The sequence below is a fragment of the Falco cherrug genome, chromosome 1 (assembly GCF_023634085.1).
Source record: "Falco cherrug isolate bFalChe1 chromosome 1, bFalChe1.pri, whole genome shotgun sequence".
Classification (NCBI taxonomy): Eukaryota; Metazoa; Chordata; class Aves; order Falconiformes; family Falconidae; genus Falco; species Falco cherrug.
Window position 1 is genome coordinate 111,268,126 of NC_073697.1, and position 283,647 is coordinate 111,551,772.

The 283,647-nt window shown below is 45.6% G+C and overlaps 8 protein-coding genes across 19 annotated transcripts; 6 read left to right on the plus strand and 2 right to left on the minus strand.

Moving 5' to 3' along the window:
- Positions 1-1,211: 1,211 nt before the first annotated feature.
- On the minus strand, positions 1,212-21,177 carry CA4 (carbonic anhydrase 4). The gene is made up of 8 exons (XM_055720095.1): positions 20,594-21,177; positions 9,383-9,436; positions 8,391-8,561; positions 5,908-6,068; positions 5,031-5,127; positions 4,709-4,768; positions 4,056-4,219; positions 1,212-3,029 (listed from the first exon to the last, which is right to left on the minus strand). The coding sequence occupies exons 1-8, from the start codon at positions 20,649-20,651 to the stop codon at positions 2,841-2,843; spliced, it is 954 nt and encodes a 317-aa protein (XP_055576070.1). The 5' UTR covers positions 20,652-21,177; the 3' UTR covers positions 1,212-2,840.
- Positions 21,178-21,218: 41 nt separating this feature from the next.
- On the plus strand, positions 21,219-30,424 carry LOC102050804 (lysophosphatidic acid receptor 1-like). Its single transcript, XM_027806382.2, has one exon. It carries the CDS (start codon positions 28,902-28,904, stop codon positions 29,868-29,870), a length of 969 nt encoding a protein of 322 aa, XP_027662183.1. The 5' UTR covers positions 21,219-28,901; the 3' UTR covers positions 29,871-30,424.
- Positions 30,425-32,162: 1,738 nt separating this feature from the next.
- Positions 32,163-33,717, plus strand: ZNHIT3 (zinc finger HIT-type containing 3). Its single transcript, XM_055720105.1, has 5 exons — positions 32,163-32,336; positions 32,537-32,568; positions 32,655-32,741; positions 32,854-32,934; positions 33,209-33,717. The coding sequence occupies exons 1-5, from the start codon at positions 32,257-32,259 to the stop codon at positions 33,397-33,399; spliced, it is 471 nt and encodes a 156-aa protein (XP_055576080.1). The 5' UTR covers positions 32,163-32,256; the 3' UTR covers positions 33,400-33,717.
- A 48-nt stretch (positions 33,718-33,765) lies between these two features.
- On the minus strand, positions 33,766-60,861 carry MYO19 (myosin XIX). 8 transcript variants are annotated; one of them, XM_055720016.1, is made up of 28 exons: positions 60,705-60,860; positions 60,086-60,209; positions 59,212-59,298; positions 58,810-58,889; positions 53,283-53,358; positions 51,277-51,421; positions 50,341-50,489; positions 50,014-50,127; positions 49,164-49,296; positions 48,875-48,944; positions 48,414-48,516; positions 48,105-48,201; positions 47,542-47,618; positions 47,071-47,161; positions 45,844-46,012; positions 45,457-45,530; positions 45,241-45,362; positions 43,409-43,522; positions 42,875-43,051; positions 41,875-42,021; positions 41,220-41,327; positions 40,290-40,360; positions 39,219-39,328; positions 37,240-37,400; positions 36,452-36,581; positions 36,177-36,262; positions 35,524-35,829; positions 33,766-34,569 (listed from the first exon to the last, which is right to left on the minus strand). In XM_055720016.1, the coding sequence occupies exons 5-28, from the start codon at positions 53,292-53,294 to the stop codon at positions 34,441-34,443; spliced, it is 2,895 nt and encodes a 964-aa protein (XP_055575991.1). In that variant the 5' UTR covers positions 53,295-53,358; positions 58,810-58,889; positions 59,212-59,298; positions 60,086-60,209; positions 60,705-60,860; the 3' UTR covers positions 33,766-34,440. The 8 variants fall into 8 exon arrangements, with proteins under 8 accessions (XP_055575991.1, XP_055575985.1, XP_055575979.1 ...); XM_055720010.1 differs by lacking the exon at positions 59,212-59,298; XM_055720004.1 differs by lacking the exons at positions 58,810-58,889; positions 59,212-59,298.
- Positions 54,896-56,450, plus strand: PIGW (phosphatidylinositol glycan anchor biosynthesis class W). Its single transcript, XM_005439707.4, has one exon. It carries the CDS (start codon positions 54,914-54,916, stop codon positions 56,432-56,434), a length of 1,521 nt encoding a protein of 506 aa, XP_005439764.1. The 5' UTR covers positions 54,896-54,913; the 3' UTR covers positions 56,435-56,450.
- A 44-nt stretch (positions 60,862-60,905) lies between the features above and the next one.
- On the plus strand, positions 60,906-80,659 carry GGNBP2 (gametogenetin binding protein 2). Of its 2 annotated transcripts, none has more exons than XM_055720059.1 (14): positions 60,906-61,038; positions 61,778-61,906; positions 65,699-65,779; positions 67,866-68,119; positions 69,082-69,180; positions 72,344-72,457; positions 74,132-74,341; positions 75,349-75,523; positions 77,077-77,271; positions 77,943-78,093; positions 78,272-78,397; positions 78,479-78,630; positions 79,018-79,266; positions 80,004-80,659. In XM_055720059.1, the coding sequence occupies exons 2-14, from the start codon at positions 61,814-61,816 to the stop codon at positions 80,205-80,207; spliced, it is 2,103 nt and encodes a 700-aa protein (XP_055576034.1). In that variant the 5' UTR covers positions 60,906-61,038; positions 61,778-61,813; the 3' UTR covers positions 80,208-80,659. The 2 variants fall into 2 exon arrangements, with proteins under 2 accessions (XP_055576034.1, XP_055576039.1); XM_055720064.1 differs by having other exon boundaries at positions 60,907-61,038; positions 74,132-74,335.
- A 3,761-nt stretch (positions 80,660-84,420) lies between these two features.
- DHRS11 (dehydrogenase/reductase 11) lies at positions 84,421-112,031 on the plus strand. Of its 2 annotated transcripts, XM_055720118.1 has the most exons (7): positions 84,421-84,579; positions 99,637-99,846; positions 105,799-105,893; positions 106,335-106,464; positions 107,152-107,244; positions 107,889-107,954; positions 108,935-112,031. In XM_055720118.1, the coding sequence occupies exons 1-7, from the start codon at positions 84,448-84,450 to the stop codon at positions 108,974-108,976; spliced, it is 768 nt and encodes a 255-aa protein (XP_055576093.1). In that variant the 5' UTR covers positions 84,421-84,447; the 3' UTR covers positions 108,977-112,031. The 2 variants fall into 2 exon arrangements, 1 of the variants encoding a protein (XP_055576093.1); XR_008733816.1 differs by lacking the exon at positions 108,935-112,031 and having other exon boundaries at positions 107,130-107,244; positions 107,889-107,959.
- A 1,695-nt stretch (positions 112,032-113,726) lies between these two features.
- Positions 113,727-122,437, plus strand: MRM1 (mitochondrial rRNA methyltransferase 1). 3 transcript variants are annotated; one of them, XM_014280324.3, is made up of 5 exons: positions 113,729-114,788; positions 115,230-115,323; positions 117,248-117,368; positions 121,443-121,562; positions 121,699-122,437. In XM_014280324.3, exons 1-5 carry the CDS (start codon positions 113,998-114,000, stop codon positions 121,746-121,748), a joined length of 1,176 nt encoding a protein of 391 aa, XP_014135799.2. In that variant the 5' UTR covers positions 113,729-113,997; the 3' UTR covers positions 121,749-122,437. The 3 variants fall into 3 exon arrangements, with proteins under 3 accessions (XP_055584566.1, XP_055584557.1, XP_014135799.2); XM_055728591.1 differs by lacking the exon at positions 121,699-122,437 and having other exon boundaries at positions 113,727-114,788; positions 121,427-121,537; XM_055728582.1 differs by lacking the exons at positions 121,443-121,562; positions 121,699-122,437 and adding an exon at positions 118,495-121,418 and having other exon boundaries at positions 113,727-114,788.
- The last annotated feature ends 161,210 nt before the right edge of the window (positions 122,438-283,647 follow it).

Consider the following 283,647-nt stretch of genomic DNA (forward strand, 5'->3'; position numbering starts at 1 on the left):
TATTTATTCACTGCATTAATGCTAGTCCTGTAATTGTTACATCCTGCACCAGAACAGAATGCGTCTGCCTGGTTGCAAAGAGGTACCTCTGACAAAGAACAGATTGATCTTGATGGCTGACACAGATGCAGATTGTAGCAGTTCCCTGTTCCTCATTGGCATAAAATTCAGATTCACTCAGTAAAAATGGTCATACTTGTCTGTTCGGATTTGATTCATGCTGGGGTTTGTGCAGAAGAGTGCTTACAGAGGACTAACCATCTTTTCAGGAGATTTTTTTTCCCTTCCTCTTAGTTATGTTTTAATGTATTTCACCGCAAATAAGATTCCCCCACATCATATCTAACTGCTGTAAATGTTTATCTACATGATAAACTGAGGCACAGCCTAGTGAAAAGTTGCCTCCATAATTTATCATTGATCACTAGCAATAAATGATAGTTGACATGGATCATCCACAGTTTCTTCCAATCACTCTTAAGAGAGTGTCCTATGAAATGAAAATAATTTCATTAATTTAATAAATAATCTAAATGGAGAAAGGTGGTGGGTTGTTATCCCAACAGACACAGAGGGCTTTTTTAGTGCAAAAGGCATTGTCCTCAGTGGAGGCACCCTGAGAAGTATTCACATTACTGGTCTTTAAAACAGGAGCTCCCCGTCTTACATGACTTTTGTACGTGATTGTGCTGTTTACCACCTTGCTTGTAACTCTTGAAAGAGCAATAAAATGTGAGTCTTTCAGAATACTTCCATTTATTACATTTTGTACCACGGCATGAAAACAAAGATTCTTTCCTCTTAATTTTTTGAAGCATTCTCTACTTGTGGGATGTTGAGGGATGTAATGGAAATTGCTAACACAGAGATGTTCAACAGATGCGTAGGTATGCAACTGTTTATTCTGGTTAACGAACTAGCTGCGTGTTTGTACAGAGGTGAAGTTGCACTGGGTAAATCCATGGTACCCTTTCCTTCATTGTGCGAAATCTGCCTGTCCTCTACCTGATGGGCTGGGTGTCTGCACCAGTTCTGCTGAGCAAGGTGCCAAACTCAAACAATTTTGCTATGTGCAAATAATACCCGGGTGACTCATGTGAAGCAAAAGCTCCAGAAGCCTGCTGACATCAGAAATGTCCCAACATACTGCAAATCCCTCCCCCTGCCCACCCCCTCAAATGCAAACCCAGCTCTAAACCTTGTGAAGAAGTAGGGGGAAATGTCACATTCCTTTTCTGAATGAGTGTTGTGTGGATTCCCCTTTAGCAAGGACAAAAGAAAAAAACTCAAGGCAGCAAAAATATGGGTCTCTGTTCAACTTTAATCCTTTGTTTTTGTTTGCTTCTCAAAAGTTTTTTGTTAGCTAAAAATACAGTCAAAGTCTTAATCATTTCTCTAAACTTAAAAAGGTGAATTCGCTTTTCCATGTGTAATTTTTTAAGCTTATGTTATTGATTGTTAAATATGAAAATATTTTTCCCCCTGCTTTTTCTCTGTTGATGAGCTGTGGTTAGTCTCACTGCTATGGTTTTCCTGAAAATGGCCGTATAGCTGTAGTATAAAGTCATCTCTGCAAACATTGGCCTAAAGAGAAAACCACAAGTCAGATACTATGACATCCTATTTTGGTGTGGCCAAAATCTAAAATTTTAAAAGGAGATCTAACATGTTATATGGCATTAGCCAAACAAAACTTGTGTCTGTCTTCAGAGAGAGAACTGGAATAAATCAAGGAAACACTATTTTCCAATATATTGAGGTTTTCTGTAAGTAATTGAATAAGATCTGAAGAAATCAGTTCAAATCACAATCTTCTTGGAAAAAAGCTATGAATCTTAACCATATGCAAATATTGCAGGCATGTTTTCATGAAAAGAAAAAAAAGGGGGGGAGGGCGTTCAAACTGACATTTAGAAACAGAAATCATGATTCTGGAAAGAGCTGTTCTTTGAGCTATCCCATTTTATTAGGCAAACAAAAACTGAAAAGGATCATTTAAGTCTTATGCTTCAAATGCAACCCTCCAAAGAGAGAGAATTTCCACAGATGTGCAACTGGTACCTGTGGCTGACCTTCTCTTTTTCTTTCTAGCACATCATATTGGCAGAGAATGCTAGAGAAGGATGCTGTACTAGGCTGAATAAATAGGCTTAATAGAGACACCTGAAATCCAGAATCAGTAGATTAGGTGAAAAGAATCCAGTATCCTTATCTAAAAATTAACTTTAGATGTTCTGAAGGAAGAAGGGGGGAAATTGCATTAGTACAGATTAAATTTGTCACATGTCCTTCACTATGGATGACCCAGATGTTGCTGAACTGTGTGTGAGCATTTTTTCTTTGCTCTGTATTGTACCTTCATGTAGGACAAGATAGGGATTATAAGAATTACTCCACATGTTACTGTCTTCCTGATATGCAGTGTTGAATGTAAACATACTCCAAACAAAACCCTTCATAGGCACTTAAGAACAGATTCCTCTTGAAGATCCCCTGTATTGCTTGTAAAGTGTCCTTCCAGTGTTGTGTTCAAACTACAGGCTTGCAAATAATCCATCCCAATGTTTTAAGTGTTTTGGGCTTTTTAAAATCTGAATCTTCAAAGCTTTATCTTACAGTTCCTTTAAATTCTTGTGATTTAGTGCAATGGGTTTCATTTTATATAAGAGCAGCAACAGAAGTCCTCGGTTAGTGTCTGGAGGAGGGCAAGGTTAAATTCTGTATTGAGATATGATTCATGAGTTGGTAGTTAGAGAGATTACTTGATACAAAGAACCAACAACAGCAATAAAAACAACCACCTCCAAAAAGCCCAGAACCCTGAATGAGGTGCAAAGTGTTCATTGGCAAAGAGAACTCAGGATGTACGTAAGCATCAGGACCAACACTAAAACCTTAGCAGTAGGCACGAGGACGCTGGCACTGGACCAGTACACCTTTCGTTCGTTCAGAAGCTGAACAGGCCGGAAATTTTCAGCCATGTAAGTTGAGTTCTTCCCATCAAAGTGGACTGTTGAAAACTGAGAAATCTGCAAACATTGAGGAAAAAAAATAGATGGTTAAATCCTTTTTCCATAGAACACTGGAAATCATGATATTAAAAATCTGCAGTGCCTTGCTCTGTTTTTGAACTGTATGGATGCATTAAACCTTGCAGGAAATGATATGATGGAGGCTATTGCCAGAGGTCACCAACAGATGACTTCTTTTAGCCTTCGAAGTCATGAGGACTTCCTTTCTGTGTGAGCCAAATGCTTTGTCCAGCTCAAGGACCTGGTTACACCAGTCCTCTTGACGCACACAGTCCTGTCCTTGCCCATTACGTCACAGCGACTCGAAGAAAAAGAGCTAGGCTTTCTCTCTTTGCTTCCAATTTCTAACTGCTTGCCGCGTGATGCTGGCCCAGCGCAAGCAGATGCTCACTCTCGCACGCTGCGCTTTCCTGACTTGTGCGTGGCTGAGCATTGCCCTGTGACTGAAGTGATGATGAGTGCACTGCAGGGAAGGAAGAAAAATACAGATGCTGGCTCTCAGCCAGGCTGTGCTGGCTGGCGGTATTGCTGAGAGTCCACTCCAGAACATCTGAATTTTTTCATCATGTACTCTGTTAGCTGAACAATCTGTATTTTCAAGGCAGTGATGATTCAGTCTCCCATTCCTCTCTATAGGACAAAAATGCATGGCTTAAAGCTGATGCTTATAGACTTAAAGTTTGGATTTCAAAGTGTTCTGTTCTGGTATCCTGATACTTAAGGCAATAGGAGAAAAGCAGTGAAACTGGGGAGTGAGCAGATGATAGCAGTGGAAGTGCTGCTGCTGAAGCACTGAGCTGAGTGTTTACCTGTGGGTTTTTTTGGCTTTCTTTCCACATTGTCATTTCCCCTTCCTTCCCCTTTCCTGCTGTTTTCTGAGAGGTGATTTAATGGGGCCAAAAAAACGGCACTAGGGACTATGCTTGGGCTAATGTCAAGCAAGTGTGTGTGTGTGTCATAGGAGCAAAGCGAGCAGCTAATGAGTTTGTGTTCAATTCTCCAGGCTATCCCCTTGCGACTTACCTGAGAAATACTGAGTTCAACTGGCTTCTCAAATACTGTCCAGATGACACCCTCATGGCAGTCAGGAGTGGTGAGGGAGCCCTCGTACCGGTAGTACCTTCCAAGGTCTTCCTCAGGTGGGAGAAGAGAGCTTAGTGGCAAAGGCTCCATCTGTGCTGTTTGTCCTAGACAAACCAGGGGGAAACACCGCTTGTAACAAGCATGGCTGCAGGTGGTGGTCACATTTGTCTTCAAATGCGGCTGCTGCTCGTGGCTCTGGAAAGCTCATCCCCACGCACGCTTCCCACACTGACTGGGGCAGCCACACCGCGCTGCTTGTGAGATCCTGACTGCCAGCTGCAGGATCCCACTGAGGACAAGCTGCGCACTCCTCTTGTGTTAACGCTGCATGGGTTTCTTCTCATTCACTTCCTCCTACAGAAGCAGGAATACTCATTCTGGTTTAGGGGGGCTGTTCTTCTCTGCGAATACAGAGGACTAGATTTTCTCCCTCCTGTGATGCTCTGACTGCTTGGCAAACTAACTTTTATCTTTTGGCTTTGACTTTCAAGTCACAATACCATAATTAGAACAGGATTGGACCATGAACTACCTGGTAGTATATGTGCTTGAAGTAAATACGTGTTGCACTTTGACCGATGCAAGTGTCTTACCTTTGTATTTTATATTCTCTAGCTCATTTATTAGAGTTGCATAGTTTTTATTTTCTTCTTCTACCTGAAATGGAAATATTTTTATTCCAAATGATGCATTTCTCAACAACTGGTTGGTTTAAATTAATTATGAATAAAACAGAAAAGAACCACAAGGCTAAAAGATAACAACAGGCAGAGTATAGAAATGGGTAAAGGAGCGAAGTGCTGGCATTGAATGTCTGCAGAAGATGGGGAGGCTTAGGTCTTGGACTACTCTAACAATCGATCACTCGGCCAAATTGCTGGTAAATTGGCGATGGGCAATTAGAAATTTGGCTACCTACCTTTATAAAGAATGCTAACACAGCCACACCATCTGCATTTTTCTTTGCTTCTGTTATATCTGAAACATCTTCTCTTATGTGGACAACATGAAGCTGTAACACAAGAGTCAAGGCCAATTATTTTTCATTTTATTATTTAATTATATATTATATACATATATATATATATGATTCATTTTCCTCTGCAGTTTGTTGTTGTGAGTGCAGCCTGGCTACTTCTCTGCACCTGTGCTGCAGTGGGGCCAGAACTGCTTTGCTGCTCGCAGGCTGGGGACAAGCAGCTCGGGGTCCTTGACCCAAGGCAGGAGCCAATCAGTAAGTGTATTATAATTTGAAACATCATTTATCAGCAGCGGTATCATTTCAGACATCTCCTCAGAAAGGGACGTGCTCTCTGGACTGCTGCAGCCCTCAGTTTTCAGCCTGTGCAGCAGAAGAGGCAGATTTTTACATCATGGTCTGAAAGGGGGGGGTGGGTTCCTTCCACCAATCCATGTGTATCAGTGCTGGCAACTTCTCTTGCCTTGAAGAGAATATATTGGTTTTGGTTGCATAGGTCAGTTCACAGTTGTAGTTCCAGAAATGAATATATAATCTGAATAAGCAGTGTGAGAGTATAATTGGACTGTACAGGCTTTGAAATGTTTCTCCTCCCAAAAGGCTATCTAACTCCAGATTTATTGTCTGTTCTGTGCCTCTGCCATGCAACACTAGCGTGTTTTCCTGCGTGTTCTGGTTAGCGAGCAACGTGTCCTCCATTCTTTATTTCCACTGTTGGGGTTACATAGGAGAATTAGCCAATAGTTTTTGTGCAACAGTATCTTTAAAGGCCAGAGTTCTTGAGGAAAAGCTGTAATCCACAGTCTCACCTACCTCCATGGCTTGTTTCTCTCCATCAATGCTGTGCTCTGACCCAGGAAGGTATTGCTGCTGCCCACCTGGGACTCCCCAGTGCAAATGAAATTCTATTGCCTTGTATTTGCTTCCCAGACCTCCGCCTCCAATTTTAGGGAATGTGCTTAATGTTACTTTAACTGGGAAAGACAAATACATTGTTTACAACAAAATAAATATCAGATCAGACATGATAGTATGTGACAGTAGAGAGATGCATGTTCCTGAGATTCAAATTTATGCTAAAGATTTGGTCTGCGAAGTGGAATGACTTGTGTAGAGCCTCGCTTCCTGGAGGGCGGAGCTACCCAGTACTTCAGTTGAATAAATAATAATAAATAAAATCAATTCAATGATGCTTGTTTTCCTTTGTAAAATGGAGGAAAAGGACAGAGCCCTACTTTGGGTTGTCCTGGGGTAAGGGTTTTACAGATTTTGTGGCATCCGTTGATAAATCCTTTGGAGCATCATCAGTTAATTGTGTTTGGAAGAACACAGGGTAACAGCCTGTCTTTCCTTGATTGCACTGAGGGGATTTGTAGGGATTTGTTCACTGCCATTATAACCCCAGGAGTCAGAGCTACTTCTACCTTTCAGAAACCCCTGTATTCCTTCATCTTTTGTCTAGGAGAACCCGCTCTATCAGAGATCACAGGTTATTCAGGTTTTAAGCATTGTTTTTGACTCCTATCATCCATGCTGTAACATTTGTTTTAGGCAGGATTTAAAGATACTCTGTTCTAATTTAAAGTAGCTTTGCAACTTAAGCCTAAGCATCTAAGTCATTATATCTTTTTAATGTGATGCTTGATCTGTTGTTAACAACAAAACAAAATTTTCTTAGGAGATATTTTTCTATAAATCACCCTCACTTCCTGTGCTTGAAGCATTTGGGATATATTTTAAAAATTTACTTACTAAGACCTCTACATTAAGCACAGTACTTTTCTTTCCATAGGATTGTTTTCACCTGGATTGAAGCCCCAGAGATTTCATTTCTGTTCTGAATTTCAAATGAACTAGAAGCTTGTGTGAGTCATTTAGTTACTTTGCTTTTTTATCTGTAAATGGATGAGTAACGTTATCTTTGTCGGCTTGCTTTATTTAGATTGTAGGACTTTTGAGACACTGACCTTTGCTATCTGCACATCGTCAAACATAATGATAGTCTAATCTCACATAGAGCTTCTAATTGCAGCTGTAATTTAAGCAATAACCATTTTAGTGAATTGTACTCACTGTAGCACAGGAATTGGTTGCCCTCAGAAGGAAGAAATTTTGAAAGCCCAGATTAAAAACTTAATCCTTTTGCATGGCTGAGAAAGATGAGAGTTCTGACCAATCCTTATGAATATTAATTTTTGTGTCAAAGATATTTCTATGCGTAGCAACTGTAATATGGAGATTCCAGAATATCATTCTGTAACGGGACGGTCATTAACCCATACACTAGTGAAAAGTTAAAACATGGCTTTTTCTTACAGTCTTTCAAAATACTGATGTTTTAAACTAGAAACTCTGACTGTGAAAATCTACCCAGATGTCTACCTTCCTACCTTTTCATTTTAAGTTAGGAAAATATTTACCACTTGCAACTTTCCTCTTTAGGGATTTGGCAGTTAAAATAATCCATCTAGAATTTTAGCAACATCTACAGATAATTTAAAAAAAAGGACAACAGATTCTTTTTTAACCTTAAAGTAGTTTTGCATAATACTGTTGAAGCATCATCATTAGTATTGCTTTCAGTGAAAAAAAAAGTGGAGGAAGTGAAACAGTTCTAAACTACTATTCAATGTTTACTGAATTGCTGTTGACTGATTCACTGTTTACTGAATCAGTAAGTAGCTGATCAACAAGCTCACATGAGATGACTTCCACATGCAGAGAAAACAGGTTGAAATCTGAGATTGCAGCTCATTATTTAAAGAACAAGTAAAATACACACACTGCAAGCCACTGATTTGAATGGGTTTCCCAGAGCTTGTTCTCCAGTAGAATTCTCCTTTGTGCAGAAGCAAGGGTCAAAAAGGGCAATAATATACCCAGAAATGAAGGGTATAGGTGCATTCAGCAGAAATTGTATACTTCTGCCCAGACCGTTGTCCTAAACCCCTATACCTGTCTGCCTCCCAGTCCTAGAAGTTGTTTGATGTAGAGGTTCCCTAGACAGCTCAAGTTCTGTTTCTACACATGCACAGAACCAATTTCTGCGAAGACAAGCAAGGATCATGTCCCAAATCCAAAAACTAGGTAATTCCCCCAGAGTTCCCAGAAAACCTTGGTTCAGAAGGTGGCCTGAAAGTTTCACTTCTGAAATATTGGGGTGCTATCTTTTCTTCCTTGCTTTTAAGCAGCAGTAGTGAAATCTAACACCTTGCCCAGGGCACAGAAGAAGTGAATGGTTGGTTCCAAGTGAAGGCACAAACAAATCCCATAACAATATATTTGGCAGTACTTGCCTGTATGTCCGTTATTTCCTATGTTCCATTTTGAAGACCCCTTCACATTGTATCCTTCAAAATTCAGTGGCTTAAGGTTCTTGTCATAAATTACAGTTCTGGTGACAATATTGATAGGTGACTGTTTGTTTCCTTTGCAGGTGCTGTCTATTAGATGCCATTGTCGAGGATCTATTTAAGGATGAAAAAAAAAATGTTTTTCTGTATACTGCAAATTCTTGCTAAAGCCAAGCCACCCAAGAGTCAATATATTTTTGCTTGGAAAATTGGTGACATCTTTGAAGGAAAGGTCTTTGGATGTTGGAATTTAATACAAGAACTTTTTGAGCGTATCATTTTTTGTAGTTTTAAAAATATTGTGTCAAGCATGTTCTGCTAAGCTTTAGAGGAAAACATGCACATGTAAATGGCTGTAAAATAGAAAGTGAACTACCACTGAGGTTGCCTGAGCTTTAGAAACTAGAGAAACTTGGAAACTATAACAAAAACGACAACAACAAAAAAAAACCCAACCAAAAAGTGGTGGGTAGTGCTGGTGCTGGCAGCAAAATGCGGTTCCCAGCACAGTCAGTACCATGGGGGGCTGGGCAGGACACAGGGATGAACAAGGCAGCAAGCAGACTAGGTGGATGCTGCTGCTAAAACAAAAGGTGTAGTTTAGGTAGAACATAGGATTTTTCATAACTGTCCTGAAGAATTTAAATAGCTGTCTGTACCCATATTGCTGGGGTGATTAACCCCAGACACATTGAAGTTACTTTTATATTTGTAGGATTATCCTTGATTGAAACAAAATGAATAGTTAGCACAAGCAGTGGTGTCTTCAAAATACCCTTCTTTAGGCATCATGTTTAGCCCTTACATTTATGTATAACATGATCATGCAGCATTAAATGCTGAGTTGTGTGGATTTTTGCATCGTTTCTATCATGAGGCCCTTTGCAAAATAGAATTCAAATGCTACTGTGATAGGAAAAATAGTTTAGCAGTACCTTCACACTGTGGCTGTTCACACTTCTGTGACTGATAGCACCAATGGCCTCCAACTAAAAAAAAAGAAACACCACACCAAAAACATCAGATATTCTAAATTAGATGAATTAAAAGCTGCACAAATTGTCCCCCAAAAAGCAGAAGTGAACCATTCGCAACTTGTGATCCTCCAAGAGTGATGACTGGGCACACAGACTTTTGGCAACTTCTTGGTTTTGTCTGCCCAGTTTTATTAGAACAAGATGTTTCATTTCTTAAATATATAAACAACAATGACTGGTAAGAGGTGAGTGCTTCAGCTGTGAAGACATCTTGAGTTGCTAAAGATTTCTTAGCAGTATGGAGCACACCATCCAGCAAGTCTAGCTGGGCTTTAATATCAAATTATTGAGAAGCATAAAAATCCTGCAGTGGGCAGTTCTGTCCTCTCTCTAGATCTCCTCCTGGTCTTAAAAGAATCAGTTTACACCTGTTAATATTCCCTCAAAACTGTGCTAGCAGGAAATACTAGAACTCTGGATGGGTTGCAGTTCTAAATCAATTTTGAAACCTTGGCTTCAGCAACTTCTTGAGGCAAAAGTTCCACATCTGAGTATATGTAGTGTTAAAATAAATCTCCTTTTATCAGTTCTGTACTTGCCATCCTTTCATACACTTGTAAATTCACTTATGCAAGATGACTTATCTCACTCCGTTCCAGGAACTATTTTAAAGATTACTTGGTGCAATAAGGAATTGTAAGAAATGAGGGATCCCATTTCTCAAAAGACATGAGGAATCTTCATTCAAATGCAGCTGTGATCCCACACAGATGGTTGCAAATTTTTTCCATAGAATGTCTTAATCTTACTTTGTCAGAAGAAATATGAAATTCAGAGGAAGACAGCTGATTTAACTGAAGTATGTGTTGACCTAGTCAGGGAAGTAAGAAATATTTTGTTTATCACAGCATGCTTCAATGGCTGTTTATGACAGTTTTAAAGTTTAAATGGACTTTAACAGGAATAATTCTCTTGGCTACTTTAATCAATAACAATTCAAAACCTCTTATAATCAAGATTAATAGTATGGTTTCTGTTTGCCTATGATTAGTAAATTGTAGACATTTTAATCACTAAAATTGATTAGCCATTTATTATTAGGGAAGAGTGCTGTCATTAGAGTACCAATTACCATAATTTGTGATCTTTTATAACACATCTGTTGGAAAGCTCATAACTGCTTTTAACACCTTTATTTTCATATCAGTAGCATAGCAATACCGTCCATCTATTAAGTACTACGTTAGAAATAGAACCCTGATAAAAATTGTGGCTAGCTGTAACAACAGAGGGAGGCTTGAATGAGCTTGTGGCAATTAATATAATCTTGAAAAAAATTATGCTGTTTCAGTTTGTCTCTCACAGAAATTAAATTTATGCTTATGCTGAACACTATAAATAATTGTTTATATTGTTCAAATATTGTTCAAACAAATAGAAAGTTGACTCACTTTCTAGTTTAGTAGTCTAGTAATATTGAGAAGAAAAGTGACCAACATTGCTTTGTGTTTGTATAATGCATTTGTATTGGAAGAATGGTAGTGATTTCTACTTGTTGTTCCATAAATATTTTGCAATTATCAAAAAATTGGTTTTGACAAAGTTTGGGTTTTTTAACACACTTCCAAACATACTCAAAACAGCGTTAGGACCTGCCATTTTTAAAACTGATTGTTGCGGGTTTTTTCCAGGCCTGTGTACACAAGACAGCAGCCAGATCTCCAGCAGCGCTGAGCGATTTCTCATCTCCCCTGGGAAACAGCCAAACCAGAAGTCCCAAGCCCAGAATGTCACCAAGTGCCTTAATATTTTAATCAATAAATGCCTAGCAAATACCAGGTAAGCTAATCTTCACAATGCTTGGTTATGTTTTGTATGTGTTAGTGTTTGCACAAATGAGTGACTGCAGACATATTTTTGGCAACTGCTTTAGCCCAGAGGTCAGTATATGCTGTAGCAATTGTAGCGCCAGCACCCCGTGATTGGGCACAGTCTTTCCTTGGAAGGTATATGTGCATAAACCTTCAGGAGAAACCATGTTGCACTGCAGGAACAACCTGGACACAAATATTTAAAGACAGTAGCACCTATGCAGCATGAGAGGACAGTTATCTGCAAAGATTTGATCTCAGACTCTTTGGGATGTGAGTTAAATCAAAGAGGGAACTTGTCAGGTGAGAAATCAAGGTTGGGTGAAGTATTCCAGTCTGTTTACCGTAAATTCTTGGAACGGTCTACTGTTCTGGGTTTGTATAGTGCCTTGCACAATGGGAGTGTGATCATGACTTAGATATCAAAGCATTACTGTAATGCAAATCAAATTTTACAGTCAATATGATTCACAATTACAAGTAAGTGCAGTAAGTTTATTGGGTACAAGGTTGGGTTGTGGAGCTTTTAGACCTTGACCGTAGATCCACGAAAATCAAAGACAACCACAGGAAACACTGAGGGAAGGTAAATACCACCAAATCATATTGTCAGTGGTCCTGATACATAGTGTATCCAGACCAGAGGAGAGAAATGGATTATGGAGCCTTTCATTTCTGAGTTTGAGTCCAATCCTTCTCCAACGCCACCACTGATTTTTCACTAACTGATAAGTGTTCAGCAGGTTGTCTCAAATAAGCTTGTGCGTTTCAGTCACGTCTTAGTGATTGACACATGAGCACACTAAAAATCTTCCAGCCTGCATGTCAAGATGACAGGGAGAAAAAGTTTAAAAAAATATAAAAAAAATCCAGCCCTCAGGTGGCTACTGCTGCCTTACATCCAGCACTCATGAGTATTCTTCCCTTCTTCTGTGGAATGCAACGTACACCAAATAATCAGCATTTAATTTTTGCAAGTTTTCTGCAAAATTCCTAATGTCTACAAGCTAACAAAGAACTAGTGTTTTCTTATCAAGGTCTTATCACAGTTGTGGTTTAGGAAGTTGGATGGTATCAGTGAAGTAGAACAGGATATAAATTCAGAAGTTTGTAAGAAAAAAGGTCCTTAAAGCTGTTAAACCTTAAACAATGAGGTAATTAAACATTGCAGAATGCCTGAGCAAACAATGAATTAATGTTTATTGTGAATTAGATATTATTTTTTTTAGTTGGTGGTAATGTAACATTAGAGAACAGGATCTTTTGTGTAGATACTGCTCAGGAGGAACCAAACTGCTGTACTCTGTGTCACTTACAAGGAAAAATTGCATTTGGATTTTATTTGGGTCGGGTGTGATTCCTCCCTACATATAGGAACCTTGCATTTACAATGGTCCTTTTTTCCCCCTGGGCTTTATGGCTTTATTTCTGAAGCAAGAAAGAAAGATACTTGTCACATCCAGTCAGTTGTCTGTGGTTTTAGCATGATTGTACCCTAAGGTATGTTGTCTAGTCTAGTTTTAATTGTCTGAGCAGATCCTGTCACTTCCCTTAGGATACTTTTCCACAGTCTATTAGCCTTCACTGTCAGGAAATGTTTCCCGTTTAATAGCTTACATTTTCCACTTGCTTATCTGCATCCCATCACTCCTAGAAATATCACTGAACCACCCTAAACAATCCTTTTCCCTTCCTGGTGTTTACAGTGTTCAAATAGTTCTTTCATAATCTCCAATTCCTGTTCTTGCTTCATCCATTCTTTGTCCCATCTTTTGACAACGTGTCCTTCACCTTTCTGCCAATTCCGCTTCAAAGCCTTTTGTCTCTCTTTCTGTGAAGCCCCTTTCTTACAGGGACTTAGTACATATCTGATCCCATCCTGCAGTTCTCTCACCTGACTGCTCTTTCAAACAAACCTCAGCTCCTCCATTCTCTTTCCTGTAATTTGTTTTATTGCCCAGAAAAATGCAGCAGAAAGTGGGTTTTTTGGTGTTCTGGGGTTTTTATTTGTTTTTGTAGCTGATGTGCTGAAACCATTGGTGTGATATGAGCTGCCCTGGAGGGCTGCATAGCTACTCCCCTACCTTGCTGGTACAAGTGAGTTGAGCCGTGAGCGTTCACACCTCACTCAGGATGGTGTTAGATGCCAGCCAGGATTCCCAAAAGCTCCTCGCCTAGTTGGCATTAAAGAGAGACATCTGCATTCCTGTCACAACTGGAAGCAATATAATTCAGTATACATATGCATTCAGTACACATATACACCTGGATTTACAATTGCTGTATCATCAACTATATCTGGCTCTTACGTTGTATTATGGATTCTTGATTTAAGTGGCGATGCACCATATTATAGTGTCACCTTGACTTTACTGGGTTTGAATTTAGAGTAGCCTGAACCAGGCTGAAGGCCTCCTCTTCCTTCACAAAGTTCACGACAGTTCGGTTTAGGGAGTCTCTCTTGGCAAGTGAGCAGTCCCACTTATCTCTGTTTCTTCCTTGTCAAATTTACAACTGGTTTCCTGACCAAAGCTGTTTCTTGGCACCAGAATAGCTGGAAAACAATACAATTACGTATTGTTTTCATTTTATTGTAAATGTTTTCAATTGTTTTAGCTATCAAGCCTAACTTGGAAACTTGAGGCAAAAAATTCCTTCGGTTGAGAACTCACTCTCCTGTTCACTTACGCAGCCAGACGGAGGACAGTGCTTCTGGCTGGAAGCCAGGGCGTTAGCAGTTTGCCAGTGTGCTATTGTGTGATCTAGGAAAAGACCCTTAAGCTCTTTGGACCATGGTCAGATTGCCTGAATTCCATAAAGATTCCTAAATCTACTTTGTCCTACTTGTTCCCTGCTTACTGCCCTACTTGGACCTGCTGAGTTGCTGCTTGGAAGCCCGCATCTCCTCTGACTCAGTGCCGTGAGACAACTGGTATCCAGGCTAGCTGAAAATTGCTCTTCTAATTTGCCCATCTGCACAAAAGAGTTACTAAAACAGGTTTTGTCCTGGATAAAGTGGCTGGAATTAATTCTATCTGTTGACGGTTAGCTATTTTTATTAACTATATTTAATCTTTTGAAGTGTGAATGACCTTTATGCCACTGACAGCCTGAAGTACTGAGACAGTAAGAATATCCTCTGTTGCTTTTTAGTTAAAATCCCTTCTCTCTCTTTCACTGACTGACTCCTTTGTTTGTCCCTGTAGATCTCTTGTCACCCTCTTTCAGCCATGTCCTCACTGACAATTCGTTGTTTTCTGAGACACGTAGCTGATAGCGCTCCCACTGCACTGGTGCTTTTCAGAAAGCCCAGGCTGCCCTGAATGTCAGAGTTCTCATCACTGCTCTATTGTACACTAGTTTCAAATCCATCCCTAAAATCTGTTGTAACCGCTGGCTTTGCAGCGGGGTGAAGGCAAAAAATAGTTTTGCATGTGGTATATTTTTAGCTTTGGTTAGTGTTGGGCTTGTTCTATTTTTAACTTGCTTTGTGAACCTTATTATCTTTAGTACAAAAGACAAAGCAACTTAAAAGTAAGTGGAATCTAAGTCTGTCTTTCTAATTAATGAGATTGCTGAACACAAACTGAGCAGATATATGTAAGTCTATTTATACATTCTTAAGTATTACACATCCTCAGGAAGTTCTGATCAACTACTTTGACAGGCAAAATCAGTTCCAAATGTTTACTTTTAGATTTGTGTATCACTAACCATGTAAAAACAAATGTTTGCCATCATTCATCTCTTTGCTATTCACTTTTACCTGGAAATTTTATTTTTCATAATTGCACACATCTGTATGGATGTACATTCCAAGATACTATGGTGAGCTAGCCTTGAAAATAAGTTTTCCTATAGTAGTGAAGCATTACAAGTAACCACATCTGATTTGAGCACAGTGTTTATAATTTGCACATGTATACATAAATCATATGCTCAATGAGGTCTTTGTTTGTAACACATATAAACTAAAGAAAAAATCCAAAGTGATTGGAAGATCCTAGATATGCCTTATAGACACTTGCAAGATACTTCCTCTGTGTCAGAGAGTGAGGAAAAATGTTTTTAGCTGTGACCTGTGACACTGTTACAGCCTCTGTCATATATATGTGTCCTCATAAATTTGCTGTATCAAAGAAGGAAGCTGGCCTTTAACAAAAAATGAGTATCCAGGGCTAAGGTGATTTGTGTGGGGTATTTTGTTTTGCTTTGTTTACAACAGAGGCAGCATCAAATAAAATTCAGAAATCCTTGGTTTAGCATTTTTTAAATTTAATTCAAACAAACTACTTTGTGGCTTTACTGTCATTTTTTAGTCTTTTGTGCTGGGTTTATGGCAATTAATCCTATGGCTACAAACATGACTAAAAAGCTAATAACAGGCCATTAGATAAATCCTGCAACATAACAGAGCATCTCCTGCAATGCCACAAACAGGGGAAAAAAACCTGTTCACATGGAGACAGATACCCAGCTGAAGAACTGGACCTTGCAGCATGTCTTCAAAACCGAAAGGTCTGTGCTGATTATTTAGGCAGCTAAGAGAAAGGTATTTCACAGCAGCACCTGTCTCTGAAAGTGCTTTTCAGCTTCCAGTCTTCAAAATCTAAATGTGAGTGCTAGGAGAAACCACAACTCCAGTTTTCTTAAGTATCACAGTGCCCAACTTGCAGGGTTATTCCCTGCAATATATAAAGGATATTCCAATTCTTATGCTGATACCTTTTGCTATAGGAGAAAGGAAAGCAATTCTTAGGCTGAATTAATGTCACTTGTTACCTGCATATGGCTCCTATGTATGGCTTATACCATATTCCTTTCCTTCCCCCACAGCTGAAGCGAAGAGCAGCAGGAAAGGCACCCTGACTTGGATGCTGGAGGAGAGCTAGGTGATGCAGCACATTGCAGTTCTGCACGGAGTCAGCTAAACAGTGAGTTAATACAAATTGATGACAATGTGGTGTACTCACGCTAGTCAGGCTGATCCTTAAATGGAGCATTAATAATGTGATTGGGTCCACTGTGTGCATGGAAAATTGCCCACTCATTGCATGTCACCAGAAACAGGCTGCAAACTAGTGAGCAATGATTTTTGAACTTGCATCTGTGATGCCCTTGGATGCATCAGCCTAGTAAAAAAATTGCCTGCCCAAGAACCTCGATGCCTACATCACATGGATGTACGCTGCCCTAGGCACTGCATAGATAAAACAAATGCCTAAAAAAATTAAAGCATGCTATATGCAATCACTCTTCAGCAGTTCAGAAGTCATGCATGGGGATGAGGGGCAGTTGTTGGGTTGATATATGATGGAGACAGCAAAGGTGATCTTATAATGCTTACAAGTGTAACTCTTTAAGAGGAAGTCAGGATTTGCAGAGGGATGTGCCTGCACAGTACATGTTCTTGAATAACCTTGGCACATAGACTAATGTGAAGAGAACCAAAACATTCCTGGTCTGACACAAATTTGTCCTTTTATGCAACACAGATATACCTGAATGCCACACCTGGCAGGCTATAGAAATGTAGGAAGTGAAAAACATTTCAAAGTTCATTCCATATATGACTAATACCGTCTTGTCGCTGCTTTTCAAGAGTGTTCCAATGATACACGATTTTGTTTCTTTGCCCAGTGGGCTTGGTTCTCTGTCCCCCAGAATGAAATAGATTGTTAGAGCTAAGTGAAGAGCTGCTCTCTGGCTCTACTGTGTCACCTGCTGCTCTGCCACAAGCACTTTTCTGTCTTTTACTGAATTTTGGTGTCAAAGTGAGAATAAAATCGTTACAACGCCTTACCACTTTGTGCCTTTATCATAAACTATGGAAGGAAATAAGTGTACTCTGAGATTACAGGATCTGCATCCTTAGATATCCTGGCCAAGCAGTCTGTGTCCATTCTTCTCTCGGCCATAAACCTCCTCCAATTGCAAGCCAAGTATGACAGTGAATATGACAATGGCTAATCTTCTGTTCGCCATGACAGTCCCTCTTATAGGGTTCATTTGCTAAAATTTAATTGCAGGATCCACATTTAATGGGAAAGTTTATTAGTAAAAAATTTTCAGAGTTTCAAAGCTATTAAGTGCTAAATGCTGCTACTGGTTCAGCACAGATGATAAAGCTAGAAAATTCTCTGCTGCTGAAGCAGTTTATGTCGCTGTATGGAGAGGAGAGAGCACAGAGCAGTATCAGCGGGTATCGCTTGCTCTCAGTGCACACTCAGCAACCTGACAAATGTGAGCTCTTGTTTCTTCTTGCATACGGTGGATCTGGCACTGATGCCATACGCTGATATGTATGGATGATGGTAGGCAGAACCAGAGAAGCCTTTAAATTTATTTTGGCTGCTTGAATGATTACAAGGAAGAAAGAGAAGGAAGCCCTAAGCAATGTATCCTGCATAAAGATCATAACTTGAGATCAAGACTCTGTCTGCACTGAGATTGTCGTGGTAATTACTTTCAGATAATGTCAGTGATAGCTTGTCAACTATATTTAATCATGTGTTGGATTAGGTGGGTGGAGAGGGAGAAATTCAGGCAATCCATACCTCCTAAAACACCTATGGATTACTGCCTAAAGCAGGTGTGGCTTATTGCCTTTTCTGTGTTACAGGTCTTACGTTGCAGTTACTCTTCTTTCTTAAACAACTGAAAATGAAAATTTTCATCCCAGAGTGCATCTAAATGCATCAGCATCCCAATTTTGCCAACCCTAAAATGGATTTGAAATACAATTATAAATATGTATGCAATCTATACCATTAGAACTGGAAATGGAAAAAGTTACAGCACCTTTTTTAATGCTGCTTATAGAGATACCATTTTTACTTTGTATTTGAATGGCCCAGAGGAAACATCAGACTGAGAATTAATGCTGACGTCAATGTCAGCATGGTTATGTAAATTTTATGTGTGTGAAAGTTAAAAGTATGTAAGTAGAAATATAGAAAATTAGAGGAATCATGTTCTATCATGCATCAATCTTTTGGAGCACTAGAGCGTGGACTGTGGAAGAATGTCCTCTCATGGCTGAGTCCTGGTCTGTGATAAAGAAAAAGGTTAAAACATGCTGAGGTTCATTCCATTCCTGTTAAAATTATTTTTCAGTAACACTTGGAGCTTACTGTAACTCCACCATGAAGCTTCTAGATGGATGTGTGTTACTGTCCTCTGCAACTGTTCTCTGACCGGCACTAGACTGATTACCTCTCTTCCCAGAGGTCTGGAATATTCCTGTTGGAACATTGCAGACATTTTGCCTCTCTTCTGCCTGTCTAATAGAAGTACCAGAGGGTTACTGATCTCCCAAAGGAATCAAGCAAGCCATCAGAGGTGCCTAAGTGCAGCTATTAATGGAATATGCTAACTGAGCTCCATGTAAGTTAGTGGATGAGATGCTGGACAGAGATTCAAGCTCTTCCTGGTGCTGGTTGATGTTTGGGCAGGTGGCTGCACCAATGTGTCTCTGTTCCCCTTTTGTAGAATGGGGATAATGAAGTTTGCTTCTTTATAAAGCCTTGTGAGGACTATTAGCAATAATTTCTAAAAATAGGTGTTATTGAGACAAGTGAAGGCTGAAAGCAATTTGAAAGGCTAGCAATCAGTTATATTGACTGTTTAACTGTGGTGAATTATGACACTGCCTAGAGTAGAAAAACAGCCCTGGTGGAGGTATGTTAAATGAATTGATCAGTGGATATCACTCAAGCTACTTCTGAAAAGTGGTAAGATCAAAATGAAATGCTTATTTTTTTTAAAAAAATATACTTTCCAAATATAACAAAATATAATTTAGGCTGATTCTCAAAAGCTGAAGTTTCTTGGAATGTTTAGCTTTTAGCATAGCATAATGTATCCTGTGAAGTTTCTACTTCAGGAAAAGGTTTAGAAAAGAAGGTAGGGGAGAGAGCAAGCTTCTTGTGCATTAATGACTATGTAGTTTGCCTCTACACTCAGGGAAGAAACTGGAGATAATCACAGCTGGGAAAAAACCTCAATAAAAGACAGTATATGTGTTCCCTATCTTATTTCCATCCACTAAAGCACTAATTATTAATGCTAATCTAATAAAGCCCATAAGGGTTTTCTAAGTAGTCTTTCAAGATCCTGTAGTAACTCCCTTAAAAGAGCAGTAAATTTAGCAAAGAGTTAGTTAGTAATCAATATCAAGCAAACACTAGCTGTAGACTTTGGAAGAGCAAAGGTTCTTTGTGTTTCTATTTACCTGTACCACATGTGGGAAGCCTCTGGAGAGAGAATATCTCTAAAGTACGGACTAAAGAAGAGGGAAGGTATTTGAACTGTCAGGTAAGAATCTGGAAAAGGCAAGCTACTGAGTCATTGATATGGAGAATTAATCAAGAGCAGAGAAATAAAATGTGGGAAACCCACCCCCCCAACCCCTCATTTCCCCAGTGCTCAGGCTGCGCTCCTGAGGCACTTTCTGAGCACCTCAGACCTCTGTTACTTTAAGCCTGGCAACTGAATCTTGATCTACTTTAAAAGTGTGTCTCTTTAATAGGTTCTCGGTGCAGTGCTTCCCTCTGATACCTCTGATAATATTGTATCTCTTCTTTTCCCTCAGTGCAGTCTAGTTATTTTAGTGCAAACAATAGACCCTTCATTACTTTTAAGAACTGCAGTGTTTATCTTTAATTTTGAGGCTGCGTGCTGATATTTACATAGAAAAGGTGATTTAATCAATGTTATAGCATCGCTGATCTAATAGAAGCATAAAAATACCTTCTGCATTTTTCAATACTAATTATAGATCGCTATTTAATCTAGTCATTGTAAGTGCATAGTGTACTTACATGCATAGTGCCCAGAGTGCAAAAATAGATGGATCTGCTGGGCTAATGCAGCAAAGACATATTGTTCTTTCTTTCTCAGTAGGCAACCGTGAAAATTTCATCTTATATCACAAAAAGCAAAGCAATACGAGTAGGAAACTAAAACAAGCTATTTGAAGTTTAAAGAAGTTTACAGATAAAGAATCTATCTTTTACATTTCCATATATAATTAACTATAAAGATCAAGTCAAACATCATTGATTTTTCTTGGAGCAGGAGGACAACTAGAATATCTATAGGTAAAAAAAACCCAAACCACTCGTTCATTCATTAGAAAAGTCTATACTTGATATTTTACCATAAATAATAAAAGGCATAGAAATAAACAAAGCATTCTCCATTTGTCATATAGAAGAATTAAGAGAGTCTATACTGTATGTATATAAATAAAAGTAACCTTGGTACATGGGGTTAGAAAGAGCAGGCAAGGACTTACCTACTGCCTCTGTCTTGACAATGTGCAGGGAGAAGAGAGCAAGGAACAGCAATTCCATTATCTATTTTAAATAGGCTCAGTGTTGAAACCAGAATTGATTAGACTTCTTAGTATGTGATCATATTTCTGCTCTCAGTTTTATACCAGAGTAAGTAGTCCTGGACAGACCTGAAAGCCATAACCAGGAAGGTGAACTCCTCCCCTTTGTAATTTCTCCAGATTTACCCTGCTCCTGATTTGCCTAAATTTATTCATTTCTCAAAAATGAATGACAAAAGGAATCAGGATTTCTAGCACTGAGCCTGTAGTGAGTAACTAATACTTTGCAACCTATGCAGGTTTAGTGACCTATTACTAAAACGCTACAATTTTATTTACTGGTAGCTTTTTTTCCTGACAGCCCACATGATTCGATCCATGTGTGTCTTAAGGTTAGTGGTTTGTTTCAAAAAAACCCAATGAAACAAACAAAACCCCAACTCCCTCACCCCCCTACCCCTACCCCTCCAACCAGCTGCTCAGGATTGGAGTAGATTTGTGAGACTGGAAAGTGGGACTGCTGCGTGCAGTAACAGGAAATGTTTATTAGGTGGCACGCCAACACCTTACTTATATATGCTTTTGCACTTAGTGAATTAACTGAGAGCACACCTTTTCTTTTTGTTTGTTTGTTTGGGGGGGGAGATGTTGTACTTTTTTAAAAATAGTATTTTGTCTTAACTTTCCTGCTTCTAGTACTACAGTATAATAGATGCAAATTATTTTTTCTGCTCCCTTTGCTTTCCTATCTGAATGCTTTAATTCCATGTGTCTGATTCAGTGGCAATTCAGGCTTTGTGTTCGACAAACAAAGGTGTATACAGAAAAGTAGCACTATTACTTTTTGCTCTATAGTGTCTATTATAGATTTCATCTTTTTATTTGGGGTCAGAATTTGATACTGCTGAGGAAAACAAAAGGGGGAGTGCAACTTTTTCTTCCCCTTCCCCAAATGCTTCTCTGTCTGTAGGGGTACAACCCACATGCTGGGTTGGGTGCAAGAAGAAGAGCAGGATGCTTGACCCAGTGCTCCTCCATGAAGGGGTGGGCAGAGTGAAGTGGCATTATGCTGGCAGCACTGAGCAAGCCTAGTCATCCAGCAAGGGCTGAATTAAAAAGAGGAGCCAAAAAGGACTTCTTGCCCTTACCAAGAGCTGCGAGCTCCTCGGTGAGGAGTATGGCCATTCTGCTGTGAGTAGTAGGGGCACACAGGATCAGGACCTGTAATAACAATGGGAAATCTGACAGCTGACTTATGAGCAGGTCTTTTATTCATAAAAAGGATGGCTATAAATAACAGTCCAACAATGAAGATTTGCCGGGTAGTGTTTTTCCATCCTGGATTAGGTAGATTAAAGCACGAACAGATGATGATTTGCCTAGCACATGGTGCTAAGATAAATAGTTACTGCAGTGACAAGAACAATAAGGGAATTTGTTGCATTTTTTTTAACTTCCTAGTTTGTCTCAGTGGAGCTATCTAAGCAAGGTGCATGCTGAGCACGTAGAGAGAATGGGGGTCGTGAATGTGGCAGTGTCAGGTAGTGTCAGCCTCCCATGGCCTCTACGAGACATTTTACTCTTAGGCTTTTCTCTCTTTCTTTTCTGGGGATGGTCTTCAGTAGAGGAGCTGAGCTAAAGCTCTTTGATGAATTCTTTTTGCTCTATTTGTGTTCAGTTCTCTGAAAGCTAAGAGCCTGATAGAAACCTTCTGTTTGAGACCAAAAAATCTGAGGGTTAGAAATTTTGATCTTGAAATTCAGGATTCTTGGGTTTGGGGATTTTTTTCCTTTTTATTTTCTCCACTTTTTAAACCTTCCAACTTGTCATTATTAAAGTGGTAATAAATTCCACTGCAGTCATGTTAAGTAACTCTTTATTTGTGCTAGAAAGCAAAGGCAGACTCAGGGAAAGACATTCCCTTTCCTTATAAAGTTTGTAACCTAAATGAACAGGGCAGACATCATGTGATCTCCATTTTTTTTCTAAAAAAACTTACCTGACAGGTGTTTGATTATCAGGTCTTGATGGCATCTTTGCACCTAGGGACATTTTTGAAAGGAATTGCACTGTGGGTGGGTTCTATATAAAGGCCTTTGGACATTAAACCCTAAATACATAGGAGGATCATGGCCAGAGGAGATAAGAGATGAAGTTAAGGAGGGAGTCTCTTGCAGATCACTGAACTCAAGGCTTTTTCTGACATAATGATTGCAGTTGTGTCCATAGCTACAGAATAGGTAAGAACAGGAGGGAATATCAAAACCAGTGAAAACTGCACTTATTTGGTGGCCTTGAGAGCCACAGCAGCAAACATTTTGGAGGTGTTCCCCCCAGCCTGGTTTCTGAAATGCGTGAGATCTGACATTAGCCTGCTGCTACTGAAAGGGCTTCATGGGAAGCTTGGAGGGGCTGACGTGACAGCTAATGAAGCTTGCCTGTGCCTGAGCCAAATGATCCTACCATGTGCTGATGGGAGGAAGTCCAGAGCTGTTCCTAACCTTCCAGCTGACCGGCTGCAGGCTCCCTGCGTCCCAGCAGTGCAGGCAGGAGGGGATGACAGCCCGCTGGGCCTGATTCTGTGGCACAAATGCACGAGTCCCAGTCGAAGTCAAGGCAGTGACACAGCCTTTTGTGCTGGGAGGCTGAGTTGCTCCTAGAAGGAAGATCTAAGGTTTGTTGAGGATGAGACTCACTTGAGTCCAAATCATGTTCATAGATCAGCTGACCTGGGAGGAGTTGTCCCTACAGGGGGAGAGGGAAGCACTTCCAAGGAACTTAACACACAGATGAATTTCATGATTAGTGACTGGGTGACTGGGAGACCTACCCTTCAGAGTAAGAGAACACACTTTCTTCATTTAGTTGTGTATGTAATTTTCTCCATTAGAGTTCCCTCACCACTGAACAGGAAATCCGGAATTTCATAGCTGTTGGTGAATCAGTCTTCATCTTTCCCATTAAAAAGGGAGCTGGCTATGATTCTTCCTGTGTCTGCTCTACTGGGAACCTTATTCTAACACAAGGTCAGTTCCATGGAATAGTTAGAAGCATTTGCAATGGCCCTCGATTTGGCCTTCTGCTCAGCTCTGGTGCATTAACCGCTAGCTATTTTAGGCTGTATCTGAGGAGTAGACCCTGTATTATGCGATGTCATCATTAGTAAAGCTGAACTTCCCTCCTTTTCCCAGAATTTATGTAAAACGCTATTCTTTGTGTGCATAAATAGTCTTTATTTGGTGAGTGATGAAACACTAGCAGTGTGCGACTTAACATTTCCTAGAATTACAAAGACGTATTCTGAAGGACGCGTGCCTCTAAGCTGTAAATTTAGCTCTGCGCGTTTACAGCCTGCCTAGTTGCTTTGCCTGGTTTTGACACACACATGTTCCTGACCATTGCTTTTTTGTAACAAGAGCCCTCACTGTGCCTCTGTAGTAGTTTAGAAGGAAGATGCCCTTTATGCGGACCGTTTCATGTCTAAAGGGATAAGATGCATTCTGGCTTCTTCACGTATAAATTATCAGTGGAAGGCTTCATTTACCATTCAGCCTTGGTTTCAGGTATTTAGCAATGTTTGTCTCCCTTTAAAGAGCATAATACAAGTCCCTCAGAGGTGAAAATAACAGTTCTGGCATCTCAGAGAAGCGTTTAGGCTCTGCATAGATGGGGAGAGGGCCTGGTTTGTGGGGGTGTTCTTGCAACAAGCTGTCCTTGCCGTTATTTTTTGGCTTGTAGCCAAGGTAATGCTAAATAGCAGTCGGAGAGATTCAAGCCTGATGATTGTCTTTGCTTTATGGCCCTGGTGAGGACCATGAAAGCATAGCTGGGACGTCAGATAATTCAAAACTGTGAGGTAAAAATTCCTCAAAGAGATTGGGTGGAGGAGGAGCAGAGCACTCTCTGTTTTGAAAACATCTCAGAAAAATCTTGGAAGGAGATCATACATCCCATTTGTGTCTTCCTCTCCAAAGAGGAAGACTTTAATCTGCATAAATTAAAGCATAAATTGGATAAATAGGCTCCTTATCTGTATTACTCCCTTTCCTGAATGTTCTGTATTTGCAGGCTTCATGATGCCCATTGAAAAACTGAGATGATGGATATTCTTGTCTCAAGGCATTGCTGAAAGTCATGGCAAGCAGGAATTAGTCTTCCTCCAGACTCAGCCAAGCTGCACTTCGCTTGCCATTTTTTGGCTCAGGTTGCATGTTGCCCACAGCTTGGTACAGCATATAGCTGGAGAGCAGGGGCAGCCGAGGAGAAAGCTGAACCACTGCATTTCACAGCAAACAAGGTCTGGTGTTTCAAGAATGGGAGTAGGAATTGGATGTGAGTTCAAGGAGAGTGTGACAGGGAAGAAGCCAGAACAGTAAAATCCCTTATAATTTCAGTGCCTTGTTTTTTCTCCTGTGTGTAGTGTACATACATGACTTTGAAAGTTAACACCAAATCATCTGTAGCTTAACTGAACTATAGGGTTCTTATCTTCATGACAGCTTCAGCTCCTGTAGTTTCAGACATAATTCAGTTTCTTGGTGTATTACTAGCATAAAGGACATAGAGAATTGCTGTTGCATCACCCTAAGGTAAAAGTGTATGTTGTCCAAGGGTTACTGCACAGAACTAAGACTCTCAGCTCCTGAACTTAATTTCCTGTTTTGGAATCAACTTTGGCATGTTAGAGCTGGGGCCTGTTGTGCTGCTGAGCACTTGAGATCCCTGTTGAAGCCTGAGAGCTGCAGGTTATGAGAATTTCTGAAACTGCAGGCTCAGTTGTGTGAGGTTAGGTTTTCCACAACAGCCACTTGAAATGAATGGTCATGAAAAACCCAGCCCAAAGCTTCTCACGTCTCTTTCTCAGTATCTCCAACATGTTCAGTGATTATTGTCTCCTCCACAGGCATAATCGTCGGATAATTAGTATTGAACTTTGAGATTCTATACAAAATAATGCCATTTCTTATGCAGGGCAAACATCAGAACAAATTGGACATTCAGATAAAGAAACATATAAAAAAAATATAGCACTAGAAAGTGTTGCAGAAGGTGAAATCTAGATAGATATCAGTCAAAGGCTTGCCAACAGCAAGGTACAGCCAATGTTTAAAGTGTTAGCCTGAGATATAGGAGATTAGATTCAGTTCCCCCTGTACTGGACTTCTGTGCAATCTTAAGCAAATAATGTGATTGTTCTTTTCCCATATGTAAAATGTAGATAACACTCTTTCTTCACTGGTGTGTTGTGACTGTAAGTACAGGAAAGATTGCAAAGTTCCCAGAATATGGGAGTATAAGAATGCCCTTGAGTTGAAATTGTTATATATAGAGATCTGGCTATGTAGCAGCCTTCTGTCTCACACAGTGTTTTGAATTCAAACTACTTGTCTTCTGGTTTTGAGAGCTCAGACTTTATTACAGAGGGTTGGAATATAGAGATCTGGGGTTTTCTGTATATTAAAGCCCATAAAAAAAGCAGTTTCCACAAGAAAATTGTCTCCTTTAATCTAGCAACATTATGTTAATTTTTATGCAATTATATTAGGGAAATAAGATTACAAAGCTTTTGTGAAAAGCTATTTATACTACGTGATATTATTTTTAATTACATTCTGATCTCATATTGTTCAGTGTTTCATGCTTGAACATCAGATTTTCAAATTAGAGGAATTTTAGTAGCATTTTCAGGAAGATGTAGGGCACTTCACAATCCAAGTTTATGGATATACTCTTCTTAGTAACTAGGATATTTTTAAAGATGTTTTACTTTGTGGGTAGCCTGTTGTTCATCATAGCCCTCAGCCCCTCTCCCTCAGCTCACAAAGCTGTGGAAAAGACAATCAGAAGAGATCAGGAGTGCTGGTGGCTTGGCCTGGTGTCCTCTGCCGTTCCTGGCCGACGGTAACCTGTGCTGCATGTTACCTGCCAACACACTTGCTGCTATTAAAAGGGCTTGGTGCCATGCGGTGCTGATGTCACCACACGGGCGAGGTGACAGGAATAGCGGAGGCCTTGTTCAGCAGCTGCCTCACACCAAAGGTGGGGTTCACAGCTCTGTATGAGGTGGGTTATAGAGTGCACAAAGAATGGTTTATCCATGACACTTTGAGAAGAATATGTTATAGGATAGTAATACATCAGCAGATTTGAATAATCAATTCTCAGCCCTTATTTCTAGATAATCATTCTTTGCACTTCCTTGTGACCAGCTGAAATACCTATTACTTATTTGCATAAAGTATTTCTAGTATATAATAATTGTGTACTACTAATTGCACACTGACCTGAATATACTTTCATACACTTCAACTTTAATAGACAAAAAGAAGCTATGGAATTTTCCTTTTTAAGCTCAACACTTTAGCACAGATTTCTTACGTTGTAAATGCTGGCAGAGCTGTCACATAGTTCACAGATTTACAGTTCTAGAGCCAGAGCTGCTGCTATAGTGATCAGATGTCAGCACTGAACGTGAAAGGCCCATAAACTTAGCTGAGCTGCTTTGCAATATCATGGTATAAAATTGTTTCTAATGCAAATTAATCCTTTGTTAGGCTAACAGTGAAAAAGAAATTAAATCAGAATAAATTCATAAGCAACATGGCTTTACCTGGACAATTTTGCTAAAGGCAAGCCGCTCGGTTGTGGATAGATGGCAGGTAGCAGCCAGGTAGCACATTGGAGATTTTTCTTGTATGTGGGCATTTTGAATGAAACGTGAGGTGATGCACAGGCAACCCACACTCAGCATTGGCAAACAAATGCAGCCACTTCTGGGCAGAAAAAATATTCACGGTGCTGTGCATACTGGTACGCTGGTGTACTGCTCACCTAAACGGCTCTGCTCAGAACCCCCATCCGCCTCACTGTGCTACGCGGCGTTTTGTTTGTTCCGGCAGTGCCCTCTGCCGACAGCACTGAAGGGGTGGCCAAAGAGCTTTTCTCCTCCGTCTCAAGTATTTTCAATCCAGTTCTCAAAAATCATTTACCTTTAAAAAGAGAAAGAAAAGATATAATGATATTGTGTTGCTTTGTTAATGTGCAAATTAACTTTAAATAAGCAAGCACAAAATATCCCCTAACAAAGGTATGAGTAGAGGGTCTGCCATTTTCTAACTGCATTCTCATCCAAGAGTTAATTAAGGTGGGAAAAATGGCATTTTCAGAACTGCTTAGGCATCTCAAGTCTCCGATACAACTAATCTACTGAAGGTGCTTCATTCTGTGCTTCCTTGTGTGCAAACTAAGTTAATTCAACAACTCATTAATGTTTTGGGGGTTGTTTTTTGTTGTGTTTTGTTTGTTTGTTTGTTTGTGTGGGTTTTTTTAGCTTGTAAAGCATCAGTACCTGTGATTTACACAAGAGAAAGAAAGGCCGTACAATTTCAGGTCCATTCTGACAACTTCTGAGTACTCCAGCACAGAGATATTTCTGTAAGCCCAAGCACAAAAGCATCTGTGGAGACAAATACTCTCACCTTTTTGGATCCCCTTTTAAGTGCTGCGGTTCATCATATGGTTTTGCTTACAAGTTTGGGGTTTGTAGATAATGATCTAACTGCACTTAGAAAAACAGCCACTGTTGGCTGCATCAGTTTGTAGTTGTAAGCAAGAGACTGAACAATTAGGTTCTGCTGCATCTTGCTCAATCTCGAGCACTTTAGAAGTTTTGTGTTGTCACTAGAGCTGATCTGAAATTAGGACTTACATCCTCACTGAACGGGGGCCCAGGTTGGTGGCATAACAGTTGTGCGCTTCTTTAAGTTCCACCAGTCACATCCGACCCCCTCCAAAACCAAAAAATTACTGCTTTTCATTTTCTGGCTCTCTAATCCTTTATCCATCTAATTTCTTTGTGTATTAAAGTTGAATTCACATTCATTCCATTTCAGAATATCCTTAAAGAATTTTAAACTACTGACGTGAGCATTCACCTTCATAAGGACTGGCCAGATTTTACTCTTGATAAATGTTACTTTAAGCAGATCATCTCTCTTGTGGTAAATATGTTTTCCAGTTTTGGCTGTCCTAGCAACTTAAAGGTAATTGGCTATGCCCTGAGCTGGTAACCCAAATATTTAAAACCACAAGTGGTTAATGTTTAATCCACTGTCATGATGATGATGATGTGGCAATAGAAGCTGTGCGTCAGGATTCGTTCTTCGCCTGGAGAACAAAGTGGCAGTAACACTCCTGGCGTACGGTCTCCTTTGGAACATGGGATGAGTAAAGCAGACCTTGTTAACAGTTGAAAGTAGGATTTTCCACCATGAATGGCTACCCAAACTGTTCTGCTAACCACACTAAAATTTGGAGCCATTATTTAGTACTTGCATTGGGCATTCCTCAATTGACCATTAACGTCGCATCTGTGATCTTCAACTGCACAGTCATCTTCACCAGAATGGCGACGAAGGACCTGCACAAGCCTATCTCTATACTCTTCTGCAATCTGGCTTTTTCTGATCTCTTCACCAGCTTTTCTGGCTTTTGGATTTCGATGCTGTTCATCAGCAACCCTGACATTACAATCTTTGGATCCGAGGATATGCTGGCACCTTATGCTTTATATACGGTGTCTATTTTATCCACCATCTATAACTTGGTAAGCATTGGAATTGAACGCTATCTGGCTGTGGCTGAAAGCATGAGGACAAGATTCAGGGTTGCTAGAAAGCATTCCATAGCTGCAGTTTTAATTAACTGGGTCCTCGCTTTCTTTTTGGGCTGCTTGCCATTGATGGGGTGGAACTGCTTGCATACGGAAAAAAATCTCTCTGTCCTCTACAGTCCGTTTTGTGTCAACTACCTTATCTTCATTGCCATTCCCAATGTTGTGGTGGCTTTTGTGATACCTCTGTTCACTTACCTTAGAATCATTATCATCCTGAGGAAAAGAAAGCTGAGAATGAAGGCATGTGGACAAGCTACTGGCACCTACAAATCGGCTGAAATCCAGGTTGCCAGAACCAGTATTTTTATCTGGCTCCTGACGCTGATCTCCTATGCTCCTTTTTTCGCAGGAGTCATATTCGATGCAACTAACCATCAGTGCCCCCTTGATCTTTACCCAGGCATCTATATCTTCCGAAACTGCACGGCTATGCTGATAACCATGAACTGTTTGGGAAACCCCATAATATATACCCTGAAAGCCAAAACTCTGGGGGCGAAGCTCAAGGCTCTGCAATGCCTCTCCACCAACCGTGTCCGAGCCTGCACCATTGCGAACATCTAGCCGGGCCTGCCCTTGGTCCAGGACTGCTGCTGTGCCTGGCCCAGTCACAGAATGGCAGAGCGGAAGGGGTGGGAAGGGACCTCTGGAGACCCCCCTGCTCATGCAGGGTCACCTAGAGCAGGGTGCAGAGTGTCCTGTCCGGGTGGGTTCCCAATGTCTCCAGAGAAGGAGACCCCGCAGCCTCTCCGTGCAGCCCGTGCCAGCGCTCTGCCACCCTCAAAGGAAAGTTTTCCCTCGTGTTCGTGTGGAACTCCCTGCGCGGCGGTTTGTGCCCGGTGCCCCCTGTCCTGTGGCTGGGCGCCGCTGAGAAGAGTCCTCCTGCCACCTGCCCTGGAGGTTCTTGTACGCGTTGATGGCTCCCCTCTGCAGGCGGCACGGCCCCGGCTCTCAGCCTCGCCTCGTCGGGGGATGTCCCAGCCCCTCACCACCTCCGCAGCCCCCCCGGACCCTCCCCAGCCGCTCCCCCTCTCGCTGCAACTGGGGAGCCCAGAACGGGGCGATGGAGTCGGAGCGGGGTGGGAAAAGCGCCGGCGCTTCAGCACCCAGCCGGGGGACAGCGCGGGGGCGGGGGGCGCAGCGGGGCGGGGGGCGGGGGGCAGCTTTCCCTGGCGGCTCCGGCCAGCCCGGCGCTGGGAACGCGAGGCTGTTTGGCTCGGCGACCGAAGCGAGTCCGTCAGCCGTGCTGGCTCCGAGTTGTGCAGCAGGCTTCTGTGGGGCGCGCCGCCCTGCCAAGGCTCCCACCGCTCTGCTGTCATTTGTGCGGGCTTGAAGGCAGCTGGGTGGCTAGGAAATTTTCAGTAGTCTGGGGGGAAATGTAGTTTTACTTTCTCATTTAATCAGTGAAAGCGTATCTGTGAATATCTCTTTATTAATGGCGGCGCTCAGCACTGTTTTGCTGATGTAATTTTACCTGCAGTATGTAGCTGGATTACATGGTTTTATGAGACATTTGTGACTACGCTTCTCATATTTCTGCTTATTAATAGAGGCACGCTTGAGTCCATGGCTTCTGATATTTGCGCTGTTCTAGGAGAAAATCTCACTGGAATTCTTCAGTGTCAGAATTGCGGTCAAGTTGCCTGTACAAAACAAAACAAAATAAAAATGTTGAGACCAAGTATTTTGTAAAAGGAAAAGTCCTTACCCCCTTCCCCCCGAAAAAAGAAATCAGCTACTGAATAGTTGATCTGTTGGATCCTAGTGGAGATGAATGTGTATCCTTAGTCACAGAGGGATAATGTCTGGAAGAATCTCAATGCTTCAGTGTCTTCTCTCTTGCACGGTTACCAGTCTAGGAGCCTTGACCGAACAGATCCTGGTGACATTTCATCTTTCTGGTTTTAAAGTATGCTCAGATGCTACTCAGTGGTACATCACCGTGATAACCCCTGCTGTGATAACGTTCTTGCATTCATCAAACACACACAACCCAACCCAGATCGGCCCTTGCAGCACAGGTTGGCATTTTCAGGGTTTTTTTCCCTGGTTTGTTTGCTCTATTGTCATTGTTTCAGCATTTCAAAGGCGTAAGAGAACCAAGAAGAAAACTCCATCCATCTGTTCCTGAGCAGGTATGAGAAAATAGTGGGGGTTTGTGTAAGAAATGGGTTCACCTCCTAATGTAAGCGATGGGCAAGTGCCATTACATTAACAAACCCGATACTTAGTGCTTTACGTTTATGGCTATAAAACCCCTTTTCTGAGCTACTTTACGTTGAAGAACTATGGGAGAATTTCCTTTGTCTGAATTAAAATTCAGACATTTAAGGAAATGGATGGCACGAAATGATACATAATTAAAATTAATTATTTAAATGGATAATGTAACTCAGGCAAGATAAATCTGGCTCAAATATTTTTTCTTCTGAACGCTACCGTAAGTGTTTCCATTAACTCCGGTGCCACCAGCCTCGGGAAGTGCTGGGCTGGAACCTGACCAGCTCTCTCCTGCTGGGTGGATTCCAGCCTACGCTTGTACAGGAGATTCAGCCAAAGCTCACCACGGGGCAGATGGCAAAGATCAGCCCGAGGGGGTGTTGTTATGTGCTATTTATTAGATTATTTGGGTTCTATTAATCTCCATACCGCCGCGGGCAAAGTGATGTGTGATGATCAGAATACAGTATGCAGCGCTGTCTATCGCAGATTGCCATTTCAAAAGCAAGGTGACAGCTGGAATCCAGCCAGACCCCCATCAAGAGGCGATATATAGGGGTATATGCGTGTGTGTGTAATAGCCCCGGGCGGCGGGGCCCGCTCTCGGCGGTGGATTAGCTCCGCCTGCGTGGAGGCGCTCGGCGGGGCCCCGCTCTCGGCGGTGGATTAGCCAGCCTGGGTGGAGGCGCTCGGCGCTCCGCTGGCTGGACCTGGCGCGGTGGCGGGCGCCATGCGGGCACCGCGGCCCTGCACCGTCTGCGGAGCGGCCGGCGCCGCCAAGTACCGCTGCCCGCGCTGCGCCGCCGCCTAGTGAGAGCTGGGCCGGGCAGGGGGCGGGGGGGGGTCGGGCAGGCGGGAGGGGCGGCGTGGCCTTGCTCGGTGCGGGGGGCGGAGGGGGGGCCGGGCAGGCAGCGGGGGGGCGGCGTGGCCTTGCTTGGTGAGGGGAGCGGCCCCCCCGTGAGGGGTGCGGGAAGCGGCCCCCGCCCTTACCGGCGACTCTCGCCCCACAGCTGCTCCGTGCCGTGCTGCAGGAACCACAAGGGTGAGTGCCCGTCGGGCGGGGGGCGGGAATGGAGGGGCGGGGGGGGTCGGGGGGCCCATTCCGCTGCTAACGCGGTTCTCCCGCAGAGCGATGCCGGCCGGAGCCCAAGCGGGAGCGGCCGGCGGCCGGACAGGCCTTCCCCGGCGGGCCCAGCCGCGCCGAGCAGCGCGCAGGTAGGTGGGACAGGCGGGGGGCGGCCACGGCCCCCCCAGGAGCCCGGCCGTCCCCAGCACCCCCCCCCCTTAGCCCGGGTTCCCCCCTCAGCCTTGCTCTCCCCGCCCGCAGGCAGCCCCTGGTCGGTGGAGGACATCCTGGCAGAAGATGATGAGCAGGACCGTGTCCCGCTGCACAAACTCAAGCTTTTAGGTAACCTGGAGAGGTCTGAAGCCAGCTGGGGGGGTTGGGGTGGTTGCGGGGGGTGAGGCGGAGGGGCAGGCCCTCAGCCCCGGGAATCTCACGGAGCGCTGCGCTCTGGCCCCGTCGTGCACCTCATTGCAAGGCCGTAGAGCTTTACGTGTCAGATACCTGGCCTTTTGCTATGGCTCTGAAAGTTTCTTTGCAAAATAAGGGCAGCGTCAACCACTCTGTAACTCTGCAAGATTAGTACTGATTATCTTTTTCCTTCTTATTTTTTTTAAAGGGGAATCAGAAGAGCTGAGAGGCTTGCTTCTGAATCCACATCTCAGACAGCTGCTACTGACAGTTGATCAAGCAGAAGATAAAAGCTCCCTCATGAAGAAGTACATGCAGGAGCCAATATTTGTTGAGTTTGCTGACTGCTGTTTGAGAATTGTTGAGCCTTCAGAGAAGGAGAATATTCTTCCTGAGTGAGCTACTTTGGGAATGGTTTTCTTTCCTTGAGACTTTTTCCCCCTGATGGAAGACACCTGGCAGCCCCCCGTGCTGCCGCAGTGCACCGTTCTGTGTATTTCCGCTAGCTTTGGTCACACTTTCTCATGGGCGTCAGCGCTCCAGTTTTCAATTTAGAATTGATAAACAGTGACGTAGTTGTGTTGGACAGATTTCTAGATACTAGAAATTAAACTTGATGTTCTGTGGACTTGCTTTCTGTTGGTATAGAAACACTGTGGGAAATGTTGCTTCCCAATGACAATGTTAAATATATTTGCATTTATTTTAATCCGTAAACTACTCTGGAATGTTTTTGTTAACTAAACCTTGTTGGAGGTGGTCAGATACCTTTACAAGGTATTTAGCAGTTTATTTCAAAGTGGCACACACAGAATTGCTGAACATTTTCAAGACCCATTTCAACGACAAAAAGATGGACGGAGCATCTGACGAGAACCTCTGCAGGGGTAACGCTGTTGACGAGGGAGTGCTAGAAACGCATGGCGGTTGTGGCAGAACATACAGATAAAAAGTAAGAGTCTGGTTTTGCTTTTTCCCGAGATACCTGCCTTTAGTGTTACAGCCGACTGCCACGCACTTCCTCAGTCGCAGTCTGCTGCGGTGTTCCCCAGCACTCGCGGTCAGGCACAACGCTGTGCCTCCCAGGGAGAATCCAGCGTGCACCAGAAACATTTGCCTTATTTGCTCTCCCATTACCAGCCTCTTACTTCTCCCAGGTAATGCCACAAGTGTTCAGTTCAAGTATATATTGCTCAAAGCACTTGATCTGTTTTAATTGAGTGTTCTCCTAGTGCTGGTATTTCCTCTAATATGTGCGTGTGTCAGAGGAGGAGTTCCCCCCTATGCATTCTGATTTTGAAGTATATTATATGTACAAGGCATCAATATGGAAAGCTCTTGAGGTAGCAGCAGATACAGACGTCGAGTAATTTGAAAGCAGCAGCTTGCAGACAGCCCTTCCCTGAAGGAAAACGTACAGTATATGCAGATGGCCAGAACCTATGTCGGAAGGAGATTTTTCCTCTCCAGTAAGATCTGGTTAAGTCCAGTGATGGAACAGGCATCTGTGTGGGGGCTGATGTTTGCGTAATGCAGGGGAGACTTCTTACAGTGAAACTTGATGGAGCCCTACAAGAAGAGGCAGAGAGGTCAGCTGATGTTTTTGCCAGATTTTGAGCTAATTTTGCTATTCAAACCAAGTAGTGCTTTAGTACATAACTGACTAGTGAATGAGTAAGGATAGAGGGCAAACTTCCAAAGGAGTCCTAGCCAAATGGATTTAAGATAAATGATTACAACAACGAGTATCAATACTGTAATTTGAACTGAAATTGGCTGAAACACTGAAGGTTTGAGTATTTAGTACTTAATTTGGTACTGCTGCTTCCTACTCATAGTAACTGTAACCAGGCACAGGCTCATTCCTGCACACATCATTTTGTGCAACCTCGTTCTCACCAAAAAAGCCAAGCAGAGGCACCAGGTGGTTTGTAACTGGAGCACAATTTCTGAGAGAAGCCAGCGTAGGCTGTGGCTTGTCTGTAGTAAGTGGTATCCAAGACTGTTCTGCATGTGCGTAGGAGATTAAGTACTTCAAGGTTGTGCCCTGCTTTCTGCCCTGAAAACCCTCTACGCAGACTGGTCCGTGCATGTCTGCACAGTGAAGTTACTGCCAGAATTACTGCGATATTAATGCACCCAGAGGTTTTTCCCCAGGTGGATGCTTTTTCATGTGTTCACCTGTTGTGCAGCTTGAATCCCCTAAGCAGAAAAAGTACACGGTACGGAGGAGCAGAGCCCGTGTCGGGATCCCTGCTCTCCATTCCTGAAGCAGAGCTCTGATCAGTTTGTGCCTATGGCAGCGATCACGAGAAGTTTCCCAGCTTGGCCGAGAGTCGCAGCTCAGCCCTGTGCCTAACCTGACCTGCTGCTGTCGGTGTCCTTCAGTACCTAAGCCCGTGGGAAAAGGAAGACGGTAGCGTGAGAGCAGACTTCACAGTCGCTCCGCTCAACAGAAGAGTTCAGGTTCCTGCACGGAAGAGCTTAATTGTGCTGCTGCCTCGAGTGCATGAGGTTGGTTACCTGTGGGAGAGCTCTAACAGAAGTGATGCCGCAGCCAAAGAAACAGCTTTCCACCTTGCAGCTGCCGCTCTCCTGCAGCACCTTGAGACACGCCAGCAGGGACAGGTCTCTCCGAAGTCCCGTTACAGTAACAGGTGCAGCAGCCAGGGCAAGGCCAAGAGGCCAGAACTGAATTATTGCCTGCAGAGGCCAAGTTGTTTCCAAAGAGAAAGGTGGTTTGGCTGAGGTCACCGTAGCTCCAGGAACTGAGAACGCCTTTTCTTCACCCTCATCCAATTCTGCTGCTGCTAACGCAGCCATTTTTGCCTGAAGAGATGCAGAACAATATTCTTGAACAAAATTCTCAAACATCTTGAACAGAAGTTAAAACTGCAAAACTCGGAGTCTAAAAAAGGGGGCATCTTAAAGGAGAGGGAGCCCTTTGGGACATTTTCCCCCGTCATGAAGGAAGTTTACTGTGCTGTCTGCGCTGCCACCCTGTAGCAGCAGCTCTACAAGATTGGCATCCACCTTGTACTCTTCAGCTTGAGAAGAGTTTTCTGGAGAAGTGGCAGTATTGGGTTTGTACAGTTACCTGACAGGCATATTCCCTCTCAAACACTAAAAAGCCCCAGTCACTCGGTTTCAGTGCTTTCCTGTAGCAGGGTACTTACTTTCCATTTCCTCCAGCCATGCTTAATAACATTAGCAGCCCCGCGCATCCTTTGGAAGCGATTCTTGGCTAACCAGGAACGAATAGCTGAAGATTTAATTAGAAGAAATATGAGTTCAAAGCATCTCGGAAGCTCTTGCACACAATGTAAGAGAGATGGCACTTAAGCCTTCTCCGTGTTCAATTAATGTAACCACTCCTGCCACTTTTAAACACCCAGTGTAACTGGAAATGTTACTTGTGATATTATAGTCAGCCACACCCTTATCAAATTACCTGCTTGGATGACAGTCGCGGACCATCTCTCCTTAGCTAGCTTCTTCTGCTTGAATCTCCTCCAGCAACACTGAATGCAAAACGCTTTCTCATTTAACACCTCTGCTCTTCTAGCTTCAAGTTGCTCCAGCTGCATTGGGGACACGAGCCTGCAGTTAACGCTCAGGCACGGAGTTGTGTTCACAACTCTCCCCCTTCTACAGCCTCTTGGTGTTTGCCAGAAAACCACACGCACACTTTGGTGTGCCAAGACTGCTGGATTGGGTTTTAGAAGTGAGAGCACTTCATTAGTGCTTATTAGGTAACACATCAAATGGAAATGTAAGACCTGAGGGAGAAAAGACTGTTGTGGGGAGAAAAAGCGGGCACTCCCACACTCACAGTGGCAGCTGGCTTAAAACTAGCTGCACTGAAGGGGGTTCCCAGCACGCAGGCTTTGCACAAGTGCCCTTGGCCCCTTACCGCGCCCCCAGAGCAGCAGCTCAGGCCTGTCGGAGTCCCAGGCCCACCAGCTGAAGCCTTCACTGGAACCGGGAGGACACCGACAATGCTAGACGCAAGCGCAGCTCCTTGTCCGTTAGCAACAAGGATGCCATTAAACTAAGTGCTTCTCATAGTTGGATTCTGCTGGATGTTTGATTTAGTTTAATAAACTGAAGGAAAATGCCAGACGCTGGTCGCACTGGCATTAGCAGCAGTATCGCCTAAACCACGAGGATAATCTGTGCCAGAATCCCCGTGATGCAGGTACGCTCCAGGACTCTTAGCCAAGGAAACAGTGCTCTTACCACAGAATTAGCCATAAATACTTTGGTTTTGCCGCAGTACACTGAAGTGTTTTCTGCTCTGTCCCCTGTTTGCTCAGCGGCAGTTTGTCCCATAACATTCTGAAGGATCTCAAGAACAACAGAACGTGGTGCTATGTCATCATCCACCACTGGCGTCTCGCCTGTGAATGAAGCGTTGAAGAGAAGGTGTCACAAAATTTGGAAATCAGGACCAAGGAACTGTCTTTACACTGAGACCTCCTGGCCATTTGGGGAGGGGGGGGAGGGGTGACAGCTGAGAGACATCACTAGGTCTAGCTGTGTTTAAGGGGAAAATGTGACCGCATAGGTTGCGCCATGTGCTAGCAGCCAGAAAAACAGCGTGTGTGGTGGTGTGCTTTACCTAGGGTGGAGTCTGGGTGCTGCCCTACCACCCCTGTTATAACCTGCCCGTGGGTTATGTCATGATGGGTAGATGGAGGCAATGAAACACACATACGGAGGGCTCAGCTGTTCTCACTTAGAAAGCAAAAGCAATCCAATTAAGAAGATATTTGAGCAGCTCAGTCCTAAGAAAATCTCATGAAATACCCAAAACTCAAAGCTGTGGGGAACAAAGACCAAACAGCACCTAATCAGGCTCACAGCATTAATGTACTGAAAGATGCGGCAACAGAAAAATCGTACACAATGCTGCAGCTTTCACAGGGCATCAGAAGCAGCTACAGGGACACATACTAAGCAAGAGTTTATTGCAGCAATAAGTGGCTATTAAAACCATTTCTGGGATGTAGTACACAGGTTTTTTGCATTATGAGACAAACATGTTAGCCAGATTAATCTATTTGGAAAAAGAGGTAATTCAGACCTGTCCTTGAAAGAGATTGTGTTGTTCAAGGCAATGCTGCATGAGATTCTGCATGCCCAATGCCGGAACTTGATGGCCTTTGTATCTTTCCATCCTGGATACTGTTTGCTTTTCTGCTATAAATATTTCTAAGGAGATGAGAGCATTTTAAGGTACTGAAAACAAATACAAGCAATTCTTGCTTACAGGAAGACATCTGGTGACTATGATGGTGTTCATGGGGCTGGGCTGTTAAGGCAACCAAAAGCTTATTTTCATGTTTAGGAAATTGTTTTGCTTTGTTTGCAGCTTATTACACGCTAAAGATAAAAAGGACTAGTAACCTATCGCAGTGAGGCATTTCAGCTAATGGGTTTATAACTGAGGGAGAAAGATACGGTGTGTAAGTAATTTTCCAGCCTATGCTTCCTTAGTTCATTTCATTTCCATAAAGTGAATAGATTTCCAGCCGTTTTACTTATCTGACAGGCTGGTACTTACTGGTCCTGCTTCCCATGTTTACTGGTTACTGAACAGACCCACTGGGTGAAGATGGGATTAATGTGGGAGAGAAAATGGGGTTGCAGTAACTTTCAGTATTACATGTCACCTGCCTCATCAAGGAGTTCATACCAGAGATGTTACCTTGTAGACTGGATTGTGTTTTTTAAATTCCATCCATGTTCTTGCTTAGAAAAAACAATCACATACAGAAGTTTGCAAAAGGTAGAAGAAGCAGCAGAATCCAGGTAAGCTAGAAGGTCAGTGTGTTTGGCAAGAAAACAAGGTGGGGAAGAAAAAGGAAGGAGAAGGAATATAAGCAAAAAGGTAAGTGGTTTTCAAGTCTATTCAAGAACCAACTCTAAATCAAATTATATCAGGGGAGGACCTTGAACACCATTGTACCGTAATTGCTTTAACAAAGAGGAACACAGAAAAATGGCAGTAAGATGAAAGATTTACATTTTAAAAGAGAGCCTGCTGTAAGCGTTAGGCAAATTAGAAACTCAAGTTGGCGACAGATTAGAAAAATATTTTGAGAATACTGGTGTCCCTAGTGCTAAATACAGTAATTTTATCTGATTTATTTGATACCAGATCGATGCAGTGATAATTCTACTTGGTAGCAGAGGAATTATCTAAAGAAACATACCTTTTTTCTCGGCAGTGCGACAGTTGCTTTTATCACACGCTCTGTTTTTGTTGGATCCACATGATTTCCTCAGTAGGTCATAGCGCTCAGTGAAACTTTGGAAAGGGATCCTGACAGACAAACGTACAGTTAATTGTAAGCAAGTATCATTTACTATATGGTAAATAACCTATCCTTTGGGGGGTGGAAATTGCAGAATGGCTTCAAAGATCCAGTGCAGAGAATGCAAACAGAGTGATGCCTACGTAGTCAGCAACAAGCAACAAAGCACAGAGCTTTTGAGGAAATGTAGGAGACCACGTATTGCCCCGTAACAGCAGTGACTGCCTGGAGCAGAGACTGAGCGGGACTTGTGCTTGTTGGTGATAATGGTGAGCTTCAGCCCATCGACACCAAGCTGTCAAAACCGTGACCAGCTCAGGCCTTGTTCTCTCCATCCTCTAAAGGTGGGCAAGAAAGCCCAGCAAGGAGCCTGGCTGCCATGAGATGCTCCACTTCAAGGTGACGGTGCTTAGATGAATGCCATTTATAATTTAATTTTAATTGCTGAAAATGTTACTGTGAAGGCACATTCAATTAGAAAGTTCTAGTACGTGACAGTCTACATCAAAACACCTCTTCCCCAGCTTCTCAGACTGGAAAGGAACAGTGAGCTCTCCGACCAGGGGTGTGTTATACATACATCTGGACTTTGATAGTATTTGGTGTATTTTTAAGAACCCCATTGTCTTCAATGCAGGTTGCGCTAGCACTGCTTGTTGTGCTGTTACTGCACTTCTGGACTTGCTGAACAAGCAGAGTGTCACTAGCCAAAATGCAGAACAACAGTCCAGATTGTGACAGGTATTTTTTTGTCCCCAAAACATGAAAGAGAGGTGCTCAAATAAGCTTAAAAGCAAGTAGTGAGCAGAACTCTTCAGACAGCTTTGAAAGAATTAGTAGTTTTGTGGTCTGAAACGGACTGTAAAATATTTGCATTTCCTGCTTACAAGCTCTTCTGAATAACTAATAATGCCATAATTGCTGTAGAAATGGATTATGGAAGATGCTGCTCAAGATGTTTGGACCTACCTAACAGGGAAGCCTGCCGCACTGATGGTGATGGCTTCGACTATTCCACACGCCTGGAGCTGGATGAGAACCTGAGGCATAAATTGAGATGGTTTAGGTGACCTCTGTCTGTGGAAACTGCTGCTACGGTCTGCGCAGGGGGTGCTGCACTGGTGGCCAGGGAATGACTGGAGAGGGCAGGGAAGGGGGTTACACAGCCTTGGAGCTACTGCTTTGAGTAACACCCAGAGGAGGGTCACGGCAGCGCTAACGCAGGGGGACAGCCCTCCGTGCCCCCTTTCGCGGTATCCACACCCCCTGCACTGACCAAATGCAGCAGAATATGAAAAGCCAGTGTTGGCATTTTAATAGTACTCGCATGCAATCAGCAAATTCTCTGAGTGTTTAAAATTAAGGCAGCACTACAGCTGCTTGTTTTTACGTCAGATAAGGTTCTCTAGTTACAGCTTTAGCATCTGCTGCTCTGTTCCCAAAGACATGCTTGTTGGCTGATCTCATCTCACTTGTCCTACACTAGACTCCAGGAGCAAGCAAAGTTTCGTTGTGAGCATTCACCGTCCAGGTATCTGTGTGACCAGGACTGCTGAGCAGTCAGATCACCGTTATCTGTTTTGAGGGCTGGGACGGCAGCACCCCAAATCACCCAGGAGCGCTCTGGTAACAGAGCTTCTCATACAGCAATGTGTAAGTTGCATCTGGAAGGGCTGCTGTGCTGACTCGCTCTGTTTTAGACAAGCATCATCAGTGATTCTGAAAGGACATTTATCCATTTATCTGGGAAGCTCCAAAGGAGAAAAAGCTCTTTCAAAGCATGCTGTGAAGAGGGCTTTTTGCAAGTGACTCAGGATCGTAAAAGACCCAACACAAAGCCCTGCACAATATCTCCAGGAAGCTTCTCGACTCGGTGGGGAAAGGCTTTTGCAAAGTTACCTCTTCTCTTCTAAAAGTCATCGCCTTGCACTCAGCATTAGGCTTGATGCACCGGATGTAATGTGCTGTGGTACTATTCAAAATCTGCATGAGATGTTCAAGTGAACTCTGTAGAAAACAAATACAGGTTTAATTAGGGACGCCTCCTCCACAGGTGGTTAGAGGCTTAATTAGGGACTCCTCCTCTGCAGGTAGTTACAGGCTTAATTAGGGACTCCTCTGCAGGTAGTTTAGCTAATCAGTGGTCTTCTATAAAAACAGTGAAGCCGTTTTTAGCAAGCATGGGTTTACAGAGTCAGTGTTAGCAGGGCCCTTCTATGAGGACAGCTTGAGCAACAAAAATCCACTCTGTGGATGCTTTTGTGAGATTGTTGATGGCAAATTCAGGAAGTTTCCAAAATTACAGCAGGACCATCAGTTGAAGCTAACCCCTCAAGAAGAACAGGTAGGAAGAATCCTCAAAGAGGCAGATGCCTGAGTGTTAAAGGAAAAGGTAAAATGGGACAGAGTTAAAACCCAGAGTATCGGGAGCCTGAGGTTATTTCTGTTTTACAGCTGCTTCATTTTACCAACACTTGATCTTGGCCCAGCTATACTGTTTCCTCACCTAGTTATGACGATAACAGTAGAAAGCAGAAACTTGAATAGGATGTACCTTAAACTTTGACACCACTGTAACAATAGCCGCTCTGTTCTGTGTTTTGATGTTATTTTGATTCCTTTCTGTCACAGGAAATAATTTTTGAAGCAAGGGGTCCTTAGAATTCTGCAAAACATGGACCAGCTCTAGCGGAATGGGGTCCTGCGAACACAAACATGACTCATTAGCATTTGGACTTTGCCAGAAACCTGTTACCTTTGAAAATGACTAAAAATTCCACATATATAGATGGAATAGTATTTTTGATGCCAGCTTTGATTTAACCACAGCTGTAGTTTCAATTCTGACTACACACGTTCATTCACAGTTGGATTCAGGTAGTCACATGTACGACTGCTCCTAATGTTGTTCTCATTACACCACTGACGCGAGCTAGAAGTCTCAGGACTAGTTTAATCCCGTAGGACAGTCTACAGCAGATATTAGGAAGTCTTCCTTTTAATTAAGAGATGGTATCTTATTGTATCACCCAATACCACTTGTCATAATTGGTAGCGATGTCAGAACTAACAAGGGACCCTTATATCTGCAGGTGATTTCCCTGATGGCACAATGAGGCCAAAACTTGAGTTTCCTGGTACTTCCATGAGTTATCAGTGAAGTCCATGCTCTTGCTTCTCATAAACTTATCTGAATTTGGGGGAAAAACAAACCGCTGTATTTATGATTATAGAAATGTCCTGATGCCATTAACACTTCTGCGTTGTCTCAGGAATGGAAGAAGCCCTGATTTGGTGATACATGGTCCGCTGGTCCCTCAGCTGGAAGGTCTGCTAACAGAGCATTTGCTTGTGCCAGCGATGGTTGACTGAGAATCAGACCAAAGACATCGCCCGCCTTTACACAGCCTGAAGGATCTACTCAGAGCAAGGAATGTATATCCAGTAAGCATCACTGAGTGTGCTTGTTAGTGGTGCCTTGATTTAATTGTGTTTGATCTGTAGGATGGTTTGGTTTGGGTTTTTTTTACACAGTTCTTTCTGAAAGCACCTACCTTATTTTTCTCCACCATTGCTGCCAGCTGATAGCAGACTTTGCCAGCATAATGTGAAATAATGAAGTTAGGCTTCTTACTGAACTTGTTTCGACTTAAACATTGATTATTAGACAAGGCTTTCTCAATCCGAGTTTGGAACAGGTCAGTGTTAGAGGATCTATTCAGACGGCACTCCTGCAGAGCAAACGAGACAAAGTTGCAGCATCTCTTATTTGTCATGAAGAACTATCTTTAAAAGCTAAGACACTTTAAAATCATAGCCATTTTACTTTTAGAGTTGCTTTGAGTATGCAAGCCCTGAAATACTGGGGGGAAAAAAACCCAAAATAATGTAATTGAGGCTTCATATTTGAGTCAGAACATCCAGGATCAGAGGGAAAAAACACAACCCGGAATAGGAGAGGCAGTGTCATGATTGTTCTGAAAATGAGCTTGGCAGAAATGTTATGGCTGACAAGTTTCCTACTAATTCAGCGTTCACGTCTTCCTTGGTGGCACAGGCGGAAGGCAGACAACTAGATCCACACTTACCTCATTCAGCAAAGAAAAAATGCTGAGCGGATTGCCCTCGATCAGATCAAGGCAGTTCTGGTTATCCCGGTAGTTTATGAAAGACCATTGCAGGCCTTCAGCTGCATATTCTTCCTGAAGTAAGAGAGAACCTGGTTATTCTGCAGCAGAGGGCACTACAGCTCAAATAACCACTGTCTTGTGCAGTTTGCTGCGGTTACTGTTTAACAAATTAATCCCAGGCTCAGTCTGCTAATCTAAAGTTCAGCTCGTGTTCAACGGCAACCTTGAGGAAAAAAAACAATGGAGGATATTCTACCCCAGGTAGCTTTTGAATATATAGCAGCAAATCCTGCTGGAATGATTTGTGTAAGCATTTGGGAACCTCACAGGTTTATCAGTGCGCTGCAAGGCTGCTTTACAGAGTACACCCACGGAGGCTACCGTTGCACTAAGCCTCTCCCGGCTGTGCTGAGTTTTGCCCTGAAGGGCAAGGAACACGCAGAACTCCTTCCTTAGATGGGACACAGCCCTAAACCAACCACTCTGCACTAGACTTTACTAACTTGGCACCATTTAAATCAAAGCCTGATCCAAAAGGAAATAGAGAAAGATACTGGTTGAAATAATTTGTACAATATGCCGTATTACAGATCAAACTGTCAGGAGTGTTTAACAAGCACAAGCTCTGGCCAGTTATTTAAAAAGTCTCCTGCCAAACGCTTGCTCAGCACAGCCGCTAATGGCGTTTAAGTGGGCTGGGACACAGCCAGATCAAGAGAGGTAAGAGGGCAGGCAGTAATTGGGAGGGTTACTATAAACAGAGGTCATGAATCAGTTTCAAGGAAAGTAATTGTGTGCTTGAACTTGGTTTCCATCTCCACTGACCATTAACCCCTGGCATACTAATGAGGGCAGGCAGAAAAAAAAAAAAGGCTGGGCGTATGAAAGCACAGGTTATGGTCAAAGAGATACTTATCTCCTGAATAAATTGACAAAACTATGCTGTGAGGCAGAAGGTGCCATCAAGAAAATAATTTCCCAGATTCCAGTTAATGGCAAAGAGCATTGTGGTAACAAATCTGTAATGTGGAGGAATTTAGCGAGGACTGAAGTACATCTATTAGAGCAGCAGTCCCGGCAGGGACTCTGTAGCTTTCAGGGCACTCAGATGAGAACTGGGATTAGCAGTGTGTGACCAGTTAGGCAAGTGGCCACAATGCATTTAGCATGGTGCAAATAATTTCTCTGCTGTGAAACGACACAACTCGTGTACCTCCTCGTTCCAAAAGAAGAGCCGATGCGCAGTGGGTTTTGGTCTTTAAAGGTACCAGCATGACAGCGAGCTTTATGAAGCTGTTCTGCGGCAGGAGGCCTCCACCCGGTGCTACGTGCTGCTGGCGTTCTGGTTACAAGGTTCTGCTGCGCGCTCTGCCTTTGCACCAAGTTCAGGTCTAGGAGCTCCTCACCCATTTAGGTACTTTGTACTTAACAGAATCAACCAGCAGCTTCCAAGAGAGTCTCAATTTAGGCTACACTTGCCTCAAGAATTTAGTTTTTAAGTGCTCAGCTCTTTCAGGGAAAGCAAACAGTTTAACAGGCCACAGAGCCACTGGAGCTGTATAATGGGAAACAGTTTTCCAGTACTCAAGAGAGAAACCTGTCTCATTTCACCAACAGCCCCACATGCTCCTCTTTAAAAAGGCAACTGTTACTGACATCCTACTGTTCTGTTGCATTGCTTACTCAACTGAAGGTTGCAATCTGACCAGAGGCACAGAAATGCAATTAAAGAGACAAAAGATGCTAGTTTAAAATTAGTTATTTCACATTTGATCTTAGTGAGGTATTACCTGTTGTGCCTTCAGATAGTGTGCTACAAAGTGCTGCTGCAGTTTCTCATTGGCATAGTTAATACAAAGCTGTTCCAAGTTGTTTTCAGGGAAGGCTTCAAAACCGTAAACATCCAACAAACCTAGAAGGAATATGGGAAGACAGTGCATTTTGCTCTAGGAGTAGCTTGAAGGACTTAACCATTCCTCAGATAAGCCAGGGGTGAATAACCATACCTATGAAGCTGGTCCACACCGATGGATCTGCATAGATACTTTCATTTATGACCAAAACGAGCCATTCAAACAACCTGCAGACAACGACAGCTGGGTTAGTTGGAAAGTGCTTGGTTACAACAATCTTTTACTGCTGTTTATACCAGTATCATGTGGAAGAAACAAAAAAATTATGGCATGCTGCCTGCTGACATGAAACGGCAGTTCTCTGCAGATCTCTCTGTGTCCCTATCTACAACTGAATCAGGGATGTGGCGAGAGGGGAAGGGAGGGTTACGATGTTACTGAGTCAAGCAGAAAGTGAGGGAAAGTAAATCTCTCCAGCCTCCCTGTTCCCTCACAAAAGTTATACGGATTAGCACAGCAGCCTGGCCTGCATGTCCTTACTTAGCGTAAATCACTTTGGCGAGGCAGTCCCTCCTAGTGTCACATTCGGCTCTGGAGCATGGCTTCTTGAAGACTTGTTGTTTTCCAGCGGTTATTGTTCGAATTCTTAATGATTCCAGTAGTTCCTCGACAGGTATCTTCAGCAAATCTGCAGCAGTCATCACAAAACCTTGTTCAGAAAAAAAACCATCGCAAGGTTATCTGGAGTGTCACATGGATGCGGCCCCTTCAAAGGTATGGAAGGTCTAGAGATAATACAGAAAACTGACACTTCCATGAACTCAGCAACTTAAATGTGGATTTTGGATCTTTATACCCAAACTTGGGAGAAAGTTTTGCAAGACCAGACTTTTAATTGGGATGTATAGTACCCCTAAAAGTTTAGGTACTCCATTTAAAATGAAACAACCGAAATGTTGTTCAATGTTCAATTTTAAAATGAAATACTGAAAAGTCTGAAGTTTGCCACACTGAAGCAGGCATTCTAGAGAGTACTCTCTAGGTATATCTTTTGTTACTTTTTTGAACAGACACCTCTAAATGCAGCTAGACAAATCAAACAGTCACAACCAGAAGAAAAGGGGATTTGGGGGATACTAAGGAAATGTAGAAGAATGAGTATTTGCTAGCAAAGCATTTAAGGTCTTGTTAACCTGAGCTGGGTGCAAAACTATTTGAATATTAAGTAGTGTGAATTCAGCACGTGGGAAATAATAGTAGGGAACTTCACTATTCAGAACAGTATTTTAGTTCTGAAGGAAAACTAGATCCACAAGCCTCCTAAAGACACACAGAACAACCTATATTCTGTGCCACAATTTAACAGATTTGTTGTGACTAAGTTTTAGTCTTTATCATGAAAACTTCAAAGCTTTCATTTTAAAAGCCCAGGTCTCCACTTCGGGTCAGATTTCTGGAAGTCTTGTGATGTCAACCTAAGATTACAATCAAGGGCAAGAGTTCGGCCAATAATCCTTCTGAAATGACTGTCTAATGTTGCAGTTGTCTTGACCTGTAACGGAAGGCTATTATCTCTCAGAGCAATGAGGCATTAGGTTTTTGTTTGTTCAGTACTTTGAAATTGTGAAATAAAGAACAAAAACATGCTTAAATTTTGGGTTGCCCGTGACCTTGATAGTCTCCTATCAAGCAGAAGAGCATAGTAATCCTTTCCATTAGGCACCTGCACTAAGATAACGCTGGAGCACAGCACGCTTGTTGCCTCACCTTTGGTTTTGTCTTCTAGTTCACAAGGCTGAGATTCATCCACTGGATTAGAGAACTGAACGTTCCCAAGATGGAGAAGGCCTGACAACACCTGAAATACAGTCAATCATTGAGTTTTCTGAAACAGAGCTGCCCTCCAAGGCAGTGCCCTCTTAGCCTTCCTTTCGCCACACACACAGGACAAGCCAAAACATTTCTGCACAAAACAAAACAAGTAGACTCCAGGCTTCTATGTTAATTCCTAGTGCTGCAATTGCTGAAGGAAAACTAAAGTTCACAGGTGCAGGTTTTTAGTTAAGATCTACTATTTGGCTATGCAACCTCATGTGTAGCTGCAGGCCCTCCAGTCAGGAATACTAAACAACCCGTGCTCTGTACGTTGATACAGATTTACTTCTGCAGAAAGCCCACACTTAAAAGACATTCCAACCATCACTAGCAGCCTTGTGGTGACCGTGCTTTGTACCTGACCTTGAAAATATTGTTCTGGGTGGAGCGGTCAATGCCCAAGTGAAACATTGCATCTCTGGTCACCTCGAAGCAGTCCTCTGAAAAGCCAAACAAGTTCTATTTAAACGAAAGCCACGCACGCAAACACAGGCAAGCAGAACACTCTATACCGTGTCCAGTTTAGCTGGAATTGGCAGAGGACACCAAGGGAGCCTGATGCTCTTTTGGTAAATCCCAGAGTACAAGCTGGAGAACCAAGTCATTGGCTTAACACTGACTCTGTGGGGCCCTGAAGTTAAGCAGCAGGTTGCTGAAGCACATCCAAAGACAAGACAGTTTCTAAACATAGCCACAGAGAGATGCAAATTCGTTAGGCCAGAAACCGCTGCTTTAAGACAGATGACAACACTTAACAGGGCAATGAAACTTAAAAAGATTCACATTAATGCAAGCGGCTTTGCAAAACGTCTGCTGCTGGCTGACCAACCTGGGTCATGGGATTTAATAGGACAGACACATTTTTGCCTGCCTGCCTTGAAAGTTACAGCCATTATTAACGGACAGTCTGTGAAACTAATCTTTACCATCTAAGTTTCTTTCAGAATTTGGCAGCCAGCGGTAGTGAGCCCCTTCTGGAAGGTTCCATTCCAGCCTCTCCTCTGCAGTAGCACCTTTTGTGATCTGGAGACAGAAAATAAGGTAACAACTGATTTCTGCCTTTGGTATTTACAGCTCACAAACAATGAAGAATAATGTACTAGGAGCATGATTTAATTTGGAAGCATGGCAGACAGGAAAGCTGTTAAATATTTAAAGCTGCAACCATGCTAAAGCTGGTGATTACATCCCCACTGTTTGTCAGAAATAGCTAGCAAAATTAACTGAAGGCAAACCTGATAAAAAATATGAAAGTTTCTTTCATTGGGGGCCTGATAGGCAACTCTGGTCTTCTCCAAAAGGAAAGTCTGAATGGAAGCACTACTCAGATGGTGGAATCTAGAGGGGGGAAAAAAAGCAAAAATTTCAACAAAACTTCCTCATAGAATCCAATAGGTGTCGTGTTGTTATGATACCGACTGACAATGAATGCTTTGCAGTTCACCTTCAGTTATGTGCAAGCTTAATGTAATGTTTTATTCAGAGTTCTTAACTGCATCTCTGTTTTTCCATTGCTCTCTTCTAGAGATCAGGGTGAGAGCTTGCAGGAGGAAAAAAAAAAAAAAAAGTAAGCTGCCAGCAAACCAAAATATGTTCTAAAGACAGATAAAATATTCTGTGGCAGACTTCAGAAACAGGCTTGCAAAGATTTAAAGGAACAAGACAATAGATAAGGTTTTTACACAGTAATTATTACCTGTCTAACTGAAGCTGGATGTATTTTCCAAAACGGCTACTGTTGTTATTCCGCAGGGTACATGCATTTCCTGTGAAATTGCCAGTGACAGATACAGAATGATCAGAGTGGTTCCACTCTTCTATGTGGGAGATACAGATACTAAGGGTGCTTGTTCATAGCTCCAGTATTTGAAGAGTTTGTCTTTTAAGACAAGGACCAAGAGCTAGCTTAGACTTGTGTGTTAACAAAGACACACAGTGACACAGTGGCCACTACTTCTTTTTGTGGTTAAAAAAGTCTTGTTTACCAAATGCTTCCATGACAGGGTTGGAATCCAACACTCGCTTCTCTATCCTTTCCACAGTTTCATTGCCTTTTCGGGAGATAACTGGAGCAGCAACAGAAGCATAGAATTTCATAAGGCAGCGAGAGGTCCAGGTCTGCAAGACAGAGGCTTGACAAAAGGTCTTTGTTTTCACCATGTTATTAGTTATGTCGGTTAGTGAAGCAGTGCTAGCTTCTGAAAACACAGTGTGCAGCTGGCGATGATGCTAAAGATAATAACTGTGTCAGGTTTATAGCTCTAGTTTGGTGGAAACCTTTTGTGCATATGCTTACATGCAACAGACACACATTTAAATGCTGGTGGAGTTGGAGTGCTTTGCTGAATGGCAGTTTTATCAAGATGTAACCATGTGGAAGCTCAGCTAGAATTAACAGCTAGTATCTTAAGATGAATTGAATATAAATGGACTTTGAGTCATTAACACTCAGCAAATCATTTTGTTCTCAGGCTTAAAAATATCCTCAATATCTTCCTGAATAGGGATGGACCATTACAGAAGGGCCTAGGATAGGATCTGAACTTTCCACTTCTTCCAGGTCTCTGCGGAGGGCTTGCTGAGACCCACACTAGCTCCCTGACAGACTGGGGTGAGAACTCAGGTGCAATTCTGGTTGGAACGATTCAAATCCAGCCCTCCCAGAAATTACAGATGTCACCTAAAGAGCAGCTATATTAAGTAGAGTCTGTGTAACTGCAGCCATCACTTAATGCTTTATGCATATTTCAAGAGTTGTGCTAGAGCAGACTGGCTACGTGCTCTAGCAAATCTCAAAACTTAAGAGCAATGTCAGAAAAAAAGAATCTCCTTTACCTTCCCAGCACCGCTTTCTCCACTCACAATTATTGACTGGTTTACAGGGTCTATCTGGCTTTGGACGTTTCTGTAGGTTTGCTCAGCCACTGCAAAGATGTGAGGTTTTAAATCCTGGCAGTAAAAAAGAATATTCATATTTAAGAGAACGGTAAGTACACAGTTCAACAGCAAATGTCTTCTCACGTTTCTCTGAAAACAGTACTGCTCTTTTAATGGTTCACTAGAAATGGGTTTTATCCTTTAGGATTATTTTGCTTACATGGATTTGAAGAACTTGACATCTGGGTTCTGCAGAAGGACAGTTATTTCAAATCTAAGGATTACCTGAGGACGAAGTGCAACATGGTACTCTCTCATAAGCTCAGGTGAGTAGAGGCAGGAGACAGGCTGAAATGGATTCAAAGCCACCAGGCTGCAGCCAGCATTTGTGTAAAACAAGTTCACTCTGTATCTTGCTTGAAGACATTTCAGAACTGAAAGACACACCTTCTGTTAGCATCATATGTATTTGTGTATTTGACTCTTCCTGTGCCTGTTTGTAACAAAAGCCTTCAGATACCTCACCTATTAGGTTTAATAGAGAATGAAGTGATCAAGAGAGGGATACAGGTCTAATATACATAACGATGTCTTAAAGAATTGCCCTTATTTTTAAAAATCCTAAGGGATCTGCTAACTATTCCATCCAATAAATCCTGTGCTTTTATGAGGTTTCACACAATCAGTCCTAGAAAGCAAATCTGTTCACTTGCAGAACAGACAGAGGCAAGAATTCCCTGTCTGCACTAGGAACAGGCCTTGGCTTTTCTTCATCTTCAAAAGGTTATCTTCAAAAGACAAGTGAGGAATTTACTTTTCAAAACCAATTTCATGGATATATTTTGAATCTCAGTTAGAGACTCGTTTTCTGATATGTTCCTATACCACCAAACTGCAATCACAAGGTCATGCTGGAATCCTTCAGTAGCATTAACTCTCAGTCATACCCTGGCTACCTGAACCAACACCACAAACGTGGCCTCTGCATGCAGAGCTTGGTAACAGATCAGCATGGCTAAATCTACAATAAAAGTATCTTGAAAAAAATTCAACCAAGCCAAATGTGACTTTCTAAGGCTCTGAATAGGCTTTAGTAAGCTTTGAATTTTTAACTACTGTGTTAATGACAGTATTAATCCAAGGAGAACAGCAACTACCATATATTAGTAGCCACCAGGGAATGTGACTCCTCAGGAGATGCTCTGCTGGCTGGCAGCTTACCTGTTGTAGTTGTCACCGGATTAACTTTCGTGAGGTCATCAAAAAGATGCAGTTTCTCTTCATCACCGAGGAACGCTCTAACTTCTTCTTCAAGTGATTCACTGAGGTCATTCTGGGTGATAGAATCTTCATTTTGGCCTTTTTCCTGGAAAGGATGTCAGATCAGCGCCAGTCAAAGGCTGAATATAGCTGGACTTGCACCTCACCAGCTATAGTTTATAGCTCTTCTATTGCTTCCATGTAACAGAAGTTTGGTCTTGGCAAGAGTCATAACTTGGTATGTTAGAGCTACTCTTCCTCGCCTGCCTTCCCTCTGCATCAATGGTTCCCATGGGGCGCTCTGTTTTTAGAAAGTTATTATTATCTAGCACATGAGAGATAGCAGCTGACAACACTGTCTGTAAACTGAATTCATCGCGGGTAATTCTGGCTGTAAGCAAAGGCACTTGGAAAGAATGTGTCCTTCCACTCGCACTACCTGGCGCCTGCTATTTTGCAGGTTGTTCAGCACACCCTTAACGATGCTCTTAACTGGCATGTTTCTAAGCCTGTGAGTGTCATGCATTCAATGCAAAGGCTGCCTTGGGCAGCAGGAAGGCCTGGTTGCAGAGGCTAAGGTAGAGATGAATGCTACTGTGGTCCAACACAAATGCAGTTTTCCTAAAAAAAGACTTATTTTTAGAGCAGAGATTGAGGGCCCCAAGGGTGACGTTGCAGAGCACACGCGTGGCAGCCAGGGGAAAGAAATGGCGGTGTTACAGGAGCTGGCCTGCATTAGGTGAAGATTTGTCCCCTTCGAATCACTTAAAGTATTTAAATCCTAGCCTCTGGGCTCCCATGTCCTTGACACCATTAGTTGGAAGGACACTTCTGTTGTACAAACGTAATGGAAAGCTTGGCCAGAAGGGAGATTTCAGGTTCTGTTTGTCATTTCTGGGGGGGAAGAAGAGAGTGGCTAGAAGAGAGAACGAAGAAGGGAAAAGATCCCAGTCCTGATTTTTGCATTCCAGGTATTCCTTTTCTGTTCTCCTTCTCCTTGACAGAAAGTTTTCCAAAGTAACCCCTCATTTACATTTAGTAGCATAAATCTGCAATTCTTTACAAGTTAACCAAGTCAATGAACAGCATCACCTTGTTTATACAGAAAAAGTGCTATATTTAGTTAGCAGCATTCCCACTACATGAGCTAAGCCCATTAATACAGCGGAAAATATACTGCAAAACCCCCATTAATGCATTTCTAAAAAAAAAATATAAAGCTACAATAATATACTCATTTAGGAGCATTATTATCTTTTTCAGACAGCATAAGTAGTTCATTTCCAGTAATGCAAAATTTTACACAGCAAAGGGACAGACAAAAAGCTTAGCGAAGGAGTTAAGCATTGCCATCCAAGTGACTTCTGGTTTTCTCCTCTGAATGAACATTGAGAAGCTTGAGCTTTCACAGAGAGCAGGCGCACACAATTATGAAGTACTTCATGGACAAGATGAGATTCTGCCAACTGCCCATTCTTCTGTACCCTCCCATGTGTTCGCTGCGTTATGCTGGCACCAGCCAACTGAAGTCCATTGTGCAGCTGACACTGCAAGACCTGAGAAAGGGCTCATTTTTTATTTTTGCTCCCCTGTACCCTCCTACTCAACGTTGCTTCTTTGAGAAGAGATGGCAATCACTTAGCCAAAAGAAAAAAAGGATTTGAAAATACAATCATTTCTGATGCCTACACTGCATTGCTCACGTGTCCATGAATTTTACTGGAAAAATACCCTTAAGGATGTGCTTGCTACATGCATCAACACCTGCCCCGTTAAAGCCAATGGCATAACAAAAGTTGCTAGCTGGCGTTAGTAACACAGCTCAAAACCACAGTTAATAGGTCCAGTCAAGTCCGGGTGAATATCCATTAGCAGTTACCAAATCTTGACTACATGGTAACAAGCCAAGAATTCTTTCCTGGCAGTAAAATTTAATTAGCATGCACAACTCCTGGTTTTCTTTTTACCTGCTTTGGCATCTTGTCCCAGCCCTATGGATGAGAACGCTGGAGGGGGCCTTTACGATAGCTTGTTCAAATCAGACTGAAATAAAAAAATAAAAATTAAAAAAGGCATTTACAACAAAATAAATCTGGAGATGTCATTCTCTGGCAGGTTCCACAAGCAGAGCCTGAAGGCTTCAGACAGAATTACCGATTCCGGTGGGGCGCAAGTGACGCTGGAGCTAGGAAGCCTACCCGCGCTGTCAGAGTAATAGTCATACATTAAGCAAATAAAGCTCATTTGGAGGGAATAGTATATCTTTCCTTACATCAGGAATAAAATGTTTTGTTTCTCTTGAATTAATAAAGCAAGGTTTCTTGGCAAGAAACTGCAACTTTGTTAAATTCCTCCTGTTGGGACAAATGGGAAAGATGTGTGGGTCTGACAGTGTCAGAGACGCTAGTGCTCCTGGAAGAGGAGTGACGCGGGGAACTGTGTTGCAGGAGAAACCAGATGCGCTTGCTGTCCTCCTCCTGTGTCCTCTGCTGGCCCTCGGTGGCAAACGGGGGCTGCAGTCACATCGCCAGGGAGAATTTGGCTGCCTTCCAGCAGCTGAGACTGCCAGTACTTTTATTTTTCTTTTCTTTTTCCAGTCTAGTCTGTTTGTATTCCATTTCTATTCTATTCTATTTTTACTGTAATTTTACTCCTATTCTATTCTCATTCGATGCTATTTTCCATGCTATTATTCCTGTTCCGCTCTCGCCTGGCACGCAACCCCCCTTCGGGACCACTCTGCCGGCGGTGCCCAGGAGCAGCGCCCCGGCCCGCCGCAGTGCCACGCGTGCCGCCCGCCCGTCGTGCCAGCCCCGCCGCCCCCCGGCTCCCGCCGCCCCCCGGGGCCCTCCCCGCGGGCACCCCACCCCCCCCACCCACCCCCCGCGGCCGCCCCAGCCCCACGCGTGTTCCCGCGGCGGGCCCGGCGGGCAGCGCGCACTCACGGCGGGCGGCAGCGGGCGGCGGCGGCGGCCGGAGGAGGCGGGGCCGGGGCGGGCGGGGCCGGGGCGGGCCCAGCGCGGCGGAAGAGCAGGCCGCTGCCCACCGCACAAAGCGCGGCCGGCCCGGGGGCTCCGGCTCCGCACCGGTAAGCTCCCCCAGCGAAGCCCGTGCGGGCGAAGCGGACAGACCGGCAGCCCCGCATTCCCGATTCCTGCTTTTAACGCCTGGCGTGCCCCGGCTTGCGGCGGCACCGCGGTGGGACCGGGCCCCTCTAGCAAGGCCGTCAGCCGCCGGTTCCGCTGCGCTGCCCGTGGCACGGGCCTCGTCTGGGTCGCGGGTTTCTGTGTCCGTTTCGTTAACGCTCCGGAGAACGCGGCGGGGCTACCCACGGTGCGAACGTTCAGCCCCGCACTGGGCGTTTCGCCATCTTCCGCAGGAGCCCGTGCGGGCTCCCGGAGCAGCGCAGGCGGCGATGGGAGCTCGGTGAGGGCCGGCGGCGGGGGCAGCGCCCTGTGCTCCTCCCGCCGGGTGACCGGGAAGCTCCCGAGATCCCTGCGTGTCCGTCAGCCCGTCCGGCAGATTCAGTCTGGTGAAGTTCTACCACCCCGTCTTACAAAACTAAGGCAAGCGCCCGTTTGTGCTTTTCAGAGGAAGGATGTCGCCAAGGCACCTGAAGGAAGCCTTTATCAGCAACTTAAACGGGACGAGTTTGCTGGAAATCTCCGTGGGCTTGTCCCTGCCTCCGCTCTGCCTGCTCTGCAGGGGACTCCTCTTGATTTTGTATTACCTCAACTATGGCAAACCTTTGAGTTCAAGGAAACAGAGCCTGCTGCTAGACTTCCTTGTGCTAGTATCTCCCCTCCTCTTCTCCTGTACAGTCTTGTCTCCCATCATCTTTTTCATGCCAGCTATCATTGCGGCCTTCTGTGCTGGAGTATTTTCTAAAATATACAGCCAAAGGAAACGCAAGACCAGAGTGTCTTTTAGGCAAATTGTAAAAGACTTCCAAAAGATGTACTTGGATCCGGAATACATTCCAGCAGTAACTGTGTTTCGTGTTTACATCAATGTGTTGACATCAATCAGCATTTTAGCAGTGGATTTCCCGCAGTATCCAAGGCGCTACGCCAAAGCCGAGACCTATGGAACAGGAGTTATGGATTTGGGGGTTGGAGCTTTTATTTTTGGCAACGCTCTTGTTTGTCCTGAAGTTAGACAAAAGTCTCCTGTGACGCAACCAAGATTTTCCAGTCTGGCCAGGCAGTTCTCCTCCGTTTGGCCACTGATTTTTCTTGGCATTGGACGACTGCTTAGTGTTAAATCTATAGAGTACCATGAACATACTTCAGAGTATGGAGTGCACTGGAATTTTTTCTTTACCCTAGCATTTGTGAGGCTTGCAGCTTCACTACTTTTAGCCATATTTCCAAAAAAGAACTCTTGGATTGTGGCTATAAATCTTGCTGTGCTTTATCAGCTTATTCTTAATGCTACCTCTCTGAAGATGTTTATCTTGCATGGGAGCAATGGCAGAAATACTAGGGTTGGCTTTTTAAATGCCAACAGGGAAGGACTGCTCTCTCTGTTTGGCTACCTAGCCATATATATGGCGAGTGTCCAAGTGGGACTCTGCCTGCGGAAGTGCAGAAACTCAGTCAAAGGCTGGATTGAAGCAGTGTGTTTCTCACTGCTCACAGTTCTCGTGCTCTTCGTATTTCTTCATGTGTCGCAAGTGTACGCGGAGCCCGTGTCCCGCCGGATGGCTAATCTGTCTTTTTGCATATGGGTGGTTGCTCACTGCCTGACTTTATTTACCTGGTTTGTAGTGACTGATCTCATGCTGGTGTTCACAAAGCTTCTTGTGAAGGGGTCCAGCGTGCCCTGTTGCTGGAATGTTGTAAGGTCCCCTAATACTGGTAGAAAGCATGAACCGGAGGCCATGCCTATCGGAAGGGAAGGCAAGCTGTCACACCTTTGCCTGATTAGCGCTATTAATAAAAACCAATTACTGTTTTTCTTGCTAGCAAACGTTATGACTGGTACTGTGAATATACTGATAGACACGCTCCACAGCAAGACTGCATTTACATTATGTATACTACACTTCTATATGTTTTTTAACTGTTTAGTTATGTATATATTACATGCCAGAAATATAGTATTAAAGTTCTGGTGATTCCGCTCTGTCTTAAGTGGACTAATTTGTTTGCTGTAGCTGAATGATGGTATTTTAATGCAAAAAATAGTATTTTTCCTGTGTGTATTGCAGTAATTTATGACTTAGTACAGCTTTTTATGCTTGACTGTTGATTATCTTCTAATGGTTTGTTTTACCAGATATACAGTTGCTGCTGTTACATGTTTTCCTGAAAGCTTGCTTTTTGAGATTGTTTGCCAAATACTGCTGCTGCTGCTATAAACACACATGCAGAAGCATTATGTGGTATTTAGTTAGTGAACTGTATTTGTACCCGAGCTCTAGAATTAGATAACAGTGTATAGCGTAGAAGCTAGATGAAAAGTAAGAAAATGAATAATTATATCTAGAGAGAGACTTAGCTGTGTCAAGATTTACCTAGTTAAGGCCCGTGTAAGAATAATCCTTTATATAAAACTTATTAAATGGACACTTAAAAATGTTTCGGCCGTAGTCCTGCAAAGATTTATGCTCATGCTTGACTTTGATGTGTGTTTGTGTGTGTGTGAAATGTTAACCATATACTGAAATCTAAATTAGCCTTTGAATTAAAGCTAAATTTTATTTTCATCCTCGCTGATGAATATAAATGAAGACCCTAGATAAAGTGTGATGCTCCAAAGGACAAAGCTCAACTGTAGATGCATTCGTAAAGCAGTTGTTGGCATTTGTGGTGCACATAGTAAGAGCAGCACAGCCTTTTGTAAGAAAATACAAAGACCCAAAACTAATTCACCCCCAACCTGCATATCAACATGTTGTGACAGCTCCTCCTTAGGAGCGCTGCAATATATGGTCTTCAGCTCTACTTTGAAAGTACTCGAGGCCCACCTACTTGTCTATAAAACTCTTTTAAACAGCAGCTCATTTAGTGTTGTATTTTGACAGCTGAGATGTCTTCAAGTGGGAACGTTCTGTATTAAATTTTATTAGCAAACAAACAGCGTGCAAATGAAAAGAAGCATGATGCAGTGGGCCAGGGTGCCCAGCACAGTGCTGACATGAGGTGTTCTCAGTTTCTCTATCACAGTCTTCCTGCAAGCCCAGAGCAGCACATGCTCTTTGTTCAGTCTTCTGACTGTGACAGTTCTTCCTGACCTCATTAAGTTGTTGAGGAGAGAAATATATTTAAAGATTGTGAGGAATTCAATAATGGGAGATATAAATACTTAAGAAGTAGAATACAAATGGTAGTTGATGATAGATGTCTAATGTCAGTGGAGTTACAGCAGTGCACATGGGCCATATTTCATAGTTCTCCTGTCTATCAAATGTGATGAATCATAAAACCTATGGAGATTAAGCCTCTAAATCAGATTCCTTAAGGCAGACACGCTGTGGAATATTCTTAAATTTACAAGGTTCTCTTAGCCGCTGGCCAATGAAAAGGTGAAGTCTGAGGATTATAGGCTGTGGCCATGCTGGTTTCATGCTTGTTTACTTCCAAGTTATGGCCATATAGTCTTCAGGATTAAAGGAAAACCAGCCTGTGTTATCCTGGGGACAAATGCCATTAATTGGCAACAATGTCTTATAAACAGTTGTCACAGTTCATAGCAGAGTTTTCTGGTAACTGGTGTATGCATTTATTTTAAAACGTTTCCTATCCTTGCCTAGGAGAGAAAGGCCTCCATCACAAACTGAATGGCACTACTCATTTATGCGGAATTACTCATGGATATTAATTTTGGAAATACTTTAGTGCAGTGAGTTCTTGTGCTTAAGTTCTGCCTGTGAGCACAAGTCTATCAGTGTGATTCAGAATTAAGGCATTAATTGGGTGTGACAAAGCAAGAGTTGTGCCTGGACAAGTAGCAAACTATCCAGATGCCAACTCCATTTCGTGAAGCAAAGATTACGTGGGAGGTCTGCTGTGTCTGTGCAGAGCCCTGCGCGCAGGCAGCAGGGTGGTGGGTACCAGCTCCAGGATGTAGCTGTGGTTTGCGAAAGCAAAGCTGGCAAACCGAGGGGACTGTGGTGCACATGGAACAAGAGCGAGAACAACCCGCTTCTCTCGACAGTGGCACAGTACCGCATCGCGAGGCCATCTCCCGCTTTTAAAGCCGTATGAAGTTGTTCACCACTGAATTAATGAGAGATGATTAATTCTCATTGCTTATTGTTGATAACAAATGTGGCAAGCTCTGCCCTGAAGCAACCGGCACAGTTACTGACGCTTAATGTTTAGACTGTGAATACAGATAATTAACCATGCCTCTGAAAGAACCAAGAAATGCAAGCAAGCATTCTTTGATCACAGAGTCTGTACAAGCAAACAGCAGCGTAATGAGTTTGAAAAGATGCGAGAGGAGTTAACGCTACGCTACTGCTGTAGACACTTTCTCTGCACCCACCTCAGTAGCTGTTAGCTCAGTGGCTGGTAGGCGCAAGAACTCCATTTCATTTCACTTCGGGGTGTGTTTAGAAGTGTAAGCTTGTACAGATCAAAAGATACATTTTAAAAAATCATAAACTTTGCTTTAGCTGTTACATAATTAGTAAAAGTGTTAAGATATTTCAACTAGTAAGACTAAAATGGTAGCGTGCCACCGACTTCAATAATAATAGTAAAGCAGAGGGCTGAGAAAACATAAATTGTTCTGTCTTTGCTGCCATAATTCCACCAAACAACCTTTTTGTACGGGCTGCAGGACAAAAAAAATATGGTGGTAGACTGATTACATTTATCCTTAAATTTGTTACACGTTAAACTTTAGTAGCTCCTTACCAAATTTCATTTTTAAGGATTAACTTACCAGAATGCCTTCCTTTCCAACCCAGTAGCCTCTCTTTTGAAGTCAAATGTTACAATAAAGACTTCAGGCAGTATCCTACTTCAAAGCCTAAAGAACAGGCAAAAGAGGGGCATGCAAATGAACGGCATGAAGGGGCTGTCTGTCTTTTCACTGTTTGTAGATAATGAGCAAGCTGCACGTTCTAGCAACTTAATAAAAAAACACAAACCACACCCTCTTCTGTGGATAAAAATTACATTAAATGTAACAGTGATTTTCATATCAAGTTGTTTATCAATGTGCACCCTGAGAATACAAAATCTGGGGCACTGCTGTTCTGTCAATGTGATCCAACCATGCTCTGGGAGTGGCAGGGCAGAAGTGACCCAGCAGCCCGCACACTGAACGGAGCCTGCGAAGACAACATACGCTCGCCACAGTTCGGTATGCTCACAATACTCTAACCTGAGAAACTATCCCTTGTTACAAAATCCCATCTTTCTTTTTTCCTGAAGAAGAAAACCGTGAAAATATGCAAACTGGGCAGCAATGTGGCTCTGCACAGTGTTTCTGTTAGAGGTAGAGATGTTGCATGATGAGCTCAATTACCTCCTCCACTAAAGATGGGGTTTTTTGTAGAAACAAGGAAAAAAATATATTCCTGCTCCCTAGTTGCCTACCCTGTGTTTTCTTGTGAGGAGTTTAGTATCTATATACATAAATAACAAGAATGAACAGATCAACTGTGTTATTTAATAGTCCGAGAAAGGCTGTGGAGGTTTTTTTGGCTGCCTAAGTTAAGCAGCCACAGGATTTCTCACTGGCTGCACAAGGATGCTGCAGAAGCCAACAGCCTTAAGTCAGAGACCGTAAGTCAAATTAAAGCCTGCCTTACCTGGCACGTAATCAAGGCAGGGAGGTCTGAGGCTGCACTTGGATGCTCGGGCTGAGTCTGAAGTGCAGGTGTTGGATGCATTTTTGTTTGCTTACGCTCCCCATTGGTCTGCACTGGGCTGCATCTAACAGCAAAACCTACATCAGGGCTGCTTCCACGCGTGGGCCCACAACACACTCCGGCCTTGTCCCACCCGAGTCAGCGATGAGTTTTCATCCCACCGACGCTCTGGGCCCCTCACTCCCACCGACTGCACCTCACAGGGAGCACGGGAGCCGCGCTGGGGCCTGCTCCTCACATCCTGCCGTGGACACGGCGAGGGCCCAGCCACAGGGCCCCGCGGCCCCTGTGTCCCGCCGGCTCCTCGGCCCCTGTGTCCCGCCGGCTCCTCGGCCCCTGTGTCCCGCCGGCTCTTCGGCCCCGCGGCCCCTGTCCCGCCGGCTCCTCGGCCCCGCGGCCCCTCTCCGAGGCAAGGCGCGGGCCCCGGGGCGGGAAGGCGACGGCAGCGGCCGCCTCACGGGAGGGAAGGCCCGAGGCGCCCCCGCTGCCCCCGCCCCCGGGGCCAGGCCTATATCGTGCCCCCGCCCTCAGGCCCCGGGCCCGCGGCGGCCGCCCCTACCTCAGCCTCCCACTCGCGGTGGAAACGCGCCGCCTGTGACGGGCGCCCCTCCAGCCGCTCCGCTGGCGGCCGGGCCGGGCCGGCGGTGCCGGCGGCTCCCGGGGCGGGAGGTAACGGGCGAGCGGGCGCCTCCTGCGGGCAGGCCCGGGGGCGGCCGGGCGGCGCCGCGGAGCTGCGGTCTCTCGCGAGAGAAAGGCGGGGCCGCCCGGGGCCGGGGCCGCCGCCTGTGGGGAGGGCCCGGGGAGGGGGAGAGGAAGGAGGCAGCTCTGTGGCGGAGCCCAGGGTGTCCGCCCGCCTGTCACAGCGCCCGGGCCGGCGACTCGCGGAGGAGCCGGTAAAGGCCCGGGGAGGGCGAGGCGGCCGGTGGGGCCGCGGGGAGGCGGGGGAAGGCCGGGAGCCGGCCCCGCCGGCTGCCTCCGTTCGGGGCTGCTACCCCGCCATCGCCGCGCCGGAGGCTTGGGCGAGGACCGGGAGCCGCGGGGTGGGTCTGCCCGCAGCCTCGCCTGGGCTGCGACCGCCCGGCCCGCCGGAGGGAGGGGGGAGTGGGGGACGGCGGGCCCCCTCCCGCAGCTGCGGGTCGCCCGGGGCGGGGCGGGGTGGGGGGGAGCGGCGGCCCCGTTCGGCAGGTGGAGCCGCCGCCTCGCCCCGCTCCCTGTCCAGCCGCCGCCGGGCGGACCGGGGCCGCGGGCAGCCGCAGCCGCGCTCCGGGCTGGGCGGGCCCCGCCGGCCTGTCTGGGGCGGGGGGGGGCGGGTAGCGGCGGGCTCCATCCCCGGGCTGTGCCCGGCGGAGGCCGGGTGCGCTCCTCCCCGCCGTCCCCTCCCTTTCTTCCATGTTATGTCGCATTTCCCAGCTTGCCCACCTCTCCCGTTCCCGGCCCCTAGTCCCTTTTTTTAAAAAAAAAATTTAATTTTATTTCTGGAGCCCCCGGCGGGGCCGAGCGGCGGGCGGGCGTGGGCCGGGGCTCGGCGTGGTGAATCAGGCGATGGGGTAAAGCAGGCTCGGCGCCGGGCTGGTGAAAGTGTGCCGGGGAAGCGCGGCGGGGATTTACCTCCCCGGCTTGGGCTGCTCGCAGGCTGCAGCTGGGAGGAAGCCGCCGGGGCGAGCGGAGATGGCGCGGCTGGTGGCCGTTTGCAGAGACGGGGAGGAGGAGTTCCCGTTCGAGAAGAGGCAGATCCCCCTGTACATCGATGACACCCTGACGGTGAGTGCCCAAGCCCCCCGCAGCCCCTGCTCCCCGCGGCGGGCCGGGTGCTGCGGTTCCCGGCGAGGCCTTTTCTCCAGGCAGGCCTGCCAGGCTCCTCCTTTGCTCCTGCGGCCGTAATCTTGGGGACTTTGCAACACTTCGGGTCAACAGCGCTTCGTGTGGCAACTTTTTTATCTGATTCCCGGCTCTAGGAACGCGCAGACCGCCTCGTAAGAAAGTTGGTGCTGTGCTGGAGCTCGCGTGCAACTTGTTTTCCAGGGACGAGCGTGCCCGGTGCCCGAGCCTGCATGCGGAGCAGAGGCGTTTTGCAGGGGATAAGGCAGGGAGCCATGTTAAGGCCAAACCCCAGGGTTACCACGAGGCAGTCATGCTCTTAAAGAGGCAAGAAAAGGCTAAAGCTTGTTTCTGGAAAGCTTTGACCAAAAGTAAGGGTCATCGAGCTGCTAGTGACATGCTGCTGTGTCTACAGTAACAAACCCCGAGAGGGAGGGGGTCTGTTTTGGTGTGGTGTTCTGAACTGAAAAACCGTGTGTGTGTGTGTGTGTGTGTGCCATTTCCAGAAGGTTCAGTGGAAAAATGAACTACATGTAGCTTGGAGGCTCCCTGGTCTCTCTTTTCCTCAGGTGTTTAGAGGAAAGCTCAGAAATTGCGTTGTAGGTGAGCACAGAGCAAACAGAAAAATGTTCTCTAACCAGCTAGTTGTCATTTGGTTTCATTCTTCAGGTGTGAAAATGTTGGGTTCAAAACAAAATTGGGCTTGGACAGCATGATTTGGCATCTTAATTATTCATATTTGACTTCTGTTGCTGTCAGTGGCGTGACAGTAACTGCTCTTGCTTTAAAGGGTGTAAAAATGTGTGATCTAGTATGGGAGAATGCCTCACTTGCATCAGCTACCTTGATGAACTTTGTAATATAATTTCTTCTGTCTTCTAGAACAATCGAGTATCTTCAGACAGTCTCTTAGCCCTCCATCCCACTGTTAAAGATAATGTATCTCAAGCTCATTGGCTTTTGCTACATTTGAAGAAAGGCTCTTTGCTGTATTTTAGTTCTGGTTGTTCTAAATGATGGCGTATTATTAATTTACCAAATACCACCATTGTTTTTTGGCTTTTTACATAGTCTGTCTTCCCTGGTTAGTGGTGCTTATATATTAGGCAGGGTTCCCTCCTTAAGCTGTCCCAAGCGGTATCTAGCTCTCCTGGAGCGCTTGATTACCTGCACTGCGTAGCAGTCGTGTAAGTTTGGGGTTTTTTGATGTCTTGGCCATGCCTTGAAATTTATTTTGTCCCTCCATTCCCCATGTAGTTTTAAGATCTTGGATTTCTTTCTCCTTCTTCCCACCTCCCGGACTCCCGAGTGAAAATTACTTATTAGATTGTGTCGGGTAGAAGACTTGTACTTATTACCTTTGTTGTGTGCAGTAGGTTGAGAGAGAGAAAATTTGGCTATACCGGGTGTCAGGTAGATGACTTCAACTGACCTAAAATTCCATTTGTAGTTTAGTTCCAGAAACTAATGCCAGACCCAAACTTTGTGCAATTGCGCTATGTTGTCGCTGTCCTTTTTACACCAGAGGCAAGTCCTGCTCATGATTGAAGAGGTTCCCATAGCTTTAAATAAGTTTTGTATCCTTCTGGGTGAAAGGCATTTATGCAAGTGCAAGTCATCCTCACCATGAAGGAAATCTTATCTCAGGTCCATAATTATTTTTTTTCCCATTCTGTTAACTGTTGCAAAGTACTCTGATTTCTAGGTGGTTTCTGGAGGCTTTTACTAAGTAAATCTGCAGAAGCAAGTGAATGAACTTGGCTTCCTTGTCTAGGTTGTCTGTAATTTACATTTTAAATTCTTAATGAGAGATATTGCAAGACATGCAGTTGTCTTTGAAACATAATTTTACATCTGCAGCATTAATGTTAAATAACCGTGGTGTTTGTTGACAGCAGCTGGCTTCTATTGACCTCTTTTAAAACTCAAATTTTAAAAATAATGGGGCTACTTCTGTTAGTCAGCTGGAAGACTTAATCTATGTCTTAAATCTAGAAATAGTGAATCACTGATTGCAAATTAGTGAATGAATGGCCTGTAATGCTCTTACACTTGTAACGTTTGCTTTGTAGTAGCATAAGAAGCTGTTTAGGTGCAATGTGATACTGCTCCTCCAAATGAATTGTTCACTACCACACTTTTCTGTTTCTTATGGCTCAACTAGAAATGAAAGGAGGTTTAAATATTTAACCCTTTTCATTTCTTAAGCAGCTTTTATGATTTCTCGAAGGCATTCCATTTGATGTGGTATTACGGGATTTTTTTTTCCTTCCAGTTCAGGGTGTGATGGTGGTTGATGTTTAACCACTTAATAAAATCTCATCAGACACATGAATTAATTTAGTCTTTGATAATTTCACTCTGTTGTACAAAATACCTAAGGGTGTTGTCTGATAGTGGGAGATGAAGGTGAAGGAGGAATAAAAAAATGCGGATTTACCTCTTCCCTCTGCTATGAGCAGATAGAGCTTTTACTTTTGCATGTAGCTCATTGCCCACAGAAATATCAAATGTAGGAAGCCTGTAATTCTGCAGCAAAAGCTTGTGCTGCTGCTTAGTGTGTATAGGTCAGGGGCAAGGGAGGCTGGAAGAGAAAGACATGGGAGATTAGAATTAGCACGGACTGTGGCACTGTTCTGCACACAGATAAGGCAGCTGTGCTAATGTTCCAATTCTAGCACATGTGAGATCAAAATATTGCCTTGCTTTCTGGCCTTGGAGAATAGATGTTTATTTTGGAGCAATGTTGGAGTGCCTGTAAAAGTAAATATATGCGTTCTCTGGAGGTAGTGTCAGCAATTATGAAGGCAGCTGGGAATTCTGTCTTTACTAGACAAGTGAGGGAAGGTGGAGGATGGAAAAAAAAATCAGACAATTTCGTTTGGCGTTGATTGGTATTAGAGTTATTAACCAAAGTTATTTCGTCTTTCAGATTTTAGAGAGAACTTCCAGTATTCCTATTGATAGTCTGTATTTCTCAGTTTGGACAAAGAAGACTAACTAAGGCAGTTTTTACAAGTTTTTCTAGTTGGTTTAATTTTTCTCCATGGTTGTAAAGTTGGGGTTTTGACTGAAAATTATTTTACTGATTTCTGCCCTCGGCCCCCCCAAGAAATTGCCTTCTTTATTGCAAGAAATATTTAAAAGAAATATTATTACTTACGAGTAATCACATTGTTCTGTAGGCTTAACATTTTACTTTGAGCCTCTTAAGAGTTGCAGCTGCAGTCACACAGAACAAGGTATACCTTGGAGTACCTTCTTGGTTTAATATGGTTTTATATTAGCCTTTGAAGGAGTCCATGAGTCTGTCATTAAACAGTTGCAACTGTTTCTTCATAGCTTTATAAATTGATTTAGGCCGTCGGATCAATTTGGATCTTCATGTGTTGAAGTACAATTATTTTAAACTGAAACAGGGTTTCAAGTCATGTAGATAGTGTGATATAAATACTGATGTTGCATTTAGCAACTTTTGATTTCTCTGTAAGGGCTACTTAAGAGCTGCCATTTATAAAATGCCTCTAAACATTATATTACTGACACAGGTACTTTGCTGAAAGAGTCACTCTCTTGAACTGTTACTTTTATCCTTTCCCAAACTTCCAGGAGTTACGTGGAAAGAATGAGAATTTAATGTAATTTCTATCTTAATTCCACGGGAAAGTAAAATAAGCTAACTCTTTTTGTTTGACTTTTTCTCTGAAAGCTATTTTTTTTCACTCTCTTGTATAGATGGTGATGGAGTTTCCTGATAACGTGCTAAACCTTGATGGACATCAGAATAATGGTGCACAGTTAAAGCAGTTCATTCAGGTAAATACAGCTTTCTGGTTTTTAAGAAGGCCACATGTCAGATCTTGCATTCCTTAGGTTTGTGCTTTCTCTTCTCTAAGAGGTTGTCACTCCTGGAATGACTTAAAAGACATGTCAGCACCTATATGCGATTACATATTGGTACCAAAGTACACTGGGTGCATTTGTTTTCTGTATTTCACAGTATCTATATATACACTGTTGACTTGTCAGGAGGCAATTGCTGCGTACCTAGTTAGAATTGAAAACTTGTAAAAACGATAACATCTTATGGTCACTGCCAGTTTATGCATAATGGAAACTACAGTTTCTAAATAGATTTTATTTCTTTTCTTTTCTTTTTTTTTCTGAAAACTTCTGAACTGCTTTTTCAAGTGGAAGTGTGCATTGCTTAAGATGGAGTTCTTATGATTAGGACCATACCGAGATAGAATTGATGTGCTGCTTTATAGATTATGTATAGTTGAATAGTGAGAGGTGGATTTGTGGTACCCCTGAAGCTTTAATAATAGTAAATTACTCTGCTAATGCTCTGGCAAGTAACTGTAGCCCTATAACACCTGTAGCAACTAAAACATTGTGCCACTTGATGTCCAAAGGTACGGGGCAGTTTGCTGCTATGCAGCTTGCTCTTCTTTACTTGTGGGTTGACAGCCACAGTTCAGGCATATGTTGCATATGAAGCATAGCTGTGTTGTGAAAATAGCTCATTCCTGCTGTTGCTGTGACTCGTACTATTAATTACAGGAAAGAGGATTATGGCAGAGTGATATCACTTGTCAGATTATTTAGTGTGCCTGCCTTTAAGAGCACAGACTAAATGTTACCTCATAATAGCTTTACTTTTCATAACATGCATTACATAAAATGAGCTGAAAATATTTTTTCAATTGATCTGTTTACACATTCCATGAGATCGATTAGTTTTACTATATTGTGTGGTCTTTTCTTTCTCCAGAAGTTGTGACTTGTCATTTCTGCATTAGGCATGTTTAAGTGGTGTGATATGACAAGAATACAGAAAATATTATTGTGACAAAAAGCTCCCTGTATAGATACAACTATGCTTACAAAGCTGTACTTGTGAGCTTCGTTTTCCCCTGGTTATAGCAATTAATGCACTGACAGGACTGCGCTTTTACAATGTTGGAAAGTGCCAGTAGCACTGATGTTCTAAGCGTAGATGTGTGTGTTGGTGCGTGAGGAGGGGACTCTGTCTTCTGCATAGCTGTGCTAGTGGCAGTTCAGTGTTGATGAAGTCCACACCGCTAATTTAGCAGTTAGAAGAAATAGAAGGGTATGTGCTTTTTGTGTCTATGCGTGCCTGGATGTGTTTGACAGAGGAACCAGGAGAAGCTCCTAGAATTGTTTATTGATGTAAGAAATATTAGAAGGTGTTCCCTTTAAGGTTCTATTATTAGCACGCATTGAATGTTCAGTACTGAACATTCAGATGTTTCACCCTGAATAGTAATATGTGCTTTTTTTTTTTTTCAGGTATTAGAATTGTAACAGGAAATAGCATTTAACCTTCCAGGAAAAATATTGCTAAATTGTCTTGGTCTGAACAGACCAAGTTTGTTGTAAATGAGATTCCCGTATATGCCAATGAGCATCCAGAAATTTCCTTTCTCTGTGCCAAAGACAAAATGAGTGTGAGGGGAAGATGAAAACTTGCAGAGCTGTATGTGAGGCCCTTTACTAAAACATCTGTGCTGAGGAGGAGGAAACAAAAGGGCTTCCTGATAAGGACAGGGAGGTATGCCATTTGTCTGGGAGCAGCATTTGCTGATTTGAGTGGTAAGAGGAGGGAACAGGAGGAGAAAAACACTAGCTTCCTTCCAGAGGATAGACTTGATGCAGAATTGTTCCTATGATATTAGCAAGTGTGGTTTTGTTCATACAGTATTTTAAGTGATCTACAATAAGACGGCAACCTGAAACTCTTGAGCACTGAGTACATTTTCCACAGGTGTATTTTGAAAAAGAAATGCCGTTGAAGGCAAAGAAGTCTTGAACAGTTTAAGATGTTGCTTGTTTGGTTGTGGTTTTTTTTTAATTACTTCATTTCTTTCTCTTTTTTTAGAGGCATAGCATGCTTAAACAGCAGGATTTAAATATTGCCATGATGGTGACATCACGTGAAGTTTTGAGTGCGCTTTCTCAGCTGGTCCCCTGTGTTGGCTGTCGTCGTAGTGTGGAACGTCTCTTTTCTCAGCTCGTAGAGTCTGGAAATCCAGCACTTGAGCCCCTAACAGTAGGGCCAAAGGGGGTTCTTTCTGTAACTCGAAGCTGTATGACTGATGCAAAGAAGCTTTATACACTGTTCTATGTGCATGGGTAAGTGTCTTTGAACTGCACAGATTATCCTTACCTGGCAAAAAGGAAAGCTAGCTTCTGTGCATTTGACTTTGCAACTTTCTTGGTGATGCTAAATTGTTGCAAGTTTGAATCCTGTCTTTTACAGTCACGTTAAACCAGTCATTGCCTAAACTGGGGGGAAAAAAATCCCCAAAAGACCTCATCTTTCGTATCATCAGTTGCAATGTCATGATTGCGATTGAAAGCTACCAGTATTAAAATGTCAAGTCATTAATCTGAAAAAGGCATTGTGGGTTTTTTGTGATCTCTCATGAAGAAGAGTGTTTCTTCACCCCATTACTCTGCATGTAAAAAAAAATTAAATAATAATTAACCTCTCCCTCCCAGAAAATTTCTACTCTTGAGTAGAAAGGTAACACTGAGAAAGCGAAACCTTCTGGGTTTGGCTAGCACAATAAATGGCCTCAGTGCCATTTGTTTCTCAGCTGTCAGCAGACCAAACAGACACTGCTCACCACAATGGGCCTTTGCCTTCCAGTTGGTTTCAGCTTGTTCTTCTTGCTCCAGTTAGCAGGCCAGTGGGAAGTAAGGAAGGGTCAGTGCAGAGCAGGGGATACTGAGATCTGGAGGGTGAGGTAGTGTAACTTGATAACTTGATAAAGTGGTCACAGTGGTTCCCTCTGCTTCTGAAGTAAGTGTTATTGCTCGAGGTCTGTTACGAAGTTATGCAATAGCTTTTTAGATATGGCTTATCTTTTTTTTTTTTTTTTTCTTAGTAGAATTTGTCTGGAAAATCTGTACTGTGTTTTTCTTTGGTACTGCAGGATTGTACGACATAAGTGAAAATGAGGGACTGGAAGACTATTTTAGGTCTAATGTTCGTTATCATACCTGTTTTTGATGCATGAGCTGAATAAATCCCTTTCAAACTTCTCTGCATAACAATGTTTTCAGAATACTGAGTTACATTTTTTCCATAGGTCCAAACTGAATGATATGATTGATGCAATTCCCAAAAGTAAGAAGAATAAGAGATGTCAATTACACTCCTTGGACACACACAAACCGAAACCTTTGGGGTAAGTTTGTGTTTAATGTGCACAATTCAATCTAAAATGTTCTGAGGATCCAAACTATTGATACTAATTTATATGTAAGCATAGAAACAAATTATTATGCTGTTACCTGTTTGCCAGTGTAGTAATCTCTGAGCTGTTTGGATTTATAGTAGACCCGAATAGTTGTAGGGGTGGAAAAGAGGCAGCCAGGGGTTTTGGGCAGCGTGTGTTGTAGGGCATGCACGAGGTTTTCTCTGTAGGTTTTTGTAAGAAGGTAGTTAACCCTTTGTTGTGCAGTAAGAGTGATAGTCTTACCAGTAGGATGTGTAATACTTTTCCTACTGCCCTTGCTCACACTATTGACTGGACAAAGCTAGTGCCATAAGGTGTTCCAGCCTCCCAACGTAAGATCTGTGCTCCTTCCTTGGTGTGAGTTGTCCCTCTGCTCTGTCAGAGCTCTGTAAGGTAACTGGTGATGCTTTCATAGGAAGTTTAGGGCTACCATATGAAATCCGTTGTTTCTCCAAACTTGCTTGTTAGTACTAGCTGTTCAATTTTAGCCCCTTGTCTTTAGGGTCTTCTACTTGGTGGTGGAGTGTTTTGTTTGGGGGTGTTTATTGTTTAACAATATCCATGTTTAATTTCAAAACTAGCTGCCAAAACACAACTTGGCCATTACAAACCAGTGCTCTCTGTGCTTTTCGTGTCTCGTCTGACGTAACTTGGAATATAGTCTGCTCGGGGCACGGATAGCTTCTGCATTGTGGTATAGACAGCGCTCTGGAAAGACAAACTGGTTTTGGTGCTCTACACCAAAATGATTGATCAGCAATTTTTCCTCACATTGAGGGGAAAGGGTATATGTTAAACAAGTATACATCGTTTTGCTTGGGATTATTAAAAATGCCTTGCACGACTGTTAATAAAGGGCTTTATTGTGGTTGGGCTGCAGGGTTAAAACTCTGTAGACTGTATTTTCTCTAAATGTGGTGCCGTGTTTCGAATACACCAGTGAAGAAGATGCATGTGTGCCTCCATGTCTTGAAATTGAAATGGTTTATTCCAGCTGGTTAACTGAGAAAACACTCCCTGTAAATCTGTTGCAGATTTTGGGTGGTTTTCTTGTTTGTAGGGTGTGTTTTATATTTTGGGGTTTTTAGATGACTAATGAATTAGACTACTATGCTTAGCTGGAGTGTCCAGGACCTTCTTTAGTATAGTTGTGTTCTACTTCTGGTTAAGCATACAACCTGTGAAAGCTTGATCATGGTTTCCAGTTACAGGACATGTATTTTTCTATGCAGACTGGAGTCTCTTTGGGTTGAGATAAGTCCCGGGAGATGGTAGGCTTGTGGAATTTGACACTTGATTTTTACTTGTGCTGCTTGAGGATGGTGGCAGCTAATCATCATCTCCTATTATATTTTTGTTACAGGCCTTTCATATGATTAGTTTAAAGTTTATGTTACATAAGCAAAAGATTGTAAGCGTATAGGGGCATATATTTTTTTAAAATAAAGCAAATTCAAAGCATTATGAAAGTGTTAAACTCTCTGCTTTGTTTTTAGGAAGATTAATCTTTTCTGTGTAAGAACATATATCATGGAACTTGCACTTACCATCTTGGCAAGGCAGAACAATTCTGAAACTTGGTGAATAGAGAGGAAAATGCTGCCTTTATTTCCTCAGTTTATGCCGGAATAAATCCCCTTAGTATTTTCAATGCTGGCAGGTTAATAGGGAATATGTGGAAGAGCAGTATTTTAATACACTGCAAGTAAAGCTTTCAGCTTTATCTGATAACATGGCTTGTGGACAATCATTGTAGTTTGGTAAAGAAGCACAGCTTGCTCTCTGCTTGCTCAGTCGATACTGGTTTGTTGTGCTGTGGAACTGATCAGGGTGTATCAGTACTGATACTTCTCCAAATAAATCTGCTGGTCTGAATGGAAGCGAATGCACCAACAGCCTAGACATGGAGGTGTTGGACACAATAGTCTTACAGAACAAATTCTATTTATCAACGTAGAGCTTTCTGCTTCACTTCATTACAAGAAACTTCTTCAGATTAGTTTCATCTGTTAGGCATTTTATACACACAAAAAGGCTTTGAATTGTAATTGTGTGTTTAATTATACAAGTTACGTAACTAGCTAGTGCCACTTGAGAGTTCCTTGATGGCCTTAGTTTCAGTGTGCCTGGTTTATGGCTACTCTGTTCCATTTGGGGCTAAGGAGCATTTTAACCTCTCATAAATGCAAGCCATGTGATCTAGCAAACTAGATAGTAGCATGCATAAATACTCTTGAGGGCTAATTATTAAATAGGAGTGCTTCTTCCCCGGTTTTCCTGCTCTGTTGTATCCATCCATGAGCTTAAACAGAAATGGCCGTTCTGATAAAATGTCGAGTGTAGACAAGGCTGTAAGTAAACATGACTTGCTATTTAAAGTTTGTTCTTTGCTCTGTAAGTGTACTTTTAGCATATCCAAATGTGTGTTGTAAAGTTGGTTGGTTTGGGTTTTTTTAAAACAAATTTTGGAAATTTAATGTAGGGGGTGCTTTATGCTTTCTTATGGTGATAGATGTGTGCAAGTGTGGGGGTTTTGATTTGCTTTTTTCTTTGGGGGTTTGGTTTGGTTTTTTACTAAGTTAGACATTAAATCTGCCAGAAGTATTTAAACTTGTATGTGTTTATGCTAAAGGTAATATTCTGAAAAATTACTACTGGCTTTCAGCTGTAACTTTAAAGAGTCATTATGAATCTGGGTTTATAAACACAGACAGCAAAATTTGTATCTCATGTCTGACTGTAACTTCACTGAAAGTTAAGGCTTAGCCTATAAAGGATTAAAAGTAAATGAAGGAACATGGTAGCATTTTCATAGCATTTGTTTAGGAAATATATATATATATATGGTATAGGTTTAAAAAATGTTTTTTAATACTATGTGACAGTGGAGGGAGCAGTAGCACACTCAGTACATAGAAATTAAGTGCAAATAAGAAAAACAGTGAAGACAGCAGGAAGGAGGAGAGTAAGTATAGCATCACTTTCTGCTGTGGACCTTTCCAGCAAGCAGTCAGGTAAACGAATGATGCTTTATGTTGTTTCTTTTCTAAACTCCTAACAAGATAATATATAGTCTTTTGTTTCTTATGTTTTGTTTTGTTTTTTTTTGCAGGGGTTGTTGGATGGATGTGTGGGAGCTCATGTCCCAGGAATGCAGGGATGAAGTAGTTTTAATTGACTCTAGTTGTCTTTTAGAAACATTAGAAACCTATCTACGAAAACACAGGTATGTTAAAAGAATGAAGGCGCACCTTCGTTTTGAGGAATAGCTGCTGCATTTTTTTTGTGAATTAAAATGTATGTAGACTTCACACTGTGTTTAAAAATGTAGAGGACTCGAGTACCTTGCCAGATGGCATTGTGGCAACTGCTGAGACACAGGCGGTGAAACATTCTTTGTGTTTTACCTGTTGTTTTGGGTCATGGTAGGGGAAACGCGGTATTGAAGTAATAGCTGCCTATCTTAACTTCTTTTGGTTAGGATTATGTTATGATTTACAATTTGATGTATTAAAACTGTGTATATTATTTCACTCTTTCACAAGTAGCTTACTCTGTCTGGAACTATGCCTTCTTTTTAGGCCTGTGGGGTGTATATGCAATTTCCAAATAATGTGAGCTAAACTAATAGAAGCAGATTGTAGGCCTGGTGTTGCTTGTAAATCACTGTTTTAAAACAGTTGTTTATGACTTAGTAGTGCTAGTGCTGTTGGGTCTCTCTTGCAGGGGAAAAAAAAAAAAAAGGCTACTAATTTATTGTTGCACATGTACGGTAGCTACCATACTGATTTGAAAGTTTTAATTTCCAGTAGTCTGAAGGTTCTGATACAAGCTGTGGGGGCACAGACGGTTGTGGGTGGTGGTGGTGGTGTGGAAAAAACACTTTGGAAACAAAACAACTTTAATCTCCTGTGACATTAAACATGGCGTTGGCAGTGTTCCTGATGCTAACCTGCAATAATATTACTGTTTTCTTTCCTTTCACTACAGAAACTAGCCAGTTATCATAGTTCTGTCAAACATCAAAATATGTTTGACTTAGTGTTGTCAAGTGACTGGACAAACTAGGAAAGGGAAAAACCCCATCCAGAGATGGCGTGAAGAGCCAGCTTTTCAAGCTGAAAGCTGAAATGTGAGCAGCTTGTCTGACTTGCATTTTTAGAATAATACAGCAAGAGGTTTTGTAGCTCCTCGAAGATTACTCCTCTTATAAAACAGAATGAGCTTAATTTTGGTTTAATATATATATAGATTATAATTATAACAGACTTCATAATTATACGGTTCTCATTGGTTATCTGAGCTAGCACATGTTTAAATTGAGTATGTTGTGTTATAAGAAAACCTTGTTTGGCTATCTGTGCAGTAATCTAATAATTCAAAATGTGTTTAAAGGTGCTTGTAGTGGAAACATTGCTCTTATACAGCAGGCAACGGAGGAAGCTTTTTTTCTTATTGCTTATCACTCGTTTGAGTGTACCTTTAAATAATTGGTATAAAGTAACTCGGAGTGTGTTACTTGAGAGGAATTTTGTCCTGGCTTGTACTAATGATTTGGTTTGTTTGCTATTAGACTTCTGATCTTTGAACAAATGTGGAATTGCATCTCTGTATAGGAATTCCTTCATATTAACAATTAGCCTGACTTATGCCTTGGAGCATGAAAGTTGATATCCAGACTGGTAATATATGATAGGTAGTATAATACATACAGTAAACTTACGTGGCTTGCAGCCAAAGTCTTACTATTTTGCCTTTTGAAGTAACATAAACCTTATGTGACCTAGTTTAAATATAGCATGTGCTATTAAATAGCTCAGTATATTACAACTTAGACTAAGTGGGTGTACATTTCTGCTTGAATAAGAATTCAGTTCTGTTATGTTCTGTTTTAACACAGGTTTTGCACTGACTGCAAAAATAAAGTACTTCGGGCATACAATATTCTTATCGGTGAGCTAGACTGCAGCAAAGAAAAGGGCTACTGCGCCGCGCTTTACGAGGGTTTGCGATGTTGTCCCCATGAACGTCATATACATGTATGCTGTGAAACAGATTTCATCGCACACCTATTGGGTCGAGCTGAACCAGAGTTCGCAGGAGGGTATGAGTATGTAATTTGCTAGAGTGGGCTATCTAGCGCTTTGCTTCTTTATTTTATTGTTGAATGTATTTTGCAAATGATTTTTGCCTCCTTGCTGGATAATAAACTTCTGAATGTCAATATTCATGTCGAAGTAGACTTTCAAGATAGTGCTTCAAAGTAGTGAAGATTTCTCAGTGTGCTTTTGACTTTAAGGTGCATTTAACTCTGAAGGCAAGACTGAAAGAAATCGCCAAATGCCTTCTAGTTTATTTGTTCACTCCCTAGGCTGCCTGCTTTTCCATTGAGATGTTCAAAATATGCGAAATAGAAAGAGAACCTTGGTTGACACTTTTACCAAATGCCAAGTATTCAATTTAGTTTTCTAGTCGCCATTTGTATATTATAGTAATTCCTGAACCCAGCATCTTAAAATCTTCCAATGAAAAATACAATTCTGACCTCAATATCTGTAAAGCTCAACCATACTGTTTCATTAGGAGGGTAAATCCTTTTATAATGATTTTTCCTTAGTAGATGATAGATGCAGATTAATACTGAAATATTTTGACTTTGTACGGTAAGTAATGTATAACCTTCTGTGTGTCTTTATTCAGTTTCAGTTAACTGATGCATAAATGTCTAGGAAAATGGAATATTTGCTAGAAACCAAACACAAATTTTAGGAAACAAAAGACTGGCTGCGTCTCTTTGGCTTTAAAACTCTGCTGATCCCTCCTAGTAGGAGCAGGCAGAGGCTGATGGGGTTACACCTTCAGCAGTCACAGGTGGGAAGGCATAGCGCAGCTTAACAGCGCTGTGCACGTATTAATCTGTCAGGAATGTACTGGTGGTTTTGACCTGGTCCTTTCTATTTTGCATCTGCATGCAGCACAGCAGAACTCTATTTAAAAAGCTGTTCATGCAAACATATCTTCAGTTGTACATAAAGTACGTCATTGAACTGCTTTGATCTCTTGGTAGACTTCCAGCTACTTTAACAATACTATACTTTGGTTCAACTCTTCCTTTAGACGAAGAGAAAGGCATGCTAAGACAATAGACATAGCCCAAGAAGAAGTTTTGACCTGCCTGGGTATTCATCTTTATGAAAGATTACACCGAATCTGGCAGAAATTGCGTGCTGAGGAACAGACGTGGCAGATGCTTTTTTACCTAGGTGTTGATGCTTTACGCAAAAGCTTTGAGGTAAAATTCAATTTTTTGTATTTGAATTGCTGTAGTAACTGTGTACGTTTTCACTAAAATAATTTTTCCTGCTTTCTACTAACGTTGGGCTGGAAGGAGCTTCAGGGGTGTTGGATTCAATCCCTTGTTCACTGCGGGGCAACAGTTGTGTAATGTCCATGCATAGCACAACTGGGTTGCGCTCTGATGTAAAGTCTGCTGGAACATAAAAGATTGAGGCTGGCAAATTTATCTTCCAAGCTACGTGATATAGTACGCTGGATCTTCTATGTTTTTAATTCACAGTGAAGGTATTCCTACCTGATAGCGTTTCATGTAGCTCTGGCTACAGTAGTTTTTATTTGGCTTATTAGTAAAAACGAAGGATGTGCTTTTGAATTACAAACACAACTGCTAACTCTTGGATTCAGTGAGTTCCATGTGCACTCTAATGCCATGGGATTTTGAACTTCAGGTAGAACTCTGCAGTTCCTTTAACGTATGTCAATAGTATACTTGCCCTTTGGTATGACGGATATTTTTGGCTATGTTTATCTTCTGTTCATAATGACTGTTCTCTCTTAAAAGCTTCTGAAACATCAGAGGAGGAGGAAGAAAATCAGTTTGGGAAAGATCTTAGTGGAACCCTAATCTAGTTAGTTCTTGGGAGTTTTTACATGTAACTTCTTTTGAGAGACAATGCTGTAGAAGTGGCATTGACTGGGTACACTGTGGCATTTTTGTCAGGTTTTGTCTTGGTTGGTTTTTTAATCTAGTAAAGCATGGTGTTGGAAATTCATTGACACTGTGAAACTTGGGTAATTGTACTGGTGTGTAAGGTTGGCTATGAACTGGAAATACGGAACTGACGTGTCTTTATATGGGGTCCTTTTCTAAGGTGAGTGGGGAATGATGTCTCATTCTGGCTGAAGGAGTTCCCGGAGTGATCTGGGAGGGGGGAAAAAAAAAAAAAAGAGAGAAACACCTGTGAATTTAAATTTATCTCTGCAGGAGCACTGATCCAGAATAGTTTACTAGTTCAACTATATTCTTGCAACTTAATATGTAGGTGTGCCATTATGGTACATGTTCTAAATTTAATATTAAGGGACATATTTAGATACATGCTATATTCTGAGATATGTCTACGCTTCAAAATTGGACTGCCTAGAAAAATCAGTTAGGCTTCTCGCTGATTATTCTAGACAAAGAGCTGCAGGAATTCTGTAGCAGTAGTTCTGATGTAGTTTTTTTGTGCTGCTGTGTTAAATAACCAGAGTATCCACTGTGTAAAACAGATCCAAAAACGTGTTCAGGTCCACAGCCTTTCACTGAAAATTGCAACTCTGGGCCACAAATTAAGTGCAGTGCTCCCCCATACATGTATCTTCTCCAGCAATCTAAATTTAGTGACTAAACCTGGATAGACATTTTTCTTCTATAGTCAATAGTTGTGTTGCTGTGACTTTATGATAAAAAGTACTTACCAGCTATTTACCACCTCCTTTTTTTAATAAATGTAAAAACCTGAGTTGTGTTAATACCTATAAATAGATCTAACCTCTTACAAACAGATGGCTGTGGAAAAAGTGCAGGGTATTAGTCGATTGGAACAGCTCTGTGAAGAATTTTCAGAAGAAGAAAGAGTCCGAGAGCTTAAACAAGAAAAGAAGCGCCAAAAACGAAAGAACAGACGGAAAAATAAGTGCGTGTGTGAGATCCCTACTCCTTTGCAAGCAACAGAAGAGAAGGAAATAAATCAAGCAAAGGTAAACATTGATAGCTGTGGCTTTTTGCAGGTGTGAAGTAACTAGATCTCTGATTTGGTGCTTCAGTCATCAGCTCACTGCTGCATGTGAGAATTCTTGAGAGGTTTGGGGTTTTTCTGCCGTACTTCAGTTCTGGGAACTAGTTTTTGATCGCTAGTGGAATTTAATACTTTAACAGATTAGTATAGTCTTTTTGTAAAGTAGTTGCCTGGAACTCCTTAGCTTTTGGGGGTTTGGGTTTGGTGGGTGGTTTTGTTTTGTTTTGTTTTAAGTAAAACCTCCTAAATCTATGGGTCAGGTTATGCTAGAACACTTTCCAACTATCCTTTTGTAAAGATCACTTAGAATATGGGAATTCAAATGCTAGTTGCAGACAATTACCACTGAATTTTTGGGGAACGGAAAGCTTTAATTGAGTAAGTGCAATTATTATTCTGGATCTCTTGGCTGAACTTAACAGGCTAACTATAGGTCATATTATTCTGGGGAAAGCAGTTGGTTTGGCGTTTTTCTTTTTTGGTTGTCTTGTGCTTCTGAAGAAGCACAAGCAGTGCTGTGGCTGTTGTCAATCATTGTCAGCTGTTTTTTCTTAGTGAAAGAGTATCCCTTATAAAGTTGCCGACAGAGCTACTTTCAGTACTTGCAAGTACTTTTTTTTGCTTTGTTTTAAGGAAAACTCAAACTTCACGGAAAGTAGTTGCAAAGCCTGTGGTAGCACCGAAGAAGCCAACAATTGTGTAGAAGTAATTGTTACTAATGAAAGCACTTCTTGCACCTGTCCTAGCAGTGGTACCCTATTAGGTTCACCTAAAATTAAGAAAGGTATGTCAAATGTTGTTTATTTTTCATTTTTAAAAGCATTTACTGTTTATGGAGTAAACAGTGCTCAGCTATTTTTAAAAATTACTTTTTTTTTTAAGAATTCTTTCTTGTTAGAGGCCTAACTGAAAGAATCTGCAACGGCTGCTGTAGATGACTGTAACTTTTTGCTTCCTCTCAGGTTTATCTCCGCATTGTAATGGTAGCGATTGCGGCTATTCATCTAGCATGGAGGGCAGTGAAACAGGATCTCGAGAGGGATCAGATGTGGCCTGCACTGAAGGCATTTGCAACCATGATGAAAATGGTAGGTTTGGTCAGAACAGAATATCGGGTTAGTATCAGCAAAACTTAAGTGGCTGAGAAGAAAATCTCTTGTCTTTTGCAGGAGATGATTCATGTGTCCATCGCTGTGATGACAAAGAGGAGGATGGAGATAGCTGTGTGGAATGTTGGGCTAATTCAGAAGAGAGTACCACAAAAGGCAAAAACAAAAAGAAGAAAAAGAAAAGTAAAACTTTGAAGTGTGAGAATGAGCATGTAAGGAACATAGCTATTTCAGAATGCTTATTTTAAAGTTGTTAACAAAAGTGTTGCGAATTTCGATTGTGATTAACTCTGTAAATGGGGTAACAAGGCTCTTGGGTTACCTCTCCATCCAGGTTTTGAAAGGGAGGCCCTTCCTAGAACAGGCTGTGGCAGAAGGAGTCTCTTTTCTCCTGTGTTCCTAAGCATGTGCACTTTTGCACACTCAGTGAATTAACGTATTGTTCCCCCCTCCTCCCAGGCACACATTTTAAAAATACATACCCTTGCTCTCTTTGTGACCTTCCTTCCTTTCCTCTTTCCGTCTGCTTCCATCTGAAACTCGAATGTTTCGGATTTAACACTGCTAGTAGTTCATTACAGGCTGTTTTCAATTTGTAGATTCAGAAACTGGGAAGCTGTATGGCAGATCCAGGTAACAGAGAGACCTCAGGAAATATCACGCACACAGAATGTCATCGCGACAAGACCAAAGACACACACGCTGAAAGCTGCTGTAGCTCAGAAAAAAGTGGGCAGCAGTTGCCTTGGTTTGAGCATATGAAAAATGTGTCACAGTTTGCAGAACCTACAGAAATGTCACTTGTTCCTGATAGTGGAAAAGGTGCCAAGAGCTTAGTGGAACTCCTTGTAAGTAACCGCTTGCTTTGAATTTTAGGTTGTAGCATACTGCTTTAAGTCCTCGGGGCTGAGGATGGGGTTTAGAACTCAAATCCCGCTGAAGAACTGTTACAAGGGAGAACACAACGGAACTTGAGATTCATTGCTTACACTCCTAGGGTTTAGTTTGTTTGCTTTTGCGTGTTCTCTGTAAAGTGTGTAACTCGGATGCTTTGCAGAGGAGGGGAGATTGCCCGTCACTGGAATGCAAGTGACAGAACTTGTGTTATAAGTATTCATTACCAAGGATTGCATTATTCCATAAAACGAAGCATGTGCTATTGCTGCCTTCATGCCTCAAATATTAACTCCCACTACGGGCTCCTTGGACAGCTTTCTTCTCTCTCCCTTCCCTTCTCCTTCCCCTTGCTTTACATCCTTTTCCTTATTTTTTGTTTTTAAAAAGAATAATATTTATATGTAATAACATATAATAAAAGCCATCCTCTTTCAATGGAAATGCGCTAAGAATCTGAGGCTTATTCTGGTAGCTTTCAGGACTGTATAGGCTGCCTTTTACCCAAAAAATAGTGGAGCACCTATCTGTGAATCGGGTGACTGCATTAGCCAGCTACCGCGTGCGGTGTCGTGCCGTGAAGGCTACAGCCTTCTTCAGATACCTGTAGGCAGCGCGTACCGTTGCAGGAGAGGTGTGCGGCACGGGGGGGGCCATGCTCGAGTTCTTAAATGCCTGTTTCCATTTGTAGGATGAGTCTGAATGCACTTCTGATGAGGAAATCTTTATCTCACAAGATGAAATACAGTCCTTTATGGCAAACAACAAGTCTTTTTACAGCAATAGAGAACAATACCGACAGCACCTGAAGGAGAAATTTAATAAATACTGCCGCTTAAATGATCACAAGGGGCCCATTTGTAACAGCTGGTTGACAACGGCTGGAGCGAACTAAATACAATAAAATAGCTCTGTCTTTCACTGAAATTCTCAAGATGACTACTGCGCCTTCTCTTTCAAAAACTTAATTTAGTGACTTATGGCAAAATTTTATCTTAAATTAATGTGATTCTTTCTTTTTTTCTTGTTTTTTGGGGAGGCTGGTGGAGGTGATTTCATTAATTTTGTTCTTTCTTCAGGCTTGTATCTTTAGTTGAGTAGCTGTGCAAGCCTCTCTTATAATTTAAGCCATCTCTTTTCATTAAATGTTTCTCTTACTGTGAGACTTAAAAAAAGCAAACTAGTGGCAAAGTAATGTTGTACCTATAATTCTGTACAGAATGACAATGAGCTGAATATAAGATTTTACAAAGTAGACATCCATTTGCAAAATGTTTTGGATGTAATATGTTAAAGCGCAATGTGCAAAATTTAAATAAAGAATATTTATTAATATGCATAGTAAAAGTTGGTGTACGTGTTTCTACTTCTCCTTCCCAGCGGTCTGAATTCTTGTTGTGCAGATGGGCGGCTGTCGCTTCAGCCTGCGTGGCTTCGCGGAGGTGGGTGTCAGGTGAGTCAGCTTGGCCTGGGAAGAGCACAGGTCCTTCAGCGGCACTCGTGGCAGCCAGCCTGCCGGGCTGTGTGGGTCCCCGTTCCATGTGCTTTAGAGATCTTCGAGCTACCGCCAAGCAAGCGGGGTCCATGGCAGCTCAGTCGTGTCCGTGTGGTGCTGCACCCAACCTGGCTGGCGCCATGTGGCATCGAGTGCCTTTTCTGCTTCCAGGCTCGCGGACAATATATCGGCGTGGTGCGGAGCTGGCTGAGGGGTCTCCAGCAGCCTTGTGCTGTGCGGGTGTGCTCTGTAACTCTTGACATGGCTGCTGTGCCCAAGGGCAGCATACTTGGTTTGATGATGGTTCTGAGTTTGGAGTGTGCAGCCTGTACCATTTTTGGGGCTTAATTTAGTTTTTCATCAAGACAATTACTGATGCCGGTGAGTTAGGAGACTACTGCGCTCGTTTTCCTTCTCCCCTGACAACGCAGACTCGAAGCTGCTGCCTGAGCCCGTCAGAATGTAATCGAACAAAAAGCAGCTTTTCACCACACCTTGACATTTTCTTAATGGAATAACAAGCTCTGTTGTGAAGACTGAACAGGAGTGCTTTTGCATAAATATCCGTTCAACCATGTCTTGTTCTACTGAATACGGTCTCTAATGTCACGGCCTCTTTGTAAGAGGGTGATCTGACAAGCGGCGAAGATGCAGGGTGTGGGAGATTAAGAAAAAAGCAGTTTAATACCTGGTGCTAAATCAACAAGATGAGGCAGTGGTACGGTTCTGCACAGTGAACATCCAAGTTCAGCTGACATGAGGTGAATTCTGTGGCACCCGCACCTGGGAGCGGCTATATATCTGTGTTTATCTAGAGATGATGGCTATGTGTTGTACAAGTGCAGTTGAAAAAATGTAGGAATTAAAACTTATGTCTGAAGTTGAAATCAAGATACAAGCATATTCATAATGAAACAAAAACCCCCAGGTAGCCTTCATACTGAAAGGAGATCATGCTCTGCTAATGCACATCCCTCTTGGTGATTTGGTAGCCACTTTGCAAAATCAGATGTGAAAATACGTTCTTGAATAAGCTTTACCTTCGTAATTTTTTCCAAGTTAGATAAATAGTCCAGTTGGGTAATGGTTAAAATATATTCACAGATTATTTCACTTAATTACAAAACAAAACTATAAAGGTATGAATGCTTTTTTTTAATATGATGATTATGGTGGCAGCTGTCACTAAAAAGAAAATTCTGGTTTTGGGGGGGGGTATAAGGAGAATTACAGAATATAACTTCTAACATCCTCATTTTCTGTGCTGTGCTCCCTTAGTCTTTCTGAGAAAGAAACAAACCTGTTTTCTTGGCTTTGCTTCATGCCTCAGCCACGTTATAAAGCGGCACTGTGCCTGGCGATGCTTAATTTGCCCAGGGTTCTCACAAAGAACCCGAGAATTAATTCATGGAGAGTGACAGCAAACACGTACGGATGCTTTTCCTAGTCCTGATTTGAACTCTGAAATTCGCCTTTGTGAAAGCCACCCTTCAGCTTCCTCCGAGGCCACAAGGACCTGGCCTCTGCGATGGCAAAAGGCTGCTTCTGCAAACGGGAGGAGTTTCATCTTGAACGCGAGGAAGGGGAGTCCTTGTTGTGGCGGTTCTCTTTAATCAAATACTCTGCTCGCCAGCTACAGGAAAAACGCAGTGAAGTTCAAAGAGCGGGGCTGCTGGCCGTGCTGCTCGTACATCGCGAGGAGCTGGCTCCAAGGGGTGTCTGCCCTTGGGAATTGGTGCAACCCCAGTTTTCAAGTGGAGTGTTCGTCGTTCTGTGCTTCACCGCAGCTGGAATGATGGGGATCGCTTTGTTCTTAACGTGGTGGGATTGCAGCCTGCTCGGGGTCGCAGCTTGGAGGAAAGTGGCCAGCTCCAGAGCCCCTTCGGCACGTGGCCAGCTTGGGTGCTGTGTGCAGTGGGTGCTGCGTGTCGGGGGGCAGCATGCCCCAGTCTCCCCGCGGATTTATTATGGCCAAGGGGCCCTTTTCACTGCAACAGCTCCTGCATCCCACCGCCCGGGCAGGAGCCCTGTGCTGTCCCCAGGCCTTGCACCAAGCTGAGTTCAGACGCCTCCTGGAAAAACCTCCTGCACCCCTTGCCCTGTCGAGTGAAGTACACCAGTGCTGCTTCATTTTTTACGCATCCTAAAGAACCTGAATACCTGTGTAGCTTTTTCCTTCTAGTGTGGTGTTTTTTGGGGTTTTTTTGGGGGGTTTTTTTGGTGGCTTTTTTTTTAATTTATTTTTTAAAAAACTTTCAGTGACAGGCTGTGCAATCAGCTCTAGGGGTGGTACTTAGCAATCAGACTTTATATAATAAAGTTCCCCATTGTTGTGTGGCAGTTGAAAGTAGGTTTAAATTAAGCTGCCCAGCAATGCATGGCTGGCGGGAGGAAGAACCTTCCAAACCAGTTTTCCCAGTAAGTTCTTGCAGCAAGCCATTGGCCCCAGCAGAGGATAGACCTCAGAGGAACGCGGTTCTACTCCAGGTCTGACCAACTTCAGAGCAAACGGGCAAGTCCCTTAAATTCCCCCCAGTTAAACTGGGCAGCTGGTTGTCCCAGCATGGTGAGCGTGGCAGCTGGACATACACATGGAAACATTGGGCTTGAAGCTGCAGACTCCAGCCGAGGACTGGAAGCGCGTTGCATTCTCCTCTCCCACTTATGCTCATTTTCTAAATGAGAGGCAGGGATTCCATGGATGGACCATCCGGTGGATGAGGAATTAGCTGGGTGGTTGCACTCAGTTGCGGTCAATGGCTGGGTGTCCAAGTGGAGACTGGTGACCAGTGGCATTCCTCAGGGGTCCGTACTGGGACTGGCACTGTTCAACATCCTTGTTGGCAGCAGGGACAGCGGGATGGAGGTCACCCTCAGCAAGCTTGCCGATGACACCGAGCTGTGTGGTGTGGTTGATGTGCTGGAGGGACGGGATGCCCTCTGGAGAGACCCTGACAGGCTGCGCAAACCGCACGAGATTCACCAAGGCCGAGCGTAAGGTCCTGCACCTGGCTCAGGGCAGCCCCCAGTACCAGTGCTGGCTGGGCGGAGAGTGGGTTGGGAGCGGGACTGGGAGGGACTGGGGGACAAAAAGCTCTCCGTGGCCCGACAGTGCACTCACAGCTCAGAAAGCAGCCACCGGCAGCGTGGCCAGCTGGTCGAGGGAGGGGATTCTGCCCCTCTGCTCCGCTCCGGTGAGACCCCCCCAGCTGAAAGGGGCGATTCAGATCAGACATTAGGGAAAATTCTGTACCGCGAGGGCGGCGAGGCGCCGGGCCAGGCCGCCCAGAGCGGCGGTGGGTGCCGGTCCCTGGCAGGGCTCAGGGCCGGGTGGACGGGGCTGGGAGCCACCCGGGCTGGCGGGAGGTGGCCCTGTCCCCGCGGGGGGGACACTGGATGACCTTTAAGGTCCCTCCCGCCGCGGTGCCTCACCCTTCTCGCAGGGGCCATCTCGGGCAGGAAGCCCCCAGCCCCAGCGCCACCCCCGCCGCCGGCTGAGCCCTCGCACGCTCGGTGCACGCAAGGCGGGGGGGCGCGGCCTGACACGCCGGGGGCGTGGTCGGGGGGCGTGGCCGGGGGCGTGGCGGGCGGCGCGGGCGGGCGGCGCATTGTGCGCGGCGGCGGCGGCGGGGCCGGGGCCATGGAGCGCTGGACCGGGCGCGTCGCGCTGGTCACCGGCGCTTCCGTGGGCATCGGCGCGGCCGTGGCGCGGGCGCTGGTGCAGCACGGCATGAAGGTGGTGGGCTGCGCCCGCAGCGTCGACAAGATCGAGGTAGCGGGGCCGGGGGCCGAGGGTGGGCGGCCCCCGGTCGGGCCGCGGGCAGCCCTACGGCGGGGGCGTCCCACGGCGGGGAGGGGCTCGGCCGCCGCCCCGGGAGGCCTCGCCGCGGGGTGGGAGCGCTGCCGGGGCCGGGTCGGCGGGAGGCGGGGGCTGGGGCCGGCGGGGCCGCTCGCCCTGCTGCGGGCCCGGTGCGGGTGGGCTCCCCCCGCGGGTGGGCTCCGCCGCCGTTCCCGGCCCGGCGGGAGCAGCTGTGCCGCTGCGGCGCGGGGGTTCCCGTGGCCGGGCGGGCCCGGAGGGGCTCGCCACCCCGCAGCAGCAGGGCCGGGGGTGGGAGTTGCCCCGGGAGCAGGTTCGGTTGGGGTTGTTTTTTTCTGAACTGCCTTTTATCGAGGTTAAAAATGGGTTGTGAGGAGCGGGGCTGGGTGCGGGGGGGTGCGGTGCATACCGGCCCACGGCGGGTGCTCGGGCGATACGGATGTTTCTACGAGTTCGTGTTAAAATCGGGCTCCAGACCTTCCCACGTTGCTCACCCCTACAATGAGCATCTCAAGAGCTAAGCCTTCACCCACCTCTAGAGCCAGTACCTCGCCGCTGCCTTAAAGATGCTCAGTGTAGTTTCTGTGGGGTCCTTCTTGTCCTTGGATGTGTCTGTAGGCTTTACCGCGCAACGGCGCAGGCTGAAGCCTATTCATTTCATAAGAAGTTTCCTTCTTAAAGGAAAAAAGAAAAAAGAGAAGAAAAAAGTTACAGTCAGACAGCCCAAATATTGTCATCTTGGTTGCTCGGTGGCAGCCGAGCCCGACGAGGTCCATACGAACACCCAGGGTTTGTATTTCCTTAGTAAAGGTGATAAGGACTTGCTATGCACAGTTGGCCACACCAAGAATAAACTGTCCAAAAAATCATGGGAAACGAGGCTTGACATGGTGGGTGTTGCTGAGATATGGGGTTAAATAAAGAAACGCTCAGAGGAATCAAAACTTTTTCCATTCTTCATCATGAATCAGAAAGACTGCTTGCAGAGAGGAGAAAATACCCCAATGTGACTTGTTTAAATGTCCTCTGGGGCTTGCTTCTAATTTTGGACTTCCCAGTGTTTTGATACTGTGGTTTGCAGGGAAAGCCGAGTTCTCCGAAGGCTTTCCCATGTGCGGCCAGCGGTATTTAAGGATGTACTTCCGTAGCCTGGCTTCTTGTAGCCTTGTGGTACCTGGTGAAGGATGTGGTAAAGGATGCTGTTGTTTCCCACTCCGCTCCAGAAAGGACAGAAAAGCCATTTCCAGTATTGCTGTTTCCAATATTGCACTTTCTTTGGATTTGCTTTTGAAACCTTTTGATTTTCTTTGGTAAAGAAAATAAATGAAACTTGTATTTTCCTTCACTACTGCAGAGGAGTTTCCTTCCTTTCTGCAGCCTGAAATCCCTCCTTTCTGAAACTTTCTGGCAAAAATGTGGTATAGATTTAAGAAAGAGCAGTCTTTTAAAGGCTTTGTCTTTTTATTTGAATCTGCACAAAATGCAATCGCATTTTATGTAGGTGATTTGTCTGGGCTGTGTGGTATGTGCCTGTACCGAGCAATGCTGACTGCTCGGCCCCTTCCGAGTCCCTTGTCGCTGTTGCGTTTCCAAGCCTTGTGTCTAACACTGCAGCTGATGTTTGTCCCGGCTTCGTTCTTTCGAGGACTGAATTGTGTTTGCAGCACACGGTTGTTTGTTTAGTTAGATGTTTGGGCTGTGTTTTGCTCCGCTGCTATTCTGGTTTCTATTTGCCGCAAAGCATGTTTCCTTAAAGAACCAAATCCCAGAGGTGCTGCTTGCTCAGGGAAGGGAAGGTGGTGAAGCATGAGGTGGCCCAGGTTCACTCTGGGAACAGGTCTGTCACCTTGGAGTGGCTGCCTGGGACACCTGTGTTGGCACAGGTGAGGCTTCTTGCTGGCTCCTGCTGTGCCTTCGGAGCAGAGTTGTTTGCGGTAATGAAGCTTTCCTCCAGGAGCTTCACCTAATGTGTTTTTGAAAAAAAAAAAAAAAAAAAAAAAAAAAAAGAGGAAGATATTCAGGCTTCAGACTCATGCTGGGGCTTGGGACTTTGGACGTGGCTGTAAGAAGCCATCTCGAGAAGCAGGAGGTGGCGTTGTGTGCGGGGATGACTGTGCAGCCAGACCTTGCCTAGGGGCTCCTGCCCGCTGGAGGGGCTTTGGCTGTGGGGACAGTAGGAAGGAAACAGGAGGGTCTGGGCCACCAGCACTCTGTAAGCATGTCGTTACCTTAATTAGTTACTGTATAACCAGATCTATCCACAAAATATGCTCATCTGTTATGTCCGGCTGCTGATCTTCCAAGTCAGGGTTGGCTGGGAGCTGGAGGACCATCCCCTGGCAGGAAGCCTCGGTGGGGATTTGAAGGATGCGCTAATTCGAGGAGAGCGGCTCCAGCCGGAGGGGCAGGATGGGGGAAGCGGCACTGATGTTCAGGCTGGGGCGCAGTGACGAAGGGACAAGAGGATAGAAATAGGAAGGAGCTGAGGGCTTGGTGTTGCCAGATGCGAATAAAGGAGAGGTTGGGGCATTGCAGCCACAGTTCCTGCAGGACAGATCTTGTTGCTCTATTAAAATTGAATAATTTGCTAAATGCCATTGTGGATAACGGTGTACTAGAGGAGCAAACCCCCAAAATAAATCCAGGCAGCTTGAAATGGAAAGAGTGCAACTGGTACAGTTAAAAACCAGGAATGTGGTGTTCATTTGGTAGCAGAAAAGCGTATGTTTTCATTAATGTTATGCACTAGTCATCCATTTTAAGGTAAGGTGGCTGAAACCACTCTACATGGTGGTTTTACAACCTACTGTAAACTGGTGACTGAAAGAGTATCTTGTTCTGTGGGGAGTTTAACTAGGGCAATAAATGCTATGTCAAGATTTCTTAATCTCTTGGAAAATCAGATAAGGGCTTGAGGCAAGCTAATGAAGGAGTTGCAAAGTTGTGGTTTTGGTATAAAACCTGTGTCACGACTCCAGTGCTCATTATTTGACTTTTGAAATAAAAATGTTAATGGCTTACAAAAACGGCAAAATTCTCTCTCTCTCTTTTTTTTTTTTTTTTTTTTTCTTCCAGTGGCTCGGTAGAAGAGCCACATGCTCAACGTGTCTTGAGTTAGTGCTCCAGCTGACTTCAGCAGTATTATTTCAAAACTGGATTTGATTTTTTTTTTTGTCACATCTTTCTACATGCAGCCATGGCAAGCGTGGCCTCCGGCGACTGGGCTTCCCCTGAGAAGCTGTCTCTGGCCGTGAGCCTTTACACCATGGGTTTGCCCATCCTGCAGCCCCGGCTCACGAGCAGCCTCGTGTTCCCCAGTTGTGCAACTTCTGTGAGCGGAGAGTCATCGTGTGGGTCATCCGACAGTAACTGTAATAGTCAGACATCGAGGAATAATTTAAATGGCTTTATTTTACTTTTGAATGCCAGGAGATAATTTAGGTTGAAAGCTTGTTTTAAATGAGAAGCCTGGAGGTACTAACAGCTGTCATAGACTTTTTGGCATGTGCTCTTGCTGAGTGTTTTCTGCTCTTCAGATACCTATGTGTGTTCCAAGTCAGGAGCGAGCATTGTGCTTTTATGAATTAGCCAAGAATTTTCAGAGCCCGTAAGACCAAGCGTTGGTGAAAACTGTGCCCTGTCCAATGATCACCTGCACAGGGACCCCCTGGCTGATCCCTTGAGTCTCCAGCACCCGAGGAAAGTTGCTGTGATTTAATGACTTGCCACAGCTTAGCTGGTGCACGATAGCAGGTTATGCAGTAGTCACACCATCCCGCAGACAAAAAGCAGAGCATCACTTTTGATGGGTTCGCTCCGAGGCTGTTCAACTTGCTTCTTCCTGATGTTTCCCAGAAATTTGTGTTTAGTGTCTGACTTCTTGCAGCAGCACAAAAAAAGGAGGGAGCTTCCCTGCGCATGGGACAAAACATTTCCCCCACGGCTGACAAACCACTCTCTGGTCTTTTATTCAGTGTGATGCAGAAGTTTTATTTCGCAGCGTTCTTCCCCTGGGGTGGGGGAAGACTTGGGAGAGTTTGTGGTAAATGTAGGGTCTGGCTCAGTCGTGGTGATGGCATCGAGGTACTCTGGTGCTTTTGGAGCACAGGAAGGTGTGAGACAGGGAGCTGCTTCCAGAGAGTTTGCAGCTGATGCTTGGTATTACACTCTTCTATAATAAAATTTAATTTAATGTATTTTTATATTTATTTTTATGTTTTTAGAGAATGGCAAAAGTGCTGGCAGGAGTTCCCCCTCCGACTGCGGTGTCGGCTGCTCTGGAACAGGCAACACCTGATGCTGTTGCACTCGGTTTTGTTTTCTAATCCTCCAGCAGCTCGTTCATTCCTTTGATACCTTGCTGTAGGGTGGCTGGGGCATCAGTCACTTGCTTTATGCTATTTTATTTTATTTTATTTTTTTTGTTTTATTTTTCTTCAATGCCTTCCAAGTGTGGTTAATTCATCACTTAGAAGAGACTCCTCTGAAGAGGTGCGGGAAATCAGCTGGCTTCTGCAGTCCTTCACTTCGCTGCTGGAAATAGCTGAGCTGCCGGGTTGTGGCATCAGGTTGGAGTGTCCAGAGCTGGTGGCTGTAGGGTGCTGGTGGGTTTATCTTGTATGGCTCACCCTGGGCTCCCAGTCTGCGATGGGAGCGCCTTGGGTCCGCTGCAAGCCACGTAACAAAGCGTGCGGCTGCTCCCGGGGGACTGGTGAGCATCCCCTGAAGCGGCGGTACCTGGCTGCTCTCTGGGATGTTGGTGGGGGAACCTGCTGCCCTCTCCGTGCGGCGAGGCTGCGTCGGGGGGATTGGGGCCCTCAGGCGATGGCCTGCCGTAAGGCGTTGAAGAAATCTAATCATAGATGCTGTGTTCTAAAAAAAATTTTTTTTTTTTCTTTGTTAGGGTGTGGAGAGTGAGCTTTGCAGGAAGCAGTAAACGTGGCTTAGCATACAAGGTTTAACCAATTAATTCTAATGCATTTGTGACAGTTATTGATCAAAGGTAACATTTATAACCAGGGACTGCATTGTCAAGGTTAGATCTTGCTCAAGAAACAGCCTTTGATAAGCTGAGCTATTGATTGCAGATTCGAGCAGTCCAATCTCTGAAGAGGTTTGCGCTCTCTTCGTTAAGCAATGCTGTGGCGGTGTGGGAGGAGGAAGAAGCCGAGCCTTCCTCGTGGGAGCTGCGCATCCCAAATATCCGTGTGCAGGCTGGCCCGTCCCCACCACCCATCACTGCCCAGGCTATAAGGTGCAAGGGAGGCTCTTGACCCCTTCAGTCCTCCAAGGCGATTAATTAATGGCTAAATAGTTTCATAGTACCCGAATGTGGAATTTAATTGCACTGGGTACAAATCATGTTGATGGTGTAGAGGTCAACTGGTTAAAATTTTGGCATCCCCCCTTTGGGTGTCTTGTCCGTGGGGTCGAGCTGTGGGTGTCCCTGCAGTGCTGGGTGTCTGGGGGGCTCTGTCCGTCTGCCCTGCGGCTGGGGCTGCGTTTTGGAGGGCATTCCTGAACGCACAGCTTTCACCTCTGGGCCTGTGTTGTCTTAATTGTGCGACTTAAAGCAACGTGCTCGTGGCTGAAACCTGAATTTTGGTGCTTGGCTCCCACCCACCGGGCAGCCTGGCTGTGCCCACAGGCTCTGCAGCTCCTGGCCTCCCCGTGCCAAAGGTGGGTGAGCCGCTGTCCCCAAAAGCTCGTTGAGGACCTCATGGCTCCCCAGCCCCTCTTACCCAGACCTGTCGCTCTCGTGGCGTGCAGGCTGCAGAGCTGTTAGGCTGTCTGGTAGCCCAGTGAATTATTTTCTAAGGCAGGAGGAGCAGCTTCAGGCAGGATAATCCCAAGGCACAGTCCCCTGTAAATGAATGACCTTCAGAATCTCCTTGGCCTCTGGAAGGGCTTGTTTTGTGTTTGGTGAAGGCCTTGCCTCGGGGATGGTGGGTACTCAAGGCCTCTGAGGTGCTTTTATTGCCGCTTGTCCCTGACCAGGTCCTTTCCTGATGAATAGGAAAGAGATCCCATAATTGCTGTCCTGAGTAGTGGGAACAAATGCTTCGCTGTCCCAATGGTTTTGCACAGCCTTGAAGCTCAGGCGGCATGTGGGGGAGGGGTTGCTTTTAAACCAGGTTGGATTTATCCGCTTTCCCCCAAAATGTGCTTTTAAAATGTCTTATTTCAGCCGCCCTCCCTTCCCTGCTTCTCTTCTGTTCCCTTTGGCTTTGCGATAGAGCCGTGATAGCGGGGTATGTCATGGTCGCAGCCCTAAAAATAAGTAATAACTGAGCCTTCCCTGGGATTTTGGAGATGCAGTGGGGTGCGTGGTCTGCCTCTGCCGTGCTGTGTAACAGGGCAGACCGGGTGGCTGTCCCGTGCCTCAGTTTCCCCGTGTAAAACCCTGGAATGGTCAGAGGGCTGTATGGGAGCAGCGTTCAGACACAGGGCGGGTTTTCTGGCCTGTGGTTCGGCTTTGTGGAGGGTGTCCCAGGGCAGGGAGGTCCAGGCACAGCTGGCACAGTGTTAACGGTAGTTTCCTGACTGAACATGGTTATTTTGCCTTTGCTGGTCCTGGGAGGGTTTGTGCCCACCCCGCTTCTGTCGGGTGAAGCGGGAGCAGAGGGCCTGCGGTCTCGCTCCTGCAGCCGGACTTTACTCCCTGTTGGGCTCATGCAGATCAGCTGCGGCTCTGCTCAGCTTAACTGGGGATTAGCATCAGCGTAGATGTGAGCAGCGCTGAGCCCGCTGCGGCCGGTGGCATTGGCATCAGTACAGATGTTTGATCGCGGCGCCCGCGCTGTGCGGCGATGGAAGTGTTAATCCCTGTTGGCACCGTCCCTGCTCCGACTGCGGCTGGGCTGGGGTGTGTGGGAGCCTCTGTCCTGCATGTCGGTGGGTCATGAATCTGGGGTGTATTAAAATTCAGGACCTGTCATCTCTGTTTTGGTACCGGGGAGCGTTGGGAGCTGGTGGGGAAAGGCCTGCTCCTCGCCCAGCGCGTGTTAATCTGCCTTTTCAGAAGAGGATTCGTTGAGGATTACACAGGCGCAGGATGGGAGCCGATGAGACGGAGAAATGCATGGGGACATGGGGACGAGGACCGCAGGTCTGGCCGTGCCCTGGCAGCAGGAATGCTTGCTGCTGTGTGGGTGGTGCTGGGGGGCAGCGGGGAAAACACCCAGCTCCTGCGAGCTGTGGGGACGAGCCAGGGCTGTGCTGTGGGGTGTTGAGAGGAGAAAAGGCCAGTCTCGTGGTCTGGTGGCAGCTTTTTTGGTGACAGTGGTGGGTGCTTTGCTCATGGCCACGCTGACAGGCGTGTTGTGTCGCAGCAAGGTGCAGAGCTTGGCCAAGCTCTGGGAGCCCGGTGGCTGCAGTCGATGCTCAGGTTTTCCTGGGTCCCTAAGCGAGAAGATTATCACCTGCTGCTGTTTTGTCTCACAGGCGGGGATGCTGGGGCTGGGAAGGGGAAAAGCCCCCCAGTGAGGTCGTGACAGAGCTGGGATCATGTCCTGGCTGTCCTCGAGAGTGCTCCTGAGTCTTACCCACAAGGTACGGCGATACATTCAATTATAATGTATGTTATTCAGGGCAGGCGTGTCCTGATGGTTTCCATGGACCTCTGATCACACCCTGGATCTTCAGGGTACCGTGAGGCATCTCAGACCTTCATTATTGCAGGATTTGCTGTCTGATTTAACTAAAATAAACAGATAATCTTTTTCTGACTCCCTGAGCGCAGTGGAGGTGTGCTCGCCTGCGGTGGGGATGACACAGAAGGCATGTGCCGTGATCTGAGGGTGTCAGGCTGAAGCTCAGGCTCGGCTCTGCCCTCCGAGTGGTGTGTTTGCAGGTTGCCTTGGAAATCTGTTGCTGGAATGGGCAATGATCCAGCTTGTGATGCGTGGACTGTTAGGTCTGCTGCGTGCAGGCATTTGGGTGTGTTGGAGCAACGCGGTCTTTGAACCCTGTTTATGAAGGCAGCCAAGGGCTGGTGGGGGACCACGGGTGGCTGCAAGACAGCAGCTTCGGTCTTAATGAGTATTGGGTCCTTTGAGGAAGGAAAGCATCTACGTGCCTGGCTGCGTGGGAACCTGCTTTATGCATCTTGGAGCTGAAGAGCAGGCAGGCACCTATGATGCTTGTTTTAGGATAGTCATACCTCAGAATAAGCAAGAGATATTGCTTTAATGAGCTGTCATCGTAGGAGCAAGCGTATTTCCTCCTCCCCCATGCCAGCCCGTAGCAACGTGATCTGAGCAAGCAGTAAAAAAATAAAAAAGAAAAAAAGTGCCTTCAGCCTTGACGTAAGGAGCGATTGTTTGAATGTCTTAAGGTAGCAGGGACGTTCAGGGCAGCGTAAATGGGACGATTTGGCTTGCGTGTATAACGCTGGGAATTTAAAATTAAGTGAGCTAGGAAAAAAATAAACTTGGATGTTTAACTACTGAGAAAGTGCAGGAAGCAGAGAGAGCTTGGAAAAAACCAACGTGAATCTGGAGCAGTCTGGGGGGACGTTTATCAGTACCAGGAAGATGTGACTGCTCAGGCAGGCTCCTGGTTAGCAGGGAGGCTGGCTTCAGTGCCTGGGGTGAGGCCAGCCGAGGGGCTTCCCTGGGCAACGCTGCGCCCACGGGCAGTGGGTGGACAGGAGATGCCGCTTGGCCCCTCCGGAGCCTGCGGGATGGGTTTGCAGTGTGAAGGGCATGCACCATGCTGATGTTCTGTGTCCAGAGCCTGGGTAGCATCCAGGAGATGTCCTGGACAGCTGATGCTGGGGATATGCCAAGATGTAGTTTTGTGCTGTCTCCAGTGGGTATCGTAAGTTGTGGCAGCACCGTGGGGGTGAGGAGCCTGGCAGGAGGGAGGGCTGCCATGCCGTGCTCTGCAGCCCTGGTGAGGACCATGGTCATGACTACCTGGCTGGGACTGTTACTCCTTAGATGCCTCTCCACGGTCTGCTTCTTGCTGCTGGAAGCTGATAAACAGCAGATAGGTCCCAGAGGTTCCCTGGGGTTTTGTTCCTTTCTCTTTCAGAAAATGAGATCTGATTTTTCTGGGTTATTTATTATATGAGTGCTGATTTTGTGTGCCACCTGTGAGTCTTTGCGAGGACTATGAAGTCAGTCCATTTAGGATGATACAAGGTGAAAAGAAATACATACAGGGACTTAAATTTTGTTTGGGTTTTGATTGCTTTTTTTCCTTTGCCTGTGCCAAGAGGTGGTGGGTTTCTGAAGCGGTGTGAAAAATTTAGTCTCCCTGGTCAGGCAGCCTGTACTTGAGATGTACTTCAGGTAAACGGTCTGAAACTGGTGCTAGTCCTTCTTTGGCTGTACTCTGCTTTGGTATCTCCAGCAGAGTACTGCACATTTGCTTTTCCATTTAAGCTCCCCATCCCCACCGTTCTTCCTTCTGTCCTGGAGCAGACACCGATCTAAGCTGAGGAGCGACGACTGGCAAAAGCCATCAGTGAAAAGCATCAATTTAAAGCTTAGGGGAGGGAAGAGGGGTCGCTTTACTGTTATATTCATTTGAAAACTCCTTTTAGACTCCCATGGAAGCCCTGTCTGGGCACCTGGAGCCAGGCAAAACGAACTTGAAGAAATATGAAGTAATACTCATTATTGAATCACATGCGGGCAAAAAGCCCCAGGTACCTGGCAGCTCTAGGAAGGGGCTCAATGTAATTATCTCCTTTTTAGAGATGGGGAAATGGCTCTGCATCTTGCCCATGGTCACAGAGCACACCATGGAAATCAACCACAGTCTCGTGCTTTATTCACTGTGTATCTCTTCCTGTATTATGCTGTTGCAGTGGCATTAAATCTTAATTAAAAGAAGCTTCAAACTTGCCAGTCAGTAAAATGAAAGGATTTGTAAGCCCCCTGTTTTCTTTCACAACTGTGATGCTGTTCGTTAGGATTTTTCTCCTTCATTTCCTTTAGATAGCAAAAGTAATTGGGGTGTCTTCGGTTTCTTTCCAGTTGGTTTCTTGGTACAGCTGTGTATTTAAGCATAAGCTAAATCAGTAGGATGCAAGCACCTGTGATGAATAGCAGGTTAGATTAAAAATTACCTAATGGTTTCTTCTAGCTTTAATCTCTCTGAACTAAATGTGTCTGGAGTTAATGGGATGGTTTGCCAAATAAAGCCCTACGTGACTCTTTTTTTTCCTCCCCTTAAGAGTCCCTTTAAATTTTTATATCAGTTAGTTTTCTAAAACCATTTTACCAAGACTGAATCTAAATGCATGGCACTGTGCCCTTTCCAAGTGTTGTATGCACAAAGAGCATTAACCCGTTCTTGGGAGAACTGACCTATTCTTAACATAATGTGAGGCATCCTTTTAGAACCTTTAAAAGCAGACAACTAAATAGTATATAGGAAGCAGCATGACCAGATAGTCTCATCTTACTTACATGCAGGTAGGTGCTTAACGTTTTTGGTTTTTTCATTTGCTTATTCATTCATCCAACACCGCTGGAAGCAGAGGTAAATCACTGTGATGTCAATGGAAAAATTGGTGTCTAAGCAAGAGGCACACGGCAGCCCACGTGTCTAGTGCGTGCTGCCGTACTGACTCGCTGTATCCCACGAGCAGTTTAGGTGCCCTCTGTGGAAAGCTGGCCTTTCATGGGAGTTGCCGCGTGCTGTGTTCATGCGAGGTAGCAGGTCAGAATTACAGGGACCAGGGCTTGCATCCATGGCAGTGGATGGCTCTAGGTTAAACATATTAACACGTAGGGTATCTATTTCTTATGTTGTGTTATCCCAGTTTATACCAGTAGCTACAGCACCCGGCTGTCTGTTGCCAAGCATCTAGTGATAATGGTGTGGAACAGAGATGCTCAGGTCTTGTTTCAAATCTTCACCTCCAGCTGCTGGAGGCGCACCGACCCTCATCTGTATTGGTGTTGCATTACATGGTCACTCTCAACTTGCTTATGAAATCTGGAAAACCAGCTTTTTTTCTTTTTTTCCTTCCCTTCTTGTGTGTGTGGTGTGCTTAAAGTGGAATGAGCATTAATTGAGTGACTTAACGGATGCTCTGAAAAAATATTGCAAGCTTCCTAATTCAGAGAGTTGCTTTACATAAGTCTTCTCTTGCAAACTTGCCCGCAGTTGATGTTTCTTTGAAGAGCCTGTGATGACTCTTTATCTACAGAGGGTTGAAGCATGTTCAGTTCCGCCTGAGTGTCAGTGGTGTTCGGCACTTCATTTTCAAAGAGAATTTCTTAACACAAGTGTAGCCTGAAAGATGAAAGGATCCACGTTGAGGCTTGTTTCAGGCGGCGAGACACCAGACAGAAGAAGTATCTTGAGAGATACTTAATTTCTCTGGTCAGTTGTAGCAGAGGAGCCTTTCTCAGAAAGGGCTTTCTCTTCGGTACATCTAAGACATAAGCTAAGGAAATTGACTGGGGCAGCAGGATGGGCAGCTCCACCACGACAGCCACTGCTGTCCGGAGCATCCCTTGTTTCATCTGCTCCTTCATCGGTTGCTGTGCTGCAGCCCGTGGTATTTAGACCCTGTCTGCCCCCATCGAGAGCTGTACTGAACAGTGAAAGGTTTCACTGAATAGTGAGAAATGACAGCTGAACATGGAGACAGAGATATTAAACATGGCGTTTCCCTCTGGGCTGTAGATAAGCTTGTCTGTCCTTTCCTGTCCATGCTGACGGGCCCTTCATCCTTCCAGCCAGCTCTCCTGGAACGAGTCCTCTTTTGGGAGATACATCCCAATCCCTCGTGCTTGTATTTCTCATCTTTTAAAATCATTGGTGTCGCTTGATTCAAGTTCAGCAGGGTTGAGTTTGGCTGGACCGGTTCCTGCCATCAGCTCTAAGCTTTCCTCCCAGCAGCTCTGGGACGCACTGTGATGCTCAGCCTCGGGACGCGATGGGGGCCCTGCTTTTGCTTTCTGTGTATGAGTACGCTGGCTTCAGAAGACAGCACCCCACCTTACCTGTGACGAGCATTGACATCAGCAGCAAAAATTGGAGGCACCACTGGAAAGATAACTCAGCCCAGCCCTTGTTCAAGCAACCTAAACGCAGCCTGGCAATTGCAGGAGGTGCCAGGGCACCAGCCCTCTTCCAGGAGCAAATTAAGACCGTACTCCTGGCCATGACCTGGTGAACTAGGAAGAAAAAGTGCCAGGCATGAGCCTTGGTACTTTACCAGGAAATACTGAGTGGGGTGGATCCCATAAGTGGGGTGCTTGAGTTTGGGTAGTGGGACGGAGAGCACTTCCAAGCTGTCACCTTGGTGCCAGGTTGTGAAGAATTTGGCTGAAGGCCCCTTGCCCATTTTTTCCTCCTTTATCTTTGCAGACACAAGGCCCTATCCCCAGAGTGGTTTAGCACCTTCCAACAGCCCTTCATACTGCTTTTAATTTTCTAGATGCTACTCTTGCAGAATTTTTCCCCCGACTGTTTTCTCAAGTGTGTACACTAGTCTTGAAAAAACTATATATTTTTCTACTATGATCAGCACATAATCAACAAGATTGCATATATAGCAAAGTGAAACCAGCCCCAGGAGGGTACAGAGAGGTACGATTCAGTCCCAGGGGGACCTTTGTTCTCTGTTGGGCAGAAATACTGTCTAGCTCAGCCCAAGCAGAGCTCTCCAGAGAGCGTGATGCTGTTGGGATGTATCGATCTCTGGGCTGAACTCAGCATGTCTGTCCCCTTCTTGCCTGGTGCTGTGAGAGCAATAATAATAATTCTTGTGTTACTGCAGTGCCTTCACTGAAGTGGTACCCAGAAAGGAGAGTGGCTTCTGGACCAGACCCTTGGACCTGCGCTGGATTCAGCTTGTGGGCTCTGAAAGCAGTGGCTTGCTGTGAAAGGCAAATCAAGAAAAGCTTAAATGCTCTGTTCAGGGACTTGACCCAGCTCAGCAGTGGTGTTAGGTATTGAGAAAGGCTGAAAAACATTTACCAAACAGAGCACTTGCCCCAGGGTAATTAAAATGAATGTGCTTGGGGCACAGAGAGGGGTTTGGAGGTCCTGGCTTGGCTGTTCCTCTTGCAGTGAGGATGCTGAGCCCTGCTCTGTGTAAAACTTGGCTAAGAGAAAGTTGGTCGTTGAAAAAGCCACTGATGAAGAGCACACTTTATGATTTGGAGTTGGAAGCCAATTCACATCTTCAGGTGGATTTTAATTTTTTTCCCCTTTTTGGATTTTGCGGATCTAAACAAGTTGCCAGCCTTCCTCCTTACCCTTAGGCATACGGCCACCCTGCATTGTGCTGACTGGGGGACAAGAGAGCCGATTCTAACAAAACTTCAGGGGTCAGAACCAGCAGGTTTCCTGGGCATGCTGGCATCTAATCTGCAGGATGGAATGCGTTGGAGGCCAGCTGGATGGGAGCCGGGCCCAGGCTTTGGTTTGGCGTTTGCCCGGTCCCGTGGTGATGAACTGGTGCAGCCCCACAAGCTCTCCTGACAGCCTGCGCTGGGGGAGCAGGTGCCGTGCTGTCTCTGATTTTTTTGTTGTTGTTGTTGTTTTCCTTCTCTTTCCACTTTCCCTTATGTTCCATGGTTGTTTTTTTTTTGTTGTTTTCTCCTCTGTCTGATGTTTATTTTCTGGCAAACACACGCTGCGAGTGTCACCGATGCTGGGTGTTGTGTGGGGCAGGTCTGCCCCTGCTGCAGCTGCTGGAAGATCAGCTCTCCTGAGCGGAGGGGACAGGGGCCCGGGGGCTTGCGAGCTTCCCCGGGGAGAAGGACACCTTCCATGCTCTGGTGTGTCACTCCCGCTTCTATGAGAGCGAGCTGTGTCTGAGGCCAGCATGGCTCTCCAGGCTCCTCCCGATGTCGGTACAGATGGCGGGGCTGGTTTTAGCATCTGCCTTCTCCAGAATGTGCGAATTTCTCCCATGTGTCCTCCTGGAGGGCCAGGAGGGGCTGGGCCAGTCCGGGAGGTGATATGATACAGCAGGGATGAGATGCTACACCTGACAGCAAGCAAAAAAAGTCAGATCCCTCTGGTGTGAGCTTCCCAGCGGTGTTTCGGGTGCTCCCAGGTGCTGTGGTGGGTGCACTGGCTTCCCTGCACCCTTGTTGCTGGCTAAGGCAGGTGGGCTTGGCTGTTCAGAGCCACCGGCATGTGCAATCACCGTCCCAGGTCCTCTGCTTCCAGCCAGGTGACTCCTGTGCTGGGCCTCGCTCCTCCTTTTATAAACGCTGTGAGCTGCAGTCCTTGGTATGCAGGGAGGAGCTGGGAGGAGTGGGAAAGCTGCCCCTGGCAGGAGAGCTTTATTGCACCCGCTGAAATGTCACGTTGGTGAAAGCGCCCTGGGCGATGGCGTTCAAGTGATTTGGTGGACGTTTGTAGCCAGAGTCCGTCTCTCTGCAGAAACCAGACATCATGTGGCTCTCGCTTCACACTGGAAGCTGTCACTGTCGCTAATATGACACATCAGAGATGAGATGCTGCTTCTCATTAGCATCAGGGGGTAAAGGGCATCCTCCAGAGGATTTGGTGTGGTGGCTGCCACATCATTAACACGGGCAACCAGCAGCAGCTCTTGGCCTTTCATTTGCTTTATATCATCTAGTCTGATAAAAGATCTGAATGCCTGGAATAATTGTTGATAACGGCTAACGAGGAATTGTCGGGTATGCGATTGCCACGTCCTTTATCCGCGCAGCAGTGTGGCAGACTTGCCGCCTGGTGCCATGGCAGTGTTTGTTTGTATTTTGCCAGCACTTGCTTGCCTCGACCTGTATTGCCAGAGTGATGGATGAGCACAGAGCGTCTCCTCAAGTTTAATAACTTAAAGGCTGAAGCACTCAGACTCTCATGTATATCGATATTTCTTCTTTCTTAATTAGCATTTTCAGTGATTCTTCCCTAGTGTCTACTTTAAAGGCAGGCTCGCTGGGAAGCCTGCCATGTTTTCTTAGCCCTGGGGTGTGTTTTTAAGCAAGTGGCTGGATAAGCTACTCCAGGAGGAGAGGAGGCTGATGGCTGTTTACTTCCTTCCTTTCTCTTCCTTAGAAATTGGCAGCAGAATGCCAGAGTGCCGGCTACCCGGGGACCCTCATCCCGTACAAGTGCGATCTCTCCAACGAAGAGGAGATCCTGTCGATGTTCTCCGCCATCAAGACGCTTCATCAAGGAGTTGATGTTTGCATCAACAACGCGGGGCTGGCTCGCCCGGAGCCCCTGCTCTCAGGGAAGACGGAGGGCTGGCGGACGATGATAGATGTGAGTACTGCCACTGATAGAGTGGGAACTGGGCTAGATTTTAATTTTTTCTGGCCACCGGCACCATAGTCCCATCTACTTATTCCATGTGTGCAGAGCTGAGGACCTGCTTCCCCTCTGGCTCTGACATGGCCTGGGCTTGCCGACTGGGAAGTGGAAAGACATCATGCACTGCTGAGCCACATGCCTTCACCTTGGAGTATGAAAACGCTCGATACCTTCAGTAGCATTTTTTCCTTTAGCTCAATGGCTTTATAAAGGGTGATGAGCCTTGCTGCTTTTTTTTGTTTCTTCAGTAAAATAGGAAATTGAATGCCAAGCACTGGCTTTTGTAGCTAATCCTGTTAGTTGTAGCAGTGGGTTGTAAAACGGGCAGATTCTTTTTGGCTTAAAAAACTGTAATGTTTTTTGTCTTTTTAGCTTAATTTTCTGCTCGTAATCTGGTTAGAGCTGGATGTGATCGAGACAATTTCATATGCCGAACTGGGAGTTTGTGCAAATGGTCCATGCTGTTACTAGCAGCGCTTCTCCCTGGGTCTTGCTGTCCTGAGGTGCTGCTGTGCATCTTTTGGGGACTTCACCATCTTTTGTCGTTATGGGATGGCCCTTTTCTGCACATAGCAGTGGCAGCCACAGCAGTGGGACCCCAGGCCACTTACTGTGCCCTTGCAACAGCCCTTTTGTACTGACCTTCCTGCACCTCTGGCTGGTGAGAGGCTGAAACAGGAGCTTTCCCCTCCTGTACTACCTACTTTTGTGCATGAAAGCCTTGTCCTCATAGAAACTGGAGTCAAACTCATGGCTTTGAGTAAGCCTTGCAGCACCTCCAGCAGCTGTGAGAGCTTGTCCCAGTGAAGTAAAAGACACGTCTATTTGAAAAGCTGCTCCAAGCTGTAAGCTCGGGGCCGCTGTGTCTGACAGCGGGTTCAGCCAGGATCTGTCGGCTCCTGCGGCAGCTGGTGGCTGTTCATCCAGAAGTAGTTTCAGGGGCTGTGTAAAGCAAAACAGAGAGGCGCATTGAGGCCTCAGACTCCTGCTGCCAGGGCAAGAGCTGCCGTATCCTGGCTAATTAAGTTCTTGTTAGGATTTTGGCTGGTCTGCTAGCTGCTGTGACTGCAGCCAAAGCAAGCTCAGCTCAGCTTTGTTTGCCCAGCCAGGCTTTTGTGGGTTGCCCAGCCTGGGTCACTGCACAGCTACATCTCCCCATCCCTGGTTGCCATGGAGTCTTTAAAGAAAATTAAGTGAAGTGTAGCTGAGGCTGAGCTGGTGTAAAGCAGGGCACTTCCCAGCGTTGTCTCGCTGCAAGCCTGGCCCTGTGGGTCACCTGTGCCTTGTAAACTCATCCTGGTCACTGTGATCATGTCTTGTGTGAATGCCTCTGTGGATGCTGCGCATCCTTTACGCTTCTTCATTTTTGTTCTTCTGACCTTTTGTTTGTTGTAAGGCAGTCAGGCTGGGGGAGACACGTGGCTTTTGCCAGCTGAAGGCCTTTCTCTTCGTGCTCTCTTCCTGGGCTGCTCAGGTGGGAGCGCTCCTGTTACCTCACTTTCCACCACCTTTAGGAAGAAAGATTTGGGAATGAGGGTTGTCCTGTGTGACACTCCAGTGTTGGTATTTATGATGGCTCAAAGTTTGGGAGCCTGTGGGATCTCCTGTCCTTGTGGGTGCTGCTGTGTTCACCCCTTGGAGTTGCTTGGGGGTGATGGGTGGGGTGGGAGGAGAGGCAGGGTGATGCCTCCACAAGGGCAGCATTATGAAACCAGGCTGGGAGCATGTTTTATTGCCAGAGGTGATCTGTATGGCTGTATGTGCTGTCACTGCTTGGCAAAAATGCTGGTGTAGCTCTGGGAACAGACTGAGTTACCCAAACTTTCTTCCTGTACTGGTAGATGTTTTCCTCTTGCCAGCTTCCCAGAAGCTGGTGGGTTTGCTCTTGACTTGTGTGTAGTTGAACAACAACTTGCACCCTTAATGCAAGGGTGATGCCCACAGCCAGTCCAGAGCCAAGTGCTTCGCCCACCTCAGCCTAGGCAGCCTGACAAGCCTGGGCTTTGCTTTTTAGCCTGCTGGTAAGTGGTAGTAATAGCTCAGGGTTTTTTGTTTTGCTGTGTGCCGCTGTTTTGTGGCTGTAACCTTCCTGCTTGAAAATCTCGCTCTCCAAACGCGGCCGTGGCTGTGCAGGCACTGGCGTCGCAGTGGGCTTTGGGGAGGAATCTGCAGTGACAGCTCTCCCCGATGTGGCACACCAGCCCCAGGGAAACACGCACCAGGCCCGTTCCTCCTACATGCTCTGAAGCTCTTGGAGGGTCAGGACGAGGGAAGGTTGCCAGCACCTTTCATGGGCCACTGGGCTTTGCAGAACTGAGCGGGAGCAGGGAGGCTTCTTCCAAAGGTCCCTTGGAGAAAGGTCTTAAAGAGCAGCGCAGTTTGAGATGCTGTTGGAGAGTTTCAGCATGCTACTGGGCTGCCAGACAGGGAAAGTTTCTAAACAGCCATCGATCTATTGATTTAGGAGGCATTAGGGCCTTAAATTAAAGGCATTTTTTCTTTTTGGTAAATCGATTTTTGTTTCCATGCATTTTTTATGAGCTTTGAGGCTCTGTCTCCTTCCAGTTTCCCCTTCCGTAAGATTCCTTGCTATACAAAAATCATGTTATTTACTTATTCCTCCTCTCTTTTTTTTTTTTTTTTGTATGTTTTGGTTCCTTATTGTCTGGTATTTATTCCCAAGGGAGGAGCTGCTTTTCCCTGGGCTGCAGGAATCTCATGTTAGGAATCGTGTCTCTGTTGCTTTACAGCAGCACAGAGCCCAGCGTTGCCAGCCAGCAAATTTGGTGTGTGTGTAGGAGGGAGCGTGCTATCACAGGCAGGTTCTGAGCCCGTCATCTTTTGGTTTGCAGCTTCCCCCTTTTCCTCTTTATATGTTTGTGAGGTTGTGAGGTTGACATGAGGCTGGAGCAAAGTCCTCCAGCTGTCCTCGATCCGCACAGGAGTAGCCAGGGCTGGGTGCTATGTACACACTGACTGCAGGCTCTGGGATTTGAACAGCTCCTTCACGTTTTACCTACTGACCTTTACAGTCAGGAAATCAAGCTGAACTTTCCATTTGCACTGTTCAGGGCACAAAAGACTGCAGCACACATCCTCTCGCTCTTCGAGATGCTAAATGGGTTTGATTCTTCTTGGCATTATTCATTGACCAATGAGGCTCTGTTCTTCTTGGTTTTATATACCATCTGTGCAGAGATATGTTTTCTGTAACCTGCGTTTTTATGTGTGCTTTAGGAGCTGGGGTACTCATTCTGATGCGTTAGAAAAGGCTGATTCTGGGAAGTGAAATGCTCAGCGCTTCCAGGAACAGGATCTTTTATGTTTTCCCAACCTGCAATTGGAACTCATTAATTACTAGAAAATGCGCCTTCATTGTTTCTGTTGTATTAGCACAGACACGCGGCAGCCCCGGACCCGCTGCCTTGTGCAGCGTGCTGTGCAAAGGCGGAGCACGGATGTGCTGGCTGTCTTTGCGAAGGGATCTTTGAACCTTCCCTTCTGACAACAGGAACGAGGCTGGAAAATGTGTTGTTGTGGATATTTGTAACAACAGCCTTTGGATTGTTTCTCACAGTGATACAGCCCTAAGACTTGCACGTTTTCCAGGTGTGTTTTTCAGTTCCTGAGTGCCTGTTCCACATTTTGAAATGGGATTTCACCCAAAAACCTTGTGGGTGCTATCAGGAAAAGGCGGCGAGGCAATCCCAGCTCAGCTGCCTTCCAGCCAGTTGTTTTGTTGTACCAAGATGCTTATCTTACAGGCTCTGGACTTTCCCATGTGGCTGTTGATTAGTATCTTGCTTTGCCAGTAGTTGTCAAAATGTTGTGAGTCTACCCACGCAAGGAAGCATTGCTCAGTGTGACTCACGGCGTTGGAGCTGGGTCTCAGGCTTCAGGCTGATGTTACCCTCTAGTGGCCTAAGGAGAAGGAGTGGAATCGGGGAGCTACCGCACCAAAGATGCGGTGCCTGGTGGGTTCAGGGTCTCCTGGGGCAGGGAGGAAAGCAGGCGTGTTGCTTATCATGAAGGCTTCTTATACTACCAGGTGCCCAGATCTGTATGGGAAAGGACTGGCTCCTCACTTGGTTGGTACATCAGACTGGAGCAGGTTACTCCTGCTTTCCTTGCCCACCTTACTGTGAAATCCAAAAGCCTTCAGATGCCCTGCCTGCTCTGGGCTTCGCTCCAGTGCTGAGGTGCCACTTCTGCTGACATGTCTGCTAACTTTCTTCCTTGTGCAGCCAAGGTAAATCTTCAACCTGGCGCCAGGGAATTTATCTCTGTAGTTCCAGGTATGATGACTGAGATACCTGGCAGTGACTGTGTGCTTAACCAAAGTGCACTTGGATGAGGATGAGGACTCTACTTTGTTGTGTTGCCTGGGTACTCCCAAGATCAGATAAGCATGCTATTTATCTGTTGCCAAGACAAAAACTCACAAGCACAGCCTCTAGTAATGAATAGGAAATAAGGACCAAGACAAAAGCAGTGACCAGAAGATCCTTCAGCTGACCCCGCTTATCTTTTGTGTGCTGCACGGTAATTGCATCTCTCAAATCCATCCTTCTCTGCCTCTTAACTTTCTGGTCTCCAAATTAATGTTCCTGTCTTGCATGTCCTTCTGTGCTAGCAAGTCCTAGTTAGCCTGCCCCGTTCTTGTTTATAAGTTTCACAGCGATGATACATCCCTTGCTCGCTGCCCACATGGCCTTGTTCCTGCTTCTCCTCCCGTTTATTGCACCTGACTTCTGATTCATCAGAAATTTCGTTCTTCCTGGATATTTAGTTCACAGGGGTGCTTTTAGACCTGTCTGGCCTGCTCATTTCGTTAGCAAAGTGACATGCCATTAGGTAGGACCTGCCAGTGTGTCCTGCCTTGGAATGGCTGCAGCCTTTCTAGAGGGCTTTAGCAAACGCTTTCTACCTTTCAGCCACCTTTCTAAATCTAAACCACCATAAACTTCAGCAATTAACACTGCTGCTGAGCTGGCTTGCTCATCAATCTTGCACGTACCTCTGGGTGCTGTGTATTCCAGCTGGGGGAACTTCCATGTCTCTGTCTTCCTGGAAACTTTGGCTCTGTGCTTTATGGTCAGCAAACGCTGAAGGCATCTGTGCGTTAATGGTGGCACATTGCAGGGGCGATATGACCGAGTTTAACCAAGCCACGGTGTGCTGGGGAGCGCTGGTCCAAAGAGCAAGAGCCTGGAAAGCTCTGCATCCTGTGCTATAGGACTGGATAAATCGCGGTGTCCTTTCTTCCTTGCCTTACCTGCTTAGAGCTGAGGGAGATGCCAGCAGGCAGTGTGACAGGTCGGTGGCTTTCATATCTGCAGGGTTACTTGCCCACTCTGGCCTTCCCCGTGGCACGATGTGATCTTTGGCTTTGTTTGTGCGGAGGAAGCTCTTTGCTGGCTGTGTGGTTTGCAGTGCCGCTGAGCACCTGGCGCTCTGACAGGCAATATCTGGGGATTTCCTTGTTAACTAGCTGACCTAATTACCTGCTGTTAGTGTCCTATCAGCTGCCCAAACACCAGTGTGCTCAGTGCTGTACAAAATAAACAACGCTGTCTGCTGGAGGCAGTGCTGGCTGTGGGGCGGTGGGTTTCTTCTCCCTTATTTCACACTCCAGCCTCACGTTTGCCCCTGGAACAATTCAGCCCATTTTTTCTGGCGGAGGCCAGGGCTGTCTCACAGAGCTGGGTATGTGTGGCTCCCCTGCCAACCTCTGGGGCCTGCAGCCCCAGCTGGGTGGCAGGCGTGTGGCAGGCGTGTATGTGCATTTCCCTCTCTTGGCCTGCGTGGGAATTGCCGTGGGTCACAGGCTGGAGGCAGAAGCTGCCAGGCAGGGTTGCTGGTCTTAAAGACCAGGTCTCCTGGTCTTCTTTGCTCATCCCTCAGGTCAATGTGATGGCTGTAAGCATCTGCACCCGAGAGGCCTACCAGTCCATGAAAGAGAGGAACATCGATGACGGGCATATTATTAACATTAACAGGTATGTGAGGGGGGAATGTGGGATCAGCTACGTGGGCTTGCTCCTCCCTGCCTCCTAGAGAGGACTTAAGCAGTGGGCTGGTGGTGTCCAAGGAGAGATTTTCCAAGGATTGTGATGGTTGATTTTTTTCAAACCGCTTTTTTTAACCTCTGCTGGTCTAAATGCAAGAAAGACCTAACCACAGAGAAAAGGATAATGCCAACCACTTGCGATGGTGCAAGTTTGAAGACTGAAGCTTCTTGACCAGCTCCAGAAGACAGCCGGGTCCAAGGAGCCTCTGGTGGTGTGAGTTTCCTGCAGGAGAGGGGAATTCCTCACGTAGCCACCCTGTCAGCCTCTCCTTCTGTGTTTGTAATGCTGGTTTGAATATCCTGTTGGTTTCTTCTCAGGACCCGGCTTGCCGCCCACCTCTCAGCGCTTTCCTTTCTGCTCTCTCCTCAGCATGAATGGCCACAGCGTTGTGCCACAGTCAGTGGTGCATTTTTATAGTGCCACCAAGTACGCGGTTACGGCTCTCACGGAGGGGCTGAGGCAGGAGCTCAGAGAAGCAAAGACTCATATACGAGCTACAGTGAGTACCGTGGGCTTCTTCCTCTCTCCTGCTTTGTGGATGGTAGAGAGCTGGCCGGCTTTATGGGGCAGAGGTTTTCCCTTTGGGAAACAGGCAAGGAATTGCAAAAATAGTACTCAGCACCCTGGGGAACATTCGGGTCCTGTGCCCAGCTGCCCCTGGCCACCTCCCTTTCCCAGGCAGAGGGAGACCTGGGGTACAGAAGGCATGGCAGCAGTGAGCTGCGTCAGGAAATAAACTTTTTGGGTACACAAAGTGGGGAGCTGCCGGTCAGGGAGCGAGGGGGGCTCATGGCAGCAGAGGGGGGCGGTCAGTGGGGCTGTTTGCTCTCATCCAGAGCTTGCATCTCTGGAGTGATGTATCCAGAAGTTAATTTGCATTACAAGCTTTTCTGTCATTTTCTCTGCTTCTCTGCCCCTTTGGAGCGTGAAGAGGGAAGTACCCGTCAGCAGTCCCCCAGAGGTTCCTGCCACAATAATCATTAAGGCAAAGCCTGCTCACTTAAACTGTTCCCCTAGAAAAAGAGTGGGGAAGGAGGACAATAGAATGGGGGCTGTGGTTTTGGGGGCTTTTTCAGCACTAAAAAGTTTCTTTCTCCTTTTTTTTTTTCTTGCTTTTTTTTTTTCTTTTCATTCTTTTAGAAGGGGAATTACAAATCCTATTAGGATGTGCTCTGCTTTTTTCCAGTGTATATCTCCAGGACTGGTGGAAACGGGATTTGCTTTTAAACTTCATGATAATGACCCCGAGAGAGCTGCTGCAACCTATGAGAGCATTCGGGTAGGACAAAGAGAAATGGAAACGGAGGGAAGTGGCTCTGATTGTAGTTCACGTCTCTTTCCTGGCGAACGGCACAAGGAACTAGTTCTGCAGAGTGGCCCGGTGCCTTCCAGGATAAAATCAGCATCTCCCAAAGTCTCAGCACTCAAACCTCACATTTTGCACTGATATTTACGCACAATACAGATTTTCATTTGGGTTCAGTTTCTGACTGCCTATATTTTTCCTTTTGTTTTGATGTTCCTGTAAATAAATCAGTCAGCTTTGACATTTTGCAGGCTATGACTTGAAGATATAATAAGCAAACATGCCTGCACAAGAAGAAATGCGAGAGCATGTTGTCTTGCAGGTGGCTAGCGCAGGATTTCTTGTGCTTCTCTGGGAATTTTTGATAAGGATGGCAATGCCTGACCTGGCAGAATTACTGTGCCAGTAGTAAGATTATTCACAGCAAATGGTGAATTATCAGCACCAGACACGTCCTTTGTTAAATTTTCAATGGATTATTTTTTTCCTGCTTGCTTGCATCTTTTTGACATGCCCCAGTGACACTGTCGAAACTCATTATTGATGGTTAGGAAAGGAGTGATCTTGTGGTTAACTTTGAGGTGCCCTTTGACTGAGTCTCTTTCCTGTCTTTCCAGTGTCTCAAAGCTGAAGATATGGCTAACGCTGTCATATATGTCCTCAGTGCCCCACCTCATGTACAGGTAGGCTGTGGCTGGGCTGGAGGACTCTGCTGGGGCGGGGCTGAAGGCGGAGAGGGTAACTGCTGCCCTGACATTTGCTAATCAGGGTTGCAGCCACCATATCAGCTGTGTGCTTCGAGGAGCCTGGGCTGGGGATTAGCAGTGAGCACCTTTGTTTACACTTCCCTTATGGTAGCTATGGGATGGCACTGCTTGGGCTGCTCACAGCCCTGCGGATCCAGCAAGGGCTGCTTGGACCCCAGAGAAGGGCTGCGCAAGGCAGGGGGAACAGGAGGGATATGGGCATGTTCTGCCCCTTTGGATGGATTTGCTGATAGTTTTGCAGCTGGGTTGGGTTCTGCCAGTTACTAAATGATGTGTTGGGCCTGATCCTGCCGAGTGTTGTGCACCTCCCCAAGGGTGGCGTGAGATGCTCGCAGTGCCGGGAGGGACTTCCCTCCTGTGAAACATGAAATAAGTGACCAGCTTTGAGCTGGAGCCAGGAGGAGGCAGGAGCAGTGTTGTAGTTTAATATGTGCAATGTAAAAGTTCCTGTTGCAAAAGCAAACTTTGATCGTGAGAGGTTTAGCAGCCCCTGGCGTGAACTCTGCTCCTTGGAGCAAGACGTGGCCATCTTGACACTGGATCACTGACCTTCTTGTCCTAAGAAGATAAAAAGTCTTGCCTGTGGCTGGTCAAGCAGTGCTTCTGCTTGACCCTTTGTGAGCGGGACCAAAGACTTGAACCACGGGAGTTTGTAATCAGTGTCATCTTGTACCTTTTCTGTGCATATTTGTGCTTATATTCCTTGCGCTAAAGGCAGAGCAGCCGCATTCACTTGTATTTCTTTCTAGTATCTCAGTTAAGCAGGCTCATTTCTAGTCACGGGAGCTTTCTTCGTGTGCAGCTTGCCACTGTAACGGTGCAGCATGGAAGTGCCCAGTGCAGGATTTAAAACGGACTTCAGCACTCCAGTAAAATCCTGTGTTGGTCTCTTCTAGATTGGAGATATACAGATGAGGCCCACGGAGCAGATATCATAGCAAATGAAGAGGACCGTGAGCAGCGCAGCGTATCCACTCCACTTCGAACCCTCTGGCAATCTAGGGTTTCGTCGGCTGGCTAGCAACGTTTTAATCAAGTACCAAGGATTGTGTTTGAAGAATTATTTTTCTCTCCCTCTCTCTGAGCTGGTGCTGGTGCTGAGCCAGTTTTAAAAAAAACATGGTAGTGGGTCTCTTTCTCCCCCACTCCTTTCTGAAACTGCTTAAAAGAGTAAAATGTATTTGAAACTAATGCAGGGAAGTGGTTTGTGGAAGATTGTTGTCTCCAGGCTGGTTTATTCTTCCTTTTGCTTTCTTTTCAAGGTTTGTTTGATCTTATTTGCTGATGCTGTGTCTGGACATAGGTGAAGTGGCACAAGACGTTTGCCAGCTGCAGTGTGCTTAGGGTTTGAGATTTACAGTGGATCTCATACATGAATCCATCTAATTTTGGGGTTTATTTTCATCAGATTGATTACTGATGGTAATGATGCATGTGATATTTTCTGCTTCTTTCATACTCCACTGCTCTAAACTCGGTGTAGAATCTCGCCCACCTCCCCACACCCTCCTTTCCCATTCACATGAATCACACCTGCCAAGTTTGAGGAAGTATAAATGTGTGTGCTTGCTATTTCTCTTTCTTTCTAGGTAGGTAGGTAAGTAGTTGGAGGAAAAGAACCTGCACTTCTGCAGGTTAGAATGATCATCTAAGTGGCATAGTTACAGTAAGAGTGAGTTGTTTGGTATTTTTAATAAAAACTAAATGTGTGCTGTCTTGTGATCACCTCTATCCTTGGTATCATCTCCCAGCACTCTTGATGTTTTTGTATGTGGTATTTGCATGCATTGACACTTTTTCTGGAAATAGTGGTTGGTCTTAGAAAGATGTATGGTGCTGTTTAAATGCTTGGTGCTGACCAGTTGGAAATGTTGAAAGTTTGTTTATATGCAGAGATACAAACTTGGAGAGAGAGAGAGAGAGAAAGAGAGAGATTGAAGTGAACCATGCCGAAGCTATCCAAAATGAAAAGATGTTAGTAGGGGTGTTTGCCTACAAAGCAGCAGGTAAAAGGTCTGGTTCAGATCTCATATTAGTTCTGCGCTGGTGCTGCCCCATTGTTTTGCTCTGGATTTATTCTAACTTGAGGGAGAAGAGAATCAGCCGCAAAGCTGATACGTGCAGCACTGGAGACCGCTTGAGTTGTCTCACAGTGTGGCAGAAAGACGTCTGTGTGTCGACCAACTTGCTGCAGAGCTATGGAGCTGTTAATGTACATGTTGCCTTAAGGTTGCAGACTCGCTCCTGCTGTGCTCTGGACTTTCTGTAGCATTTCAGAAGGCAAACATTGGTTTAGGTGGAGCAGGTATGGTCAGTTCGTCAGGGTGGAGGATTGGGAGCCAGAGAAACTAGGGTTGGATTGTTTTGCTTACACCATTTTATGCCTCTGTGGGAGGTCATCTGTGTTACACCACCGTAAGGGAGACCAGATTTGGGCCACTATGTCAAGAGTTTCAACTCCCTGTATAGCCTTGGGCACATCACTTTACCTCTCTGTCTCAGTTTCCCCATCTGTAAAATGGGAATAATAATACTTGCCTACCTCACAGGGGTGTTGTGAGGACTCACAAACTTTTGTAAAGCACTTTGGATATGAGAAGCGCTGTGTAAGTGCTGAGTGTTGATATGAAGTATTATTATTACTTAAATCTTGTGATACATAGAATTCCTTGTGCCAAAGGTAAGCGACTGTAGAAGGATACAAGGAGAAAACTGGTAAAAAGTTCCTTCGTAATGGAAAAACAAAGGCAATTTGCCCCTTTTTTTCCTCTTTATAAATACATGCTCACGGTGTGTTCTGTCCATTCCTCATCTGTCACCAGTTTCTACTGGCAAGTACACATAGCCTCATCTCTGGATTTGGCCTTTTAATTTACTCTGAGTGAAATTCATGCCCTTTAGGTGAAGGCTTGCATGACGGTAACGCCATGCCCTCCTCCACCTTGCTGAGGTGGTGACTTTGGGTGGGCTCTTTGCCCAGAGCTGGGTTTCACCCCCAGCATTGGGTTGGGTTAGATCATGTCCTGCAAGGAGCAGCCAGTCCAGGTCTGCATGCAGCCAGCCATCCTCCCTGCAGCAGAGAAAGAGCCTGCGCCAGCTGGAAAAGTTCTTTGGTCTCTGTGCCACCATGATCCTCAATTCAGAGGCACTTGGCTAAGGAAGTTTCAAGCACTACTGTGCTTTTTTATCACGCCCCTATGATGTTCAGCTAGACTTGTTATGAAAACTGGTGTTTTCCATAGGGCGTCTTCTGCAGGAGCTTGCTGAAATTCAGCAGATGCGCTGTTGTTGTGCGGTGTGTGCCATCTTTTTAAGATGGTTGAACTAGGAGTTGGAGGCCAAAAAAAGCGTTGAGAAATTAGGAACTTTTGAGCAGAAAAACAAATGAGCAGGGATGTGGGTAGCACTGGTGAAATATATGAATAGGTGGCCGCAACTGTGTACAAAGTTAAGTAGATGTTGAAATGCACAGCTGAGGAGGGGCTTAACTTACCTTTCTGCTCTGTAAAAGGAGGCTTCGGAGAGAATTGCTTAAGATGTAGGGCCTTGAAAAAGGGCCAGTCTGGGTAAATTGCTCCCTGCAAATACAACCCGGCTGACCTGCAGCCCTGGAAGTTTGTGTTGGTTCTCCACCCCATGCCCCCCCCCCCCCCCCCCCCCAACATTTGTAACCTTTGCAAGTCTATAAAATAACCTTGAAATGATATCCAGTATATTTTTCCATTTCAAATGTGTTTTTAGAGGATAATTCCTGCTGCCTGTTAACTTCCCATGTGAAACGCAGCCTGCGGAGGGGTTTGTTACGAGTTGTTTGGCTGCTCTGCCTTGTGTAACCTGGTGGCACCTTGAGCCACCTTCCTGGGATGAGATAGGATTGGCAGCACAATTCTGAGGCATTTAAAAACCCCAAATAAGAGGGTGAATTGTGTAATTTATCAGTAGGTTTCTAATTGTGAACTGTAAAATAAAGAATAAAAAGAGAGGCACACTGTGGTTCTTTTGTTGTGTATATTGTAGTTTTTGTGTAAAAACATAACATCCTTTTTACTGTTCACAGCTAAACCTTTCTTTTATGAAGAGTTCAAACAGAAACGTGATTTTGGTTCTTCATAAGAAAAACTGTAATTACTTTCTAGAGCAGAATAGTGCCCAGTTGTCTCACAGATGACCTGTGGAGGCTGGACTTGCTGGTCCTTGTTGGAAGGATGCTGCGTTCTACAGGGGTTCGCGGCAATCCCCAGGCAGGCTGCTGGGCATGGCTGGGTTTGACTAAGCTGTGCAAGGGATGAGCTGCTGTTGCTATTCGGACTTGGATATTGAACTCTTTTCTCGTGCTTGCCTGGAAGCAAGGCAGCTTATTGTTGGCATAACTGAAGGCGGTTTTGTTTCCTAGTCCCCTTTCAGCTTGTCCAAGCACAGAGGCACATTGCTGAGCCCAAGTCTGTAGTCAGTGACAACGAAGTTTTTGCAAATGCGTGTTGAATGGCTGAACTGGCTGCCATTGCTGGATTTGAGGCAGATATTTTGGATGCCTTGTAAATAGGTAGAGAGCATTTATAGGATTAAAACAATATTTGGGGTTTTTTTTCCTATTCTTGTGCTTTTTTTTCTGTTTGTCATACACGTTGTACCTATCATCCGTTGTGTTAAAACTGCTGTACCTGCAGCGTATTTTCTGGCAGATTATGGGATCTTGGGTGAGTAGTCTCAGCTCTGATCTTTTTTGGGGAGGAACCACGGGCACAGTTGGCTCTGGCAAGCAGCAGGAAGGACATGGTTTTACTTAAAATCTCTCAATCTGTACAAGCAATTTTGTGGTATTTTTGAGTCCAGATGTAACAATGCTTCAGATTAACCGTATAGAAAAGGAATTGAAAAATTTCTGCTTCTCTCTGTAAAATCCTTTTGAAAGAGTACCACTGTGGTTTGTCCCCTATGGCCCACACAGAGGGATAAACGCCTGGCAGCCCTAACACTATTGCTGTGAACGGCCCGGTTCCCTGCCTGCCCCTTGTCTACCCATTTATGAAATTAAAAGATGGAAATGGAGTATCAGGTAAGGAGAAGAGCAGTTTTGGTGTAAGGTGACAGGCTGGTGGCGAGGTGGGCCCAGGGCCTGCCCACTGCCCTGGGAGCCCTTTCTGCCCGTGTGTGGGGCAGCATGTCGCCTGGGTGGTGAAGAGGCTGGAATGGCTTTTTTTTTCTTTTTAAATATTAAGAATATCAGGGCTAGGCCAAGGCCAGGACTCTGCAGAACGCTGGTGCTCCTGTTGCTGGGCTGGGTGGTGCCGGTTGTTTGGCCTGGGGCCTGTGGGATGCTGCCCCTCACCTCACCAAGGCTGGGATGCCCTAATGAAGCGGTTCCGATTTTCTGGTTAATTAAGGCCCTGTCAGTGCAGGCCACGGGGGTCGGCTCCCCTCAGGCTCGGGGGCAGCACCAGCCCTGCCCTCGCCCCACGGGGTGACCCGGCTGGGCCTAAGGGTGAGGGGACTGCGCTGCCCTCCTGCCTCACGGCTGCGGGTCTGGCTGGGAGCTGGGGCCGGTGAGGGGCCGCGCTCTGTCAGGGGCCGGAGGGAGCGGCCGGGGCCCGGCTGCGCCCCCGCCCACCGCCAGGCGGCGCTGCCGGGCGGGGCGGAACATCCCCCGGCTGCTGCGGCCGCGTGCCCACCCGGAAGTGGTGCGGCGCGCGCGGGCGGTAGGGGCGGGGGCCGGGCTGACGCGTGTCCGCCGCCACAGGCAGCCGCCGTGCAGAGGCGCCCCTCCGCCCGCCCCCTCGCGTGCCCGCCCCCTGCCGTCGCCCCCGTTTTGCGGCCGGGCTGCCGGTGGGGCCGAGCTCTGTGTCTTCCCCCCGGGCAGGGCCCCGTGCCCGCGGTGCGGTGCGGCGCCGCCTCCTGTCGGCTCCGCCGCGGCCTGAGGCCGCGCAGGCCCTGCCCCGCTGGAAAGGCCTTCGGGGCTCCGATGGAGCAGGTGCTGAAGCACAGCGCCCGGTGGGCCGCGGGGCTGCCCCTCGCCGTCTGCCGGCCGCGGTGGGCAGCGCTGAGGTGTTGCTCCACGCGGGAGCAGCCGTCGCCCCGGGCAGCGCCAGCCGCGGGTGGGCCTGAGGAGGGGCCGCCCCCCGGCGGGACAGGCCGGCCGCCCCCGCCAGCCCTCCCGGCGGTCTCCGGAGCGGCGGCTGGCTCCGGGGCCCCCCGCGTGGGCCGCCCGTGGCACAAGGCCGAGGAGCGAAGGGGCAGGCCCGCGGCAGCCAGCCGGGAGCGGTGGGGCTGGTCGGGGGGTGACTTCTCCAAGGCGAGGAGGAGGCTGAAGCAACAGCCTCTGTCCGTCGAGAGGACTAAAGGCTCAGAGATCTTATTCGGGATCGCGCCGTGTTCCCTGGCCCTCTCCCAGTCGAGGAGGGATCTGTTCAGGTTGTTCCTCAAGCAGAGCAGCGGCTCTCGGCGGCTCGTTATGAGCGAGTTTGTCCTTCAGGCCACGGCCCGGGGAGTCCCTGTGCACCACGTCACCAGGCGAGAGCTGGATGCTCTTTGCAGAGGTCGGGTCCACCAGGGCGTCTGTTTGGAGGCCACCCCTCTCCATTTCAAGAGTTTGGAGGAAGTTGAGAAGCCTGATTTGGGGGATGAAGAGAGTCCGAACCGACAGCTGATTTGGCTGGTGTTGGAGCAGATCAAGGATCCCATGAACCTGGGGGCACTGCTGCGCTCTGCGTACTTCTTGGGGGTGGACAGAGTGGTGGCAAGCCAGAAGAACAGGTACGAGGTTGGTTATCTGCGCCTTAAGCTTTTTGCTTGCTTTTCCTGCTGGCTCCCAAAGAGGTTTCTAGCCTGCATTGCTCGGTAGCTTCTTCAGAGGGCTGAACTTGGGCAGCTGCTGCTTTGCGTTGCGCTCCGCAGGGAGGCTGCAGGGATGTGGTGTTCCAGGCTAGTAAGGAGCCTCCCTGGGTACTTTCTGGTTTAACACATTTTGTGTTTCAGTTACCCATCTGTGCACAAAACTGCTGTAACCTATTTCCTGCGCTAATTTCTCAGCCCTCCTATTCTCCATAGGAAAATGTATCTGTGTAGCAGCGAGATCTTTAGTGGACTAGTTGGAATTGTGTTGCAGAGGCAGGAGAAGGAAACACAGAAATAAAAGTCTCCCGGATTTCTTTTTTTGCTCTCACATGACACTTTTCCTTTCTTTTTTCCTTGCAGCTGCCCTTTGACTCCGACAGTGAGCAAAGCTAGCTCTGGAACTATGGAAGTCTTCGACGTCTACAGCACAGATGATCTCCGGAGCTTTTTGAAGGTAGAATGTTCCACGGTTTTTTTCCCCTTTCCTTTCAAGAAACCTCAATTATTGCATGTATTGAACAGAGAGGAGGTACAGGAAGAGGACTCGAGTTATTTCCAGTGTCCTGTGCTCCCTCTCTGCAGTCCTGTTTGCTGCCGGTGGTCTGTGCTGTTGGACCACCGCTGACAGGCATGCACCCCCAGTCCCATTCCATCGGGTGGGGGAACAGGTCTGAGTTGTGGGTCATTTTCTGGAAGGTGGCAGTAGCTGGGCAATGCTTTATCTATCTCCCGTACTCAGGATGCGAGCTCGCTAACATGCTCAGGATGCGAGCTCGCTAACATGGGGACCCGTGGGGACCCGAGGTAGCGCTGCTGCCTGCGGCAGCTCTTGCCTGGCGTGTGGCGGAGGCAGCGTCCTGGGACCCAAGCACATGATGGCAGTATTGGGCAGCCTTTGGAGCAGGGGAGAGAGGCGAAACCGGGGCTGGTGCGAGCTGCAGGGAATATTTTTACACTGTACTTGTGTGGTGAGGTGAGATAGGGCCCTTTGAAGAAACACGCTGCAAAAGGAAGGGGAATGCACGTGGGAAAACGTGATTTAAACTGAAACAAACCCATGGGTGTTGCTTTGAATCGGCAGAGTGTGTCAGCCCTGTGATAGCACCGTGTGATTGCCCTGACTCCTCATGGAGGTCCCCTGTGCCCTGGCTGGGCTAAGGACCATCTGAATATCGTGTGTGTGCAGAGCGGGGAGCTGCACGTTCTCATCTGCCCTCCCCTGTTCATGTGGGATCCCCCAGACTGGGGGGAGCAGTGGAGTTGGAGGGTTCAGCCCAGGGAGGGCAGAGGCTGCAGATCCTCAGGGAAGCAGAGGCACCCAGCCTGCGCTCCCAGGGTCACTGTGTGCCAGTGTCCCGTTTAGGAAGAGCTCGTCACAGTCTGGTGTGACCGCAAGAGGCCTCATGAGCAGAGGTAAGCCTGGACTCTTCACTTGGTGCTAGAAAACCCTTGCCCATCTGTACAGTAGGTCTGTGGCAGGTGGAGCTCTGGATGATGGTGAAATGAAAGATACATAAAATACATTGATATCTAATTGAAACAGCTGGATGAATCACTTTGTTACTGTAAAGCTTGAATTATTAACATTTTCAGCCATTGCAGCAGTTCATTTAATTGGACCCAGATTCACTGGCCTAACCCTTGGCATTGCCTGGCTGGTGTAAATTTGATATAACATAATGTAAAAAGTGCCAGTTTCACAGGAAATGAAGCTGGCAAGAAGCAGCGGCTCTTTTATTGTTAAAATGGCTTTCCAAGACAAATAATTAAGGCTCTTTTTACTAGGGTGTGGAAGGGAAGGCTGGTTCTTTGATTATGTGAGGCACTGAGTGCTGAGTGCCCTGCCTTTTATATGAGCTGATTTTTGGCATCTGAGTTTGAAAATGTGCACTTGTGTTTGAAAACGTTACTGTGGGCTTCTGATGGCTGAGCCTGCACTTGAGAACTTCCACTGCGTTGCTCCATGGATTATCCTTATGCTAATTTGTTTAACGCTACTCTTTTTGTATGCTTTCCTGGCAAAAACCTTCCTAGAACTGTTGTATGGGCAAAAAAAAAGGCTTTTCAGTTGCTGTTTGTTTGCTTGCTGAACTAGAATAAAAAGCAGAAGGGAAATTACTTTTTTTTTCCTTTTTTTTTTTTTTTCCCCCCTTAAATCAAGCTTTGTGTGCTGGTACAGGGAGGACTTTGGTGGTAAAAATTCAAGGGATGCCAAAAAACTAGAAAAGCCAGTTAACCTAACTGAAAATGTAAAAAACCCCCCACAAAACAAAACAAAAAACCAAATAAAAAAATGGGTGTTTGCATACATGACTTAATTTCTTTTTAAGCTTGAAAAGTAGGCAAGTTTTTAACGCTTGTTCCCTTTCCCTTTCTAGGCTAAAACTGCAGAAGGCTGGGAAGTTGTGGGAACGGTCAGCAAGCCTGAGGAGGTGGAAAACGTTCCTGTCATCAGCTGCTTGGAATTCCGGTGGAATAAACCCATTATTATAGTAATAGGTATTTCAATTTAAAGAGCTTTGGGCTTGGTGGAGGTGCACGTATGAGGGACTGATCAGGGGGATGTTTCACTCCAAAGCTAATTGCAGGCCTGCTACATTACATCACAGTTTGGTCTGGACAGGACAAACTGAGCAAGAAGTATTAGAATGAGCTGGCTGCAAATAGAACCAGGAGCTGACAAGCCTCCCAGTAGGAACTGCAAGGACAGGCCAGTTTGTGTAGGTGAACAGGGAGTTTAGTAGCTGCAGAGGGTCTAGGTGACAGTTTCCAGTGGCAGGACAGATCTGGGTCAGGGTAGCCAACAGTGTGTTGTTCTGTGTTGTGTTCTGGGGCGCTTTTAATCCTGTCCTGAAGAGCCCTGAACCTGGATTTTTTGTGTTGGCAAACCACAAACCTGAGTGAGACACCTAGAAGGAACGGGTTTGCGCTTGCTTGGCTGAGGCTGTAATGGTGAGCTGTGCCATGTCTTTGCTCTGTTGTGTTTCCTCTTAAAAAAACAGGAATATATCGCTGTGCTCAGGTCTGGAAAGAAGCATGAGGAGCTGTTGCTGGGATGGTCTGAACTCAAAGTTGGGCTTCGTGGCACAGAAACCACCATGGAGACCAGGCAGTGGCTGCTTTTGTATGCCTAGGAGAAGGCAGGAGCTGTTGGCTCCTGCAGTACCAGCTGGAGGAGTGAGTGTAACCTGCTCCCTGCCAGAGCTGTGCGCTGTCTGAGCAATGGGTGCCACTTTCCTGAGCACCTAGACTGGGCAATTCCTGCACAGCCCTCTGCTTCTGCCCCCTTTGTGCAGAGGATACTGGCAAAGAATGCTGTCTTTCGTAGGTAGAGTATGGGGCTGTGCAGCCTCCCAGAAGTGTGAAGTGAAGGGAGCAGTGGCATCGTGACAGCTAGAGAAAGAAATTCATCCAGGAGTGCTGCTCTAGGCACCCTTGTGTGGCCATGGTGTCGCCCCCCCCACTTTGTGTCACCTGGCAGACACGAGAGCTGGTTTGAGCTTTTACACTTGGAAGTAGTGTCATGCTGGCGATGAGCCATCAAGGGGCTGTAATCCTGCCCCGTGCTGCGGTTTTCTTGGCTCAGAAGACATTCCTTTAATTAAAATGTTTATTGAACTCCTAGAAATACTGACAAGACAACACCGCAAATCTGGCATCTCTACAAGATGTGTGGAGCTATATTATAAAGGGAGTAGGGAGGCTGGCAGTGCTGCTGATGGACCACAAAGAAATGCATCGCAGAAACAACGACAACACCAGGAGAAAGGAAGGGGGTGAAAGTGGCAGTAGTGTCGTTACCTTGAATTATGAGAGATTTCTCCAGGAAAAAGTCCAAATATCCTTTTGTCAAGGGAGATTGGAGGCTGATTGGTAGATGCATGAGGAGAGCTCCCGGACCTTGCAGCAGTAATGATTTCAACTCTCTGCTGAGCACTAACTCTTTGCTGAAAAGAAAATTGAACATTACAGTCGTCTGATGCTGAGGTTGTTTGAAGAAACATCCTAGATCTGAATATGTAGTGTACCTGCAGCTACAGCGAGCAGCAGAGATAATTTAGCATGGTAGTGAGTTTCCTAGCATTGCACAGATTGTCTTGTAAGTTAAGCATTTGCAGACTTGAATTCACCCTCCTGGCATCTTCGCTGCCTTGGCAGGGAGTGATTTGGACAGTCCAGTTTAATGTTGTCTGCACTGGAGTCATTGCCAAAGGTGACAGGCAGGCTGGCTGCCCTGAAGACTGGGAGCCTTTGCGAACAGGAACAGATTGGGAGCACTTAGATGGCTGAGTAAGAAGAGTTTCTGGGTAATTTGTTCTTTTTACTCCTTCGGTCTTTAGCTTGGGGTTTAAGGCTGTTCACGGAATTGTTGGTTTTATGGAGATGCTCGTTTTGCATATTTCTCTTGAACTGCCAGCGTGGATGCTTCTGCCTGGATTTGAATTTCTTGCACTGGAGCCTGCAGTTGTTAAGGTGCTGTAAATTGTAAATGGGACAGGAAACCTGTTCTGTCATTTCAGCCAAGCTCTAACTCTGGTCTTTGAGGCCTGTCAGTGAGGGACAAAGCTAAGAGATGGAAGTCAGAAATCTGAAGTGGGAAATGTTTGGTTCACCAGTATAAACTAGGATTTAATCTGATTCAGTCAGTGCTCCCTCCCTCTTGTCACAGTGTGCAAGTCTTTCTGCCCTGAATTTATGGTTCCTAATTATTTTAAGCAGCCAGAGCCATAAAAAGCTTTGTAAAAGCTGGAAGCAAAATTGCTGCCTTTATTAGGAATCGTAAGACCCTTATCAGGGAGAGGAAAGGATTGCTCCAGGAGCTGTCACGCCTCTGGCAATAGCTGCTGTCCCAGTTGGAGAGTCCCATGAGAACGTGGTTTGAGAGGCTCAGGAGGCAAATATGACTGTAAGTTGTAAAACTTTTCTGTGTTGAATCAGGAAAAAGTAGGATTTTAAATATATATATAATAATTTTTATTTTTAATTATTTCTTGAAGCATCCTTAGAGAGCCACAGTCTAGCGATGAAGAGGCAGGCTGGGCTGTGGGAGGCCTGGCTTCAATTCCTTGTGTCACTCGGGCTTCCCCCATGACCTTGGACAACTCACCCAGGCCTCGTCTGCACTGCTGGCTTACAGAAGAAGGAAAATAATGGTTAGGATGTGATTTTGGTTTTCTGAAGGTTCATTTACCCCAGCCAAAGGATATTTTTGCCTGTATGGCTTATTTCATGTGGGAAGGTGATGCAAGATGCATTACCCAAGGCATTATTTTCCTTACCCGAAATGCATCTTGCCAGTTAGATCAGAGCAGCAAAATATGAGACTGGGCTTCAGCTTCCAGCCTGTGAAATGGGATAAGAACACTTTGCTACCCTGTGCGGGCAGAGGGGTGTCATGCAGATCAGTGCTGAGGGACCTGCTGGGGAGGTGCTATACGTAGACAGTGGGGGAAGAATTTTGTGGCAACTCAACCCAGCAAGGAGCTCCTTATAGAGGAGTGAGTCTCCAGTGGCATAGGAAGTGCCTAAAAGCATCCTTTAAACTTCATGTTTCTAAATCTACGTGAGCTGAGCGAGGCCTTGGTGACAGCGCTGGTTAGGCAGACAGAGGCACAGAAGCCCTGGCAGGCAGCGTGTGCCCCGGCAGTGCCGTCCCAGGATGAGTCTGGTGTTCAGCTGGGGTTGGGCTATGGCTGTGGGAGGGGATCGTGTGGCTTCCAGCGTGCTCAGCCTGTTTTGTCAGAGGGTGAGCACGTCTTCAAAATGAGCTGACTGTTCCTGCAGCCATGTAGCTGTCTGTGTAGCTCTAAATAATGAATGTGGAAGAATTCATTGGGGAGCCGAGTGGGCTGGGAGGTCTGTGGTCTTCTGCATTTTCACTTGTCTGCGCACAGGATTGTTTAAAGCCTCTCCCTTTCCATTTCCCTTTGTGACAGTGTGAGTCAAACAACTACTAATGACCTGGGATAGATTTCAACTCTGTTTCACCAGTGTATCAGCCCAAACATATCAGGGCTGTTGGATGGTTTAACAACTAATCAATTGAAGCCTCTGGTTAAACTGTCTGCATTCACAAGTTGCACCCAGATGGTGGTACTGTGCGCTGAAAAGGCTGAACCCGTCACTATCGATAGGGATGTGGGGTTTGCTGGACCAGATCAGGCCTGTGGCCTCTCGTCTGCCTTGTCCCTCTGGCAGCAACCCGTGTACGTGGTCAGCCATCTGCAGGCACGGTGGCTGCGTGCAGAGGGGAGCTTTGCAGTCACATTACCAGGCTCTGTGCTTTACGCTGTGCGTGCAGGCATGTTGCACAGGTATTTCTCAAAACCACTTCAGATACTTAAGAACAGGTCCAGGGAGGCTGGAGTGGGCCAGGAAGGGAAGGCAGGTAAGGTGCCCATCTTGCCTCTGGTAGTTCTTGGCTGTTGCTGATGGGAGCTGGTGAAGTTTCTGGTGGACTTAGGGGCAAAGGTGTAGTTGCGATAGAGCATTAGCAGGAACTGTACTCGGGAGGGGGGAAAAGGGATGTGGCAGCAGCTGTGAGCTGACCTGAGTAGTGCCTTTCTTCTGCAGGTAGTGAAGGTGATGGGCTTTCCCTAGAGACGCAGCTCTTGTGCCATCGGATGCTGGCCATACCCCCTGGCAGAGTGCTTCACCCTGGGATCGAGTCACTGAATGTCTCTGTTGCTACTGGTAAGAACAGTTCTGAGCACGGAGGCATCATTGTCCAAATTTCTGTATTTAAAAATCAAATATCCAGGCCCGCAGAATGATTTTCTTGTGGTTTAAAAAAGATTTTCTTTAGTTAGTTAGTTTTACTTTCCTACAGGTATTCTCCTGCACTCCATCTGCAGCCAAAAGCTGAGGCATAGTGATTGAAAATGTTTTTTGTTTGGCGGGGGACGCTGCTCGGTGTTCCGTGGCTGTGCTCTGTTGGTGCGGATATGGAAGTGCTCTTTCCAGGGTCTTCGCCGTCACTGCAAGTTACGGGGGGGTGTCCCGTTGATGCGAGCTGTGTCTTGGCTGCTGCACCATACCACCAGAACCCTCCTGGCTTAATGCTGAAGTCAGACACCTGCACGTACTGAGTGACACCTGCCACTGGCACCTGGGAGGAGCGGCTGTAAGGAAGGCAGACAAAGCTGGGTTTTCAAAGCAGCCAGCCGTGTACTTCGTTCTTGCCGTTCCGTACTCACTGTGATGGCTGCGAGCTTCGTGCTTGTTGCACAGGGGACTTTGTATGTCACCTGTGCTGTGGAGAGAATGTGGGCTGAGAGCAGCTGTGCCCACCCTGTGCCCCCTGCCTGAGCCCACCGCCCCCCTAGCAGCTGAGAGGGTGCAGGCGAGAGCCAGGTGTGATTTGGGACAACTTGGTAGCAATTTCTTCATGATGAGGCGGTTTCTCTGTTCGATATTGCTGCTTGAATGTCTGTAAACACACCAAGTTGTACTTGGTTGTAAAGCAGATCTGCAGCGCTGCCGAAAGATGGACACGAGCTGTTAGGAAACAGCTGTAGTGGGGATAAATGCAGCCCATTGAAATAAAGCCTCTGTAAAGATTGGTAGTAGACTTGAATCAATCCTTTTTGTGTCATATATAAATCCGGGGTGTGATTAGTGGAACAGAGCACTTCTTTCAGGTAGTAAGAGGAATCAGGAGCTTGTTCTCTTCTGGAGAAGTTTCCTTTCCTTGGTGGGCCTGATCCTACTGGATGCTGAGCTGCCCCAGCTGCACGGTTCCGCTGATGGCATGGGGCTAGGGTGAGGGTGGCTTCGTTTGCAAATACCCTGGTTGAAAACCAGGCTGGCTAAATTATTGAGAACCAAATGAATGTTATCACTTAGCACCTTAATTATTTTATTTAGCTACTGTGGCCCTTTGCACAGGATTCCTCATTAACACTTAATTTACAGTGCCCTTTAGGGATAATTTCAAACAATTCAGCTTAGTCTCCCCCCTCCCCCCCCTTCCAAATGAACAAGTAAATCACTCAGAGTGACTAATTAGGACTTTCCTTTGAGCTAAATGAAGTCTGTAAACTGGTCTGTGGATGTGGAGGATTTTCCCATGCATCCCTGGGAGGACCTGGCCGGTGGGTGCTGCAGCCGTGGGTGGCTATGGGGCTGGGGACACCCCAGGTGCCAGGGATGGGGGACAGGATGGGACACAGAGCTCTTGAAAGGTGTCATGTGCTCACTTCTGTGGCTGCGGTGGAGAAGGGTGCCTGGCACGGTGGCGTGCATCTTGGGCTGTGTCTGCCCCTTCACCCACTCCGGTGGAAAAGGACAAACCCCAGATCCCTCCGAAACGACAGCCGTCGTGCGAGCTGGTCGCAGAGTGACGGTGAGCGGGTGCATGACAGGGGCGACAGCTCTTGCGTTGTGTGGGCTGCATGTGGGTTTGGTCTGGTGGTTTGCTTGGTTGTTTTTTTTTTAAATGATGAAATAAAAGGGCTCCGGGCCAGGGAGGCTGTAGGCCAGCCCTGTGCTGCAGCAGCTGTGGGTGCCCCAGCAGAGGGTGCCCGTGGCTCAGATTTCCTCATTTTTCTGAGGAAAGATTCATCACTTGGGGCTAACTGAATCCTTCCTTCCAAGCAGCAGGGATGAGGCTAAAACCATTTCTTTATTCTTGACCTGTAGGTAAGTATATATATTTCTGATATCATAGGAAGTGCACTTTCTCCTTTTTGCTTTTATTTGTTTATTTATTTAAGCAGTACCTTAACAGAGGAGATGCTTCACTGGCTTTGTGTGTGTTTGGGAAAGCCGGGCACCATCAGACTGTGCTTGACCATGCTGGCTCACCCCCTCTAATGAGGACGCAAGTGAGTAACGACAGAACAGCTACTTTACTCCTGGAAGGCACCCAAAAAGCTTTGAAACCTCAGTGCCTGCAGCAGCGCTGCCGACAGGTTGGGTGAAGTAGGTCAAAGTTCCCGCAGTTACTTGTCCATTGCTCCAGCAGCCATTGCAACTCCCCTACAGATTTCCCCTTGCAGCTGCTGCATCCCCAGAGCACCTTGATTTGGCACTGAAGTATCAGACAAGGCTTACTGGGAGTTGCGTGAGGCTTGAGTTTTAAGAGACAGGAGTTTGAGCGCTTAACTAGGGCTGCAGCTCAGATTTTTGTGCTTGAGAGCTGCAACACAGTCTTCTGTGAGCACAGTAGATCCCACTCCAGACAGCTCTGCTGTTCACGTTCAGCCTGTTTCCCTTGGTGGAAGTTTTGGCCCAGATTTGTTTCACTGGGATTCTGCTCCGCTATCAGCCAGATGTATCTGCCATGGCCAATGTATCTGCCGTGGCCAATGCTTTTTCCTTTGCCCCAGCTCCATCCTGCTCTGGGCTGAGACCCGCAAGGAACATGGGGACCTCTGCACACTTGCACCTTTGGAGATGGAGCTTTGTGCTGTGCTATTTGCCCCGGATCTAATAAATGAGTTCCATTAATTGGATCATTGCCTGCTTCTCCAGTTAATTTCCTGGATATTTTTAAATGTTAAAATGTAGTTTTTATAGTCTTTCATTATTTTTAGCCTTAAGCTTGACTATAATCGTCCCTGTAATGTAACTGTAAGAAAACTCCCAGCTTTAAATCATAAAGGAGGACATTAATTGTCATTTTTTTGTGTTCATCAGCAAGATCAAAACATGCTTCCTGATTACTTCTGTTTGTACATACAGTCTCTTTGATGTTTAGATATGAATAAAGTGTGTGTGTGTGTGTAGTTTGAAAGTCAATTCTTCCCTCCCTGCTGCTTGTCATGGATTCCTTTTGGAGGCTTATTTACCAAATTGATTTTAAAATTTACTAATTGCCCTTCCAAAATGATTTCTCAATAATCAAAGTGTCTCTAAGCACAGTGACAAAATATTTGTCTTCCTTGGTTCAGAAGACACGCTTCGTGCCTTGGCTTTTTTATCCTCAAAACCGGGGCGAACACAAATTTTTTCACCTCCGAGAATCAACTCCAGGGAGAACTGGTTGCAAGAGAAGCTCAGCGCATGCCCCAGGTTTCACTTTTGTGCACAGATCATCAAGACGACCGAAAAAATCGTAATCCATCAAATCCATCACTGGGTCCCAGGGAGGTTTCCTGAAGCTGGAAAGGCTTTGGGACAGAGAACACCTTTGTCTTTGCAAAGCTCGAGGTGGTACCATGGCTGAAGGGGACAGCGGGGGGGGGGGATGCTGGGCTGGGGCGGGAGTAGCCGGTGCTGGAAATGCCACCCAAGAGGCACCTTCCTCGCCCGTGGTGGGGAATCCTCCACCGCGCCACAGCCACAATCTGAGTTTGTAAATGTAATCAACCTTGAGGTCTTGTTACTTCCACAGGTGCAATTAACAGTACCATCTGCTAATCCGTGATTAACGATGTTTACAAATATGCTACAACATGTTAAAATGTGCTGGCACTTTTTTTTTTCCTTTTTTTTTTTTTTTTTTTTTTTTTTTCTCTCTCTCTCTCCCTGTTCCGGCACAGGAGCTGTGCCGCCGGCAGCAGTGCAGGAGGGCTTTCCCGGTGGAGGGCTCCCCATACCCCACCATTAATTCACAGACATTTTGTTTTCATTATTTAAAAGTGCTGTTAAACTCCAAACCAGCTGTAGGAATGACAAGTTCAAATCAGAAGGTCAGTGCTGCTAAATGGGATTTAATTGCATGGGGGTTGAGGTACAAACTGATGAATCTGAATAATAAAACTTTGTGGGGAGCGACATATGGTGCAGTTTAAAGTAAATTTTTATTGATCATCCCACAACTGATGTGTTAATGGGATGGCAGTCTTTGCTTTGGGTTTGATATTGATGTGGAGTTTTAATAATGTCACACAGGAATATTGTGGAGGGGTTTATAATTTAAAAAAAAGAGTTTTCTATTAACTGTCGCCTTCTTTTTAACAGAGAGAGGAATACATTATATCACTGCTGTATGTCCTCCAGATCTAGGTTACATGTAATTGCTCGGTAATTGGTAGAACCATGTAAAAGCCATGGTATTTGCCAGTAAACCCCCCTAAGTTGCCATGAAATTGAAGTGTGATATTTATTCTCTACAAAACTTGCCACCCAAATATCGTGTATGATCAGGTTTGGTCACTGCCGAGACGTTTCTGCAGCGGCTGTGCTGTGCGTAACGCCTGCACGCGCGGGTTCTGCACCGATACCGTGCTCGGGGGCTGGGGGGGGTCTCACCGGGGGGGTAAGGGGTGATTTTGCTTCAAGGGAAGATGCTTTAACCTCCCTTGGGCTTCAGTCTCAGGATTATTGCAGCTATTTCAAGGCCCAACTCAAAATGATGGAGGTTTGGAGGAAGCTGGAGAAGTTCTTGTGTTTTCAGTGGGACTGGGACTTGTCACTGCACTTCTGATGGGTTTTGAAGCTGGTGGAGGTGAAATAGGTGTCAGTACACGGGGGCGCGGGCTGGTCGCCTGTATTTTACTTTCTCTTTAAGTAGGGCCTCCAAAACTCTTCCCATCTTGGCGATTTCCATCATTTAACCACGACTCTGGTTTAGAGACCTCAGCCCCGTGGCCGTGTGAGGGCTCACGTGCCAGGAGCTCTGCTTGGGGGTTTTGCCCTCTGACGGCGTTTTCTGCCCCCTCCCGCGAAATGCCTGGGGGGGCTCAGCGAGGACTCCTTACCGCCTGCTGCATGGCGTTAAATATGGGCGGCAGTAATTGCCTTGCTTATGATCAATAGTTTTATATACTTTAAAAATGTAACAATCCACTGTGGATTGATGCAAAGTTAAACCTGCCAATTTTTATTTTTTTTTCTTCCCGCTGGCCTGTTTTAGAAGCTGCCAGCTCAGCAGTGTTTCCCCTGTGCTGGGGAAGCGGTAGCTCAGCTGTTTTCTCTGAAGATCCGAACATCGCATCCTGTGCGTCCCACGGATGCGGCCCCGACTCTGCCAGCTCCCTTTCGACGGCCACTTGCACAGGACGGACGCTGTAGTGTCTGCAGTTGGGTGTAAATGTCCTTCCGTAATATTTGTAAAGCTGCCTTTGAAAGGTTTGTACAGAAGATAAAAAGTCCGCCCAACCCTGGGGGTTCAGGGTCCTGGCGAGGTGTCTGAGCACCAAAGTGCCCGCAGGAGAGCGGGCAGAGGGGCCAGGCTCAGCCCCGTGGGGCAGCTCGGGGTGACCAGCACTGCTAAGGGCTCGGGGGTCTCGGCTCGGAAGCCTCCATGTCTGTATAAATCATTAGTGCAACTCTGATGTTTAATTAATTGGAGCAGTTGCTGCCTGCTTCTCCTGCAGGAACCGATGAATAGTAAAATGATGCTTTCCCTCCTCTCCTCTTCCCACGTCCCCAAACCGCAATCCCTTTTCCCATTTTTGAGAGCTGTGGATGTGCTTTTTCCTTCATCCTGCCGAGGCTCCCTGGGGTGGGGGTGCTGCAGGCTGACCCCCCCTGTTTGCAGACTTGGCTGGGCACACCAGTGCAGCCCCCGTCCCGCAGAACCCCTCGCTGCCACCCACCTTCCCTCAGGTGCTGGAGCTGCAGCACATGTCCCCTTCCCTGCTGTGCCGCATGGGCTCGGGGACGGGAGCGATGGGGGGGATCGGAGCGAGGGGGTCCCGGGGTGAGATGAAGTAGCGGATGGTGGAGCGATGCTGCAGCAGTGCAGGATGGAGGTTGTCCCGCCGGTGCTGCAGCCAGGTGTCCTTGTGCATGCCGATACCAGGGTATGGGATAGCATTGTACGTTAGAGATGCGTGACAGGGAGTTCCAGCACGGGGAGGTAGCCCTTTTCCATGTGGGATTGTTCCTGGCACACACGCTCCATCCCGCGAGCAGCAGCTGGGGGGAATTGGGCAGTTTTGCAACCCCAGCCCAAGCTGCTGGTGCAGGCCCTATCCCTGTTGGCTGAGGATGGAGCAAGTTGGTGCCATCAAACCCCCCCGAGCCGAGCCCAGGCAAGCCCCCCGCTCCCCAGCGGCACTGCAGGGGGGTCGGCAAGCGGGAGAGAAAAGGGAGGGGGACGCAGGAGCGATGCGCCGGGCTCGCATTCCCCGGCAGAATAAATGAGGTGGTGGTGTCTGGCGGTGCCTTCGCAGCTTTGCCAACCCTCATTAGCACCTTTCAGCAAAGCGGAGCTTATTCAAACTGTATCACAAGTCTTTTGCTGGAGATTGCATCTGTGCCTAATATGCATTTTTATATAAACAAGGGTACTAAATGGCCTTTCAGTTCCCTCTGTAATGTCTTTTTTAATGGAAGGTCCTGAATTAAGAACATATATATATGACTCTAAGAATTTTCTAAGTGATATTGAAAACCTATTGTAAAGTAGGATTTCTCCTTGCAAAATTATTTTAATGAGGTTCCAGTTTATTTTCTGGCTATATTTTACTTATTTAATCCTCCAGAGGGGCTTTTCAGAGGCAGCATCTCATTTTCAATGCAACTATTCTTAACATTAGAGAAAACTACCTTTCTGAAATGCATGAAGGAAAAAAAAACCAACAACCCAACCAGAGGAAGATGTACGAGATAAGAATAAACTTGAAAAGCTTTGAGGTGGTTTATGGCTTCTCTTGAAAGAATAACAGTTCATGTATTTTTGTTATGGTGTGGTTTAATGATGCTTGCAGAAAAAAGATAAGGTAGAAATGGAAATATAAAATTAAACCAGCAAAGTGAATGTGATTATTTTAGTTACTAGTATTACCTGGGGAAAACGCTCTCGGGGTTTTTTATCTAGACTAAATATTTGCTTTTCTAAAAGGGAAGGCCCTCTGCATCTCCTGGCACGAGGCTGGAAAGTGAAATTTTCCCGTGGTCCAGCAATCGCGGGAGGATGGAGGTGTCTGCTGGAGCCCTGGCTGCCCCCGCAGCAGGTCCGTCGCAGCCCACCGTGGGTCCTGCGGGGATGCGCTTTGCACGGGCTGGCTTTGCCACCATGGGAGGTGGCCCTGAGGGGTTCCACAGCCTCACCCTTGTGGCTGTGCTGCAGGTGGGGGGAGCGAGGAGGAGGCATGGGGGGGGCCTGGCCCCCAGTGTCTGTGTGTGATCGGGGCTTTGTGCCTCTTCTGGAGGACCTTCCTTCACCAGGATCTGGGCACAGCACATCCCCAGGGTGGCATGGGCTTGTCCCATCCCACCTGTGCCATGCAGCAGCATGTGCACATCCCTCCCCTCTCATTTCACCCACCCATCCCCAGCTGTGGGTGCAAACCTGGGACCCCCGCAGCGGTGCATTCAAAGACTGTCCTGATCCAAGAACTCTTGCCTTCCCTGGGCAGCTCTGCAGGTTTCCAGTCCAAGGCGAGCTGCTGTGGGGTCACCTGGCCGTGCAGTTTGATGGGGACCCGACAGGATCAGCCAGATCTCCAGTCAACTCGGACACCCAAGTTGGGTTGGCTGCTTGGCCCCTCGGCATCCCACCCCAGCTGCCGCCGGGTCACAAGAGGTAAACTTGCCGATGAATTAAGTCTGACATGTGGCCTTGAGCCTCCCCGGGTAGTTAATTTTTCAATTTCTTTCATGGATCTGGAATAGCAAAGAGTTTGTTTATAATTAAAGTACTTGAAGATTTATACTTTAATTCAAATAGCTGAAAATAAGCAGTTTCTGTGTAGGTTTCTTCACTATCAGAATCTAAAACAGATTATTATGTAAATTTTTTCGATCCTAAATTCATTATAATATTCAATTTCAGGAAATGCTCTTGACCATCTGCTGCTGCTCTAAGAAATGAGTCTTGGAGATTGTTTACTACCAGAAATATTGTAGGAATTTAGGGTAGATCACAGTGGAGTGTAAGGGCAATGTACTGGTTTCTGAGGCTGGTTACATAAACCCGCAGTGCTGATGCCAGGAGCCAAGTGAGTCGGGAAGCGCATCTGGGGTGGTGGCAGCTCCTGCACCACCAGCATCCTGGCTTGTCCTGGCTCGCAGCACCGGTGCCACCCCCCGTCCCCATCCTCAGGGATGTCCCGTCTGTGAGTGCAGGGTACTGGTCCCTCTGTACTGTAGGGAGGCAGTATGGATTAATTCCTGGTCTTAATAACTGTGGTTTGCGATCCCTGGGATGAACAGCACTGTGAAAGTATCATTTGTTATTTATTGTCACCTTCAGACTTGCCAAGAGGAGAAGTGTGTTGATCCCCAGCGAGCTCGTGCTCTCGATGATTAGAGCAAGAGGGGGCGAAGCCCTCGTCACCTGCACACACGCAGGACCGGGAGCCCAGCAGTAGCACCGAGACGTGCTGAACTTTAATCTATTTTTTCCAGTGTATTTTCCTACCAAAGCTTGTGTGTCATTAGCGGTGTCAGGTGCAACAGATGAAGCCCAGGAGCAGCGATACAGCCCCGCTGCAGGTCAGACTCACGTCCCCAGGCGCTGCTCCTCCCCGGCTCCCAGCATTTGCTTTTGCTGCCATTATTCACCCTCTGCAAGACACTAAAGGATGTTGCTGCCTCCCTGCTTGCTCCTACACGTTTGGGTTTGGCTTTGGCTTTGTATGAGGAGCAGTGTATTACATGGGGTTTCTTTTCCTTCCACCGCAGCCTTGCTCAACAAGTGCAGCACCCACGGGGCCAGCGGCTGCTGCCGATCGATGGGGCTGGGGCCGGAGCCCTGCCCGCCCTTCCCGGCGACTGCACCCAGTATTGACGGATCGAAGCGGCGAGCAGGGCCGAGGGTGGGAAGCAACGGCTGCTGGCGGGGAGCGGGAGGGAGCCACAGCAGGGGTGTCCCCAGGGCTCGTGCTCCCGCTGGACCGGCAGCCGAGCATCACCCGGGCATCCTCCTGGCACGGGGGATGCGGCTGCCCCGTCTGCTGTGGGGTCGAGCTGGGGGTGATGCTGCACGGGGAATATTTGTTCATATTGAATTATGTTCAGTATTTGGAAAGATGAGCTATTAATGTAGGGGAATAGACTTCAGAAGGGCACTCGTGTCCATCTGGATGTGCGGCGTAGGAGTGCCTGCGCACAGGGGATGCCTACGAGGGGTGGCTGTAAGCGTGTAGTGTAGGGCTAGCAGTTTCTATAGGGGTGGGCACAAAGGGCTCGCAGCACTACTCCTTGTGCAGCACTGCACCTGCCAGTGTAGTAACTTCAGAGCATTGTCTGAGGTCGTTTTTTTAGCCACTGGTTTCGCTACAAGGCTTGTCTGTACTACCCGTGGTGTGTAGGAAGGTGGTGACGTCAGTGTGGGTCTGCAGGACAGGGGCTGTTCAGCCGCCCTTGGATAAACCTCAGCGTGGAGTGTGACGGAGAGGGGTTTTGTTCCTGTCGGTCTTTATTCCCATCCGAATTCTGACACGAGTGTTTTCTTATCTGCCGCTGTCCCAGGCTCCAGTATGCAAACCCCAGCAATCGCTAATCGCCTTATTTCCCCTCCTTCAGGGAAATTTTAACTCTTGTCCTCTGCGCTGAGTAGATCTTTAAGCCGGTAATAATGTGAGACAGAGGGAAATTAACGGCCTTGTCCTGCCCCTTCCCTGGTTGAAAACTACTAAAGAATTAAAGTAAAGAATTAAAAAAGGTCTAATTTTGCACCGAAATGCTTTTCCTGCCAATGAGGGGTTTGGTTTTTAGAGGGTCTGAGGGAAGGTGGAGACACCCTGTGCCCTCGCCATTGCTGTCCCCCCTCCGTGGGTGCCGGTGGCTGCCGTGCCTGTGGGGCCGTGAGGATGGGGTGCTGGGGTGCCCCCCCCCCGCCCCGGTCCATGCCACTGCCTGAGACTGGACCTCTGCAGCCCACAGCCGCCCCGGTGGCTCGCTCCCGTTTCGGTGTGCTCATCCCCATCGGTGACACCTACGGAGGGGATGAGGAAGGCGGGTGGCCTTCCTCCGCTGGCCGGGGGCGCGGTGTGGGTGCTGCACCCTGCGTGCTTCACTGGGGTGTAGGTCTGGGGGGGCCAGGGCCACGGTGGCCTTTGTCTGCCTGTGCCAAACAGATGTGAACAAACCCGAGTTCGATTTCCAAGACCGCCTGGGGAATATTGCTAACTAATTATAGAAAACAGAAGATGTGCTCCCCTCCTCTTGCATTTTTTGATAAACATTGTCTCCTCTCAACAGCTGAGTATTTAATTAGTGTTGATTGTTGTTCGCATGTTCAATAACCACTCATCAGGAGGGGGGTGTCCGCTGGGGCAGCGTGGCCTGGAGCACGGAGGAGCGGAGGGTGTTCATAATTAAGGATGCAATTTATTTGAGTAAGTCATGTGTACAGAGCCCTGTGTTTTAGGTTAATTTTCAAGGTTAAAGGGTAAAAAAAAATAGCTCGCAACTTTGGAGGACGAGGAGCGATGGTTGGCAGCTCAACACTGAAAACTGTGCAGGAGTTATATGTCTATAATGTCTGTGTAGATTGCACCTAAGCCTCTGTGTGTGTATGTATGTATGTGGCTCATGCTTGCTCCCACAGGGCCACGCAGGCCATTGAGCAGTTCCCATCCTCTTTTCCGTGCTCATTTCCCAAGTTTTGGCTGGAAAAAATGCTGCTGTGTGGAGTCACGCTCTCCAGCTATGGAAAGGTTCCGTAGGAAGTAAAGCGAAGGCAGCTTGTTCTGGGTGCTGCTGCTTGGGGAGGGCCAAGGTCCACCCTCCGTCCGGGTTTGCCGCATGTTTCCCAGTGTTTTCCTGAGGGATAACGCTGTGCTGCAGCCCCTGCGGCGGCTTGGCTTGCCTTTCCAAGCTCCGTAGGGATTGCTTCAGTTCAGAGGAGAGCGAAACCCTCAAACCGCACCAGCTGGGGTTTTATGGGTGGGTAGCACCGCTGCCCGGAGGTGCGGGATGACCCAGCACGGGTGGGCTCCCTTCTCTTTTCCTAGTGAGTGCACACCCGCGCCGGGCTTGCACCGATGGCCGGAGCGGGCTGGCGAAGCTCGGGGGGGGGGGGTAGGAGCATTCCTGCTGGCAGGAACACACCGGGAGTCCCTGCTCATGGTTTTAGGGACATCCCTGTCACTGTGTGTGACCCAGGACTCATCTGGGTCCCTCATGGCATCGGGGGGGCTTTAGCCCGGGGTCCAAGCAGGGCCAGGCAGTGGGCTGGCGTCGGGCTCTGGTCCCCACACGGCCCCTTTCCTGCTGACAGGGGGGTTGTTGTGCTCAGGTAGGGGGAGCAGCAGCTAAAACAGTAAATAAGCAAATGCCCATCTCCTCCCTGAATGGTTTTCCCTTTATTTATTTATATGTTTATTTTGCTGTGCCTCCTGACAGCAGTGATGGAGCTGTCATGCTTTGGTGGCCACCGGCTCGTGAGCCGGCACCTGTTCCCTGTGCTTTAATCTCTCTGCTCCGCTATATGGGGAGTCTATACATAACCCTCAGCCAAACAAAACGTGAAGAAAAATCAAATCTAATTACATGCCATTGATTTCTTTCCAAATTTGCTTCTAATACACTTTTTGACTACTCCTTGATTTCATGGGTTTTTTTAAAATTTTTTTCCCACTTTTCCTTTCTCCTCTCCTTCCCCCGTCCACTCATGCAGCAGCAGCCTCCTCCCGGGGAAGCGAGTGGCTGCCGTCCCTGCGCTGGACACGCCGAGCCCCGGAGCAGTTAGGAAATGCGTGTTTTTTCCCTGCACTTCATAGGCAGTAGGGATGATCTGTGTGCTGAGCCTCTTCCTAAGGGAACAGGTAGGACCGTACAGCTTCCTTCATTGCTTTTTCCCTTCCCCTCCTCTTTGGAAGCCTGACTTGTTTCCAGAGCCAGCATCGCTGTGGCAGGGACTGTGGGCAGAGCTGCTGGCCACCAGTATCTCCTCCAGTTCTCTGTGTCCGGCTGCCCCCGCAGGCATGGGGGGCTGGGGGGGGCAGGGGGGGTTGTGCTGGTCGCCTCCTCTGCCGCGGATCCAGTGAGTGGAGGATGGCTGCGGAGCTGCTCCCTGTGCCTGTACGCGGCGGGTGGCTGTGTCCCAGTATGCCAACATCCCTCAGGGGAGCCCGGCCAGTGCGAGACCCCGCGGGACGTGGTGGCCAGCACGCTTGCGGTGCAGGGCAGCCCCCCATCCCGGCTTGTCCCATCGCCCCTCGCCCCACAGCTCCTGGTGCGTTGGGCCATCGCGCTGGGCTGGCTCCCTGGCAGTGCTGGCTTGGTGTGGGTCTGGCCCCGTCTGGGCAGGGGGCTCAGGGTGGGGATGTGGCAGGGCCCCCCTGGGGCTGGGGTATGGTGGTTATGGCAGGAGAGAGGCTTCATGCTCACATGGGGCTTTGAATCCTGTGGGGAACAGCTGATGATCAGCCGTTCCCTGGGTCTTGCTCCCTTCGAGCTGCCATGGTGCTGGTACACTGGGTGAGCAAACGGGCACACAGCCAGGCGCAGGGGGCAACGTGGTTGGGCGTCCCCACCCCCGGTGACAACTCTGCTGGGTGGCAGGGGAGGCTGGAGGTACAAAGCCCTGCCAGAGAGCTCTGGGCAGCAGCTGAAGGGTTAAAGGCAGCAGGATGCAGAGGCGCAGGTCACTGGGCTGGAGCTTTGTGTACATCAATATATTGAATATCCTCTGATCCGGGTCTGCGGGAACTGGGTGCAACCTGGTGGAGCAACAGACGTGTCTTGTCCTAAGGGTGATGCGGGATGGGGGCTGAGCGGGGCTGCCTGTCCCCACGCTGCCCGGGGCAGCTCTGGCAGCAGGTGACGCCGTCTCCTCACCTTCACCATCTGCCTGGGTATAATCGGACCCACCGTTTGCAAATCAGACTCCTCAAAATGTTATTGGCTGTGAAAAATAAGAAAAAAATCCTAAAGAGAGGAAAAACCCAAAGACTGGCCCATCTCTTCCTTCTGTGGGGGTCCCTGAGGCCACGTCCTGACCACGGCCACCGGTGTCACCAGTGCCAGGGGGATGCAAACCCACATCTGCGGTGCCCCTGGAAATACCCGCTTCCAGGAGAGCGGCCAGATTTATAGCATAAGGAGATGTATTTAGGCTGAAGACAGTTCAGTTGTGTTAATTATGAAAATCTAAAGATAATCTATATTTAATGTCAAATTTTTCTCAAATTTACTAAAGAACGAGGAGAATATATGCACATGATGACATTTAAATGAAGAACAAGGTGCAATTAAACTCCAAAATGTACAGTAGACTAATTGGGAGAGGATGACAAATATAGTTATCATCAGTAACTAATTAGGGACCTGCTTTAGCTTTCCCTGCTTGATTAATCTTGACTAGGTGTTAATAAGTTATGCGGGCCTGGCCGTAAGTTGTGAGCAGGCTGTTTGTTGCTCCGTCTGGCGTGGCAGGGAGGTGCTTTATGTTTGCAACCTCGCGGGAGGATGCTCTGTGCATGAGGGATGCTCCTGTTAAGGGGGTTTGTTTTATCGGGGGGAACCGAGAGCTCGCCCATCCCGCTGCGGGGTGCTGCGGTGGGTGCAGTGATGGGAATGTCCCCACCGTGGTCACTGGGCTGGACATGGTCCCCCGGTGAACCCAGGCTCAGTGCACGGAGGGAGGCGGACGAGCACCCACGCCTGGGAGCACTGGCTCAGCTGTTGACACATCCCTTGTCTCCCAGATTTACACTCTTATCTTTTTGCATTGAAAGGTAAGAATAATAGTAAAATGTTAATGCCATACTCTACATATAATACTGTACATAAACGGATGACATGACATGGGAGACAGATAAATCACCGCTGTGTTCAGACAATAATCTGTGGGAGACAGAATAACACATGAGTTCTCTGAGCGTAGGAATGTGCTTGGGAAAATGGGGTTTTACAGCCCAAACCCTCTCTGCCTTTTACTAGCACGTTTATTACAGTTCGATTTTATGAAATTAGATATATTTTTAAATATGCTCTTCCCTGCTCGTAATGAACACTCAGTGCCGTAGAAGCCTGGAAGTGCTCGCAGGTAAATGACTTGCTGCGACTTGGTGCCCATTAGGACGCCAAACGCATTTGCTAGAGCTGCACTAAAATGAGAAGGAAAATGTTTCTTGCTGGAAAACATCCGGGGGCACGTCCCTGGCACGGCTTTCCTGGTGGATCTGCAGTTTGTGGCAGTTCCTCAGGGAAGCTGCAGCCTCCGTAAAGCCCTCGCTCCCCTGCAGGAAGGTGATGGGGGAAAATTCCCGTGGCTCGGCCGCGCAGGGCTGGGATGGACGCGGTCCTACAAGTGTCCCAGGCTACACGTGAGCTAGAAAATATGAAAAAAAATATTGTCTGCTGGTCCTGCTTGTTGAATGCCATTCCCATGCGGAGAATACCTGGTGGGCGCTGTGCTGTGGGCCTTGGTGCCGAGCGGCTGGTGGGGACGGTGCCGCCACCCTTTGAACGTGGGACTTCTGCAAAATGGACCTCAGAAGGCCGTGGGGGTTCTCCCGTGCGGTCCCCAGCCGGGTGCAGCAAGGAGATGCTGCTGACAGATCGAAGGCTGTTTTTTCCCAGGAAACAATCCTGAGTGGTGGTGGGAGAGCAAAGCCATTACCGCGGAGGATGAACTTGGCTCAGTCGCCATGGAAACGCTGGCCGGGACCCGGCGCCGCTCGCGTGTGCGCGAGTCCCGTTGACCTCACTTAGAATTATTACCTTTAGCCAAATAAAATAATTTGTGTTAATAAAGAGACCATTTTCTCTCGGCTTCCAAGCGAGCCTTCCCCAGAAGGCAGAGTGACTCCTTAATTACACTTTTACTGCAAGGTGATTAATGTTCAATATGTGATACTCTGTTTAAATAAGTCGCTTATTAACACCTTTAATATGTTTTAATTTTTTTCCCCCTTTTTTTTTCCCCTCCCCCCCTTGCCTCTCGCCGGGCTGGCGGCGGGAGGGGCTGTGCAGCACTAGGTGGAGCTCTGATATTAGGCATGGGTGCGCCTGCCTGGCACCCATGGGTGAGCCCTGCGGCCCTGCCGTCTCCCAGACGGACCAAATGATGGGGAGCAGGAGGGGGAACCCCCAGCGCGGAGGCTCAGCAGCAACAGAAGTGAACGGGGGAGAATGCTGGGAAACCCGCGTTGCTTTTTCCTGTGCAAGGTGGTGGTGGTGGGGCGATGGGTGCTGGGTGGGTGAGGGCTCCGTGCCCCTGGGGAGGGGCTGCAGCAGCTGAGGGATGCTGGGTGAGAGCTGCTGGCTGCAGCCACACCGGGTTTGGAAGCTCCCATCGTGGTCCAGCTCCGTCTGTCCCCTCTGTGGCCACTGGAGATGGCCCATCCCTCCCGTGAGAGACGCAGATGGAACCCCAAGAAATGTGCTGGGGCACAGCAGAGCGCTGAGCAAATGGCGAAAAAACATTTTTTGGTCATTCTGTTAGTTATGAAGGGGCTGATCTGCGGAGGGGTGACAGGTGCTGCTGCTGCGGTCCCTCCACCTGCCCAGACCAGCGCCCGAATGGAGGTGGGTGAGAAAACCATCTCAAAGATCCATTTTTTGCCTTTGCATACTTGGAGGGGGCTAAACGGGACCCAGGCACTTGCTGCCAGTGGCACCGTTTGGGCAGGTCCGTGGGATGGTGGCACCAGCTCCGTCCCCAGGCACGTGGCACAGGGCGGCTGTGGCAGAGGCTGGGCTGGGTGTCCCCATCGGCTGGGTGCAGATGGGGCCCTCTGGGTGCCCAGCGCCACACACAGCACCGTGCTGGGGCTGGGAAACCTGATGTATAGATTGTGTATTGCAGCCGAGGCCATCGGGAACGCTGCAGCCGTGTTTGGTGTAGCAGCATCATTTAGCTGGCCTGGAGGAGTAGAACAGGGACCCCAGTTATAGGAATTTGTTTTGCTACTTGAAGCAATATATATGAGAAGAAGACGTGTGTATACACAGAAGCTGGGCTTTCAGAAATACAGGGGATTCTCCTCTTTTTTCTCTTTCTTAAAGCAGCTGGGTTGGAAACACGTAGCTTCTGGTTTCCTAAAGAAAACACCAGAGGTGGGAATGGTGCCTGGATCAGGATCAGTGTACCTCCAGCTCCACTGTCTGCTCCCCGCTGCTCAGCTCTCAAGAGAGAAGAGAGGAACCTTGAGCTCCCCCCTCCCCTCCCACGTGTCATGTTAAAGATCTTTTTTGCTCCTGCTCATTGTTTGGTCGGGCGCTTGGCTGGTACTCAAAAAAAAAAGAAATTTCTGTTACTGTCTGAAATGGATTGTGTCTCATGATTGCAACTGAATTTCTAAAGTTAAAAAGTCATTTTATTTTATATTGGATTTCTTTTTTTTTTGGAACTATTTTTGCTTGTGCAGTAACAGATGTTTATAAACACACGTTATTATTTGTCATATAAAAGAATGTATTAATGGTAGTAGTATATCCCAGATTGCTTTCCCTGAACATGTGCGATTTTACAAGATGCACTTTAAACAAATCTCAACACAATTTGACAAAATCTGTTCTGTTCCACGGCCAAGTCTCCGGTGCGATAATTTCCTTATGAGGCAGCTGGGTGAAGCGTGAGGACACTGGGCAGGCCAGGCGCCCCAGCGCACCCGCAGCCTCCCCCTGCTGCAAACCAGCAAGTCCGTGTTTGTTCCCAACACGGGAACTCACTTAAGGAAATAAACAGCCAGCGTTATCATAGAGTTTGGAAATAATGTTGGTGGTTTCTCCTTTGCAGCGCCAACAGTGAAGGTGAAGCATCCCCTGCACTGGAGGGAGAGGTCTGGGTGGTCCAGCCATGCGAGGGATGCTGCGAGGGATGCCACAAGGGATGCCGCGAGGGATGCTGGCTGCCAGCACTGCCCCGCTCCTGCTGCAGGTGCAGGTTTGCTGCTCAGCGTTAGTTCCTTCCTCCCGCACTCGTGTGCGTCGGGACAGGGTGCACCAAGCAGGCTGATGCCGTTGTCCCCGGCAGAGGTGCCCCCTGGACCAAGTCCCAGTCCCGCCTCGTGGCATGCTTTTCCTCATTCGTTTCTTCTGAGCGCCAGTCGCTGCTTGGCCTCGAGTCTTGTGTTGTGGGACTGGAACCCAGACAGCGGAGGGAAGCTGGAGGGAGGGCAGAGCTGCGCTGGGCAGCGTCCCCTCACCCAGGCACGTTTCCAGCCATCGCTCTGTTTTGTTTCACGGCTGCTGCTGGGCTTCTCCGAGCTCTGGGCTCCGGTGGCCAGTCTGGCTGTGGTGCTGGTGCCGACAGCATGTCCCTGCCCATGCCTCTGCATTTGCCCTCGGGATGTGCCGGAGGAGCAGGGTCTTGCCTTCAGCTCCTGGGTATATCCAGGGGATGAGCCAACAGCAGCAATGACAGGAGAGCGGCAAAGGGGTGATGGAGAGCAGGGGCTGGGGTGGGGGGCTGGCTGGGGAGGTGCATGCGTAGCAGAGGTGAGCTAATGCTGTGGGATGGAGAAAAGCCCCTGCACCTCTACTGCAACTGGCTCTGCCCCTGGGACTTTGCACAACTCATTTTTGCACAGCCAAGGGGCCGAGGAAGCAAATGCATCTTGGATTATCCATCTCTGAGTTCAGGCCCTGCAACCCTGTCTCCTCTGGGGCAGCCGCGCTGTGCACAGAGCTCCACCTGCCCAGCAAAATGCCAGATAAAAAACTTCCAGACCCTTCTGCTGGGGGAAATGCCTGCGCTGCTGCTGCAGGGGAGGTGTGCCCCATGGCCCAGCTCTTGGCTGGCCGGCTGCAGCATCCTCCCCCTCCTGCAGTCCCCCACATCCCTAAATTGCGATGACAGTCTCTTGGTAAATATAATTTTTTTCCAGTGTATCTCACTTACTTGCAGCGCATCTCACGGCCACCCGCTGCCGTATGTAACACCAGAGCTACGCGTTGTCTACCAGCAGTGTTTAAAGCTGCGAGTTGCTCCAAGGAGCTGTGCGCCTTGCGGGGATGCTCGTTGTGTCTGAGCAGGTGTCGTTTCTCCTGGGCTGGGGGCCTGATCCTGCCCACGGCTGCCCTCTCCATGGAGCTCAGGGGGAGACGGTGCCCGCTCCGGCAGCTGACCCACCAACCTGTCCGCCCCACCGCTGTCCCATGCAGAATCACCGAGTTTCTTGTAAATGGCCATGGGAACCTGTGACAGGAAAAAAACCCACTGAAATCCCAGCAAAGCAGGCAGGACTGCGCCAGGGCCTGGTACCCATGGTGGCCGGGGGATGCTGCCACACATTGGGAATTGAGGACCAGGCTGATCGGTCGGAAAAGCTGGTGCCAAAGCATACAGGGATGCTGCTGGTGCAGGAGCTGGGGCTGGCTCTGGGCACCGCAGCTCCCCGAGACTCAGGGTGGCTTCACCCCCCCATTTGGGTCATGGGTTCCCAGGGCTTTCCGCATCCCTGCGGGCACAGGATCAGGCCCTGCATCCTCACTGCATTGTGTTACCGCGTGATCTATGGTGTCCGTCAGTGTCGCAACCGTAATACTGAGAGCTCCCGTACACCTTTTTAAAGAACTCCATTTACTGCTACAATGAACACAGGCTGCTCGGCAGAAAAAAAATGGAGACGAGGGGGAGCCTTTTTATTTATATAGACAGCTAAAAAGGACAGCCTCACGAGATATGGCATTTACCCGGCAGACAGGAGCTGCCTTCCTGGGTTGGGTTCCTTCTACTTTATGTCACCTGTTTCGGATCTCTGAATTCCTGCTTGGCATCCCAGTGCAGAGCCGGGGTGGGAAGGGGTGCTCCCGGCAGCCCCGGGGCCAAGCACGCCCTTCTGGGCCAAACTGCCCAAAAGTGCAGCTCCAGGTGTGGGGGGCCTAACTCCCTTTCCCCCTCCTTTTACCTGCCTTCTGCTGCAAGTGGGGTTAATTATTCCTCTTGTATGGAGAAATATTCAAGGGAACTTGTTAAAAGAGCTGCTCTGGTTGCAGCTGGGGTGTGTGTGCTAAGAACCACTGCAGAGCTGAATAAAATTGCAGAGAAACAAGCGATTTCTAAATGATCTTCTCCCTTAATTCATCAGTGTGAGCTTCGGAGGAAGCACTCAGGTGCTCTCAGTTATCAGTCCGGTGGGGCTTTTCCTCGGGACCCTCAGTTCCCCCGCCCAGGTTTCACGTAAGGGTCACTGAAGGTTATAAATGCCTGAAATGCAGATTATCTCCTTGGGTCATTTTATTTTCTACCCTCAGCTTGGAGCCTTCCAAAGGGAAATGAGGTTTGTTGTTGTCTTTGCAGGAGTAGGGGCTGGTGCCCTAGCTACTGGTTTTGTTTTACTGATTTTTCCTCATCTTTTTCTCCTTTCTTCTTGCAAAAAGGTGCTTTAACAGGGATGTGAGGCGTACCCCTGAGACCCCAGCTCCAGCTGCTCTCCTCTTTTTGCCCTGAATCCCTTTACTTTATTAAATAGTTGCCAAGAATTGGGAAGAAACAAATTGGAAAACAGTCGATGTCATTTCTTAAAATTAGCAGTAGCTCCTCTTGATTGAGGCTGGAGGGGACTCTGGGAATAATCTCCCACTAAATGATGCTAACAATTCTATTAATAGAAAATTCCTTGTAAAACCCTGTAAGTGAGGTGATACCTGTGGTTTTCTCTTGCTCTGTGTTTTTTCTGGGCTGGGGGATGTTTGTCAGTTTGGGTTTAGTTTCTCATCTCCTTTGAGTAGTTTGGAGGAACTTTGCTTCAGCTCAGTCTGTGACAATGCCAAAGCTCTGATAGAGGACTAGCTGCTTAGCTGGGATAAATTGAGATCTCCGTTAATTTCAGTGCTAAATTAGACATTTTCTTAATTGTTTGTCCCATTTTCCACCTCTCTGACAAAAAGGCATCAAACACCCTGGCAGCCCCCTCCCCTGCGCCTCGGTATTTGGGAGCTCATTAGTTCAGAGGGCTGAGCTATACATCATCCAGCATTTCCTAATAGTCTTCTATTTCAGGACTAATTCCCATCAAAAAAGAGCTTTTATTGCATTAAATAAAACTTCAGGTAGTTCTGAGAATAATATTTCTCTAACGTTCAAGACCCAGGAAAAGTCTCCAGCCAAGTTGACGCTGTGGAATCATCGTGCAACTACAGACAAGGCAGCGGTGGTGGCTGCAGGTTTCTCTCCCTCACGCTTTTTTTATTTCCAGCTTTGCACCTTTAGTATCATTTTTGCTCTGTAGTTTGAAAGTTTGCTCTGTAATTTCTTCCTGACCAACGGCACTTGCTTTTATCGGGTGTTCAAGCTGACCCAGGCACGCAGCAAGTGAAGTGTTTGTCTTGGTCGCGTGATGGCACCAAGCTGGCGGTGCCCAGCAGGCAGTGGGGACAAGCTCCGACTGCAGCTGGCACTGCTGCCCTCCTGCCAGGGATGTTCAGCACAGGGTGGCAGAAAGGAACGGGGAGCCCTGGTGTTTGCGTTTTTGTTGTGGGACCATCCCCTGTCAGTGGGCTTGGGGCACCGCAGTGGCATCCCCAGGCTGCTGGTGCTGGGTGAGCTTTTGCTGTGAGCAGAGAGGAAAGGGTTAACCAGGCCAGCGCGCCCTTTCCAAAAGCAGAGAACAAACTTCGGGGTTGCTGAGCTGGGACTTGCAGGAAGCTGTGAGCAAAGGAAGGTCGGCGGGGGGACCCCATCCTGTGCCAACACCAGCAGTGACGAGGCCATCGGGGAGCAAGTCCCCGCTGGGGGTCAGTGACGGCCCCGCTGTGTCCCCTGCCCTGTGCCTGCAGCAAACCCACCCTGTCCCCAAAACCCACCTCTCCTCCTCGCCGAGCTGTGCCCATGGGACACGGGATGGGCAGCGCCTCCCCACCGCCTTACAAAACTCCTTTAAAACTTAACAGTGGACAGTAATGAACCAGCAAAGGTTTATTGCCTATAAAGGATAAAATTAATGTAAGTTATCCTCATAAACTCTCCTGATTTGTGCTGGTCCTTTCTAGTCTGGCTGCGTGTCTCTGACAGCCTGTTCTAAATGGCTAATAGGGAGCTCTTAGGTCTTTACTGGAGTAGGTTAATTAGCAAGTACCAGCCTTGGTGTGGGTGGCATCTTCCGAGGGAGCCCAGGGCGCTGCCGCGGCCGATTCGTCCCATGGCAAAGCAGAGGCACCAATTACCATTTTAAGAGGCTTCCTCGCTTGGATACAATCTTTGGTAAATCTTTTTTTCTAATGACTGCTGGATCATAACAGGGTTTTTTTCCACTGTCAGTCCAGGCTGTGCTCCTGTTCCACCCACCTCTTCCGTGACCGACCAGCGGCGCTGAACTCCCCATCACAGGAATAATTCTTAGGGGGAGAGAAAAAACCCAAATCACACCTCATTTTTTCTCTAGTACGTTAGCTAAAACCAAAATGAGAAATTCAGCAAAAAAAGCACAGAAGACAAATATATAGAGGCATGTACCTCTGACTTATAGTCTGCAGCATGTTTTTACGGTGGTTACTTATTTTCAGTAAATTGATGAGGCTTAAAGGGGAAGCTAAACTTTTAGCCGATATATAGGTGAAATAATATTAAATTCCCATATTAAAGATCATCATTAACCTGTTTGTTTTTTATTGGGCCAACAGTAAACACAACAAGCTGTGAACAGTGTGTTCAATTATTACAATGAATATTCATAACACGCAGGACCTTTTGAGTAAATAAAGAGAAGAAATTGTTCTACGGTGATTGGGAGGTTGATAAGCAAAGCCTGGTCTTTAAATTGAGTGAGCAAAAATGAATTACACCTGCACTGTAAACCCTTGGTTTTGCAGTTGAGTTTTATATATATGTATATATTTAGGAAATGAATACACCTCTTACTAAGCACCTTATTAGAGTAATTTGTTTTCAGTGCTGGTACGTTTGGGATAACTTTGGTTTTAAATAGGAAGGGTGTTTGGCGCCTGATGCTGCGGCAGCGTGACTCGTGGTGCAGGCGGCATCACTGATGTGGGGCTGCGGGCTGAAGGGGTGCCTGGAGCCCCTCTTTCTCCCTGCTCCCCAAACCCCCACCTGGGGCAGCAGCTCCAAAGATGTTTTCTGCACTTGCTAGATATTTGGGGAGTTGGTTAAATAAGACGCCACGTAGGGACAGAGTGGAAATCTGCCCAGCTCCCTCCTGGGGGGCAGTGAGAGGTACCGCAGCGGTGCCTGAAGTCCTTTGTCCTCCATTGTGTGTAAGGGCACGTGTATGTTTAACCGGTACAGGAAGATATATGTTATAAAGCTCTCGATACAGACAATAGGATTGGATGCCATAAAGGGACGTGTGACTTGTGAATTAAGAGACTTGGTAACTTGTAGAATGATGGTTTAAAATGACTTTATTTTATAGCTAGTTTCTGCCATCTGAGTGATGTTGCATGTATTGGTTGTATTTATAACTTAATAGCTTTTCTCAATTTTATTATACTTTTTATGATACTTGTGGCTTTATGGTACTTCATAATTTTTCTCAGATTCATTAAATCCGCTTGAGGGTGGAGCTAATGGCAGAGCAGGTAGTGCGTTCCCAGCACCACGGAGCAGCCCGTAATCCCCCTGCAAAGCGCCGGAGCCAGCTTCAGGCTGAGCTCGGGATGCACGAGGTGCGCCCGGGGCTGCGGGTGGCAGAGGGAAGGGATGCAGCAGGTGACGTGGGTGACACTGGCACCCAGCCGCTGCTGGAGGCAGATCGTGGCAGGGCTGGGAGCTGCTGCCTGCCCATGGTCATCCTGCTGGTGAAGGTGACTCCATCCTGGCGGAGAACCACGCAGAGCATGTGGCGATGCTGAAATGCTGACGCCTCTAGACACCCATTCCCTTTGCAAACACGGGGTGGTGCGTTTGCACCCGGGCTTGGGCTGGGCTGGGAGCTCAGCCTGTGACAGCAGGAAAGAAACGGCATCTTTAAGGAGTTTAGGTTTTACGTTGTCCCGAAGCAGCAGGTCACAAAATCCCTGGGGCCAGGTATGGGGGGGGGGCAGCCCATCACAGCCGCACTGGGGGTCCCGCCTGGGGACTGGGAGGGGTGGATGCACCTGGCAGGCAAGGAGGCAGCCGGACAGTATTTCTTGTGCTCCTCAGTGTCTTCATGTCACAGGTGACCCCTGTCCGTGGTGGGATTTCTCTTCTGAACCAGTTAAACCAGTCATTGGCTCCCATAAGCCTGGGGCAGGGGGGAGGGAAGCGTTACACTTAAGCCAAGGGTGTATTTTGGCAGCTTGGGCTTTGCTGTTGACAAAATTCTGTATAAATCCTCTGATTCCTGCATTAACCTCCAGCTCTGCTGCTGTTTGTTGTAACCTTTCTGGCTTGGGAGATGCCATGTACCAAAAGTGACATTTCTAAGTTTGAGGGCTCTGAATGGTTTTGGTGTTCAGCCCACACCCTGTGGTTTGGCTGATGCCAGCCCTTCCTGGCGGGCGACGGCATCTCACTGCGCTCACTGTGACTGTTGGTACGGAAAAAATATCTCTGCAGCTTGTCAGCTCCGGCGTTTCCTTCTGCGCTTGAAACTTGCCCCAGATGATGCTCAATTTAAGAAAACTTGGGTGTGACTCCGCGCGGGCGAAGCAGCAGGAGCCCTGTTGGCACAGCCTGGGCTGGCCGTGGTTTCCCACCGGTGTGACAAGAGGGAGGTGACACTGGGGGCACCCGTCACCAGCCAGACACAGGCACCTGGCACCCACGGGAACGGCCAGACAGCTTCTTGGGGTGTTCGCAGCTCTCCTGCAATGGGGCTTTCAGTCCTAAAATAGTAGTTTTGGGGACAAAAATAGCAGCGTCTTGTCATTCTGTGGGTTTTTTCCCCTTTCTTTTTTAAAAAAAAAAAGGCAACCAACCTCGGGAGCCCTCAGATATCACCACTGCTAAACAAAAATACCATTTTTGTTAGTGCTGAAATAGAGGGCAAGCTGCAGAAAAGCTGCGGGCCCCCGAGGGCAAGCACCATGAATTTGCGGTGCCCACCGAGCCCGGGCGGTGACTGGACCTGGAATCGCCCTCGTGGAGGAGAGACCCTTCCCCCGAGAGGCAAATCACATCGCTTTGATGTATTCCCCATGGATTTGGATTCTTTTGTATAGTTTAAAACAATTTAATTCCAAATCCCACTTTCCGGAAAATGGGAAAAGATGGAGTTGACTTCTCGAAGAAGGTCTGTGTCCCCATGGGAGGCTGGTGGCAGTTTGGGAGGGGAGGGGGACATCGGACCCCCTCACCTTGCCTTCCTCTACCTATTTATGATCCCAAGAGATAACGTGCTACCCAGCTCCGCTGCAGCCTTCATTACAAGCTGTTGGTCTGCGGGACCGCAATGCATTTATAATTTTTATTGTTATATCTTTTAATTTTATTTTGCTTTCCTTGCTGTCTCGGAGAAGGGAAGATAGGAGTCCATATTTATTACAGAGCAAACGATCTACCTCTGCGAATGTATGTATCAGTTAATTTAATCTCACCAGTTTTATTTAAACTGTTTTTCCTTCCTTTCTTTACTTCCCTCCTCCTATCCCCCCCCTCTTCCTCCTCCTCTTGGTGCAAGGTGATCAGTTTGTTTAAAAAAAAAAAAAAAAGGGGGGGAAAAAAAAAAGGAAAAAAGGCTGGAAAGTAAAACTATCCCGTGCCTTTTATAATCTGTATTGAAAAGGCTTTTTCTGGTTGCTACGGAATCGCTCTGCCTTTCACTGCTTACGCCTGTGTGCCTCCCGTGGCCCCCGTCTGATTGACATTTACAAATTACCAAGCTGAGAGTGTTCAATCTTTGACCCGTGTGTTTCTATTCAGCAATGAGTGAGATTTGCAAGCATTTTGTCATATAATTACTGCAAATCCCTTGAAAATTTCCACAACAACGCCTAGATGAATGGTAATTTGTGCAGACAGCCGCTGGTGCCTTTACAATACACTAAGATGCAAAACAGTCTAATTTTTTTTTTTCCCTAAGATTTCTGGGGGAAAAATGTTCTGCATGTGAGTGTGTTGTAAAATATTTGGATTGTTAGATTTATTTGCTTACACAGCCTATACTTGTGCTGATTTTATTGTATTGACTGTATGCATTTTTTTCCTCCCATTCTACAGTTTTATTGTGCATTGGTCATATGCATACATCACCCGCATTGTTCTCCAGGAAATTTATTCCACCTTTCAGTGTGCTCTTGATAGGACTTATTGCATTACTAGTTAAGTGCTGAGATTTGCTACTACAAAGATTTGAAACAGCCCCTTGTAATGTTTATTTGCCAGACATGGCTGAGATCATATGTTTTCATAACACTCGGAGTACACCTGCATTTCAGCAGCTGGCAGGGTTGGTCCGTGCAGGGTTTGGTCTGTGGGATGGCCTGGGTCCATCTCCAAACTGGGGAGCTGAGGGGGAGAGCATCAAAGACCCAGAAGGAGGTGGATGTCCAACACCTGTTGAAATAATCATATTTATTGATTTATGGCTTACTTATATATATATATATATCACAGTATGGCTGCACGTGCGTCGATGCACACCTGCACGTGTTGGGCAAGCACATCCAGCCATCGACGTTTCACAAATAGTGGCAAAACCACATGAAGCGCGGTGCTTCCCAGGGCTGCGACCTTCCCTGCCCATGGGACACCGTGAGTCCCTGGGAAGAGGTACCAGGAAAACCGGGGCCAGCGATGGCTGCGGCACCAGCACCTGCGGGCTTCCCCCCCGTGCCAACGCTGTGCCTCGGGGTGCCAGCCAGGGCTGTGCTGGCAAGCCCTCGCCAGGGCACGGGAGTTGTGTCTAACCTGGAATGAAGGATTTAGATCTTGGCTGTGGGAATTCCGGATTTCGATCTCTATTTTACAAGAAGCTATTTTTGCCAATGATGTTTTTATGGAGTTTAGTAAGAGTTTGCCTTTGAGCAACACTCTCAATTCATTCAAATCACTGTTTCAGAATTCCCCTACACTGATGCATGTATATGTTTATATTTGTGTGTGTATAGATGTATATATACGCACGCTGCTGGGGCTGTGGCAGTGGGAGTCTTCGCAGGCTTTGGCTCTTAGAGGGGCCTATGCTCACTGCCTGGCATGAGAGTAATGATATAGATTTTGTTGTTCCTTAAAAAGAAAATAGCTTTGCAAGAATCATTTGCATGGTGGGTTTTTTGTGTTTTGGTATTGCTTTTGTTTCCTGTCTTCTAATGCTGGCTGGGTCTCTGACCCAGGTGTCACTGGGCAGGGGCAGATGCCTCTGCTTTTCAGTTTATTTAACGTGAGGGCCCTGTGCCCATTGCTGGTGCCATCACCTGGAGAGTTATTCCGGAGGGTACAAAACTAGACGTGTTTACCGAGGTGAGCAGAAATAGGGAAAGGGCTGATGGGGGGTGTGAACCGAGCCAGGGGCTCAGGTGGGTCTCAAGAACCATTCCTGGAGCAGGTTTCCGAGCTGTGCCCGCAGGCAGGAGCCCCCTGGCAGAAGGGTGCTGGTGGTGGGGCTGGCTCGGGCGCTGGAGCCAGGCTGGCACGTGGCCGCACAGCGTGGGGTGGCTCGTCCCCCCGCAGCCAGCGCTCGTGCAGAGCGTTTCGATACCTGGAATGAAAAACACATCTAAGTCCCACGTATTATTATTTATTACTACTGTAGTGTTCTCGCCGAGTCAGCCTTGACTGCACTGCAGTATTTTCCTTTTGCTGAGGAATTTCCTCTCTTGTCTTTCCGAGTGATTATCCCAAACCACAGCGAGCAGCAGTAAACCGCGGATTTCAAGCTCTGGGAGCCGTAAATGGTAAATGCACGTCTGCTTGTTCAAAGCCAGGTTTGCACGTGTGACTTGGGTTTGAGGTATTTTCTTTGGCCACTTTCAAATGCTGCATCCCAGCAAACCGTGGGTTCTGGGAACCCAGCAGTGGGGAAAAAAGGGGTGGGAATGGGAAGAGACTTGTGTGACATAACGTGCGCAGGATCGTCCGTCTTGAGCTGCTTCGCAAGAGCGCGGGCGAGCGACGTGCGCCGGGTCACCGTGACGGATCGCAGGAAGAGTTCAGGGACTGCAGCATCTGAACAAACCGCTCTTGTCATTAGGTTGGAAATGTAATCTCTGCAAAAGAAGAGGCTATGGTAGACTTAGCAAGATCTGTTCACGTTATGGGAATTTAATGCACCTGGTAGAAACTAACTGCAGGTCATCAGTTTTTATTGGCATAGTGCAGACATGCAGTGTGATGAACTGATCTGGCAAAACATTAACAAAGATAAAAAAAAATAATCCTAGGTCGGGTTTTGTAGCGGGCATCATTGAAATCCGAGCAAATACTACTCTTCAGATACTTGTCTGTTCATCCCCGGTAATTTCTGCTGCTGTGCTGCTGATGTAGATGGTCTTTTATATAGAGTTCGCAGATAAATTTTTGTCTGACACATATCTAGAACTTATATAGTCACCTACTAATTTAAACCAATTTGCCCTAGGTGATGGGTGAATACACTTGAAAATTAAATGGGTCTGATTTAAGCATCCCTTCTCTGAAGCCAAAGATTATATAATTAAATTAAAAGAAAATGTGTTTTATAATAAACTGTATTTCCTCTTGGCAAAATCCAATTTTGAAACAAGATTGTAATATCATATCTAAAAATGTTTTCCCATGGGTATTACCAGTCTATTTCATTTAATTGTTTTCACCCATCATATTATGAGCTTTCAAAGTAGTGGAATGAGTGTGGTTTTTACAAAGAACAAGGGAGGAAATGGCAGGGAGAGGGAAGGCTGGCTCCTTTCCCAGGAGGGTCTCCTGCAGGACCTGGGGGGGACACCCCCCACCTGCCCCTGGCTGTCGGCTCCTCACCCAGGGTGGTGGTCGGTGATGCTGGGGCCGGCGCAGACAGACTCTTAGCTCAGGTCAGAGCCCGATGGCCATGAGGCCCTTTGGATAAACCTGGATTTTGGGGACCTGTGACTGGCCCTTGGCATCCCGGGTTTTCCTTCTGTGGTGAAGCTCTGGGGTAAGAGGAAGCTCAATGAGCCGTACTGTAAAGATTTTGCACTTAAGGAGAAAATATTTAACACTGGGTTTGAGCTGCTGGGAGCGCTCCTTCACCAGCACGCCCGTTTGTGTCAAGGCACAGCGGTTTGGTAATGCCGCGGATTTCCCTGGGTGTTCCCCAGCACATGGATGAGCGGGATCAGGCCCCCAGGGTGAGAGGGACCTGTTGTAGGGCCGGCAGCTCCTTGGGAGGGATCCCCATGGGTACCACAGCCATCCTGCGTCCCACCAACTGCTCCAGCCTTGGGGGAGGGCAAATGCCACATAAATGCAGGGTATGTTTCAAGTGAAATATGAGCCAATTCCACCCTTAATTAATATACTCGTTTTCTTCTATATACTTTTATCTGTTCATCTATTGTTCCAGCACAGTGACAGCACTGCACAGGGAGATAGGTATCACTTTCAGTCTTGCACATCTAATCGATGCAGCTGACGATAATTTTGAGCCAAGATGATGGCGGCTTAGATGCTTCCAATTTGGTGTGGATTTCACAAAGTTTGGCAAAATGCTTCAACAAAACAGTAAGAAAAGCTGGAGGTGTGCGGGCAACCTTCGCTGCCCTGCTCCCAGCAAACTCCACCATCGCTGCCGGCTTTGCTCTGCCGAGGGGCTGGGAGGTACCGAGAGATGGGGCCAGAGAGCGGCATCTCTGTGTCTCCGCTCCTCGTGGGTCCCCACTGGACCCATTTATTTCCTAGATGGGAATGGGCCTATTTATTATAACCAGTGATACGTTAATCATGGGCAGAGGAGTTGGAAACAGGCCCAGCAACAATAAGCAAAAGTGTCTGCGTGAGAGCTCAGCGTGAATCCTGCCCTGCTCTCACTGTGAAAGCAAACACCCTTCTGCTGCGAGAGCGGGTCACAGGTGCCCTCACCTCCCTCATCTCACCTCTCGTCTTTTTTTCTTTTTAAAACCTTGATTCTGTTCTTAATTTTTTTTTTTTTTTTTTTTTTTTGCCCAGGGGTGGATGCCCCAACAGCGTAGGGCTTTCCTCCGGGAGGGGCATCCCTGGTGCCCTGGTTCCGCAGCCGCTATGGGGTTTCCTTGGCAGCTTTGAGCATCCTCACCATGGCAGGCAGGACCAGGGCAGCAGGGCACAACCGCCTTGCTCTTCTGTACCTTACCCCCATCAAAGCAAACTAATCTGCTCTTCTGCTGGAAAAACTTCCCAGGACTTGTAGACTTTTTAATGTGGGGGGTTACAGGGGTGCCCCACACCTCAGGAACCACGGAAGCGGTGCCAGCTGCTTGGTGATGTCCTGGGTGCCCACCGTCACCTGGGGCCCCCCCAGATCACATTCAGGGAGCTGTGCTGAGCAGGGCTTCCCGGGGTCTGCGGCACTCGGCGGCCTCATTAAATCCTTCAGAGCCTTTATCAGGGACAAAACCGTCGACTTTCTGGGAAAACGTTGATTAAAGTAACAGCGAGCAGGAGTTGAAAGGCTAATATTATCAGTTTTAGCTCGCTGGGGTGGTGTTTGCCTGAGGTAAAACAATCTTGCAGCGGAGCGCGGTGATAAGTGATGCTGTGCCTGAGCCAGCCAGGCTGTACGAGGACGTGGCACGGGCACCCGGGGGCATCGGGCTGCGGAGGGGAAGGATGGGGGTATTTAGACGGGAAGGGTTTTCTGTGGGCGTTCGGCTGCTGTCAGCCATTTTAGGTTTCTGAATCCTATTTCCCTGGTGCTTCCAAGAGAAGCTTTTGGGGGAGTCCCCAGCTAAAACTCAAATTTGCATTTAAATGGAGATTTTTTTTTTTTTTTTTAATGAGCACGATGCATGGGAGACTAAGACTATTAGGTTTCCTTGTGGGAGAGTGCAGAATTCTCTCACCTTTTACATCCCACCCCCTCCCCAACTCCTTTAATGCACACTTTAAATTAGACATTAAAAAAAAGGAATAGTGCGTCTTTAAGGAGAATATAATCATAAACAAATAAGTCTCGTTGCCCTTGCAGCAGAACTAATCTTCCCTCAGCTGAGCTGTGATATAGATCAGTAACAAGAGCCACGCGCAGGGGGTTCCTTTGAAATGCATAATACCTCCTCGTATAAATTGGAGTTGGTGTGATGGAGCTGTGAGATGACATATTGTGGCATGACCCCTCTCTACTGATTGTGGGTGAACCCTGCAAAGGTAAATCTAACACGGCGCACACATCAGACAATTTCATTTTCATCACCCAGGGACAAAAACATAGCAACAGAATCTTTTCAAATGATAATCTGCATGCTAGGCGGAATATTTTTCCTTTCCTGCCCTCCTTTTTTTTTTTTTCCCTTTTTTTTTTTTTTTTTTTTTTTTGCATGTTCAATTCATGGTGCAGGTGAAAGGAATTATAAATTGCTTCCAAAGTTCATTCATTCCCTTCTCATTCTTCCCTTTCTTTTTCTCCTTCTGCTTTTGTTCTCTCTCCCCCTTTTTCTTCTTCCCTTTCTCCTGCCTTTGTCTCCTTCTCTTTTGCTTTTTATCTTACCTCTCCCTCTTATGTTTATTTTTTCTCTTATTTTATCTTTTCTTTTTTCCTCTTCTTCCTCTTTTTGTCTTTTATTCTTTTCTTTTTTTTTCCCTCTCTCCCCCTCCTTTTTTCTCCACCCCCCCTTTTTTCCCCTCCCCCCCCTCTTTTTTTGGTGTGGGTTGTTTTTTTTTTTTTTCTTTCTCCATCTAAAAGTTTGGCTATGTGTGTGTGTGTAACTGATTCATTCTTCTCATCCCCTCAGGGACATTCCAGTAATAATGATTTATAGGAGTGCAAAAATCTGTGCTCTTGCTGTTACCAACTAATATCCCTCCTACTCTCCAAAAAGGGAGTTTTCTTGTAGAAGATCTCTCTGTACAAAACCTTCTCCCCTGCTTCTCTCTGCTCCCCCCTTCACCTTCATGTGCTTTTCCATTCGAGTATTAGGAGTAATCATGCAGTTTGCATCATGCTGACCAGGAATATATAGTCCTGCAACACCATATCTCATCTAGAACTAGTTACAGTTGACTAAAATGATGCTATAGCTGGTCTTTGTTCTTGTCTCCAGCGGTTTTGTGTTAGGCTCTATTCTTTTGAGGCTAAGAACGGTTTAGAAAAATCCCCTTTAATGTGAAATCTCTAATTTAACTTAAACCGTTCCCCTTCACAAATCAAGGTGTGTTTGCAAACCATACGCAGCCACCAGGTGAGATGTGAATTGTCACTCCGCATCCAAGAGGCGCAGCCGGTGGTTTGTGTAAACCCGACGGCTTTGTAGTGGTGGTGGCTCCGCTGCCTTTGCTGGGGCTGAGGCGCCCCGGTGCCACCGGGCTGGTGCTGGCATGGAGCTCATGGGGGCCGGGGCAGCGCTGGTGCTCGGCAGCCCCGCAGGCACTGCCTCCAGCAGGCACAGCCCGCTGGGCTCCTGTGGCAGACAATTGCGTTCAATATCAAACCAGCCAAATACATTACACCGAGCGGCGTGTGCCAGGACAGGTTCAGGAGTGACCTGCAAAGCCCTGGTGAAGAGGTGCCAGTTGTAGTGCAGAGTACTCTTGTCCAGCCATTTTTTACTGCTACTATTTTTATTCATTAGTTGCTCTGTTCATCTGCATGCCAGCAGTGGCTTGGGCTGGCCCTCTGTGGAAGCGGCTGCGATGCTCTGGGCCATCCTATCCTCCATGTAGCAACCGCAAGGTGCTGGGGCCAGTTCTGCAGGGACCGCTGGTGTCTCTTGTCTTCTCCCTGTGGGATAATTGCTGGTACAGGCAGAGCAGTTCTGGGGGTGGCACAGGGTGGGCATCACGCTGGGTGTCCGGCTGCCTTCCTGTGCTGTCCCCCCCCACTTGGCTGTGGGGAAGCCCAGCCCTGGAGGGCGCAGGGCAGGGACCTGGGCGCTTGGTCCTCTCATGGCTTTTGGGACAGCCCCATTACTGACTTGTCTGTGCCTTGGTTTCCTCACCACTATAGTATATTCCTGGGATATCTTCATTTTAATTTACAAAGTGATGCAAAGAGCTTAGTGATCTCAGACGCCACAAGCTCTTACCCCCTTGAGGAGGAGTTCTGCAGGCACAGGGAGACACCAGTCCCACTTCGAAAGAAAAAATGGACAGAGCACGTAGATTTTTGCTGCATTTTGCATAACTACCCTTTACAATTAAATAACCCCACCCCAGCCAGCATCGACAGCACAGCGGGAAGGCTTAAATCTGCTCACAGATTAGGGCCATCATGGGCCCGTAATCCCATCACTGCCTCCTCGTCCCTGATGCCGAGTGACACAGCTATTGTACGTGTAAGGGAGTGACACAGAGATGAGTTTGTCGGTTCCACCTAGTGTGATTGCCATTTTCTCCTCGCAGAGGAGAGGAATGAAATTGAAGGAGAAAAGGTCAGAAAGCCCTGGTCATCCTCTCCCCTTCTCCCAAATCACTTGTTCCTCTGGATGGAAACAAGAAATGACAGGTTCCCGTGCCACTTGGGATGCAGGCAGCCCAGAGTAAAACAAAAAGGAAAGCCGGTTGGAGTAGGGGTGGATAGCAATGAATGTAGCCTGTTAATAATGCATTTCAAAGGCACGGGATCCTGGTTATTGTTCATGGCATCTGCTAACACCAAAGTGGCAGTGACAAGTTCTTTGATTAGAAAGAGGTCCCCACCACCTCCTCCCTCCTGCCCCTGTGGAAGGGTTTGTGGAAAGCACCACCCTCTGCCTAAAATCCCCGCTGAATGCTGCTGCGGCATGGGTGTGCGTGTCAGTTGGGGAAATGGATTTTTCTTGTCTTCTGTTTCCACTTTGGTGTGGAAATATCTCAGCTCAGGTCCAGGAGAATCTCAGCCTGAGAGCACTTTTTGCTGGTTTTTCCCCTTCTTTTCCTCATTCCTCACAAATTTTTCAAAGGAGGAACCATAATGATACCATCCATCCTCCTCCTAATTTCAGTGCACATTGGCACACACCTTTTAAATCTCAGGGCATGGGTTAACCATTGAAAGCCAATGCAATCAGTGACGGTATCCCTGAGTAGCCATTGACCATACTCTGGGCAACCTCCACTACCCAGGTGGCTGGCCCTGGGACAGTGCTGGGAGCCGTGCGAAGGAGGTGGGGAGCACTGCCAGGTCATGTTTTCTCAGGTGGAGATTTAATCTTGGTGGTGTTTGTGTCATTTGTGGTTATTTGCTTTAATTGTTGGATAATTGTTCATTCTGTCTACATATATTTTGAGAATGTGCAAGAGGAGGTGGTAAAAACTCCTGGAAAAGAAGTAGCTGCACCCACTGTGTTTGGGAGATGTGGGCTGAGGCAGCATTTGTGTCCTCCTGTCTACAAACTACCCTGCCCAGTTCTTCATGTTGACTGCCCTGAAGTTATCCCTTGTGTAAAGAGCACCTCACCAACGTGCTTTCCAAAGTAAGAAGCATAATCAGTTTGGACTGTTCCCTGTTAATTGTTTTTCTATTTTTATGCAAACAAGAAAATCCTCACGTGAATCTTCTAAAATATATTATTTTACAACCAAGTGCTTTTATTTGGGTTTCAGGGAGAAAGCACTGCTCTGCGAAGACCAGAGAGCTTCACCATCAGAGAAACCTGCACCAGCAGCCTGAATCCTGCAGCCGTGCTGATGTGAGCAGATGTCCATAGGGATGGTGCAGAGGACACGTGCACATGGAGGGATGCGGTGTGCAGAGCCCCGTCACAAGTGCTGGCAGGGCAATGGGGGCAATTGGGTGTTTCATAGGGAGCACTGGGGCGGCTTTGCAGGTGCTGAGCCACTTTGCTACCACACCTCCAGGGGCAAAATGGAAATAAGAATGCTCAGAGCATTGGTACACATGGGCTTGTTCCTGAGATCCTGCCTGTACCATGGGTAGAGGGTCTGGCTGGAAACCCCAGCTCAAACAGGCTGTTTTTTGAGGCTGGAGCAGCAAATGCAGAGCTCTTCAAATGGAGAAAGGCAACCTGAGGTGGAAGAGGTGAGGCCTAATGCCACAGGTCTGCAGGACCTCGTCGCAAAACAGGATGGAGAAGGAGATGATGACAGGTACGGGAGTTGAAAAGAAGTTGCTGTGGGATTGTCTCCATTGAGGCAGGCAAGAAAACCCAGCTCTGTAATCCCTCACCTAGCTGCAAAGCTATCCAGAAAATTATCTTCTTTTAATCATATTTTTACTTATAACTCTTCCCCAGGTCCCTCTGGGATGTCTTTAATAGGTTGCATGGGGTTTTTTTCCTTGCTTTCTATTTGTTGAGAAAAGAAACTTTTTCACAGGAAACATGGGGAAAAAAATCCTGCCTTTTTCTGGTGGAAAAATAAGTGCCTGTTTTGTTCATCTCTATTTCTGTGTAAATAGCATTGTTAAGAAGAGAAACTGTGCCTGGGGTGTGCAGAATCTTACCTGTTTCATAGACAAAAAACATGACTGACAGCATGAGTTCAATGATTTTACTGCTTCTGAGTCAGAGAGGAAAATGCAGAAATAGGAGAACGAGAAATGCACACTGTCCAGGCGGAAACTGTTTTCCCAGCATCATGATTTTTCCTGAGAACTGAAATCAGCAGACATGGGGGCTGGAAGGACATGGGTTTGCAGTTGGCAAGCTGGGGCTAAAATACTCACAGATGTAAGTAATAAAGCCTGTGCTATGTTTAGAAGCCTGTGCTATGTTTAGAAGAACAGCATAAAAAGTTACCAGCAACAAACCAAGGGACAGGCTCCCTCTCCTCAGTGGTGGTGGCCAGTGGCTCGGTGGGGTACCTGAGCCTGGGCAGGTTTGAGGTTTGCTTCCTTGGCTCAGCCGCAGGCAGAGGCTGTCTGCTTGAGTGGGTTTGCAGAGGAGGCTGATGCCAGGCTCTGGGAGATGCCATGGGATGCTTCTGCTTTGAGTTCATTTGCTCCTGCTGAATGCTTGATTTCTCCTCTTTGTTCCAGACTCGGTAGACGTAGTGGCTGGAGGGGCCTTCTGTAGGTGTTTCTACCTGGTTTTAAATAAAGTGAAAGAAGAGGCAACAGCAAATACAATTCAGATTGGATGTAAGAAAAACACTTCTTTAATGACAGTGACCAAGCTCTGGAAGAGATGCCTGGAGGTGTGAGGAATCTCCATCCTTGGAGAGTTTTAAAATTCACCTGAAGAAGGCCTTGAGCAGCCAGATCATCCTTGAGGCCACTGACTTTCTGCAGGAGCACCGTCTGTGCAGGAGCACTGTCTGTGCAGGAGATCAGGGTTTGGAAGGTGATTTACAGCTGAGTAATTTGGCAGAGTGCTGCTAATGTGCAACTGTGCTAAAGCCACTCGTGGGAAGCCATGTTGGCTGCAACACAGTTTTTGGGCTCTTTTGCAGGCAGCCTTGCTGGTGCGGGCAGGATCAGATGCCACCCAGTACCTCCACATGCTCACCATCCACCTCGGACATGAGCAGCACAGTCCTTCCCTTGCTGGCGAAGGTGGATGAAGCCCATGGGTGAAGCTCTGTGCTTGGAGCTAAGCATTTGCTCAGGTGTGTTTTTCTTTTTGAGATCAAGATGCCTTCCAGATGCCTTTATTCAATGCCCAGACTTTATGGTGTTGGTTTCTTAACCAAAGCCAGACTAAACCAGAGCTGCTGACCTGCAGCTGCCTGCAGTACAAACCCAGCAGCGAATGTGCCTGAGCTATCAGAGGTCTCCATGGCAGGTCTGCTCTACAGGCAGGAACTTTTCAACCACTGAGCCCTCCTCTCCCTGCGTGCTGCTATTTCCATGCTAAGCTGTACGGTTATAGATTTTAAGATAAGGTGCTTTTGTTTCCCAGTTCTGAGTTACCATTTGAAACTGATATGACAGGCCTAAGGCTAGTATAGATATTTGTTACAAGTTCCCATTTCGCAGACGTGTCACCAGTCAAATAGCCTCCCTCCGTCTGAGCCTATTTACTCTCTCGAGGATCTATTTTTAAAAGTTATTAGCAGATTACTGTTTTTCTATCAACCTCAGGCACCAATCTCCCAAAGATACTATTGTACTTTAACAAGGTGCATTTGATAATCCTCAGATAAAGGCATTGAAAATGGGGGGTGGGGGGAGAAGCTCTTGCACTGATTTATCTAAGGGACATGGGCTAGAAAAGGGTTAAACATACTCATGTTTCTAAATGGCTGAACTACTGTATGTTGTAGTTTTCAACTGCAAATCATCTTTAATAGCAGACATCACGGGATGGCTCATTACATTAAGCTATTTTTCATGCTATCTCCTGTAATATCCTTTAATCCAATGCGTTTCAAATCACCTCAGGCTAAAATAAGAGACATAGCGATGTAATAGCCTAGTGTATTAGTGGGTTAATTGCCCTGTTGTACTCTCTAGTAGATATCTCTGGAATGAGTTCTATATTAATTGTAAATTGCTTAATACATTTAACTCCTTGAGCAGCTTGGTCCTCTGCTATGTCTTTAATGAATGAGAAAACTTCTGAGTTGTAAATAGTTGTTTTCTGGTGGCCAGCACCGCAGGGTGCCTGGCCCTTCCCAGGTGAGCACTAAGCACGCACATCATCCGCTCCGCACACAGGAAGAGTCATCCCGGAGCACTAAAGGGAAATTATTGCTTCTTCCTGAAAGCTGCAAAGTTCTGCCCCAGCCCTGCAGCCTGCAAAGCCACAGAGCAGAGACTTGCTCGGAGGGTGGTCAGTGGCCAGCTTCTACATCACGATCTGCAGAGGTGCAGTGCATTACACTGTGGCTATCCCCAAATTGGACAATCGGAGATGCTGTGTGGGTGGGTGGGGGTGAAGGGAAGGTTTAAATAATACATAAGATTTCAAGCTTTCATCTTGCTAGTGCTGTGGCCAGAAAGGGAAGACGAATGAAATGCTCTGCAGCTCTGTCAGAGGATGCAGCAGCGGGTCACTGACACATACGGCTCTCAAAGTATTGCCCATAATGTGCAGTAGCTAGTTTTCTAAAATTACTTTTGCAGCAGTAGGCAGACATGTCCACAGATTTGCAGTCGCTTTTCTGAAGATTGAAACATAAGTGTCAGCGGGCTACTGGAGGGTAATGTCACTAATTTCTTTGGATTGCTCCCAGTTTGTGTCGGGGGGTGGAAGAAGGAGCAGGCACAGTGAAGGCTGGAGGGGTTTGTATAATTTGCAGGTGAGACGTTTATTTATTTCTTCTGGGAAATTCTGGTTTCTAAAAATCCTGGCAAAAATGTTACTGTCGATTTAAAGGAAAGGCACAGAGGAGGAATGCTGAAAAACTCCTTGCTTTGAAAATTTAGAAGAAACTCTTTCCTGAAGTGCCACCTATTGCTTAAAACCAGCAGTGTCGCAGCAGCGGTGGTACGGAGCCCGCAGGTCAGCGGTCTGGATTTAACCTATGTGACTCAAAGTCCCGTCCACCTGATCTACCTGACCTGAACTGTGCAGCTCAGTCTGCTCCCCGGTGTGATGTGGCCATGCCGCAGCAGACTGGCTGTGTTACGGATCTCTTTTCTACATCTTCCATCTAAGATAAATATACTACTCATAAAGATGTAATTCAGGAAGCCTTTCATAACACACTTAACTTTAAACATACGCTCAAGATCCAGTACTTTTAACAGAGCAGTGTTTAATACTCCTTTCAGCTGAAGTGTTTAACAGAACAGATGCTTTGCTTTTGCTTTGTAACAGGGGGGCTCACACAGGTCTTTCCCATGCTGGCCTCCCTGTGCTCCTTCTGATGGAGAGCCTGAGCAGGCAGGCAAAGGGGTGTGCGTGTACCATTCCTGCATTGGGGTGGGAAACACAGTGTAACGCAGGCTTTCACCCCTGCAAGCTTTCTGGAAGTTTTCCTGATGGTACTTCCATGCAGATCTCTGAGGTGAGGGTGCAGTATAGCTCCACTGTCTGTGAGGAGAGATGTGACATCACTCACTGCCATCACATATGGAAGCTCAGAGATTTAAATTCGGATTTTCTGAGCTACCCTGCACTGTCTCGGACTCCTGCACACATGCACACACACAGAGATAAGATTATTATTAATACTCATAAAATTCCCATAACTTCATATATGATTACTGCATATTATAACACCCAAGTAGAAATTTCCATTGCTAATTAGAGAAGGCTAATACTAAACTCTCATAGGTGGAGATTTGTTTGGAAATTAAGCCTCAGTAATGCTATTTGTCCTTTGCAGCGAAGCCATGGAACGGGGAGATGATGAAGTGGGCTCCCTGTGCTCGCCTGGAGGAAAGCTGGCAGCGGGCAAGGAGCACGGACTCTTGCTCAGATGAAGTCAGCTAGAAATTACCCTGGAAATCAGCATCTCCTTCAGTCACCTTTGTTACAAATGCAGCATAACCGAAAGGTTGCCTCATTCCAGTGCCATTGAGGCTTTTTTTTTTTTTGCTGTAAGGTAACTGTACTGACTTCAGTGGAATTACTTCTGATTTATACCTTGGGAAGTGAGAGAGGAGCCAGACACATCGGGTAATTCTGCTCCAGTATTGCCTGTACCCATTAACAATTCCTTGCATTTACATGAATAGTTGGTTTGGGCTAAAATAAATATCATCCCTCTGGTTTAAAACATAATGCAAAGATATTTGTGAGACAATCTGAATGAAAATTTCGTAACTTGTAGAGGAACATTTCTGTGAAACTAGGGAGCCAGTTGTTCTTCGAAGGAAAGACTCAAACTGCTTAGACTGCTGGAAAAAAAAAATCCATCAAGTAATTCTCTATCTATAAAATAGGTGGTAATGCAATCTGAGCTTAATTTTGATGGCACACTGTACTTCATAACAGTGACAACACCTTAAAAAATGTAATGAAAAGGCCTGATTTATTACTGAAATAATCCATTTAGCACTCCAATAAATAAAGGGAGAAAATACAACCAATGTTTCGGCAGAAGGGAAAAAAAAAGAAAAGAGAGAAAAATTGCAATGCATAGCAGTTTTCCGTAAATGCATCCAGAGACTGTGGCCACATGTTTTGGGGTTGATTATTTTTCTGAAGACAAATATAAATTCAAAGTTAATTTGAGATTTAGGCCTGATGGATGTCCACTCTGCATTTTGATGTACTTTTAAAAACAGCAGCCCTGTGACTCAGTAAGACGAGGACCGGATTTGACTGACGAAGGGGAGGAGAAAATGCTAACTTACTGCCTTACAAATATTTGATTTTGAATATGCTCTCATAGCCGTTATTAAGTGCAAAGCAAACATATTTTCGCCTCATGCCAAATTTGTTTTAATAACATGACGTTACTTCTGCAAATGTCAGCTCCAGCCTCTCTCCATTTCAGTGGCACTTGGCCCACAGTGAAGACTGGCAGGTTTTATACTCCCTCTACATCACTTCTATTAATCTGTTTAATATGCTACAGGACCTGGCAGTGGCAATGACAGTAAAAGCAATAAAATCCTCACGTGGCAGATGTTTGCATTCGGGTACAGTGTCCTGAATGGCATGCTGGAGAGATGAGCTGCCATTTCTCTATAGATGAAGAAAAACTTTCCAACACAGAAACCATTTGGCAGAATGAGTTGACTGAGGAGGATGCTGGACTCTGATAGCAAAAGTTTTAAGGCCACGCTGGACCAAGTCTTGAGGAAGGATGCAAGAATGCTGTGAGTGTGGCTCCACAGAGTCTGCTGCTGTCAGCTGGGAATGGTGTTAGTGGTAACAGCCGTGGTAAAGGGGTTCTGCACATCCCCAGCACTCTGGATGACATAAAGCCATGGCTCAATAACACCCTCCTCCTGGCTATTCTGGGGGCTAGACCGAGAGGTGTTGGCTGAACCTCAGCACACACGAGGATGTGTTGTGTCCCCATCTCCCAGCCCGGGTCTCTTGGTGTTTGCATCAGCCAGTGCTGCATGCCACTTCTGCAATCTTAAAATGAATGGCAAGCACTACCAGTGAAAAAATTAGGGGAGAAAAAGGAGCAAACTGCTGCCATGTGGCCCTTTTTGGGGGGATATTTTGCTGTGTGGCCTCGGAGTGTCCTCCATTGGTGGCTTTGTCCCTTGTGCCCGTGTCTCGGGCAGCCGAGGCTGGAGGAATGGCTCCAGTGCCTGCATCCTGCTGCACCCTGCCCAGCCCTAATTGGCCTGTTTGTTTTGCCATAAGTGATTCCTGCCTGTCTTGGGGTGGATTGTTTTTCACACCATTAAATGAAGTTCTGCTGTATTGATCCCTGTTTTTCCAATTTGAAGCCTGAAAAGTGATGAAGACATTTTCTTGTTTTCTCATGTACTTTTCCCTCAGTTCATTTAGGTGACCTGTCTTTAGTTCCTTGCTCTGCTCGCTGTAATTGCTTCTTCAGAGTAATGTTACACCGTAAGTGCGGTACTGCAGGCGTGGTATGTTTTTATGGAAGGATGAAGGAAGGCGAGGTTGAAGTCATCAACCAATATTAACTGTGGAAGGTTTGTCACAAATGACATCTCAATAGCAGTGTCTCAGTGTCTCCTGCTGGAGCCTCAGTAAAACAGTGCAGAGGATGAGGGCAGGACCGTGGGACAGCTTTGTCTCTTCAGGCTACTTAGGAGCATGGAAATGCTTTTTTCTTTTTCTTTTTCTTTTTTTTTTGCTTAGGAGATGGAAAATGCTGTGGAACATTATTTTCCTTTGGGCATAGATACTGTCATTTGTGTCCTCTTTGCCTTTGTGAAAAATCTAAATACGTGAATATTTGCATTAGATTTTGCCAGGGATCTATTTTTGTTTAGTACTAACGTAAGGAGTGGGTGGATTTTTTCCAGAAGAGATCGATATGCGGGTCCTGAACTTACATTTAAGTGGCAAGTTTAATTAAGGAGGGAGCAATGGTTGCTCCAATGCAGCCTCACTTGCAATTAATTGAAGTATGAAGTCTAAACTGAGCCCATACACACAGAGAAGTCTTCTGGTGATTTCAGTAGCCTCCAGACTTGCAGAATTTACTGATGGAAACCAGCGTAGGTGCAGTGAAGCCTGGGGAAAACGTGGGAGGGGAGGCTATGATTGTTGCCTGTATCTCCGAGCTGTCCCACTGAGCCTGGCACAGTCTGGGACACCGCGGCCACTGAGGGTGGGAACGCAGTACCACTCTGCTGGTTTGCCTCAACGTGTAGGTAGAGGATTTAAAGTTTGACTTACCGAGTGTGTCACAGCAGCATTTTGGGTACCTCTGCACCCACACAGGCTGCTGCCTGGTGTGCTCGTGTCACTCAGAAGCAAGGCAGGTATTCCTGAGACTACAATGCTCCAGAAGATTTTTTTTTTACTCCCAGTCTTTTTAGGTGTTTTTTCTCCCCAGTTCACAGGGAGACATATAAGCCAACCTCGTTTTAAGGAACTTGCTGTTGCTCGGATTTCTTATGGACGTGCGTTTTGGTGGTTTTGTAATAAATGCTGGAGCATAGCGCTTTATTTTGCTTTTCATTACAGGAAGGGAGTAAAACTCCTGCTAATAAAGAGGCAGAATCAACAACTCCTGTGCAAGGCCGGGGGAATGTGCCCCACCTCTGAGATGCTCCCCCAGGGAGCTCAGCCCTCTCTCTCTCTCCTTCCCTGCTGTGATGTTGCTTATTAAAGCAGTAGGGGGGTCTGCGAACACCCAGAGTCAAGCACAGCTCAGGTAAGCTCAGGTAACATGCAGGATGAATTTGTTCCCTGATCCTGGAAATAATCCTGTCAAGTGCAAGTGGCTTGTGGGAGGGTCTGGAGGCTGCAGGTGTTTGGAGTGCAGGAAGGCAGCCATGCACAGGGCCTTTGCAGAATCGGGGCACTAGAGGCAGATCTCAGCACATTCTTATTAGGAAGATGACTAATCTATTTATTTTGTATTGCTGCTATTATTATTATGCACATAAGTCTGAATTATGTAAGAACTTTACTGCACAAACTGCTTCTGCTTGCTGCAAGCACAAAATAAAGAGGAAAATTCTTTCCTTTGAATATCTTCTGATCTAAATGGGTGGGAAGTGCTGAGAGAGGGGCCTTTCGGGGGCAGGATCTGTCTTCTGTGCTCTTGGCATCTACTATCATGAGGTCTCTGCTCCAACTGGCCTTCCAAAGTGTTATCACAATACCATATAATATATAATACAGACAAGAGATAGGGAGAGGGATGCAGTAGAAAAATAAACTTGTGCCAATGTATTAGTCCAACAATAGCAAAAAAAAAAATCAAATGTGCAGTTTGAGAACATACACATCTGGGGGAAAATCCTGGAAATAATGTCCACTGCATCTGAATGGCATGATATATTCAAAAGGGTAACTGCACCAGGCACAGTAAACAGCAGAAAACACAGGAACAAGGAGGGTTTGATAATTTCTTTCCTTCCACTCCAAATGTAAAATCCTTGGAAAAAGGCTAAAAATTAGGAAAGGGGGTAATTTGCAGAAATGGGTGAGCTGGTCATCACCTAAGCAATAGGAGAGCATTTCTTTTTTAAATTTTTTTTATTGTATACTACCTTATGACAATTGGTGATAAAAGAGCTGAGCCTTTCAAAAATCCATTTTAATAAAACACCGTATGACCTCATAGATATGCATAGGATTTAGAAATAACATGGATTTTAATGAAGGTACTTGAAAGGTATGGTGCCATATTGCAATTTTATGGAAGATCTCAGATTAATGAAATTAAACGTGAACTGCATTGTTTAGATGATGAACTTAAGGTCATATGTGCAGCATTTGAAAGAGAAACCTTGAGTGGAGGGTGTAGAATCATTGATTTAGACCCTGGTAGACAGCTGAATAGCAAGCACTGAAGCATGAAGGTAAATTCCCATATTTCATTGTTAGAAGGTTAGCTGGTGGCTGCCAGCTTTTCAGTGATAATCACCAACCAATTCCACCCTGTTTCAAAAAAGATTTTGCCTTTGTGTGCTAAGACACTTTTAAAAACCATTACTGTTCAAAGCAGGGGCACACTGTTTAAAGAGAAGCTATTTCTGCAAAATACAGGATGGCAATGAGTTGATGCTGTCCCTGGATAGTGATGCTATTAAGTTCATTAGGATCATCATCCGTTTAAAATGCTTATAAGGACAATTGAGACTGTTTGCTGGAGACACCAGAGGCACCTCCTACTGGAAGTCACAAGTACATGTCATCAGTAATTAGCTCTTTTGCTTCCCTAAGATTTTTTTATAAGACAATGGCCCTTTCAGGTTTAAGTACTGTTTTCCTTGCCAGACACACACGCGCACACACAGAGAGAATAAATGCACGCACATGCACATGTGTTAAACTAATAGACGTGAATTTGTACAACAAGAAAATTGCAAGGAATGAAATCCTCAGGCCTTAAGAATAAGTGATAATAGAATGATACTGCCAATTACTGCTGGAGAACGGTGTTGTCACAGGGAACAGCTCATGGAGATGGAAGGATGAGGGGCGGAGAAAAGATTTCCTTTTGACAGTTTGCCGTTAAAGGGAATTTGTCAAGGATGTTAAAATTAGATCTAACTGGGCCGGATTCTCAGATGACATAAATCAGGCTGTAGACTTCAAACCATGATCTGGCCACATACTCCTCTTTGTTCTTTCTTCATCTTCATTATCTGCATCATAATGCTGCCTGAAAGCTGCAATGATGCTTTAAGATCCATTGTCTTAGTGCTGTACAAAGGCAGTGAGAGAAGGTATTTCCATGCTTTAGTCTGCTCTGCACAGTCTTTTATTGCTTAAAACATCCACACGTTTTACAAAACCTGTGTTTTGTAAGTGTGGGAGATGGGGGCCTTGTCTACTTTAGGATTTAGGCTGTGATGTTAATATCTGTTAGACAATCTGTATGAACTGACCTGTTTCAGTGTAAGATGAGCTGCTCTCCACAATGGCAAAGTGATCGAGTTGCCTTTAATGAGTGCTGTTGCATATCAGAGTGAGAACACTGAAACAGGAATCCATCATCCTGCACCCAGCCCTGCTGATTAGAAATATAGTAATACTTACAGGGAGCATTTAGGTTCTGGAGTGGCCTGCTATGGTGCAGGGGTCTACCTGTGTACAAGAGGGCAAACCTGGAAAAGCCACTCTCAGATGGGATATTTTGATCCTGTACTTCCATGTATGCTCTTTTCCAGCCTGAATTTTTGGTAAGCAAAGCTAAACTATGCCACATCATGAAAATTGTCTGAAAGTAAGGAAATTTTAGAAGAAATAGTGTTAGATAATGGTTGTAAATGCATTATGATCACTCATTTATTAGAAATGTCCTTGTTTTCTCCGTGGTGTACACCACTAACACCTTGCACATGATTTATTTGTGTGTGTTTGGGGAGGAGAGGCAAAGTGAATAAAGTTTTAGCCATTAGACATTTTAAAAGGCAGTTGGGAGATTTAGAGACATGATGCTTATTAAAATAAATGGAAGCTGTGTGTCTAAATCCCCTGGTCATCCTTGAAAATCTTGTCCCTAATATTTATCTTGCAGTCACTTCCAAATGGGGCATTGCATATCCCATTTCTAGTGTGTATCTAAGTGCAAGTGGACAGTAAAACCAGATCACACAGGGGCCAAGCCCAGCTCTGTGCCATATACTGCTTAATGTTCTGAATAAAGGGAGAGCGTAATGGTACAAAGTTTTGAAATGGTACAGAGCATTTTCTGGAAACTCTTTATAGGAAAAAGTCCAAGTCCCACAGAAGTTAAGGGAACGTGGCTCCCCTCTCCCATTCCCAGACGTTTCTGATATGTGCAGGTCTTGGTATCAGACAGACTAACCTTGCTGCATCCAGTTCTGTGGAGCTGATCTGCTGAGCTTTTAATAGATGCATAACTTTCCATCCTGTTGTAAATCTTCCAACAAATATTTTTTAATTTTTAAAAGAAACTATTGGCATTGGCCACTTCAGAAATGCTGACCCATTAAGTCTAAACAGGGAAGTTAGGGCATGTTAAATATCAATTGATTATAAAACCCATATTAATTGACATTTAGCAGCTCCACTAATGGAGAGGAGCTCATTACATAGCAGTTAACCCTCAATGCATATATATTAAATAATCAATTAGTGTTTATTTAACATACAATAACCTCCCTATTAGAGCTAAATTAAAAGCCTCTTTATGGAGGCCTGGCAGCAAGTACTGCACTGTGCTAACCTGAAGCCAGGAATTTGCATTAATAGCCTGAATCTTTGTTACCCCTCGTGCCCCCAAGATGATTTTAACATATTAAGTGGAAGACTAGAGAGGTTGTGCTTGTTGCAGCCATTTGGCCCTACTGAGCGGGACTCAGCCTCTGAGTTACATGAGAGTATGAAAAAAGTGTAGTTCAGGTAAGTATTTGTTAAACAGAGCTGGAGCAAAACCAAACAAAGTTCTCCCAGTTCTCCTGCAGCACAGCGTGTTCTGTAGGCAGATCCTGCTCCCGAGAAAGGCCAAGCTGGGAGGAAACACAGGAAGAAGAGAAAGTCTGAATTTCTTCTTTGAAGACAGATGGAAAAGGTTACACTGCTTTTCCTAGACCAGAGTGGGCAGAGGGACCTTTGCCGTGGGGCAGCCTGGTAAGTCTGTGCTGACAGCACATTCAAGCGGGTGTAAACTGTCATGACTGCCAGGCACGAGCAAAGGCTGGGGAGATGCTGCATGGATTAAAGCGGAACGAAAGATAAGCCTCATTTATCCTCCTGTGCCTGTCCAGCACAGAATGCGCTCCACTGACGCAATTACAGCCTGTAAAAATGCAGTTTTAGCACTGCACCAACATTTATGAGCGGAATCTTCATTAAAACTCTTCCTAAATGATAGGAATCACAGTACTTAACAGCAAAAGGTGAGTCAGGTTTCTCCAGGATAAACATGGTGCCAAAAGAGCATGCAGGTGTAAGTGAATGCTGTAGGGCTGTGTGGCAGAAAAGAAATGAGAAGAACTTTGGCAGTGTGTCTTGAGGGCTGTGCAACTCTTGTGGACCCGATTCAGCTCACACTCCCTCCATGTGCGGAGAAAGGTCTCGGGAGCTCCTTGGCAGAGGAGAGAGCGCCAGGGAGGGTGCTCCATGCAAACAAGTTGGTGAGTTGCTGCTCATGTGGTCCCAGCGAGATGCAGAGACCCAGCAGATGACGGGTGAGTGGGAAACAGAGGGACTTGCACACAAGTGAAAGGCCTTTGAAGTAGAAGAAAAGTATTTTCTAATGTAAAAGGAAAGGAGAATGAGGAGAGATATGGGCAGGCAGCAAGACAATATAACAAGCAAATAAGTGGCATGGTTGTGTAACAGAACTAGGGCAAACTGGGGAACTCAGAAAAGGAAAAGCTGAACTAAATTGCTCAAAATGAGGCTCTCCTGTGTTACGTTCTGAGCTGCCATTTATATTTGTGTGGTGTATTGAACATTAGTAAAATGGATTTACTCCCATCTCTCTCTGGTGTAAAGGTGAGACATGGAAGTGAATAGCAGGAAGCTATTCTGTTTTCCTTGGAGCCTACGTGAGTTTTATGTTGAGGTCTAATAGACCCAGAACCTATTCAGAGCAGAATTATATCATCCCCATCCTATGCAATAATCTGTTTTCTGGTGGGGGAAAGCTGGGGAAATCAAGCAGCTTCTCCAGAAGTCAATTTTGGTTCTCAAAATGGAGCCAGCTCAAGAAATTGTCATTGATCTGCTTCTGAACTTGGAGCAAATTTCCATAAAAATAATCAGATCCTCTCAGCTGCAGAAGTTCGTAATGCCATGTGTTTCACTGGGTGGATGGGCAGGCTGGGAGAACAGGAGTGGAGCAGTAACTTGGTTTCAGGTTCCTTCTCTTCACCATACCAATTCTGAAGGAGGGAGCTTGGTGGGTGAGGGGATGGGCGGCGATGCCTTGCCTTGGCCTCCCTCTTTGTAACATCTTAGCAAAAGTAGGAAAAGAAAGCAAGTTGTTTGGTCTGATCCTCAGTGGATGGAAACGGGAGTAGCCCTTAACAGGGCTTAAAAAAGCTCGATTAATTTAGGTTCCTATGAATGTACCTGGGAATGTGGCTATGTTGAAAAGCCCCTAGAAACCTGGAGGAGCTCTGACCCTGGGGGTGCTGGGTTCAGCCTGGAGCAGGTAACAGTTCCATCCCAGAGGGGTGAGGAAGAGCAGGGCCCCTCTGGAGCAGCCCTGATGGTATGGGGCATTTAATACATTTGTGAAAGGGGGTGCATGCTCCCCCAACCGCCCCCCTCCAGAGGGAGGCTCCCAGCCTCTCCTGGCTGCAGAGCAGCAAAGGGAGCCAAGGAGATCTGGGTGTAATAGAGACAGGGCAGAACAGGCAACCATGGATTTGAAACATCAGCAGGCAGAGTTTAATGAAGGGATAAGCAAAATAGAACTGGAGGAGAATGACAATGCTGTTTGAAGGTAATAATGAAGCTGATAAAAAAATCGCTTTAGCCATTTTGGATCTCATGGAAGACCCAAATGTAATTTTACTGAGAAAATTTGTGTTTCAGGCCACCTCTGCTGTGGGGTATAATGCAAGCACATGTCAACACCTGCCCCTCCTGCCTGAAACCTCGTGGAGGACTTTGCTGTTTGCTGTTCACTATGGTAGAAAGAGACCTTCGTGGTCTTTTGCCTCCAAGGACAGCACCAGTCGTTTGAGCAAGTGATGGTCACCTGTATTCACAGGTATATGATGTATTTTTAGCACTTGCAATAAATTACTTCTTTTTCCTTACAGCTCCTGGAAACATTCCCAGTCCCTGGCCTATTCATCAGGATTGTTATATTTCTGCTGCTGAAAAGAGGGAAGTACCTTTTTCTCTTACTGTTTATTAGCATGTACCATATTGTGAGGGACTGCACTGGGGAGGGGAACCCCGCTGTGAGTGGCACTGGGTAAACACAGCCGAGATGACAGTGACAGTCCTCATCACAGAGTGTTAGCAATTCAAACAGCCACGTCAGTCAAAGAATTTGAGAGAAGAGATGTAACACAGGCAAAAGGAAGAATGTGATGGTTTGCAAATACTGAGTGAGTTGCATGATTTTTCACAGGTGTGCTTATTCTTTATGTATCATGAAGGAAATGCAAATGAATGTTATCCTGTACAAATGTATGTGCAAGGTAGGTTTGTTGGAGCTTTGTTAGACATGTAAAAAATTTCTTTTTCTTGTAGAAAGAGATAACCAAAGGGCTTTTTGAAAATTGCAAGAAATTACCCGTGCCCTGTTTTTGCCTAAGAGAACAGGGGATACATCATGGAGCCCTAGGGAAGGGTATTCTTGTGCTAATCTATTAATAATAATCAGAAGAAAGTAGTAAACCAGAAGCAGTGGAGCAAAACTAAAACTAAACCCCCAACCAAACAAAAACTGATTCTTTTCCAAGGTACAATGGGGTGGTTGGAATGTATTCCTAAAACAACGAATTTAATCCCTCCACACTGCAAGGGTAAGATCAAACTTATTAGGCTAAACATTTTCTTTTACCCTTCAATAATTTTGCCTTAGAGAAGTGGTAACACAGAAGAAATTTCCTTGGGAAAGAAGTAAAGGATGCTGCAGAATTATTTTAGTTAACTGACTGCCATGCTAGAAATGAATTCTGAGGCAGGACAATAAAGAAACTCATACAAGAACACTGCTTCCAATCACCCAAGGAGTTCAGTCACTAAAGTCAGGAGTGCATTCATAATCTAGTTTCCATGGGCTTTGGAGAGGCCTTGCCAATTCTGTTCTTTCCTGCTAGATTTGCCTGTGACTCTTCAATGTTATTAGTGAAAATAATTCCCTCTGTGGAGAAGCAGCCACCTCTCCCCTGCTGCTCTGTCTCTGTTGTCTACATCCTATCTCCCCTCAGTCCTCGTAGGCAGCACCAAGGGCTGTGCCTGCAGGGTGTTTTTCAGTCTGTTGCCCAATTTTCCAGGCCTAAAACACCCATCCTAAGATAATAATGAATGACAGCCTTCTCCTGGTGAAAACACTCTCTGAGGACTCACCTCTGCCATGGTGCCTTCAAGGAACTAAACCACTAATTATGGGAGAGGAGTGCTTGGATATATATCATACATGATGTTAAAAGCAGAAAGGGATATCCCAAGGTTGAGACCCCAGGTACTGGTCCCATCACTTTGCTGTGCTGCTTGACCCCCTCCCTGTCTCTCTGGCTCCTCAGGGAGGCCTGCTCACCCCCACGGGCAGCCTGTATTCCCTTGGCAAGAGATTCTCTAAGGCCTCTTTGAAAATCCCAATCTAAACACAAGGCTGTCGAACTTAATAAGTGTGGCTGCAAAGAGTAAGTAATTCCTATCTGTAACATGTTATGAAGTCCTCAGCTAGCAGGTGCTAGGGCAGAGTGAAATGGTTATTTTAGCCACATCATCTCTTATGATTGCTTATCCTCCATCTCTGTGGAGAGGTGGCTGACAGCACACAGCTCTGCTGATTTAAGCTTGCCAGGCTCCCAAGTTGGCTCACTTGCTGAAGTCCAAGCTGCCTTACAGGACTCGGTCATAAACTGCGCAGCCCAAGGAAGATGTTGCTTGTTTTCTGAAGGACAGGATGAAATCACCCCATGTATGTCCTCTATCTATTGTCTCTCTGGGCAGGGAAAACATAAATGCCTTTCCCCCCATTTTATTTATTGGCTTTTCTCAGTTTCCTGGGAAAAGCCTTTTTTCTAGTACTTTTGTGTGTGTGTGTGTGTGAGTCTGTGTGGGGTAGGCGTGTGTGTGTGTTTAGGAGGTTAAAAAAAATTTCTTGCTGTCAGCAAGTGATGTTACAAACCTGCTCTGACAAGGCTGGTTGTATATTTACAGTTGGTGAGAGCGAAGGCTTCATCAATCTTCACGCTTTGAAAGGGACAGGCCCGCTCCCATGAGCACCTGCTCCGGGAGAACAGCTGAACTGTGACTTTCCAGGGAGCTAGCTGTAAATTTTAGCCATTCCCCCCGCAGCCCACGCATGCTTGAGCTCTTTAACCTTCCCAGGCTGGCAGGAGTCCCAGCAATCAGTTTAGTGCAAAGACTAGGGTTCTTTTTAATTAACCTTTTGTTTCCCACTGCAGGTGTTTCAAAGTTTCTTAATGTTAAAAAGGAAGAGGAAAAAAATTGTTTGCAGGGGTGCATCCACTCTCTTCCACTTTTTCTATGCTTGGTGATCAAACAGGATCAGCCTTTCTCATGTTTCCCCTCCACATTTGCCTCTCGGGTGTTTGTCTCTAACAGCATCTACTGGGGATCTGCAGCACAGGTTCCCTTCAGGCGTCTGCAGAAAGTATTCCTAAAAGTGCACTGTTTCATCCTGAAAGGCCACACTTCCTTCCTTCGTGAGGCACTTGCTTTTCCAACCCGCTCCTCTTTCTCCAGGCAACTTTCTTCAGACACTTGATTCCCTCGGTGTGTTAATGTTCTATTTAATTGGTTTGGCCTCTTGCACCCAGCCTGCCCAGCCAGGGGAAGTTTGATTATAGACTTGCTGAACACTTCTGCTTCTGCAGCCTCCAGACTTCCCAGAGTACTTGTTCAGTGAAAGGAAAAAAACCCCAAACTTTCTTACAACTCCTAACAGGCCAGCCTGTGTTAACTGCCTTTAACAGTATGCTGGACAAGCCTAGTGTGGAGGCAGAGTTTAGGAAATGTTGGTGAAAAAAGAAAAATAAAGTGTAGGAAAGCGCAGTGGAGGATTTGGATAGATCATGCTTGGGAGGTGTAGCAGTATTTTTGTAAGTAAAAACACTTGGTTTACTTCAGGTAGGCTGTGCTGTTAATAAAATAAAGCTGTATCACTTTGGGAGAGAAATACTCCTGTGTTGTAGGAAAAGGGAAGTATTGCCCTGTTTGTTCAAAAAAAAAAAAATCATATGTGGAAATGGATCACAAGGAAAAAATACATTTAGGCCCCACTTAAAACAATAAAATATATCTTTGAGGGAAAGTTTCAGACTTTTCTGTATAAGAGGAATAATGGTTTCTATAATTTAATAGATGCTAAATTCGGTGAGGAGTGCCAGCAAATCCATTTCACATAATGATATTTTATCTCCCTTGAAACGGTCATTTTCATGAATGTCTTTTTATTGGTTCCCTTGCTCCACAAAGTGTCCAAGGTGGTGCTGCTCATCCTCAAAAGCTGAGCACATACAGAGGCAGCGATGACTAGAGAAACCTATTAATAATGGTGACACAAAAAATGGGCAGGAACTGCATGACAGTTAAATGTGCTCCCTATAAATAAAGAGCATTTCTACTCTGACCCTCAGGGCTGTGGCTTTTTAGTGCATACTTTTGTAGGAGTTAAGGTGGTCACAGCTATTAAAAACTAGAGATAAGCTGTGAAGAAATTCAGGTGAGGATAAGGGGGAAAAAAAGAGGGCTTCCAGAGAAGATCTCACTGAAAGTTTCAGCTAGAAAAAAATCTGAAATTGCCCTCAAGTGAGGGATTTTGTTTACATAGGTGAGGGCAATTTGCTTCTTGGAAAAAGGAGTGATTTATTCTCTTAGGTATCTAATTGCAAATTCACAGAGCCAAATCTTTTCCTCATGTAGCTCTACTGAGATGGATGGGAGCATTAGTTATGAAGGTTCACAGATTTCAAGAGCCCTCATAGTGTACATCATATATAAACTAAAACTCATGGTTATGGTTTCATTCTGCTTGGTATTTTATCCTGACTAGAGGGAGCAAAACTGCCATCACAAAAAATAAACTGAGTTTCAGGAAAGGGAACGGAGAACTTTTTCTTGGGAAAAACAAGCAGAAAGTTGGGAGAAGATCAGAATAAAATGGAAATAAGTAGAAAATAGACAAGGCTAGCTATCAAAAAGGCAATATATGATATTATAGTGTGATATATACACTTGGTATAAAATGACCGATGACATTCACAGTTAACAGAAGGTCTTTGCTGCCTTCTCTCATGTGCCATCCATCTGTAGGACCAAAACTGTCTGAGGTTTTTCACCCTTTGAATTCTCCCACCTTAAGTGGCTGGTTGCCTACCTGGGAGTTCTTGCAGACCTGCCTGTGTGGAGGAACAAGAATGTGCCAAGATATGGTCCTGAATCTGCAATTCAGAACAAAGCAAGGAGCAAAAGAAGTGACAGGATGAGCCGTTGTAGGAAATGAAGACTGTGAAAATGGTTATAATAAATAATAAGAAATGTTGCATGGGCCAAAGGAATAATAGATCAGCAATGGAAAGACTCTAAAAGCTGCTGAGAGTTATTGATGGACATTGTGGAAGAAAAGAAAAATCTAAAAAAAAAATCCCTGATAGTTTTGCCTTCATGTTCACAAAGGCGGGTGGCAGGGCATATGCCAGAATGAAAGATAAATTTCCTTTTGCATAAAGAAGAAATATTGAAGGAAACAGAGCAGAGGTGATGGAGAAATTAAGACTGTTAAAAGACCCTGAAAGCATGTGGTCCATGTCAAACCCCTTTCAGGATTTTGAGCTGATTCAGCAAAATCCATGAAAAATCTGTTGAGGGAAATGAGAACCTCTTTGAAGACCAGTAATGGAGAGGTTCCTGCTAGTGTCAAGTCCGGAGGTCTGAGGAAGCTTTCCAGAAATGAAAGCTAGTGGTATGGAGGGAAGTACCTTGCATGGCCAGGAGGTCAACATGTATTTTAATCTGGAGTTGCAGTAGAGAAATAGTTTGGAGAACTTATGAGTTTAATTAAGGAAAACGATCAAGGATTAAAAAATTGGAAGCTGTGCCAGTAAAGGGAGAAGAAAACTGACAGCAGCTTTCTGAGGAATTAATGCAAATCATAGGCCAGGGAAAGCCAAAAGATATAACTTCTGCAGTGGCAGGAAAGGTTGGATATAAAACAGTTGAGAACTGTAATCTGGAGTAAAAGTGATGAGCATGGGACATGCAAGTGCCTAATTGAGCACTGGACTGGTAGGCCCTTGTAACTGAGCTACTTGTGAGGACACACTGGCTTATACTGCACTGATTGTGAGCCTGGAGGATGTATGGTGCTGAAGGAACTTCAGGAGACAAGATAAAGCAATTATCAAAGTGAATTTAACTGAAGGAAGCACAATTCAGAGACAAAATGAAGGGAATAAATATTGCAAGGGTTTGAGGGTGCCTTGCTGGCTGGGAAACAGCAAGCATAAGTTTAACTCAAGCACTGACTGGAGAGTTTTTTGTGTTTCTGCAACAAGTTCCAATGAAAGATTTCTGATTCATGCACTCTTAATTAATTAAAACTCCAAGCACCTTTTTGGTAGGTAAGTACAAGCTAAACAGCTACCATCAAACCTGCTGCACCAGTCTTGCCCATGGTTAACCAGGAGGAATCTGCTCTTCAAATCTTAAGTGTTTGGGGGGGAAATCGCATCATTTTGGTTCTCTCCAGCTGTCTGACGCCCATTTATTTGGTATCCAAACAGCTTTAAAGCACTCATTATCATCTTGCCTAGAGTAAGGCAGTAACAGGGACTACAGGAAGGAGTTTGCTTTCTAAATCTTATGTCTTTGTTTTAGGAAAACTGCCTGTTTTTCTACAGCAGAACAAATTGGGAGCCTGAATCTGCATTTGCAACCAGCCTTGACAAGAGCTATGTATCTCGCTGCTCACCTGTGTGTTGCTGTTACCACATCCCATACCTGGATATTCCTAGCTCTGTCTTGTAAAGCTGGATTTAGTAAAGTTTTTGAGGACGAACCCACTCGGAAAGTGCCAGGAGTGCTTCAGGAAGTGGCGGGGACAGGAGGGGTGAGTGGCCGATGGAGGGGTGCTGGGCCTGGGGGGCTGCCCGTGGGCCTTCCTCTGCACTCCAGAAGGCTTCTGGGTAGAGCTGAGGGGAGTAAATAAAAAGGAAAGAGAACCGAAGAGATTTTCCAGCGCCACTCCACAAGCCTGCTGCTGCCTGTGAGGGAGCACGCACCAACCGTCTCGGACAACCTCGTTTGGTGAGGGGACCGCTGCCCCCAGCTGTGCCAGACTCACCCATACCCAGGAGTGGGTAATTTGTGCCTCAGACAGAAGGAAATGAGGAAAAGAAGAAATACCTTCCTGAGGAGGCCAGCGCCTGCCCCGCTGCGGCTGGCCCGGCTGCCTCCCCCGGCGGGCGGCTCCTCAGGGGGCCGCAGCCCCTGCGAGCGGGTGGGCTAAGCTTGACTCAGCTCCTGTGTGCATCTCCCTCAGGTAAAGGGGAGGGCGGCTTTGGGGGGGACTGTCACTCCGCGCCCATGTAGGAATCGGCGCCGTGAGGCGGTGGGGCTGGATGGAGCCGCCCCGCCGCCCGGGCGAGGAGCGGGAGCAGCTCCTGGGTGGGAAAGCGGCGCCCGCCGCCTCTCCCCTCAGCAGTTGGCGGGCTCAGCCGAGCTGCCCGCCGGCCGCCGCTAGAGGCTGCTCCACACCTCATTAAATAAACACAAACAACAATTAACGAAGGATGCGGAGCGAGTGGGACCGAGGGGCAGCGGGGATGGAGGCCGGGAAGCCCGCCGCCTCGGCTCGCAGCCCCACCGGCCTCCGGCGGGTCCCCGGACGGCGGGATTATCGCCTTCTGCTTCCCAGCTCCCAGGAAGGCGCGGGGACATCTGTAAGCACTTATCCCCCCGATCAGTGTATTTCTATACAGCCGCTCTGCTCCGGGATCCCAGCCATCCCCACTGGCTTTGCCAGGCACAGTCTTGCAGGAAGCGCATCTACACAGATACCCGGGTTTCCATGCAAAGGAGAGATTTGTGAGAGATTTTATTTGCCTGTTGAATTCCTTTGTCTCAGAGGAGCAGGTGCACGTGCTGTTGCAGGCAGCAGCCCAGAAATCCATTCCCTTTGAAAAAAAAACCATCCCAACAACGAACCAACCAGGAGATGATGATATGGTGATGAAAATGGCAGCCCTGGTGCTGCAGCGCTCGCCTTGCTGGGCAGAACGCTCTCAGCGAGTGTTGGCGTGCTCTTGTAACTTACACTGAGAAAGCTGCGGTTGTTATTAATCTCAGTTCTGCTGTGAGCTGCTGCTTTCACAAAACAATATACAACTTCATTCAAGCATGCTATTGTTGTTGTCTGCCTGGCACTTTAGGCTGCTGTGTGAGGGAAGGTTTTATAGGCTCAACATTTACAGTAAGTAAGTATCAGCATTTTCACCAGCCTCCTTCCTCCTCTCCCCAAACTCAGACTATTTCCGCTCCCCCCCACCCTCTCTCGCCACCAACTTGATCTTAATAATCTGCAAAATTATAGCCTTGTCGTAAACCTGGTGTTCTGAACTAAGGGGAGACCCTAGCAGCAATGCTTATATTTTCATTTTGTATTTTTCATCAGTGTTGTTGGTCCAGGGTCTCTTTTATTATTATTACTTGGGGTTTTTTTAACACTGCTCTGAAAGGGTAAAGCTGGAAAGCCCTATCTGTTCCCTGGAAAAGCCAGTTTCTGTCTGTCAGAATCTGTCATGCCATGTACGCTATTATTTAAAAACAACTACAGCAATGGACAAACCAGACTATATCAGGAATTTCTCTCACTCTAATTCCCATATTCAGAGGCCCACAGTACTTCTCGTTTAGCCTTCCTGTACTGCTGACAAGTGCGTGCACAGGAAGGCTAAACAAGAAAGAAAGAAGTGCTGGTATCAGCTTTTTGCAGGCAGACAGGGAGATGTAACTGCGTGCACACTGAGTGCTCGGGGCTTGAGGTTGCACCTGGCCACCGCTCCCTGCCCTGAGCACGCTACTTCTGTGGTGGGGAGATGCTGACTCCAGTTTCCAGCCAGTTTTTTCTTCCAGGGAAGCTCATGCATGAGGTGGGTCTCGCTTGCCCATTGCCTCTGCAAGCACTTCACACAGTAAACACTGCTCTGCAGATTCAAAGCCACAAATGAGCGAGGGTGATACAGATGTAGCTTGAAGGCTTCAGACTTACTTGCAAATTAACATAATTTCTCAGAGGCAGGTGTGATTGTGTCTTTGTGGGTAGCTAGGAAGGGAGTGGACTCACAGAGACGTTATGCAGTCTTACAGTTATGAGGGGCGGAGGAGACAACTGACATCAAATGTGAGAAATTAAAACTTAGCTGTTCAGCGAGGGAGACTGTAAAGGGACCATGGCCCGGGTCTGTGGGGGGAAGAGGATTTCGTGCCTGTTCTAGGCGGTCCTAGTGTTAGGCAGCATTGCTGCTTTGCCTTTTAGTAATTTTATGGACCTGATATTTTAAGACACCAAAGGGAACGATGATGTTCATTCGACATGTGAGATTATAAAATGGTGAAGTGTTTGTTTGCATGGCCTGGATTGGTAATGTCTACTTCAGAGAGCTTGCTGTTTTATTACCCACTTTCTGGTGGAGAATACCAGAAACAGAGAAACAGCGGAATTATTATTATTTATTTTGTTGCAGTTAGGTTTTCATGAAGATAGGTGTACAAATGGATATATAAATATGCCTGAGCAACTGCAGATATGAGACAAAAATACAGGATTTGCTTGCCAAAGCTGAATTCCTGCCAGTCTTTGAGTCCTTTTCTGTGACACTAGTTTGCTGGAGAACACCAGTGATTTGCTTTAATGGAGTATAAAAAGCATGCGCTGGTACGAGGAAGGCTTGTGGGCCAAGATGAATAGATGGACCATATAGGCAATGTGAGCTGTCTTTCAGCAGCCTGTCATTGCAGTCAGTGTGCAAACTGGATTTTTTACAACTCTGAAGAGCTGGGTGGATACTCACTGGGGCATTTGGGAATGGAAGCCTCCCAGGCTGGGTTATGTGGTGGTAGCAACACATGCATGTGCATACATACTCTTACACGTAATTGTGCATACAGTTGTGAGTAGAAGTACCCAAGCACTTTCAGGTAAAAAACCCAAAAGACTGCTGATTTACATATATTCTGTATGTTTCCTATAAAGCAAGATGGCTAGGCAATGTGATGTTTTTGCTACAATGGGTGTCCATTTCTGTTAGCTGTGTATTGTTTAAGGGAGTAAGTTAAATTTTGCCTCTAGGTACACGAATGAGTTTGATACAGAAACTGAGAAATCTTAGCTGATGAGGTGTTGCACGTGTGCAGCTGGGGGAATAATTGAGCCTATGGCTAGTACAGCCATACAGGCATCGCTCCCTCCCTGCCTTCCCTGGAAGCTCTTTCTGCATTGTGAAATGCTCCCCTTGTCTTCCTTTTCTCTTTTCTGAAAGGCCTCCTGTAGCATTTGCTGTGTTTATAGCTTTTTATGGGACTTGCAACTCTGGAATTTCATTGCCGCTCCATAATCAATGTTAATTCTCCTCGTTTTATGGTTTTAAAAATGTACATGCTCTACTCTTAGAAACTCAGTAAAACACCATTAGTGTGTCTTGGGATGATCATATTTTGTTTACAGATGCCTTGCTATTGTAAGCCTCTGTCTTTCTATGGTACAGTTACCAGAAAATGGATTGAAAATTAAATGATCTTATTGCTTTGTTTGTTTTTAATGAAAGCTGTTTTCCAATTAGCTCCTTATTTGATCAAAGATTGCATCTGAGTTAATTGTATGGTTTTGCCCGGTCTATGATTCTTTCTTTGGGATAACTGGGTCAAGTTTTATTTACATTGTGACCCAATAAACTCTATGGTAAACCACACGCACACCTCTTTCCCAGGACCAGAGCAGCACATGCATATATGCCTGTAAACTAAATAAAATGCACTGCTGTAGGTATGTAGTTATTTGATGTTAGCGTGTCTTATCTTTTCAAGAGAATTTTCATCCCCTGCTCCAACTGATATTCAGTCTTTGGGTTACATACTGCCTTTGGTAGAGGCAAGAGATTGTCCACAAATTGCCAGTGCTACTTGTTTATATCCCTAATGTTGCGTGTGTGTCTGATGGAGAAACTCTGCTTTGGACTGTCACGGTTTGAAAAGTCTTGCAGCCATCTTTTAAATGCTGTTGCACCTTGTTTTGCAGTGCTGTGCCAGACTTCAGACTGTTCGTCTTCCAGCCTTCTCCGATGTTCTTTTCTTCAATCATGGGCACCTTTCTCACCATGTGGCTTTGAAAAGGTGAGAACAATTTGCAAGGCGTGGCTGATACCAGCTTTGCCCAAAACACTCGTCACTGCAAAAGCAGTTACGAATCTGCATTTGATATCCTCCCACTTGGTGCTAGCAAGGGCCATTCTTACCAGGGTCACTGACCACCTGCTGTGTCTCTTAGTGACCACGGTTTTGTGTCCATGTGATGGCTGTCTTGAACAGAAGTCATTCATGGCCTTTTTCTTTTTATACTGTCCCATCATACGGATTGACTTTAGAATCAGTCTTTCCATCAACAGCTCTGTAGATGTTATTCACAGCCTGGTGATCTTTGCTAGAAGAGTTTGACTATCTGTTGGGATAGATGTAGCCGCAGAGAAATTGGTACAGAGGTTTGATGACCTATGTTAACACAGGGGAAAGAAATCGCTGCAGCAGTTGTATTTGTGGCACATTGTCAGTAATCAGCTTCCTAATCACTTCTGTGAAAATATCATAATGAAGTTTCCAGAATGCAATCCTTTTTAGCTGCTTATCAGGGGATGGTGCTCTGTTCTCTCCATGAAATGTGTGGATGGGAACTCCAGTGTCTATAGATGACCTGAAATATATAAGCCCTTTATCACACATACTGCATTTAATGCTGCTTTTCTCCTTTTATGTAAAATGTTCCCAAGCAACCGGATGATTTTTCAGTGTTGTAAGTTACTCTTTGGCTCTTTGGTGGAAAAATGTACAAATATTATGATAATGATGTTCCTGGTGACTGTGACAGTGTTGAGTGACTCATCACAGTCAGATATTCTGCTGGCTTTGTGTGGCTGTTGTGAAAATGACATTCAATTAATTTGGTTAGCAATATTAAAATTGATTGTTGTCCATGAAAATGATAATTGGGAAATCAGTTACTGATTAACTAAGACCAAGATTCTAACTGTCTCGGCATAGTTGCAACTTGTGTGAAAAATATCACTTTCATGACTCCTGCTGTTTTAGCTTCATTTAGTGCATTGTTCCAGAGTGGAGCCTCACCTTTCTTCTCTCCTGGTCTACAGAAACTGGTCTGGGTAGTAAATATGAAATCTGTGCTGTTGTCTTTACAGCCAACACCTATTTCTGTGTTTCTTCTTTGTGGTGTTGCTACCTAGACATCCTAGACATTATATTCGATACCCAAGGGCTTCCCTCCTGGCTTAATGGTAGGTAACAATAGAACAATTACTCCAAGAACACTTTGCTCTCTACCTACTTGAATGGCAAGGTAGGAAACTGTTTCTAATTCTGGGTCTCTTGAATGGAAAGAAGCCCTGCTGTACTGCCACGGTCTCAGCAGTCAAATGAATGTCAACAGTACTGATATTTTCTTATGTTTACTATTAAAAATAAATAATGCGTACTTTTGTAATTATTATCAGCATTATTATTATGCTTTCACCAAGAAACCAGCTGTGGACTTAGCCCTACCTATGCAGAGGCTGTACAAATCACATACTTAAAAGGAAGCCTTGGCTGTGATGAACAGAATCCGTTACTTGAATATGTGGGAGGTTCTGTAATTCTCATCGCAGATGATCCCAAATAATTCATCGACATTAGTGATGTTGCTCCAAATTGACACCACAACAGCAGAGATGAATCTGGCCCAAAGTATCTCTCTAATGTGTTCCTTTAGCAATTAATATTACATTTTGTCCCCATGCCTTCCATGGAGTGCCTTTGCTGCTGTGTCTCGCAGCACTCTGCAGGGATGCAGTGAGGGTATTTTACAGAGATAATGTCTGGCTTTGCATTCCTGTCTCTTAGGAGAGGGTACCTATGATGCCTTTTTGGCCTACATTTCGTATTGTTCTGTGTGAATAACGGGATCTGATGATTGAAATCTACTACCTGGGATCTGAAATGAATTGTTTGCTTTCTCATGAAACGTTATGCTTCTGCATTTCCTTCCCCTTTGCACACATATACATATGCGTGCATTCACACAGACACATCGGGGCTTCATCATACAGCAAATTGCTTATACACATGTAAGCAAATATCTTCTCAAATCATCTCTTATCACCAAGTGGGGTGTGGTGCTTGTTGTTCAAGGGGTTGAGGTTGCCTTTCAATCTGCCAGGGCCAGCCTGACACCAAAAATAAACAGCATAAGCCTGGAACGGTTGTCACAAGGGGCAGAGAGAACTTGTCAGGCAGGAGTGTGTGAGCCGGCAAGATGATAATGTGGCATGACACTTCTGAAATGAGACACCGGTTGCCATGGTGAGGAGTCAGAAGGGACTATCTCTCCAGAGGCTGAAATAAAACATGCTTTAAATGATGTTTGATTAGAATTTAGATCATGTAACTGAGTGGCTGGACCTTTTTTTTTTTTTTTTTTTCTTTTCCCTTTTTTCCCCTCCCTTTACTTGTTGTCGTTGTCATCTTTGGCTGCTGGCAGAGTTCACTTTGGGAAGAAAGGGCTCTGGGTCCGGAGCAGCCCCAGCTGTAACCCCCCTTGCTCCACCACTTCCAGCGTGCTGAGAGGTTACTTAGTTCCATGCCCAGTCAATTATGCTCTTTGCTAACTCTGCTTGCATTTTCCACTTGAGTCCATCATAGTTTAAACCAGTTAAAAATGATTCCCTCTGTTCTGAAAAACACTTAATCAATAACACCCTGAGAATATTTCTTGTCTTTGTTTGCTTTCCTGACCAGTCTACTCAGGGTATCTGTCATCTTGTTAATATGTATCAAAAAAACCCAGTCCATGAAGGCTTATGCACAATATCCTCCTCGAACTCTTCATACTAAAGGAGGATTTGAATGTGTGTGTGTGACAATCGAAGTGGTAAAAGGAACCTGAAGCAGAAAGACTTTGAGAGAATAATGCAAAACAATTGTCCTTGTGGCCTTGTAAATAGAACGGGACATTTAAAAGTAATTTTAACTTCCTTTGCAGTTTTAATGCAGCACACAACCAAATGTGTTTTTCATGTCTTTCCCAGCAGAAATGGACAACAAAAGATCTGGTTCTGGGGTACAGAACTTTCTGACTCTATGGTGCTTTTTGGTATATCCAGATGTTCAAAACTCCTGAAGCAGGTATCCGATGTCTGGACAAATCTGCTTGAAAACAACAGTCGACCAGTTCCAGTGCTGTCTGGGTGTGGACAAAAGCACTCGGCAAAGAAGGGCAAATGCACCAAGTTCTGCTAATTTCAAGAGCATGAGGGCCAGCTATTTATTGATATAAATCAGATAGCTTGATCTGGTGCCGATGCACGCTGAGTACCAAGGCCTAAGATTTGCTAGGTGTCATCTCTTATCGGTAGTGAGTGCAAGGTGTTAAATACAAGGGATTTTTTATTTTTTTTTGGGTGGGGAGAATGGTGCTGCTGGCGTGAACTGAGTTTGGTGACTCACTATCGGGAGTTGTTAAGTCTGCATTGGATAAATCAATGCAGAAGCAGGTGTTATTGGCAATTTTTTGACTGAAAGGCAGGAAGTCAAACGATCATCTACTATAGCCTACACTGGGTGGAGATTCTTTGTACAATGGTAGAATTCCTGTGGAACTGAACAGGAGTGTGTGTGTGTAGCTAATAATGATATTCTTACATACACACTGCAAATGAGCTCTCCCTTTATCAGTGCATTTAAATTGTGGTCATTTGCTTTGGTAATTGAAATAGTTACACCAGGCCAGTGAACATGTGACTACAAGTATGTTTTTCTGTGCTATTAAAATCTCTATGCAAGACCATGCTGATTAGAATTTCTGCTGTGTGTACTGAGAGAAAAAAAAAGCCTATGTAGTGGCTATGTGTGAGACCAAGTATATTCTAGGAGTCGGAGGATGCCCTGTAATTTATGAGAGACAAAGAGGTACATTAGATATTGTTAGAATGCATAATATTCCCCTGGCAATAATTTATTTGTCTTGCAAGGTTAGGATCTCCATAATTCTTGGTTGCACTCTAATGAAGACTGCTGATGCTTATTATATATTTTTGTGTATATTAGAGGTACCTGTGAATATATGGATACTGTACTTGCCTCCCGCTACCCCACTACTCATGGAGCTGCCAGTGGGACTATATTGCCTGGACCGTTTGTCTAAATAGTCCAGGAAAGTGCATCAGCTGTATTGGCTTCTTGTCAGCGGTTCTCTGTAACTTTGTGCCCATAAAATCATCTTCTGCAGATTTAGCCTGCTTTTCTCACACTATTAGGTCACCCCTGGCTCCAGGGTGACACAAGCATCATCAGAAAGTCGTGGTCTTCAGCAGTATGTGCTGTCCATCTGCAAATAAGGACAAACCAGATAGATGTTCCCGCAGAAATTTTAAACTGGATGCTCAAGCCTGATGAATTTGTTGGTGGGATGGGGTGGGGTGGTCTGGACTGAGAGGAAAAATAGGAGGAAGGAGAGAAATCTAAACTTCCTTCCCCCCAGCACTCAGTGACTTTCCATAAAACTTTGCTCCAAAATCAGTTTATGATTTCACCCATAAAGTAATTTCCAAGTGATTTATTATCATCTGACAGTCCACTCCAGGATTTTTGGTGATACTACATGGGTCTTTTGGGTTTTATGTTCAAATTCAATGTTGATCGCTGCAGTCAAATGGATGAAAAATACCCATTTCTTCACCAGTGTTTCTTGTATTGGCCTCAGGGTTTAGAAAAGTAGATCTTATATTTAGTTACACTGTCAGCAGCAATTCTGGTGTGAGTTCAATTGCTGAGTTTGGAGTTCAAATGTTCCAGTCTGAATACAGCTGCATGAGGTTGTAAAGAATCTTGAAAACTGCTCTGCTGCGCGCCCCATGTCTGCACAGAGAACTGTCCAGGGACTGTGATCGTCATCGCTGGGTCTAAATATCGGGTATAAGATGGAAGTAAAACCAGACAAGAAAGGGAGAGTCCTTTTTGAAAGAACAGAGAGAACTGAAAGTGCATGGGTGAGAGCCGTGCTGAAGGCAGTGCGGACTTTCAATGCGTGGACAGGCCCTACGAGCATGTGCCTTTATGTTGTGGAACAACAGTGTGGAGGCAGAAGGTGGTGGGGTGGTGGGAGGAAGTAGGGAGGACAAATCAGGTGTAGCAGTGGGCCATGTGATGTTCACGGTCTTGTCCTATGGTAAAAATTCTTGATTTCTATAGTCCATGGGAACTATAGGGTGAAAAATGTGCATGTTCACAAGGCAATGGAAATAAACAGGGAGCAAGAACTTGAGGTAAGGAGCTCGGTGCTGAGAGCGCGGGATGAATTGGCCAGTGACACTAACATCGGAGTAATGAGAGGAAAGACATAGTTCTGAAGGGGGAAGCCTCAGTCTCTTACTCTCTTTATGGGTGGCTTTCTTCTGTTAGGGACTTGCACCTCTGTCAGCTTCGTCTTACAACCAAGATAGTTTTCTGCTTAGCTGATTGCAGTATGTATTCTGTTCACATCATCCTTAAGAATCAGTGGTAAGGAAGGGGTTAAAATTATTTAACGATAGGGCTTCTTTGTGCATATTAATTAGGTATTGCTCTATTTTATCGCTGTAGTGCACTTTGTACAGCACTTTTAAAAACGCTTTAAGTAATGTTTGCTATGCTTCCTGCAGTCTAATCTGCCAAATAATTTAAGTTATCCATGCCATGGAAATTACTTAACACTGACGTAGGAATTAGCCCTTGAGTGCTGGAAGATCCCAGTGCTGCTGATTATGGTTGTCTGATAAGAGCATAGACCTATAATGATTTTATACCATGTTTTCATCTAAAAGTTCATCTGGTTTTGAAGGCAGTCAGCATTTTGATCATAGAGATACACGCTATGATCCTCACCACCAGTAAAGAGTCATGAGAAAAGCCACTCTTGCAGGCTGCTTGGTTTGCAAGGCTGTAATATTAAATGGCAGATTCTCGTGGCGATGCTGTGTCTCTGGCCTTGATTCAGGCAAGACCACTCACTAGGGTAGTGGTACTGCTTGAATAGCTAAAACTTGTTTCTTTCCCCTTCCTGATCTGGGACTGTAGTAGCTGTGGAGTTTGATGAAATGGCTTCTGTCAGTACAGGGGTTGATTTGCCTCTGACCTGGTACCTGGCTGATGCTGAAGACAAAGCTCTTTATCACCGTGGTGCTGCAGGTACTCAGGAGATGGGAGCTGCAGTCATTTATGATCCTTTTGCAGCTTTGGAGGCGGCAGATGCTTATTGTGGAGGTGTTTGCAAATACAGCGATCACAGAGACTTCTCTGTGGATTCCAGCAAAGCCAGGATTTCACTGTGGTCCAGTGTGGTCTGATCAGCTGTTTCTGCCCTGCCCTTGGGGTGACCACAAGAGCCTGGTCTCAGGTGGTATAACTCACTGTGGCTTCCCTCAAGTTGAGTGAGTTATGTCAGTTCAATCCACTTGTAGATCTCAGTCTCCCGTTTCAGGGCAATGTTTCTTTCCATTAATACTGGCTTTATCTATTTTTTTATTGAATCCACAGTGAGGTCACTACAGGGCTATAAACCTTGATAACATGTCTCTTTGGGAGTGCTTGATTTCTGCATACGGCTGTCTAGAATTTACTCTGCCTATTGAACCTGAATGCATCTGATCAGCTTCTGGGTATGGGTTCTACAGAATAATTAGCAAAAAGCAAAGAAGAAATGATCTGGAAATTATTATATAGCTTCTGGAATACCTGTTGTAGAAGCAGATTTTTTTTTTCTTGAACTGAGCATTAAAGCCTACAAGATTCTTCCACAGAGAATTTTCCAAGCTTTCTTTTCCCCATCATACTTCCACACTCTCGTCTTCCTTTCCTTTGGCCAAAGCACATACTTCTTTGCCACAACATTTGCATGTGCTATTGTAGCACACAGTCTTCTGATTCCACATCAGGTGTCAAATCTTTAATATGATTTCCTACATGTTTGACTAATCAATGCAGAACATCATCATGAAAGATAATTTTACCCTCTGGCACTTCAGGGACAGGATAATGAGGCCTGGTGTTTTCCATTTTTTATTCTTCCACAAGAATCTACATTTTTTTAGTCCCAGCTAATTGATTTAAGTTCATGGAAGAACGTTTTTTTCCCTTTCCCTTCCAGTATCTTGGATATTAATGGATTCTAGTGAGCTAGCAGAACTGTGTGATCAGTATGTTTAGAGATTCAATATACTGCCGTTCTGACCTTTCAGAAGCCAGGGGAAAAACATTAGGCCCAGCATGCTGATCCCACATGAACACTGAAATCTCAGGCAGGTTGAAGCTGCTTGAGCTGCCTGGAGATAGGGACTTTCTGCAAGGAGGGAGGTTTGTTCTCAAATCATTTGCCAAACAAGAGGGAACTTAGTCTCGCAACCCATTGAGAAGTGGGGAGATTTATGGTCTTGCTTAGGCAATGGTGGAAGGCGGAGGGATGAAAACCGGAGCTTTTGGAAGAGATCAGGCACCCATGCATTGCTATGAAAACCCTGGTCAGAGAGCATGGCATAGCAGGGCATGAGTGATAAACCATGGACTCAAGCCAGATCTCTCATCTTCTGCTCCCCTGATTTCATCAGAGAAACATTGTCCCCTTCCTTTTCAGCAGGCTGTGAAGCCTTGCTTTTTTTGGAGGAAAGCTGGGCAGGCTCCTCACGGATCATCTCTGGAATTGAAGGAATGGCACAAAGCCCTTTCCAGCAGTAGCTGAATTCCATCCATCTCAGCAAAGATATATGTTAGTTTAAATATCCTTCCCTGAGACAGTGTGAACTAGCAAGTAAAAAACTGTTTCACTTACTGAGGCACCACTGATAGCATGATGTCGCTGACTGAACATTTCCCGGTCAGTGATATTGTCCCTATGGTCCATGGATCTACTAGGTTCACTGGATGAGACCTATAAGGGAGTATATTCCTGCTGCAGCATGTACCTGAGGCTCTAAAAAGTGTGAGCTAGATGTGGTTTTATGAATAATCCCTGTATTTCTTCTGTATTTTACCACCATTAACTACAGTTATTCTTGTATTATTATTTTTTTTAAGGATGGCAGCAGCTTATGACAGATTTGTTTAGGGTTAGCCCAATTCATAAATTAAGTGGCAGATAAAATTTAATTTTTCTTATAAGAAAAGCCTATAGCTCCTTAAATTGCTCATTTAACATCACTGAAAAGTAATACTCCACTTTAGAATGGACATTGTATTAACTTTAAAAGGCCTATTTAAAGTGACGGTTGTCAGTGAGTGAAAGCCAGATATGGTAATTTCAAGTTACAAATCAGAGTGAGGAAACTGTAGAATGGACAACCTTGTTAACACAAGCGCGACGGAGGAAGCACCGGGGTCAGAGTGCCAGCACGGAAAGGAATAAAGACACAGCACCAAAAATATGTCCTATAATTAGGGCAGCTGTAAGAGTCAAGGTTGAAGATTCTTCACCATGACATGTCTGATATAGAAAAAGTGATAGCCAAGAGTAATCACTTACAGGCATCGAGCCTTAAAGGAGCAGCACTGCTCTTACCCTGGCTGGGGCAGGGAAGCCTGTAAGACAAAGAACAGGGGGCATGGGGTGACTCTGAAGCAGTGTGTGTGGGGAAGGGGGTAGGGAGGAGTTGGAAATTTCAAGGGTCAACACTCAAAGGGACCAAAAACTAGAAAAAATGGCTCACTTGGCAGAAAGGTTTTCTGATCGTGGTGTGGAACGGAGTAGCTCAGAGAGTGGGATGGGTTACCCTGTGTGTTGGTGGGGGTATCCTGGGTTTAGATCCAAGTGAATGGGCATGGAATTACCCCTGGGGGACATGGGGGGCTGAAGGTGACAGAAGGAGGCTGAAACAGTGTGTGTTTCTATACAAACGGACAGACATAGGCATGCATAGGTACGCTGGGCAGCACGAGAACAAAAGCTGGGGAAGGGAGAATCTGGTGGGTGCACAACTGCAGTCATTCACATGGCACAGGAAGGAACTAAACTCTGAGCAGTGAGCAATCAGGAAGGCGTACAACCAGCTGGATGAGCAGCAGAATGTGGGATGCACGATTGCTTCCTCCACCTCAGCCTTCCCCAGGGCCAGGTGTTCGTGGAGGGGAGGGACAGAAACCATCTGGGGTCCAGTTCAGACTCTCACGGTCAGCCTGCAGAGATCTGCCCCTTCGTTTGGGTTTGTGAGTAGTAAAATAGGAGCTGGAACTAGAGTGCAGCATGCTCCGCGCTTCCCATGGGAGCCTGCATGGACCTAGGGTGCATACATGGGAAAGGAGTGGGAAGCCTTCCTTGGCATCCTGGCACTGTGGACCTGGAGAAGCTGGTGTGACCTGGCCTGCGGCCATTGTTTGGCAAATGCTTTCTTCTGTCTGCAATGCTCAGAGGAAGATCCCTTGCCCAGCTAGGTCGGAGTGGAGCAGGGGAGCAAGGAGACATTTCTGTTTGTGGAGAATGTCTCTGTGTAATGATCCTAGCTTCCTGGAAATCCTTTGGGATCTGTGGAAATTTTCTGGGCTTTCTGCCTCCTCTGTGACCCTCTTTGGCAATGGTTGTTGTAAAAGCCCCAGGGGTCTGTCGCGGGAGAAGCCTCCCTCCTCTCCTGCTGCCTGCTGCTGTATTTCCTTGGGGAACGATCCAGTCCAGGTGGTTAATATGGAGTGACACGGGCACATGCTTTTATTCTTCAGTCCCCACCTCCTCCATGGATTCCACCTGAAAGGCTAAAGGAGATGCAGGCTGAACTAAGCGCCATACCCCCCAGACACTCTTCTTTCTCTGCATTAAAGTGTATTCCGCGAGAAGTGGTGTGATGTAACCGAGGTTACATTACTCAGCTCCAGCTGAGCTTCCCTGTCGTGATTTGAGAGCCCTCAGGCTGGAGCAGGCAGCTGTGGTCTCTGGGAGCTGGGTGGTGCTTGCTCTCCAACTCTGTATTTTTGAATAACCCACGCCACTGCTCTGGACAAGCACGTTCCTCACCTAGGCTGAATCTTTTCTTACAATATTTAAAGGTTTATAAGTAAGAACGACAAGCCCTTAAGAGAAGGCTGTTTGACCTTGCTTTGGGCTACTGTCTCCCCCTCCCATTGCTATCACAGATTTGGTTACCTGATATCAATTTTTGCCTAGCAGCTTGTAGAGCTAAACCTTTCTTCAAGGGCAGGAGGATCAGCCTGCCTCTATGGACATCTTCGGCATCCATCATTTGGTTTGCAGTGTGCTCACTGTGGGTTTCAAAGGCTGAAGCGGCAGAGCACCGCTCCTTTGCACAAAAACCCTGAGAACAGAGTCACTGTGGGACCGGACAAGGAGTTTTCTGGCAGATCAAAGGCTATGAGTCGTTCAGCTTCCCATGCAGCCCCTTTGTCAGCCAGTTTATTTTGCCTTTGTCTTTGTCAACCTGTACTTGGGGACGCTAATTCGATTTTCCATTGAGAGGTGCGGATATCTATATTATTTTCCTAAAACTCCAGAGAATATTATAAATTTCTTTTTATTGCTTCCAGCCATGTTATTTAAAGTAATTAACCTTAATTTATAAATTTTTATATCAAACTGCCTTTTAACTTTTAGAACTGGCAGGAGAAGTCCATTTCCCAGGGCTCCTAATAGTTCTCCATTTAATCAAAATTCATCCATCAGATTCCAGTGTTAAATCATCTTTTAATTGGGAGTTACATTCTGGTTAATAGTTTTATAATTCGCCGCCTCTAATAGTTTTTACCACAGGGATCTACTCCATTTTTTCTCACTCTATTATTCCTGGTGTTCAGCAGGGACATTTTAAAAACGTTCACTTCCCCTGCCTGTTCTTTGTGATCTCATTAATTCTTGATAGCAAGTTCCCTTTCTCCTCATTACTGGAGCATAACTACCTTTATCACTAGGTGAAACCTTACTCATTTCTACAAGTGCTCTCCAATTTTTTTATTTTTTTTCCTTTCAAAAAATAACAATCCACAATTTATTTCAGCAAATAAGATTATGTGTATTATGTATGGTCTTGGCACTTGACACTATTGAGATTTCAGACTGGAGATTTTGGGGGCAAGAACTCTCTCTAACTTTGTGTTTGCGCAGTGTTTTTGTTCAGAAGCCCTGATGTTAGTTACGTTTTCTAGGAGATATTTCCAATTAAAAATATAAGCCACTAATACTGGTGACATAAGAAAACAATCCAGGAGTCATAAAAGGAATTGATTGACAGGAATGGCAGATCTTTTTGGAGGGGACCATTTGATGTGAACCTGCACACCTTTTGCATAGTATGTGCTGCTGCTACTGATGCTCACCAGCGAGAGAGAAGCGGAATCGGGCTGCGGCACTTCCTAATACCAAATGCTGGCTTACTTGCAGATGAACTCTGCAGTGTAGCACTTAATTGTCAGACACGCTGCATGCAAATGGCCTCGCTCGATGCAGCTAAGCAGTTAGGGCAGTGTTACATTAGCTTGGTATCCTCCCAAAACAATAAAAAGAGCCCAAGGAGGAGTAAATAATATTGTATATGAGGTAGTAAAGCCAAGCCTGTCGTTTTTCAAAAAAATGCCTAGAATTAGCGTAAAATTAAATTTGAAACCTTAATCCTCCAAGGGCTGATTCTCAATTTGCAGATCCACAAAACCTCTGCAAATTACCCTACCAATCCTACTGGCAGTCTTATAGGAATATGTTATATTGACTACCCAAAGTCAGCCCCTGCGAAGAAGAGTACATTGTAAAATGCCGTTGGTAAGAGTAAGGAAAAACAATCTCCCAGGGCTTATATCTTAGTCCTTTGAACAGTTCTGTGGAATCATTTCATATATAACTTCCTATAAGAAAAATAGGATGGACAAGTGTAAACAGAATTATTATACAATTATAGTGGTCCTCGGAATAACTATAACACTGTCCACAGTAATTTTTATGTCTCCATAAACTACTAGCGCTGCAGTATTCTTTTAGCCCTTCTTTCACCCCACGTGGTAATGTAATAACTTTTCCTACTTAACGTATGCATCAGTGCGGTAATTTGATATGACAATGATTACAAAATACTCCAGCAGTTTTAATTGACTAGTGTTGAGATCATATCACCAGAAACAGACAAGATCTTATCTCATGTATGACTTCCATCCCCCCTGACTGTTACAATATTTATGTTAATAAGGATCACAGGCATTAGCCAAGTATTAAGTCCTCAGCTGTGGTAACTACATTTAGAAGCAAACAATAATTTCACAGACTGCTGGCCACCCTTTCCTTTGAGTGCAGTAGTGATAAATAAATAAATAAAGATTTAGCTTTTTGCCAAGTACAAAATACATCTAAGGAGTTTTTATGTCTGGAACCTAGATTTCAGGATTTCTTATGAGAAATATTACAGTAATTCAGCAGTTTAAAAGTCGCCAAAGCTTGATACTGTATCTGAAGAAATTACCATAGAAATCTAAACCAGTATTATGCCTCTTGTATGCATAGCAGGCATACTATTACCTCCTCTTTTGTTGCTGCTGCAAACATTTACTTGGAGAGACCTTATTTTCAATGAATTTTTGACAGAGGTCAAAGTATTTCTAAGTGAAACTGAAAGAGGTCTGGGACTTATATCAAACAGCTGACAGCATCAACAATAGTGTGTTTACTCATCCTGCATGCAGGAAAAATTAATTAAAAGTGTTTGTGAGATGTTTTGAGTCTGCAGAAGCCTTATATGCTATCGGTAATGAGCATGCCAGTCTTGTCTGTGGGTGGAGGAAGTGTTGCAGTTGGCAGTAGATCTGTTGACTGGAGCTCGTTGGGGTTTATTTGGTGGGGGAATTTAGCAAAACCACAATTGAGTGTTGTGATGAGTCAATGTGGAACTCCAGTAGGAGATCCCCCATGGATTTCATCTCATGCTGTGAAAATATGGGTCCCCGTGGCAGCTCTGAAGCTTTGTGCAGCCCCGTGGCACACAGGGTGCATGCAGCATGCATTGCAGCATACAGATTGTGTAGTTGTTCTGAGCTACGGCCAGAAAATGAAGGTTCAATTCTCCAAGGGGTCTGAGAAGCATGTGTACAGCTGCCACTGCCATCTTGAGATGGCAGTCTGAAGGGGAAAAAATGCAGCAGTCTATAACAAAACATCTGTGAGTCAACCTTCATATTTTTACATCTTTTTAAAAAGGTCCAAGAATGCAAGTTCCCTAAAACATTATTTTATAGCGTTACAAATTCTTCCCCACTTTAAAATACTCTCATTCCAACAGGAAGCTGGTCATCCAAAAAACCATGCCAAATGTGGTCACTGTATTGCATTTCTGTGTCACGTGCCCATTCTGTTAGAGCTTTGTGGGATCTTAGTGTGTGCTTAGATGCGGTCCTGTGGAGAAATGAAGACCTCAGGACACAGAAATCAAAGCACATATAATTGTTTTGTTTTACTTTGACTGATGTGCACTCAGGACTGGGTCCTTGCAGTACTTAACCTCCTCCTACTTTTGGGTCATTTTAATGACAGGGGAGAGCACTCTGTCCTTTTAGGTAGTAATGCTGAAACTTCTCAAGAGCTTTACAAACTCTTACAAAAATATGCTTCAAGAGTTAATGAGTTGTAGTAACTTTTTTGTAGATTTTTTGAACTTTCCTGTAAAATTGTTATCATCTTACAGAAAGAGCTTTATCCACCCCCATGTATACACATGTGCATAAGAGTCTAAAACCCCCTTGTTGTTAATTAGATTGTTTCAGGATTATTTCAATGGACATGTTATTTTTGAAAGATTTTCATGAGTTTCCAGTTTTTCCATGCAGTTTTTCATTAGAGAACTTTTTTTTTGTTTGTGTGCAAGTAATATTGTATATATTTTATAGAGGTGGGAACTTACAAGGATTTATCTAACGATGAGTCACTGAGGACCTTGGACTCATACAGCAGAGTTTTGGTTGTTGGTCACTTGCAACAATAAGCCTTCCAGGAATCTCTGAAAGCATTACTTTCTCTTTTACAGGTACAGACAGTGAGACCATGGGTAGGATTTTAGTGTTCTGTAGTTTTTTTCCCTGTAAAACGCTGACTCTTACAGTATTACAGTCTTTGTCTTCACCTGAAGTATTCAGTGCTGGGAGATGTGGGTTGTGGCAGACTGTCCCCACAAAACAGCTCAATGTATCCTGGACTTCCCTCCTGTGAATAAACCCCCTCTGCAATCAGTGCTTCAAAGCTTGTCTAGACCTGGACCAGGAGGCTCAGCACCTTGCAGACTCATGCCCCAAATTCAGATAAATCCCATCAATGATGCAATTTAAAGATTAGTTGGACATTAAAACCACCAATGCCTTTCATTTCGTGAAAATATATATATATATACACACACACACTTTTAATATTTGGCCACTTAAAATATTCATCAAGTATTTTCATTCTGTTACTTTTCACTAATGCATTTTTAAACACATTTCTCTTGAACCAGCTCAGTCTTCTCTTTCATGAATCCTTATCTCTGTCCTATGGGCATCTATATGCCTGCTCCACTGTACAAGTACTGAGCTGTTCATAACCCTAATCATACAAAAACAGATGATTCATTACTGAAGTGGATGAAAGAAGGCATTAAATATTGGCATAAAGGAGAAAAGATAAACTGGTATTAGAAGGTTCATCTCTATTAGCTACAGTGTTTGGGGACGCCACAGAAATAAACCTAGGGTTATAAATATTGCCCTTGATTAGGAACCTGCAATGAAATCCAGCAGAATGAACTTCTGTGCCCTATTTAAGACAGCGGTCTGCCTGCATGGCTCTCTCTGTGGTATCAGGGCTGATTAGAGGTGGAACGCGCAGCAGCTGCCCTGGGTACAATAGTTAAGAATTTGGGTTCAGTGTTACACTGTTGTTTACTGTGGGCATTCACTGTCATGAAATAGCTTGGGGCATACTGAAAGCCGGAAAAATCTTGTAGGGGCTTTTGAACTGCAGTGTGGACCTTAGGGGATCTTCATCTGTTGGTTTTTCCTGTCAGGTAGGAGCATTAAGGACTTCTTTTTATTTTTTTAAGGCAAAAGGCAGCTGAATTCACTGGACTTCAGGAGCTGAGGGCATAAGAAGAGAAGATCTTGTAAAACTTCTGATGAAACAAAAAAAAAAGAGGGAAGCAACACTACACTGAAGAGTTGCACTCCTGTAGAAGGACACCAGTGATGTGGAAGGTGAAAAATACTAGTGCTGTTTACTATGCTGGTCTCAGATAGGTGCTAGGAGACAATGTCTGGGTGGCTAGTAGCAAGCTACCCTTTAATGCAACAGCCCAAACCCTGAAGGTGGGTCTTTAGCAAGGGGCTGAGCAGGGCAGCAGGTGCTGGGCGGGCAAGGAGGAAGGCCGGGCTGCTCCCCCACAGCAAACCTGCCTGCACTTGCCATCACCTGGGGCCTGCAGCTGTGGGTGACTAGGGAGACCATGGGGAAATAAGTGAGGAGCTGGAGAGGCCAGTTTTTCTCCTCCATCAGGGTGAGTGGTGCCTGTGCCAGGCTGCTGCAGGCTAGTGGGACATTACCTGCTTGCTGCATGCCTTGGAAAGCATAAATAGAGCTACTGCTTTGGCTGCGAGGCTTGTGAGTGTGGCTCATCTCATGGTGAAGGTAAGGTGCTGCTGCTCTTTTCTCTGGGGCTGGGGTGTGCAGATGGTGGGGGAGGATGTTGCTGTAGCAGTGTGGTGTTCCTGGCATGCATAGCAGGTTTGCTGTGTGGCTGCGTTTGGCTTCTTGTACTTCTGCTTGGTAGAAAGCAGCTGTTGAAGGGCTTGTAGGGTTTTGATGTTTTGTTTCTCCACTGGCCTCTGGGGATGTAGCTGGAGGTTGAGGGGTTGGCAGCCCTCTGCAGCAGAGTGGTCTGTCCATGGGCTAGAGTCCATTCTGGAGAAGCAGAACAAGGTGAACTTCCCAGGTGGGAAGCCCCTGAGAGTTCAAAATAAATATGTGGAACACAATTTTATTCCCCTTTATCACTCAGATGGTTTCTGAGCAGTGCTCCTCTGGAGCCCGTGTGCTGGAGTCCATGAAATAACTGTCCCTCAGACACAAATGAGATGTCCCTGGAGAGTCAGGGAATCGGGCAGTTGGGAAAACAGTCCTGAGCGTCAGCTCTCCCTGCCAATGCTGTGTTCATCTATGTGCTGTGATGTAAGGCAGCCCTAAATTACAAGCAAACACACACAAAAGTCTGTCATTCTTCATCTCTCTACTGTGTGGGCAGAAACTCATCTGGTAGCCTGTAACAAAATGCCTGGGCGGGTAGCAACCAGGGAGGCAGTTCAAACCACTCCTCTTGTGGAGATGCTGCAATTTAGTGAATTGCTAAGAAATAATACAGGCTATATCACTCTCTTGTTGTCTCTAGCACAGTCAAACAGAAAGCATGCAACATAATCCTGTGTGTTTATTTGGGGTGAGGGATAACTGCCTTCAGAATAAACACCAGCTATCTTTAAAGGAAGCCAAATGCTCTGTCTGCACTTCTCTGTCTTCCAGCTGACTGCTGTACTTTTTGCCAAAAAATGGCAGTGAAGGGGGGAACCCTTACACAACTAATTTAGTTAAAATTTACGCTCCTTCATTTTGTGCCTCTTCCCCCACCCCACCCCCAGTTTTGTAGCTATGATGCAGTATTGATCTACAGGATCATACTATGGCTCCAGGTGGGTGGCAGAATTGAGGCTAGGCTTCATTTCCATCTGAATGGTGCAGAAAATAATTCTACTTTCCAGCTTTTATTGCTCAGAACATTGCATTTCTCTCATTGCAGTGTATGGGAATTAGCTCTGGAGGAAAGAAATTATTTTTTTTCCCCCCTTGATGCAGAGTGGAACAGAAGGATTCAGGAAGAAGTAATGTAAGAAAGTAGACAGAAAGTAGACAGCAAGCTCATTGCTGTTTGAATTAGGTGCAGCTGGATTGCTCTAATGAAACAGGACTTCTCATCTGGGGTTCAAGTGGTGTTTCTGTGGATGGCTGGTCCCCAGATGCAAATTCTGTGTCTGGCTAGGACAGCTTCCTGCAATAGTGCAGTGTGTTAAATACAGGAACTGCAGAAGAGCATGCTAGGTGTCTGTGAGGGGACGCATGATGGAAATGCACAGGACTGCTGCAAGTAGGAATGCTTGTGGCTGGAAAATGCCTCTAACCATCATGGGTACCCAGGCCAGCCCAGGTGGTCCATTTGGCTGCATCACAGACCTGCTCCTGTATCTTGAGCTGTCTGGGACTGGGACAGACTCTCCTCCTGTGTTGATGTGTGTAGCACAGCTGGAGCTTGTTCCCCACTAATGCTCCAGTACCAGCTGTCCTGAGGCTGCATGTGTTTTCTGGAAATGTCTCCAGGCTATAATATGTGCTGGCTTTAGGGACCAAAGGAAACTCATGGCTCTCTGGAGCCAGGCAGCTTGCCTTGAAAGTCATGAAATTATGCAGATGTGAATTTGTAGGTGGGAGAGAAACCAAGTGACAGTGGAGCAAGAAAGAACGTATGTGAAGATGCAGACACCCAGCACTGTATGCTCCAAATACTTTTCATGGTACCTCACTAATGTGTATGGAAGGGCCACCATCAGCAGGCTGGAGAATAACAGATGATTAAGCTGCTTCTTGTTAAGTCTTGTGCTTGTTCTTCCTTCAAATAATCATCTTGTTCTTCTTTCAAATCATTATCTTGGTAGCATGGTGGTGAGTTGCCTGCTTCTTTTTTCCCCACCCTAAATCAAAAGATGTGTGTATGGCTCGGTGACTTAGGAGAGCAATTGAAATCATGACCCATACTGGACTTCTAACATGGACATAGTTCGTTCAGTTTGCTGCATGAATTTAGTGAATCAGAGAAGTAATTTCCCTGCAAGAGAAGCAGGCTGCCACCTGCTCATGAACTTGGTAGCCTTAAGTCACACCTCTGGTATTATATCCTGCTAGCAGAGTTTTCAGCAGTTATTTCCTGCTAAAGGGGGATGAAGGGAGAAATTCAGTAGCATGCCAAGGAAATAGTGCTGTCTATGCCCAGTGTCAAACAAGGAAAGGAAGTAACTGGGAAAATACTTCCAAATTCCAGTGGCATGCTCTGATAAACATAGCTCACAGATAATACAATTAGCATGTTAAGACTAGATTTAGAAGCATGAATACTGAGAACTCATAATCTACAAGGGTTTAGGTTAATTTAGGAAGGTTCATGTAGCGCTGTAACTGGCAAGATGCTAAATGTTTTTCATATCGGAGAGATGCTCTCAGGAGAATACCTGTCCTTATGAAGCATTTACTTCTAAACTAGAATAGATGCTGCTACTACTACCTGGTGTCACTTTAGTCGTGACACTTTACATGATAGCAGTGGGATTTTCTTCCCCTTCTCTACTGCTTGCCCAGCTCATCCCACCCATCAGGGTTACTGCCTGGGCAGGTCTCTTGTGGGTGCTAATCACATTAGCACCCAAAGCAGAGCCTGCTTCAGTGCCTCTAGATGAGTGTGTTTGAAATGCACTGAAACTCAGGCTACAGGATTTGTGCTTTCTGTCAATGACAAGTGGAACAAATATTGACAGTGCCTCTCAAAGTTACTATTGCTCTTGTTAATTCAGGCAAAATTTATCCTCGTGCCAAAGGCCCATGTTAGTCTGTGCTATTGAAACAGCTGGACTTCCCTGTCCCATTTTTTGCTGTGCGGGTAATTTGGAGAATAAGGGTCAGATCTAAGAAAACCAAGGAAGTGTTGTGGTCATCTGTGGGGCTTTTTTTTAGTTTTTGATTTTTTTTTTATCCCCATGCTCTGCTTTCCTCTTTTTGACCTTGTGTTGGACCACTTATGTATGCAAAGGTGTAATATGTTAATGGGGGTCTGCTCTCAGGTAAATTATATATTAAAGCATTCTGTGGCCCAATGGAGAAGATCTCATTGCAGTGAGAGACTGTGGGGGGGCAGTCCATGGGGCTTCTGCTGAGTTACTGACATTGAGTTCAACTTCTAATTCAAGTCTGGATTTGGCACTGTCAGAGCAGTACTGGCAGTGGCTTTCAGTGGACACAGAGGAGCTGTTCCTGCTTTGTCTGCCATCAGGCTTCCTTGCTACGCGGCGATGTCCCAACCAGCATGAGTTGCTTTGTGCTTGTATGTTTGGCTACTACTTATGTCTGTCTTGGGGATGGTGAGTTTTGCACTGTTGACTATTCCAGGTGATTTTAAATGGATTATGGACAAGAGAAAGGTTCTCGGTGAGCCTTTCACAAAATGCTCAACTAAAGAGGCAAAGACAGAGGAAAAGACATTCCAGTTCTTGTGACTGGCAAATGCTGAAATAAGCTGTGAATGCTTGTCCTAGAGGCTGAAGGACTGGCTTTGCTCCTGCTGGGGATTTTGGCTGTGTGTGCTGACACAAGAACCAATCTGGGCCAGAGACAGGTTAAGCTGCTGAGGGTGAGATTGTTTGTACTAGCCAAGATGAGGGTACGCTTGAAACTAGCTGTTTGTTGTATGGGTTAGTTGCTGTGCCCATTTACTTGTAAGTTTTTGCTCATAATTTGTGCCACTGTAGAAGACTTGAGTGTCTTGCTCAAGCCCTAAAGACTTGCTGTAATATGGGATTTTTGAGGGCTTGGAATCATGCTAAAGGTCTATAGCACCAGGGACAGTGAATGGCAAACTCATTTCCAGCTTTGCTTCAGGTACCAGATATTTGTAAGGTCTTGAGGGCTTCAAGAAGTGCAAGGGGAGAAGTGTGTGAAAGCTTTTTTCTCCTTCTGATTATGTGCAAACTAAATTATAGGGTTTTCTGCATCAACCATTTTGGGATGCAAAATCCTGTGAAACTTTCAAAGAATTATTTTTTTTTTTCACTCTTGTTATTTTAAATGGGGAATAAGGGGACATGGAGACAGAACTACAGAGAACAAAATGATCATTTTCCTCCAGAAGCTAGCAAACTTCTGGGTAATGCTCTGAACATCTCTCTCTTTAAAAGACTCCTAGATTTAAAGAAGAAAAAAACCTAAAAAACAGACATGGAAAAACCTGGATTAAACTGTCACTCATTCACAATCTATCCAGGAAACTCATCCATGCCCCTACAGGTAGCTAGTTATCCCATCAGGAATTTCATATTTTTGTCTGAATCCTGGAACACAAATTGGTCCAGCGCTATGGGTCTGCCTTGATTAGGGTCTGCTGACACAGATGTCCACAGCATGTGTTCCAGAAAAGCCTGCTCAAATAAATGCTTCTTTCCCCAGAGAGATCAAAGGTTGAGATGGTCTTTCCAGAGCTTTAGCCAGGCTGTGCAAAGCATCTGCAAAGTTTAATCCCCTAACCTTTCCCTTCCTTCCCTCCCTTTTCTTTTTTTAAGGATGGTATAAATGGAGTTTAAGGGTTTATCTTTTTTTCTTTATAGAAAACAGCTCTTATTTGTAAAGAACCCCTGGAAAAGAAAGTGCAGCTTGCCTTTTTCTGAGAGACAGTTGGGTTTTGGCTACTCTGTCAAGGATAAAGCCCAGAATACCTCTATACACTTGTGCAAATATCTAATGTTGACATCTTTTGCCAGCTGCTGTTGTGGCTTCCTTTTCCTTGATGAACAAAATCCTCTTGTGATGTGGCCTCTGAGCGCAGTTATAATTAAAAGAATTAAAATTCAATTTGAGCTATTGTCGTTACACAATGCAAAGTTCAACACCACTGAAGGTTGATTTTATTGATTCTGTATTGGGTACTCCATGGAAATAAGTTACCTTGACACAAACATGGTATTGGCAGTAGAAGGCACAAATGGTCCAGCTCCAGCCCTCGCTTGCTTTAATTTTATTGTTAGCAGTACCTTTCACAAAGAGAAGTTGTGCCAGCTTTTCTATCTTAAAGCATGTTTTTTTTCCCAGATCACTTCAGTCCCGGAATTATCTCCAGCTTAAATAGCAATATAAGATTTACAGCCTTGGCAGAAAAGTGTATGTATGAAAGTTAAATGCTACAAAGCTTGTTAAAATTGCAGCTGTCAGTGGTGGCAAGGAGCTTTGCTCTTTCCTGTAGCTTGAGTGATAGTCTTTGACCGCTTTTCCCTTGCATTCTTGCTAGTCAGGCTTGTGTATATCTATTTTGTTTCTTTATTTTAATCAGCAGGCTTAAGTAAAATTTATCTGAATTCTCCAAATCTGTTTCATTAGGGAACAACCAACTCTCACCATCAATTGTCCCTCTATTCAAAACAATTATTTCTGAGAGACTGAATATTGACTTGAAATCAGCTCTTCTGAGTGTAAGATGCTTTTAAGCACTGATGAGGATTGTTCCTGTTGCCTAAAACTGCTCCTCTAAGCAGAGCAGCTGTAGTTCATGCTCAGTGTATTAATGGTTCACTCGAACATGACAGCAGGCTGGACAGTAGGAAGGCTAAAATTGTTGTGAGAGGGAGGCTGAGTGTAAGAAGTGAAGAAATCTTTCTGGAAGTAGAAAGGCACTTGGATGACAGCATCGAAAAGCTTGATCTTTGGAGCTTTATTTCTACTCTTTATATTGGTGCTCTCAGTTTGGAGGAGAGAGACATATGTGTTTCTTTTTTCTCTGGAGTGCCTCTTTGCATCAGAGCTTCTGTGTTGCTGCAGTATAATTAACTAGTAATAATCACCAAGGGTTGAATGGAGGGGGGAGAGGATTTCTGGGCAGCTTGCCTCTCTGGGAGGCTCCATGCGTTGAGGAGATGAAGGAGCTTCTAAGACTGAAACTTAACATGGGAGCAACCAGATGATGTGGTCTGTGTGTGCTTGAACTTTCTCTTTTCCAAATGCATCACCTTTCCTATTACACTGGTTTGCCAGTCCTGTAGTAGTCTTGCGTGTTGTCCAGCAAGTACATGATGACATTTAAACATATGGCTTAAATCTTCCCCTTGGTAGAAAATCTGGCTGGGAGATGCCCTTGCGGGAAGAGCAAAGGGTTGGGTTATAAAGGTGCTTGTGTCTGAATGTTCTAAATCTGCTCTGTCTGTCTGCAGGCAGGCTTGTGCCAGTGATGCTGGGGATGTGAATGACATCTCTGTTGGTCTACAAGGCTTATTTGGAGTCAGGAGCTACCCTGGGGCTGAGAAGTCGCGCTACCCAGCGTTCCTGGGATGCCACTAAGCAAGATGTAGGGCAGGGAACACAACAGCCTTTCTCTGTTAACGCTGTGTTCAGCACTTCCTGAGCTGTGTCTTCTTCAGGGGGGAAAAAAGCTGGTTGGGAAGGAAAAGTGTTAGTAGTTGTTTTGACAGAAGTAGCGAACTGCCTGGGAAGATCTTGTTTTAGTATTATGTGACTGCTGCTCAGCTTACTGCTGCCTCATTAGCAAGGAGTTACCTAATTATCAAGGCAAGCTGTTAATTGTGTGTATTGCATTACTCAGCTTTAAAAATTCTTCTGTATGATAAATATTTAATGGTAAGGAGTTGCCATTAAACTATTTTCTTCCTGTGTAAATCTCTTTCATCTGCTGGAACGGAACAAATAATGAACTGCTGTAACCACGACAGATTCAGGAAAACCAACTGAATTTCTTGTGATGGAGTTAGCACTAATGAACAGTAATAATTTTTTTAAAAATATAATGGAGAAGACTTGGTAAGGTTAATAAGATAGTAGAACCCCTGTGTATTCAATCAGTCTTGATAAGAGAACAAAACCTACATGTTTGCTAAAATAACTTTAAAAACAAATAACATTGACTTTCCACACCTAGTGGAGACCAAATTTTCACTTGCTTGCATGCCTGCTCTCCCGGCATGCTAGGACCTGTCACCGTTCCGGCTCTCACCAGGACAGTGTGACTTTGATTTTTGACTGCTGGGCAATCTTTTTCATCAGATGGAGTTGGATCGCAAGGTGGAAATTAGGTGTCCCTGCATCTTCCCACTCCTTCAGCTCACATGAAAATTTTGTGTTGAGGACATGTATCCACTTCCTACTGGCCCCACCGCATGAAACTTTGATTAGCAATTATTTCTGAGATATTAAAAAACACAATAGATGTTGCAGGGCTCTGGATTTTCCATTATGATTATTAAGGGAAAAGAAAGGCTATAGTTACAACTCAATAGTTATTTCTCCATGTCGGAATCTAAATTATTGGCATAGCCTTATGATCATATGTGCATGTATGCTCGAGTACCAAATACTTGTATGTGTTTACTGTGTCTTTTTTTGCATTGATTAGTTGGATTCTGATTTTTACTTTTTTTCTTGTGGGGGATAGAATAAACTAAAGCAGACAGTACCAAGAGCTTTGTTCTTGTGGTTTTGCAACGTGTCTCCACCCTTCTCCTCCTCCTCCTCCTTTCCATGTGCAAACTAGGATAGCAAAACTTTAGGCTTAGCTTTCCAGAAGAATGAAAACACTTCAGTTGCTACTGAATAAAACACGAAGGGACCTCTGTGTGTAGGGGCTGACTCTGTATGGTGCACATACCGTATCGGTTCTTTAGCTGTCATTAAGCTGCATGAGAACACAGCTCTGATCTCTGTTTTTGTCTCATAATCTCTGAAACAAGGCTCTACTCAGTAAGCACGTATTCACTGACTTGATAGTAGTTTTGTGAGCAGCATATGTGCTGTTGATTCTCAGGTGTGTAAGTGTATGTGCTTAGTATTAGGCGAGCATGTGTTTCAAGTGATCTTTCTTTGGGACCCCATGCTGTAGGGCTGTCATCTTTGTTGGCTGCCTGCCTTGCGAATGCATTGCAAAAATGCCACAATGGTAGTGTTCTGGTGATAGGACTTTAAATAGTGCATTTCCCAAAAGATGTTGGCACTGGATTCTTGCAGAACTACTTAGAAACGCAGTTGTAGAGCTGGGCTAATCCAGAACACTGGAACACTGTGCAATCAAAAATGTGTATTCCCTTTGGCTGTCAAATGACTGAGAATTAAAAACAGCCTTTGGAATGAAAATCAACACCTGAAAGAACAGCAGTTGGAAATGAGACGGTAGTGCAGGAGAACTTCAGGTGAGATGTGCAGCTCCTGGGGAGACAGGGCAGGTACCCCACTTTGTACAGCACCTGGCACTGGGAGGCCGGAGATCCTGGAGCACTCCTGAAACAGGTGTGTGTGTGTGTGACCTGTTCTTCCAGACACTGATAAGCACATCAGGGTGGTATCTTTAAAGTAGTAAGTGTTCACTGTATTTCATAAGGATGTTTGGGTAAGCAAAAATAAACTTCCCAGTGCACTTTCTCTTGGGGTGAAATTAGAGGTGAAGAAGAGATGTTTTGGGCTTATAGCACTGATTGCACTATGGGTGAAAATTCTTATTTGGTGGTCAATAAAGATAAATTACACAAATAGCTACTATTGCTGGAGTGAGCTGGCAGTTTGCAGAAAGGGGTATGTGGTATCTTAACGTGCAGTCAGTTGTAAAGGCTTGGGAAAAAAATTTTCAACTGCACATTATCTGAGTGAGCTTCCATATTTTACCATGACACCGACTCTGAGACTCATTTCCCTGGGTTAAGTAGTGTGGGGTGAAGTATCTGCCGCTCTCCTTCTCCCTATCCATCTGCTGCGGTATTCTGGGCATTTAACCTGGAGCGCTTGCTGATGTATGACCAAATCAGAGAAAAGAGGCCGCGCTGTTTAACCCTCTCCCTTTGTAGCTGCACTTAATGAATGTCACGCAGGCCCACTATAGAAATGATGGAACATCCATTCTGGCAGCATGAACAGAGCCCACCGTGCAATGATATGGTGAAATATGCTGAAAATATTCACAGGAGCCTGTGATCATAAACCCATGATTATTTTTTTCCCCCTTAAATCTCAATATTTTAGCTGGTCCCCCCTCCCATATAATAAAAGTGCAGTTCCAAACAGTATCTACTTTTTCGAGGGGAGGAAAACTCTATTTTCTTTTTAATGTGGCTATACTGAAATTGCTAACTTATGCTAACCAAAATGTAATTATGTTGTCCACGCAGGTCTCTTTGTCTTTCTAAAAAATGTCTTGTAAATAAGATTGCAGGTCCTAATGACTCTATCCAGTAATTCCTGAGCTAACTTCAAAGGTGATAAAAGTAGGGCTATACCTTCTTTTGCAAAAGTTATTTACATGCAGGTGTGCTGCCTTCTACCTTCACTCATGCAGAGTCGCAACTGGTTGTTAAGAACCTGTGCTCCTTGCTGAGCAAGTTACTGCTCAACGTCTCGGAGGCAGGCATGAGTGAACTGTGAATGGAACAGGAGGAGTATCTAGTTGCAAAGCTGCACCTTCTGAATATAGGGTATGTCTTGCTGCTTTTTCTTTGCACCTCTAAACTTTACACCACATCTCCTCTTCCCTTTGGACTTCATTTGTGTAATCAGGATTCAGCTGGAGAGAAAACATAGTGAAACTTGCTCATGGTTTGAACGACTGTACAAAACCTCCTGTGTCACTTCAGCTTCCCTAAAGCACCATGACTCATCAGCCTAATTTAAAAATAAATAAATCTGTTGTCTGTCTTCCAAAAGACAATATAAATTTTAAAAGTGGTGGCTAATTACTTCTGTTAGACTCAGCTTCCTGCTGGTAGCAAATGCCTGTCAACTGGTCCGTCAAAGACTAAGGAAAGTACTAAAAATGTATAATGATTTCCTGCATGTTCCTGTTAAAGAGGATGCTGTGTTCCTGTAATGCTTTTCGTGGAATTCCTCTCAAAACAAGAACACCAGCACCCTTGGGTGTCTCGGTGTGCTTTCATAGTTGATGTACTCTCAGTTTACAAAGACCGTGTTTATACTGGCGCAGGGAGGCGAAGAGAAGCTGGGATCTCAATCTTTGCTTCTCTGAGATAATCAGCAAACAGTGTGAGTGTGTGTGTGAACACGACATATGTAAATAAATGGATGAAATACTATCACTGGGACCTTCATTTCACCCAAGCTATTGAATCATTTGATCACAACTGCTTGTTATTAACCAAGTGGCATAATTCCAACTTAAACTTCCCTTTTGTTTACTAGAGACTTGCTGAAGAGCTTGTGCCGAATACTTAATTTTCAACCTTTAACTACATATATTTATAGAAGGACCAAGCAAAGTTTAACTGGAAGATCTAGAGCTAGGTGATGAGCAAGCTGGATAGGAATCTCAGCTTTATTTTTGAAAGAAAATTTCAGGTCTGTACAGAGAAAAATCTTATGGATATGATCCATTTAAATATAGGATGATTACATGCTCACTTTAAAACATCAATTTGTTCATTCTTTTAACTTTCACAGTTTTTCTCAGGAAGCATGGAGCTGAGTGTGTGGTTTATAATGTCTGTTTCCCCCACTCTGTCCAATTAACACTCCAGTTAAATCTTGACTTCAGTTCTGATGCACCAGGCAGGAATTTTGTCTGTTGTAACTGTACACAGTGTAAGAAGTATTATTTTTACCATTGATACAGGCAAATTCATGCTGACACTAATACAATGCTCTGAGGTCCTGGTTCTTTTGCGGAGTTAAAAAGGTCAAATATGCCAGTTGTGGAAAACACACCAATTGTGGGGCCTGTAGTAATAGTCCTAGTCAGGTGTTACTTGGTTGAAAGGTTTTAGCATTCCTGTTAAACGTCAGGGAGATGAAACTGTATTTATGTTGAGAAGTTAATCGTAAGCAGCCAAGTTTTAGGGACTGTTTGTACTGGATAACCTGCTTTCCCACTGCAAGGAACACAGTGTAAACAGCCCAGGAGTATGGGCAGGGAGTAAGCCTGGCACTCGGGGGATGGACAGGTTGCTCATGAGCTTCTGTTGCCTGCAGGCAATTCTGTGTGTGCAGAACAAGGGGGGAAAAAAATACACACACACACCCCCCAAACTGCTGTGGAACAGTTGAGCAGGAGCTATAGCTGCTTGTGTCAGTGTGTGGCTGTCTTGCTCTGTGCAGTATTTTTTTGCAGTAGTTTCCAGGCAATATTCCAGCTTGTCAGATGGAAGGAGGTGATGCGTTGCATGAACTGTCCTCGTGGAAGGTTACTTGCACTCCTTTCCCCAACCAGCCCCCAAAGTTGAGCATTTCTTATGACTAGAGGCTTCAAAGTATGAGTGATTGCGTTGTCTGCTGCTGAGGGCAAAAGCAACTGTGCTCTGGATACGAACCTGCTTATTTCTGGTCAGCAATTCAACTAAAAGGGGGATTATTTTCTTCTCTCACTTGTACATAATAAAGCAGGCTATTTTTGCTATAGGAGGAAAAAACCAAAATAATTTACTTTATCAACTGGCATAATCGAGCAGGCTGTGCTGTAAGCTTCTGGTGCTCTGTATTGGTTCATGGTGACTCAAAACACATCTTCCTTCTTGCAGCTTCTGCTGGAGCTCAGAAGAGGTGAAAGTGAGTTGTTAATCATCCATGCTGCTGTACATCTTAATATATGCGATAAAATTAGGATGGAGAGGTGGATGTGGCTTTGAGGCTGAAGGACTGTGCTTAAAAGAGCAACAGCAGCTCCCCCACTTCTGGGGGGAGTGAGGCTGCTGATGGAGCAAGGCTGCTGGCAAGTCTCTATTGAAATGAGAAAAGAGCAGTAAAGGCATCTCAATAAACTATTTTAGATGTTTAAATGATGCTGTTAATCCTTTCTGTAAACAGGACTTTAACAACTGCTGTACCTGCTCTTTCAGTTTTCAAATATCTTCTCCGGCCTTCCCTTTCCCTGGCACAGAACCACCAACCTGATTAACATATTAAATGAAGCAGAACCCAGTGCTATCTCTGCACATTACTGCTTCCTTATGGTATATGAGCAACTTCCAAATTAGCAGCTATAACAGTCCTCCACCCTCCTAACCCAGAATGTCCATATTTTAAGGACTTTGTGCCACATGACAAAGGGTAACTGCATCCCTTAGATTTTGGGTTCTTAGTCTTCTGGGTTCTAAGTCTTCAAAACAGGGTTTTTCTTTAAATGTCTTTAACTTTTCTTTTAGAGTACATCAATGCTGTCTGTTCTTATCTCCCTGCACAGTTTTCGCTTTAGCCTCTTCTGGCACAAGTCTGCATATGATCAGCGATGCACAGGCTCTCTCCTGGAGCGGCTCACACACTACCCTCCCTACCCCGGGCAGGCTTGACAGAATGGGTGCCCCAAGATAAATAGGCACCTTCTGCGCGTAGCTGAAAATCGAACCGTCCCTGTGCTCATCTGGAGCCGGAGCTGAATAGATTGTCACAAGAGCCCGGGGACAAGGGGAGCGGGGGGGTTACTGGGGCAGTGCTGTGGCACTCTGTCCTTCTGCAGAAGAGGCTGCGGGGACAGCATCAGCTACGGAGGGCCGAGGGCCTGAGGACTGCCTCAGACTCAGATCTGGGTCTGCAGCACCCAGCTGCAGCGAGGCACATGAGAGCCAGAGCTGCTGTGACACGGCATATGGGGCCCCGTGGTGGTGCGTGGGAGGGGGGCAAGAAGAGCTGGGGGAGGGGAGAGGCATGCATATAAATCATTATTGGCGAACATCTCAGCTCTTGAGCCAGGCTGTCGCTTGCCGCTGCTCGTGGTGCAGCCCAGACATAAATCATAATTCCCCTACAATAGATCCTTTTGCAGCCGCCATCAGGAAAAGTGTGTTGGTTTTATCGATTTTTTGACACCGGGGCCCTGGCAACGGCCGCTCTGAATCATTATGAAATGAAACTGATTAGGAATTCATGGAATACTAAATAAACTTTACGAGCCCATTGTAAGTTTTTTGATGCATGGGGAGCGGAAAATGAAAACTAATGATATAAAAATTACACAGCGTGCTGAGTATTATTATACTGCTATTGATTTGTTTCAAACTGTACATCAAAATCGAAGTGTGCTGGGTGTGCTTGGCTGCAAGGCTGATGCTCAAAAGCTTTTGAGCTTTTTTTTTTTTTTTTCTCAATGCTGGCTCCAGCATTTTTTGCCAGCCAGAGAAGGTTAGTGCCACTGCAGAACTGCTGAAGTGCTCCCTGCACCATGCCTGTTCTTCTGCAACCACCCTTTGCATGGTTATCACTGACTTTATTCTCCTGTTTGCATGCGGACTCTCATGAGACAAAAATATATTGACGAGGATTTTAGCTTAAGTGGATAACTCCCTACACGCACTTCTGCTCTGGGGAATTTTACTTCTGTTCCTTAATAGCCAACATTGTGAGAGAAGCCCAAGACACTTGACAAACATTTATGCAAAACTGCACAAAGGGATCATTTGTTCTGCCACTAACTGTGGCCACCTTGGGAGTGAAGGGTAACAGCTGGTTGTAATGCTGCCCATCAGTTTGGGGCAAGAGCAGATAGCTTACCATTTTTAAAACTTTTCTTTCTATAAATAGACAATTTGTAACATGATCATAATAGCCCTGTTTGGACTGAAAATTGATGGAAATAATGAGTAGAATTGGTGTGATCTATTTGCTTCTTATTTAATAATTTTGACAGCAGAATTTAACAATGTTAAGTAAGGAAAAAACAGTAAAAAGGCTAGAATTGTTTCGGTGTAGCCTTGAGCCAAACTGCTGAATAAGAGCAGGGTGTTGCGTAGCTAGATATGTTGCTGATGTTGTCATTGCATGTTTTTGTTGAAATAAAAAGGATCCTTATGCTGCAGCTTGCTGTGCTGGACCAGGCAGGTTTCTTTCTGTCCTAGCTAGGGCAGTTCAGCTCTGTATCTTACAGTCCTGTTGCAGCTTTCCCCAAAGTACCCAGCCTGGCCCACCTCTGCAGGCAGGATGCTGGAGGATGCTGCTGCAGCTCATTCTGTTACAATTCACTTTACTTAAGGGCAGGCTTGTTATCCTAACTAGCTTGCTTCTTCACAGTATCTGTTCTGCTTGAGTTTCATGTGTTGCAGGACCATGATGGGACACGTGCTGTTGTATTTAAAGCATTATTTGGAAAAAGCCTTTTTCATTTGGGTGCAAAAATAAAAGCTCAGATTTAGAAATCTCGCATGATGTAAATGGATTTGGCACATGATGGGAACAGCAGTAACAGATATGCTGTAATAGAGCTAGCCAGGTGCAGGACCAAACCTCCTCGCTCCTGTGAAATTGACACCTTACTGCTGCTGGCATGGGCACAAACCCTTTGGGTGCGAAGAGCTTCAGGTGTCCTTGACTGTGGGTCAAATGACCTTGGATTTTTCAAAGTGGATGGTTTTGAGATGGTGGGAGTCTTGGTGAAAGCTGTGCTGAAGCTGCAAAGGTAATCCTGCTGCTCATGAATGCCACTGAAGCAGGGCTGCAGTGAAGTGATGCAGTTTCCTGGGGAGTTCACTGATCACAGGACTTTCAGGATCTCCGAAAGTCAAGTTGCATGCAAGGGCAGGAACTGTTTCTGTAAGTAAGTGGATATACCAAGATAGCTGGTAGTGATGTCCAATGGCCTCAGCTCTTGGAGGGGAGACAGATGGGATCTCGTGGGGGTATGACTGCTGCTGTAGGATCATCTGGCAGCTTAGCTGTGTGCTAATGCAGAGGACTTCTTAGAGGTAGGCTCCTGTCAGCTCTATTTCTAGCTACTAGTGCTGGTGATCATCTCTGGCCTAAGCATATTGCCTGTAAATGAAAATGTAATACTAGTGAGTAGGAAGAAAATCCAACGGAATCAAGAACAAGAAAGGAGGAGAAAATTTAAGCAACTGGAAATAAGCTGCTGATCCACAGAGGGCTAAGCTGCCACGTCCCTCTGTAGTCTCCTGAGACTATGCTTTTCTGTAAGTAAACCTCATGCAGCTCCTCCTGTATCGCTGATAAACTTGGATGTCACTGCTCCTGGCTGCATGTCGAACATCAATTTGTAAAGTATGATCTCCAATTTGGGGTGTTTGAGTCCGTGTGGGCTGAAGGCACAAGGTCCTTCATCTTACAAACAGGTCCTCTGAGGCTCCTTTCTGTTCGCAAGCATACAGGGAGCTGAGTGTGCTGAGTATTAACAGTGAATGTTGTTACACTTTGCGGCAGGAGGTCTGTGGTCATCGTGGTGTTTTCTGGCATGCCATGCTTTTCTCTGCCCCTCAGCTTAAATGTGGACTGCACAGAAAGAAGCTGTTACCTTCAAATTCCCCTGAAAACTTTGCTCAATGAGTTTGAAGAGAAATCAGGGTGGGGTAACACTGAACACCCCCATTTATTTGGAAAATAAAACCCTTGTTTCCATCAAGTAATGCTGCTTCAATCGTGAGATCCTGCTTCCTGGTCTGTGTGAGAGCAGTTGATCTAGGTAGAAAAAAATATTGCCTTCTTTTTAGTCATTGTGTATGAATGTACCATGTATCGAAGTGCAAACAGCTTTAGTGTTTTCCACTAGACTGGAAGATGTGTTTAACCGTGTCATGGACCGTGTGCAGCTCGCAGCTAAGGCCGATCACAGGTTAGCTCAAGGAATAGCAATTCTGCTATGTGAGGAGAAGGGTATCAATTCTCTTCCTCCCAAGTCCTGACTGGTCCCAGCTTGCCACAGAGTCCCATCAATTTCTTGGCAGCTGTGGGCTTCTTACAATAATCTATGTATATTTAGATATTTTGTCTGATGTAAACAGGGAATCATCTTAAATGAAGCCAGTTTTGTTTTTGCTTCCATACCACGTGCAATAGCAATGTCCGCTTTATATGGCTTGTCAGTGTGCGAGTGCGTGCGCTGGGGATTTTTCTAAGATATGTATATTGAATTTAGATTTGTGCTCTTAGTACCTTCACTCATTCATTCAGAGCCATATTGACTACATAAATTGAGTGTTACAAGTAAGAGAGAGTTTAGCCATTATTTTCTCAGTGATTTGATTTAATGGCCTGGGTGTTTTGGCCATTACTTCTGGCTTTTCATTTGCATGGATTCTTGGCTCTGCTGATTAGCATGTTTTTTATATTTGCCATTTAATTTCCCCCCCCTTTTGGAAAGCTGAATTTTTCATGATTAATTAAATTCCCATGTCTCTTTTGTATCTTTCATGCACATGCATGTATTTATATAGGACTATATAGATATGCTATATACAGTTTTTTCTTTCTCCCATCTCTGCTGATTATACGGAGTTAAATGCAGCTGTCTGTTTGACAGGAATATTGTATACTGTATGTGGAGTGATATACAGGTCAGTATATTACTGATGAATAAAAGTTTCCTCCTAAGGCAGCTGCTGCAGATTACTTAGTGCTTGACATGGCGTGTCTTTGTGTCACTGTTACTGGGTGAAATTAAATCAGAACAGGAAAATATTAATTTAAAGTAGGGGATAGAGGCCGCTCACTTCCAATTACTCTCTACCCTGTCAGCTTTATATGGGCGCAAACAAGGAAGGAGGCTGGATTAATTGCTTTGGACTCTGCCCCACTACAGGCCCAATTATAGAAACATATTGGCTCCCAGCACTATTATATACACTGCTGTGCAGGAAATTGTGTGAAATTTTAACGGATTTCAGATGTAATAATAGAGAACACGATTCAGGACAGCATTAGCAGGCTGGGTGGAATCTTTACGGATGGGTTAAGGTTAAGCTGTTTGGGGGTCCTTTGTGTATTAAAGGATCATCTGGTTAACCCATGTACTGGGAGCTTTTGATACTGGCCTGGGAGCAAACAGAATAAAAACATTCATCCTCTGACAACAAGGAGCTAAATCCTCAGTCAGAATGAGGGCAGAAACATACAGCGTAAGGATGGAGAGCACAAGGCTTGCATGCGGTGGGATTCTGGTGCTGAAGAGGCGATGTGAAAATGTCTTGCATGGCATTAAACACATTGATGTTTCTAGGTACTATTTAGAAACCATTCCTGGCTAATGTCTGCTTTTGTGTGAGACCCACCAGCAAAGCCTAGGTCAGAACAGGGTGCTACTAATGCTGAGTGAATAACACAGACTTTTTAAATGCACATTGGATGAGTGTTTTGTAAGCGGTTGTAGGAATAGGTTTCAATTCAATATTTTAGTTTAAATCTGTTTAGGTTTATTGTTCCTCTCACTAAGCTCCAAATTTTGTCTGCTGTTTCATTCTTTTTTCCTGTCTTTAAAACCATGTGTTGAAGGCGCTTGATAATTTCTGTGTGCACATATGTACTATTCTGTCTCTCTCCCTCTTATAAAATAGTCATTTGACTTGCTATAGCCAGAACACAGGACTTACTCCAAATGCAGAGCAACTCTCAGTACTCCTGAATGTACTGTCAAATTACTGTGCCTCTGTGTGTGTTCATGTGTATAGCATTGCGCATCAGATATAATTTTGGCCTGCAAAATAAATGTTTTTTTTTCCCCAAGGTTAATTTTTGTGGAAAACAGTTCTGGAATCTCAGTTGTTTTGTTTTACGTTAATGTATTTGGGGTGTGTGTGCGTGTATCTATCTTTGAGGGCAGTTGTTTTTCAGCTATTTTAATTCTCTTAATTTTTTTTCAATGAGTGTTAGTTTAATAAGGGGTTGTGTGTAATACGTTAATTGATAAATTCTTGTCAGTATTGGTTTTGTTTGTTCTTTCTCTTGTTTTTGTTCACGGTGTATTGACATTGGGCCAGTTTTCTTAAGTAGCTTTGTGCTTTTTGGTTTCTTTCTAAAGCCAACTGGACTGGCAATGGGCCCAAAGCCTAATTTCATGAGTAACATCATTACCCTTGCCCATCTGAAAGCAGGCAATAAAGTAACAGGCGTTGGGGTGAGCTCAGATACAAAGGCAAACTTACTCCTGTCTGTTCCTTGTGTATTCTGTTCTACAAAAGGAAGATTATTTTTTTTCAATGAGTCTGCTTTGCTCCATGAAAGAGCAGTAATACAGCTTGTGCGTGAACATCCAGGGAGCACATCTAGAAGATTCAGTGTAGTGTGAGCCCTTGTGAATGCTGGCAGGTGGATCTGCCAGGTGGGTACTTTGGAAGGCAAATAGATCTGATCCACGGCTGTGGTGCCTTTCTTGTACGTTTAAGGTGCTTTGGACCAGCCCAATGGAGAAGTAAGGAACTAAGAAAAATCTGTTGACTCTTCTGCTTCCTGCCCAGTCATTTAGTAGATGCACCTTTTGATCTCCTGCCCACAAAGTGGGCAGATTAGGTTTCACAACAGCCCTGTTATATGGAGTGAGAGCAAACTGAGTTTAGCAAGTGTCTACTGTGCTTCTGTATCCGTCCCAAAACGAGCTTTGAAATCTTTCAAACTGTGTGATCTCTGCCACTTCCACAGCATTTCCCTTTGTTGCTTATGGTATTTCAGTGACAATTCCTGCAGATTTGGGAGAACTGTTAGAGGAGGGCCGGCTAGCTGGGTTCATAACTGAAGTAAATCGGGGCTTTAGTTGGACTTGGTTTTAACAGGTTTAACTGGGTAAGACCTTACGTGCCCTGGAAAGCCATGTGGATGAAAATGCAGAGCCCTAAAGAGCATGAAGTACAACTTCAACCATTTGTGCCCCTCTGCCTCTTGAAGTATCCAGGGAGGGGCCTGAGCTGATTTTGGGAGTCCAAAAAGCATTAACAATAGAAGCATGTCTTAAGATGTAATGTCTAACAGCAAGTGAGATGGGATTGTGGAACCCAGTCCCCCTTGGTGGGAGTGCTGTGCCACAGTGGGGGCTGAGGCTGGAGGCAGCCCCATAGCCTGGGTCAGGGGCTGTTCCCTTTGTTCCATCCTCGGCATGTCTTGCACATAAATGAGAGTCTATGCCTGCTAACAGGGATATAATAAGTGTTGCAATAGAGGTGGTGATTTAGAGTGGCAGGGAAAATACATAAATAGCTGTCCAGAGAATCCAGGACAGTAGGAACAAAGTAAATTCTGACCAGGAGTGGTTATTGAATGGCAGGATCTTTGCTATTTTAGTCTATTTGTCTGTCTGAGGAAGGCTTATTTAGCTCCTACATGATTATTTGGAGGGAAGCTGCATCTCCAGCCCTGCTCCTTGCCTCCCTTTGGCTCTGCTCCCAGTCTGGAGAGCCAGTGGGACCTGCAGAAACCTTGGAAGTGTCACTTCTATATTTGCAGTTTGTGCTGGTTTTAAACCAGAAGGGGTGAAACACTGAATTTATGACGTTTGGTTTGGGAAATCTATTTTTGTTCCCTTTAACTGGTTGTCTTGTAACCATGTCCATTATGAGTGGAGAGCAATGTATATAGATCTCAGGAGACAGACGTGCAGAATCTTATTCACGAGCAGATGACAGTGTGAAAATTCTCTTGGCATTGAAGGCCCACTGATACGGCGATCTGGGGAGGAGGGAGATGCAGGGGAGGCTGAAGCAGTCCAGCTTAGGCTGAAGCAGTCCAGCTTGGCCTGAACAGTTTCTGTCTCTTTGGTAGATCAGGGGAGAGTGCTGGAGGTGCTAATGCAAATGGTCTGTGGAGTCTGCCAAGGGCAGATCTTGCTGCTGGCATTGTCTATCCCAGCCGGAGAACTGGTATTGACCTAAAACCCTTTGGTATTGTCCAAACTTGATAGGGCTAGGCAGAGTTTTAGATGGTATTTCCAGCAGATCAGTAGCTCCACAGCAGTCCATCAGGACACTGGAAGGGTTTCCTTCTCTGCTGGAGCGTGTAGGATGCCTGCTGGCAGGTCAGTAGGGTCCAAGAGCTTTCCATTTATGTGGCAGACCACCTCTGCCTTTCTGACTCGTTGTGCTGAAGTGGTATGAATGCAGCTCCCAGTAGCTCTTGAAACCACACCACTGGAAATGAAAAGCAATAAGAAAAGGTGCAGACCACTGGCACATGAGGGGATGCTGAATCACGAGAGCGACCGTTCACCAGTGAGTTGTCTTCAGTGCACCTCGCCTGTAGTCACTGGGAACCTGATACATAGCCTCTTCTCTTCAGTGGAAGCCACTTTACTGGTTACAGCGATGATCAGGTCCTTGACATTTCTTTCCATGAGCTTGGCAAAATTAGCCATTGGTTTCAGGGGGAAAAAAAAATAATTAAAAGTGTTGTCTTTAAAGCATGAGCTGAATTTGCCCCTAATCTTTTGAACAGAAAGACTTAAGAGTTACCTGTGGAAGTGAAACAGCACAGAGGGGGTTAACACTCTGCTTTGTTGATTTTGACTAGGGCCCATGGTTTTACTACAGCAGTAAAGTCACTTTCCTTTTATGTTTAAAAGCCAGCAAGGAAAAAGTGCAATTACAAAGACAACTAAAATCTTCACTGGTACTCAGCAAGGTAATCAGTTCAATTGATTTCCCCGCCCCCCACCCCACTGCCCCCCACCCCCCCACCCCCAGCCAGAAAAGTATTTAAAGTTAAATTCTATCTGTGATTTTTTTTTTTTTATATGGGGTGGGGAATATCTGTTCTCTGAAATGCTTCCTGGTTTTAAAAATGCTCTATTTTATTTGCCCTATAAATGCAAACTTATAAAATGCGATAAGGGATCTTTCTCTTCTCCCTGCACAGACAAGACCTGAGAAAGCTCACTGCTATTCCTGCATGGCTGCCAATTGCACAGACAGATATCACTCCATTAGTCATTAGCATCTAAATCATTCCACTTCTCATTCAGGTTTACTGGGCTGTGATGGCTACTAGATTCATAGGACACCTGAGCCAGGTCTTTTGTACAAGGTCTCCTGGAGCAATTGATTGTAAAAAGACAGCAGGAGAGCAAACCACTGGTTTCTGTGCCTTTTGAACAGGGAGGATGGGCTGTGCTGCCATGTGTTTTCTCTATGAATTATTAAAGTTGGGTTTTTTTTTTAAATATTGTACAAGGATTGAATTTGTGCTGTGCATAGTAAACTGTAGGGATTTTTTTTTTTGGGGGGGGGGGGAAGGCACTTAATTTGCAAGGGTGCTTAGGATCTCTTTTACTGGAGCAGGTGCGCATCTCCTCGCTATCTTTCCTGGAGTAGCAGGGGAATGGAGATAAAGGAGCTCCGTGGCAGAGCAGTTCCATGAGAGGTCTGTTCTTGGGGTGTTATAGTGAACATTATAGTTAAACTTGTTCTTTGTAGGAGCAAAGCCTTATTTACATGGAACAGACTTCAAAATCGTATGAATCATTCAGCAGCTGTGGTAGCATAGTAAAAATACTGGGAGAATTCTGTGGAGTTTAATGCCTAGGTACTGAGAAAAGGGCCGGGTTTCTCAGTTGTGTGATTTGTCTTCCCCACAAGAAATGAAACTACAAAATATTGGTCTTTTTCCCTACCTAGTGAAAACATCCTTTGTTAGGGTGGAAGAGGAAAAGCGAAAGGAGGTATTTCAACCAGTAACTCAAAATGTAGCTAATTCACATCTCATAAATGGATTGCTGTGGGCTTCTGTGGTTGTTATTGTGAGATCTGTGGCCTTTAGGAGAACATGGTGCAGTGCTGGAACTTGTCTCCTGTGTTGGAGTTGAATGCCAGGTAGACATCATCTAAATGCAAATCTGACTCCTTGGGGACTATCTCCTTTGAGAAGTGGGGAGGCCCTCTGGAGCATCTGGACCAGGCAGTGCCTGAGATGCCCTATCCCAACGGGTTTCTAACACATGCATCTTTGTTTAGGGGTAAGAAGGTGCGTTTTGTGTTGAGGTCTACAGAAGGACCCCACACAACTCTTTCTGGATGTTTTTAAGGCAGGGAGAAAAGAAAATGGAAGTGGAAAGCAGTCTTAAGAGCCTGTGATACAGCACTTGCTGTCAAGGAATTGGGTAAAATCCATAAGGAGAGAAAGAAATGCCACCACTTGTTTGTTTTTATTTCATAGTTTTTAAAGGAAGTGGCTGACTTTCCATGAATGTGCTGGTTTGGGGGTTAACCCTTCCAGCATCCATGTGCCATTCCTTTGCCTACAAACCCTGTATTACAAGCAAGCTCACATATATTTCTGGCAACAGTATCCTTCCCAAGCCCTGGGGCTAGAGGGATCTTTAGTCACTTTGGATTGGACTAGATTTGAAAATAGGTCCCTAAGGTGAAGGGCCAATATATCAAACCAGTAAATCATGTTTTATACCAACTCCTAATAATGAATGAAGTGCCATTTCATACAATACCTAAGTTAGGATTTTATTGATTAACTCTCATCTTGGTGTTCCACCCAAATCTAAGATATATTGCCTGCTGTAATTTTTACATTAGCTGTCAAATTCATCTTGTCTTCCCAGGGTTATGATGTGTACAGAGCAGACAATAAACAACATCACAGTTTCAGTGTTTATCTAATGAATATACACAGGCCAGAAAGATTAATAATGATTTGATAGGCAGAGCCAAGAGGCAGGAAATATCCGTGTTCAGGGCTAGAGCCAGGGACCATGATTTCAAATTAACGTGAGGGCTGTAGGAGGAAGCACGCTTGCCTTGCCCCATGCCTCTGTCCTCCCCCTGCCAGGCAGGAATATATGACAGAAGTCTCAAAGCAAAGATGATTTTTTTTTGTGTGTGTGCACAACATGAAGGAGCAATGACAATGGGAAAACGGCTGCAAGTAAACACTAAATTAATCCTCTGAATTATTTGCTGAGCCAGAGCTTTGTACTGGTGCTGATCCCAGGAATCCAAATGAACCTGCGCTTGCTGACATTTCATCCTGGCCTTCCTGCCCTATGGAAATAATTATTTTGAGGATCTCCTTCCTTAGATATTTTCTGATTAATATCTACTTGGGGATCTCCCAGTCTTGGAACAGAGTCATTGGCAATACTTTCCTAATCCGAGGCCCGATATTCCCCAGCGTCCTACAGCTACCTTTCAGTTTTCACACGGCCTTTGAGGCTTTACCCAAAGGCAGAGGTCGCAGGCTCCTGAGACGGGAGAGGGAGCCCTTGTCCCGGGCACGTTCTGGCCACCGCTGTCCCCTTCTCCCGGGGAAGGCTGCAGGCTTTGCCCCTGGGGGAGGCTGAGCTCCCCTGCTTGAAGCTCGTAGGCTTCAGGCTTAAATCCCTCTGTGCTTTGGTCCTCCAATCTGTAAAACGGAGAGATTTGTGGCTCTCCAGGAGAGGGGCAGAGGAGGCTTGATCTATGTTTGTTGAAGCACTGTGAAGTACTGGGATAAAAGGCGCTGTGAAAGTGCAAAGGGCTTGTGCTTGTCTATTGAGCACAACCTCCGCCTGCACGCTTCAATTCCTACGAGAGGAGGTGTCCAAAGCACCGGCTTAGGGATGCAGAGCGGGAGAGGTTTATCTGCCTGCTCTCTGTAGCCAGAACTTGCGCCGGGAGGCGTGTGATGCTGCAGGTTTTTGTTAGGTAAATATGTGCTGTTCTGCTGCTGGGGTCTGCCTGGAATGTAATGAGCATTAAAGAAAGGAGCGATGTGCTGAGAGCGGGTCGTAGGGGAAGCAAAGCTGCTGCTTCCAGCACATGTGCTGAGTCAGGCTGACCTTACGGGGGTTTGGGGGCAGGTGGCTCAAACCTGCTAGCCTCTTGCTGTTCCTGCTAGCCACGTCACATACTAGCTGCTCCTCCTGGCTTGGCAGCTGGTCCCTCCATCATCATCCTGACCTAGCAGTGCCTGTGCTAGTTGTGTGCTCTGCTGTAGTTTGAATTGTGAGCTCTTCAGGACAAGGACTTTTTCCTCTGTTGCTGTTTTTCTACAGCAGGAGGAAGAAGCAGAGCTCTGAATGGGGCTGGAACGTGCTACAGTGTTATGCAGGTGACTTTTGTGAGCTTCCCATGCCCTTCAGTTCTCCAACCAGGTTGGGTGTATGTCACATGTTTCACCTGTACGTCCCAACTCCTTTACCATCTAAACAAATAGTCAGATGATAACCTGTTGAAAAATCTATTTATTAGAAGAGAGTAACGAAGCCCCAAAACAAATTGCTTCTCTGCCTACTTTCCTCTTTCTTACCTTTCGGTCAGTGTTTGTTTGCATTTTTCTTTTATACATCCCAACATGAAACAGTAACACATTACAGCATAAAGCAATACACCACTTATCTAATCTTGAATATAATACAGAATAGACACTTTGTATAGAGGGGGGGCTGCAACAGAATACATGCAGCAAGAGCTGGCTGGTGAAGGACAATAGATTGCTGCAGATATGGATTGAGTTAGACAATTGAACCAATTATACTATTCCGGAGACTTCAATGAGATCAGAGAGCATTTCCTGAGCTTTGGTAGAAGTAATCAGCATTCCTATTCATCTTGGCCCCCATCTTGCCTACGAGGCGGCTGCGCTGTGCAGACTGGAGCTCCTCGCCACTTGTGGCCCTCAAACAATTCGCCGGCACACTTTGCCAGAGCGGTCTCTTGTATTTTACTTTCTCCTGGTCAGAATTTAAAAATCTAATTGCTTTTTTTCCCCCCGCCCTTTTTCTAAGCGCATGTGGTCATCTCACTTGGATGAGCAATATTTTTGAGTCTTCCCTTTAAACATTGTTTGATTCTGTCTGGGAGTGGCTGGTTTTTTGCCTCCGAAATGGCTGCATTTTGGCAGCTGATGAAGGGACTTGCAAGCCTAGACTGAAGCTGGTGGATACATTACAAAGTGCTTGGGTGAGGGGAAGTAGAATGACCTATGCTATTTCTTTTTAGCACCATTTAAGCTGTAAAACCAGCCAACGAACTCTCTTCCAAACATTGGCTGCTGAGATTGACTGCAGTCATGAAGATAACAGGTGGAAAGTATTTTTCTCTTAAGTCCCCAGCTGTCCTAAATCAGCCAGGTGATCCTAGAGGGCTGCTGTGTGAGTCTGAATGCTTAGCATCCCAGCCAGGGACATAAAGACACTAGGCAAAATGTCACTTGAGAAGTGTTGCCTCTTTAGTAGTAACTCTGCTCCATAAATGCAATTGATCTCCTGAGAGAGGAGGGATTTCCTCAACAAATGCAAGCTTTGTGGGGAAAAATATATGAGCTGTTGGGCTTCTGTTTCTTTTGTATGTGCTCCGTACCCATGGTCTCGAACAAGTGTCAGAGCAACCATAAGGGGATCTTGAGATTGCTGTACATAGGGTTACTCCCTCTAAATCATGTTGCATGGTTGGATTAAAGTCAGTTTAGATTTAAAATCATGTAAACTTAGCAGTGAGGTTTTAATATTTCTTTCATTCGATTTTTTTAGTAAGATATTGTTGCTGTTGTCAGATACCTGTACTCGATTGTGCATTTAAATCAGCATGAATAAGAAGTTTTGATTCAACCAGGTTTAAGTCTTGCTCTGTCTGGGCTAAGAAGCAGCTTGAGCATCCAGCTAAAATGACTATTTTGCAGGAGGGGCTGGGGGAAGAGCATGTAGTGGTGGGAGTTTTACAAGTGTCTAAAAACAGAAGCTTATAATGAAAGTGCTTTCTCAGCCATAACTATAGTGTGCTGGCATAATTGGAATGCTGAGTGGTGTGCTGGGTTTAGGAAGGTAATAAGAACTGCAATCAGTATTAAATAAAATGTATCTTCCTTTAGGGGAAATAAATGTATATTAAATCAAATATTCATGAATCCATGTTAGTCTTCATACATTACACAAACAGTTTTTCAAAACTGCAGCTATCCGAAAGGCCTGGCTTGATGTGTGTAAAGGAGAGGGATTAGCTTTCAGCGTGCTGGTGGGGAGGGGAAGGGCCTGGCCTGTCACCGTCTGAAGGAGAAAAGCTCTCAGGGCTCCAGTGAGCTCTTGCCTGAGCATGACGTTTGAGAAAGTGGTCTAAATTGTGCAGAAGCATTAAAAGAAGCGAAACTGCCTCTTTCTAAAATGTATTGTTTCCAGCAAAACCTGGACAGCCACATGAGCCTTCCAAAACCTGAAAGGGGAGGTAGGCCAGGGGTGAGTTTCAGTGATATTTCAGTAAATGCTTTCTTAATGAGGGCAGGATCTCTGCATTTCTGCACTGGCAGTGATTGGGAGGATCCACTTGCCTGTCACCAGGCCCACTTATTAACTACTGCAAGCTCCTCTTGTCCTGCCTGCCCTAACGCATGGCAGAGGGATGGGAGATCCTCCTGTGCAAGAGGCAGAACAGGGCCATTCCCCTGCCAGCCAGACTCCATTCAAGTTGTGGACTATCATGCTGGCAATACCATGTGAGGGAGGAACAAATGTGAAAGCTGTCAGTTTGTACCAACTCTGAGTGTGGGTAACACATCCGTGTGAAAGCTTAAGCTCCGTAGGGGTAGGACGGCTTCCTGCTTCTCGCCTGAAGGGAATCCTCTGTGCTGCCATGGTACAGTGCCATGCTTGGCTATGAGAAATGCATTTCTTGTTTGTAACAAGGGCTCTCTAAGCTTCACAGCCTTGGTCCTAGCTTCCACACAGTGTGATGCCAATTTAGCTAAAAGTGTGGGAGTTTAAGGCGATTTGATTTAATAGCTCTCAAGCCAGGCTTAGCAAACACCTACATGTTTAGGAGACATGGTAGTAAAAGTTCAGGTTAGTAAAAGCAGTGACAAATCTATAGGTGTTTCCAGAGGAGTTTGTTAGTTTAATCCAATTGGACTTATTTAGAGTTGTGTCAGCAAAACTCTTCTGTGCAGTTTATGAAATGTGAGTGCTTTTATCCAATGGCTACAATCAATTTCCTGTTTGATAAAATAAGCAAACACCTCTGAGTTACATCCTTGTCTCTGTCTTTATAAACAGAGGGGCAGAGAGTCATGGGGATGGATTCTGTTACCTTCCTAGGGCGAGGAGGGTTTCATTCTCGGAGACTTCCAAAAGAGCTGTACACAGCTGTGGAGAGAGGGCTAATTTGTGTCATTTGCTGAAACCACTAGGCTCTTCTTCCCTGCTTGGGGAATTATTGATTTTTATCACTCTACGACCTTACATGTGTCACTGTCTTGTGCATGCTGGCCTGTAGGAAGTGCTATCTACTGATTCACAGCTGAAGAATAATTTTATTCTGTTTGTGATTACTTTCCCATTTTTGACTCATCAGCCATGTGCTCTTGTTCTTTCTGTCAGGCCTAAATCTTCAGGAAAAATGCATACAATTATATAAAATACTAAAATGAAACATACCCTTTTCCCTGCCACACTGCCTCCATGCCACTGCAACCCAAATACTTTTATTCATCTCTGTGCAGGAGGAATGTTACTGTGTAAAGACTCATCGCTGTCCCATTGATTTCATTGTCTGGGTGTCTTCAACAGTTTTCTTGGATCTCTCTGAGTTGAGGAATGGAGAATATGATTGCGGATATCAATACATGAACGTGTGATGCTATTGAAATGCTGTCAGGCTGGGCAAAGTGGACAGAGGCTTGCTGCCTGTTATTGTGCAGCTTCCCTGCCAAAAACTCAGTCCTTGCATTCAGAAGTGGAAGGGAGATGAGCAGAGATGCTGTTATGGAGGAGGGGTGGTCGTAGGGAGAAAATATATGGAGCATCTACTAGAGCTTGCATGGTACATTAATTGCCTGTAGCTTTTTCCTTTCCTTCTCAAAGCAAAATTAATTATGGGGAGGTGATGTTCCTTTAATGAACATCATTTAATTTAAAAAATGGACAAGTATACTACCATTAGGTCTCTTACTTAATGTAGTGTGTTTTCTTAAGCTAAATTTGGTTATTGTTGCATTGTGAAGGTGAAGAGAATCCCCTTTCTCTCGGATCTGAGAGAGGAGGCAGCATCTTGGCTGCTGAACATCGCTTATAAACAGAGAGTCCAATCTCTCTTTGCCTGTGGGGGACACTGCTTGACCGCTTATTGCATATTTGATCAGTTTATTTCTGGATCTGAGAGTCTCTGATGGGTGTCAAGGTGACAGTCGGGTTCAGATTAATTGGCACGGTAAAAAATGGAAAGGCAGGGGAACGTGTGGTGCCCGTTGTTGCTGGGCTGCCAGTTTTGAACGATTTCCCCCCCTTCTTCTTAAAGTACACAAAGGTGCAGCAGCGCTCACTGGGAAGTGCTTGTAGGTTGACAAGAGCTTAATAATATCACTGGTGAAGGGTGTTTTTGTTTTTGCCCAACACTAGTGAAAATAAGCTCATATACAAACCACCTCTGCTCCTCTTTCCCCTGCCACTCTTCATCAGTGCCGAACAATATAAACAGGCTGTGCAACGTCACTGCAGTGATGGACTCGGCCAGGCAGTCCAGTTTGGAGGAATGCACAGCATCACCACAACAGGGCTGTCCCGCAGTTTCCCTCAGCACCCCCTTTAGGGAAGGGCGCAGAAATTCAGTGCTTCAAAATTAACACTAAGAAATGGTAACAAGAATGAGGAGTCCAGGTTTTTAATTAAAAATACAGGCAGTGAATTTGTACATTTAAGCATACGCTGGCAGTCGCTTTGGTTTCAGGTGTTCTTTGCTGCCATATCAAATTGTGATTCTAGAAAGGTTAATCTCAAAATTAAATAGTTGATTCCTGTAAAGTACTGTGCTTTTACACTTGTAAAATCAAATGATCTGCTAAAGATAGCTTACTTGAAATACGTTTAATACAGTCAAAATTAGGATTATTTTTTTTCATATAAGGAAAATAGCATGTGGGGAAAAAGGTCTTTTTTAATATATATTCTACTTTTAAAGATAGAATATGGTGTTTCTGGTCTGATTTCTGGCTATCAGCCCTATGTATGTCGTGTGATTCTTGGCATGTGTGTCACCTTGAAAGATTTTAAAATGTAAACTTTTTAGAAAAAACTAGAACTTAAATTTCAATGGGTGAAATAGAAGCTATTTCATATAAATTGTTAGGAAAGAGTAATCAAAATACCACTGTACTGAGTTGCTGCTGAAGATTTTTGGCAATATACTCGAAGGGCAGGGAGGAGAATCTCTAACATGCAATACCCACTTCGTAGTGTTGCTGCTGGGGCTCCTGAGCCTGTTACAAGCCCATTCTCACTTGCTTTAGTGGATTTTGGATCAGGTGGTTGCTTCTGTGCTGCCAGACCAAGCATCCTGATGCTCAGCTTTTTGTTTTCCTTTGGCATCAAGTGGAATGTTTGTAAATGAGCTGTTTGTGACACCTAAGCGACTGTATTTTACTTGGGTTTTTTCTTTGTTGCATTCAGGATTTTTTGGGGGGGGTTAGCCTACATATGAGGGTACAGAAATGTACGCTTTCCCCTTCTATTTTTATTTTATACAATGTATACCACTTGCTGTGTACTATTTTCTCCCACTGTCAAGAGGTTATTGCATTTGTCATCTCCTTTTGCCATGTGGGGTGAGATGCAGTATTTGTTAATATACAGGAGAGATGGCACTTCCACATCTGTGAAATGATGTACTTTAGAAAGTCATCTGAGGTGAAAAGTGCTACGTAAGGGTAAAATGTTATATCCCTGAAACAATGTCTACAAGCAATGATCATCTCAAAGGCTCACCTCTGCAGGTCCTAGGTTTTGCCACCCAATCTCCCATGCTCAGATTAACTTGTTAGTTATTAAACAAGTGCCCTGTGCAGTCTGCTTTCCCTCTATTCAGTACGTTTTGAGCAGAGAAATGCTAGCTCCTACATACTAAAATGGGATTTTTTTTAATTTAAACCCCCCTATATTCCATTATTATTACCTTCTCAAGCTGTGTTTATACTCCAAAAACCACAAGCCTAGTTTCCAGCAATAGCTACCAATAGAAAAGTTTACCTCTATATTTTGAGCATCTTATTTGCTTGTTCAACAGCACTTTTCTGTTATTTGCTGACTGACTGGAGGGTCTGACCAAGGGGCACCATAGCCAAGAGGTACCAGCACCCCCTTTACTACCACCCCCGTGCAGTGCTGCTGTTTCTAGCTGCCTGCAGGATAAGTTTTCAGTTGTTTCACATTTTGATTACTGATGAGCAACTTGTTTACATGGAGGCTTGATGGCCTGTCTCTTCATGGAGCTTGAACTTGCCACATCACGCACGTATGAGTGGAGGGGAATTTAAGAAACGCGTGGTGTGATCCGTGTGATGTGGAGTTGCCTGCATGGAGCAGGAGGCTTCTCCAGGATGTCCCTTGCCTGTGTGGTTAGGGTTTCTTTTTTTGTTTCTTTTTTTACTCTGTAGTCTGTTTTTAGTGCTGGCTTGGGGAATACTTTGTTGACCAGGCTGTGAGAGGCTCAGTTCTGCTCTTGGCGTGCATGCAGGGTACGGAGACAGAGCTAATCCCGTTAGTGCATTAGCCTGTCCAGCAGCCGAGTCCTCAGTGGAGCTTGTTACAAGCGCTGACAATTCTGCCCGTCCACAGGCAAAACAGCATCCTTGGCTGCGCTGGGGAGAGGCACAGCGCCCTGCAGCACGGAGCAGGAGGGGCTGGGGCTGGGAGGGAGGAGGATGCTGGCAGCCTGAGCCAGGCTCTGCCATCTCCCACTGCCTTCCCGAGAGCACCCAGCCTACAACTTGGACCGTGTTGGACGCGCAGCACTGACTCCTCCGCTCGCTTCTCCCCCCACTCCCCTCTCTGACAACATAAGAGGGCGCTCTGTCATCTTTGCTTATTTTTTAATCGTAGCCATTTCATTTTGGTGGTGGTATTTGCAGGCACAGGGTGGAAGTTCTTTCCAAACAGGCAGGAGGATGCGCAATAACAGAAGCCCAGTGCTCTGCCATCGGCACCGCGGTTATCCACCGCCGCTCTCCCCAGCCAGGCTTGTGTTCCTTGTTTGTGGGTTTGTCTCATTTTTTGAGATAGTAAATCGGTAGCATCGAAGCAAGGCTCCAGGCTGGGATTTTCAAAGCGGTTTGAAAGAAGGTTGTGTGTCTAGTTTCAGCCAGAGCAATGTGTCTAAATCCCCTTGCAACTCTGGATTGGCGCGGAGAGGAACCCTCAGTCCCGCTCAGCCATGCCGTGTCCCTGCACATTGGTTCCTGCTGAAAGGCACATCCTGAAAAAAATGTACTCACCTTGTCAGTGCTGTCGTGTGGGTGGTGCAAGATGAGCTCTGTGATCACTGCTCAGATAAAAACCCCATGGCTTCTTGTGAGCAAGCAGGTCCTGAGAGGCAGGAGCAGTGCAGCTCCCACGGCCGGTACTGGGAGGTGATGTGCCATGCACATGCTCCATTCATTCCTCGGCAGGCAGTTAATTCACCTCCAGCAATTCCTCCAAAGTGCAGCAATCTATTTTGGCTTTAACAGTATACTTTTTAGTTACTGGAGGAGGTTAAGTAACTCTGCTGATCCATCCTGTTGTTAAGTGAAGGTAGCAGGGTGCCAACAATTAAAGAAGTAATTGTTCAATTGGTTCTGCAATAATACTCATTGATTCTTTGTTTGAAGTGATTCGCTTTTCAATCCTCTTGCATTTAGAGATCTTGTTTCACCTGTGTCAAGGCAAGTTCAGGAAACCTAATTAACTGGGTTTTGTTTTTTATAATTAGGTCCCTAAAATAATTCATAGGTGGTGTTAATAACCCCATTTAAAAATCTATTAAGCTTTTGGAAAAGTTGGACAGAATCCTCTGTGCTGATTTTTCTTTTTTTTCCCTCCCCTCTTCCCTCCTCCTTTTCCCCTTGGAGATGTGGTGCTTCTTCCTTTTACAGCGCACTAATTAAAAACAGTAGGATTATGGTGGGAAATAATATGCATGTGAGGTTATCATCCACAGGGCAAAAGGAGGCTGCTGCCTCTTTTTCCCCTGTCTTGCTCCAAGGTACACTCTACATCTTTAGTGTGAGCTGGCAGAGTTCATTAAAGGACAGATTGCCTGTGCACACTGCAAGGACCCTTGGCATTTGCAAGGCTGCAAGCCGTGTCCAGAAGGGAAACGACAGGAAGAGATAATCTGCGGAAAACGTTGGGTTTGGATCATCCACTGCGACTCCTAAAAGGCAGGTTTCCTTTGCTGGGAGACCCTCCCCAAAAGACTGTCTGCAGAGAGAGGATTTTTAGACATTTAAACATTTGTCCCGGCCTGCTCCAGCCCCCCTACCCTCCCCACCTGGCCATCTCAGGCCTCGTGACGGCTCTTCCTGGCACCGCGGCGGTGCCGGGGCTGTGCCGTGCTCCACGGCAGCCAGCCCTAGCCGTGGGGAGCGTTTGTGCAGCCAGCCCCAGCTCACTCGCAGTGCTGCACCTGAACACACGTTTAGACTCCTTTTAGCGGGAGCAAGGAACCAGCTGCCCCATTTTACACGAGCTGGTGACTGGGGAGAGGCTTCTGCTGTGTTATTTTCTTCCCTCCGCTGGAGCTCTCTCAAACCATTGCAGATAGAAGTTGTCCGTCCGTCTGTGCTGGCTGGGCACGCTCCTTCATGCCACTGGCGCGTTTAAGGGCTTTGCCATCTGTGAGTGGGCCCTGCTCCCTTAGGCTGCTGTAGCATAATGCAGGGAATCATGTGCCCTTTGGGATGCCAAGACTCTCCAACATGGATCCTATGAGGAATTTAAAGGAAATGCTGCCTGTGGCTAATGCGCAGACATATGCCAGCTTTGGACCCTGGTGCTGCTGGAGCACCCGGTATGGGGATGCTGTGTCCTGCCTCCTCCCAAGGAGGTGTTTATCTCTTTGTAAGCTTGTGGGATCCCATGGGATGTGGCGCTTACTTGCCCGATGGTCAGCATGTGTGCAAAGCCTTTGTCTTGGAGTGCAAGTTCTCTTTTCTCCCTGTGCAGGGGATGTATAAATTCCAAAAGAAGACATAGCTGGAAGATCTTCTAGTTAAATCTGGCATTACCTGCAAGTCTGCTCTTTAGCATCCTCAGGGAAAGATGCAAACCATTTTTTGCCTGGCAGAGCTGAGATGATGGCTTGGAAGTCCAATATGACCTTCTCTGTGAGCTCTGAGGCATGTCACATGTCCTGAGCAAGCTACAAGAACAGTATTTTTCCACCACCACATTTTCTTTCTGAAAGTCAAAATGTAAATTTTTTTATTACCCCCTCATGAATGTGACAAAGTCCTACTTAAAAATGTAAAGACTCCCATCTTCACATGCACCATAAAGGCCTTTGTGTTCCACGTGAAGCCTCCAGACTGTTGATTTATTATCAAGCTACAATGGCTAGAGCAGGAGAGCAAAGTTAAATCTACAAAAGTGGCTGATGTGACAAAATTAACAGTTGTCAGCAGCAGAGAGGGGAAGCGACCGATGGCGAATGTTAATACTCAGCAAACTGTGGCGTAGGGAAGCGAAGGACTTCACACTTCAGTTGCAAAAAGCCTCCTGCAACACCCCGGGGCAGGGCGAGGGGGGATGCTGAGGAGCTGGAGCACGAGGCAGCAATGCTGGGGAGACTGCAAGGACAGCGCAGCTTTCCTGGGGGGAGCGATGACAATAAAAGGTGAAAAAGCCCTGCAGAGTACTGTCCTGTCAAACCTCCTTGTTCTGATGGTGTGAGATTATTTTCTTAGGGAGGAGCGACTGCTGTACACAGGGGACTGGGCAGCGTTCCCCTCGGTATTCAAGGTAACTTGGGTTTGGGTGTGCATAGCTGGAGAATTTTAGGCTCAGACAAGGACAGTTCAGGAAGCGAGGGGGGGGCGGGGGGGGGCGGCGGAAGGCAAGCCTGGGTGTTTTTTTCTTGGTTTGGTTTTGGGTTGGGTTTTTTTTTCAGTTTGAGCCCGGAGCTGAAGCTCTTAATGTTATTTTTCTGAACCGACAGGAGGGGGCAGATGTCATATCTTGAAAGTGGATCTGAGATTTGGGGGATGAGGTTAATTATAGGGTTATTTGTTATGAACTTCTGAATTGAGATCTTTTGCTGAGTGGGCTGAGTCTGCGATGTGCAGCACAGAAATCTGGAGCCCTTGTCTAACAAAAGGGTGAATCGTACATTTGGTGAAATTGTTTATAGTGGCCCAGGGTTAAAGTGGTTTGAGATGTTTGCTGTCACTTTCCAGACTTCAGGCATTTCTTTTCACCTTGACTCTCAATTTTGTGGCTTTCTTACATACAAATGGACAAATGGCTGTGCTGTTCCAGCAGGGCCCCTCTTTGGTTATTTGTGGCGTTGCTGGCAGGAATCAACCCTCCTGCTCTCTGGGAAGTTTCCATGCGTTTCGCTTGAACAGCTCTGATAAAACAAATTACTTCCTAGATGGATATTTTAGAACCAAACCACCTCTTTTTCCAAATAGCACATCTTGAGTTTATGAAACAAAACATGTGAGAACTTTGCTGACCAACCTTTTAGTGGAAAGCATCAGTCACAGTTTGGGTGAAAAGCTTTTCTCAAAACTTTAAAGCAAGATACTTCCCTGGTAATCCTGTATATATATATTAAAAAAAACCCCAAAAACAAAAAAGGAAAAAGGTTAATACAAGATTAATTATATTAGTGGAAATGGCATCATTAGAAGAAGCCTCTTCTTGCAAAATGCACAAGTGTAGTTGAATTCACAGATGCATTAGGGTCTTCTGCACCAGGAATATTTGTCATCTCAGAAGAAAGTAGAAGATGCTTGTTCTTCAATGCCTGACATGTCACTACACGCTGTGAAGTGCAAATAGAGGAAGAAAAATTAACACATAAAAGAAATGTACTGTTTCTGCAGGAAAATTAGCTAGTTAAAGCTGAGGGAACGTTTTTTTTTAATAATAATAAAAAAAGAAACAAAATAGCAGAAGTATTTTCTTTTTCCTGGGGAAAAAAAGAGCAAATTTTATGTTGCAACTTTCAGTGTTCTGAGCTGGAGGAGATAAGGTTTTGCATGAGAAGGAAAAATGCATCCTAGAAATATGTAAAGCTGGAACAATCCTGCAAGCCCTTCTGTGTTTACAGAGCTGTAATTCTCAAATGAGCACCAACTGCAAGGCATATGCAATCATAAGGAAGAAGGAAAGAGGAGGAGCTGAATGGTGTTGCATAACATGCATAGATTTCTCACTGGAGAAGCTGGGTGCTCATCTCCAGCATCCCTGCAGCCTGCCTTCCCTTTCCCCTACCTGCTTACACAGATATAAAGCAGGTCTCAGAAGCTGGTGCTCATTTTTTTTGTGTAAACTTGAGTGTAAAAGAAAATAATCTAATTATTATGAGGCACCAGCAAGTACTTTAGATCCATTGTGTGTCTATTTCTTGCCTTTGTTTTGTTTTTAAAAAGGATTTTGAAGGCTAATTGACTTCTTGACTCATCTCTTGATGCTATCAGCCCTCATGGATTTAGTTGAGTTCAGGGTGAGTTTGTGGGGTTGAGCAGGATTGGCACTCTGAAAAGCAGAAGCTTGTCTGTGGTTTTTGTTCCCAAAAATCTGGGTGAAGGAGAGAAACAGCACTTGCTTTGGTTTTGGTCAGCCAGGATTAGCAGCTGTCAGGTAGCAAAGCTGTGCCGAAGAAAGCAGCAGGGGAACTAATGTGGTGCGTTGACCTTGATCTTTGAAAAACAAATACTGGAAATACAGTGTTAGTAGGGATAAAAAAAAATATCAACTCACCTTGTCCTCTTTACCATGAAAAATGGATTAGTAACTTTGATCTCATAGTACATTATGGGTTTGTTTTGTTCTGTGGCTGATCAAGCCTTCAGGCTGCATGTGAGCTGTGGTGTGAAGCTGGTCCTCACGAACACAGACCAGACACATGCACTGCAACTCAGGTTGTGTCCTCACTGGGCCCTTGACAATAGCTGCAAGCAGTGCAAAACTCTCAAATCTTGTACGTCCTAGTGCTGTAAAAGGAGATGAGCAGAGCGTGGTGCTAACCTTCTTCCTCCTGGTCCTCTGAGAAGTGCTGGGAACATATTAACGATGTCTGGAGCCTCTGTGGCCAAGGTGCAAGGCTTTGAAAAATTAACATAAAACACTTCTACCACTACATGTTTGAGGAAAATGTTAAGTCTATTTTGTTAGCCTTCTATGTTAACATTAGCAGTGAAGGCCCTCAGAATGGTTTCACTCCTGAATGCTTTTGTGTTGCCTTCTCAGGTAGCTATTTAGAGGTGTCTCAGAACCAGGTACGCTTGCAAAGCTTCTGTCTTTGTTTTAGGATTACATCGTGCGTTTACAGCAGAGATATTTTTCTGAAAGAAGTAGGAGAGGACTGTATCACCAAGGAATTTCTTTGGCTATGAAATGAAAGAAATGCTAAGCTATGGCCCAAGAAACCAAATACTGGCTCTCCTGGGTGAAACTCATCTGGTGTAATCTCACAGCTTGTAGTTACATATATGCAATATTATAGGAGAAAGGCTTTGCGTCTGACCAGTGTCTTGGCCTTTTGATAAATTAGGATGATGGAGGTGACTTTCCAGCAGGAAGGTTAGAGTGCGGCAGCTATGATTTGTCTAACTTTTTCCAGGTCTGCTGCCTGGCTCGGGTGAGAAATCATCTATTGCTGAGCTAGGCTGCTGTTGCAGGGTGCTTGCTGGCTGGTCCATGCGATGTGGTGAAACGGTGGTGGGGCATGTGGTGAGATTTGGATTTTAACCTCCTCAGGAATGGGGAAGTCTTTCCCGGCATGGAGGACGCTGCTGCAAGGAAAAGCTATGGGTTCTGGAGCACAGAGAGCTGTGTGGTGTGGGGAGGAGAAGCCGCCTGTGTTTTCTTGGGTGTGGCGTAGCTGTGCATCAGCAGTCTGCTCAGAGCAAGGACGTTACCAGGCCTTTATTCAGTCTGGTGGGGCTCTGGTTTAAAGGGAAGTGGTTGAGCAATCAGCCTGTGGTGACCACAGGCATATCCTCTTGCAAGGGTGCAGTATTACAGGCTGCAGTTTGCTCCTTCCTCTTTGAAGAACTGATTAATTGCAAGGAAATAACCCCTTGCCTTTACCTGCTGTCATGTTGTGTGGTTGGCAACTGCATCGCTTCTGTGCTGAACCTGGAGGTGGGCAATGGTCAGAATTTCACAGCTCTACTGGTATGTGCTGAGTTGAACCTCTTAACCTCCAGGTGATGCTACTGGTGTCTGCCAGGGGCGTGGCGCTGGTACAGTCATGTAAGACTGCTCACAAAGGTCTGGTGTTGCGGATAGGAGTCCAAGTGGTTAAACAAGGCTTATTTTGGATCCCAGCAACATCTCTTTTTACTCCACAGTCTGTAAAGTAAAAGGCCACCCAAACTTGTTCCCTTTAAAACTTCTCTCCAAGTGTGAAGTGTGGACTTTAAGCTGTAGGCTAGCAAGATGTCTCTGTTTCCCTGCTTGCCACATCCTGATGCCACAGGACCACCGCCTCATTCTGGCCCCAAGCTGATATCATGCCAGAGTCTGGCCTTTGCAAGGCAAGGAGCACAAAGGGGCAAGGGAAGACTTGCTTGAGACCTTCTCTTAGCAGTTGCTTTTAATTGCAAATGGTGTGATTTTAAAAAAGGGGGAGGGAGAGCCCTTGCTTCAGGCTGGGGAGCGAGAGATTGAAAGCTCGCTGCTGTGGTCATCGGAGGTGAAGAATAAGTCATAAATGATCCAAGGGCAAAGGTCAAATATAGACTGATAGCTGCATTGTTTCCTGCAGCCTTGGGAAGGACCTTGGTGCCGCACTGTGCTTGAGGCACCTGTGGGCTTAACCCTTCCCTGCTCAACGCTGCTGACAGCCAGCGGATTCTAGTGGTGGATGCCCCATGCTGTTTGTCTGGGTGTTGATGTCCAGCTGGGTGGTTAGGATGTGAATCTATTGCAGAAGACCAAAGCCTGCTGAGAATTTCTATGGGGGACGGTGAGGAAAATAAAAAGCTCTGTCCTCCTGTTGCTTAAGCAAATACGTGGAGTTGTAGTTTGAAACTGCTGTGAATATTTGCTCTAAAATGTCCTGTGGTATCTTTCTGCCCTTTTCCCAGGCGAGTTAATGTATTTGTTTATCCTTTTAAAATAAGCACCATAAAGCTGGAAGCAAATCTTGTGGTAAATTCCTCAGAAGCTCAAATTCCTGCACTACAGGCTTTGCTTTTGGTCTAAGTGTTGGATGGCAGCAGGTCCCTGGTGTGACACTGTCTTGCCAAGGTGAGCCTCCAAGGCGTGACCAGGATTTCTTTGTAAACTGATGGGTCACATCTACTAACCTGGGGGCCAGAATTGTTAGGCACTGTTTAGCTTCTCTTCTTTCCTCTTATCTATCCTTGTTAGCCTCCTCTTATGCCATGGTACAGCATAGATATTCCCTTACACAGAGTCTCAAAGTCTTACATGCAACTTGTGAAAGACGCAAGCTGGTTGAGTTGTGCTAAGAAACATACAAGGATGTGTGAAAGCTGAACAAGGCTGTTACATCAGCTCACCTCCTTTCAGAGAATGAAGTGCTGACCTGGACCCAGTGCTCCGTTCCGCCATTCCTGTCTCCCCCCTCAGAGCATCAAGCTGGGGCTGAGAAATTGTCCCCAAGGTGCAGCTGCAGTGGCATGGCAAAGAGGCTTGTCCCAGTCGGGCCGATTGCCTCACAAATCCTGACCCTGTTCCTCCAAATGGAGCACTCATGCTGAGCACAGAGGCTGTCTCCCGCCCTCCTGGACAGCTTTCTGCAGCTGGCACCGTAGGCATCCATCAGTCACTGTCCGTGGTTAATGCTCAAGCTGGCTGTGGCAGGCAGCCAGGAGCCATGATACAATCTTCCTGGAGGAGAGAGAAGCTTGTTGGCTTTGTAACTCCGCTTGCCACCCCTCCCTCTTCCCGCTCTAAATGAAATGTCTTTCATCTTTAAATGAAAGCATAAAGCAAGCAATTCCCTTAAAGTATCTGGGCTGGCTGTAGAATTTGGCTGAACTTAAAAGCACAGGACCTTGCAATGGGATGGGGTCCCTAGACAGAGATTTGCCTGCTGAAGTCCCCTCAGCTCTCTCCTGACCCCCTGGAACAGCATGCAGTCCAGTGCCACCTGCGCTGGGACACAGTTGCATGTGGCTGTTGGCTTGGTATTACCTGAGCCATGGGTGTAAAGTCCCCTATCAGTTTATCCTTTTCCTCCTTTTTACAGGTGGTAAAAGTTCTTCAGCACCTGGATTTGTGCATCATCACAGTAAACATGCATAGGGTTGGGAAAGAGCAAGTCATAGCTTGAGAATGAAAGGGAGCTGAGATCCAGTACCTTCCATGTGCTGTAATTCATTTTACTGTACGTGCAAGTGAGGTGTCACTCTGCTGGGAATTGAGCGAATTCTTATCTGCATGGGGTTTTTTGCTGTGGCAATTCCATTGTGGATTTTTCCTTACAAATTTGAACCCATTGATTTTTTTCTAGATCAAAATTATTTCAGCATCAGCTTCACCGAAGTTTAATGGAGGTGCACTAGGGAAAAGGAATGCTTTAGCCCATTATATTCCAGGAGAGGTAATGGCAGGATTTTTATTGTTCATTGCCAAGCAGACTAGAGGCTGGCTTCCTGTATGGCTTAGTGGTTTGTTCGTTGTTTTGGGTTTGTTTGGGTTTTTTTGTTTTGGGTTGGTTTGTTTTTTTTTTTTTTTTTTTTTTTTTCAAAAAAAAGCCCTTTACTTTTGATGGGGGTCAGCAAGGGGTACAACAGTGTGAGTGCACATTTCTTTCCCTTCCATGCCTTGTGCTGACGGGATACTCAGGGAGCAAGAAAGCTCTGTAGGGAAAAACAAATGCATGCCTCAACCTGTCACTGAGCCCTGGCATTGCTGCGGCAGTCCTGTGCCCTGCATGCATTATTCCTCAAATCAAAGGAGGAATCGGCAAGAAGAATGTTTAACTGGAGCCTGTGATCCTCAGGTGTGACACTGGGGGCCCCACCGCAATGAGATGCACAGTCATGCTCTCTCAGAGACGCAGGGTTAAAGATTTGCTTGGGGCCAGTCAATAGCACGAACTGAGTATCTTCCTCAAGAATGTGTCTGCTCTTTTCCTGCCTCCAAGTAGCAGCACTTGAGTCTCAGTCCCCTACTTGAATCACTGCACTATCTCCACTTCATCAGAAACCAGAGTTGAGTCTTTGATGATTGTTGTGACTCACGGTGTCACAGAACTACTTACCCTGTGATTTCAACTTTAATCACTGATCCACTATCTATAGAGCTGCCTGTGGAACAGTTCAAATTGTAATTATAGGAAGCTCATCTGCTGCAAGCCACAAAGCAGGCTTTACCATATGCCTTTAAAGGTGAACTAATGTCATGATGAAATAACTGTGTTTTGCTGCAGATTGATACCACTGGCTGGGAAGTTAACATACAGGATGAAAGCTCTGACATTTTGCAAGCTACGCTATCGCTCTCTAAGTCATGTTAACCTAACATTCCCTGTTGTTTTACAAGGGATCTGCAGGTAGCTGGGAAGCATCCTCAGGTGCCAGGGATGGGGAGGGTGGGTGGTACTGGGGGAATGTGCAGAGGTGGGTTACAAAGCTGTGCAGTGGTACATGTGTAATACAGCCTCAAGAATGTGGAAGTGTTTTTTTCCCTTCCCCTGACATGACCTTGACATTTATCTTGTTTTCTTTTCCTGCTCTGAAAGGTATTTGCTAATTTTCTTCTTTTGGGTTACTGCTGTCTGCCTCCATCCCCATGCTTTCAGAAACCTTTCCTAGAGGCTTTTTTGTGTCTTCCCTTGCCAGGGTGCTGAAAGCCCTGGCAAAGCTCAGTCCTGTCCTAGGGATTTCCCATGCTGCTAATGAGTATTTGTACTCCAGAAAGCTCTGTGGTCGTACACAGGGCAGGATGCAGGTGCAGGGAAGTGACTTGCCCAAAATCTTAGTTGAAGTCCATGCAGGGGTTTCTGCAGCTGTTCGCCCATGTTGTGTGGGTGTCTGCAGCACCTCAGCTCTCAAAAACCCAGGAGAGAATGTTGGAAGCATTAGCAAAATTACCTAACACGTGCTATAGGAAGCTTTATTTGCATTCTCAACAACAAAATGGAAGCTGCAAGGCACAAAGCAGTTGAGGAGACCTCTTTTCCAAGGCTCTGTGGTGGAGTTGGGAATGGTGTCCCAGTGTGTTTCCAGCTGTGCCAGGCCAGTGTTCAGGCAGAGACCTCTTGTTCCTTGTATCTGCAGTCCCCAGTTTGAAGCGGAGCAAAGCAGAGATGGCAAAGTGAGTTTGCTGTGAGAAGTCTTTCAAGAAGCCTTCAAGAAGAGTGAACAGAATGTTTTAGAGAGGCGGTAGAGGTGGTAGTGCCCTGAATTCTTTGCTAACCTCCTTCTCTCCAGATGTGGATGCATTTCAGTAGTGACAGCTCCACATGTGAAGGGATGTTTGGGAGCTGGGAAGGATCTGTGTAGGTCCAACCCAACTTCTCTCAGTAGATACCTTTCCTACTGCTATTCTCTTAATTAAGCTTTTGCCATAAAGTAGGGAAATGAGATCTGCAAGTCCAAAGTTGGCAACCCCTCATGACTCCTGGGCCTCCAGCTCTCTGCCTGCGCTAAACTGCTTCTCTTTCCTCCTGCAACTGGCCACATAAAGATAAGTAACGAAGATGGTTTTATTGCAAGCAGCTGGGGAAAATCACGTTGCTTCAGTTTCCATAAAATAGCCGAGCCTCAGCTTTTTTATCCTGCCCATTCGCACATCCACTATAAAAGGGACATCAGTTATAAACATTTCCTGTTTGTGCATACAGTCTTCCAGTGCTTATGATGTATAGACTGACAAAAGGCTTAATGCTTTGAATATATAAAACACAAGGCCTGTGCAATGGAGGGTGACAGTTGCCCTTTAATGTTCTGCTTTTTAAAGATCAGGGTAGAGTTCAGAAAGCATAGTCATGAGGTTTAATGATTTAATGGGGACGACTGGGGAGCAAAAATAGTTACTACACCCTGGGGAAAAGTGGTTCCTCATACATATTACTTTAGCCTAATGGCCTATGAATGCTTCCTCTGTGGCATAGGAGGGTGTCACGGTACATAGACTCTATAATACTGAATGGGTTGATTAAATGCATATTAAACAATACTAAATTGGAAAAAAAAGGCGCCACCAACTGTATTTATTCTGTTCTTAGAAAATGTTGTTACTCATTCAATTTCATTTGTGATATTATTATAATTTTCCCCCCATTTCGTGCTCGTCGCAGAGCGAGGGAGCCAAGTGTAAACACTGTTGATGGATCGGAGGTGGCAGAGCTCCCATCCAGCAGTGGATGGGGAGGTGGGGATGAGGGGGCTGGTGCTGTGGGCTGAGGAGGGACCTGGCTGGGGGGCCAGTGGAGATGGACTGAGCAGCCTCCTGGTGCTAGAGATGGCTGCAGGTGGGATCTTCTGAAACTGGCAAATAAAGTGTTTGTCTGAAAAATGGCTTTTTTTCCTTCTCTCCCTCCATGCTAGTGCAGGTCCCTGTCCTGTGCTTTGCATGTTCCCCTTGCTGCCCGCCCTTCGCAGTGGGCTCGGACCAAGCGCTTTGTGTTTGTTCTTTGGTGACTCTGCAGTGTAACTTAGTCGTGCTGCCTCCCTGGCACCCACTGAATGCGATCTTGTGTTATCAAACCAAAGTCACAGTTGACTTGAGGAGTCATCCTTCCTGCGAGTCCAGCGCAGATGGTGGAGAGGACAGCCCTGGTGTGTTCAGCTGTGCTCTCGGCTGCAGGGCTTTGTTTTCACTGCCTGACCTTAACTCCACTCGCCATGTCCCGGTGTCTCCTGTTAATGATTGCGCAGAGCCTGCGCTGCCTTGCTTGCCGGCAGTCAGACCGGGGCGGTGGGTGCAAGGGCAACTAAGCCGTTTGTAGGCAGTTTTCAAGTAAATGTAAACACACCATATGCCAGCACTTTCAAATGTGTTTTTAGGACAAAAAAAAAAAGACATGAGCATATGCTATTGCTAATATTTCCCAGTTCTGAATATCTGTGCAAATTTACAATTTTCTAGACAGACTGTTTTTCTAGTCATGACCTGTTAATATTATGTAAATTATTAGAGCTTATAAGAAGTCTGATTAAGTCTCATCTTTTCATAAATCACCTGGCAGTTCAGCCCCAGTATTTTTATGCCATAGTATTGTCTTGTGTAGGATACGAGTTAATTATCTTCTGTATTTCATCTCTTGACATGTATATTCCCACCCAAATCTTGCTACCTTGATGAAAGAAGTATCTTTTTCCTATGTCCCTTCCGCCAATGTGGATTTGGTGTTTTCTTTTCTTTTTACTGCTTCAATCAGTTGCTTTATTTTGCACTTTGCAGTTTCAAACACAATTTACAGTTCACCATGCAGCAGAAGTAGCTGGAGCACTGAATACTGTAGAGACACCCCAAACTAAAGGGAGAGGAGAAATTGCCTTTGTAATAAGAACCACAGTAGGGCTGCAACCAACAGAAATAATAATACTTCTGGAGGAAAACCAGCATTCACAAGGTGTGGGTAGAGGGTTACACGTGTGTCGTTTTGGTCTATAGGTTTTCTGGGACTCTTAGTCAGAGGCATCTTCTTTTTCTTAGTCTTTGAAGTCCTGCTGATTTGACAAGAACAGCGTTCAAATATTTGCTCACATCTGCTATGTGAACTGCCCAATGTGTTCTGGGAGTACATGACTATGAAAGGAAGAGTCTTTAAGGCGATCTAATGGCTCTGAAATGAGAATGTCATAGGTTGCAGCTCCAATACAGCTCTTCAGATGCCAACACCTGTTTCAGGCCTAGTCCTAAAAACTCGCTTTGTATCTCAATATTTTGAGGTGACTTTAAGCATTTTGCCATTGTCAATGAGCATGGCTAGAAGCTTGTGTTCTGTAGACTTCTGCCCTCTGACTCTGATGGTATCTGTATGGCTCGAGCACCTGGCGAGGCTGAGGAATGATCCCATACTCCATACGATGGGCTGCGGGAAGAGCCTCCTTTACTGCTGATGAAATTCACTCCAACATAAACATTCATCCCAGCAGCCAAGGAATGGACCTTCTCTCCCCCTCCCAACAACTTATTATTGATAGAAACATTTTATAAATAAACATCTCTAGGTAACATATTCCATAAAATATCTAATTATAGATTATTGGATTGAACATTTCTTGCTTCAATTAAGTGATAGGTTTTTTCCCCCTCAGGAAGCCAGCTCAATGCTTTTTCTGGGGAAATTATGTGTATTTATTCTATGTTCTATAGGCGATGTCTTTTTATGTTGTTAATAAATAAACTACAGTGCAGTGCTTTAACCTAAATAAAACTAATGGAGGTCAGGCTTTGCATTTATTTTTGTTTTCCTGTTTGGTAGTCTACAGCTTTGGTACAGTGAACTTTGTAAGGAAGGAAATGAAAGACAAAGGAAATAAAGAGAAATGCATAATGGCTTGGAGATGTACATTCTTGTACTCTCTCAGACCAGATTTAGATATTTAAAAAAAAAAAAAAAAAGGCTGTGAAAGCACAGGATTCAGCACTAGTGTTGCATTCCAGTCCCACTCATCCTTTGGGCAGCTGTGAGGGTCTTTGGATTTGAGAGCTTGAACTACTGCGAAGTTGGCAACATTTGCTCAAAAAGTTTGCCTTTAGCTTGGGATTGGAACTCCCCCAAAGTGGCTGTGTTTTGATGTGCTTAAATCAAGGGCTCAGGCTTTGGTCCATCTCTTCTAGATGCAGCAAGGCCGTGCCTTTTGTCTGACCCGAGAGATGGTGGCAGCAGTTCTGACACTGGAGAAGCCCAGTCGAGCCGGGATGTGTGGTTTTGTTCTTTCCTGAAAGATGCTGTTGATCAAATGCACATCAGTTCAAAGCAGCTCTCTGGTAAAGCGTGCTCAGACCAAGTGATGCCCTTCTGGATTTCGTATCTACGGGCCACTCGCTTTGTCCTCCTGCCTACAGCCTTCATTCCCCTCCAGCTCTTGTGTCATCCTCTCTCCTCATGTGTGAACCTGGGGAAACTGGAGTTCAAGCTGAGCTATCTGAAGGGACTTGAAACACGGCAAGCTGAGACTGCATGCTTCTCCTGGATTTGTGTTGAGTCTTTCGGGTGGGCCAGCCTAGAATTTACCCTTGGCTGCCTTCAGCCAGTGAGTGTGGTGGAGGTGGTAGGACAGTCTGCAGTGGTAGGAAGGTGTGAGCATGCTCTGAGGTCTCGGAGAAGAGCATGGCTCCAAGCTCTTCTGCACTCTCGTCCTCAGCGGAAGGGGAGAAAGTCCTAATCAGGGAGCCGCAGCCTTTCTCTTGCTCCCTTACCTGCCATTTTAAACAAATGCAAATTAAAACCCTCCATCGGGTTGGTTCATTCCCTTCCTTCATGTAACTGATGTTATTGGATTTTTATGCAGCACATTACACCCTGAGCCATGTCTTCTACTATTTTGCTTTCAAATTGTATCTCCTGCCATTTGTGTCACATTTAAAATGCTAACAGTATAGAATGTCATTTACAGAATCGGGGCGTTTGCTGCGGAAAATTAATTTGACTTATTCCTTCTGCCTGTTCCTATCTCCAGGCCAATATTATGCTACTCATTCTACAAGAGTAATACTTAATGAATAGGACTATTAATAATGTCAAGGTCCATGGGGGTCTTATGGGTAACGGATAGGCGTAGACTGTAAGGGGGCAGTCACCTGACTTCGGTTAATGTTCCATGAAAATATCAGGCAGTGCAATGTAATTATGGAGCAGAGGATAGTAAAAAAGGCAGGGAACTTGGAGTTTCTTAAATATTTTTTCAAATTAGTCGGTGCTTTTTTGGTAATTTACTTGAACCTTCCTCAGACCAGGTGTGAAAACTGTTTAAAATTCAAAAGGAAAACCCAACAACTTAGATATTTAATTCATAAAAAGGGTATATGGTCAGATGAGTTTGCAGTGCTAGGCAGGAATTGTGTGTGTTTGGCATGACATGAAAGGGTGCGGGATGTGTGTGTGTGTCATTCCTATTTGCAGGAAACAGGGATGTGAGGAAAGGGGTTTTGGTTTTTTTTTTTTGGTTTGGGGGTTCAGAGCTTTTCCAGCTTGTACATGTCTCTAGCATTTAAAAAGATTAAAAGCTATTGGGCAAACCTCAAAATTAACGTTTGTAATAGGAACAAATTATAAACAGAAGAAACAAAATTGTCTGGCTACTGTTTATTGTGCTACTTGCTGTGAAAACACTAGCCACGATAAAATGGCTTGAGGCACAAGGCTGCCATGGGCAGGGAGATGGCAGGACAATGCTCATTTTTCTCCCCATGCTCAAAGCCTGCCAGCAATGCTAACACAAGTGTCACAAGCATGTTGAGGGGGAAGGAAGAAACTGCTTTTAGGGCCTTATCCTGCACTTCCTAGAACCGTTTGGTTTTTTTTCCAAAGTGGGTTTAATAGGTGTATTATTTGATCCTCTGATTCTTCTAAGTTCCCTGTTTCTAAATCCTTGTGTCTGGAGTTATGCCCAAGATTATGGGGTATGTGTGCAGGAGGAAAGGGATAAGGAAATTGGCTACTGAGATGCTGCTTCTTAGAACAGATTTTTCAGCTTTTTCCATCATTTTTGGTAGTTATGTGACAAAATGTGACATGGCAGCTAAATCTGGAAAGGGAGCTTTGGAGACCTGTTTAGTTGTACGTATGTACTCTTAGTACCTACATCCCCTTCTCTTCAGGAAAACTGGATGCTGCCTAGCTCTCTCTTGCATCTTCCTTAATTTCTCTCTTTTCTTGCTCTTGGGACCATTGAGACTGAGGGGACCAGGCTGTAGAATTAGACTCCTGATTTCCAAAGAGCTGGTGAAACAGGCTGTGAAAAGTGTTGGTGTTACACACCAAAATCACTTTGAGTCTTACTGTCTTCCTTTCCTGAAAGGTTAACTGTTTCCCGATGCAGACTGTGTGCTGAAATTGTGTTAGAAAAACAGAGGTTGTGGGCCAGGTTGGGCCACGTTGTAGTGAAAGCATCAGGAGATGACACTTGCAGAGACTTGGCATTCTGCCTTCCCATGCCTGGTGCCCCAGGAGCCGCTGGTAGCTCGGACATGGCCCAAGAAACCTCTATCCAGCAGTCACACTTGGGAGCTGCTGTGACAGTTGCCTGACTGTGGTAAGTGGAGGATATCGTACCTCATCAGATGGAGAGGTGGTCTACTGTGTCCCACCATGCCAGCAGCTGACAGCAGAGGCTATGTTAGCGTGGAGCAGGGCAGCAAGTAATCGTTCCATCTTGCTTGGCTAGAGGTTGAGTGTCAACCCAGAATGTCAAATTTGGAAGAGGGGAGGATGATGGTACTGAAAGCTCTGGCACAGGAAGGTCTTTCTCGGCCTCTAACCATGCAAGTTCTTGGGCATTATTTGAAGGCAAAATGTTTCCCTCTCCCATTTGTGGTTGATGTGGTCTGTGCATGTGAGATGGAGGTCAGCACCCACATGGATGGAGGACATCTTTACAATAATTGAGCATTGGCCAAGCTTAGTATAGCACACTGGGCTGCCCCTTGGATCCTTCTACTCTTCTTCATCCTCTTATTATTGTTATTTTTTCCCCTCGAAGAAGCTTTATTCATTTCTGAAGCATGCGTTAATATCGGCAGCATTAGGCAGCCCCAGTGTGTCTCGTTGCTGTGTGGCTCACTAATTCTCACTATTAGGCCACCTGCTGACAACTCCCGAATGGAGCCGTATCCCTCTGTCAGAGTTCGCCATGAATAAACATGAAAGAGACAAATGAGGCAGTGCTGGTGGTTGCTTTGCAGCCAGCTGTGCATTATTCCTTGCCCAGCGCCTGCATGCAGATGGCTGGGCTTTGGTCAGTAGGTGCCCACGTACCTCCCGGTGGGGTGGCTTCTCAGCAGTGGTTTGGGGGGTGTTTGTGCAGAGACTGAACTCTTCCCAGCACTTGGGAGCCTAAACTGTAAGCCATGTGGCGTAGCCACGCTTGAATTAGCAAACCAAGCATGATTCCTGCAACTTTTAGGAAGTTCTGTAAGCGTATATCCCACTAGATTTCTTGAATTAAACTTGTGTGAATTTTAAGCGGGTTCTGCAAAATCAGTGGTTACTCTGGATTCTGACTCGCTGTAGTTCCCAAGCATGTGAGGTTGGGAGAGCTGGGTTCGCTGACAAACGTAGACTTGTGAGGCAGCTAGCTATCATCAGCAAGTGATGCTGTTCGGGAGTTAGATATGCCCGCAGGCTCTTTCAGCTGCCTTTTGGAAAATGCTTTCATGGCTGAGACAGGAAAAGATCTCCTTAGACTTTAAGATAGTGAAAGAAGCAACAGGTATTTTTGCAGAGACCTGCAAAAGCAGTACCGTTGGTGCCCCTGTTAACTCTGTGGCAAAGGAGACATAGGTGCTGGAGCTGGGAGGGTGCAGGAGCCGGCCGAGGGCACTGCGCAGGCCGTTGAGCCTTCTCCGGTACCCATCTAACTGTTGCTCTGAACTTGCTGGTTCACCACGGTGGACAGCAGCTTTGGCTCCTAGCGTGCGGCAGGAACCTCCCAGCAGGGGCAGGAGGCGGGTGGTCCTCTGGGCTGCTGGTCCCCCAGTCAGGTCTGTAGCCGAAGGGACTCAGGGCTCCCCGCTTCCATTTGTGTGCCACGGGGGCAAGCTCAGCTGTAGGAAGGATCTGGAAGGTGGCTGGGGTGAAAAATAGTGACTAGCTTGTCCTGTGCTTTTCTTTTGGTTCTCTTAAACTTCCTTTAATCAGAAAACTTAGTGTGGGACCAAGTACTAAAGGGTTCTTTTAATGGTTTGTTGCAGGAAATTAAGTTTTTCTGTTCTTGCTATATAAAAAAAAGAAAAAGCAAAACCAAAAACTAACCAAACAAACAAAAAAACCCCAACCCCAAACAGCACAGTATTGACATCTTACTGAAAACTGAAACTAACTTTTAAATTTTCCCGTGGTTGAAAAATGCCCTTTTTGTGATACAGCTCTTGAGGAGGAAATAGCTACCCCAACTACCTCTGAGAGGAGAACGGGTACCCCAGCCTTTCTCTTAAACTTACTGTTCTGCTTTAATAGATATAACAGCTGGTTCCTGTAATGTTTTCTCTCTTGACTCTGGGTTGTCCGATGGGTGTAACAAGGCTAGTGTGTACATTTTCAAGGGATATCCCTGCTATCGTACATATCACACTTAAAAATGTGCACACAGGTGTATAATAAAGGCATGATTTGAACCGCTGGAGGTAGTCGGGAGCAGCAGCGTGGCACACGCAGTGCTGCACAGAGGCAGCCAGCCCAGCAAAGTGTTCTGTGTAGGTGAGTGCTCTAAATCCCTGGATCACAAAAGCTCAGGGGCCATATCCACAAACCAGCGCAGCTCCTTTCCCTTCGACCCCCATCTTCTCCTGCCACTCTTTGATTTCTCCTCTTGCTTCAGATTTACAGCTGCCTTGTCCAAATATATTACAGGAAATAAAGGATAAAATGCTTTAAAAACCTACCTTCCCAAGCAGGAGAACAGGCTTTGGTGAAAATAAACGAGCTGGTTTGTTATATTGCTCAGCCTCTGTCACGTGAAGGTGAGGCCTCCTTTTTTATTATTATTATTTTTTATTACTACCCATTTGCCTTCATTATAATTTATTTGTTAATCCATGCTCCAGCTCATGAATTTTGCATTTGGGGAGGTGTAGGGAAATGGATTCAAAGCACCAAAAAAGATGCTGGCCCACTTAAAGGTGAAGGACACAGTTGGAGGGCAGGGCTGCCTTCCTGGCTTTCCATCATCCTTTTTAAAAGGCAAATATGCAGTCAGCAAAAAAAAAAAAAAAAAGCGAAGAAGAAAAAAGCTAAAGACTTCCCAATTAATAATTATTCTGATGGTCTTACTGGGATTCAGAACCTTGCAGGTCAGAGAGGACAGATTCAAACCCCCTTTTACTGAGCTCCTGTCCTCAGGTGAGCTGATGGTTTCTGTGCTGTGCTTCCATGTCTCCCATGCCAACTTTCCTCCTTCCTTTTCTCTTCTTTTTTTTTTTTATGAGGCATCCTGAGTGTAAAAAATATGGCCTGCCTTTATGGTGCTCCAGCACGAATGAAGCTATAAAATTATGAACAGTTTTTATGATGGCTATTCAGGGGATGCTTTTATATTGATGGTGCGCATGCTGTATCTATCTTTTTTCCTCTTTCTTTTTTGCATCCCTTCTTTCCCTGAAAAAGATGGCAATATATGTGTGTGGGGAGGAAGATCTGGCGGGGGGGGCCTGTGTAACTATTTTTCATGCATTTAATATATTAATTATCCAGTAAATGCTCCCTAGGCTGTACTTGGGATGCCGAAGAATGACAGCTTTTCAACGAAGCTCCAAAGGCAGCCCATCAGCCCACAGTGTATTATGTCGGAAAGGTCAGGGTGGGGTTAATGTAACTTTTTATTTGCTGATTTTTCATAGACGGGAGCAAAGCTGGTAAGGGGGAAAAAAAAAGAGAGAGACTGAAAAGAAGGTGCAAAAAGAGCAGAGATGATGGCAAGTCTGTTACGTTCCCCTCCTGCCTCCCAGCCCACTCCATGGCAGAGAGCTTGATTATGCAAACGAGAGAGATGCTTGTAGCCTTCTTGGGATGCTTTTTCTCCAGGGGCTTCTCTGCAGAAAAGGGGACAAAAGTCTGCGAGGGGAAAGTCTGTCAAAGAGATGACAACAACAAGAAATCCCATGTGCAATAACTAAACTCAAAATAGATCATCCATCCTCACTGAAAATAGATATATCTAGGCAAAAAAAGTAGGAGGAAAGCTTGTCTGCTCCAAGGGTTTGTAAAGCAGAAGGCACTAGTGACATCTGAGCTGGGTGTGCAGGAGTGAATGGGCTGTTGTGGGATCCTGCTCCACTTGATTTTTGCCTCTGGCAGGAGGGTGGTCTTGGGCTCCAGTGGCAGGACTGTCCCTGCAAGGACCCTGGAGCACTGTGAGGACAGCGGCTTCTTCCTGCCCTCCTCTCTCCTTTCCCCCCCTCCTTTTATGAAGGTACTGGTCTGGGGCAGCCCTGCTCTAATGGCTGGCTCTATCGAGTATTGATCTAAGAGGTAATAGGGGTTTAATTTTCCTTTAAAAGACCCGTAAATGATCTCAGGAAAGATATTTTAAAGAAAAGAAAATCCTGTCTAAATCAAGGTGGATAAGCTAATAAATTTGAAATAATTTAAATATTTTAGTTAGAAATTCTTAGGAAAGTCTGCTGTGACTGTGCAGGAGGGTTTGCGTAGCTTTAGCATCTACCCTGTCAGGCAGAGGTAGTTGCATACAGTGTAGTGGGTTTTTTTTATTTCAGCTAATAAAAATAATCTTAGAATTGGATATATTTAGTTTAAAAGTATCTTTTGTGCATGCAATGTACATTTGAATGAAGAACACGTAGAGGGAGGGAGTGTTCATGTGTGGACATTTATTGCTGGCTTCAGTGATGCTCCTGTTATATTTGAATTGACTAAAATATGTCCCACTGAGTGTAATTACTACAGCTTTGTTATTTTTGTTTTCCTTATCTTAATGCTCTAAATAAGTAAGATTTGGTTATGCTGTATTGTCTGAGAAACCGAAGTTGTCCTGCGTCGCCCTTCACTCCTTGCAGCCCCAGGTGCAGGAGGTGCTCAGGGCTTGGGCTGAAGGATGTAGGGTGCCAGGGGCGCATGGGTCCCACATGGTGTCTGGGGCTAGTGAACCCTCAGGGGAGTTTCAGAGGAGGAAACCAGCTCTTGGGAGGCCACTTCAGTGGTTGTACTGACAGGACAGTGATGCTAGCAGCCACGAAAGTTACTCCTGATGCATTTTAGTACCACTCGGCACAGCTGCAGTTCACAAAACAGCTCTACCATGAGGTCAGCTTCAGCTGGCAGTAAGAGTACTCCCCGAATGCTTGAATTCAGCCTGATTTTGTTGGAGAGGAACGTGCAGGATTAGTGTGTGCTTCTGGATTTTTTGGATTTTTATGATTTGTTGGGTTTTTTTTGTTAAAGAGGACATGTGGTGCTGAGGAATTGGAAGCAGAAAAATGCTAACTGGCAGATTTTACAGAAGCTGTGGGTCAGGGTGACTGAAGTGGTGGACTCCAGTATAGATCCCAGAGACACATTAATTATCTTCTGGACATTATCACAGAAGATATTTCCCCTTTTCCTATGGGAGATTGTGGGTTTATTGCTGTTCTTGTGGTTTTCTGTTTCCCAGCATGGAAGCAGGAAAATATTTTCCATCACATTAGTAATAAAGTGTGTTTTGGTTTGGGTGGGGGGGGGGGGTTTGGTTGTTTTTTTTTTTGTTTTGGTGGCTTTCATTTTTATTTTAGATTTCTTGGCATGGTGTTTGTCATCCACAGTGAAAGTGAGCTTGTTCTACACTCTCAAAGCAATCTGGCAAACAAGGGGAACAGTTTTCCCAGCCTTGGCTTGGTGAGGAATACCCCTGGATGCTATGGGAAGAAACATATATGGCTGGGGGGAGGACAGGGTTGGGAACGGAGACACCTCGACCATTCCCTGCATCTGGCAAATAAGAAGTTTGGGAAGTCAGGGCAGCACACTGCAAATTATGGCAACTGAGATACGTGGAGGTGCTGCAGGTTTTCCTGCCTTGATGGTGAAGTAGTGCTGCATGAGAGCTGGATTTACAGTAAGCGCTTGGCCTGAATGCAGGGAAGCTGTTGCCACCTGCAAGCCAGAATTTGACATTAGGCTTGTGTCTGAGAGTAGAGAACACGGGGCATGGATGTGAGACTTTGGTCTGGGAGTTTGATCCTGCTGGTTTTAAAGCATGTGCTGGTCTCCTTGCTATACAGGCTGTTTAAAGGTAAACACTTTGCGTGTTTGCTAATTTCAAATAAATTCTTTGCTTCCATAAATCTTATCTGAGTTTGCTCTTCCCTGACCTACAAAGAGCATCTCCAGTAGATGCACTTTGCCCAGTGGTGAATGCAATCGGCAGAGGATCATCACCCCATCTGAAGGGTCACTTACAGCTTGCAGTTACACAGGCATGAAGCCAAGCAGAAATGCGGAGGTTAGAATGAAATGCTGCAAACCTCTTCCATGGGCTGCACTGAGGATTAAGGCCTGTCTTGTATCCCAGGACAGTATTTAACCGCTGGGTGCTGTGTCTGTTGCAGTCACTTTTCCCAAAGACACACGTTCCTATGAGCATTGTTGTAGGTTCCACATAGCTCGCAACTGCAGCCTGCTGTCATAGCGTAACTATAATAAAAGCTTGCTTGAGCTCAGACTGCAGGGCCTGGTTCTGGCAGGTATAAAATGCCATTTTGGTAGTGAGTTTTGGTTTTGGTGGGGATTTTTTGTTTTTGTTTTTTTTAAATAAGCTGCACTAGACCCCTGCAGTGGGGACCCAGAAGGAAGAGATGCTTGCCAGTCATATCCACTACATCAGCTTTTCCCTGTGTCATCAAGATAGGGATTTATTTTGCATGTATAGATTTATTTTGGACCCTTTCCTGGAGTCCTGCAGCCTCCAAAACAAGGCTGTGGCTCAAGGGTAGATAATAGTAATGGGCTGCGGAAGTAAAAAAGCACCTGAATGAAAATGTATGTTTTTCCCAAGATATGAAAGAGTTTGAATTCTTAGGCAAAAGGTCTCATAAATGAGTTTTGCTGTGCAGCATAAGCTATGTGCGTTGGAGAATGGAGAGCAGAAATGATGTGAAATGAAGGGTATGAAAAATCAGTGGCAGGAGCCTGTGACCCAAAGTGCTCTGAAGTCTCAGGAAAGTCTCTCTTGGACTGGATACTAATATTGGCACAGTCAGTACCGACCAGAGGGCCATGAGGAAGGAGCTGTCGTCCCTTCTTGTTTGATATCTTATCTGCCTGTATTTAGACATACAGCACAGCTTCCTCGGGTCTCCCAGCTACGTCCCAAGGCCCTTCTTGACTGGCATCTGGCTTCATCCATTCCCTTTACAGGTACAACGCTGCCTGGGGAGGGCTGCTGCTCTAATAACCACAGCTCGGTGTGCTCCCCAGCTTGCTTTCTCCTGCGTTTTGCAGGAGAACTTACACTTTGTATTGTATTTTTTTTATGTTAATATTTTATACTTCAGAAATGTAAAATAAATAGAATAACAGTTGGCAGGTAATACAGGGAACACATAGCAACTTCAACAGAAATGCAAAAACCACCAAAACTGTAACAGCTTGAACTTCTCTTGCCTGGCAGAAATTGTTTCTGTCAATATTTTTAATTTCAGCTTGTGGAAGCATAGACTGAATGGGATGGAGAACTGAGGTCTAATCAGATGGCTATTAGTGAACTGATAAGCCTATTCTGCAGCCTAATATCCAAGCACAGAAATCCAGGCAATGTGGAGGGCCCAGCGCTTTCACTTTCTGCATGCACTGGAAGAAATTTTGAGCATTTTAGAGTCAGTTTTGCTGACCGATTTTATTTAACAACTAAGAAATGTGTATAGACAATTGTGCTTTATTGCTAAATAATGTTATCTAGGAAATAAAGGTAAAACAAATAAAAAGCTGCATCTTCAAATTCCCAGTAGTCCCTTCCTTAATTTTCTGAAGGTGACTGTCAATTCATAGACCTTCAAAAGCTCACTGTGGGAAGAGCTTATGTGTTTTACTAAGTCTAGTATAAACAGAACAGTTTAAAAATTTATTTCACAAAATGATGTCTTCACTATTTATGGGCTAATGTCAGTGCTAAACCCCTGAAATGGACTGGAAGCATAACTGTAGCCAAATGACCTTTCCTTATTCTACTTCAGTAACTGCATCCACAGCGAAGAGCAACTGAAAGATCAAAGCTTGGTTTTGTTCTCCAAATCTTTGGAAATTTCATGCAAGCACAGAAATGGGAAGCGACAGGACATGCCACTGATCTTGGTTGTTTTCTTTGCCACCGGCTATTGTTTCCTTCCAGTGATTCCATGTGGCGTGAAATCTGTTTGTTCCCTGTCCGTCTGTGCCAAAACCACCCGGAGCTGGGATCCAAATTCTCTTTGGTTCTTCAAACAAAGACTTATGCCACTGCCAAGCCTTGGCAAGGTTGACAGCGCAACAACACTAGGATCTGAGCAAGCGTTTATATTCCCAGTACAGAGAAGGAAGGGAAACTGAGGCAGCCCGATAGCGCTTCTTCCAGAGTTTGCATTGCAACTCAACACAAGACCCCAGATGTTGTGATGTTGTGGTGTCTACTCTGATTCATGTGATGAGAGAGGGCTATACGTTAACCAGGTTTAGGTGTTGCATAGGTATTAGTAGAACTCCTGGAAGGTCTTAAGGAGGTCTGCATATAAAATGCTCTTCTGTGGAGAAGTAAAGGTGAGGCATTGGTTGTAGGCTCTGGTGATGGCTTCCACATGGCTTGTCTCAGGTGTCTGTGCCATCTTTCCCCATCTCTACTAACCATTAAACCAGGTACCAGGCATGTTAAGTGCTTTGAAACTTAATAATAAGATGCTTTGGAAGAGAACAAAATGGGGTCATTCTGCTGTCTGCTGTCATGACTGATGACTCAGTGTCTTTCTGTAGATCACACAACGGCAACAGGAAAAAAAAAACGGATCAGCTAAAGTATCAAGTGGACACGGACGGCAGATCCTTTCTGACTTGTGCTGGCATCTGTGGTGCTATAGGATGAGTTCAGGGGGAGCCAGAGCAAAGCCCCTGGAAACGGGAACCCTCTCGGGACAGACCCGTGGGGAGCTGGTTCGTTGTTGCAGGGGTGGAGGGTGGGCACAGCCCGGCCACCCCGAAGCAGCTGGCAGCCCCTCCTGCCTCTGCTGCGGGAGGACTGCTGGACCAATAGTTCTGACCTCATAAAACTGGATTGGAAATGCAGGCATGATTAACTTGCCATAAATTTATGTGGAATTAGTATGTGTTTCAACACTGGTATTATAAATACAGGTTGCCCTCATCTAACCAGCAGGGCTTTACATAATTTCAGAAGGGCCCTCACAATGGCAGCTTTAAAATGACAAAGGAGGGAAGGAAAAGCTGAGCATGGCAGGTACTGTATTAACTGCACCCCAAATCCTGCAGTAGATTGTGTTGAGGGGAAAATGTGTTTTTGAAGAGTGAGCCTGCGAAGGGGGAGAGGATGTCTGTGCCCAGCACATGCTGCTCCACGCAGTACCACTTGGCTGTGGGGGCTGAAACCCCTCTGGGTCCCGCAGCTGTGCCTGACCCAGTCCCAGGGGCCCTCACCTCACCCCCAACAGCGGCTGTGGCTCCCAGCCTGCCTTCATGCTGTTGGACCTTTGAGACAGCGCCAGCTCACGGGCTCTGGAATGCTCTCGCCTCACATGACACCTTGCCTCGCGTTTCTGTGAGTTTGCCCCCTTGTCCTGAGGGTGCCACAGAGACCCACCCTGGAGAAGTGACCTGCCTAGAGAAGCTGGGGAAGGGACCCTGTGTCCTACGCTTCAAGTACAAGCACATCCTTCTCTTTGGAAAGAAGTTCTGTTCAAAAAGAAAGAAAGAAAAGCTGCTGTGCTTTTCAGCCATGCAGCCTTGCAATGCCAACTTGCAGTTTGCCCAAAGTTCCTTCTGGTTTAAGTACCAGTAGCTCCACACTCTTTAAGACAGCTCTGTGGGCATTTTGGTTAATAACTTCTTGAACAGCAAAATAAGCCAGCAGTGCTGGTGCAAGCCTACTACATGCTGTTAAGTGCTTGCTGCTCGCCGTGGGAGTCTTGTGCTCAACATGGCTAGTGAGGTGGCTGGCTTTGTCCTGGGCCAGCAGCAAGCAGGTTTTAGTGGGAGCAATCCTTGTTCACCCTGCCTGCTTTATCTATGATGATTTGTGGCTTTTATCTCAGAGGAGGAGTATGGGTGGACTGTGCTGAGCCTCTGGGAAGCAAGGCAGCACTCGCTGCAGGGCAGGCATCTGCAAGGGCTCAACTTGTGCAAGGGGGGGGAAGGCTCAGTTCTGGGATCCAAGCGATACCCCCGCTCTGTTCAGTGCGCGTAAAATCAGGGGCTCTGCTGAGGGGTGGGAGCTAGAGAGAAACGTGCTTTAGAGAGGAGACTCAGGTCTCTTCATAGTCTGGCTTCCAGGCCAGCACTGCTTTCCTTTTCCAAATAATCTTCAGCACTAGAAGAATCTTTCTTTGGCATCACCACACGACAGGTTGCCTCTCTGCAGAAGCACTGTACTGTGGTATGGTCAGGTGATGGTCCAAAAGCTGCCTTAGTGGTGGCTTGTACTGCTAGTGCAGCAGTATGCCAGAAAAGGTCTGCTAAGACTAAGAGGAGAGGGTCATGCTGGAGGGGAATGGTGCTGCTGGTCATATGAACACGTGCATTGCAGGAGACTGTCTCCTTTTTTGTCTTTTTCCTTTGGACAGTGATTTTTAGAGTTTCCGAATCTTCCAATAACTCATGTTTTAGGGTGAGTGCCAACCATCCAGACGAACTGCGGATGAAGGATCTATTTTTGCTTTAGCATATTTTTAACCTCTTTTTCTGTTGTTCCAAATGTATTCATGCCAGATTTAAAAACAAACAAAACCCACAAGGTGCCCAGTGAGACTTTTCCCATTTGTTAATACCTGAAAGAAGCCTGCTATGATACAGGGACCCTCTTGTTCTCTTGGAATAAGTTACACAGGGAGTTGGCTGGGCCAAGCTGAGCTATTGAGCTAGGCAGGGACGCGGCTGTGACCTGCCACCATGTTCCTGCCCTCCCAGAAGGACCCCAGCATCCCACCTGAGACAGGTTGCTCTCTGTCCTTTGTGGGAAGGGAGGTAATACACATGCCCCTGACTAGAGGTATCTATTTATAAACCTGGAAGAGTGTCATTTGAAATTCTAATTGATACAATACGGGGCTTTTAAAATTGTTCAAAATTTGCATTTCGTTGCAGAGCAGATTCAGCTGCATGGTGCTTGTTATGCTCTGTCACAGCACCCCAAGATGCTAGATACCTGAACGTCAGTCTATATAGACTGTTACATTTTGAGTGCTCAAGAAAAATATTTTTCTGGCGTAATATACATGTATGCATCATAGAGTGCATATAGAACTTCCTTTAGTGTGTCTGTATGTCAGTATATGAATAGCCATGTGATTGTACACATATGCAAGATACTAGGCCTTGATTCTTTCATGTGTTTCATCTTCAGCATGAGTAGTGCAATTTGACTCTGTAAGGATATTTGTTGGTAAAACGAACATTAGAGATGGAGGCTGTGCGGCTTTATTTTTTTCTTTATTAGCATTCTTTATATTATTACCCAGTTATGTAATCACAGATGTCACAGGGATCTGTGCATGTTTCTTGTTAAAATGCAAGCGATGAGCAACATTGCCTCCACCAGTGCACTGAATCTGCAACTTCTGAGAGATGCTGGGGGCAGGTAGGTGAGGGGAGAAGAGGAGTGGTCAGTAAAATCCAGACTATTACTGAAAATAATCAGGAGCAGTTGGCAACCCTGCTCCTGCATATTCGCCAAGTGCTTGGTGATTCAGCCCTTCTCCATTTTCAGGCCAATGCGGCCGTCACTCTGAATTATTTTCAGTGAGCACTTCTATATCTCATGTCAGTTCCCAGTTCGAACCCATCACCGAGTGTCGAGGCTGCGACGTGCTGTACATGCCAATGAGCATCCCCCCCTTCCCCTGCTTTGCTATTAACCTTTCCTTTTACCAGAGTTACCCCTTTGTCCTGCTGCAGTTTGCAGTGGCTGATAGAAGCAGCTGCCTGTGGCCAAACGAACATCACATTTACATTTTCTTTCTTGAACCAAAGAGTGAGACACGGAATTGCGGTAAATGATCTCCCCTTTCTCTTTTTACCTCCCCCCCAATCGTCTTTAATGCATTGCCTAGAAATCTATTTCTTATCTAATTTTACTAGATGGATCAACAGGGCTGAGAATGTAACCCTTTGTCATCTATGGAAATCTTTTTATCCCATAAAAATGATTAGATTTGATGCAATTAGGATTATGAGGAGGTGGGGGGAGCCAAAGACAGTGTGCCTTGTCTACTGCTGTCTACTGACACATTAACAGCCTGTTTATTAACTGCTTTACATGTGGGCTACGAGCAGTGCATTCTTATGCTTGATAAGCCCAGAGAAACGAGCATGTGTGCAGATATGAAATGTGAGCATCACTTTTTTGGCTGTCCCCCTCCCACCTTTCTGCATATGAATCTAGGAGGAGGGCTTTAACTTGAAACAAAACCCCAGTGGCTGGAAAAATGCCTGCTTCCATTTGCCACTTCTCTAAGTGGTGGCTTGTGCCTGTATCTCATCTAGCGGGGAATATGTGAACACAGATCCGCTCCTCTTCCCCACTGCCCCCTTTGTAGCCCTTGGGACGAGTTTGAGGAGGTTGGCACTAGAGGCAGAAGCGTATGCCTGGCTTCCTCCTTACCAGACCTGGGTCTGAATTGCTCATCCTCTTCCACCAGTGCCACCCTGCGATTCAGCTACACGGTCAGCTCGGACGTGTTCTTGGGGGAATTATGACTTCAGTTTTGTGAGACAAGCTGCAACATTTTGTCCCTCTGATGCTGTCAGAAAGCGAATGTGTGTGGGTCATATCTGAAGACATTTACAAGCATGCCTTCCGCATCCTCTTTGCCTTGCCGGCATTTCTCCTGGGGGTTGTGTTGCTCAGGCCGTGCTCACGTAACTTGTCTCAGGGTCTGCGTGAACACCAGTGGGTGCCTCCCGGTGTGCAGAGCGTGATGGCGTCAAACCAGTGAAGAACAAATCTCTTCCAGTTCAATGGGAAAACACAGAGTGGGGGTTCAGGCTGAGCTCAGGGAATTGTTTTTGCACTGCAGTGTCTGTGCGTGTGTGACCTCTATTGCAGCTCCTGCAGCCCACCCTGCCCCAGCCCTGCTCTTGAGGTGGGGTGGGTGAGGACGGAGGTAGGGTGGGTAAGGATGTGGGGCCCCAGAATCACACAGGCAGGCTGTGAGGGGACACCCAGGTACATTCTCCATTAAGCATTAGTACGTTCTCCATTAGACGTGAGGAAAATTGCTCCTGAGCCTCCCTTTGCCTCTCTTTCCCTGCTTGATGTGAGTAACAACTCCTAGATGAGAGAGGACAGGACCTGAGTGCCAGCTGATACAGGGCTGAAATAAAACTTATATATAAAGAAACCAAAGGAATAGATTTATTGCAGGGCCTAGAAATCAATTAAAACAAGGATAAATAAATCTTACATTGCACAAACTTTGCCTGTAGGGCTCCCACCTGAGCAGCATCTCCACGTGAGAGGCATTAAGGTGTGTGCTAACACTAAAGCTCTTCTCCAACAAAGTTAAAGGACAAAATCCATCCTTTGTTTCTCATGATTACCAGCACAGTGAGAACATTTAATTCCCAAGCATCTCTGTGTTACTTAATAAAGATGCAATTATTTTTCCTGGGTTTGTTTGCAGATCAGAAATACTCACCAGCCCCCTCCTCTCAGCTTCTGCTGGTCATCTGCACTTAATTGCAGCTTGTTTCATGACTTTGTTTCAAGTTGCTAAAAATAACTTCAGAAATAAGTTTAACCATAGCAGCTGCATGCACCCCTATCTGTCACACTGCCTGCCGTGAAAATCAGATCCCAGCAGTTAGCAGAACCCGCTGCGTGGATGCTGGCGAGGGGACAGCTGCTGTGCACCGTGAACACGCAAGCCGAGGCTGGCAGCACTCGTGCCAAGAACAGCCCTGATGCTGCTGACATGCCAGGTTCAGAGGTTAGGAGATTGCTCCTGCAGGATACCAGGGAAACGCAGTGTTATCGCCCAGCCCTTGCAAGGATTTATTTTTAAACTATACTTATTTAACAACTTCCCTTTAAAAATCAGCTTCTGGGACCTTCACAGGGATTTGCCTGCTCAAAGCTCTGTCTGTCCCATGGCCTGAATGTGTCCATGTATCTTAAGCTAAGGAAGTTTTACAGTACTTTCGCAGCAAAAGAAGGCAGGGATGACTTCTTATTCTAGCAAAGGAAGCTGAATATTGACCATTATGTTTTTCTCAAAGAGGACAGGAAAGTCAAGCTGGCTTGCCTCCTTCGTCTGCAGTGGGCATCAGCAGCTGCGGGGCAGTGCTTTTTGGCAGGTCTAGGGCTGCAGGTATTCAAAATACAGGACTCCCTAAGATTTTACATGAAATAGAGTAAGGCTGGTGCTGTATTGGGTTAAGCCTGTATCAGGATAAATTTTTCCTCTTTTTCTCTATCTCTTTTTCTTCTTTTTTTTTTTTTCTTTCTTTCTTTAATTGTGAACTGAAGAGATACTTCTGTTGGACAATGGTAAATCTCTCATTCCCTTGAACTGAATGGTGCGAGGGAGCCCAGCAGCCTACGTGAGCACCTAAGCATCAAGGCAGGAACCTTGCAGTTTGGCAGCAGCTTGCCTTTCTATCGCGGCAAAGCCATGGGATGGGGAATGAGCATCTATAGGAGCTGATGTTTAGTAGCCTTACTTCTTACTAGAGGGACAAATAGCCCCTCGTTATTAGGAATAAAAGCAGCGGTCCCTGCCTGGGCCACTGTGATCCAAGGCTGAAACGAAGACCTTGGTGTAACTTTAGCTCGTGGGGCACATTTTGTGATTTACAACTAATACGCTGCCTTGCCAGTGCTTTCATAGCCACTCCTTGTGCTCTAGATAGATAAGCCCAAATCCTTCACTTGAAATGCCAGTAGCGAGACCCCTGAAGAGTTTATGCAACGTCTTTCCATCTCTCCTGCCCCACTGCAGCTCCCTTCCCTCCAGGGAAGGTGAAGGCCTAGCCTAAAGACATCTCAGATTCTAAATGTGCGAATGTGGTGCCTCCCCCCTTGACTTCCAATTGAAAAAGATTACAAATAATGTTAAATAATATAGTTTATAACCTCAGGGCTGTTTTCAAAGGTGTATAGACCGGTTGTCAACAGGCAGAGAAGAAGGGAAGGGAAATTACAGGCTGCACAAAAGAGGAAAGTAAAAGTGAAAGCTCCATAAAAGAAAGTGGAACTATTATGGAGCAAAATGCCAACTCATTACAAAACAGCCAAATAAGAGAGAAATACAGCTTTACCCGTAATAGCAGTTTACAAGGGAACATTGTATTGCAACATAACGGTGGTGCTATAATTTGCTCTAACAACTCCAATTATGCCTTTTATTGATTTGGCAACACATTTAATAGGAGTAGCCACACCTCTTGTGTTACAAATCATTAAAGGTGTTGAACAGTGTAATTTTAAAATTGTCCTTCTCCTACAGATGTCAGTGTGACAGCATAATTTCCCCTGATTTCTGCTATGTAAACAGTGCGTTACAGTAATTTCCCCCTTACAAAGCAGAAATGTTGTCAGCCTGGGTTTTTTTTGTGCAGAAACATCCATTTAATATTTTCCCCCCCAGTCTATTCTCCTAATTGCTGTTCCCCCCCCCCCCCCCTTTTTCCTCCTTTTTTCCTCTTTTTTTTTCTTATTTTTGGAAAATAAGCATGCTGTTTTGCCATCTTCTACAGCAACCTTAATTGCTACTTAAATCTTCAATATGCCCTTAATATTGGGGAGGTAAAACCCTTTTGGTTCAATTCTGTTCCACTTCACTCAAGTATCATTTCAGAGCTGGTTAAAAGCCATGTATCTCCTGGTAGCAGTTTTGACAGGGGATTGCAATTCCAGTACCAGCTTCCTTGCAAAACTCAGAAAGCATCTCAGAAAAGAATGAAAACTTCTTAATTTTTGTTTTCTTCTGAACACAGAGAATCTAATTTTTCCATAGAAATCGAGGAGAAACCTCTTTCATACTCAAAATAGGTATTTAGGCAGATGCAAAGCTTTGAGCAGAGCTTTCTGCACAGGACTGGGCTTAGCAGCTAGGTCTGCCTTCCCTACGCCCCAGAACAAAAGCTTGGTTTTAGGAAAAGCAGGGTGCGATGTAGGACAGGGCAGGGCTTGACATTTATGCTGCCTAAAATCTGAGGTGGTGTTTCTCAGGCTGGCAGAGGCTGGTGGTTTGAGGATCGCGCGAAGCCATGCAGAGACCTTTTCTGCCAGCCTTTGCTCCCAGGGCTGGAGCGTGGGGTGAGCCAGGAGGACGCGTTTTCCTGCTCGAGGCTCCGGCAGCCCTTCGGTCCCAAGGCAGTGCGGCTGCAGGGCTTGCGGGGGACCTGGCAGACAAAGAATGTGTTTCCCCTCTCTCTTCAAGCACATGCAGGCGGTGACGTGTGTAAATGAACCTGACAAGCTCTTTGAAAAACAAATAGAGGCCACCAACCAAGCTTTTGGCACGCCAACATGCCACATGTTTACACCAAAAGTGCCACATTGCCCTGTTTGCCCGCTCCCAGCGCCTGGCCCCCGGGCAGCAGCCGAACGGTGCCTGTCTGCATTTGTCTGGCTCCAGCAAACTGTCTCATTAACAGCTGTGTGGAGAAGTGGGGAGGAGGGGAAAGGGAAGAAGAAGGAGAAAAAAACCCAACCAACACCAAACCCGAGGAGGGTGACATTTTTCACGCTGGAGTGAGTAAAGCAGCTCTGTGTCCTGCTGCCAGGGCTGACCCCCATCCCACCCCATCTGGCAGCCCCAGAACAAAGCTCGGTGAGCCAGCCCGGTTGGGCTGACACGGCCACACACCCGCCTGCAGATGGGCGGCCGGCTCTGCTGGGGGGGACTTTGTGACATTTCACATGTGCGTGTGTTCTGAGGCACCAGACAGAGCTGCCAGGCTCCTCTTCCTCTGCCACCTCCCCTTGATTTGGGTCAAGGCAGGGGATGTACGAGCATCCCAGCCAAGTCTTGGGTGATGACGGCTGTTGCTGCAGGAGAGAAAATCCCATCACTTGGACAAGGGAGGCTGCAGCCACCATTGCCATAAGCAAAAGACGCTCCCATGGGGCTCGCTCTATACTGCAGTGCTGGAGGTGGTGCAGCGGTGCAGGGCTGTTGGGGCACAAGATGCTCAGGGGTTGGGAGGCTCTGGGTTTTGGCCATCCTCACCATGTGTGGCTTGGTGCTGAGACACAGTGCATGGAAACACTTCAACATCTGGAAGGTTTTCCAGCCAAAGGGCTGGATGGCAGCAGGCATCGCCAAGCAACCTGCAGATGCATGAAGAAAAACAATGTCTAGCATTTGCCAAACAAAACCTTATATAATTACCACACATGCCTGCTGGTCTTGAATTAAACTGGAAGCTGTAGTTTTGGCTCCAATGGAATCTGGGCAAATAATTAACTAAGTACCTTTATTGGATTAATTTAAACTTGTTTGTGGAAATCTGGTGGGCGAAGCCACTCAGTTTTCTCAGATGTGTAAATGCATTCGTAAATAACTTCTGGGTGTAGGCTGGTGCGGCAGTGGAGCGTTACCTGCTGACCCTTTCCCAGGAGGAGGAGCAGGGTCAGCTTTCTGGCACCAGCACTGTGTTTCTGGCAATTAAATTTTTTTTTCCTCCAAGTTTTCTGTAAAGCCTTGTACAAAATACCCTGCTTAGGCAAGGATCTGTTAGGGTGGGGTGGAAAAGGACTGGGAGGAAAAATTGTTGGAGAGGACTTAGAGAAAACTGTAAAAAATGAGGAAGTCCAAGGCTTGACAGCAGAAGCAGGGAAGGATGGGGTGCTGGCTGCCTCTCCTGGGTCAGCCAGAGTGACACGGTGTGCTGCTGGCACGGCCATCCCATGCTTCTGCTCATGGAGAGCTTCAGTTCATCACTGGATTGCTGATGGGTGAAAAACGAGCTGAGCCTCTGGCTGCTGAGCACATCACAGGTGACAATAAGCTAAAGTAAGGAGGAGCCTGTTTTGAAGAACTAAAAGCAGGAGAGTTTTGTGACAGTCTTATGGATCTGGTGTTGGATAAGGCGACCAATGTAGTGAGCAGATGAATAATTTGCCTAGGAAGACAGCGGCAAAATTGAAACATAATTCTCAGAAGGCATTAAACTATTGCTTTTCCCAAGAAGTTTGGCTGCACTAAAAAAGCAAAATACAATGGGTTTTCACCCCTTTTAGCAAACAAGACGCAAGTTCCCTCAGGCCCAGCAGTGTCTTTATGGAAGGAGGAGAGCGGGCCGGGTGCTGGAGGCAGAGATGCAGCCGGGGCGGGGAACAGCAGCGTGGTCTGCGCTGGGACTCGGGTGATGCGGGGCTCCAAGCGTGGTATTAACTCCAAGCTTTTCTGGGAAGGAAATTTGTTTTGCTAGAACTAATCATTTGCATGCATTTTTCATTAGTGTTATTATCCCAAAGAAAGGCTGCTGTAAAGTGCTTGCGAGGAGAGGAGATATTTGCTACCTCTAGGGGAATTTTACAAAGGGAGAAGGATGGAGGGGAGTGGAGCTGAATAGCAGCTCCTGTTGGTATTCTGGTGTGATGCCTCGGAACTGATCTTCCCAATCAGTTCAGACTTAATACCAAAGCCTGCTCAAATATACAAATCATAAGGAAAGATTTCAGAGGGTTTATATAGCTTGGTTCGCCTAGGCCTTCTCTGGATGGAAATTGTGAATTATTTTGCTCTTCCTCATTTATACAACCGCTAACAGTGAAAATTATTCTACGTGACAGGTCCCTTGTTGTTTGCCAGGTTTGTGTTGGATGTGCCAGGAGCGTGCAGGCCAAAAGAGAAGCCAGGAGGCTTCCCCTATGGCTGCTGTAATGGAAGCAGAAAGCAGGAATACAGTGCAAGTGTGTCTTTTTTCTTCTTTTTTTTTAACACCCCCACCCCCCCCCCCCCTTCCTTCTTTAATGCATCCTCCTTTCAGGATGGTCAGAAGGTTTGGGTGCCTTTTGAAACACCTCTGGGAGAGTAGAAATGGGATGGGAGATGCTGAGGGGTCTGTGAGCATCTCTCACCAGAGGGGCTTGGGCACGGAGTGAGGTGGATATACAACAGGGTGATAAACTGGCAGAACATGACCTGCTGGGCACGGATATCGAATTCCCACCACCCCCGGCAGGGACCCAGCACCACCTGCCTTGTGCAGCGGCTTCTGCAAGTGCTGGGGGAGCCTGAGCGATGAACAGCTGAAGAGAGGTTCCCAGGAGGGGAGAGGAGGAGGTGGATGCACAGTACGGTTTCTCTATAAATGTATAGCACAGCACAGATAATTTAAAAATAAGAAAAAAATCTCTTGACTTAGTGAGGAATCTTTACCCCAGTGTGGCTATAAAACAAATTAGCTGTGATGTAAACATGAGGCTTGGAGAGGCTGTGGCTGTGATTGCTGGTGGAAGGATATAGAAAGTAGGGTGATTCTTCTTTTCATAACGATTTTGATTCCATTTAAGTTGGAGATCAGATGCTCCCCAGTAAAGATATAAATTATAAAGGCACTAAACTTCAGTACCAATAAGCTCCCCAAATTTATTTGCATTTGTTATCTGGCAGTTTCATTTACAGTGAAGAAACTTTCACTGTGGATCAGATCTTTTTAATATTTCCTCATAACTTCCCAGCGACAATCAGTTTTTCCATTAGGGGAGATCAGACACATAAGTAATACTGAGAGAGCTACATGAATACCAAGTCATTCATTAGGAGCAATGCCACTGCCATGAATGCTGAGTGACTAGACAGTGAGGGGACACTGAAAATTAAAGGTTATTCTGGGTTCATTAACTTCTGCACTCCTTTCTAAAACAAAACCTTGGGTGAGAGCAGCCTTTGACTCCTAAACGGGATCTCCTTGTCCCTTAATTTAAAAAATATTAACATCGTTTAACTATTTCCCCTTTCTGCGTAATACGCGCAAGAAAAAAGGTGTGTGAATTAATGTTCACGGAAGTGAGGAGCACAGACAGAACTATACGTGTGAACATCTGCTTTGCTTTCCTTTCACTGTGAAGCCTTTCTGTGCACCTCTGGCTTGATACACAGCACCTTTTTCTTGCATTAATTAGTCACGAGGGCTTTCTGGCTCCTGGAGCCAGGCGCAGGTCCACCCTGTGATGCTCCTAGGTGGGTCGCCCTTTTCTCTGACCACGCTGTGCCCTGGGGCAGCTGGGTGCCGTGTCCCCTGTCCCGCAGTGCCAAAGCAGCTCCTGCTTGGCTTGGCTTTGTATCTAGGGAGGCACAAACCTCCCCATTGCTCACTGGCTCTGGCATCCCTGCCCAGGATGGCAGACTGGGACGGCACTGATGCCTGCCTTGGGTGCCTGCGGGTGAGCAGCAGGGGCTTGCAGGTGATCTGCTCTAAATGCCTGTCTTGATTCTCAGACAAGGATCCTGAGCACCTTACCCTAATCCCTCTCTTGACCTCCTTGGAAATGTTGTTTAAAATCAGCCCACAGCAGCGTATAGGGGACAACAGTCAGTTTAATGCAGCCATTAATATCCCGTAATAGTTGGATAACAGGTCCTTGGCATTGAAATACAATGTTTTTAACTGAAATACACTTCCCCCCTGCTCTGTGCTTGTGTACTTAACCAAACAGGCAGAATCCCCCTCCCCAGAGCAGTGGAAGAGGCTGTTTCAGTGTTTCTAAAGCCCTTGGTAATTCCTGGATGGAGATGCAAGAGAGTACTTCTCAGCAGCTTGCTCTAAAGCCAGGAATATTTCTTCCTTACAAAGTCTTATGTTTCTACTATTTTATTCTGATTTTCTGTTTGTGTAGACGCTCTGTCTTTAGCCAAACAAAAAAATTAAACTGAAAGTGGTTTGGTGCCAAAAGTAGTTTGTCTCTGCTGCAGTCCCAATAGGTAGAGTAGGGGCTGCTGCAGGGGCTGATACGTGATGGTGGTGGGTGTTAGAGCCTGCTGGGGAAATGTTATTTGGGTGGTCAGAAAGAGCAAGCTGGCCTTACGCTATTTTCTGCCCAGGCACCATAACATAGTTGTGCTTTCCTGCGCTGTTTTTTATAAGCCTTTGGGTTATTATCCTGTAAATGTCACTCATGTATGAGTGATATTGATGGGTGACGTGCAGATTGGTTAAGGACCTATAGACAAAAATGGAGTCCACGTACGGATTGGCACATGGGAGGAAAAACTGCACAGTCCAACCCATGATTGTTTAGCTCATTTATTAATCCCAGATAATTACTACCCCAAAGACATGACTGTTTTGGTGATGGAGCAGGGTGACTATTGAGTCCCCAGAGAGGAGCTTTTGTTTGGAGGTGAGGAGTAGAGGTACTGTGTAAATGATCTTAAGGGAAATCTGATGCTGAAGTTGCCTTGCTGTTATTTGCCTCTTCCTCCGGACCCTTGTTTTTCTGGATTTGCCTGTTTCGGTTGTGCTTGCGGTAGTTGCAGAGCAGGAGTCATCAGTGGACTCTATGGGCTGGTTTGTCCATCTTGGTTGGGTCTCCAGAGCTTAAGTCTTCATTTAGGAAAACTCCAAAGCTGTCTGCCTCTGGTCTCCCTCTAGCACAGTGTTAAGCATATCCTTAAGTTCGTTTCCTTTAGCTGGGGCAATTGTGGTGCCTTCTGCCTCCGGCTGGGAAACCCCCAAATGCGGGATGCTGCCAAAAACGCTCACTGCGTGGAGGTGACTTTCAAAGGCACTGCAGGCATGGTGGCTGGGACAAGGTCAAAGCTCCTTCTCATCATCCCTGAGACCCTCCATGACCTTCCTCTGACAGAGGTGGGGGAAATGCCTCGCCAGCCCCATGGCACAGGGTGGACGAGGCTGCGTTCCCTCCCACCTGGTCCCTGTGGATGAATTTCCCAGTTTCCTGGGCTCTGGTCCTCCTGACCAGCCTGTGTGGCAAGGAGCGAGACACAACTGTGCGGTACTTTTGTTGCAGAGCCTGAATCCATGTTCCTGCAGGGAGGGAGGAAGAAGCCTCACATCTTATTTTATTTTCTTTCTCCCTCTCCCTACATGGGTTAATCTGTTTAGCTTTTTAACCTGTGAGCTGAAAGAATTCTCAGCCATCGACAATGGGAAGCTTTTGAGCCGAGGATGGGGGAGGTGGAGAGGAGAGACGATGGGGAAAACGTAGGGGAGGTGGGGCTGGCTGGTGAGATAAAATATCCTCCTGAATTTCTGGCTGGAAAATTATGCTGATGGTGGAAGGCGAGAGGTTAAACTGAGACAGAAAAGTTTGTGTCAGCCCTTTTTTGATTTCTCTCTTCTACAATTGCCACCTCCTTTTCTCTCCTTTCTCCCCCCGCCCCACCGTACCATACCCCCTCCCCGTTTGGAAAGAAGGAGGTTTGCTGTCTTTGTATTTTAACTGTAGCAAAAAGATTAAATTGTTTACGAGCTGCAAGCCCTGGCTGCCTGGATGAGCTGGGAGAGACAAAGATAGACAGTCTAATTCTCCGGTGTACTTTGTGCTTCCGTCCCCCTGCGCTGCCACTAATTCTTTTATCTGGCCCCAACACTCCAGGCATTATGTGCATTCATAAAAAAAAAAAAAGAAAAACCTAAAAAAAAAAAAAACCTAACTGAAGCAGGCAAAATTACTGTTCTCTGCGCTTTACCTCTGATAACAATCTCTTGAATACTGATTACTTTTTTTTCCCCCCAACACAAAGCGACCAACACAAGTTGGTCTTTAACCCTTTATCTTTAGCAAGCAGAAAGACACGAGGAACATCTTACTCAGTTGGAAAAAAAAAATAGCATACAGAAGAATTACTGTTATCTCCTAGCCAGAAGAGGAACAGCAGAGATAAGAAAAGCCTGAAGAATTAAAAGGAACGTTGCATTTGGGCTGTAAATTCGTGCTGAAGCTGGTTCTATTTGTCTGTCACTAGGGTTCATAATTTTTCGAGGTTGTTTTGATAGACTTATTGTGAAGACTGCATAGAAAACTCATCAGCATTTGTTGCCTCTGAGCATTATTGTCAGTGGTAACCGCATGGTTATAGACTGGAGGAAGATAATGGTTGAAGTATAAAGGAGATAAAGGCAAAACCTCTTCTCATTAAGGGCTATCTCCACCTCTGCAGACTCTACAGTATTGAGTGACTGGCGCTAGTGCATTGGGCATAAATTATAGCAAAAAAACTAAAGGCAGCATCATTATTTCGAAAAAGTTATAAGGACATGCCACAAGCTTAAGACCTATTTACTCCAAAGACTGACAATAAATACAGACAGAGCTTACTGTGGAGTGACCAGTGCTGCCTTCCTATCAATCGTACCCCCGTGCACACGTCTGCAGGTGGGCTGCTCCAAAAAGCAGCGTGGCCCTTGCCACGCGGGGGTCAGCGCCAACCTCTGTTGTGCATACAAACCCCAAAGCCCAATAGTTTCCAGCTGAGTAAGACCCCTGATAGAAGCCGGGGAAGGGGCTCATCCTCAGCTCAAAATCCCAGGAGCAAAAATGGCATTTCTGTTTGAGTTTCGACTTTTGTTTTGGGAAAACCCACCCTGGCCAGAGCTTTCCCTGGAGGCTTGTGCTGAGACGGTGCAATCAGAGTAACCTGAAAGGGTGAGATGGGGCAGCACAGGTCTGTCCCATGCAGGTGGTGGGGTCTTCATTGGTGCTGTTGCATTGCTTCTCTGCCCTTTTGATGTATTTTTTCCAGATTGCTGTTCTGCAAAGGGATAAAAGTCTCTGTTCCATTGCTCTTTCTAGGTGCTGCTCTTTTCCCTTTTCATCCTCCGTTGCCTACAGTTTGATCTTTTTATCTTCAGTGTGGTGGGGGAAGAATTATGTTCAAATTCAAGCTGGGTCCACAGCAAGTAAAGCACACTCCTTAAGTTGTTTTTACTAGGTAAGCTTGTAAAAAATACTCTGTACACCTGTAACATGAATTAGCTAGAGCTTTCATGGGTGCTTTCTGAATTGGACTGAGTTTCCAATGCCCCTCAGAGGAGGATGATCTTTTTACAGTTGGAGAAACTGAGGCCCAAAAGCTGGGTGAAGCTGTGAAGATTTGCTCACGGTGCCTCGCTTTGCCAGAGCCTGGTCCCAAAGCCCTGCTTTAATAGCTAAACCAAGTGCCTTTTTAGTGATTGTGCTGGATTGGCGGCCCTAGAGGCTCCTAATCTGCTATCCATATGGCACATGCAGGGCAAGGATCTACCCGCTGATCTTCCATTGTATTTCAAGGCTGATTAGATGGGACAGTCCCCTGAGATCAAAACCCAGTATAGCCTCCCCAGCCCATTCGTTTTAGATTTGCTACTGCAGTGCCCAAAAGGATTCAGCTGCCCTTGCTGCTTCTCTCTCCCTCTGTGCCATGGACCACAAAGTGCTGTCCTCTGTGGGTCAGAGCCCAGTCAATGCTCTCGTGACATTGCAAAAACTCATACAAATCTTCTGTTGTCAGCGTAGGGTGGTTTGGTGTGCAGGAGGAGCAGTCGCTGTGATGACGGCTCAGCAGAATACAACCCTGGAAACGAGGCAGTCATGGCACCTCAGGACAGGGCAGCAGCTTGCTGGGGTGTCTTGGAAATTCTGTGGCACTGCAGATTTCCCAATAGCTCTGCAGGCATTGCAGCATCCCTGCCAAAGCACCAGCGGTGCGTCTTGGTGCTCTTGCGTGAGAGTGTAGGGTTGGTCTGTAAGTCCTGACAAAGTGCATCTCATGCTGCAGAGAGGGGAAGGATGCCACCGCCGTTGCTCCAGCTGTGCCTGGAAGGCAAGGCACATGATAGTCCGGGTATTTGTTGTTTAATCAGGTACGATCAAGCAGATGCCTAGCAGCGTATTGACTCCAACTATAATTCTGGAAGAAAATTGTGAGGAAATGTGAATTCAGGTTTCATTTCTGAAGCTTCCCAGTGAAATAGTGCCTAGTCTGCAGGGAGATAAGAAGAGCAATAAGGCTGTTGCACTTGATTTGGAGGTTGTTCTGCTGTTGCCACCAACTTACTGATAATTCTGTGTCTCACTACAAATCAAGGCAGGCTTAAGAGTTGGTTGTTGATACCTGGTCTGCATTCCCAGCTTCAGCTTTGTCGTCAGTGCTAAAATTAGATTGTGGGTTTGGTCTCCAGTTCAAAAGCGAAGTTGCACGAGCTCTTTCTGACAAACCTGGGGTTGAAACAAAGGGGAGACTGAACATTTGCACCAGTTTGGGGGGCAGTGCTGGTTTTGGGCAAAGTAACAGCATGGGGTGTTGCAGCTACTGAGCCTGAAGTTGTTGGGATCAGGAATTTAACAAGGCCAGTGGGCAGCATTCCCCTCTACTGTGCAGACAGACATGCAATTATTAGATGAGGATTCAGGCATTTGGGTGAGAACTGAGGGAAGCTCAGGAATTTCCTTGCAGCACCTTTCCTGGGATGACTGGCAGCCAGAGGGGAGGAGGTTGCTCTGTAGATAGTGTGTTTGTGTCTCTGTCCTGAGTGGGTTTCCAGATTGGTGATAACCCCAGGGTTGGCTGAAGAAATGTCACTCTAAATACAAGTATCGACCTCAACAGAAATATTTTCATTTTATACTGTGAAATGCCAACAACGATATCTACCTGATGGCTCACAGATTATAATATCTGTTCCTTACCAACCTGGGTACAAGCCTTCCATTCAGGTTTACAATAAATACAAGCATGGGTTGCAGTAATATTTAATTTCTGGTGGCACAGCCGTGGGTTTTGATTATATAAATCAGACTTTAGAAAAGGAATACAGCTTTGTGACCGACTGAATAAATAAGTAAATGCAATTGTAAAAGTCCTTACAAATAATAATAATAGTAATAATAATAAAACCCACAGCTTTCGAATGGACATTCAGGATCAACTGGAAAACATTGCACTATTGGTTTGAATAGGAGAAATCAGTTGGGTGCAGCATGCAGGCGGGTTCCTGATAAACTAATGCTCCTTCACACAATTTACAATCCAACTGAATTCATTTGCATGACAAAATTGGCTCGGGTATTCATGTGTTGCAGCAAGACAAGTGTAACATTACAAAGAACAAGTAACCATAGGGAAGGTTAATGCAGACAATAAGGAAATACAATGACATGAATCGAGTTCTTCTTTTGCCAACCTTTTATCTGAAATAGAAAAATAACAAGCTCCCACCCCCCATTCCTTCTTGGAAATAAAAGAGTTGTTTTATGGAAGAGGGGGAGAAAATGTGCAAAGTTGGCAAATAAAGATCTGTAATTTCCCTTTCTCTACCTCACGGATTTGAAATGCAGGCATGTGTCTGCATGTGTGTGTGCAAGGAAGGTGGGAGAGACGAAGGACAGGGTATTGTTATTTTGAAGCAGGCGAGCAGGTTGATGTGACATACAGCCAAATGGAGTTGATCCATCGGTGAAGGACACGTGGCTGGTAGCTGTAGTTAAATGGCCCGGGTAATTCACTGCCGTTGTGTTGAGTTCTGTCCTCTTGTAGCAGGAAATTTGAGCTGTGTCAGCTCAGATGTAGCTCAACTGGAATGAGCTTTGTAGGACATGGGGTGCTAACTTCTCTGCAAGACCTGGTGGGTGCTGTAGCAGCACTCTGAAGGTTCTGAGCACTTTTTCCAACTCAAGGAGTTCTTTGGGTACCTGTATGGGAGTGGGTGTCTTCTGACAACCCCATCGCCAGCCAGCCTAATGGGTACTTGAAAATCCAGATTACTGGATAGGCTTCTCTGAATGCCTAAGATTTCCACCCCCCACCACATGAGTGTGAGTCCACATGACACTACTCTGCTATTAGGCATGTGGTACTTGGTGAGAATATATTCAGGGTTTCATTTGGAATGATGTGGGCAGAATTCTTCATTGCAACCTGTAATGTATTATATTTTATATATATATAACAATAACATAATAATAACATTATTAATTTTGTTAGTTGAATCAGTTTAAAAAAACCCTGAACTCTAAAGAGTAGAGAATGTGTTAATTGTTCCCAGGCATTTTGGTGGTTAGTTTTACTTTGGAGCTTAATGTTGAGGACTTTCCCTTAAGGCTCAAAGTGTAGTTTATTTCCTTCCCCTCCCCCCCCGCCCCCCCACCCCCCGCAAAAAAAAAAAAAAAAAAAAAAGGCAATTTCAGCAGGTGTCAAACTATGCCGAAATCATGAGCTCAGGCATCATTTTCTCTAATGTGAGCACCTGAAAAGTTTGGCAGCCAGGGTTACCTGCTCATCTTAACTTCTTGTATTGGTACCGGCAGACAGTCTCAACCTGTCTCATGTGTCCTGCACTCCTGTCCCTGCGTGGGATGAATCCTGCTCTTGCAGGGTCTGTGTTGGGTGCGGAGGCTGCACAGCCGGAAAGCCAGTGTGGGGCTGCAGGCGTGCAAAGCTACTCTGCTGCCAGTGGTCTGGAAACCTGCGTCTGCCTCTCCGTCGTGGGAGCGCGGCTTGGTGCACAGCGGAGCGGTTTTGCTGGCTCCAGGTCTCAGAGCTGCCTGGAGAGCCAGGGTGGAAGAGCGCTGGGCGATAGCCTGGGAGGGCTGGGAGGACAAGGCTCTGCTCCGGGGCATCTGGTCTGATGCTGCCTTTAGCTCACAACTTCACTTATAGTTACTAGTTCTGTGCAAACCTCTTGCAGCAGGAGAGGCTATGTTAAGTGCAAATTCTAATTATTCCAGCCCAGAATTGCTGGGAGAGAAGAGCTGTGCTGGCTAATTGGCTAAATGCTTATTGCATGGGGGAAGCTGCCTAGGAACAAGGACCATGTCACTCTCTGCGAGCAGACGGTATCGGCATCGTTTTCCTCATTGTTCTCGAGCTGGAGTGCTGAGCTCCCTTTCCAGCCCGGATTAGAAGCTTTGACATAGGCACTCGCTAAGTACGAGGGCCTCTCTTTAGATCAGCTTTGCTCAGCGACGCAGCAGGCTTGTCCCTCAATTGCCATCTGCAACAAATCTGTAACAAGTTGACAAACGACTAATTTTAATTTAATCTTTCAGTTTCCAACTTAATGATGGAAAAAAAAAAAATCCAGTGGAAGGAAGTGCTCACCCGCATCTTCCCTTCACACCGTTCACTCAATGGGGGAGTTTCAGTGCAAAAATGGTTGGGAGCACAATAAGAGCCTTACATTTTTGAATTAAATTTAACCCCGGGGTGCCACTGCTTCAGAGCCTTTGGAGGCAGAGTTGTAAATCATGGCAGCAGATTCTGCTTCTGATGAGCACTTCCCATCATGATGACATTTAAACTATTAATTAATTAGGAGAGAGCAAGATGAGAAGATTTGGAATTCTCCCCTTTGGATAATTACTGTCGAACACATTTGTTACTGTAATGAACGAACAGGATGTGACTTCAGCCAGCGTATTCTCCCTGCATGTGTGTCTTTTTGCACTATTATCATTTTAGCCTGCCTTAAATAGAGAAAGAGAATATTTTTTTCCATGCAACCATAAAGAGGTCATTTGTGGTGTTAGTGTTTTGGCAAAGCTGTCGTTGGGAAGGAGGAAATAGATGATGAGAGCGAGTGTAACAATCAGATACACCAAGACCCAGAGCCTGGCAGGCGTGCTTGGTCCTCGCACTGCAAATCCGACTTGTGACTTCCAGCTGGGCAATTTAAAGCCATTCAATCTCTTACCAAGCCCATCAAGGCTGGTGGCAATCTGCCTCTTGAAACTTGTTTTGAAAGGAGATCCCGAGTCAGGTGTGCACAGTGGGCTCCTCTGGCAGGGGCTGTGCAGCGGGAGCCTGAGTACCCTGGTGGTCCCTAGACCTGCTGCTGGGCTGATCGAGATCCTTTCCCTAAACCTGGGAAGAAGCTGTGAAGTGGGCAGTGTCAGAGACTGAACCATGACAACCAAGATCTCGTTGGGCTTTGCCGGCACTGGGAGCTGTACTGAAGCTCCACCAGCACTGCCCTCCTTTGCAAGCCATCCTTCTTGCCACCTTTTCAGAAAGATTTTTTTGAAGGCTTTCCTGGTTTTCCCCTTTTCCACAGGATTTTGTCCTCTAAAAGCAGAGTCACTACTCTCTTATGGCATCTCTTCTTCCTGCTAGCAGAGATCCTTGTTTATTTCTTTAGTGTTAATATGCCCTTTCGCAGATAATCAGTCTTGCTTGGCAGGATCAATTAAAATGAAGTGGGGATGCTCCATGTACTTTGGTCTTGAAATTTAACTCCAGTTTACTCCCACATCTAAACCTACATTTGCAGAACTCTGGGGCTAGATTATCATAATCTCCAGTGACTGTAACAGCAGTAACGATTTAACAAAAGGAATACTTTCATATTGGCTCTTAGAAGGTAGATATTAATTACAATCATCAGTAATACAAAAGGTTGAGGCAGAACCTCCTTACTGAGGACATTGGCTGTGAGAGCGTCAGCAACAGGCTTTGTCTCGCGTGGATTGTCTTCATCCAAACACCTTTCCACCCACAGCACTGGGACACTGTGGGATGTCCGAGTGGGTGAAGCACGAACCTGCAGCACTGGAGAAGCTGGGGCTGCTTGTGCGGGACTGGGGCTGGGGTCTCCTCAGCAGCCACTCCCGATGCCCTGAGATGGAAAGCCTGTGGGTGTGCTGGGGCTGTGGTCTGAGTCACTTGGTGCTCCCCAGGAGGTCCCAGGCACTCCAGGAGCCTGGTTTTCCAGAGAAGAGAGCTGTCTCACTGTCTTTAGCTGCAAGACCTGGCCCTAGAGAATTATTCTTAGGTGATCCAATGATTTTTTTGTGTAGAAACATTTATATTTGTTATTTTAAATGGAACCGTCTCTAGGTACTTCTTTTTCACCTTACTCATGTTAACTTTCCAAAAAGAGTTTTTCCTCTTGGATGTTTCCATGACCTATTGATATTTTTCTGTTTAAATGTCTCTGTTAGAAGTTGTCATGGTGATTCTTTGGTGTCCTACATGAAGTGAGTTTGGGCTCCCTCTAAATTCCTGGTATATAAATATCCACCTTGAAAGAACTGCTATGCTTTAACCTCAATACGTGCTGTCTGTAATCTCTAAGGGCTCCGACCTTCAGGGCTGCTCTCACCAGTGCAGACTCTGCTCAGTGATCAGGGAAATAGGGATGTGGATGACTTGAATTTTTTTCATTTACCAAATTTTCCTTAATTGCTGCTGCTGTTCTGGAGCAGAGAGTTGAAGCCTGGTCATTAGGTCTAGCCGCGCCATGCGCAGTGCTGTGCAAGGTTTTGCTAGAGGAGGATTATTTTCCAGTGCCCTTGACTTGACAAAGGCAAACCTTTGGTGTGGAGCTGAGGGGCCACTGGGCTGTTAGCTGGGCTTGCATCACCGCCTGTCTTGTGGTCAGACTGGCAGAGCTGTTGTTTAGCCTCTCGTGAATGTCCCCTATAAAATAAAAGCCCTGGCGTGTACACGAGCACGCGTGGCATTGCAGTTTGCTGCTGGTTGGTGAGCGGCCACCCTGATGGGACACAGGCAGCTCTGCTCTGCCCGCCCCGGCGGGGTCTGGCACCTCCATCCATGAATTCACAGTTATCGCTCCCGCAGCCCAGGGAAGGCACTGGGCACTGTGAGGATGTGCTGCCTCTCAGCTTCGTGTAGTAGGTAAAGACAGGCTAAAAAACTGATCCTGTGTCAGGAAGGTAGAATGCGTGTTCAGGGCTTTGCTAGGCAGATTTCCACAGGAACTGGGCCGGTTTAAGGCCCACAGTCATCTTCAGTGGATAGTAACTTATACAAAGTTTGCTATAATGGAAAAGGCAATCTACAACTAGTTTGTGGTAACTAAACGTGTGGATTTTAATATCATATACCATTGTTATTAGAGTGTTTTTCTTTTTCCTCAGAACTTTTGTCACTTGGGACACTGATCTTTTCATAGGCAAGCTGCAGACTTTTCACTTGGGAAAAAGAAATAGAAATACTAATTTCTTTTCTGGAAAACGAGATACTTTTCCTGGTGGAAAAAGGAAGTATTCACTATGTACTCTTGTAGGAGAATGACAGCAAAATTTTCAGGGTGTTTCTGTCATTGCTTCTTTCTTTTCCCAGGGATTCAGAGCAAAGGGTTCTAGCTTTGCTCTTATTTCTGGAAAACTCGAACACAAACATTACCAAGACCTTAAATGACATTGCTGCTTTTTTTTTTTTTTTTTTTTTTTTAATTCCCCCCCTCCAAGTATGACTTTGTATATTATTTTGCAGCTTTGAGCTCTTGCATTGCTCTGTCACTCCAAGCAGTTCAGGCCAGTATGAGCTGGTGGTGCCCATGGCCACCCCTGGAGCAGAACAGTCTCTTTGTTCCCACCTTTGCCGGGGGCTGGGGGGTAGCCGGGGTGAGCGGGGCTGGGCGCTGGGAGCCGCATGCCCCAGTTCTGTTCCCAAGTGTGTTTTATAATGAATGAGTTTAATTGCATACCTCTCCCTCTGCTGGTACCCACACGAGAGATGAGGACCCAAAATAAGACAGACAGACACGCTCAGACGCACACACCCACAGGGAAATTAATGCTAGAGGAAAGGTCATCACAAGGTGGGATTTATTTTATTTAATGATAAGCGGGCTTTTTCTTTTGATTTTAAGTTCCAGCAGTTTGTTTTGTTTTTTAATTTATAATTAATTGCACAGAAAATATTGAGCTGTATGTGGAAAGGGCTAAAATTTGAATCTAAATTGAAGAATATTTGAGGAGTGTGATAGAATTAATTTGTTTGTGCTCTGGCATCGGCAAAGATGATACCAGAAACCTTTGGAGATAGATAAATGCTTCATGTGTGAGTCAGAAAACATACAATCAGTCAGCAACAATCATCTTTCTGGAGATTCTAGATAATCCGTGCTTCAAAACAAAACCTGTGTTTCGGAATATTCATTCTCTGATATTCAAACATCCAACTTTGTTCTTCTAATTATTATTATTCTTTTGATGTTATATCAGACAAGTGCTATAAGGGCCTTAAAAAGGGCAAAATAATTATTTCCTTTATATCTTAATACCCATGTGATGTGGAGGCTTTGGTAGAGAAAGAAGTATTTTTTTTTTGACAAATCCAAAGGGGGAAGCTTGGCAACATGGTATAGTTGAGTGTAACCATAAATAAAACCCTGTGTGAATTCCCCCTTGGAGACACTACAGATCTATTGAACAGGGCACCCTCTCTATAAAAATTGTTCTTGAGAGGTAATAGCAAGCTATACATTATGAAAAAATATAGCACAGGGATTTGCTGTACTTGGAGCAAAACTATGAGAAAAATGGTGGGAGGTAATAAGGGATTGTCGTTCCATCCCATTAGAAATGTGTTTTATTCCAGACACCCAGATTTTATCTTCCCCTTGCACCTGAATTAGAAATGAAACTGCCAACTTTCTAGGATGTGCAAGAATCCACACAGTAATGTGGTGGTTTTTCTTTTTTCTGTGTTTTTTTTTCCTTTCCTTTTCTTTTTGGGAAGCTAATTAGGGCAAACATAGATAAAACACACTGTGTTATGAGCTTGTAAATAATGGAAAAGGGTTTCCTTAGGAAATTAGCACTAGGACACACAGGAAGCTATGAAATCAAATGCTACAAATATATACTGTATTCTCTACATAGATTAAAATAATAATAAAAAACCTCTAAAACCAGTCATATACAGAAGGGAATCCTCTAGGATTTGACTGGCACAATCCTGTAAAAGAAGAAGTTCAGTAAAAAAAAATCCACTCATTTCTAAAGAAATTTCCCAGATTAGATTTGTAAATCAAAAACCAATATATAACATGCAAGAATTGATCTGTTTTATATTCCTCAGTTACATTTTTGTGAAGCACATTTAGAAGATTTAGAACGTATTTGCGCCTGCTGGTTGAGCCATTATATGCTTGAGTTCATACATCTATTTGTGAGGCTATAAAACAGGCATCGACTACCCATGTAAATTGTGTTCTCCACAATAAATTATATGCATACTTGCAAAAATACATAACTGCTGTTGGTTGGCTTACGTAGGCTGAATACTAATGATGTTTAAAGTTGTATTGTCCCTCTTCTCGGGCCTAATTTAGCCTCTACATCAAAAATTATGTAGGAAAAAACACTTTATCCTCTCACTGAGAAATAAAATGGCACTTACGGGCATCCACATATCTTTCTTTTATGAAACACCACCATTTTCATACTAATTTTAGCTGCATAGGGTTCATGGAAAAGTCTGTCTCATGCAAACCTCTTAGGAGACTTCAGTGTGTATATACATACACAGCTATATAAAACGTATTTTTGTGGGGTTTATATAAATGAATTGGGTTTTGTGCATGTGATACACACTCACAGATAGTATAATCCTTTATGATAGTCAGAGTATTTTTAATTCCTAAAGTTCAGAGAGTTTTTTAATCATACCCCAGGGTTTAGTGCAGTACCAAGAAACTCTGGAAGAAACTGGCAGCCCCACGAAGCAATACACAAACCTGGCACATCTTCCACTCCCCTCTACCTGCTTCCCATCAAGGCACTGCTGGGTTAATTAATTGGTTTTGCTCATGTTTCAATTGTCTTAAGAGCTGTGAAATGTGCCTCCTCTCACAAAAGAGTTGGGGCTGACCCCGGCTTCACCATTTTGGTCATTTATTCTTGAGCGTGAGGTGGCGCAGCCTGTGTGCCTGCTTGGTCGCTTTACGTATTGTAATGGCAGCCAACGTCCTCGGTACAGAAATGAATGAAGGTGCTGTGTAACCTTCAACACGTGTTCTTCCTCCCATCTCACCCTTTGCTCTCTCCTCCTCTCATGCCACAATATACAGATAAGATTTCCCGATGTCTTTTTCAGGCTCTTTCATTAACCTGCTTTATTTAATACTTTTACTGTTTAGTCTTCCCTCGCCTTTTTGCACAGATCTCTTTCCTTTCCAGGTTTTGCCTCCCTCAGTGTATTTTCTCCATTTTGCCCTTTATTCCCTTCTTTCTCCATTCCCTTCCCTCTGTTACAAACAGTCCTTCCTCCAGCTACAAATTATGTGTCTGCTTCTGCAGCCCATTTCTCTGTGTGCAATGCATCACTGCGAGGCGACCAGGTACCCCCGTCTCTGCTGCTCTGCTGCTGCGAGTGGGAGAGGAGAATTATCCCGTCCTTTCCCTTCCCTACCCGGGCCATGCGGGGAATATGGAAGCTGTCACACACTTCCTCTCCTGCCCAATGATGTGTAGGAGAATAATATATCCCTTTTATTGGGCTCACAACTGGGCAGAGGAATGAGAGAAGCAAACTGCCTCCTTTTTCCTCACCCAGAATATCCTGATTTCCTTTTAACGCTAACATACGTTATCACCGCCATCCCAGCTGTAATTCTATGGAGCCCTCTCAAAAGGCTTAGACTGTGTCTCTGGGGACAAAGCCTGTGCAGATGCAGGGACCGCACTCTTGGGCGACGCAGGGATGTGCTGCGCGACTGAGAGTGAAGGCAGGGCTGCGGGGAGCTGTGCTGCTAAGCACAGAAACAGGCTGGATAACTCAGCGCTGCTTTTCCAGCCCAACCTCTACCACTCTTGTGCAGAAATTTAGGTTGCATGCCATGCTCAGTGCTACGGCTTTAAAGCTGGTGCCAAAAAGCAGGTAGCAGAGTTTGCTTTTCCAGGGGCATGAGCTGGAAAGGGATAAAGGGACAGGTATGAAGTTGTGTTCATCACACGGTACTGGAGAGGACACAAGTATATGCAGGGAGGAAAGAGTACAGCTGCCTGAGACCTCGCTAGTCCCATTCCAGGATTTCCTGAAACCTGCTTGCTAGTCCCATCCTGGATTTCCACACACCAGCTCTGGATGAGCGTCCAACCCCAAAACCAGCTCAGAAATGAAAACCATGAGGGCCCTCTAATGAAGGGTCTTGATGTGCAATGTGCACAGGGGTTTGCAGGTGGTTGATACACGTCCATATAATTTTCTGTGTTGAGTGTGATCAAATTTTTAACTTCTGGAGAAAAAAATTGTTCCTTGAAGGGCTTTGCAGTATGGCAAACAGCCGGGGAGTTCATGTGTTTGTGGGCAGGGGCAGCTTTCGGGAGCCAGGTTGTTTGAGCAGCACTTTGGGGAAGAGCAAACTACATGCATGATTTCTGAAACTTAGTGGAAGAGTAGACAAAGAAAATTAGACCATGTTCACACCCCATACTGATGATTTATTTGCTGTTATCATCCTGGGAGTCAGCGTGGCAAAGCCTCAGCATCGGGGTGTTATTTGGGAAAGGGTGGCAAACCTTCCCAAAGGAGTATCCACTTTCAGGGGCAGAACTGGGTGTTTGTGTACCAACAGAGCAAAGTTCCAGAAATGCCTGTAGTGCTGGAAGTCGTCCTAGGACAGGGAGGTGATCAGCACCGTGTGTCCCTGAAACTTGCCCTTGCTGGGCAGAGCAAAACACCCGGAAAGCTGAGTCTCACCACGGCCCTTTAGGAGAGCATGTTACTTTAATACCATGTTTCAGAGTTGCGGTGGCTGGCAAAGTAACCTAGATATAATTTTCCTTTGTGTCAGTTCTAGCCACTAAAATTAGTATTAAGAGACACAGAAAGCTCAGTGGAGTTTTCCCAGTTTATCCTGCGGCTAATCTTTTTATATCTTCTTTTTTTCCTTCTTTAAAAATCGGGGGGGGGGGGGGGGGGGAAGCCCTTTCATTCTCTGCAGCTGGCATGTCTAAACTACTAACGTATGTGCTTCTTATACAACATACAGTATCTTAGGACTTTTCAAAAACACAGAACCCCTGAATCCAATAAAATTGCAAATTTCACTGTATTTCACAATATCCTAAATAAACATGAACAGCGTGCATTTCTCTTTCTGGCATCAAATATTAATCTGTCCATGGTCGGAAATGTGCTTTCCATCTTGTGTGCGCTCACATTGGGTAAACACTTGGGAGATTGCTATTCCAGACCTTTCATTCTCTCTGAGAGTCAAGAGCATGACAAATTTTTCTCCTAATTACACCTGCCACTGTTTGCCTTCTAATACTGTAAATCCTCCATCACATAGTTTTTCAGATTCAGGATTAGGTTCCTTTTCTGTCATACAAATGATTGGAGGTGCAATATGCAGTTAGCAATGCACATTATGAATGTTTAGGATGGGTTGTCTTTTTTTTTTTTTTTTTTTAAGTAAGGTATCTGCATGAGCAGAACTAGATCCACATTTAACTTGTGATGTTGAACCTCTGGGTGGATTTTTCCGGATGTTTTGAACTAGTGGAGCCTTCTCCCTCCGTCTGAAAGCAGAGCCATGTGCTTATGCCTGCTTTTTAGTTTATTGGGATTTGTCTCCGACACTGGGAATTACATCTTCTCATATCTCCTTGTGTGTCTCAGTATTTATGGGTGTGTGCAGAGCTGGGCAGGTGGCAGCTTCGTCCCCTCTAGGGAGTTCATGCCAGCATGATGCCCTCCAGCACCAGGACAGGAGCACGGTCCCTGAGCGCTGGCAAGGGGTGCTTGCTTTCGGGCACTGCTGTGCAGCCTGCTGGCTCCCTGCTCTGGGTTACAGCATGCGGCTGTTGTAGTGTCTAGTCTGCCACTGCCGTCTTCCCCATCACTCCTGCGTGGGATGTTTCAGTGTAGGCGCCTCGCATCTTTTTGTTGGGAGGGGGAAAGCCTGAGAATTCTGTATCAATCAGGACCCTCTTTGTCTAGGTAACACTAAAGAACACGAGGTTTCCCCTTCCCTTGTCTGCAAGAGGTCCTTCATCTCTCTCTGGTGAGTTGGAGGAGGCTCAGTGTAAGGATGTAAGCACGCGGGTACCTCAGTTCTAAAATTAAAGTAGTTCTGGGAGTAACAGACAGCCCTGACTTGCTCAGTGCTCCTGGGTTACAGCGGGACCTTCGTACGCACCATCCCAGAGACATGCCAAATGCAGTGATGTGTTTCTGGAGGTTGTGCTGCATTTGGTTTATTTTGCTTGTGGTTTTGGCAGTCAAAATAGTTAAGAGCAGCCAATGAAAAAGTGTGAAAGCAAGCCAGAAAACAGGGCGTAGCAAGAACCTCAGGCTGCCCTGGCCCAAGACCATCCCTCCGTTTTGCAGGTAGACGAGTAATAGGGGCAGCAGTCTCAGCTGGTTTCCTCCTGCTCTGGTTTATGTTTAAGTGAAAGTCTCTTGGGCAAAGAGGCTGTTTCACTTTCTGCTACAGATCCTCCATTAACATGTTACAGCAGGGGGGCAGAGAAACAGGGCCAGCTCTGAGCTAATCGAGAGTTAATACACAAATGATGAGCTGATAGAAAAAGAGTGCATGTGATATGGGTGAAGGACATGCAGTGAGGAGGCACAACAGCAGAGATGTCCACAGTGCTTATGTACACGTGTGTGTGTAAGTTGGCCGTGAAAAGAATTTGCACGTTATCTTGGGATGCGTGGGTGTCCCAAATCCAACATGCAAAGCATGCAATAAAAACACGTACAGCAGGACACGGCTGTCATGCCTCGTTCCTGCACCTCAAGTAAATGCCACAAGCATTTTCGCATGTGGCTGGGAAGGTCAGGCCAATGCTGACCACACCGGCAGTGGGTGTGGGGTTATGTGGAAGCAGAGGACAAGTTCATGTTTGCATTATTTTTGCTGCACCAGTTTGCAGCACGTGCAGGGAGGCTTGCTGTGCCAGTGCTTGGTTGTTCGAGGGCTAGGAATAGAGGACTTGAACCTAGAGAGACGGGTGAAACAATTTATTTGATTCCTAGTTAAATAACTTAAGCTTGTTGTGCATAGATGTATCCGTGGTTGCTCCATGAAGTGTTTTTTTTAGCCAAATGCCAAGGAGACAATAATCACTTCCCTCCTAGCAGACTTCAAAAACTTATGTATCTTTTCCTTGGAAACCTGGGCAGAAGGGAGGAATTTGGTTGGTTAGAAATCAGTCTCAGTTTTCAAAATGTGAGTTAAAAACTTGCCCTCTGCCTGATCTGTTTCACTACAAGGCTTTGGATATTTTGGATTCTCTTTTTCTTTGAAGAGCTGGAATATTGACTACATTAACATTTTCTTGTGCAGTTTTCACTTTGTTTGCAAAGCTCTTGCTTTTGCAGGAAAAGCTTTTTATTTATTTGCTGTATAAATCCAGTCTTTCTTGCTGGCTGCATCCCTTCAGGACAGCCCCTTACAGGTAACCTACAGAATGACTACCTCCAGCTCTGGATGGGGCACACTCAATGCACACGACTTAGCATATGTATATTGGATTATTACCCTGCCCCAGAACAACTGCGGAAATATTATTTTTGTAGCAGAAAGGTAAACCTGCATTGAAAAGCAGAAATCTGCTCTTGGTTTTCTAATGCTTCGTGACCACAAAGGGGACCTCTCGCCGTTCTCAGCCCGCCCTGTTTGTATTCGATTCTCCTTCTACTCCATAGTGCGTTTTATTAATGGGCTCTTAACTAATACCATTTACTAAAAAAGAGGTTGCTGTCGTCTGGTGGGTGGGCAAAACATGGCAAAATTGCTGTTAATTGAGGAAGGAGATGTGGCTGAGGGTTAGTAAGAGCTTTCTGCATCGCACCCTGTGTTTATTAGAGGGAGCGAAGTCTCACCTGGCCGCAGGGCTGGGCTGCAGAGTGGGGGGACCCCTGCGCCGCCGGCCCCTGCCAGGGACCTGGAAGAGGGAACACGGGGGGTGGGGGGGGTGGGGGGTGTGTGGGGGTTGCGGCTCAGTGTGGCTCCGTCTGCTTATCCCACCCGAGGACTCCAGTCTCTTACTCTTCAAGTACATTATTCCTGTTGCCCTGTGGGGATTGTCAGCGTTTCTGTCTGGCTTGTGCGTCAGCTCAGAGCTGTGTGTCCCAACCAAAGCTGTGCTTCGTCAACGGACCCGCCTCTGGGCTGCAAATAGTTAAATAACTATAGCTATCTCTTTGGTCGGGCTGTCTTTCAAAGTGAGAGGTTTGGGGATGTTTTAGCTGAGAATAAAATTTTCTTTTACATTTGTATCCTACACACGAAAACTTCAATTTTAAAACAATCGTGTGTTCAATTACAATCTTAGAGTTCAAGCTCCTCCAAAAGGAGGATTTGAGCCTCTCCTTTCTCTCTTGGCTGAAGGCTCAGAGTGCCAACTTTGCTCCCAGCGTGAGTCCTGGGCAGATCAATCCTATCGTAAAGCTGACATAACCTCAGCCGTAGCACCCCAACCAGCCACTGAAATGATGGAGAAGTGCCCGTGCTATTGCAAAATCCATTCTGCTCAGCGCTGGATTTTTTCCAATTCTTCAGAAAGAAGCAAACGACAGCCACTGCCACCAAAATCCTATTTGTGCCTGATTGCCATCCCAATACCATTTCCAGGGGTGACAGGCATATCAGAAAGGGCTGGGCCGAGGCCAGCCTGGGCACAGGCTGCATCCCGGCTGCGGTGATTTACGGCGACTGGCCACGGCGGGGATGGTTTGTGGCGGTGACCTGGTTGTGACCCCAGCAGATAGCAAGGCAACGTTTCCGTGAAACACAAACAAAAGGTTAAATGCTCCAGTTCTTGGCTTAGACAGAGCCAATCATTCTGAAGAGAGTGTCCCCCCACTTTAATTGGTTCTTTATTTCATGTAATATTTCTTTCGCTTGCTTGCATGTGCGCTCTCTCCCTCTGTCATGCACTTGTACACGCAAACTCACCCACTCACCCTCTTTAAAACATCTTAAAAGCAACCACTTTAAAACTATGCAGTAGCTATTTTCTAGACCTCTTTACAACGGGCTGGATAACATCTCCATCACATGTGGCAAGTTTAATGAGTTAAATCTCTCAAGGGTTTCAGCATTTGCTTCCAGGGCTGCAAACACGATTGCCCTATTTTTCCGTGGGTGGATAACACTGTGCCTGGCAGAGGGCTCTGGCTTTGGCAGCTCTCACCCTGGTCCCAGCGTGGGTACGGCAGAGGCATCCCTCTCTCCCTCGCAGCTTGCTAACTCCACTCTTGAAACACGAATGAGTCAGAGACAATATGTTGCAGATCAGCAGCAAAGGAAAGTGTGTGCGCCAGGGAGCTGGGAGTCACAGGAGCATCACTTTTGTTTTCTGCCCTCAGCAGGGAGAGGAGAAGGAAAGCTGCAAGCACCCCTAAACTGCCCACTGCCCTGTCTCCTCCTGTGCTTCCCTGGTAGGAGAAATGAAGCACCAAAGACAGACACTGGAGAGTATCAAATTTGTATGTTTAAAAGATTCCAGAAAAAGTTACCTTCTTACTAACTACAGGGTGCCTACTCTAGTGTCATCAGCCCTATGCGCTTTTTTTGCAAGTGCATACAGTAAAGGTAAAAATGGAAATGTTCAGAGTTTGTCTGGATAAAGGATGACAAAACCCCAAAGGCTCAGCTTCCTGCTCTTGGGCTAACCCTTACAGGAAAGGGTTAAAATAATCAGCATTTAACTCAGCAGACTCCTGTCTGCATGTCACACATACCTACTTTACAGCTGATGAACTGGCTCTCCAGCAGGTTAGTGACATGCCCAAGATCAGACAGGGAATTTGAGAGGGTTTATGCTAAACAGGACCAGCTGTGATGATCCAAACTGGCTTTCTGTGACCAAACTTCCCCGATTCTGCAGCGCTGGGAAAGAAAACCAGAAGGAAAACCCAGGCGTCCTCACTTGGAGTGGTGTTGGCTGTTCCCGCTGATGAATGAGCACGGGACATAAACGTTGAACTTTGATTAATTCCCAGTGTCCAAAACCTGCTAGAACTTGGCCATTTGGCCTCATTGAAAGCGGCACTCAGATGTCACCGTGATAGGAAAAGCAGAAACCGCCTACAGCAGCAGCGGCTGTAAAACATCAGGAGAAGAAAGTGACAGCTCGGAGTCATCTCACTTACCATCCCTAAAGGACTGTGCCGGCATAAAGCTGCACGGCATGAACGGATTCGCTCACAAGTTACATCAACAAAGCTATGATGAATTGAACTAAATGAACTGAGGCAGTCCATAAAAAGTGTTTGCCTTCTTTTTAGTCCTGGAATTGGAGTTTATGAAGTCATTGTTCAAGATAAATAGAAGCTGCTGTAGTAAGTTCAAACTAGTTTAGGAAACTATATATCCCTATCCCATAAATGGTATTTTTTTCGCCTCTGAGAGCTAATGTTTTTCTTGGGTTTGTTTACTGTTTCAGACTCGGATTTGACCTGAAACATCAGCGATGTTAATGACATTTAAAAGTAATACTGTGGATTTACGATACTGTCATTTAACTCGGGGGTTTCAAAATGCCAGATTAAACATTAATTTCTGTTACTTGCTGGTGCGGCAGGTCAGCGTTCCCCTCATCGGGCTCTGAATGTGCTGTGAGTCAGCGGAGGGGATGGCCTCATTCAGCCGGGCTCCTGCACACATGCTGCCTTTTCCTGGCCTGCCACGGGCTGGATTTGTTACAGCAGGGCCCTACCTGCTTTACTGCCCATCCTATACCAAGCTCTAGGAATCAGCATTGAAGAGTCAGACACGAGAAGGTAAATCTCAGCCTCCCCCCAGCTTGGCAGACCACGCTCTCGTTAAAAGCCAGTTGCATCTGCCTGTGCAGAGCTGAGGGTACCTTGCTGTCTAAATATACCGTGCCACAGAACAAAGGCATTGTAATTCCCCTGGTGAATATTAGAAATAGATGCACATATGTACAGAGCTTTTCAGAATATTGTAATTATATTTATCTTCCTGCTCTTGCTTGTAAAATTTTGTGGAAGATTAAAGCCAGTGCTTTATGATCCAGGCTGCTTTCCTCCATCCCCTTTTGGCAAACTGGCAAGGTGTTGTCAAATGCTTCCCGTGTGTCGCTCACATTTGTCAGTTTAAAAGGTGTTGCCCTGTTTGCCATAAACCAGTATATAGCCACAGTAGCCTTTCCGTGCAATAAATTAACAGCTGAAGCATCAGCTGAGCTCTCTGCGCTGGCTCAGCATCATCCCTGGTGACACTTGACCGCTGCTCGGACACAAACTGCCGCTGCAAAACTTCTCATCGAGTTCCCCATACCCGGCGTCCTGGGAAGCATCACGGACACCACGCAAATGGTTACTTGATGCTGCGATCCTTCTGGAGGAGAAGATGG

Excerpts from the sequence above, each read along its gene's own strand:
- CA4 (XM_055720095.1), bottom strand. The coding sequence starts at position 20,651 with ATGGAATTGCTGTTCCTTGCTCTCTTCTCCCTGCACATTGTCAAGACA. Across the intron at positions 8,562-9,382 it reads TGAACAGCCACAGTGTGAAG|ATCCTCGACAATGGCATCTA; the intron begins GTACTGCTAAAC and ends ATCCTTAAATAG. Across the intron at positions 6,069-8,390 it reads AGGAAATAACGGACATACAG|TTAAAGTAACATTAAGCACA; the intron begins GCAAGTACTGCC and ends TGTCTTTCCCAG.
- LOC102050804 (XM_027806382.2), top strand. The coding sequence starts at position 28,902 with ATGAATGGCTACCCAAACTGTTCTGCTAACCACACTAAAATTTGGAGC.
- ZNHIT3 (XM_055720105.1), top strand. The coding sequence starts at position 32,257 with ATGCGGGCACCGCGGCCCTGCACCGTCTGCGGAGCGGCCGGCGCCGCC. Across the intron at positions 32,337-32,536 it reads CCGCGCTGCGCCGCCGCCTA|CTGCTCCGTGCCGTGCTGCA; the intron begins GTGAGAGCTGGG and ends CTCGCCCCACAG. Across the intron at positions 32,935-33,208 it reads GCACAAACTCAAGCTTTTAG|GGGAATCAGAAGAGCTGAGA; the intron begins GTAACCTGGAGA and ends TTTTTTTTAAAG.
- MYO19 (XM_055720004.1), bottom strand. Across the intron at positions 48,202-48,413 it reads ACTTTCATATTTTTTATCAG|ATCACAAAAGGTGCTACTGC; the intron begins GTTTGCCTTCAG and ends TTCTGTCTCCAG. Across the intron at positions 46,013-47,070 it reads ACTAGAAGACAAAACCAAAG|GTTTTGTGATGACTGCTGCA; the intron begins GTGAGGCAACAA and ends TTTCTGAACAAG.
- PIGW (XM_005439707.4), top strand. The coding sequence starts at position 54,914 with ATGTCGCCAAGGCACCTGAAGGAAGCCTTTATCAGCAACTTAAACGGG.
- GGNBP2 (XM_055720059.1), top strand. The coding sequence starts at position 61,814 with ATGGCGCGGCTGGTGGCCGTTTGCAGAGACGGGGAGGAGGAGTTCCCG. Across the intron at positions 65,780-67,865 it reads AGTTAAAGCAGTTCATTCAG|AGGCATAGCATGCTTAAACA; the intron begins GTAAATACAGCT and ends CTCTTTTTTTAG. Across the intron at positions 78,094-78,271 it reads TTCACCTAAAATTAAGAAAG|GTTTATCTCCGCATTGTAAT; the intron begins GTATGTCAAATG and ends GCTTCCTCTCAG.
- DHRS11 (XM_055720118.1), top strand. The coding sequence starts at position 84,448 with ATGGAGCGCTGGACCGGGCGCGTCGCGCTGGTCACCGGCGCTTCCGTG. Across the intron at positions 99,847-105,798 it reads GCTGGCGGACGATGATAGAT|GTCAATGTGATGGCTGTAAG; the intron begins GTGAGTACTGCC and ends CTCATCCCTCAG. Across the intron at positions 107,955-108,934 it reads GTGCCCCACCTCATGTACAG|ATTGGAGATATACAGATGAG; the intron begins GTAGGCTGTGGC and ends GGTCTCTTCTAG.
- MRM1 (XM_014280324.3), top strand. The coding sequence starts at position 113,998 with ATGGAGCAGGTGCTGAAGCACAGCGCCCGGTGGGCCGCGGGGCTGCCC. Across the intron at positions 114,789-115,229 it reads GTGGCAAGCCAGAAGAACAG|CTGCCCTTTGACTCCGACAG; the intron begins GTACGAGGTTGG and ends TTTTCCTTGCAG. Across the intron at positions 117,369-121,442 it reads ACCCATTATTATAGTAATAG|GTAGTGAAGGTGATGGGCTT; the intron begins GTATTTCAATTT and ends TTTCTTCTGCAG.